This window comes from Dermacentor andersoni, chromosome 1 (assembly GCF_023375885.2).
Source record: "Dermacentor andersoni chromosome 1, qqDerAnde1_hic_scaffold, whole genome shotgun sequence".
NCBI lineage: Eukaryota > Metazoa > Arthropoda > Arachnida > Ixodida > Ixodidae > Dermacentor > Dermacentor andersoni.
In genome coordinates this window covers 141,595,408-141,848,133 of record NC_092814.1, presented here as the reverse complement: position 1 = coordinate 141,848,133, position 252,726 = coordinate 141,595,408, and the positions used below count along the sequence as shown (strand labels likewise).

The 252,726-nt window shown below is 46.1% G+C and overlaps 2 protein-coding genes and 1 long non-coding RNA gene across 3 annotated transcripts; 2 read left to right on the top strand and 1 right to left on the bottom strand.

Moving 5' to 3' along the window:
• Nucleotides 1-14,611: 14,611 nt before the first annotated feature.
• Nucleotides 14,612-203,461, bottom strand: LOC140217366 (uncharacterized). Its single transcript, XM_072287913.1, has 6 exons — nt 203,318-203,461; nt 203,089-203,147; nt 47,735-47,820; nt 30,516-30,612; nt 17,149-17,229; nt 14,612-14,619 (listed from the first exon to the last, which is right to left on the bottom strand). The coding sequence occupies exons 1-6, from the start codon at nt 203,392-203,394 to the stop codon at nt 14,612-14,614; spliced, it is 408 nt and encodes a 135-aa protein (XP_072144014.1). The 5' UTR covers nt 203,395-203,461.
• LOC140215258 (uncharacterized) lies at nt 21,271-26,089 on the top strand. The gene is made up of 2 exons (XR_011892207.1): nt 21,271-21,527; nt 23,285-26,089. It is a non-coding gene; the product is annotated as an uncharacterized lncRNA (long non-coding RNA).
• On the top strand, nt 112,673-117,317 carry LOC129380601 (uncharacterized). The gene is made up of 4 exons (XM_055062101.2): nt 112,673-112,970; nt 114,360-114,449; nt 114,584-114,727; nt 116,646-117,317. The coding sequence occupies exons 1-4, from the start codon at nt 112,935-112,937 to the stop codon at nt 116,691-116,693; spliced, it is 318 nt and encodes a 105-aa protein (XP_054918076.2). The 5' UTR covers nt 112,673-112,934; the 3' UTR covers nt 116,694-117,317.
• Nucleotides 203,462-252,726: the final 49,265 nt, after the last annotated feature.

Below are 252,726 nucleotides of genomic sequence, written 5' to 3'. Positions count from 1 at the left end.
GTCTGGCGTTGAAACTTTGCGGTTTTAGGATTTGTTTGGCGGATTTGTGGACCCTCCCTTTTGCAAAGTTTCGAACGGCTGTCTTCGAGTCGCTAAAAATTGTGTTGGCTTTAGTGCTTATAATGGCTAGGGCGATGGCCGCTTCCTCCGCCTCGTGTGCCTTTTTGCTCCGCACAGAGGCGGCTGAGATTGGTTTTAGGTCCATGCCCACGACACCTATCGAAAAGGCATCGTGATCACAGAGCTCTGCAACGTCCGTACAGACTGCCTCCTTATGGTTTGAATATTGCCTGTGGAGGGCTTTTGCTCTCGCCTTCCTCCTTTCTTCGTGGTGTTCGAGATGCATGTTTTTCGGGATTGGATCTATTCCAAGGTCCTTAGAATGTGTCTTCCCGTGGGTGTTTTTGTTAGCCTGTCATACTGTGCGATTCTGTGCGCCTCGACTAGCTCGGGAAGCGTGTTGTCTATGCCTAACATTAGCAGCCTTTCTGCTGATGTATACTTAGGGAGATGAAGGGCTGCCTTTTACGATTGTCTTATGAGGCATTCAACCTTGTTCTTTTCCGCTGCCTGAGGTTTGAGATAGGGGAGGGAATATACTATGCGGCTGAGAACGAAAGCCTACACTAGCCTCCTCAAATCTGTTTCTTTCATTCCCTGGTGTTTGTTAGCTATTCGTCTTATGAGCCTGTTGGTTTGTCCAACGCATGCGACTAGTTTGTTTAGTGTAGTCGTGTTTTTCCCGTTGCTTTGAATGTACATTCCCAGGATTCTCAAGGTTTGTACGTCTGGAACTTTTGTACCATCAACTCTAACATCCAATATTGCCGGGGGATCGTTTTTCTTAGGTCTGTGTCTGATAACTAGGAGTTCGGATTTTTGTGGCGAGCACGTTAGCCCGACTCTCCTGGCGCATCCGGTCACTGTATTCGCTCCCGTCTGTAGCGTGCTCTCAATATCACCTTCGCTTCCCCTGACAGTCCAGAGGGTGATGTCGTCTGCGTATAGTGCCGACGATAAGTTTGGTATGGCAGCAAGAAGCTTGGCCATGGGTATGAGGGTTATGTTGAAGAGAAAGGGTGACAGCACTCACCCCTGCGGTGTGCCTTTGCTTCCTAATTGTAGTGTATTCGACTTGATGCTTCCGAATGTTATTTGAGCCGTTCTGTCGGTTAGAAAAGCCTTGATGTATGAGTATATTCTCTCCCCCACGTTTAAGTCGGAGAGCGTATTCATGATGGCATTGTGGGTGACATTATCGAAGGCTTTGGTGAGGTCCAGTGCCATTATTGCTTTAGTGTTGGTGTTATTCGGTGTGTTTATTACCTCTTCCGAAAGCCTGAGCATTATATCTTGCGTAGACAGGTTGGGCCGGAAGCCTATCATCGTGTGCGGAAAGAGATTGTGCTTGTCCATGTGGTCTTGTAATCTAGATAGCGCCACGTGCTCCAATAGCTTCCCTAAGCATGATGTTAGGGATATGGGTCTGAGGTTGCTTAGTTCGAGTTTCTTGCCTGGCTTGAGTATGAGAGTTACCTTGGCATGTTTCCACGTCTCTGGCAGCCACCCATACTTCCAGCACTTGTTAAAGTACTCCGTGATCCCTTGAATAGAGTCCTCGTCTAGATTTCTTAGTATTTTGTTCGTCACCCCATCCGCTCCTGGGGCGGAGGATGCTCTAAGTTTCTGCATGGCCGCCTTTACCTCTGCTACCGTTATGTTTCATCAAGTTCAGGGTTGGGGTTGCCGCTGTAGTTGGGAAGCGTCAGGTTTTTCGTTGTGCATAGGTATCGGTTTTGTAATTCCTTTATCATTTCTTCGTCATTAAGTGGGCTTGCATGAATTATGCGTGCTACATCCCTCTGGGGAGCGGCTCTGCTGTTTTCTGGGTCTAAAAGATGTCTCAGAAGATGCCATGTGTCTTTGAGCCCCAATTTTCCGCTCATTTGATCACATGTTTGTCCCCATTGTTGTTGAACTAAGTTGTGACAATGACTTTCGATTTCTCGTTCTAGTTTGGCTATTCTAACTCTAAGTTTTCTGTTGTGTTGTTGTTTCATCCATCTTTTTTGTAAGGTATTATGTGCCTGCCACATGTGTAATAATCTGCTATCAGCGGCTTTGTTTTCGGCTGCTATCTTTATCGTCTTGGTGGTGTGCTCTGCGTCTTTCAATAGTTTGTGAATCCATTCATTTAGGTTTTTAATCTTCTTGCCATCTGCGTTACCCTGTCTCCTTTCTCTGAATTTATCCCAGTCTACCACTCGTGTCACCCTTCTTCTTTCCTTCTTGAGCGTACTGCTGGGTATAGTGGTCTCTATAATGTAATGGTCGCTCCCTAGGTTTTCGTTCGTGTTGTGCCATTGTGCGTCTACAATGTTTTTGCATAGGGTCAGGTCAGGGCATGTGTTAGCTTGCACACTGTTCCCTATCCCAGTTGGCACCAGCGGATCTGCCAGGAGCGTGTATCCTTCGTCCTGAACATGTTGCCAGAGGCTAGTACCCTTCTTTAAATTTGTTCTGTAACCCCATGCCATGTGCTGTGCGTTCATATCTCCGACTACTATTAGGGGATTCGTTTTACTGATTTTTCTGGCTTCGTTCATGGCTTTTATTATGGGGGAGGATTCCGCCTTGGGAGTGCTATATATGTTTAGAATGAAGAGCGGGGCCTCGCTTCTTTTTAGCGGTACGACCTCTATCAGGAGGCAGTCTGCACCGTTCGATTGAATTTCGTGCTCTATTGCAGTTAGATTTCTATGGACCAAGAAGACCGTGAGTGGTTTTTCTTCCTTGCCGTTTTCATATGTTTTATAATCCCGAACCTTTACTTTTTTCTTGGTTTCTTGTAGGGCTATAACATCGGGAATTTTTTCTTTTTCAAGGTTTTGAATGTGGAGCTCTAGGTTCTCTCGCTTTCCGCGGAAGCTCCTACAGTTTCATTGCCATATTCTTATCTCCGTCTGGCCCTTCCCCATGATTGGCTTTAGGGAGGGAGATGGATTGCGCTGTGGTGGAGGCCATGGGTCCTGGGGCCGGAAAGAGTTTGCCCATCACCTTAACCAGTTGATTGTCATGTTTCTGTACTAGCTCGTTTGTAGCCTTTGCTGCGTTTGTAAGGACTCTTACTTGTTCTGCTAAGGTGTTATATTGTTCCCTGGTCTCGTTTCTGATAGCTGTGAAGCGCATGTGCTTCTATGTTTGCTTCAATATTCTTTTGCCTTTCCTCAATTTTATCTAATCTCGTTGCCACTGTTCTTAATAGGCTTATTACTTCCTCGAGATTCCGTTTTTCGTGATTCTCCGAGTCTTCCATCAGCCTCTTTTTTGCCGGAGGCCCTCTTGCAGGTGAGGGTGCCCTAGAGGATGCGTTTGACGGGGGGAGGGATGCCCTCCGCGGTTCCTGTGTTAAGATCGCGGGTTGTTGAGCAATATGTGTTTTACTTTCTTGCTGCTGTTGCGTTATTGCCTTCATTAGTTCCTGAATTATTCTTTCCTGTTTTTGTATTATTGCCTTAAGTTCCTTAATTTCATTACTCTCGTGGGAGGATTGCGGTGTACCGCTCACCTGATGTGGTGCTCCTTCCCGCCAGGCGTTTGATAGCGCCGGGTAGGACTCTGAGCGGTCTCGTTTTCCTCGGTCGTTACCCCGGGCTCGGTTTCTCGATGTGCTTCTGCCTCGCTGTTGCTGCTGCTGTCTCGGGTGCGCAGGTTGCGCTCCTTGTCCCCCCGGTCGCTGAAATTCCACTTGAGGCTTGCCACTTCGTTTCTTGCTTCCCTTGGCGGGCGGTCTCTCATATCTGATCTTGCATTGGTTGGACCCCGTGAAGTGTTCTCCCTTGCACAGGATGCACCTCGGCGTGCACGTGGGCTCGTCTTGGACCGGATGCTCATCGCCGCACCTGTAGCAGAGATTTCTTCGTTCTTCCGGACACACGTCCGAGCGATGTCCCGGTCTTCTGCAGTTGTAGCATGCTTCCACTTTGGGTCTGAAGAGGTAGCAGTTGTGAATTCCTCCGCCGAATCGAATTGAGTCCGGGACTCTCTTGGTGTTTGCGAAAGTGATGAGCAGGGCTTTTGATGATTTTCCCATCCTTCTTGCATCCACAATCTCTAGCTGTGGGTTGACTTTAACGATGTCATCCATGATCTCGGCGTGGCTTTGGTCTCTAGTACGTGATACGCAATCTCCTTGATGCTGTTGTCCGGTGCCGCTACGTAGGCACACGTCGAATAGACTTGGTCTAGGATTTTCATATGCTGTACTTCCGCATATTTCCCTGCGCGTTCTATAGAAGGGGTGCTCACAGTAAATGAGTTGTTAAAAGGATTGATCCCTACTTGGTCGTGTTGCTTGATTTCCCCAAAGTTCACTCCGATGTCCAGGCACAGGGCGTACAGTAGTGTAGTGGCCGTGTGGTCACGGAGCCGAAGTCCGCCTCTCGGCCGGTGTACGATCTTGTGGTCGCTCTCTGGCAGACGCGGGAGGGGCTTCTTTTTATATGGGCGGCGTCTTATCGATGCGTTCACCCCACTGGTCTGGGCGGCCTTGCCGGTGGCGTCCGTCGGTGTCATAGCTGCATACTGTTGGGCATTGGCGTCCCCATGCTTCGGGCGAGCTCGATCATGGGCTTTGATGGCAGTCTGTATCCATAGGCTTCGGTCTTCATATTCCTCCGGGGAGATTTCTTCTCCGTCTACGGCGTACTCCATCGCGACAGCGTCGGTGACGGCTCGAGGGGCCGGCGGCGACGCCGATAGCACCCCTAATCGCGCTAGGCCTGAAGTAGGCCCAGCTCGACTAGTTGCGGCCGGTGAACGAAAGTGCCCCTAAAGGGGTAAAAAGGGGTCTTGCGCCTCGAAAAACAGCGGCAGGGTTCCAGGCACTCTCTGTGGCCTTGTGGGAGCAGGTCCGGCTCTGCTGGTTCAGATAGTCGCTCGGAAAAGACCAAGACCTCGGGAGCCCATACGGAGCACATCCGCACGACTCAACGCGCCAAGAGAAAGGATCACGCAAGTTATGTATGCACGTTTGTTAACATGGAACCGAAAGAGAGAGATTGCAAGAGAAGCCTTTCTAGTTTATTCGTACTTGTTCATGTTGCAGTCGTTGCTGTACATTACGCTCTTTTGGCATGGGTAGCGGTGGAACGAATGCCTTCAAAAACTGAAATATTGGCCTCCGGACGTCAGTTGGCCTTCGTCTCCTGCACTAGGGAATTTAGGCCAAGGTCTAAGATATAAGCGAGCGAATTAAAATGTAAACACTAAGCACGCGACTGAAGGGCATTTGTGTCAGTGGGAGAGATGAGTCCTCGTGGAGAAAGGATTGTTCAGATTTCGTTTATGACAGTGCATGTTTAAGCAGGCGCGTCGCGTCCGCTGTCTGCTGTGTACGCTTGAAATCAGAGCATGAAGGCTGATATTCGAAGCTCATTCCACTACCTTGGAACGAATATGTCATTTATGACAACTTAACGGGTTTTTGTTTTTGACTGTGATATTGTCACGTGGTGGTGACGTTGAAGAACACAGTAGCAATGCTGTGAACGACAAAACTAACTTTTATTGGGTGAACCTGTGCCCACAAAACAGGCTACACTTATAGCACAACGATAGCGGCGAATACGGTCGGCGATCGTCGATAATCTGATCAGCGGGTCAAGCGCGTCGGCTTTTATAGATCAGTCGTCGAATGTTCCAGAGTAATCGCTGGGACCCGCGTGCCTTCCACAAAGTTCTACATTATTCGCGTCGCGCACACATGCGATTAGATTACACAAGGTTCGGTCACAGACAGCGGATGGAAGCATCGATAACATTCCAGAAACTTCCGATACATGCAGGCGCGTCCTGCGCTGTGCGATAACATTTGTTAGACGGTGAAACATGTCGCCCGATAAAGACAAACAAGCACACGTGTCAATACCCCCACTTAAAAGGCATCGACACGATGCTGCAAACGAAAGTAATAAATGAAAACACCCGCAGCAAAGAAAACAAAATAAGGAAGTTCGTCAGCGTCCGTAAAATGGTTTAAGACGCACCACGTGGACCATTTCAGATCGTGCGCGGCGCCGCTGTGAATGCGAAATGCCGTCTGGCACGACCTCATAGCCTAGTGCGCCAATACGTCGAATGACTTTGGAGGGTCCGAAATAGCGTCGCAATAGTTTCTCGCTCAGTCCTCGTCGGCGTATCGGAGTCCAAACCCAAACACGGTCGCCGGGCTGGTATTCGACGAAGCGTCGTAGGAGGTTGTAGTGTCGGCTGTCGGTAGGCTGCTGGTTCTTGATCCGTAGGCGAGTGAGCTGTCGGGCTTCTTCGGCGCGCTGGAGATAGGTAGCGACGTCAAGATTCTCTTCGTCAGTGACGTGCGGCAGCATGACGTCCAGCGTCGTCTTCGGGTTCCTGCCGTAAACCAGCTTGAACGGCGTGATCTGTGTTGTTTCTTGCACCGCCGTGTTGTAAGCGAAGGTTACGCACGGCAGGACGGCATCCCAGGTCTTGTGTTCGACGTCGACGTACATAGCTAGCATGTCGGCGAGGGTCTTGTTCAGGCGCTCCGTGAGACCATTCGTCTGCGGGTGGTAGGCAGTGTAGGAATCGTACCGCTGGCACGAGTTGATGGGGTCTCGGTGCTGACGCCCGTTATTGCCAATGGGTCGCAAGCCCCAAGGGTAGCGTTGGCCTGGCGGCCTGGGGCACTGGAAGCATCTGAAGGTCCCGGCAAAGCATGAGAAGACTGGTAACAGAACAACTTGTTTATTCTAACATAGCAAAAGAGCGGCCGGTCCGGTCGACCGAAGTGGAGAGACGGGAGAGCACGTAACTCAACAGTACAAATCGGAGCCTCTCTCCTGGCGTCCGGGGGCAGCTGCTCTTATACCCTCGGCGTCGCGGTCCAAAAGAGAAGGTCACGGGATGAAGGTCACGGGATGAAGGTCACGGGACGGCGGAGCATGACCCCACGACGGCGCGAACTGTCGGGCCGAGAGACCTGCTGAACCGAGTGCAGTGACGCATCGCCAACCGCCCACACGACGGCGCGAACGGTTGAGCCGAGAGACCTCCAGGCTCCTCATTCGGGGAACTCCGCTCCCCGGCTGCCGCGCTTTGACAAGCGAGGGCACACACACACGCACACACGAAGACACGTGGCACTGAAACACGCCTGGACACGCTTGGCGGGTAGGCGTTTCGGCGGCGTCGAACGGGCCAAAATGTCCGCCGCTTTGAACAAAGCCCCGGCGTCCGTTGCATCCGCGCCGGCATTACCGCGCGTTGTAGGCGAAACGTAACAGACCGCCCCGCCGGGGGAAGGAGATCCCGATGGTCAGGGGACTGCATCCGCTGTCCGGAGGGATGTCGCTCGATGATGCTCATAACCGAAGTCGGGCGTCCTTTGGCGTTTCTTGAGCACAGCGCACAGAGAAGCCCTCGTTCTCACGTTCAGGTGCACACAGGACACTGCAAAGTGACTTCGGGAGAGTTGACATTTTTGTTCTCGTTTCCGGCAAGCGTTAGAACCACGCCTGAAAGTCAACCGCTCAGTCAGCAAGCACGGCACAACCCTCACTAAGCCCTGCCAGGCTCTTTCCCCTTTTATACTGCTGCCTAGTTCCTTACAGTAGTTTAGCAGCACTCAGAACGCGTCCACAAATCGGAAAAATTGCACTAAAAAGCACATCATCACTTTGAAACACTACACAAAAGCAATAGGTTAAAAAAATCCTGCCTCAGGAAGAAAAACATCAGTAACAAGCAATTTTGAGGCTGATTCCCACGTTAGGGGCTTCGACTTAAGCCATCGGCGTTACCGTTGAGACTCCCCTTTTTGTAACGCACCTCAAAGGAATATTGTTGCAAAGCGAGGCTCCAGCGCAGGAGGCGGCCATTTTTGGGAGAGATGGTCTGCAGCCATTGGAGAGGGCAGTGATCCGTTTCAATGATAAACCTCGAGCCAGCTAGGTAACATGACAATTTCTGAACGGCCCACACGATACACGCACACTCTTTCTCGGTGGCGCTATACGCCTGCTCACGACTCGTCAGCTTACGACTAGCATACAGGACGGGGTGTTCTACTTCTCCATTTTCCCGTTGGCACAGTACAACGCCCATGCCTCGCTCACTAGCATCACACTGAACAACGAACCCTTTTGTGTAGTCGGGCGATCGTAGCACAGGCTGGCTTGTTAGGGCGCTCTTTAGGGCGCTAAAAGCTCTTTCCTTTGTCTCATCCCAGACGACTGTTTGAGGCTCTGTCTTTCTTAGAGCATCCGTCAAGGGAGCCGCGATATCAGAGTACCTGGGGATGTACCTCTGATAGTAGCCGGCGACACCTAAGAACGACCGAATATCGGTCTTCGTGCGCGGTTGCGGGAAGTCTCGCACAGCGGCCACCTTTATTTCAGAGGGGCGGCGACGACCCCGACCAATCACGTGTCCGAGGTAGACAACCTCGGCCTGTGCTAACTGGCACTTGGGAGCCTTGACTGTCAAGCCCGCATCGCGCAGGCGGGTTAGCACTGCCCGCAAGTGCGCCATATGTTCCGGCCAGGATGCGGAGAATACCGCTACGTCGTCTAGATACGGTAAAGCGAATTCTTGCTGTCCCCGCAACACTTTATCCATGAGGCTTGAAAAGCAGTATGGCGCGTTCTTCAAACCAAAACTCAAAACTTTAGGACGGAATGTCCCCATTGGTGAAATGAACGCCGCATACCTACTAGCCTCTTCTGTAAGTGGAACCTGCCAATAACCCCTGACAAGATCTAGGGTGGAAATAAACTGAGCGCTACTCACTCTCTCAAGGCGCTCCTCGATGTTAGGGATCGGATAAATTTGATCCTTAGTGATGGAATTAAGCCTGCGGTAGTCGACGCAAGGACGAGGTTCCTTGCCCGGTACCTCAACTAAAATCAAAGGGGAGGTATAATCACTCTCACCCGCTTCAATAACACCGAGCTGTAGCATTTTCTTTACCTCAGCCTCCATAATATCGCTCTGGCGGGGTGACACCCGGTACGCCTTGGATCGTACTGGCTCTGGGGAGGTAAGTTCTATGTCATGAGTAAGGACAGAAGTCCTACCAGGCCTCTCAGAGAACAGACCTTGAAACTCTTGTAAGAGCTGGTGTAGTTCGGTTTTCTGCTCAGGCGACAGCGATGCTTTACTTATTAAGTCACTAATGACTTGATCGGTGTCTTTCCTGTTCGTCACTGAGCCTAGTCCCGGAAGCTCGACCGGAAGCTCTTCTAACTTTCCCGCATCGGGAATTTCCTCTCCAGTATCTGGTGCTTTTAACGCTACAGGCTCAATTTTATCCCGTTCGGGCGTGCTCTGAATACCAGCTTGCTGCGCCTCTGACCCTTTTTCATCGTTCAACAACGTCGGCCCCGCAACTACCGCCTTTGCAGCGAGCTCCCGAACCTTCGATCTGGTTAAGGCCTGAACGCTAGCCTCACCAAACAAAAGCCCCTTCTCGCGCAGGAGGTGATCGGACCTGTTCGAAAATAGGTACGGGTACTGGGGGGGCAGCATAGATGACACTGCGGCCTCCGTCTCAAGTGCTCCGAAAGGTCCTTCAATAAGCACTTTTGCTACCGGCAGACACACGCTATGAGCTTCCACTGCTTGCTTGATCCATGCGCACTCGCCCGTGAACATATCGGGTTCTACGTAAGAGGGGTGAACTACATCCATTGTAGCTGCGGAATCGCGAAGCACTCGGCACTCTTTCCCGTTCACGAGGAGGTCTCGCATGTAAGGCTCGAGAAGCTTCATGTTCTCGTCAGTGCTGCATATAGACAAAAACACGACTTGTGTTTTTGTTTCTGGACACTGCGCCGAAAAGTGACCCGGCTTCTGGCACGTATAACAAACGCGCGCTTGCCTCGTCTCGAACCGCTTTCTGCGTTCGGCTTCGGTTGCCGCCGTCTCCGTACGTTCGGTCGGACTGCTTTCACTCGCATCCGCACTACGTGTATCCCCCTTTGCTCTCATGGGTGTGAACTTCGGCCTCTCAAACTTGGAGCCAAATTCACCCTTTTGACCGTCCTTAGCTCCGCGAGCCCGACGCGTCACAAACTCCTCGGCTAACTCAGCGGCTCTAGCCACCGTACTAACGTCTGGCCTATCCAAGACCCAGTACCGCACGTTCTCAGGTAACCGACTATAAAACTGTTCTAGCCCGAAACACTGCAGAACTTTCTCGTGGTCACCAAACGCTTTCTCTTCTTTGAGCCACTCCTGCATGTTTGACATAAGCCTGTACGCAAACTCTGTATATGACTCACTTCTGCCTTTCTCATTTTCCCGAAACTTCCGACGGAACGCCTCCGCTGACAGCCGGTACTTTTTTAGCAGACTCGATTTCACTTTGTCCAAATCCTCTGCCTCCTCTCTCTCCAAGCGAGCGACTACGTCGGCCGCCTCGCCGGGTAGCAAAGTGAGCAAGCGCTGTGGCCACGTTTCCCGAGAGAACCCCTGCTTCTCGCACGTTCGCTCAAAGTTAACCAGGAACAAACCAATGTCCTCTCCAAGCTTAAACGGCCGCATCAGGTCAGTCATTTTGAACAATACTCGTTCTCCTGCACCGTGTGCCTGACTTCCATTACGAGCGCGTTCCATCTCTAACTCGAGACGCTTCATTTCCAAAGCGTGTTGACGGTCGCGCTCTTCTTTTTCTTTCTCTTTTTGTTCTTTAAGTTCGCGCTCATCTTTCTCTTTCTGTTCTTTACGTTCGCGCTCATCTTTCTCTTTCTGTTCTTTAAGTTCCCGCTCCTGTCTTTTTGCCGTCTCCCTCTCCTCAATGGTCTCAAGGCATTCCGACAGCTCGTCATCCTCAGCTTCTAACTCAAGAATAGCCCTTAGCAGTTCTGGTTTTCTGAGTTTGTCTGAGACATCCAGACCCAACTCTCTCGCAAGCTCCAGCAATTTCGGTTTGCGCAACGACTTCAAATCCATGGCTGCTCTGAATGCTGCTTTCTCTACTGCCTACTATTGTCTTGCCGCAAACTAACCCGGTAGCAACGACAACCACAATTACCAGCTCTGTTTCTAACACTAACAAAAGCCTGGCAAAACTCAGAAGAAGAAAGTCCCGCACTCACCAAACCTCGCAGCCAAGACTTCAGCGCAGTCGTTCCGCTGCAGGCAACCAGTCATCACACAGGGCTCGTTGCGCTGCTCCCGGATGGTCGTTGTGCTGCTCAGCATACAGTCAACCGCATCTCTTCGCTGCTGGCCTCCGTTGTCGCGATCCCACCGCTGGCAACCAGATGTTGGAATCGTACCGCTGGCACGAGTTGATGGGGTCTCGGTGCTGACGCCCGTTATTGCCAATGGGTCGCAAGCCCCAAGGGTAGCGTTGGCCTGGCGGCCTGGGGCACTGGAAGCATCTGAAGGTCCCGGCAAAGCATGAGAAGACTGGTAACAGAACAACTTGTTTATTCTAACATAGCAAAAGAGCGGCCGGTCCGGTCGACCGAAGTGGAGAGACGGGAGAGCACGTAACTCAACAGTACAAATCGGAGCCTCTCTCCTGGCGTCCGGGGGCAGCTGCTCTTATACCCTCGGCGTCGCGGTCCAAAAGAGAAGGTCACGGGATGAAGGTCACGGGATGAAGGTCACGGGACGGCGGAGCATGACCCCACGACGGCGCGAACTGTCGGGCCGAGAGACCTGCTGAACCGAGTGCAGTGACGCATCGCCAACCGCCCACACGACGGCGCGAACGGTTGAGCCGAGAGACCTCCAGGCTCCTCATTCGGGGAACTCCGCTCCCCGGCTGCCGCGCTTTGACAAGCGAGGGCACACACACACACACGCACACACGAAGACACGTGGCACTGAAACACGCCTGGACACGCTTGGCGGGTAGGCGTTTCGGCGGCGTCGAACGGGCCAAAATGTCCGCCGCTTTGAACAAAGCCCCGGCGTCCGTTGCATCCGCGCCGGCATTACCGCGCGTTGTAGGCGAAACGTAACAGCAGTTGTCCTCCTCTTGCTTGTCTGGCTGTATTGCAGAATGGCTTGGCTCAGCTTTGCTGTAAAAGCCGTTTCTCTGTCGGTGATGAGGACTTCTGGAGCACCCTGCCGCAGCAGGATGTTCTCGACGAAAAATTTCGCCACTTCAGCTGCGCTGCCTTTCGGTAGAGCTTTAGTTTCAGCGAAGCGGGTGAGATAGTCCGTCGCCACGACGATCCACTTATTTCCGGAAGTTGATGTCGGAAACGGTCCCAACAAGTGCATCCCGATCTGCTGAAAAGGTCGGTAAGGAGGCTTGATTGGCTGTAGTAATCCCGCTGGTCTTGTCGGTGGTGTCTTGCGTCGCTGACAGTCTCGGCATGTCTTGACGTAACGGGTGACATCGGTGGTTAGGTGCCGCCAGTAATACCTTTCTTTTATCTTCGATAGCGTCCGGGAGAAACCGAGGTCCCCAGCGTTCGGATCGCAATGTAGGGCGTGCAGTAGTTCTGGACGCAGGGCCGACGGAACAACAAGAAGGTAGTTGGCGCGGACTGGTGAGAAGTTCTTCTTCACGAGTAGGTTGTTTTGAATCGTGAACGAAGACAATCCACGCTTAAATGCCCTAGGGACAACGTCGGTGTGCGCTTTGCTGTTCGGCGAAGTCTTCCGCGCTTATTATTCCAAGAAAGGCGTCGTCATTCTCGTCATCTTGCGGCGGCGGGTCAATGGGGGCGCGTGATAGGCAATCGGCACCTGAGTGTTTTCATCCGGACTTGTAGGTTACAGTGATGTCGTGTTCTTGTAGTCTCAGGCTCCGCCGTGCCAGCCGTCCTGAAGGGTCCTTTAAGTTAGCTAGCCAACACAACGCGTGATGGTCGCTGATCACTTTGAATGGCCTCCCATATAGGTAAGGGCGGAATTTTGCTGTAGCCCAAGTGATGGCGAGGCATTCCTTTTCAGTCGTAGAATAATTGCCTTCCGCTTTTGACAGCGACCGGCTAGCATAAGATATCACCCTTTCAAGTCCATCTTTCCTCTGGACTAGGACGGCACCGAGGCCTAGGCTACTGGCGTCAATGTGGATTTCGGTATCGGCGTCCTCGTCGAAGTGTGCAAGTACGGACGGCGACTGCATGCGTCGTTTCAGTTATTGAAATGCATCGGCCTGCGGTGTTTCCCACTTGAACTCGACATCGCACTTAGTTAGATGTGGTAGTGGCTCCGCGATGCGTGAAAGGTCCTTGACAAAGCGCCTATAGTAGGCACACATGCCAAGGAATCTACGCACTGCCTTCTTGTCGATGGTCTGCGGGAACTTTGCGATGGCAGCTGTCTTCTGCGGGTCGGGGCGGACTCCAGATTTTCTGATGACGTGGCCTAGAAACAGAAGCACGCCGTAAGCGAAGCGGCACTTTTCCGGCTTCACAGTAAACCCTCATGACCTGATGGCCTCTAGTACTGTTGCGAGCCGCCTAAGGTGACCATCGAAATTTCCGGCGAAGACAACGACGTCATCCAAGTAAACCAGACAGGTCTGCCACTTCAATCCTGTTAAAACCGTGTCCATCACGCGCTGGAACGTTGCAGGCGCCGAGCACAGTCCAAATGGCATAACCTTGAACTCGTAGAGGCCGTCTGGGGTGATGAATGTGGTCTTTTTGCGATCTCTTTCATCGACTTCTATTTGCCAATAGCCATACTTGAGGTCCATCGACGAGAAGTATTTCGCGTTGCAGAGCCGATCTAATGCGTCGTCTATCCATGGGAGGGGGTATACGTCCTTCTTCGTGATCTTGTTCAGACGACGATTATCGACGAAGAAACGTAGGGTTCCGTCCTTTTTCTTCACCAAGACTACAGGAGATGCCCACGGGCGTTTTGACGGCTGGATGATGTCGTCGCGCAGCATTTCGACTTGGTGCATTATAGCTTCACGTTCTCGCGTAGAAACGTTCACGCGTCAAGCGCGTCGGCTTTTACAGATCAGTCGTCGAATGTTCCAGAGTAATCGCTGGGACCCGCGTGCCTTCCACAAAGTTCTACATTATTCGCGTCGCGCACACATGCGATTAGATTACACAAGGTTCGGTCACAGACAGCGGATGGAAGCATCGATAACATTCCAGAAACTTCCGATACATGCAGGCGCGTCCTGCGCTGTGCGATAACATTTGTTAGGCGGTGAAACATGTCGCCCGATAAAGACAAACAAGCACACTTGTCAATATAATTCATGGGGCGAGTTTCACAGCAGTTCAGGTTTCTGTACGTAAGCCTCGCTGGACAACAGTAACGTTGACGTAAAAACTCGGCTGGAATCACATTGGGAATTTCCTGAGGCTGAACCTGGCAATGAACACATTGAGCTGTTATTGTGCGCAGCCGCCGGGGCCTCTATGCGCCAAAATGAACTACTGCACTTGGTTCTAGTGGTCACATGTGGATTCCAATTGCTGCGAACGAAAGTACTTGAAAAGTGCATGATTTTCTTGAAATACTACATTGTTGAACGTTCTCCTTTTTCCGACGTTAGAAAAAATGCGTTGCGAGCACTGTGCAGAACAGTGCACTTCTGTACACCTAAATTAAAAAAAAAAATTATAGTGTTTCTGCTGTTGAGCACGATATAGCGGGTTTAGTTTCCTGCAATGACGGACGTGTTCCGATGTAGGCAGTACACAGAAAGCTGGTGCGCGTGGATGTATATGCACTCGAAAGAATATCACATGGTTAAAAATAATTAAAATGTCTGGCACAGCAGCATCCCTCGTCTTGTGTTCCGTTTGGAAGTTGACTTTAAATAAATAAATAAATAAATAAATAAATAAATAAATAAATAAATAAATAAATAAATAAAGCTGACAGTGTAGCTGTAGGTGGGTACAACTTGTGGAATTCGGTACGTTATTTAAGGTCTTTCTCTTCATTTAAGCTCGCATTCAAGCTTGACTTGGCAACTGCGTCATGTTTATTTCTTGTCACTTCTGTAGGTTTAATATATAATTTTTAATCATTTTTAATGATTCCTATAGCCTCATTACTCATGCGAGAGAGAAAGTAGCCGACGTTATGAATCCGTCTTCTATTTCTGTAGGTGCCGAGGGTTTTTTTCAATCGTTTTTTATTCGTTTGTGTTACTTTTTGTTTCTTTCCACAGCTTCGAGGAGTTAAGGGCACAGGAAGGTTGTTATAGTTACGGAATTCCGTGCTGCCCTCAGTAGACTATAGAAAAGTGACGCTGATCGCCCAGTTATGCGTAACAGTCTGCCAGCAGAATTACATCTCGTGGAGTATCCTTCGCTGACCTTCGCACATAGGTATCACTGAAATGAAGAGGCCGATCGACTCATTTCTTCGTGTGCTAAGAACGACTATGACTGTCCGGAAATTTTGTGTAGTTTTCCCGTTGCACGTCTGTAGATTTGAAGATACCTCCTCAAGCAGCACCCAGACCAGCGTGTTACTAAAGGATCCTTTCCTACCCGCTTTGGGGTCGCAGCTTGCTTCGTTGGGCTGGAGTAGACATAGTAGATCACGGTCAAGTGCGCGCAAACAAGGACAGAGTGAGGCGCAGACCACACAAGCGCTTACTTCAGCTGATCCCTTATTCTCAAAATTTCATCATATAAACACTTTTATTCATTACGTCACAAGTCCGAAATGCCGACATCAGGTGGCCATGCTCAAAAACCGTGTTTCTTTAGATGACATACAAACAGAAGGTGAGCTGACACAGGACACATCCACCTTTCTAATGCAATCTGCTTCAATTATGTCCCTAATATCCCGGTTCTTATTTTTGGCTACTATCCTACACATGTTGCACAGGGGTTTACATGGTTTCTTGTTATTTATTCCACACTCATGAAAATGCACAGAAAGATTCCCATCGCGGTAATTCCCCACTTTCCTCCTGTGTTCTAGAAGTCTTTCATTCAGACACCTTACAGTCTGACCGATATAATTGGAACAACACGATAAGGGAACTTCATATACCACGCCAGAAACACATGTTACAAAAGGATCACGATGCTTGATTGTGCAAGGCTCTTCCTTTTTCTGGAAAGGATTGGTCATTTGGCAAAGTTTCCCTAGCTTCTCAGGGGCGGAAAGCACCACCTTGACATGGCTACATGTAGATAGTCCATCGTGTGCTTCTTGCGGTTGCTGCGAGACACTCAAACATTTTATATTAGAGCACCCTGCTTTTCTTTCGCAGCGCGCGTCGCTATACTAAGGAACTATAGCCTACTTGGCCTGCTGTGTACGACCCTTGATCGTTACCTATATTCGAGTGGCTGTGCTTCTCGGCGTGATCAGGCTCATCGCACCCTGCTCACTTATATAGAAGAAACTGGCTTGACTTCTAGTTTGGGAGAGACTTTGGAAGGAACGAACAGTTTTTTGCTAACTTTGTCGTATTTTTACATCCTCCTGTAGTTAGTGCGACCTGTTTGCTTTTTTTTCTATTCCTGCGTGTATGCTTCTCTTCCTACTTGCTCACTGTACGCCTTGCTTTACTGTCGTCTTTGTGGCCTGTCATCTTGCTGTTTCTTTCTTGTGTACTTCCTTTCTCCTTGTCCAACTTCATTTTCTATCCCCTCCTTCCTAAAGAGTAGGCAAGCTTTGTGCTCCTCTCGGTGGCAGTTGCCAGCCTGCTCCCCCCCTATTTCCCTTTGTGTGCGTGTTTTCATATCTACTACTACTACTACTACTACTACTACTAGTACTACTCCTAATAATATTAATGATAATCACAATTCCGATGGTGTGCTGGTATAAGTTTCGGTCGGGCCGAATCAGGCACTGCTGCGTTTGCTTAGCAAATTTTATTATAGCAACATTAGGGGCTGACTTCTCAAAACTTTTTGTTTGTAAATGCTCTTAGTGATTAGCCGTCTGCCTCAGCTAACAATATGTCTAACACCCCGATTGGCTGGAAGATGTTTTTAAGATTAATTCTAATGTGATAACTTTTTATGCATACGGGCTCACTACCTTACCGGAAATTAGCTTGACGCGTTGGAAACGTCTTGCAGCTAAAATTGCAGTCACGTATGGTTTCCTGTATAAGATACGCTACCACACGGCGACACGGCCTAGTATAGAAGGTGAATGAAGTCAGTGAGCAACGCACTCTACGAAAAGGCAGTTTGTGTAGAACTGCAGTACTTGCCTTGTTGGAACAGTCGAAGTTAACTCCTAGAGAGTTGAGCGTCCGCAGCACTACCAGGTCTGTGCAGCACTTGACGGCTGAAAGTGACCAACAGTGCATGGCATTGTGCCTTTACACGGTAAGCAATTGTCGCTCGCTCTATTTTTTCTGTGTTGTTCATAAAATTCTCGCTAGTTTTGTTTTTGTATTCTTTTGCTTCGAAAGTTGACGGCAATTGAAGGGAGAATTTTCTTTCTACGATACGAACTGAGGGGAAGATACAGCATTGCAAGGTTAACAGCACTCTGCAGAGTTAGTTGTCGACTTAGTTCAACTTTAACCTTGCCCATTGTGCAACGTTTATTTCACATACACTCATTTTATTAGAGTTTGCCTAAAGCCCGTTGCGCAGTAATGACTATTGCAAGCAGTATGACAAACGAAACCACAATAGGAGGCATTTTTGATCCATCACTTCACCGCTGTACCTCTCGTTCCCGTATTATTTCTTTGTTGTCTAAAAATAGATTAACTCAGGTTTGTAAATAGGAATAGCGCCAACACGTATTTTTGTGAAACCGCGAGCACTCCGAACCTGTCTGCACAAAGCAGTTCATGCAACGTGGTCTGCCATAAACGCCAGAAAAGCATAGGGCATTGGCGATTGCGCAGATGTGCCTCAGTTTCTCCATACGAATATCGAATGCGATGTGCTTGTGCAGCTGGGCACTCACCATGTATGCACTGCTGTTCCTGTTCTATTGTTTCGAACTTTTCATAAGTACATGGTTAGCAGCAGCAGCCGAAAGAGATTGAGAGAGGTCATAAGGCAAAAGCAGGGCGTTCAACAAGGCTAAGCCCGGTTGGCCACCCTGCACTGGGAAAAGAAGAATGCTACTGAAAGATGAGAAGGAGGAGAGAAGTTGTCATTTAGCACGGGCACACACGCAATGAAGTGTTCATCGTTCAATTTATCACACGCGGTCATAAAGGCAGCTGCATCTCAAGAAGCTCAGCAGCACTTTTATGGTTTTGCGCATCACAAACGCCGCGATACCACGCTCCCAACATCTTCTGTAATGGGCCTGTCGTCTAAGTGCCCTAAAGCTATCCGAAGGGCAAGTCTCTCATCTTGGTATGCTGGGCAGTCACATAGGAGATGTTCCATGGTTTCTTTTACGCCACAGGTGTTGCAATTGGCACTGTCCACCATTCCTATTTGGAATGTGTAAGTATTTGTAAAATAAACTAGTAGTCGCAGGCGGCTTAGTCATGTTTCTTCGCGCCGAGTAAAACCGGGTAAAATTTGTAATTCTATATATATGTCCATGAAATACATGCGCCACTCTGCGAATTCCTGTGTATTTATTTTTGTTAGTTTTAGTGCCAATGACGTTGCAGTGCCTCGATAGCCAATAAATACTATGTCATGGCCGCTGTCAACCGCCTGATGGCAGTGTAATCGTATCTCTGGCCCCAATGGTTCATGTTGGCTGTGATGCAGAGCTGTCAGGATAGATTGCAGAGCTGCGTTTCAATGACAGAATTTAGCGTACACATACTTGGGATTCTAGAACAGCGCAACAAGACGAGACGCCAGACGAAGAAAGACAGAGACGAAAAAACAGTAGCATGAAATAAACAAGGACCAGACGAGTTCAGCATACAGGACTGGTGCTTCCCTGTGTAATCGTCTCGTCTTTGTTTCTTTCGCGCTACTGTTTTTCCTTCTTAGTTATGAACCAACTCTCCCAAGAAAACGTTTTAGGAAGAAAGACACAGACGCAGCACTGCGCCTCATCCGGTGTCCTGTCTTGTTGCACTGTTTTATAATCCCAACTACGTTATAGAAACTCGCCCAAGCTTCCACTTTAGGCCAGAAATTCGGGGACTGTTGATTCAGATAAATAACTGCGTTACAGAGGGCGACAGGTTCGCACCATGCCGATGTTGTGACTTGAGCTACCTTAAACTTCTTGCAACTTGACGTCGGCGGTGGTCGACGTAACCGCCGCACCGGTGGAGCTGGTTAGAGTCGAAAAGCCGTCTGTATAAATATGAGCTTGATCGAAGCACTGGCAAACGTCGGCAAGTTGGACTTCTTTCCAAATCCTGGAATGGAGTGGAGCACTTGTGGGTGCCGGAGACACCACAAAGGACACATTGATCTTGTTGCAGGCGGGAAACCGGACGGAAGAGAGAAGGCTAGAATGCTAAGAAATGTCGCCTTGGATCTACTTTCCGAAAGAGAAGCAAGGCGTTGAGAACGGAGCCGGGAAAGATGCCAAATATTATTTCTAAGCGTGTTAGTGGCGATATACGGACTGATGGGATGATCCCTGGTGATCCCAATTGTTATAGCTGTTAAGGCGCATCGTAGAAGACCAGGACAGGTTCCGAGCACGCGGGCTTACATGCTCTCAAGCACTCTGAGATTTGACTTCTGCGTGCTTGATAGTACTGGTGAGCTGTCCCGTACAAAAATGAGTGTTGATTAACCATTGATATATTGTTGGGGAATTGTTGAAACAACGGACTTCAACAAATTTTCAAGAGCAATTGAGTTCACTCAATTCTTGCACAACAATATTACCGTTGAGTGTTCTCAATAAACAATTTATTGGGTAATTTGTGTTGATTTTTCTAGTTGTTCTTTTGTTGTGTAGCAGTTGAGTCCAGTATACAATAATTAGAAATCGCATATGAAGACATTCCAAACATGTTTTGCGATGCGTTCCAACCTAATTCCTGTAACTTTGCGGCAGGTAGGTTCTTCTTTCGCCTCGCTTTCATTAATAGAAAATTATGTGTGACCGATGGGGTGGAATCGAACGTCGGCCGTCGAGCCCGGTACTCTAACCAATAAGCCACGAGCGCGCGCATAATCCTCTCATTCGAAAGCTAGTAAGCTCTGAAATGCTTGGCGTGTGCGCCGCGTGCCACTTCCTGGTGCTGTCGCTACAGCTGGCGCTTTGAAGCGCCTATCTCCGGGACCGCCCCACTTTCGTAGCCATTTTCGCTACATAAAAACTGCAACGTTAGACTAGATTCATGACCGCCCAAGTTCATAACGATTTATTTCTTCGCCGGTGTACAAATGCCATCGTCGTTTTAACATACACTAGATGACATAACCATTGGTACGATCCGAAATGAGCACGTTTCGGGGAGCAGAAGAATGCGAAATTCACTTGCAAACACGGTGACTACGTGCATGTGGAGTTCCCCAAAAGTAGACACGGCGGCAGCGCGGCCGGCGATAAGACAGGTGCCGACAGGCGACGACGCTACCTTCGAGCATCGGACGCACTGTGGGAACCGTAGGATGCAAGCGCGCACACGCTACAAACATACACGGTGAGGTCTTCGAATTTCCTGCGACGTACGTACCCTCTGTCCGTAAAGCAAATATAGTTTTTTGTCCAATGTCCGTGGTACAAGAGATCAAAGAATGAACGCGCTTTGAGATCGCAGCGCGCAGCCGCTATAACCATTGACTTCAAAGAGCTTCAGATTCAGCAACAGCCGCAACAGTATCACAGCTAATCGCTGTATCTGCGGCTGCTCCCGTTACTCGCCTTGCAAGATGCACGCGATTTATTTGAGCCTCGCCGAACTGTCGTCTTCTCATGTTCCAAGACTGCAGGTCTCGTATGTTCAGTTAAGAACACCACAGGGAAATGAAAGTAATACAGGTAACGGACTCTTATTGTACCTTACTTGTCACCTCGTCATCTGCAAAGATGCTGCAAACTATTTTAGAAGCTTTATTTTTGTACAAATAGCAAAACTAGTAGTAATGTTTATTTCTAGGTGGCGCGACAAATGTTAAGGTAGGTTCGGGTGTGTACGTGTGCGCGCAAACGGGCACAACCGAGCTTCGTTCTGCGCACACTTTTGCAACAGTACACATGGTTACCGCTAGTTTCGTAGTCGCATTTTTTGGTCGTAGTATTTATTGTTTACGCTATAAATTAGGTAGTTCTTAAAAATTTATGAAGGTTAGTTGATGAAAAATTATTGATAATCAATTAGTGGTTCTTAAGTGCCGTTATTTTGTGTTTGAAAGGTTTTTATAACTGAATACGATAGTGAAGCCATGTGAAGCTGTGAACGGCTCTCGGACTCAGTTATTCGGTTGCAGTTGTGCGGTGGTTGACGCCTCGTGCTTCTTGATGAAAGTATTTTCTTTTCGGACATCATGACGCACATTTTAGTGAAATGCTTTAACGACGATAACTGGGACGTTTATCCGGTGAAGTGGTTGGCTCACCCAACAACTAGTCTTCCACTGATGTGCGAGCCTGACGGTTTTGATGAGTTGCGCGGCAGAGGCCATGATGCCTGTTGGAGAGAAGGCACCCCGAAACAGTCGCAGCCGCACTTCTGAAGATAGGTAAGTAATCTCGTTTTCTTGGGCACGTAGCCTTTTTTTCTATTTTGACATTGACGAGCGTGACATGTTAAGCACACCGTTCACTTTCTTGAAGCAAACCGCATGCCCCGGAGCAAATGCGCGCGATACTAACTCTCGCTGCCGCCGTCACTTCGTTTGAAACAATGGTAGGCGAAGAGGCAGCGGCGCCCCATGTGCGTAAAATTGCATTGCTTCATTTGTTCCTGTCTAATAACGTTTCCTTCATTTGTATGAGAGAACACAATTGGAACATAAGGATCGGCTTCTCTGCGCAGTGATAATTTTCTGCAGTGGCCACGTCATCTTTCATGGGTGCTCACGTATGCCGTCTAAGCGCTTGTTATCGCGTTCCGTTACGTGAGAGGCGCGCTGCCTTTCAAGGTATTTAGGCAGGCACTACGAGTTTAGGAGAACCGCGACAAATAATCGTGGAGCAGGTGTGCAGCTGTGCTACGCTTGTACCACACTCGTACCGGAAGGCAGTGTTGCACTTCACGCTTACGCATTTCGTAACTATGGCGGCCTCCGTGGCAATTTGGGGCTCGAGGTTGTGGATACGATCCCTGCAGCGGCCGCATTCCAAAGGAGCGGAATGCAAAAACGCTCGTGCATTGTGCATTGTATGCACGTAAAAATTTCCAGGAAGTCAAAATTAATACGGAGTCCCCAACTAAGACGTGCCTCATAATCAGATCGTTGGTTTGGCACGTGGAACATCAGAATTATTTTTTTTTTCCGTAGTGGCTCATCGTATACCATACGGTTAGTGTGATCACCTTTTGTGCCGTAGCGGTTAGCGCGCCTCGATTTAGGTAGCGGCTAATGATGCGGCGCACCGCGAAATATATTTCGCCTCTCTGGGATTTGCGGAAAACGGCCAACCGATTAGTCACAGCTTCCGCGCGGTGAATGTACACGGATACCCAGCGCAAATGAACGGAGGTGTGGTGACGTGGTCAAAGAACACATCCGCCGACGGGCTCACCTTATCGTCTATCACCGCCAAAACTACCGCAGTAAGCATCTTTATCTAGCGCGGCGGGTTGCCGTTGAAGGCGTACTGTACAATTTTAATAAGCGATAACCGAAACATGCCACCGTTCTCTGCTGCCTCTTTGAGTTGGACCGATCCGAATGTGCGTTGTTTCCAGAAGCGAAAGGAGCGCCAATCGGCGCGTTGTCGCCTCGAGCTAAGCGTCGCACTCGAGCACCGTTTGCGCGGTGAAGAATGACGCGTGCATGAAGCTAGCTCACTGCGCGGACGCTACCGCGCAAAACGCGCAAGGGCGTGTACGCGACGTTCTGCACACAAATCGCGCGGGATGATCGGAGCCACGCCGGAGCGGCTAGCTTCAAAGAAGCGGTACATGTTCTCACTCGTACAAGCACGCTCACGCTCGCATCGCTCTCGGCGTATGTTTAGGTCATTCCTTCTACTGGACTTCTGCCCAAAGATTCGATATCTGTTTGGTATGGGCTATGCACTGTCGCGTGGTCTTTGGTTCTGCGAGAGAGCCGGGAATATTTTCCCCACTGTGAAACATCGCTGTGCGTGTTTTAGCTAACATTTACCGTAGCAACCCATTCCTTCCTTTTCTTGACTGCACTCGTAAAGAGTCGCAAATTTTTACTTGCCAGTATAGTGTGTAGTTCTATTTCGTGCGTAGTTATGTGCAGTGTGTGGCAGATTCTTAATCCGCGCAATATCATTTTCTCTCCACATTCCCTTCTCACAGGTTACGTATGCAGTAAATTCCCAGATGCTGAAGTGTTCTACGCCAAAAGCACCTTGGCGTCGTGCAAGAGACACCCGTTGATATGTGGCTGATTCACTAGCAAGCTCGCATCTCTGTTGCCAATCTCCATCAAGTGGGATTTTCAACTATCTTTTGTGTTGCTCTGTGGTGTACTAGCTGCCGCATGGACGCTGTGAAGGCTTACTTTCGATTTGCTCTGGCGTTTAGTAGTAAAGGATGGGCTACCTTTTGAGGGGAGGCATTTACTTTTGTTTGTGAGAATGTTTACCAGCCTAACCAAGTGATACGTGGGTACTGTTAACAGCAGCACGAACAGAGGCGGACGACGAAATAGGTAGGAGCACACACGAGCGCAAGCGCTACTAAAAGTTTGCTTTTGATGACAAAGGTATTAAACACACTGGTCAACTTGGCAAAGGTAAAAATCCGTGTATGCGTGGCAGAAACAGCCACGTGCGACAAGAAAAAAATATGAAGCCATGTCATGTAGAATAAACGTGCGTGAAAAACGAGAACTATCGGTCAAATCTATTGAAAAAGCGAGAGATTTGTCCGATAAGTGATACTACCCAACGGGAAATACTCTTTTGAGAACAACTTTTTCCCACTAAGGGCAACAGATAACTTGGTTATGCAATTGTTTCGTTTGTGATCAATAAATATTCCTTCTGGAACTCCTCTGGTGTTGCGGTATAGACCAGAAAGAACGATTGTTTCATCACAAAGACCAGAACACAAGAGGACTTATGGAAGCATTATTTATTGATCACGAAGAAATATTCATAAGCAAGATTTCTGTGACCATTAGTGGGAAAGAGTTCCAGTACTTCTCGTTAATATCACTTACAGGAGAAACCTTTCAGTTTTCATGTTTTTGTTAGTTTTTGACGCACATGTTTATTCTACAGGACGTATTTAGGTCCTTTTTTGTTGTGCCGGGCTGTGTATGCTGCGCATCCATGGCTTTTTCTTTGTGAAGTTGGCCAGTGTGTTTAAAATCTTCGTCTTCACGAATAAACTTCTACTTGAGTCAGCGTTCATGTGTGTTCCTACCTTAATTCATCCTTCTCGTCTCTGTTTGGGTGGTTGTGAAATATAAATGTACACCGAATTGGCGAAGTGTCCATAGAATTGATACGTGAAGTTATTTGCGCTGTTTATTTCAGGAAGAACGCTATAGGGTCTTATCTTCTCAATGTTTTTGACACTGAGTACATTTTTCTAGTTCAATTTCAAGGAGTCCCCTGAGGAAGCCAATAAGAGTGATGGTAACTTCCTTTGTGTGTAAGATTTATGAATTTCATCCATTCAAAGCATGACATGGCACATGCCTGATTGTAGGTTGCAAGCATTCGTAGTAAGATCTACTTTTCGGTTCTCATGACGCTTCTTTGTACTGCGCTGCATTCTCCAGGCACATGAACCTTTTTATGCTCTAAGTGCATGCGTTCTTTTTCTATATGTTGGAGCGAAAATTGTAAACTTAAATATGCATATATATCATTTTCCTTGTAATCTTTTTCAACATGGGTGCTGTAGCTCCCTCTGTCTTTCAGTTACTGCTTTGTCCCAATTTTTATGCAACCTTTATGTATCTTATGCAGCAAAATTCTGGTGCTATTTTAATAACATTTTATCTGCAAAATTGAGGTAATTGGTGTTTCGTATATGCATTTATTGGCGTTTTTCACTGTCTCAGCAATCTGGCTGTCGAGTCATTGGAACCTTTTCTCATACTTTATGACTATTTCTGGGGTGCTTGATACTGAAAGTGCAGGTGACCATTTATTTGGCTGTTTGGAATTGTGTTAGCCATGTGTTACTACCAATTTTCTGTGCTAAATAATTATTTTTTCTCTTATCGTTCAAGGTATTAGCCTTTCCTTATCTCTTTATTGACTGAGGTAGCACTTAGTTGCTGGGTATAGGAAAAAAGGCCCCAAAAAGTGCTTTAATTAGCTTTGTGCAGGTCCAGAAAGTTTACTTGAAAATGAGCTCACTAAATTGAGGAAATGCCACTAAGGAACTCTTCTGTACCCCACATTAACATAATCAAATGGTGTACGGTTTGTTATTGACTTGTGCCAGGGAGATAAGCTGCTTTCATTACACAAAAGCTTTACAAGTTTATTTCTGAAGAAAGCAATCCTGGCTTGTCAGAAACACGATTCAGGTGTTCATCATGCCCGACAACTTTCTAAATTATGTCTCGTCAAATAATAGCTAAGTTGAGTGATGTTATTTTATAAAATAATTGGGCAACATGAAAATATATATATCTCGAAGACAAAGCTCAGGCAAGTCTACTTTGGTACTTCATTAAATTTTAATCGTGGTGAAAGACGTGTGCTAAAGGTTGTATATATTTACGTGAAGTCATTTGTTTCAAGTTGGTTATTTTGCCTTCTCACAGTCAGCCGTAGCTCTTCCTGTGATGTCTTAGTGTGCGCAACATTTTAATGTAACATATTCAGATGTCTTTTGTGTATTCACATGCAAGCAGCTCCAAGTGTTCATGTGTTCAAAGTTGGTTGTTACAAGGGTATGCTTAAGGCCTGGCTTTTGAGTCTCTTTGCCTTCTAGTCATAAACTTAAGTCGAAAGTGAAGAGCTCAATGATCGTTTTGATTGGATTCATATGTATAGGTTGTTTCAGATGTATATTCTGCTAGAGTGCTGTAGGTACTAGCCTATGTCTCCAGGTTCGATGTAGTGGTGCCTTATGTACTGTAATAATGTTTCACGTGCACGCATCTTTAGTGTAAATAAAGGTACTTCAAGTTGATCAGTCTCTCCTTTGATTTTGTTTGTGTTTGGGAAAGTTACGACCAGGCACCGGGGCATGCAAGTGTGAACAGCGAAGCAATTTCAATATATGAATAAAAATACACTAGCCCAACGAAACGTCAATCATATTTCAATGGCGACTTCTGAAATCTCAATGGCATCTCAAGTGTGCAACAATATGCTTTTCAATGCTGTGGCAATAGTAACTCAACAGGTCAACAGAACTACCACAACTTTAGTTCAACGCAGAATCAATGGTAACTCAACAACCATTCAACAAAACGAACACAACGGGCCGTCTAAGCACAATGGACTTTCAATGGTAACTTAACAATTATTCAACATTGAGGTACCCAATGGTGTTTCAATTCGATTTCAGTGGCCAATATTCAAGAGTGCTCAACACTCAACCCAACAATTCTCCAACATACTCTCAATAATTCCTCAATAAAAAACTCAACATTGACCAACAATATTTCAATGCCTTCTCAATAATTTTTTTTGTACGGGGTAACGCGAAAAGACCTTGAAGAACGCTTTGTACAGGTGGAGCTTAGAACACACCGACCGTCCTCGTCTTCTTTCAGCGATGACTTTGAAAAAGGTGACCGATCGAGATGAGTCTCTTCCTTAGGTAAGCCACACATGGGCTCCAGGAGATGTCATGGTCGACAGTGACCCTCTTAACATTGAAGGGTTGTATTGTAGAAAATAGGCTGGCCATTTTTCTGCTGAGACCTCAAGGCTTTGTTTCTGAAGATAGGCAGACGTCAGTGTTACCGCCTTTTGTTATCTTGTGCGTACCTGCGGACGAGTTACTCTCGAAGCCCAAATGCTAATGCCATCTGCGTAAATTGACAGGCTGATCTGCTGTGGCAGTGATTCCGCTAGCCCAAGCAAAACCAGGTTGAACAAAACGGGGCTCAAAACGCCACCTTGTGGGACGCTGTGGATCGTGTAGTGGTCAGTAATTTGGCCATCTTCGGCGAATTCTAAAGAAGCTTCTTCGGGTCACATTCATGAAAAAGTGATGTCCCCTATGAAAGCAGGCACGAGGGCGTCTAGAATGGCTTCATGAGAAACATTATCATAAGCGTCGTCCACGTCTAAAACTAACTCTACACACTGATATTTGACTGATTTCTGTCGCTGAATCGAAGACACAATATCGACGACGTTGTCGACCGACGAACGACCGACCACGTCGAAAGGCTATCATCACGTTTGAATAAACACAAGAAATCACTTAACGCGCGTGAGGATCATTCTTTTCTTTAACTTGCCAACACAGCTGGCGATAGCAATAGGCCGATATATGATGTTAGTCCAAGCGGTGACTTTATTTCTTTGGGATTGGGACAAGACGGGCACGCTTCCATTCAGAGGGAACAAAATCGTCGCACCACGAGGCGTTGAGATGGTGTAGCAGGATCTCCCGTGCTTCGTGGTCAAGTTAGCATAAGGTGGCGTACCTGCCATCGTCGGGCCCTGGTGATGAACGCCGGCAACTTGCCAGAGCACCCTCCACTTACTTCATAAAGAGGGGTTCGTTGATTGCAGAACATTGCATGAAGGGGACTTCGTACAATTCCAGATCATTTAGTAACACTATGTCACCTGCGATGATCTCACAAAAATCTTCTCCAACATCCACTTCTCGACGGCTTTGGTGCAGAGCCAGCGCCTTAAAAGGATTGCATTGGTGGGGAGAAGAGCGAAGGTCCTGGAGAGTCTGCATATGAGAGAGCGGTTTGCGGGGGCCTAGTGAGTTACCGATTTCCATCGTTCATTTTCTCATTTGTGCATGCGATGATGTATTTTCTTCTACGTGCACCCCTGCTTCTCCAAGGCTGATAAGTTATTTTACGTGTCTGTATCTCTTCTCGGCGCGCCGACGTACTAGAACGGAACCTTTATAGTTCAATGTCCTTGCAATTACCTAACAACGAGTTCGGCTTCCATAGAGGTTTGAAATGCTGACAATTCAATTCGTAGAGAGACCGTGGGTGATGACTTACTGCCTGGAGCGTTGATAGCAACGCTCCAGGAAATATCGTTAAGTCAGTAAATCAGTGAACGCTTCAAGTAAGGCTTTGTGACACCAAATAAAGATCTAGGCAGCTGCTGTTCGACGTTCCTCTCAATTTTGTCGGGCTGCCATCGTTCAATAGGCAGAGGCTTAAATTGGTTTTTATACTTCCCAAAGTAGGTGATGAGCATTGAAATGAGAGGATTTGAGAGCATTGTGAGAGGATTTGAAAACATTTCACAGTCTAAACGACTTGATGGGGAAATGTAGCTGGTGACGAGTGCGAAGGATAGGCTATCTTTGTCTATGCTAAGGCCCACATACTGGTTGTCATCATGGGGAGGCAAGGCCTGGGTTACGTAGGTGAGCTCCCTTGTAACATAAACCGGGACCTTGCTACTTTTGTCACACGTGGCGGAAACAAAACCTTCGTTTCCTGATAACCTGACGATATTTGACAGGTTTGGCTCACATATGACCAGAACCGGAAAGCGATGAACGTAAACAAATTGACAAACAGCGGAAATGAGTTACTTGCGGCCTCACGCATCCCACTGAATAATTGAGATATTCTTGACTTCAACATGAAAGGGTCGATTCCACAGAAGTAGGCGAGCCATGTTTCTAATGCTTTCAATCACAGGAGCGAGAGCATCCAGCACTTGCAAAGCGCACCGTGCAGTCGAAGTCTCCATGTTACCCAGAAGTGTGCTAATCGCAGCCATCATTGTCTTTAGAATAAGAACCACTCGCAAATCTGTTCAGGCAACTTCTAATCAGTAGGATGTAGGGTTGATGATGGCGATGTATGCTTCTCATACTCAGCCAGGGGGGCTTGCATTCGGCATTGTAGGTGAGGCAACAACAAAAACACTTTTATGGGCTTTTTTTGCCATGCAAAATATTGCATCTGGTCTCGCTCGGAAACTGCTGTTTCAGAATACGAGGTGGTGACGCCGCTGGGCTAGGTTGGCGCTGTGAGGAGCCTTTGGAGATCATGGAGCATCGCCAGCAGTGTGATCGTCATTTTTTCACGGAATCAGTGGCTTCCCGGTGTGTGGAGCCTTCCCTTAACGTATGCTTGATGATACTCCACTGCTGCTTGATTCAGGGGAAATTTGCGGAGGTGGCTTCATGCCATCCTTTACAGTTTCTGCACTAAAATACAGTTGCTTGGCAGAATTGCGCGGTGTGGGACTGAGCGCAGCATGCACACTTCCGGGTTATTGCAAACACACCTGGCGTGACCCAACAGAAAACACTTGTGAAATTGCAGAGGTTTCCGAATGAATGGTTTTGCGGGGTGACGAAAGTGGTGGCCAACCTTGACATTAGATGGTATGTTGTCGCACTTAAAGACAATCTTCACGCCCCGTGTAGTGCCAAGGAGAGTATCCTTTATTAGGGTAGCATTATGAGTGGCTTTTCTGACTAGGCAGATAAGTCTTCATTCGGTAGTCAACAAACATTGACACCAAGGACAACATAGGGGAAATTACCTGTACTTAGCTAAATGAATTAAAGAAACGATAAAATAATGGAAATGAAAGTGGATGAAAAAACTTGCGGCAGGTGGTGAACGATCCCACGTCTTCGCATTACGCGTGCGATGCTCTATGAGTGACATGCTTAATAAAAATCGGGCCCCTCGGTTAAGCCCCTTTCTTCTCGTTCATTCGGTAGTACAACGTCTACGTTATAGATGACGCCATATGCTGTATTCTTGCCGACTGGAATGTGGGCACTTTTATCCCGTTGAAATCAGTCACTGTATGCAAGGTGTCAAATGCAGTTGAATGGATGACATTCAGGACGAAAATGTTCTTGCGAGTATTAATTCTTATATCGGTTATTTCATTTATTTGGAACTAATTTTTGATGGAAGGCGTAGATAGCTTGCCTATTCAGGTGCCGCAGATTGTCCGAGGGAATCACGGGCATGAAGACTATGGCTGATACTCGGGAACAATTCGCGTTCTGCACTGTAGATGTACTAGTAGGCGAAGACCTCCTGAGGCTCCTCCGCTTCGCCTTGTGGCTTAGCACGGATTCGAAGCTTTCCTCAGAGTATTCCCTACTGTCCGAATAGAGTTCCGCGCTGTCACTGGTGGTATCACTCAGTCTACCGTTTTGCTTCCACAATGGTACAACCTAACGCGAAGCTAAGTGTGTAGAAAGTCAATGTCTAAGCTTCCACCACTGCCGGCGACGGACCGATGTCTCCCAGTTAGACACAGAAAGAAACAGAAGACCTGCAGCAAGCTCTGATAATGTGAGAGCCTTTACTGTGCTGGAAAGCCTAGTTTGCTGGCACGTTTGTTTTAGTGCAGAATATTAGTAAGTAAGGCTCGCACGCTTGAGTTGTGTACAAATGAAGGCTTCGTTAAACACTCACCAAAGAAAGGCGTCACATTCGGCATTTCGCGTCTCCATAAGCGCACTTTGTACTCCAGGTCCCTCACGTCGCAGATGAAGAAGGCTTCGCAGGTCGCCTGAATCAGCCAGGAGATGGTGTGAGCGGTAAAAGATGAACACTCGCAAACACTAATGTTTAACGCTTGATTGTCGCATGCTCTGGACGCGACGTATATATCACGTTTGCGCGTAAGCTAATCAGGAGGAGGAAGGAAGGAGGAAGAAACGGAAAGACAGGGAGGTTAGCGAGTTAATCAGTTTGCCTGTTTGCTCCATAAGGTCTTTCTCATATTTTCACGAGCGAATTTAGCTTAAGGTCAAATTGGAACTGATTGGGATGGTTCAGCAAAGTTTTACTTAGCATGTAGATAATGGAAAGGACGATTCTTTCCCTTTTGGAGTTGTATCTAGAACACCACTATGTTATCCAAACTTCATAGCTGGTTTTCGACGAGACCATTCATCAAGTGACAGTGGTGTTGATATGACTATGTATGTCAAGCATAAAAAAAAAACGTAAACGATTATCTACCTCTTTGTTTCTAGATGTCAAGGGGGCAACGATAGCCTATCTCCTGAGGCTATTCTCGATGCTTTTGATATGGTTGACCTTCAGGGTTGAGTTTTTCAATGAATTTCTGACTACGTGCTTATGAGATCGTTCCTTGTATGTACCGAAGATGACTCAACCACACGACACTACAACAATCGTGACGTTCTTGAAGGCGGAGTACTAAGCCCCAATCTATTCAACCTCACACTCATTGGCCTCGTTTAGCATCTGCCAACTGCGATGAAGGTATCAATGTATTCAGACGACATATCTGTCTGGACTTTGGGTCTGAAACGTTCTCAAATGCGCGCAAAACTTCAAAGGGAGGCGACTTTGACAATGGTGAACCACCGCAACCTTGGTCTCAAAATCTCAGACAAATTTTCAATGGTGGCATTCATTCGCAAAGCAATGATACCTTACACTGAACGGTTAGATCATTTCTATATGACAAGGTTCACAGATTTCTTAACGTAATCATTGGTAGAGAGCTTTCATGAAGCCCGAAGGGACCTACTTTAAACATCGCCTGACAGCTTTTTTCCAGCCGTTCAAGCTTCTGGACGGAAAAACTTGGGAGATATCAGTACATGAAAAGTTGAAATTACATGTACTGACGCAATGTAAATATTACACTCTGTCTTTCTTGACCTTTTGAGATACAGCTTACCTGTACTAACCAACACTTACTTGCAGAGGTTCTACAGACTAAAGTTCGTGCTGTTTGGTTTATCAAAATGCGCATCTGCAGCGGCAACTATTGCAATCGCCCGGGACCAACCATTGCAAAGGCACATTGTTGTGGAAATGCTGATAGCGCACATGAGGCACTTCGCCGAGCCTGTTCCAGCTTTCCTGCAACAACATCTTCAGAAAGGCCGCTGTCGTCATTTTGCGCTACGACCTCTAATTAAGTTACACCAGCCTTTATTAGGCTTCACTCTCGCTGCGAAGCCATCGGTACCTCCTTGGTGTGCAATTTGCAGTGTACCTTACACTCTTAAAAAAAGGGAGCTGCTTTCCTCCTTCAGGCCGGTGAGTTCCTCCTTCACACGCACTTCACATGTTGCGCCCTCTCGCAGCAATCAAAAGGGGAGGAACGTTTCGACCTTGCGTGCGTATATTGCGTCGCCGCCGCCGGTGACCCGAAGATCGACTACAATAACTTCTTTTCGACGGAAAGCAATGCTAAGTGGGATAACCTGAGGTCTAAACCTTTCATGACAAGCGACCATCAGTGTCAAACCTCTAGCTCGAAGTGTAGCTGCGATACGAGAATAATTCAACTCGAAAGCAGCGTCCGGCTGCTGACGAACAGCGAGACGAGCCCGTACTCAGGCACGTCGGCTTAGACGCCACAAATATCAGCCAGCCTTTCTTCTTTTGATGCTTGAAATTAGGATGAGGAGAAGGTTAAACCATGTCAAATGTATGCATTTGTGGTCGTTTTGAAGCGCCATCCTCGACGGCTTCGAAGCGAAAGCAAAATACGTTTGCTGGCGCCGTCGCCACGTAGCCGAGCGGTGTGAGCCAATCACGGCCGCAAGCTAAGCCTCCAAATCCACAGATGGTACACAAACCCGGCCGCCAGAGCAAGGAGGCGCGTGAGCGTACCATGCAACCATATATACAGCTGTATATCCAGCGTCACTGGCGTGCCGATTCGTCTGCGTCTCCGCCTGCATGCCAGCGGCGGCTTCTCCGTGATGCATCGCGCAGCGCGCACGACACTACAGAGACGGGAAGTGCCGACCAACAATAGAATATGTATTTCCTAAAAAGCCCGGTAAAAGCAAACGTACAAACAAAAAGTATCCAGAAAATAAATTAGAAAAAAAAGCTTTTACTGACTTCCCCTTGGCAACTTGGCACATACAGCTGTCGGCGTCTTCGAAGAAAAGGAGACGCTCTCGGAGATCACATGTAGACTGACAATTGAAACTACAAAGTATGAAAAGCCTAATGAAAAGAACAACGGGACAGGACAAACGCATATGCCCTGACGTGAACGGGAGACCAGGCTAAATGGGACACACATGGTGACGGCACCACTGTGCACTGTTTCGCGTGCCGGGTTTCTAGAAAACTGCGGAGCACTGTCGAACTCGAACGTCGGTATGGTGCGAAACCATCCTTTGTCTAGCAGAAAGCACGGCTAGCATGGCCCAGACGCGGCTTTGTAGTAGAGGCGCTCGGAGAGAGACGGTATACTCCAAAGTCGGAGCTATCCTTCCCGGTCACTGGTCGCGACGGTTACGCTTCCGCCACTGTATTTATGCTATGTTTATAGTAGTTGTAGCCTAGTAGACTGTATCGCAACAACCTTTGTTACTACGACTCTCCTGTAGATGGATACAACACAACAGACACCAGCAGTTATCCTTCTGATATCGTCAGTGGTGAGCGGGGCCAGTCACGCCAATCGCGGTGAGTAATATTTAGTTATCGTATGAAGTAGCACCCTGGCAATGCGGCGAGTAACTTGTATCATGGCCTCCTTTGATGTTATGCCAGTATTTACATTCCGCTCTCATCCAACCGCTATATTCTTACAAATCACACGCAGCTGCGCAGCGTGTAGCAGCGAACGACGTCCTCGACGTAGCCGGATACTTTTGGTCGGTGGACAGGAAGGCAAAACATGATATCGAAGGCTTGCTCTAAAGCGGTGGCTTCAGCGCCCGGTCAGATTCATCCCTAAGCTATACGCCCGGCCTCAAGTCCGGCCGCCGGCACACAGCGCGCCGGCTCGCATGTACCCGCTTTGCAGTGGCGCGCGGACGCCGAGAATAGCAGATTGCTTGCCATTTCTGTATGAAATTTGGCGAGAAAACGTTGAAGCGATCTCAACAGAATGCATTTTGTAAACGTCAGCGGTTCTTGAAGCGCCATCCGCTACGGCTTCGAAGTGAAAGGCTTAGATCGCCGTCGCCACCGTGTTCATAGTTCAAAGTCGCTAGTCAAAAGCAGTCAATATAACGCGGTTTTATATTAACAGATCTGTGTGGATTTGGCCTGCCTACCAGGTGATTATACCCAAACAAGTATTCTGTCCAAATTTATTGCTGAATTACGTATAACTGAGAGTCACTCACTGGCCGTACAATGCAGGTCGACACATCATGGCTATATAAGAAGGTTCCAAGGCATATGGATGTAAGCAGTCGTAGCTGTGTTTTTGTATGTGCTGTGCGGTTTTGTGTTGTGGTTGCTCTGTTGTGTATAGTATGTGGGGAAGTGCGGCTGTGTTGTGCAAATACATTGCGGATATAATTGCACCTGTCCTTGTTCACATCATAAACAGAATGTTTGAAAGCGGTATATTTCCTGATTGTCTAAAAATAGCACGTGTATGCCCTATTTACAAAGGAGGTGATAAACATTTAATGACAAATTTCCGGCCGATATCTGTCTTACCTGTTCTGTCAAAGGTGTTCGAGAGTGCCCTGAATGTTAGACTACAAACATTTTTCAGTAAATATAGTGTAATTAGTGACATGCAGTATGGATTCCAAAAAAAATAAATCTTGTGAAGCAGCTCTTCTTAATATCAAACATAAAATAATAACAAATATTGAAAATAGAATGTACACATTAGGTTTATTTGTAGACTTCAGGAAAGCCTTTGATTCAGTATGCCACAGTTTATTAATTAACAAATTGGAACAGTGCGGTGAACGAGGTATCGTTTTGGAACTTCTACGACATTATTTAACCAATCGCTATCAATATGTCAGTATAAATAATGATGTTTCATCGTACGCGGAAATCGTAACGGGTGTTCCACAAGGATCAATACTTGGACCTCTTCTATTTATAATATATATTAATGATCTGTGTGACATCCCCGACTCTCCCGAATTAGTTATGTATGCAGATGACACTAACATATTCTTTAAAGCTGCTACTATAGTAGAGCTCGAATCAAAAGTTAACAATTACCTGAAGCAACTCTCTTGCTGGTTACAACATAATAAGCAACAAATGAATTCCTCCAAAACAAAATATATGATATTTGCTCCTACTAATAAACCACGTAACTGCAACGTGGCTATTCTTTTTGAAGATGGGCTGATAGAACAGATAAAATGTCAAAAATTTCTAGGAGTGTGGTTCCAAGAGGATTTGGCCTGGAACATGCACATCGACAAACTCGCTATCGAACTAAGCAGAACCGTTGGTTGCTTATACAAACTGAGTACTCTGGTTCCTCCATGGTTGAAAAGTTCTTTATACTACGCACTCTTTTATTCTAGATTTACCTACTGTACTTTAGTTTGGGGCACTACTTCGCAAAAAAATTATAATAAATTGATAGTGCTACAAAAAAGAGTCCTACGCGCATTCGAGGGATACTATGGCCCTGTACAAAACTTTAGAACCACACCACATTTTACGAAACATTCTATGTTAAAGGCAAACCAGGTGTATTATTACAGGTTGCTGCAATATATTAAACGAAACAAATCGCAGTACATCTTGAATGTACCCACCAATCCGCATTACAGCCTTCGACAACATAACATCAGAACACCAAAAATAAGAACCAATTACGGAAAACAACTAGTCAGTTACCAGACACCATCACTACTACATCGCCTACGTGATTTTGAAGATGCAATTATAGAATATTCGAATAAATCATTCAAAAATTTTCTCATCCTGAACAATATTGAGTTCGTCTGAGTAGAACCCCAATATAAATTGTCAGTCTTGTTTTTTTGTTCTCTGCTTGTGGTTGGTCTCAAACAAAATGCATCGTACTTTGATTATCATGTTGGTTTCTCATATTTCTTGTATACATGTTTTGTTTCACGAAAACACTATTGTCTCGCGACTATCCAGTTGATTTCAGTATGTATGTATGATACATGTTGCTGCGTACGGCCTGCGTACCGAATTGCTGTGGGAGCAGAAGCCTTCGTCAGGCCACATGGCCTTTAGCTTCTGCTTCCTTTCTGTTGTAAACAGGAGAAATAAATTCAAATTCAAATTCAAATATTTATGTGCGTGAGGTGTGTGTTGCTCTCTGGTGACCAGGTCGTGACCTTGCTTTGTTAAAAAATAAAACCTCCAGTTCTTTTTTTTTTTCGTCAGCTTTTAGCGCCATTTATCGGGCCGCGCAGTAACTACGCTGCTTAGCAATTTGAAGCCTCTCCAGGTGGCGCTAAGCGCGTTGTTTACAAAGTGTAAAGAAAGTTTACAACCCACCGCCCCGTTCCGAAGGGGACGCTCATAACATCCATCCATCCATCCACAAAAAAAAAAAATATGGAGACGTACAAAAGCAAAGTTCGCAATAGGGGATCAGAAAATTTGGTTGTGGGAGTTCATAGATTTTTTCTTTTTTTTGAACGTAGGTATAGGACATTAGGCAGTATAATAGCAAGAGCTTGGTGTTGCAACCCACCGCCCCGTTCCAAAGGGGACGCTCATAACATCCATCCATCCATCCATCCATCCATCCATCCATCCATCCATCCATCCATCCATCCACATAAGCGTGCGCGCGCGCACGTGTGTGTGTGTGTGTGTGTGCGTGTGTGTGTGTGTGTGTGCGTGCGTGCGTGCGTGAGTGCGTGCGTGCGTGCGTGCGTGCGTGCGTGCGTGAGTGCGTGAGTGCGTGCGTGAGTGCGTGCGTGCGTGAGTGCGTGCGTGAGTGCGTGCGTGCGTGAGTGCGTGCGTGAGTGCGTGCGTGCGTGAGTGCGTGCGTGAGTGCGTGTGTGCGTGCGTGAGTGCGTGCGTGCGTGAGTGCGTGCGTGCGTGAGTGCCTGCGTGCGTGCGACCGATTGATGTATGGATATCCCTATGCTTACCTAAATTCAACGCCGCGATGTTCTAGCGATGCCATACCTTTTCGCGCTTCTTCAGTGGTTAGAGCGATGCTCCGCCCGTGTTATTAACATGATCAGCCGGTTGTGAACGACGGGGATCAGTGGCAGACGAGCGAAGGCATCGCTACAATATCGTGTCGTACTTGCACCTGATTCGTTGTATGTGCCAAAGAAAGCTTAGCGAGATTTTTTTTTCAAATATCAGCAACGTACACTATACTTATGACGCGTACGTTCTTTTTCCGCTGCGAACTAGCACAGTTGGTCGGCCTAGTCGCCTCCATCGCTTCGTTTCCCTTGCCCGGAGTCGGCCATGTTGGTTTTGGAAGGGAGAAGCCGTTCCTCCTATGAATGAAGGAGGAAAGTTGCTCCATTTCAAGACGAACATAGAGGACATCGCCGTTTCTTCCTTAATAGAGCAAGGGTCACACATTTTTTTCTTAGAGTGTACCGCACCACTAATAAGAAAAGTAAACCTGAGCTGTCATCTCCTCTTCTTAAACAACCGCTCTGCTTATTTTGCAAGAGTGGCGCGCCAACCAGTCAGTCAGTCAACAAACTTTATTAAGGTCCTAAGGAACTACTAAGTCGTAGTTGCGGGCCGCTAACACGTTCGGGCCGGAAGACCATGGTCCTCCGCCCGTTCGCGGGCGCTTTGGACAGCCCTTAGTTGGTCCTGGGAATCGCCGCTTTTCAGGGCCTCTTCCCTGTCCTCTTGTTTATTAAAAGATGCGTTTTGTAACGCAGAGCATTGCCAGAGCATGTGTGCTAACGAGCAATACTCTTCATTGCACTCGGGGCAGTGTGGGTCGATGTCCGGAGCAAAGCGGCTAAACTTTCCTCTCGAAGTGAAAGATCCCGTTTGTAACATCCTCAATGTGGAAGATTGAGGTCTAGTTAGCTGTGGGTGTGGCAGCGGGAATTGCCTGCGCCCAAGCTGATAGTGTTTAACTATTTCATTAAAAGAGAGTAGAGGATCAGAGTTATGCTTACAATCCCGACTGCTTAGCGTATCAGGACCATTGCGGAATGTTAGACCTCGCGCCTGGTCATGAACTAGCTCATTCGGGTTGGGTTTGCTGGAATGTACATTGGATCCCATGTGCGCCGGGAACCATGCGATAGTGTGAACAGCATCAGGCGGTCTTTGCTTGATTATAGCCGCCGCCTCTTTCGAGATTAGGCCAGATAGAAAGGCTCGTATGGCTGATCTCGAGTCAGTGTAGATGTAAGGCCACGAGGGGTCATTCATAGCTAGCGCGATGGCAGCCTGTTCAGCCGCCGCTACCGTGGTGTGTCTTACCGAAGCTGCATTAAGAATTTCCCCATGAGGATCAGCTACAACAGCTACAAATGAATCTGTGCGCCCATACTGGGCAGCATCTACATAGGTGGTTAATTGCAGGTTTTTGTGTGTAAAGTCAATGAGAGAGCGGGCTCGCGCCTTGCGTCTAGCTGCATTATATTGGGGGTGTACATTCCAAGGGAAAGGGCTAACTTGAAAGGTTGCCCTAACGGTGTGAGAAAGCATGATGGCATTCTCGTCGACTGCCAAGGGGGCTAGACCTGCGGACATTAATATGCTTCTGCCTGCCTTCGAAGACGAGAGGCGGACAGTTTGTGCCGTTCTTTGTGCTTCGATTACCTCCGTCAGGGTATTGTGAACCCCTAATTGTAGGAGCTTCTCCGTGCTGGTGCTAGTGGGAATTCCCAGTATGTGTTTAATGCTTTTTCTCATCAGCGCATCAATTTTGGCCTCCTCCGAGCGGGACCAGTTGAGCGCCGATGCTATGTAGTTTATGTGACTCATCAGGAACGCATGATACAGCCTAAGAAGATTGCTCTCACTGAGGCCGCCTCTGCGGTTCGAGACTCTTGTGATTAATCGGAGCATGTTTTCTGTGTTTGCCTTGACGCGGGCAACAGTTTGATTGTTGCTTCCCTTTGCATTTAGGATCAGACCTAGAATCCTGACCGATTCGACTCTAGGGATCATCTGACCAGATTCTGCGTATAGGTTAATAGGAATCTGTTCGAGAGGGGTAGAGTGCCTCTTGCCCCTGCGATCCGATCTATAAAGCAGTAGTTCTGACTCTGAGGGGGATAGACAGAGTCCCGTCCCTTTTAAGTACTCTTCCGTAATATCCAAGGCCTCCTCACGGGCACGCTGCACGGCCCTCTCGGACCCCCCACCGCTCCAAACGGTGATGTCGTCCGCATAGAGCGCATGATTCGCGCCCTCAACCCTAGCCAGTCTTTCCGAGAGGCCTTTCATCGCTATATTGAAAAGGAGGGGTGTATTACTGCATTCTGCAGAGTGCCCTTAGCCCCTAACTTGAACTCGTCGGATCTTAGTTGAACGATTTTAGTAGTGGCTTTACGGTCCCTTAAGAAAGAGCTGACGTAAGCGTGAAAGCGTTTCCCTAAGTTTAGGTGCGAGATGGATTCCAGAATGAATCTGTGTGTGATGGTGTCAAAGGCTTTGGCGAGATCTAACGCTAAAATGCCTCTAACATCCCTGGTGTTCACGTCGATTATCTGCCTTTTGATGAGAAGCATGATGTCTTGCGCGGATAGAGAGGGCCTGAAGCCTACCATGTTATACGGGAACAGTTCTCGTTCCTCGATGTATCTCGTTACTCTCTCATGGAAGACGTGCTCAGCCACCTTGCCCACGCAGGACGTGAGCGAGATTGGTCTAAGGTTCTCGGGTGTGAGTGTTTTACCTGCTTTCGGGATAAGGACAACACAGGCCGTTTTCCAGTCCTGTGGGACCCAGCCAGTTTCCCACGTGCGGTTGATCTATTCCGTAAGCTTCTCAATTGATTTCTCATGGAGGTTACGCAGGAGTCTGTTGGAGATACCATCCGGCCCGGGCGCCGAGCGGCCATTTAGCTCGTGTAGCACCTTTCTGACTTCCGCTTTAGTCACCGGGGCATCAAGCTCCTCCATGGGTTTGCCTGTATACTCTGGGTAGTCCTCGTTCCCCGTAGGGCCTACCGGGAGATACCTGTCCTTTAGGCTCTGAAGTATGTCTACATCTGTTAGCCCCTTTCCTTTAAGATGATGAATTATTCTATCAACAGCTAGGGCCTGATTGCTTTTGGATTCGGAGTCATCTAACAGTTGCTTCAGGAGGTTCCATTTGCCTCCCGTACGCATCTCTCCGTCAACTGTCGAGCAAACCTCGTTCCATTGCTGCTTGCTCAACTCTTGGCAATACACTTCGATTTCACTATTTAACATCGCTACTTTCTTACGCAGCCTCCGATTGAGCCTCTGCGTTTGCCATCTGGCGAGTAAGGAGTTTTTGGCCTCTACCAGGTGCACCAAGTGCGCATCCATCCTGTTTATTTTTAAATCAGTTTCAACTGTTTTAGTAACAGCCTTGACGTCCTCTTTGATTCTCCTTAAGAGGTCTTCGAAGGACTCGTACTCCTCCAAGTCCTCTCCCCGGCGTTGCGCCAACCACGTACTTATTTATACTAATGGCTCGGCAACTCTCCAGTGTTCGTCCGGAGCCCAAAGAGAGCCACCACCGCCATTTTTAAGACATTCCACACAACGACATCGACGGCTGCGGAACTTGCAGCGTTTCGTCTCGTCAACCATGAACAACTGTTGGAGGTGGTAGATATTCAGTGACTCGACGGCAGCGTTGCAATCTTTGCTACGAGCCGTGCGACGCGGAGCACATGAAGGACCGTTGTTATAAGTTAGAGAACTTATCCATGCCTTGGCCGAGAAAGGGATCCACGACGCATTTCGGAGGTTTCCAAGTCACAATGAGGTCAGACGTAACGAGCACGCCGATAACGTCGCTTGCTCAGCCTTTCAAGACAGCAAAAATGAATATATAACGTTATCAAGGTCAGATGCAGCTAGAAAACTTCGAATGCTTGCACGAAGCATCGCGTTCTCAATGTGAGCATCCTAATTTTTCAGGACAACCTGCCCCACCACCTGGAATCTTCGCTCCGCTTTCTCTTGTCAAGTGCACTCTGCCGACGCGAGGCCACCCTGCTTTGTCAGTTATGCCTAGGAGTGGCTTTTACGAAGCCTTTTGCTTTCTGCTTTGTGATAGCCGACAACGCTACATGTGACGACTGTGGTCGCGAGGAGATCCCTTAACACGTTTTATGGGACTGTCCTCGCTAAAATGTACAGAGAAGATTGTTCACAACTGCGTTAGCTCGCTTCAGTGACAGACCTTTATCAGAGCAAACCCCGCTGGAATGCCGACCTCGTAAGCCGTCATAGCTGAGAGAGACGAAGGCTCCGCTGCAGTTTTCAACAACAGACCTGCACAAGCGGCTGTAGCCTGACTTGGTTTTCGTTGTGCTGCACGTGGTTCTGTGCTGTGATAGTGTGCGAAGATCGTGACTGGCTGTGATCGTGTGTCTGCGCTCCCTGTCTCTTCATGTTTCGCCGATATATTGTCCGTAAAGCACTAGGCGTCGAGCTGACTACTTCCACATTTATCGCTGGATGGATACTGTAACATTCTAAGAGAATGCTCACTGCCTTCTGCACCATTTCCACACGCTATGCACCGAGTCCTCTTCACCTAAAAACCTTCTCCTACATCTTCGCGTTATCAGGGACATCGACAGTCAACGTGTCCAGCGGCCGCGAGTTGGAAACAGGCGTGGTTTCAATGAGAAAGCGTCATTTGTTGAGAATAACTAATCGCGAAGGCCTTCACTTAAAACGATACGTGCGATATCTATTATATACGGGTAGTCCTACATTCCACGTGAGTGGAATTGTCTATTTTCGCGGCAAAATAGCAGTTCCAGATTGAGTGTTGAACTTTAAAATACGAGAGCCTATGACTGAGGGTCCAAATTTAGAGGCATTTTCGCACACAGAAAACAAGAACAACATTTGAGCAGAAACTGCGGTGTCGATTACAATATTACAGGTAGTCTTGTGCGAATATGAATTTTTTCGTTCGAAGGAAAGTCGAAGCGAATAGTAGTTAATGTAGAATAATTTCGAAGTGAATAGTTCGAATAGTTGTGGGATTTGCATACAGCCTTTCGAAACGGGGGAGGGGGGTTGTTTCATATAGAAAGCCAGATAAGTTTTTTGTGATGTTTACAGTGGAACCACTGGTCACACTGCTGTGTTTTCGTTAACGGTGCCTTTTGTTGTAGGTTGCTCATGGTGGCTGAAACGGCGCTGTCTATGCCAGTCAAAAACATCTGCTCGGTGTTTATAGTCACTGACCCCACATCTGCAGAGACCATACAGCAGCGTTGTTTTAACGCTGGCGTTCACGCGCATATGTGCTCTTATATTACCAGTCGTATAGTACTTACGCAGCACTGCAGCTGCTCCTGTCCCAAACCCACTAGGGCAACCAATTTGAAGTATAGACGAAACCTGGACATGTATTTGACGTCAGCACTTCGTCATTGTCACATGTCACTTACGTACAAAGGACGAAGCAAGCAGAGAAACATCCTGTCCGTTGTCCTCCGAGCTCTTCGCTGATTACGCGTACCTCCTAATCTTCGTACGTGTGCTTAGGGGTCGTAAAGGAATGGACAGAATTTTCCGCTTCCCTTGCGCTATACGTATGGAAATTATCCCCAGACCACCAGCTCATCAACAGTCGTAAAACCACGAAACGTTACAAACTAGCATTAAGGAAAACTCGCGCTCATGTGGTCGCATTGATCAAGAATCTGTACTTTCATAAAGGCAGCTTCACATCAGGCACATTTCTTTCATCATTGTGGTTCTTACTGACATGCCTGTATGAAAAAATTCGGCGGCGACCACTGAAGAAGTGCAGCTTGCGCGGTGAGCACAACAAGGCGGTTTCGGCCTTTTACAACTGTTATAGGAAATTTCCTGCAGCATTTCCAGCGTCACCATAGCACGCTGTATAATATGTCGTTGCCGGAGGCCGTGGTAGTTCTTTAAAACTGAATCATCATCATGCCGTGCTGACAATAAAATATTTGTAAAAGATAGAATCGCAGGAAGCACCGCAATAGGTTTAGAACTTAAGAATTTTCTCTCCCATAAAATAACTCTAGAACCTAACACTCGACAAGCACATGCATCTTTATTTCCGTAATATTTATTACAGTAAACAAGTTCCATTACTAGAAGAGCATGGAGATAATGAATGAGAAGTTAATGAAATAACTTCAAAGGCCGCAATTCAAGATAAGACGCTAGCACAGAAAATAGGCAAGGGATTCCAATGTATACAAACAACCCAATGAAGAAACGAGACGACATTTTAGTCTCAGTTCTCAAGGATTATGTAGAACTGGCAGGACTCTTGACATTGAGTCATGAACGAACACTTAACCTTATATTCGAAAACTATATACAGCCCGTGTTGCATCTAATGAAGTTATGACTGAGGAGCGACCATTGCTAGTACGACGGCCCCTCGATGACAAATACTATCAGGGAATACTGTTGGACATACCTATGGGGCTATAACATGGCTGATAATGAAGAAACTCAAGCAGAAGCTTAGGACCACACAGCAAGCGATGGAACGAAAAATGATAGGCGTGTCGTTAGGAGACAGTGAGCCGGCGGTATGGATTATAGAGAGCGAACGGATGAAGCTGGTATTGCACACACACACACACACACACACACACACACACACACACACACACACACACGCACACGCACACGCGCACACGCACACACGCACACGCACGCACGCACACGCACGCACACGCACACACGCACACGCACACGCACACACGCACACGCACACGCACACACACACACAGCTTTGGCGACTGTTTTCATGTGATTTACACATGGCCGTTCACACCGGAATACCGGTTGTAAACTGGGGAGCATCAATCCTGGAATGAATCACAGCAGTAATTTTGCGTCCGGTGTCGTACTGACGAATGACTTTCAGGCATCGGAAGCGGCTGGTTGAGCTGCAGAATGTTACGGTGAGGTCGTATCATAAAGAACGATGCCAGGCGAATAGATACGCAGTAACTGCTGTAACAAGATTTTGTGTAAAAGAGAAAGATTTATATTTTAGTACTGACGCACCACTCGTCAGCGCTGCCAACTAAAAACGAGAGAGCCCGCAAGTTGAACCTTTAGAAACCGATGAAAGATGCAATACAATGTTATCAAAGCCGTTAAAAAGAATTGGAAATTCAACTCGCGGTCTGAAATATAGTCGGCAAGACACAACGCCTGTCTTGCGTCCCAGCATATAAATTTCATTGCGCAAGCATGACATACAATGGAAAAAATGGCACTGTAAAGAAATATAACGTTTTATTTATACTGAAAGCAATAAAAGAAAGACAGGATAGCTGTTAATTACCGTTAATGATGTTCTTTGATTCATTCGTCTTGTGCCACATGGAGCGACCGGAAACAAGTCGTTGTTTGGGTGTGGCTGCAGCCATACTTTCCTGAATTTAATCGGTGCCAGGCCTGGGACATTCCTGAAGCTAAATCACCGTAGAGTGCGCCCTTTAAAACAGTGGCGACGGAAAGTGCTTCTAATCCGAGCTCTCACTGAGCTCTTGCCGAGTTTAAGTGAAATTTCGATGTGTGGAACTCCTGAGTGTGTTATCGTCCCGTTTTGTTCTTCTGCTTTCTGGAACTGTGGAAACCAATCCAGGTCCAACTACAGAAGAACTACTTCATCTCATTCTAGAATACAAACCCAGTTAGAAGCTAGATTTACTGACATGGAAGAGAAACTTGAAACGTTTACCGAACACTGCAAGAACATTATCAAGCCTTGAAAGTACTGTCTATGACCTGCAGCGCACAGTGCAATATCAACAACAAAAAATAAAAACATAGAAGATTGAAACAGACGAAACAATATTATCGTGTTTGGTGTTAAGGAGGGCCTTAATGAAGCCAGGAAGGATTTGGAAGACAAGGTTCTAAAACAAATCTATTCAGATGTGCTTCGCGTTACCGTTACGTCGCTAGAACGAATTCACAGATTGGGCCAAAAAGAGTGTGATCGAGTGAGGCCAGTTATCATGCGGCTGTACGAGTTTCACACACACACAAAAAATAGCCATACTTAAGAACTGCAAGAAGTTCAAGAGCAAAGACGTAAGCATATCAGACGATCAGACGACTTCTCACATGATACGTTGCAGAAAAGTAAACAGTTGTGGCGTTCGGCAAAAACTGATAAGCCAGAAGGGGCCAAAGTTAAACTTGTTCATGATAAACTGATAATCAATGACGAAGTGTATATTTGGGACCTGCACACAAACGCTCGCGTAAAGCTCTCCAACAGTGAGCAGCAGATTCCCCGAGAGACTGAGTGACGTAAGCAATCAGAAGAACTAAGGCTAATAAATGGGAATGCTCGGAGCATTATTATTAAAACAGAAGAACTTGAATATTTATCAATTATTCATGACCCTCATATCATCGGTATAACAGAAACTCGGTTACATTCCGAGATTCAAAACAGTGACATTTTTCCCATTGCACATGACGTTCTTCGGAGAGACCGGATGGCGAGAGGTGGTGGCGTAGTATTACTCATAAAGAAATCTCTGAAATATGAATAACCACCTCTGATTGATGATCATGAAAGTATATGGTACAAGCTACCACTTGATGAGACAACACTAACGGTTGGCGTACTGCACAGGCCGCCATCAAGTCCGATCGAGTTTATGCCAAAAATTGGCGAATATCTTATGACCGTCGTGAATACCAGAAACCGAGTAGTCATTTAGGGCGATTTTAATCTGCCAGGCGTAGACTGGGAGGCCAGAATCCCAGGGCCGTTAGATAGGCGTCATGCTGATAGTATGTTAGAAACGATGGCTACACATGTCCTTATTCAGATTGTTCGGGAGCCAACGAGAATAGAAGAAAACTGCTCAGCAGTTCTGGATTTGTTACTTATATGCGATGACACGTTTGAGTATGAAGTCGCAATAGAAGAAGGAATTTCAGATCACAAGGCCGTCGTTGCCACTCTTAAATCGAGCAAGAAATATTTAACTAAAAACAAAACCGTTAAAGTTTATGACTTTAACCACGCTGGTGACACGTCTATTCTAGACTACTTGGAACTCTCTCTTGATAAAATGCCTTTAGATAGAGGCACAAATAAAATGTGGAATTACTTTACAGTCATCATGAAAGAATGTTTGTCCCGATTTGTTCCACAGAAAGAAAAGAGATTAGGGAAACGTAATCCTTGGGTCAACCGAAATATCCATCTAAAATGACACCTACGATACGCACGGCAAAGGTTCCCTAGGAATACAACACTGCTAGCCACTCTTAGTACTCAAGTCCTAAAAGAGATTTTTTGTCCACAGCAGTGACTGAATACTTACAGAATTCTCCAGAAAAAATTTGGAGGTATTTGGTTATAATTCTGCTGTAAGCAGTATCTCAGTAAATGGAAATATCTGTAACAAGCCACTAGTGATAGCCCGAGAATTCAATCGTTTCTTTGCCTCTGTATTTACACCGAGACCTGATAGAGCATCGGTAGAAACGCCATGTCAGATGCACTGTGATAGCAATGTATTTGTATCAAAAGAAGGCGTTATCTCCCTGTTCTTAAACTTAGACAGCAAGAAGTCCGCAGGACCAGACAGGATTCCAAACGAATTTTTAAAGAGATACTGCGAATGAATTTAATTATTTTTGGTTAAAATCTTTTCGCTTTCGTTGGATGAATGTGCTGTGCCGAGTGAATTTCAGTTGGCAAGAGTTGTACCCATACATAAATCTGGAGACAGATCAAGTGCTGAAAATTATCGTCCTATATCGATCACATCCTGTGTATGCAAAATGCTATAGCATATTATCTGTAAATACCTGGTGCAGTTGTACGGCAGTTTTTCATGTCGTTCTACAATTTTCTCATTGACACTTTTAATCGAATTATAATATTTTAGAAGTTGATTAATTAAGCAAGGCTAATTATCTAATTAGGCGGAATGAAAAATATAATTTGAGTATCTCCAAGCGATGCCAAGCAACATTATCTTGGTTTTGTCCAGCTACGTGGCATTCGCATATCTTAAGACTGGCTAAAGTTAGCTGGGACACCATTAATATAGGTATTATTATTATTATTATTATTATTGAAGGACAAGGACAACCAATACATCTTTTGACTGTGGAGCGATTTATTATTATTCTCTTATGAAGTAGCGACATGTGCAAGTACCACCGCATGGCAGACGGGAATTCCACAATATTTACAACTTCACTGTGAACTACATAATTGTGAAAAGTAGATGAAACTCGGCGTAATGTCGCAGTCGTCTTAGCGGCTAATTGTCGTATAATTTGTTTCAGGATACTTTTCATAAAACAAGGGTTACAGCCGTTTTTTGTAACCATACTCCCTCTTTAGACGGCCATGTCTTGACAGAAGACGGGAATTCTGTAACGTTTACAAATTCACTGTCAACAAACTAATTAAGATAAGTAAAAGAAACTTGGCATAATGATAGAGTCGTCTTAGCGGCCAATTTCAGTAGAATTTTTTCCAATACACCTACATTAGATTGAGAGCTACAGAGCATTCGCGAGAAACTGGAGACGAAAATGTTTTTCGTCTCGACGCGACGCGAAGGCTATATACAGCTTCGCTGTAAAAAGTGTAATCTAATTGCTTAAAACACCGGGCTGTTGTGCTAGGGGGCAGAGTTTCGATCCCACAATTGGACACGCTCATTTATTTTTTATTGAAGAGGTCAGAAACGATGCCACAAACTACCTGGAATGAACCATAAGATACTTAGCAATAATACTCCGAAGAATGATGACACATTTGTTTGCTTTTACCTGTTGTTGGATGACGTTCCTAGCCACGTTGATGACACTGTTGTCAACGCAGATGTTGGTGTATGACGTGTTAGACATCTCTTGCCCTGTATAGAGTATAGACCATCACTCATATGAGCAGCGTTATGCACAAAACACACAACGCTTAGCACCATCGCTTAAGAAAGTATAGGATAAAATACACGAATTTTTAGTACAGCTCAACAGCCTTAACATGTACGCTAGCCTGTACACTTACTGATGCATGGCCACTGCTGGCAACTATCGAATCCACTGAGTTAAGCTTATTGCTATCACGACTATCTTAATGAATAATAATTCGAGCGGATGGCTTGGTAGGCAATCAATGACTCCTTCTATAGAGTCATCCCTCCACTATAGACCATCTCAAACAATGTTGTCGGGTGTTCTCGTTTGGGGGTTTAATCAAGCGGGACATAGCTTTCTGTATAATTTGTGTCTCCGCGCATTTCAACGGAGCCAGCGAGTTTTTAAGCAGTTCGGGTCGTTTTCTATGTGTCAAAATGAATCGAACATCGATCCTCGCCGCATGAATTGGTGCAAAGCACCTTAGGTGCCTGTGTATAAAATGCTCAGTGGAAATCCGGAATCCCAAGCACCGTTTCTTTTGACACAGTGCTCTTTTGTTAGAGGCATGGGTTCAAGATGTGCTATTGCAGAATAAGAAAGATCAGTGGGGCCACGGTTATGGAGGAGACTGCGTTAATGATACGACTGCGATTGATCTACACATCAGGGGCGTAGCCAGGGGGGGGGGGGGGGACTTATGGGGCTGCAGCCCTCCCCCCCCCCCCGAAATTTTTTCGCGCTCTCCATGCACTGCCAACCAAATCAAGCGCGGGCGCCGGAAGTCCTTCCGAATTTTTTCTAGAATGTCTTTTCCACGCTCGAAAACACATTTCAGCGCACACATTGCCAACTCGGGCTCGATTGCGCGGCAACGCCCGTGCACCGGGAGTCACATAACACAAGGAGCCCCATTCGAGCACAAAGTTTCAAGCGCGTTTTGATGGCGAGCGGGCTCGTCGTGGCATCTCGCGGAATCTACGGAATGCATGGATTTCAATTCCGAAACTTTATGGGTATAAATTCTCCAACTTTTGATGAGAAAGGCGAATTGACATTTCCAAAGTCGTGCATTACATTTTCAATTCCGCAACTTGTTGTTGTAAACATGGGCCGTATAACGTAAAACTATTCCAATATGTTTTTATTCCAATCTCCTGACGTCAAATTTGCGTAACCGCCGACGCAAGCATCGGGCGGTCACCCGCAGAGTTGCCTGAGCAAACCAATCAAACGCTCCCCTTGTTCATAGGAGATCACTTTTGTTTGCTTGAAAAACGAATAACATTGCCTGCACTGAGCGGCTTGTCTTATATAATTGGCTCCCAAGAGGCGAGGAGCATGCTCAAATGGAGAGGGATTCGATGGGGCCGAGCCACTGCAGTGAATATAGATAACCGGATGAAGAGGGTGGTGCCGGCGTCTGCGATTGGTTCACTTTCTCTTACTTAGCTTGCGGTGGCTCGTCGACAATCGCGGCGGCATGCAACGGAAGCTTAAGAATAACGCTAAAACGGATCCTCAGCGAAGAAGAGTTGGCAGAACGAGGTCGTAAACGTGCCGAAAGTGCTCGAAAATGTTACACGGCCACCCAAGAAGTTTTATTATACGCACATAAACCCATGCTCTCCGGCAGGTGCGAGTAGCCAGCGCCTGAGCGATCGGCGGCAGTCATATTTTATTCCTTTCGGAACGGGGCAGCCTGCGGCTATTCAGAAGAAAATTCAATTTTGTTCGGCATATTAATGCATCTTTAACGCGTACACGTCACTTTGACGCGGTAAGTTTTTGCGGTTTTGTGATGTCGCGTGAGAGGCAGGTGAAGTGGGTGTAGCACGAAAACTTTTTACCAATAGCCGATGGCTAATGGCGAAAAGGCGTCGAATCAGAAATAAGTATTTTTGTTTTGTTCGGTCAAATTATGCATCATCAGTGTGCACATGTCATATCAGATGGGGAGCTATCGCGGTTTTTGTGACGTCGCGTGACAGACAGGTGAAGTGGGGGTGGTGGAAAAAGTTTTTGACCAATTGCGGTGGGCTGATTGCAGAATTGGAATAGAAAAGTTTGGAATAGTTTTACGTTATAGCCTCCCATGTCACACCAAAGGCGCATTGACTTTTCAAAAGTCGTACATCGGACAGTACAACTAGACAAGCCAAATCAACACACTATCAGACAAGTTGACAAAGCACGCAGCGAGGACCGATGAGACGAAGTGTTGTGGTGGTTCTTTAGTGCCTTCATGTCACAGAAAAGAATATCAAATTTTTCTTTCATTTGTGCCAGAACGTCCATGTCAAGACACTAAAGCCAGAAAAGGTAACTACGTTCTTATTTATTTTTCTGCTTTGACTTTTATTCGCGAGGACACATTGAGCCTCATCAATTTTTCTGTTCTCGCTACCCTCGAGCTGCAAGAGCCAGCCACAACGCATGCGTTTTTCCCGTGTTGCCCCGACCACCGCGCGGTGCACTTCGGTGCACGTTCGTTTTTCTCTGGCCGAGTGGATTTTCACCTGGCAGAGTTTTGAACGCCTTCTGGCTAGCATACAAAAAAAGAAACAGTGGTCGCTCGCCGCCATCACTGTGGGGACTTGACAGATAGCAACGGGTTAGTTTGAGCGCGACCTCTCCGGAAAGTCTTGTCTCGCCGGTGTAGGACACTGAGCAGCATGCGTATGCTTTTCTGGAGACCAAGCGTCTCACGTTTTCTTCAATATTCCTTCAGTAGCCATAGTCGGTGCCCAATGTAGGCATTAGATTGTGGCCAACATGCTTTCCTTTGCGTTTTCTCATATCGATGCCCCCCCCCCAAAAAGATATTGTTACGGTGCAGCGAATTGTCGCATGGTGAAAATTCGATTTTGTTACTTCTTTTGCGGAAAGTAATGGGCCACGGGAGGTTCCAGTTGCCGGATACTCTTACATTATTGCGATGGTAACTGTATGGACACTGCTGGCGCATTCCTGCCGTCGCCGTCATGTTCCGTATGAAGTCCAAGGGCGATAACATCGTCACCGCGCGCTGCATGCTCTATGTGCGAGTGAAAGCGTAAGGGTGGGGGCCATGGGTGAGCCGACGATAGTGGCTCAGTCTTGTGTGCGCAACGGAGAAAAGCGGGGAGGAAGCGCGCCGCCTTGCATCGCGCGCGATACATCGGGGGGAGCGAGGGGAGGAGCAGGCCTTATAGGATTCTGTAATTTGTGATTCTGTGATTGCGCAACATGTTTACCTGCCTTGTTTGATGCGTTATACATATTGACTTTTTCTTAGATACGTAGATTTATTGGAGACTTTTAAAAATCTTATTGCGAAGTTTTGTGTATACGTGCAGTGAACTTTGTTTCCAATTACAGTTTTTTTGCCCTTTATCAAGCTGTATCTTCCCATTTGTATAATCCATTGCTTCTTCACATTTATTATGCACGAGGGCGAGTCAAATGAAAGTGAGCCAACCCACACCGCGCAATAATGGTTCTGTTCATTATCTGCGAGGCATGCGCGAATCACACAGGCACCTCTCATTTACAAAAGTGACACGCAGGTGTGAGGATAAATGTTCATTAATGCTCTCATACACTGGATTGAACATGGCTGCGTGACATAATGGATGCTCCAAAAGTTTAACAGCGTGGTGTCGTGAGGTTTTTGGCAGCTCATGTTTCCCAAGAAGAAAGTAGTTGCCGTATGGCTGCCGTGTACGTTGAACATTGCATTTCATTGGCCACTGTGAAGCGTTGGTAGAAACAGTTCAAAGAAGGACGTGAAAGTTGCAAAGGCCATCTAAGACCGGGCCAAAGCTACCGTGCACTCATCCCCAACGCGACTGCAAACGTTGATGAGCTGATTAGACAAGAACGGAGCATAAGCATCGATGAACTGGCAGAGCCTGTGAACATCAGTCACGGTTCGGTTCACGGCATAATTCATGAACATATTGGTTATCGGCTCTTGTGTGCGCAATGGATGCCCAAGATTTTGAACCACCGCCAGAAGACGGAGAAGTTCGGCGCTGCCTTAACTTATCTGATCCGGTATCACAATGAGGGTGACGACTTCTTGCCTGCAATTGTGACCGAGGACGAATCATGGTGCCACTACTACTAGCCTGAAACACTGCGGCAAAGCTCACAGTGTAAACATTCGAATTCATCGCCGCAAAAGAAAGCTAAGGCCGTCATTTCCACTGGAAAGGTGTTATTGACTTTTTTTCGATCGTCAGGGGCCATTACTGATCGAATTTACTAAACCTGGAGAGACTAGCAATCGTTTCCGATATTGTGAAACGCTGGATCGGCTGCGTGTCGCACTCAAGAACAAACGACGTGCAAAATTGACGAATGGGGTCATGTTGCTCCACGACAGTGTCCGTGCCCATGTCGCTGATGTGGTTAACACAAAACTGTCAAAGTTCAAGTGGGAAACGCTGCAACATCCGCCATACAGCCCAGACCTGTCGCCTTGCGACTTCCTCATTTTGGGGCAATTGAAAAGCAGCTCAAGGGAACCACATTCATGTCGGACGATGACGTGAAAGAGTCAGTCATTTTTTTGTATGGCAGCGCAATATGTCATGTAGCTGCTGGATTATATAGTGCTATTTTTCGCTGCTTTATGAAGTCAAAAAGTTGTTTCTGTCTCCCGCGTTCCAGTTGAACAGCTTGATTCGCAAGGTCAAGCCGCATATGTCTTATTATGCTGTTGACTTTTTGGATAATTTTATGAGTGACTCGTATGGCTTCGTTGATAAAATTTTTGGATTTACCTGCATAAATTTTGACTTACTTCTCTTACATTTGCGGCGGTAACTAGTGGTAAGTAATAAGAAAAATGTGTCATGGTTTTTCCTTTGCATTCCGGTTGTTGTCTTCCAACCGTTATAGTTAGGTGAGATACAAATTACGCAGTCTGTTTTTTTGCCTGAGACTATGTCTGTTCAAAAGTTGTGCTTCGGTAGCATATTTACGGGCAGTACTAGTTGCCATGTTCTATAGTTCTTGTCGTGTTCGTTACACTCTTGAGTTCACATGTACTAAAATTTCGTTCAATACGGGCCAAATTCTGAACCCTTCCTTTCGTTGGGCCACTTTCTAGCCTTATGTGAGCAGGCCTTGATGTCTCGTTATCGCGAACAATAGATGGAGGAAGCAAGTGCATTCTGGGAGCGTCTTTCCCCAGTACTCACGAAAGAAATACTTTCATTAGGTAAGGAACGAAGTCCACGCGTCTTCGTTCGAGAGCACCCGTCGTCTGGCACAACCACCTCTATTCAGCAAAATAAAGGAAGTTGGTCAAATATGTTGTGCCTTAAAATAATTAAAACAAAGAACCGCACGCATTTCCCCATTCAGCGCTCAACGCTACCACACGTAGGGCACCTTGCGCAGGGTGTCAGGATTGGGGGCTCAATCCCATCGCTCGTAACCCGTTGTCAAGATTGGAGTCCGGCATGAATTGGAAGGTAGCTGGCCCATGCCGTCGTCCAACTTATCCACGCTGAGAACGTTGATGAAGGGAAGGACTGCTTCTGATGGAGAACGAGGAATATGGGTTTATTTACAGTATCTACATCAATCTAGCATGACTGTTTGAGAAAGAGTGTCCTGAGCAGCCGCACAACAGCAGTTTTTAAACACTTCGTGTTCCCTAGATCCCTAGGTGAGGCAAAACGTTCGACTACATCGTAAACAAGCCGCCTCTCATAATCCCCATCTAAAGGTCGGACCCACCTCCCCTCTTTTTGAAAACAAAAATCTGGATCCACGCCTGGATATAACATTGAATTTATGTTGCCATTTAGTGTGCACGTAGTTGTACTTTGTTGGTGAACCTCTTTGTCTATAGGTGGCGCATCAACCAATGTGTTTGCCCTTATCCTTCTGCTCGGTTCCGCCATTATGCGGCGAACCATACCGCTACAGGTGTGTCGCATACTACCGAAAACATTATGCACTTTAATAAACCTCCTTAGTTTTGTGAAACGAATTTCCTTCGCGTTGGGTTCGTGTCTCGCCGCTTACTAGCAACAAGAAACCGCGCGCACTTGAAGACGAGCATCACGTGGGTAAACAGTTAAATGAAAAGATCATGCAGGGCTCTTAAGTGGGATGACGCTCTTACCCAGGGCTAGAGGAACGGGCGAGGAAGCTTAATGGTAGCTTCTGTCTTAAGGACTGTCTGAATGAAGGCATCAAGGAATCTTTCACTAAGGGCGCCTCAGTAAGGAAGCTTTCAAAACTGGTATAAGAAGGCCTAATCGCAATGAAGGCTGCCTGACTTAAGTGAGGAAAGCTTCAGAACTTGGGTCTAGGTCTTCGAGTTGCCAGCGATTGCTCCGCTAGAATGCAACTTTTGGAATGCGTGAAACGCCATGCGCTTGGTGAATAGAAAAGCTGGGCGGACATACGGACCTTACCAACAGAGTAGGCGGAGTTGAACACTGCGAAAAAGTGAATCCCACGCCCTTTCCAGTCCACTTCGCGCCGCGAGCTCACACTGTTAGGATGGGCCTGCTGGGGCACTGCTCTCAAAGCTATTTCAGCCCGCTGCAGGTGCGTCGATCGATCCGGGGTGGTGGCGCCCTTCAGAGAACCAGCGAGGACAGCGCTAACCAACCGTGAACTTCCTTTGGAGAACTGCGGACTACGGCAGCTCTGGAATTTTGAGGCGCCGGCTGGGTTCGGGTGTGACCACCTGGCTGCGGGGACGCAGGACAATGGACACCACGACGACTGCGCTGCAAAGGTCGTCTGCCCGCGGAGGGGGCACTGAAACCTGTGTGTGCGTGTGTGTGTTTTTAAAACGTCCCGCAGAGAGTTAAAACATCCCGCAGAGAAGTAAAACGTCCCGCAGAGAGGCGGCTTGTTTACGTTGACTTCGAACGTTTTGCCTCACCTAGGGATCTAGGGAACACGAAGTGGATAAAACCAGCTGTTGTCGGCGGCTAGAGGGTGCTCGTCGTCGTGCTCTGTGCTCGTCAATGTACTTGAGCTGTGTGCTCGTTTGCTGTTTGCTTCGTCTTGCGGGCGCCATTTGGGAGTCACGCTAGACTGTGTAAATGTATCCCATGTTCAAATGTAAATACGGAAAATAAACCCTGCTCGCCTAGTCCTGTCGCCCCTAGTTCCTCCCGAGTTCCTCTCTACGACCTTCAAATCTTACAGCACAAATGGCTTGCAATTAGCTCGTTGATCAACGAACTGGACAGAATTCGAGGAGGAGCCGAAATGCTTCCTTCCCAAATACAGTGTCTTTTCTGGAACACAGATATCACTTGCGCTATAAACTGCGAAGCCACTCCATGCCTTAGCCTCCCTAGAGATTTATTTAAGCTTTTTAGCAATTTCATGGCACGCTGCACGCAACGTAAAACTATTCCAAACTTTTCTATTGCAATTCTGCAATCAGCCCTCCGCTATTGGTCAAAAACTTTTTTCGACCACCCCCACTTCACCTATCTGTCACGCGACGTCACCATAACCGCGATAGCTCCCTATTTGATATGACGTGTTCACACTGATTATGCATGATTTGACCGAACAAAAGAAAAATTGTTATTTCTCATTCGACATCTTTTCGCCATTAGCCCTCGGCTATTGGCCAAAAGTTTTCGGGCTGCACCCACTTCAGCTGATTGTCACGCGACGTCACACAACCGCAGAAACTCACCGCGTCAAAGTGATGTGTAGGCGTTATATATGCATTAATATGCCGAGCAAAACTGAATTTTCTTCTGAATAGCCGCAGCCTGCCCTGTTTTGAAAGGAATACAAGATGGTTGCCGCCGATCGCTCAGCCACTGGCTACTTGCACATGCCGAAGAGCATGGCTTTATTTGCGTATAAAAAAAAATTGCGTGGCAGTGTAACGTTTTCGAACACTTTCCACACGTTTACGACCTCGTTCTGCCAACTCTTCTTTGTTGAGGATCCGTTTTAGCGTCATTCTTAAGCTTCCTTTGCATGCCGCCGCGATTTTCGACCAGCCACCGCAAGCTAAGTAAGGGAAAACGGACCAATTGCAAACGTCGGCACCACCCTCTTCATCCGGTTATCGATTTTCAGTGCAGTGGCTCGGCCCCACCGAATCCCTCTCCACTTATTTATTTATTTATTCGTTTATTTATGATACCCTCAGGGTCACAGACATTACAGAGGGTAGTGGTATAGAATACAAAAAAACAACAAAAATTTAACTGCAAGAAGCAGCACAACATTTCTAATTATGCGATAGTAGTTATGGAGAGTCAAAATACATGTTAGAAAAAATACTACATAATCAATAAAGCAGTCCAGTTTCTCTAATTATACAATAATAGCTATAAAGAGGCAGCATACAACAAGATGTTACAGAACATTGGTTAATGAAGTCACAAATTTTTCATGATCTGAAATTGTTACTACCAATTTGGGAAGGCAATTCCAATCATTTGATGTGCGTGGTATCTAGGGCTGTAGGAATGATTCTGTTTTACACAACGAAATGCCAACTTTATGAGCATGATCCAGACGGTGCGAAACGTAATGGGGAGGAAGTATTAGTAAATCGCGCAGGTAGATATGATGACACAGTTTGTGAAAAAGGCTTAAGCGAAGCATCGCACGACGAGAAGCAAGAATAGGTGGTTTAATGTTAGCTTTCATTACCGTGATGCTCGCGATTCGATTGTGATTAGAGAGCACAAAACGGACCGAATTATTTTGCACCATTTCAAGCGAATGTACTTAATTATATAATGCGGATCCCAAACCGAAGCGGCATATACTACCTTAGGGCGAATGAATGTTTTACGCAGAATTAATTTGAGAGACGAAGGCGATTTTGCAAAGTTACGACGAAGATATCCGAGCATGCGATTAGCGTTGCAGACAACATGAGAGATGTGAGTATCCCATGTTAGATCGCTACTGATGTGAACTCCGAGGTACTTATATAAAGATACGCTGTCGAGTAGTGCATTATTTTAGTGATAAATGGGTAAACTAGTAATCTTTCTAGACACTCCCATGAATTTTCATTTTTTAATGTTCAGTTCCATAAGCCATGTATTACACCACTCAAAGACTGCGCTAATGCCAGCTTGAAGAAGAGCGGCGTCGTTTGGACCGGATATTTCTCGGAAAATTACGCAATCATTGGCAAACAAGTGAACGCATGAGGAAACGCAAGACGGTGAATCGTTAATATAAATGAGGAAAAGAAGAGGACCGAGGACTGAGCCCTGCGGTACACCAGAATGGACTGTGAATTCTTCAGAATTCGCGCCGTTAGCTGAAACAAACCGAGAACGGTTAGCAAGAAAACTTTGAATCCCGATTAAAATGCAGGGATCGAGCTTAAGTAGTCGTAATTTATAAATGAGCAGTTTGTGACACACTTCGTCAGAGGCTTTAGAAAAGCCAAGAAAAATGCAGTCAGCCAAGGACATATTGTCAAGAATGGTGTTTAGTTTGTGTACAAAAAGTGTTAGTTGAGTTTCACACGAGTATGATTAGCGAAATCCATGCTGTGATGGTGCGAAAGATGAATGCGACTCCAAAAAAGTAGCTAGGTGAAAAGCCAAGATATGCTCTATAGTATCTTACAAGGTATACTTGTGAGCGAAATTGGTCTGTGATTTAGAGGGGAATGCTTATTGCCTGATTTGTGGATTGGAATTACCTTCCCGACTTTACACTCGGATGGAAGAAAGCCATTGTGCAATGATTTCTGGAAAATTTTAGTTAAGATGATTGATGTGTATCAAACTCTACTTTGAAGGAATTTCACATTAATCTGATCACTAGCCGGCACAGAGGATGGTTTTAGGGACCTAATGATGCTTGCGACACCATCATAGCTAATAATAAGCGGGAACATTACATCATAGTCATATGGTCGTAGGGGTGGTGGACTGGAATTGCTGGGTAACGAAAAATGTTTTGCTAAAACTTCATTTAGTACTCCGGGATACTGGTTGGCCGGTATAGAGTCATCATTAAGGTCACTGAGCGCTATTATGTTATTGTCTTTAAAATTAACCATGCGCCAAAATTGTTTAGGGTTAGCTTTAAGCATAGAAGGTAATGTGCTGCTTAGGAAGTTATCTTTGGCGTCTTTTAGGGCCTGCGGGTGCTCATCGGCACTCTGTTTGTAGGCTGAACAACGAGCATTGGTACGGCTTAGCTTAGCTGATATTAACAGGCGCTTTTTTTTTATTAGACAAGCGTTTTAACTGACGATTATACCATGTTTCTTTTAGATTAGAGGTGATCGTGTAAACAGGGATGTGCCTATCTGTTGATTCAGTCACTTTATTAACAAAGACACTCCAGTTTGACTGAACATTAGGGCATTCAAATTCACGCAAGTATTCATCAAGGAACACTGCGAGTTCATTATTAATTGAAAGAAAGTGAGCCTTGTTATAATTTCTTAATGCCTTGATATCGGTTTAGGTCGCTCGAGGCAAACTTTAAATGAAAGTAGGCAATGATCACTGATACCTGGCAAGCATGTTATGTCGGAAATAAGATCGGGTCGGGTAGTAAAAACAAGGTCAAGTGTATTGGAAACAGACATGGTTATTCTTGATGGTTCCTTAACGATTTGGGTCAGCGACAAGGTATTGCACAATTCTATGAAATCTTGCGCCATAGAGGAGTTAGGACACACGGTGGGGGGATCAGTGTTCCACATAATATTTGGCATATTAAAATCACCAAGCAAGAAAATTGGCACTGTGGTGTGACAAGAGCAAACACTATGAATGGCATCGTGCAAATCGCTCACAAATGTAGAAGTGAAATTCGTGAGGCGATAGAAGACACACGAAATTATTTTTTGATATGCTAGTTTTACGACTGCCCATATAATCTCCAAGCTGGATGTAATTTTAATGCAATCTGAAGGCAGCCTTTTATTTATCGCCAGCAGTAGACCACCACCTTGGCGTGCATCGCGGTCACAGCTGTAAACAGAAAAATCGCACGAGTTCATGAATAATTCATGGTCCCCGATTTCTGGATGAAGCCATGTTTCGGTTAACGCGATAATGTCCGGTCCTCATGAGTCGATGGCCGATTCCAGTGTATCCCTTTCTGTATCCCTTTAAGGTCAACAGAGCAACAACGGAATGTGTCAACACAGTTATAGTTTGGAGCTGCTTCATTTACTTAAAGTAGTGAATGCTGTAGGTGGGGTTCTGCGCAAAAATGAGGAAGAATCTACGTGAAGTAGCTCACTTCGATGGCAAACAATGTCAGCGCAGCAGAGGGCTCGCTTTTCTAAAGAAACGGACGTTTATAAATGGCCTTAGGCGTTCATTACGTTTGCATAAAAAGTTAGAGTAGATATGCGCGTAAAGTGTAGGAAAATTCGCATTCAGGGAGAGAGAGAAAGCAAGGACAGGAAAGGCAGGGAGGTCAACCAGAAGAGTATCCGGTTTGCTACCCTACACTGGGGGTGGGGGAAATGGGAATAGAAAAAGGAGAAAGGGAGAGAGTGAGCACTGAGTACGTGTGGGCGGGACACTATGCACAGGGACACTATAAACGGTCTCTTAAACCGGTGTACCTCAAGTATTGCAGTAATGCACGATTCGCTTTTCGTGCCAGTGACGGGTGGGGCCACGGTCCGAGTATCTTTGACTCGGTGAAAGGTCGTAAGTCTAGTCAGTGCAAAGTTTCCCGCAGAGGGAGGCGTTGTACATCGTAGCGGGGGCAGGTACACAATAGGTGCTCGATGGTCTCCTCGCACCCACAGGAATCGCACATCGGGCTCTCGGCCATTCCCAAACGAAAGGAATATGAATTATGAGGTGCATATCACAATAGCTTGCAGTCAGTGGTTAATATTACGAGAAAAGAAGTAATTGGACGTTGCCCGTTCTTAGCGTTGCGATAGGATCTCCGACTGCTACATAGGATACTCGGTTTCAACGCCAGCAAAATACATGTCTCTATTATTTTATGCTTTCATGACGTGGTGAAAATCATTCTGGCCACATACATCTTACATGGGCAAGATGAGGGCAAGCAGTGCGTCCTCACTAGTGCCGGGCCGCTGCATCCATCGGAACACCTACTCATGCGTTTATTGTGCTTAGAGAACAGATGTAAATACAGCGCAATAAACGTACTTAAACGCATGACCTGGTGGTTCAATAGACGTGGCTGTCGAGTTGATGAGTAGGACACGGTGCTTGTGTGATCTTGCCAATACCAGATGTGTGGTCTTTAGCAAGGTCAGACAAACAGCTCCAGTGAAAAAAAGAAAGGGGGGAGAGCGAGAGACAAAGAGAGATAACGCGATATCGAACTCGAGTATAGCGTAGCAACCGGAGATTGCACAGCAATGTGAACAATGGGCTAGGCGCAAGCACTTCCGTACTAGCAATATCTACTACTGACTGTAAACTCTAGAAATTACTGCCGCACGATTGTTTGTTGATTTTGGCGTTTCCGAAGGCAATTTTCTGCGCACTTTACGTACATTCTACTCTCAGCTTTTATCTCTAACGTATTCAACGCCTACAGGCACTTTGTAGACGCCTCTCTCGTTAAAAGAGCGAGCCCTCAGTAGCGCTGGCACTGACTGCAGCTACCGAAGTCCGCTACTGCACGTAGATTGTCCCTCATGTTTGCGCAGGACCTCACCTAGTGTACGTGAATGTATGCGTGCACGATGCACAGTTCTGTACGCATTCTAACTACTCTGAAGGCAGTGTGAAGCTTCGTGGGATGCCGGCTTTGCGGAAGAGCTTTGCGGAAGAGCTTTCTGCTTATGGATTAGCCGTATCCTTTACAAAGATTCAGTAAATTCGTCAGATGTATCCGGAAAGAAATATCAAAACATCCGTTGGACGTATGTTTAAGTAATTTGTGTGCGTGCTGCCGACGTATCCTTAGGCACTGTGTAATTTACATGGCAGATTTTTTTAGAAACGGCAAGGATTTGTATGGTAACACCATTCTTCTTATTTCATCAATTGCGGAGTTTAACGTCCCGAAACTGCTCCAAATTATTCTGGAGTCCTCCCCTACGGCGTGCCTCATAACCAGATCGTGGTTTTGGCACGTAAAACCACATAAGTAATGTGACAGGAAAAGCAATGCTTTCGTGATAATTTGAGTGTGGCTATACTTTTCTGTGTTATATTTTGAAACTCATTTTTGTCATCTGTAGGTAAGTACTACAGTAATTTTGGCGAGTCGGTTTTTGTTTATGATAAATGTATGTAGTGCGAAAGAGGAAAAAAACAAAATAGACGACCGGACAAGCTTCCGTTCGGCCTTCTATCTTGTCGTTGTCCTTATTCGGCGCTGTGTTCATCATTTGCACTGAGTGTTCTTGCATGACTCAGAAGCGGTTGCTTGTCATGTGCTGACTTAAGTTGCGCGCTTTTTTGAGGTCTTAACTAGCCTTCAAATGGAATGTGGTGTTAGCTTACAGTATTTTAACGAGTGTTCGTTCTTTCCAAGCCTGATTTTGGGTTCGTTGTTATTTCTTTGTCCTGTCTTGTGGCTGCCTTGCTCATGCAATTTGAATAATTTTTGCTTGCATCGTATTATTCACTGGAACAAGGTTCCCATTAGTTATGAGGCAACTAGAGCTTCTCGAATCCCTTTATTTGTTTGTTTTCTGGTCATACGTACGGCCGCCTGTTAAATTTCATCGAGTACAGGCTATATGCCATTCATATATTCTCGCGAGCTTGTGCATGGGTGAACAAGTCACAAGTTCGACATTACTCGTGACAGCGTCTTCTCCAGCCTTCTCCTAATAGAACTGTGTCCGACTGGCAGTCCTTTTCAATTTGTATATATTCTTTGCAACCAACGTGGGCACGTAAGTTAAAGGCCGCCCCAACACGATCACAACTTTCTGATAACATATTTGCAGCGGCGTAAGCAACCATTTTGCTCTGCTGAGCTCCAAGTCACGGGCTTGAACCCGACCGCAGTGGCCGCATTTTGATCGAGAAAAAATGCAGAACCGCTCGAGTAACATAGATTTGGGCGCACATTAAAGGATTTAGAAAGGCTTAAAGGATGTCAACATTAGTGAAAATTAATCCGGAGTCCTCCACTAAGGCGTGCCCATAATTATATCGTGGTTTTTGCACGTAAAACTACAGAATTTAATTTTAGGTTAAGAAAGCCTTGCTTTCTGTACGTTGACAGTGTTCATGAGGTCGATGTACACCATTTCCACAAGAATTATACATAAAGGAGCCGAAGTGCCCCGTGCCCTCACATTGTCTCCCTGATACGTACAACAGTGAAGCCTAATAAAGAAAAACGAAAATGCAAGCAGCGGACGCATGTTTGCGAGGTAAACACAGCGTTGTTTAACGACAGAACACGCATTCAAAGTGTACACAATCGCATAATTGCGGTCGTGACTCGTTCTGTACGCGGCGACAAAATGTAAGATACAAATGACACACTCACGTTCCCTGGACGTCGTCGTGCCCTTATGTGCGTGACAAACTTGCGTCCGGGAACTTATAGGACCGTGTGCTTCGCAAATAAAGTGCTTCGCAAAGTGAAAATTCAGCGCTCGTCATTTCGAAGCTCGCAAAAAAAAAAAGAAAAACAAGACACACAGGTGCACGCACGCCTGCCAGCTGACGTCTGTTCGCTGATCCTGTCACGTGACTTGCAATGTTTCACATGCGCTAACGCCGCTAAAGCGGCAACGAACTTGGAAGTGACTGTCTTTATTAAAGAAAAAAATTAATTATGGGGTTTTACGTGCCAAAGCCACTTTCTGATTATGAGGCACGCCGTAGTGGAAGACTCTGGAAATTTCGACCATCAGGGGATCTTTAACGTGCACCTAAATCTAAGTACACGGGTGTTTTCGCATTTCGCCTCCATCGAAATGCGGCCGCCTTGGCCGGACCTCGTGCTCAGCAGCCTCACACCATAGCCGCTGAGCAACCACGGCGGGTACCTTATTAACCCTTCGAGGGTCGATTTTTTTTATTGCAGATTCCAATTCTTCTTAGGGACTTATTTAAAAAAAACTTACCGCAATTTTTCTAGGGTGACCGTAAAGCCAGAAAAAATATTTTGCGTTGGTATATATGCACTCTTTATTCATGAATAACAACAATAAAAAAGGAACTGAACTTTGAACAATAAAAAATTTGATGCATGGTTGTACACATAGTTCAAGGCTTTGAATATGCGCACACAAGAATATTGCCACGTAGTAGTGACGTACAAATAACACAGTAGCAATACTGTGGAAGACGAAACTAACTTTTATGGGGCGAACCTGTGCCCACAAAAACAGGTTACACTTAAAGAACGGCGACAGCGGCGAACACAGTCGGCGATCGTCGAAACTTGATCAGCGGGTCAAGCGCGTCGGCTTTTATATATCTGTCGTCGAATGTTCCAGAGTAATCGCTGGGATCCGGGTCTCTTCCATAAAGTTCTACGCTATTCGCGTCGCGCATACATGCAATCAGATTACACAAGGTTCGGTGACCAGACAGCGGATGGAACCGTCGATAACATTCCAGAAACTTTTGATACACGCAGGCGCGTCCTGCGCTGTGCGATAACGTTTATTAGGCGGGCTGGTACGGGACCGGATAACGGTCGCCGGGCTGGTACTGGACGTAGCGTCGTCGGAGGTTGTAGTGTAGGCTGTCGGTACGCTGCTGGTTCTTGATCCGTAGGCGGGCGAGCTGTCGCGCTTCTTCGGCGCGCTGGAGATAGGTGGCGGCGTCAAGATTCTCTTCGTCGGTGACGCGCGGCAGCATGGCGTCGAGAGTCGTCGTCGGGTTCCTGCCGTAAACCAGCTTGAACGGCGTGATCTGTGTTGTTTCTTGCACCTCCATGTTGTAAGTGAAGGTTGAGTACCGCGGGACGGCATCCCAGGTCTTGTGTTCGACGTCGACGTACATTGCTAGCATGTCGGCGAGGGTCTTATTCAGGCGCTCCGTCAGACCATTCGTCTGTGGGTGGTAGGTTGTTGTCCTCCTGTGCCTTGTCTGGCTGTACTGCAGAATGGCTTGGGGGAGCTGCGCTGCAAAGGCCGTTGCTCTGTCGGTGATGAGGATTTCTGGGGCACCATGTCGCAGCAGGATGTTCTGGACGAAGAATTTCGCCACTTCGGCTGCGCTACCTTTCGGCAGAGCTTTCGTTTCAGCGAAGCGGGTGAGGTAATCCGTCGCCACGACGATCCACTTATTTCCGGTTGTTGACGTCGGAAAGGGTCGCAACAAATCCATCCCGATCTGCTGAAATGGTCGGCAAGGAGGCTCGATCGGCTGTAGCAATCCCGCAGGCCTTGTCGGTGGTGTCTTGCGTCACTGGCAGTTTTGGCATGTCTTGACGAATCGTCGCTTCCCGTGCCGGAAGTGATGACCTATGCCACTGTCGTCCGTCGTTAAGGTCCCCCTCCGCTACCGAGCCACGGCCCTTTAACGCCGCCGCCGCCAGCACGCCAACCCGTCGCTCAGCGCAGCTACGCGAGGAAGACGGACATTTGGCGCGTCCCCGACCACAGCCCGCTCTGCTATCACTGCGTGGACGCCGGACATATCTCCTGCCGATGCCTTTACCGTGCAACGGAACTACGAGGGTTCGCCGTCAACGCTTCGCGCCCGCAGCAAGGTGAACGCCCTCGCGATATCGCCGACTACCTCGCCGCTACTCAGTGGAGCTCTCGACGACCGTCCCGTTCGCCATCACCAGGCCGCTACCTCTCGCCGCAGCGCCGTTCATACACTGGCCCAGCCCGGGGCCGCTCTGCGAGCCCATATCCGGAAAACAAAAAGCAGCAACCGATGGAGGTGCGGTTGCTGTTCGTCGCACTGACGAAGATCGCCCGCCGCCGACGAAGACGCAGGAGAGACTATCTCGACGACATAACAACGACAAGCCGCCGTCCCGATCACGACCACTCAGCCACTGGCTACTCGCACCTGCCGAAGAGCATGGGTTTATTTGCGTATAAAAAAATTTGCCTGGCAGTGTAACGTTTTCGAACACTTTCCACACGTTTACGACCTCGTTCTGCCATCTCTTCTTTGTTGAGGATCCGTTTTAGCGTCATTCTTCAGCTTCCTTTGCATGCCGCCGCGATTTTCGACCAGCCACCGCAAGCTAAGTAAGGGAAAACGGACCAATTGCAAACGCCGGCACCACCCTCTTCATCCGGTTATCGATCTTCAGTGCAGTGGCTCGGCCCCACCGAATCCCTCTCCACTTATTTATTTATTTATTTATTTATTTATGATACCCTTAGGGTCACAGACATTACAGAGGGGAGTGTTATAACATACAGAAAAAGAACAAAATTTTAACTACAAGAAGCAGCACAATATTTCTGATTATGCGATAGTAGTTATGAAGAGTCAAAATACATGTTATAAAAATACTATATAATCAATAAAGCAGTCCAGTTTCTTTAATTATACAATAATAGCTATAAAGAGGCAGCATACAAAACGATGTTACAGAATATTGGTTAATGAAGTCACAAATTTTTCATGACCTGAAATTGTTACTACCAATTTGGGAAGGCAATTCCAATCATTTGATGTGCGTGGTATCTAGGGCTGTAGGAATGATACTGTTTTACACAACGGTATGCCAACTTTATGAGCATGATCCAGACGGTGCGAAACGTAATGGGGAGGAAGTATTAGTAAATCGCGCAGGTAGGGATGATGATACAGTTTGTGAAAAAGGCTTAAGCGAAGCATCGCACGACGAAAAGCAAGCATAGGTGTTTTAATGTTAGCTTTCATTACCCTGATGCTCGCGATTCGATTGTACTTAGAGAGTATAAAACGGACCGAATTATTTTGCACCATTTCAAGCGAATGTACCTAATTATTATAATGCGGATCCCAAACCGAAGCGGCATATTCTAACTTAGGGCGAATGAGTGTTTTACATAGGATTAGTTTGAGAGACAAAGGCAATTTTGCAAAGTTACGACGAAGATATCCGAGCATGCTATTAGCTTTGCAGACAACATGAGAGATGTGAGTATCCCATGTTAGATCGCTACTGATGTGAACTCCGAGGTACTTATATAAAGATACGCTGTCGAGTAGTGCATTATTTTAGTGATAAATGGGTAAACTAGTAATCTTTCTAGACACTCCCATGAATTTTCATTTTTTAATGTTCAGTTCCATAAGCCATGTATTACACCACTCAAAGACTGCGCTAATGCCAGCTTGAAGAAGAGCGGCGTCGTTTGGACCGGATATTTCTCGGAAAATTACGCAATCATTGGCAAACAAGTGAACGCATGAGGAAACGCAAGACGGTGAATCGTTAATATAAATGAGGAAAAGAAGAGGACCGAGGACTGAGCCCTGCGGTACACCAGAATGGACTGTGAATTCTTCAGAATTCGCGCCGTTAGCTGAAACAAACCGAGAACGGTTAGCAAGAAAACTTTGAATCCCGATTAAAATGCAGGGATCGAGCTTAAGTAGTCGTAATTTATAAATGAGCAGTTTGTGACACACTTCGTCAGAGGCTTTAGAAAAGCCAAGAAAAATGCAGTCAGCCAAGGACATATTGTCAAGAATGGTGTTTAGTTTGTGTACAAAAAGTGTTAGTTGAGTTTCACACGAGTATGATTAGCGAAATCCATGCTGTGATGGTGCGAAAGATGAATGCGACTCCAAAAAAGTAGCTAGGTGAGAAGCCAAGATATGCTCTATAGTATCTTACAAGGCATAAATGTGAGCGAAATTGGTCTGTAATTTAGAGGGGAATGCTTATTGCCTGATTTGTGGATTGGAATTACCTTCCCGACTTTCCACTCGGATGGAAGAAAGCCATTGTGCAATGATTTCTGGAAAATTTTAGTTAAGATGATTGATGTGTATCAAACTCTACTTTGAAGGAATTTCACATTAATCTGATCACTAGCCGGCACAGAGGATGGTTTTAGGGACCTAATGATGCTTGCGATACCATCATAGCTGATAATGAGCGGGAACATTACATCATGGTCATATGGTCGTAGGGGTGGTGGAGTGGAATTGCTGGTTAACGAAAAATGTTTTGCGAAAACTTCATTTAGTACTCCGCGATACTGGTCGGCCGGTATCGCGTCACCATTAAGGTCACTGAGCGCTATTATATTATTATCTTTAAAATTAACCATGCGCCAAAATTGTTTAGGGTTAGCTTTAAACGTAGAAGGTAATGTGCTGCTTAGGAAGTTATCTTTGGCGTCTTTTAGGGCCAGCGCGTACTCATGGGCACTCTGTTTGTAGGCTGAACAACGAGCACTGGTACGGATTAGTTTAGCTGATTTAAACAGGCGTTTTTTTTTTATTAGACAAGCGTTTTAACTGACGATTATACCATGTTTCTTTTAGATTGAAGGTGATCTTGTAAACAGGGATGTGCCTATCTGTTAATTCAGTCACTTTATTAACAAAGATACTACAGTTTGACTGAACATTACGGCATTCAAATTCACGCAAGTATTCATGAAGGAACACTGTGAATTGATTATTAATTGAAAGAAAATCAGCCTTGTTATAATTTCTTAATGTATTGATCTTTTTAATCGGTCTAGGTCGCTCGAGGCAAACTTTGAATGAAAGTAGGCAATGATCACTGATACCTGGCAAGCATGTTATGTCAGAAATGAGATCGGGTTGGGTAGTAAAAACAAGGTCAAGTGTATTGGAAACAGACATGGTTAGTCTTGGTGGTTCCTTAACGATTTGGGTCAGCGAAAAGGTATTGCACAATTCTATGAAATCTTGCGCCATAGAGGAGTTAGGACACACGGTGGGGGGATCAGTGTTCCACATAATATTTGGCATAATAAAATCACCAAGCAAGAAAATTGGCACTGTGGTGTGAGAAGAGCAAACACAATGAATGGCATCGTGCAAATCGCTCGCAATGTTGCAGTGAAATTCGGGGAGCGATAGAAGACACACAAAATTATTTTTTGATATGCTAGTTTTACGACTGCCCATATAATCTCCAAACTGCATGTAATTTTAATGCAATCTGAAGGCAGCCTTTTATTTATCGCCAGCAGTAGACCACCACCTTGGCGTGCATCGCGGTCACAGCTGTAAACAGAAAAATCGCACGAGTTCATGAATAATTCATGGTCCCCGATTTGTGGATGAAGCCATGTTTCCGTTAACGCGATAATGTCCGGTCCTCATGAGTCGATGGCCGATTCCAGTGCAACGCCTTTGTTAAAAATGCTTCGGATGTTAGTAAAAAGAAATGAGGTATTAGGTTGCGTTTGTCGACCCTGTCGCGTTCCTATCTCACAGAGCGAGCAGTGGACGTCGACTGCAGGTTAACAGCTGCGCGCCCAGGCGCATGCTATGTATTGTCTGCAACTGTGCGTGTTCGTGAAGACTCGTTTTCTTTGACAAATTGACTTATCGGGACGTAGACGTATAGTTTCTCATTTATGATTAACTTTTTGTAACGCACTTGGTAGGCGGGTGCGCCTGGTTGATCTTTAGCAAACTGGAATAGTTTTCGCCTCACTTTACGTGTGGCTGCACAAAAGTCTTCGCTAACGCTTATATTTTTCTCTTTCAGTATTGCTTTTGCTGAAAGAACTTCTTTTGATTTGAGATCAGGAAATTTGAGGATCATAGGGCAGCATTTGTTTTGCGAATATGATCCTAAGCGATGTGCGCGCTCGATCGCGTTGTCTGACATGGCGTCAAGCGCACCTGCTAAGATGGACCTTATCTTGGACTCGGATTGCTCCCACGATTCTTGAGAATCTGGAATGCCTCGAAGAATTATGTTGTTGCGCCGGCAACGGTCCTCTTGCTCGTTCAGACGGTATTCTAAATGGCCAAGATAGGTGTTAACCGACTTGACTGAGTCATCTACGTGATCAACAGCGCGCTCTAAGAGCTCAATCGATTTAGTTTTTGTTTCAAGCTCATCAAGCCTCTTCTGGATTGATGTAACTTCAGCTTCGATTTTCTTTTCGCTCCTCCTTGTATCTTTAACATCAGTTGCCAACTCGTTCGGGACTTTAACGGAATTAGTTGAGCGCGTATGAAGGTCTTTAATTAGGGTAAATATGACTCATTATGCAAAAAAAGAGGTGAGGCGTGCAGACAGGGCACAAGAGTGAAGAAGTGGACAACACGAACGCCGACTATCAACTGAAGGGAGGACTGAAGCGAAAAAAGAAAGAAGACACAAAACTCATCTGCGCAAGCTCAGGAATGGTATCACCAGGCGTCACTCGGGTACATGTGCCGGTCTACGTGATAACGGTCTCGTTCTTTTTTCCTGCTTTTCCCATGCTCGTGTGTATATCTTAGAATCCACTTCCTGTTTGGGCCTGTGCAAAGGCCTACAGTATTGTTAAAATATTAAAATAAATAATAACTGTTAAGGCAGTGGGGGGAAACTCCCCGGTGTCAGTGGCAGAGGTAATTGGCGCCATTTTTGTATTGGGCGAACCCGAAAATCCGTTTTCCTTGCATGGCCTCATAGATCGCCGCGCGCACGCGCGCCGATCCATGTGGCCGAGCCCTTGCCCTCAACTCCTCTCCAATCGCCCTCCCTCGTTACTTCTTCGCAACTCCCTCACCTTCTACTGTCTCCGCACGTACGCCGTACAGCCCCGCCGGCCCGGCGCCAGCTCAGCCCACTGCATGACGTTAACATGTTTCGTTATCTGCTCTTATCGCGAAGCGTGCGCTGCTGTGCGTTGACCGGCGTGGGTAGTTTCGTCAGTTTCGTGGTAATCGGTAGCTGTGTGCTTGTGCTCCACGATGTTTCACCCGTTTCACGACTCGTACAGCTCGTGCATCGTGCAGTGGTACACAAATACCTCAAAAACAAGCCCTGCAAGGTTGTTCCGCGTGCCTAAAGACAACAGGTGAGCGCTCAGACCCAAGGACATCAGAAGGCGCATGTAGACGAACACAGTCCATGTGAGTGCTCCATGAGGCTCCGGAGGCCATTGCGCCTTGAATGTGCTACACTTGCCTCTTCCCGGTAGAGAAAGCTGACAAATAGATGTTCCTCCTCATTGCCACCTCGTCTATGACTTGTGTTTTTCTGTGCCATGTCTCATTCTGGAACTTTAGTAACTTGCCCAGCTTTCCATAGCGCCCTCAGTGCTTTTTCTGTGTGTCACGTTCTACAAACGTACTAACAGCTGAAAAATTACTGTTCGTTTTTGTGTGGTATCTCAGTAACCGCCGATGGGAAAACCGCGCGAACAACCTTCATGTGTAGGCATGATACGCTTTTTTTTTTCTTCTGGAAAGCATGAGCATTGCAAGTGTCTTACATGCAGATTTTTGCAATTCGTGTTTATTATACAAATGAGTGCCCAGTAGGCACGACTTAGTGCCTTAAGTGACGTAATTTTATTGCTAAGCATTGCATTCGGGTCGAAAGAAATGTCGTGTTGTTGGCTTATTTTACCTGGTCTTCGATTGAGGAATAAGCCTTTCTGCGAATGTTTTCTATGTGCTGCTGCAAAAGCCGACTACATTCTGTTCCCCTTGCCACCGTTACTCAAGTTGTGGCCGAGTGGAACATAATGTGATAATGTGTATTTCAGTTTTTAGCACAATGTTATTTTTGTTCTGCCATGTCTCTTTCAATTTGTTCAGCAGTAATGAACATGTCACCCATTTCATATACTTTCGTGCAGATTTATAAGTAAGCTCTTTTTTTTGGTATGGCTCTCAATCAATGTTTAGCATTTTATTCTATTTTTTAGGTATTTTGCGTGTCACTGTTTTTGTCATTACCAGTGAGTTTTCCCTTTTTATAGTTGGCATGACTATGTCATACATGTCCAATTTAGTGCATCTTAGTGCATATATGCGCTTGCGCTTTCTTTAGTGCATCTTGCGCTTTCTTTCGTTATTTCACCGTCTGTGAACATTTGTGTTTAGTACTCTTGCATATGTCATGCACCTTTCACTTTTGCTCATTTTTTGAGCGTGTATCACACCACGTTATAAGAAAAATCTGTTTTCGGAAACGATAAATCGAGACTAAACATCTATTGTGTTGGAAGTGGAATTTTTTTTTTATGTCCCGGCACATGCTGGTATAAGTATGGGCAAGACTGCGTGTGTGCCAACGCGTAGCCCACGGCGCACCACGCGCCAGCTCGCAAGCAATGTCAATGCGTTGCGTAGCGCGCGCATTGCTTGCGAGCTGGCGCGTGGTGCGCCGCAGCACGCGCGCGATAACAAAAAAAAAAAAAAAAAAAAAAAACCCCGCCGCTTACGGGTAAAAACAAAAAAAAAAAGTAAGCGGCGCGCGCGGCATGGGGGAAAGGGTGAAAGTGAGCGGAGCAGGTCGGCATAATAAAAAAAAAAAGAAAAGAAAAACGTTTGGGAGAGGAGGCGCCGCGCGGCTGCTATTCCTGTTGCCATGACAGCATAAATAATTGTGTGTGCCGCCATTTTGCTTCTGCGTCGCCCATTGGTTAGGGCCGTAACTTGGCGCTAGCGTCGAAAGAGCGTCTGCTCGAAAACAGCCAATGGCAGCCATGCGGAGATTCACCCCCCCCTGGTTAAGGCACTTAATCTCTTCCTTATGTAATGTAATCGAAGGCTGACTCACGCACGCACCTCCACCATTATAGATATGCCATGCTTCTACCATAGGATGCGTATCTTCATTCTTATGCCTGTACAATATCGCGCATTCATCTAACTCTGGCGTGCAGTTATAATCTTGGATATGTAGGGAAAGTTTGGAAGGCGATCCACCGGTTAACGACCTTTTATGCTTCATTAGCCTCTGATTGATACACCGTCCCGTTTGCCCTACGTAGAGCTGGCCACAGCAGAGGGGAATTTTATAAACCACACCCATACGACAGCCAGTAAACCTGTTGTTCTTATTGTGCTTCACTGGACAAATATCTGTTCTTTTTTTGCCTTTTACCTGCTCCTTTTTCCTGTGTACGGCAGCGCATATCCTACCTAGCTTATTGGGAGCAGTGAAAGCAACATTAACATCATATCAACTTGCAACTTTTTTGAGCCTGTGCGACACTGAATCAATGTACGGAATAGCCACTACTCTTTTTTTTTTTGCTATTACTGCTTTCTGTAATCACGTCCGTCCCCCTCGAAACCGACTTCTTTAGGCGCTCAGCCACAGTGGCCACTGCTCGCTAGGATAACCTGCTTCTAATAGGCGCCGGACCTGTGCATTAAAGCTGGCGCTCATTTTGTGCATGCAGGATCTGGTGAGAGAAGACTTAAGGCACGACATGGCAATTCCGTTTTTTACTACTTTGGAATGCTTGGATAACTAACTTTGAATGCTAGGACAACCTGCTTCCCTTCGCATTCCTTCAACTTTTTTTACATATGCGTTAGACGGATCCAGCAGTTTTTTTTATCTACGCGCACTCGCCGTATCTCATTGGTTTCGGCATGCTTCACGTTAAGATACGGCGGGTGCGCGGATGCGGAACAGCTAAATGCGCGCTTTCCTCGAGTCAACGTACCTGCCGTGTGTGTTGCGGTGGAGTGGGTCTAAGTGAGCGCAGTCGCCGCAGGTCGGTGTGATCATCATTGCTGCGATAACTGCCTCATCTGATTCTAGAGCACTAATGCGCACTTTGACAGAAAAAAAGAAAACGTATTCAATTTGATGCCTCTCGACGCGACACTATGACAACGTGTGCTTCTCGCAAATGGGCCAATGATGCAGTTACGCTCAGCTTCCGATCAGCTTGAATGATTGGTGGAAATGCGTCTGTGTTGCAGCCGTTATTCATATATTTAGCAATTACCAGAATGTCAAAGTCGAAACTGCGATGCGCAAAGTAACAGCCATGGTAACCCGAACCAGCGAAGCGCAACTCTTCCCCGAACAGTTAAGGCCAGACAATTAAATCTTCCTTACCTCAGTAAGGAAGCCCTCATTGTGGTGAGGCCGTTTTATGTCATTCTGAAAGCTTCCTTACTGAAGGGCCCTCGGTGAAGGCTTTCTTGGCGCTTCCTCAGCGTAAGGTAGCTCCGAAGCTACATGCGTATACGCCGCTCCTGGCCCTGAACGTGCACTTAACCTCACTGCTTAGCCACGTGACGTTTGCTTGCGCATGCGAGCTGTCGCCCACCTGTGGAGAAGCGCGAGCATGGTGCGGTTTGCCAGGCATGTTCGTCTCAGTCATGCGTGCAGCATGAAAGCGTTGCTAGGCGTTGCACGACGCCGGCGTACAAGCGTTGCTGGAGCACATCAAATTTTGCGCTGTAATGTGGTACTTTTTCACGTTTAGTAAACAAAACTAGAAGGAAGCGTCCATGTATCTCTATATTAACTCTTCATTTTAAAGATTGGGCGACGATACAACATTTTTTTAATTCAATAATGGTGTTCGCGTAAAGGTTTTAAGAGATCATCTCGAACCCAGGCATGTGGCAACCGCTCCTTACGTGAGGACGGGCGAAGGGAGCTTTCAAAGTACGCTTGCTTTCTCCATCGGTCCTTTGCTGTAAGGAGGCCTCACGTAAGGTTAGGGAGCGCTCGAAGGAAATTAACCTTTCAATGTTTGCACCGTAGCCTCGCCGAGCACTGTTGAAGTCACCTGCACTTCTTGTTCGCGAACAGGCACGGGCAACCCTTGTCGTACCTATTTCTTTGTAGCTCACAAGCAGTTCATTTTTGATGCTTCTACGAAAGAGTGCCCTTTAATCATACTGTAGTATCCAAGTATATTCAGGCTTCCATGTTCAGCTGACAATTGTGAGAATGGAAAACATGGCTTCCTAACAAGCAAGCCGCATCATGTCTGACTATCAATATCTAAGCCATTCGGCGCCATGCCAACGTTACATTGGTGTCAGAAGTGGTGATTCGTGCGAACGAGAAGACCGAAGACAACAATCAAAAGGAATCTGTAGCGTCACAAGCAACGCCAGCAGCAAACTCACAGGCAAGCGCAACATGGCCATGCGCTCCCGCCATTTCCAAATTTTGATTTTTGAGCTACCGTCGCCTACAACATCGGACTTGAATGGACAAAATGGGTAGAGCGGCTTCAGAACATTCTCGTCGCGTGCAACATTACGTCGGACATTCGCAACAAAGCTGTTTTGCTTCACTACGTCGGTGAAAAGGTGTATGCATTCCTATTTCCGACCGCGAGCATGTTAGAAACGAAATCTGAGTGCGAAGTGGCCAAAGCGAAGCTCGACGCTCACTTCACGCCAAGAGTCAACCCAACTTTGGAGTCTGTCGTTTCAGACAAGAGAAGCAAAATACCGGTCAAAGTTTGGGCGAATTTTACACCCGACTCCGGCAGATGTCCCGGCACTGCGGCTTCGCGAACACCGATCTCGAAATCAAGAGCCAGATCATCCTCGCTACAACGTCGATCGTTCCGGGAAAATATGCCATGTTGCATTCCCTGGTGTTGCCCGAAACCCTCAAACAAGGACGGCTGATCGAGCACGTTGAACACGACGTATCCGAGATTGAGAAAAGCGCCGACAGTAGTCAGGCCGCATTTTTGCTGCAACATCGCTATGCGATAAATCGTCTCGAAACGTCGGGGCAACATCGCATCTACAAGGGGCGTCGAAACGTGAAGCCACCTTTTCGGCAAACTCATGACACAGAACGACGCGACACACCAAACCTTTGTCACAATTGTGGAGGTCAAAGGCCACATGTTGGTGGTAAGTCCTGCTGTCCAGCATGGAAAAGCACTTGTAAATCTTGCTACAAAATCGGTCATTTTGCCAAGCTTTGTCGTTCGACTCCGAAGACTGTTCAAGCGGTGGGTCATGCCACCAGTTCAAGCAGTGATGAGTATGTTTTTATAGCTTCGACATCTCGAATAAACTGATCTCCCAAAGCAACTGTACAAGTTGACAACAACCCCATCGTATTTCTAATTGACACAGGCGCATCGCTGTCAGTCATTGGTAAAATGGACCTCCGAAAGTGCAACCTGAACAAGCACCTTGAAGAAACTTTAGTGAAAGTTTTTCTAACAGAACAATGTCTTCTCTACAACTGTTTCGAAAAATATCGTTTCGCTTGACATACAAAGACAAGTGCAGCCATGAAGATGTCGTTGTTGTCCCAGGAGACTGTGAGCCACTCCGAAGTTTTGGGGCAGCAAGTACTCTTGACCTTATACGTGTCACATATCAAGTTGCAGGGCTTCCTGAGGAACTGGCAATCATACAAATGTTCCCAGACCTTTTTCAAGGAGTCAGCAAGCTGAAGGATCGTCAAATCCGTCTCTTTATAGATGGCACAGTCCCTCCAGTGGCCCAACCTCACAGGCGCATACCCTTTGCATTGTGTGCACTTGTGGAGGCATAACTCTCTCGGCTTCGTTTCGAGAACATCATTGAGCCAGCAGTTGGTCACACATCATGGGTGTCCAGTATAGTTATTGTTCCCAAACCTAATTGTCCTGGTGAGATTAGAATGTGCATCGACATGCGCTTTGTGAACCCAGCCATTCAACGAGAAATGCACCTGTGTCCAACCCTAGACATCACAGTGGCTTGGAATGGAGCAACAGTTTTCTTGAGCCTTGATATAAAAGATGGCTACCAATAACTGCATCTTGGTGAGGCCTACAGAAAGCTGACCGCATTTTCAACAGATATCGGCTTGTTCCGCTACAAGCGTCTCAACTTCGGCGTCTGCAGTGCAGCGGAAATCTTTCCGGACACCATCCGCCAAGTGCTCAATAATATCCCAGATGTGTCGAACGTTAGTGACAATATTTTGGTCTTTGTTGCAACTGAAGAAGAGTACAACATTGCATTGGACGCCGTTGTTCAGGGACTTTGAGAGGCAAGGCTAATGCTAAATGAAAAAAAAAAACTTCCGCTTGCACCAGAGGAAGATAACGTTCCTTGGGCTTGTGTTTTCAAATGAAGGTGTACGCTCAGACCCGCGGAAAATGAAAGCATTTTTGCTAGTCAAAACACCATAGTCACCACAAGAATATAAGTCTCTCCTCGGCATGGTGAATTACTCAGGTCATTTTCTGCGAAACCTCGCTGATGTCACGCAACTTCCACGTGAACTGACTCTCAATATTTAAACTTGGGAATGAACCGCTCGCCACCAGAGGGCTTTTGACAGGTTGAAATAGGCCATGCCTGATGATTCTACACTGGCCTAATTCGACCCGTCCAGACCTACCGAACTTGTCGCCGATGCCAGCCCACATAGCTTTGGTGCAATTCTGACACAAAGGGAAGGCACAAAAATTGTGGTGATACCATAGGCAAGCAGAGCGCTGACGCCAGTTCAAAGCAGCTACTTTCAAATCGAACGGGAGATGTTAGCAGCAGTGTAAGGCACGAACTACTTCCGGCTTTACCCGTGCAAAGTCTGCTTTCTTCTACTCTATAGTGTTACGACTTTGCACCGGTGCCACCACTATTCCGACTTTGAGGTGGTCCCGTAACGCTCGTCACCCGTTTCGTGACAGAGCGTTGGTAGCGAAGACTCCGAGTCAGGCGTCGGTGAGAATAACAAAAGGGACTTTATACACTATATACAGGTCATTATACAGGACATGAAGGGATCGGCACTGGGGCCGAGAGCTCACAGCAAACGCGACTGTTCCCGCACGGCGACGTCCGGCGAAAACGCGTGACACATCTCACTCCAGTCGAGAGCGGCACTGGCTCCCGGTGGGTCGGCGGATCCGGTTTTTTTCAGGCGGCCGCGTCGCGGCTTTATAATCCCCGAGCACCATTGTCACTCAAACGGCCCAATACAAAGCCAGCACTCGACGGTCGTCCGAGAGGTCCAACCAGCGACCGCGCTGGCCACCCGGTTCAAAGTTGGCGGGCGCGGTGACCTCCAGGCAAGGGGAGGTACGGCGCCGGGCTGTCTGGCACTTGGCGACACGTTTGAACACGTTGCCCGCCGGTGCTTCTCCGGAGGACACCACTGCCTGACGGCTCAGCATCTTGACTTGTCAAGGGAGAATTAGGGCGCTGTGCCTTTCGGCGCAGCCCCGGGTTTGTCCAAAGGGCGCTCGCAGGATAAATTCTGCATCTTGCAGATTCGGAATTCGGGCTTGTGGTAATGGCACAACAATATACATCTTGCTGTCCGCATACAGTAATATGTATATGGCGCGCTGCGCACTGCTGGTAGCAGCAACACATCGGACTACCTATCAAGACACCCAGTGCCCCTCGAGAAGCCAGAAAGTCGAATTGACAAAGTTCCAAATGAGTACGGGCACTTTGTCCAGCATCAATCTATTCCAAAAGCCTTCTCAGTCAAAGAGGTAGCCGAACAAGAATGGATCCACAACTGCAGCTGCTCACAGAAGCCATACAGCATCCTCGGCAGGATAATTGGTTAACATCAGAACCGAGGTCATTTGCTGCAATAAGAGTGGAGGTGACAACAACATCTGATGGCCGAATTCTCAGAGGAACACGCCTGGTCCTCCCCACGAACCTTTGGGAACATGCGATACAACTCGCACACAGCGGCCATCAAAGCATCGCAAAACCAAACAACTGCAAGAGAAAGACGTTTCCGGGCATATACAACCAAGTACACACTCCCATCAAGGTTGCCGGCCATGCCAGCATCGATGCCCCATTCAAGTCACGAACGACTTGCTCTCGCTTAACTGCCAAACAGCGCGTGGGAAGCAGCGTCAGTTGACTTTTGTGGCCAATTTCCTGGTGGAAATTACACCATGGCAGTAATCAATAACTTTTCACACCACCCAGTGGTGCACATCATAAGCTCTCTCACTGCTTCGAGTAGCTTTTTCTCAGTTTGGTATTCCCGAGGAAGTAAGGACGGACAATGGACTCCTGTTACAAGGCTCAGAGTTTGATAATTTTGCTCAAGAACATGGTTTTTCAGCTTCACAAAGTTACACCCTTATGACATTAAAAAAAACAAGTCCATATATCAGCCAGCTTGAGAACAATGATTGGAAGGCCGAGTTGGATACGTTCTTGATGTCGTAACATCAACACAGCAGGGAACAACTGAAAGAACTCCATAGGAAGTATTGTTTGGAAGGCCAATGCCAAATGTCCTTCCCCAATACGTTCCATCTCTAGAAGTAGCGAACAAGCACAAGTATTGCTTAAAGGAGTACAGAATAAAAGTACAAGAATATTGAGAAAGCACCACAATTGCATTCGTAAGACACGATTGCTTTCTTATATAGTCATTATTCTGGTTATTTTTGAGTGGATGGCTTTATTTTTGACGCTCTGTGTGCGGCCACCGGGTTAGATGCACGCGCTTTCGACAACAAGCCGGCGGATCTGACGTCACATCTACCTTCCACAGGGACGGGGCGAACTGACCGGCTGCGCGCTCATTTGTTTTCCTAGCGTTGCGCCGTGCACAATGCTAAGTTCAGCTGGGTGTACATAATCTTATACTCAAGATCGATACTATGAAAAGTACTGGGCCAGACAATATACCAGATGTGTTTTTACGGCGATATTCTGAATGGAGCTCTCGCTATTTATCCCTCATTTTTTTCAAAGTCTGTAGAATCATCTACTGTTCGAATACTCTGTAAATGTGCTAAGGTTGTTCCCATTCACAAAGACGGTAATAAGCAGGCAATGTCTAATTACAGGCCTATTTCTTTAATATCAACATCTTGCAAACTATTGGAACACATTATTCATAAACATATAATTGAGTACTTATCTGAACATAATGTTCTTTCGCATGCTCAACGTGGCTTCTTCCGTTCTGACTTCTCGACGGTAACAGAACTTCTAGAATTCTCCTATGATATTGCATCCACGCTTAACCTTAGAAGACAAGCTTGACGCCATTTTCATTCATTACAGTAAAGCTTTCGACGCAGTGTGTCATAAAAATCTTCTCATTAAACTCAAGGCTATAACTCATGATTAAAAACTACTAGGTTGGATACAGGACTTCCTAAGTACAGGAACCCAGTTTATTGCATTTAACCATGTTCACTCATCTCGCGTCAATGTAACATCCGGTGTAGCACAGGGGTCTGTCTTGGGTCCTTTGCTGTTTGTTGTCTATGTAAATGATGTCGTTGAAGTAATTACGGGCACTTCTTTCAAAAGAAGACTATATGCTGATGACTGCGTCCTTTATTCTACTATAACTAGTAATCATGATCAGTTGGAGCTGAATGAAGTCTTCGCCAGTTTTTGCGAATGGAGCAGAACATAGCAAATGTCACCTAATTTTAAGAAAACCGTATCAATCACTTTTTCGAATAAAAAACAACCATTACGATTTACATATTTTAGTGAAGCGCAAAAGCTTGGAAGCGTCCACACGTTCAAATACCTTGGTGTTACGTTCTCCCCTGATCTGAAATAGCATGCTCACATTGAATGTGTAACTAACAAGGCATCGAGAAAATTGAATTTTCTTAAAAGAAACTTACAAGATACAACTAAAAAACGTAAATTAACGGCGTACAGATCACTAATAAGGCATCTACTTGAATTCGCGTCGGTAGTGTGTTCGCCACATCATTCCAAAGACATAGACACGCTTGAGTCTATTCAGAAAAAAGGCATAAGGTTTATATATAATCGTTATGACCGCCATTTCTCACCGACATCACATGCAAGTTTGCTGCTACTAAATCCTCTGGCCCATAGACGTACTTGTGACCGTATTGTTCTGCTACATAAAATTGCTCATGGGAAAACTTATGTCAATGCACCTGTTATTTCCTCTAACCTTTCTTCTCGACCCACCAGCAGAAGTCATCTTCTTAACATTGTTCCTTTGAATGCATCGATTGATTGTTTTAGGTTTTCCTTTTTTCCACACACAATTGCGATTTTGAATGGCCTTGAGGGGTCCTTGCGCGAGTTATCGAGTGATAAATTTGTCGACCTATTGCCTAATTATGTTCATTAATCAACTAGCTCTTCCTGATATTGTTATATATATTGTTTGTTTTCTTTTTCTGCCACTAAAATGTATTTTTCAATTGATTGACATATATATGCACTTATTCCTACAATATCTTGCTATGTATAATATATCTTACCCTATTGCAAAACCCAGTGCCATATGGCAGTATATGTAAATAAATAAAATAAAAGCTTGCACCTGTCATGAATGAGAAAGCGAGAGAGGAGGCGTACGCCTCACTGACAGTGTTGCATCCGTGGCCGTGAGCCCAGCGTGGTCCAGTCACGCAAACGCTTTTCTTCTGTTTTCTTTCTGTGCGATATCGCCTGCTCCGGCGTTTGCATTGCTGCATTCCGGAGACACTCTATCAGAGGTAGCAACTGGTACTGGAGGCGCGTGTTCTGGTTCCTCCGTATACTTTCACCAAGAAGTTCACCAATAATCTAAACACAGAGGAACAAAGTTTCTACGCACAGCCTGCAGAACTGGCAGCTACAAAGAACACAAGTGGCGAGCAGGTAACATACACCCCAGCTCGGAACATTCCTTCTGCGCCAGCTAACACGCCCGCTCCCCCGTCGTTACATCGCAGCAGGGCGCATTTACCCTTGGCGGAAGCTAGATGACACCACTAGTTTCATGTAGGCGATATCATTTTTTTGTTTTGTTCGTCGTCGCTGCAGACGATGCGAATTTCAATTTATTCGGGCGGAATTGGCCAAATATCTGGCTCAGAACGTCGTATAAACAACAAATTATAAAGCCAAACGGCACCTCTGCACAAAACTTCAGCGTGAAGAAGCCTGTGGTTTACGGGAGAAGCATTGAGGAAAGGCACGTGAGAAAATAACGCTACATGCCGTTTTCATCATGCGCATGCAAAAAGGCAAACACAACCACAGACCTTTTTTCACCTTCTGTTTTCAAACGTCCCTCTGACGCCTTAATGCTTGCGCTTCCTCGACAAAACAGACGGAACAGCGTCAGGCTTGAGGTGGTGCTTTTTCAATGACACCCCGAGGCTCCGCAGCAACGCCGGGCTGGCCTTGTAACCGCTCTCCTCGGAGTGGTCGCAGTAAACAAAGGAGGAGCTTGACGGCATCCACATAGGGCGCGATGGTTGCGCTGCTCGAGTGCATATTCTGCGCAGCTTTTCATCTTTCCGAAAAGAGCGGCGCGGCGAGACTCGCCGGACGATACTATTCGGCACCGGCCCTTGCGAGCAGCAGACCCTCGCATTCGGCGGCGTTGACACGGCTGCTCCTCACATCAAGCCACAAATCCACGAGATTAAAGACGATGTTTTTGAACAGTTCAAACGAGGAAGCGGTACGAATCGGACGGTCGAACAAGAAAACAAACGCGCCGCAGCAAACGCAAACTCGCCCTCTCGCGCGCTCAGTGCGGGCGATCGCTAGCTGTGGGCGGGAAGCAGTGAGGCAGGTAAGTGTGAGCGATGTCTGGTTTTGCAGGAGCCTTCAGAGGAGGCCGCTAGGTGCGGAGATTTGAGAAATATTCATTAAAATAATTACTTTCGCTCATTTCTCCTTAGAAAGAGTGTTGTTTTCGTCACTCTCGTTGCGATAGCTATCATTGGAGCCAGAAATTTTGGCGACATATTTTTTATTCTGTATCCCTTTAAGGCCAACAGAGCAACAACTGAATGTGCGTAACAATCTTCATGCTGATGCTTAAAGGCATGTCAAACCACATCGTTTCTTTTTTGGTCAACAAGTGCTATGTGAGCAGCCACAAAACAACGAATTCACATCATACTATAATCCCATGCCATAGGTGATTCCCAACATTTTTTGATCGCAAATTATGGCCTCACAAGGCGACCGAATTATAGTCCGAAAATTCCAGCTTGTTCAAAAATGTCTCAGGCATCTCAACACCAACCCACAGTGCAGGACCAGAGTGTGATGACCTGTTGCCGACGCCAGACCTGGAAGCTAGCGCACCGGAGCCTCTGCAGCAGCCTCCTTGTCGACGATGTCCTGCCCGTGATAAGAGACGTCCCGGCCACTTTGATGATCATCAGCGATATTTAGTGACTGTAAAATAGACCTCATGTATGCTTTTATTTTTAATAATTTACTCAGTCAACCTTGTTCCTAGCCATAACTCCATGTTTAATTTTTCCACAAGGGGGATAATGTAGCAGCCAAGCTTATCCAAGCTTACATGTTGAGTTGGCAATTATGACAATGAAAAACATGGCTTCCTAACGAGCAATCCGCATCACGTCTGACTCTATCAAAATTCGAGCCATCCGGCAGCATGCGAACATTACAGATACCATTAAATAGGACCATTAGAACCTTTGAAATAGCACGTGGGTATGGCGTCGTATGAAACGTTGTTCTGCATACATACGTTTAAAAGCATACTCGGCCGTGCCCACACACAGCTATAGTTTGGTGCTGCTTCGTTTACTTAAAGTAGTGAATGCTGTAGTTGGGGTTCTGCGCAAAAATGAGGAAGAATCTACGTGAAGTAGCTCACTTCGATGGCAAACAGTGTCAGCGCAGCCGAGGGCTCACTTATTTGAAGAAACGGACGTTTATAAATGGCCTTAGGCGTTCATTACGTTTACATAAAAAGTTAGAGTAGCTATGCGCGTAAAGTGTAGGCAAATTCGCATTCAGAAGTGCCGAAAAAAATTACGAGGTACATATCACAATAGCTTGCAGTCAGTGGTTAATATTATGAGAACAGAAATGATTGGACGTTGCCCGTTCTTAACGTTGCGATAAAATCTCCGACTGCTACTTAGGATACTCGGTTTCAACGCCAGCAAAATACATGTCTCTATTATTTTATGCTTTCATGACGTGATGAAAATCATTCTGGCCACATACATCTTACATGGGCAAGATGAGGGCAAGCAGTGCGTCCTCACTAGTGCCGTGCCGCTGCATCCATCGGAACACCTACTGATGCGTTTATTGTGCTTAGAGAACACATGTAAATACAGCGCAATAAACGTACTTAAACGCGTGACCTTGTGGTTCAATAGATGTGGCTGTGGAGTTGATGAGTAGGACACACTGCTTGTGTCATCTTGCCATCACCTGATGTAAGTGGTCTTTAGCAAGGTCAGAAAACAGCCCCAGCGGAAAAAAAGAAGGGGCGAGCGAGAGAGAGAGTGAGATAGATAGATAGAGAGAGAGAGAGAACGCGATATAGAACTCGAGTATAGCGTAGCAACCGGAGATTGTACAGCAATGTGAACAATGGGCTCGGCGCAAGCACTTCCGTACTAGCAATATCTACTACTGACTGTAAACTCTAGAAATTACTGCCGCACGATTGTTTGTTGATTTTGGCGTTTCCGAAGGCAATTTTCTGCGCACTTTACGTACATTCTACTCTCAGCTTTTATCTCTAACGTATTCAACGCCTACAGGCACTTTGTAGACGCCTCTCTCGTTAAAAGAGCGAGCCCTCAGTAGCGCTGGCACTGACTGCAGCTACCGAAGTCCGCTACTGCACGTAGATTGTCCCTCATGTTTGCGCAGGACCTCACCTAGTGTACGTGAATGTATGCGTGCACGATGCACAGTTCTGTACGCATTCTAACTACTCTGAAGGCAGTGTGAAGCTTCGTGGGATGCCGGCTTTGCGGAAGATATTTGCGGAAGAGCTTTCTGCTTATGGATTAGCCGTATCCTTTACAAAGATTCACCGAGTTCGTCGGATGTATTCGGAAAGAAATATCAAAAGATCCGTTGGACGTATTTTTAAGAAATGTGTGCGCGTGCGGCCGACGTATCCTTAGAGACTGCGTAATTTATATGGCACATTCTCTTAGAAACGCCAAGGATTTGTCTGGTAACATCATTCTTCTTATTTCATTAATTGCGGAGTTTAACGTCCCGAAACTGGTCTGTGGCTTGTGTGTCACGCTGTATTCAGTGGAGGGATCCGAATTAAGGTCGTCCACCTTGGGTTATTTTTAGGCACACATAAATATTAGTGCGAGAACATTTGTGCCATTATCCCCAATCGAAAGCGGCCGCCATGGCCGGGAATGTAACCCGGGAATTTGCGCTCAGCAGCACACCATAGCCACTGATTCACTACGGTGGCTCATACTTAAGCCCAACTGTAACGAACTTTTGCACCGCATAAAAAAGTCTAGTTTAAGGTAGTGTGGGTGTAGAAGAGCCTCAACACGAAATTTGGCGCCTAATGTACGAGCGGAAGTGATACGAAGAGGTCGCAAAAACAGCCGGCCGTTTTTGATGCCGAAATTGAAAGAAAACGCTGCAGTTACCGCTCGCCGGAAGTTACGCGTGACGTAGAATGCGTGCCTCCTCGGCGTGACATTAGAGACAAGGTGGGGCCCGCGGCTTGCCCGCGTTGCGCTAAAAAATTTCGGAGGCAGCGTGATGGGAGTTACGTCATAGCAACAACCACTAGGTGCACGCGTCGTGTGCTTAGGCGTTGTTCAAAGGCTGCTAACAAGACAACTATGCAATTACCAACCCTGCGGCATTGCCGAGATTGCTTTAGTGGTATATACTATTCACTTATAACAAATTTAACCAAGGTGAAATTTCGTTGCAGTTGACCTTTCGGAAGTGATAGAGCCGTTTGTCGCGAATTTATTTGTATTGCGATAGCAATTATGTGGATACTGCAGGCGCATTCTTGCCGTCGACGTTGCCGTGATGTTCCGTATGAAATACAAGAGCGATAACACCGTCACCGCGCGTCGTATATTGTATGTGCGAATGAAAGCACGCGAGGGAAGCCGACGATTGCGACTCAATTTGGCTCGCGCGAAGGAAGAAAGCTGAGAGTAAACGCGCCGTCTTCCGTCTCGCGAAAGGCCGTAGGGCGGATAAGAGGGAAGGAGGCAGGGGGGCGGCGGCGTTATGCTCCGGCAACAACTGCTGACAGGCAGTTCTTTGTCTCTGTTTTTTGTCATCCGCACTGTATATGCCAAATATGGCGAGGCTTCCCCGTGCTGGATGGCTCTAACCGCATGCTTTATTCTCATTATTATGTGCTTCCTGTATACCCTCTGTTGTCCGTTTACCTGTTCTGCCACCCATCACTGCATTAAGAATTTATGCAGCATACCACTCAGACGAGCATTCCCGGTCGACTACTACCATGTGATGCTTCCAGCATTCTAGACCTATGGCATCGCACCGGGGTGGCGAGAGTCCGGATGAGATGGATGGACGCACCGGCGCTTCTGAACCAATGCAATAAAACACGAGACATCGCTGCGGGTCCCTGCGGGGGCGTCGGCGGGTGGCCCTGGGGAGCGGTTGGGGGTGGGACTTGGGAAGTTATTGCAGACGGTAGCTAGTTTGCTGGAGGTAGTCTCTAGAGTGCATTCTGCCTTTTCCGCCCATTTTCAACTATGTACGACTATTTATTTATAGAATTCACCACGCTTAGCTCCGCATTAATTCTTTTTCAAATATTGTTTTTTTTTCTCTAAATGCAATTTGGGTTGCCTCGTCAACCCCTTCTCATTAATTTTTTATTGGCTTTATGCCTGCTATATACCTTAAAGATGGGGCAGGCTTCCCCCATTTTTAATTTTCCTCCCTTTTTCACACCGGGGGACATAACAAGCAACAACTGCGCGAACTGACGATTCCGGCTCAATCTCGCGCGCCAAATATAGAGGAAAGCGGGGAGGCAGCGCGAGAAGGAGGGTAGCAGCTTCGATTCCGCCAACAAGTGCGTACTTTGAATGGCCGCGCGTGGTCGCGCGCGCCGTATCTCGAGAGGTATATGCAGACGGCTCATACCCTTGCGCGCGCTGTGTTCTCGCCGCTCTTGCATAGAAGCGATAGACCGCACGCAGGTGACTTCGCTCGCTGCTGCTGCCGCGCTTGCTCACACTAACGCTTTGACAACGAGTGTCCGCGCTCATCGAGTGTGATTTGTTCATTTATGGTGCGGCGCGTTGGTACCATACTTGTCAATTCAGTTAGTAAGCGCATGTTTCCAAGTCTATACGGCCGATAAAACTACTATCCTTACTTCGTATAGCTGTCTAATAATTTGCTATTGCAATGAACGCTTCGCCTTTCGGGCGCAACTGCAGATTTTTAATTCCGTTTTCGAAAATTGCTAGCTTTCCCTACATTATTTCCAGATTGCTTGTGCTAATATGTTGTTATGCCTCCGATTATAGTCGTAAAATACTTACTATATTAAAGGACAAGGATGTTTTGGCATTTTCTATATGTCCTTCTACATTTGAACATTGGGCGCCATGGGGTGCGATCGGAGATATTTTGTTCGATACGCGTTCTGTTCAGTTGCTACAACGTCACAAAGTTGCAGTATGCAAAATTTGTGACAGCGGGGCGGAGAGAGCAGCCAATCAGGAAGCGGTGATCTCCCCGGAAGTTTACTTCCATCGTTTGTCGTCTGCTTGCAGACACTATACTACGAAACGAAATGTTTCTCGTCTACCATATGAATGAAATCTTTATCTAAAAAAATCTATTTTTTCTTCTCAAGCCCAAACACGTTTTTCAAATAGTAGTACGTGTGACTACTGCAAGTTATAACTATTACTTTCTTTGCGTCGTCCTTAGGCGGTGTCGCGCACAGCGAGAAGAAAAAAAAAATGACGGGAAGAGTGGCGCACTTTTCAAGAGGCAGCGACAACATTCCAGTGGCTCGCTGGCACCGATGATGGGGTCGATTTCTCTGTACAACCAACGAATTATTTGTTTCGAGAAACAAAAACGACGCCGAAATTCACTTTCTTCCATTTCTTCAAACGCGTTTCGCACCGCCACCCGCTCTCCTCCGTCCTCCTGAAACGCCAGCGCAACAACCTAAGTTCCCAACGGAAGCGCCATTGCCGTAGCCGCCTGGATCCAATTCAATCCACCAGACGCCTTCGCATGATCGCTCCAAACTTCCCAGCTCCCGTCGGGTTCAGCACCTAGCAGACGAAATGCTCGGTGGGAGGATGATTGACAGGAGCGTGTCGTCATTTCGACGTCACCAAAAACGTGCTGCGCCCCGCGGCTGGCGACGTCGACGCGGAGTAGGCCAATCGCGCGCGCCGGTAACCGAACGAACGCGCCGAACAACCATCTCCGATCGCACCCATGGTCACCACTGGAAGCGCCGGCGCAGCTATCGGTTTTGCGTCGAAAGTGGGATCACCGGGCGTCGCTATGCTGCAGAAAGAGCGCGCGCGGCGATTTTATCCCGTGATTGAAGAATTCTATTTTATTTTGATTGTGCATAAACATTTCCTCTCGTCGCTCAATGGTACTGACTGCCGTATAAACTCAGCAAGAAAGTTGCTCGGGACCTTATAGGCGTGTTTTAATTCCGCTCTTTGCTGAATATAAACAGATAAGGTCGACATTTGTTCTTGTTTCTGTCGGATTTCTCACTTAGAAAGCAACAACAAGACCAGCAAAATATGAAAAATTTGTATTCAAAATTTTTTAATGCAAAGTTTATGCAAAATAAACTGCTCAGAGAATATTCGACGCTCTGAATGTGTTAAAGATGCTTCGTCGGGATTATCTTTTCCAGCAAGTTGTCAAAGGTCGCCAGTATTCAAGACGCGGCCGGGTTAAAGTTAATGATGGTGTTCCTAATAAAAAAAAGGGGGGAAAGAAACATTATTTATTCGTTATAAAGACTAGAGTACCCGACTTCGATACCGCATTACCTCTCTTTCTCTTTACACACTCTTGATGAGGGCCCTCCCGAAACGCCGAGTAAAGAAACTTTTGAATGAACCATGTTGTCTTTATATATATATATATATATATATATATATATATATATATATATATCTATTTATTTGTTGCTTGCTTTTTTATCAGAAGCGTAAATAAAGACGGCAATGATACAAAAAGCAGATAAAATTACGTAGATCTCACAGTAAAAACAAAAATACGGTCACTCCCAATCTTCGTCGTTTAGTGCTTTTTTTTTCTTTTGTTATTTTTGTGCGTCTCCTACCTTAAGAAAATTTACAGCAAGCTTCATCGTCTGTCTTATTCTGCACTGGGGCGGCATCCGAGCGCCACCCAACTACGTCACACGATACGCTGCTTATGCAGAAAATTATTAAAGGCAAGCGCTGATCCCGAAGGTTTCGCATTCTTAGCAGCAATAAAACTTTGTTAATGTTATGCTAAGGGTGTGCCATACAATTTCAGCCACCTAAATTTCATCTCTTGCTATGATAGGAAACGCTGGTGTTGGGCTGCTGAGCACGAGGTGTCGGGATGGAATCCCGGCAACGGCTGCCGCATTTCGATGGGGACGAAATGCGAAAACACCCCTGTACTTAGATCGAGGTAGACGCTAAAGAACCCCAGGTGGTCCAAACTATTCTGGAGTCCAAACTATTCTACGGCCTGTCTCATAATCAGATCGTGGTTTTGGCACGCGAAACCACATAAGCAAAGTGGCAGGAAAAGCAATGGTTTCCAGATAATTTGAGTGTGGCTATACTTTTCTGTGTTATATTTTGCAACTCATTTTTGTCATTTGTAGGTAAGTACTACAGTAATTTTGGCGAGTCGGTTTTTGTTTATGATACATGTATGTAGTGCGAAAGAGGACAAAGACAATGTAGAAGACCGGATAAGCTTCCGTTCGGCTTTCTATCTTGTCGTTGTCCTTATTCGGCGCTGTGTTCATCATTTGCACTGAGTGTTCTTGCATGACTCAGAAGCGGTTGCTTCTCACGTGATGACGTAAGTTGCGCGCTTTTTTGAGGTCTTAACTAGCCTTCAAATGGAATGTGGTGTTAGCTTACAGTATTTTAATTAGTGTTCGTTCTTTGAAAGCCTGATTCTGGCTCGTTGTTATTTCTTTTTCCTGTCTTGTTGTTGCCTGGCTCATGCATTTGAGTAAATTTTGGTTGCGTCGTATTATTCACTGGAACAAGGTTCGCATTACTTATATGAGCCAACTAGAGCTACTCGAATCGCATTATTTGTTTGTTTTCTGGTCATGCGGCCGCCTGTTAAATTTCATCGAGTACAGGCTATATGCCATTCATATATTCTCGCGAGCTTGTGCATGGGTGATCAAGTCACAAGTTCGACAATACTCGTGACAGCCTCTTCTCCAGCCTTCTCCTAATAGAATTGTGTCCGACTGGCACTCCTTTTCAATGTGTATATATTCTGTGCAACCAACGTGGGCACGTAAGTGAAGGGCCGCCGCAACACGATCACAACTTTCTGATAACTTATTTGCAGGGACGTAAGCAAAGATTTTGCCCTGCTGAGCTCGAACGGTCTCGGGCTCGACCCCGACCGCAGTGGCAGCATTTTGATCGAGGAAAAATGCAGAAACGCTCGAGTAACATAGATTTGGGCGCACAATAAAGGTTTTAGAAATGCTTGAAGTATGTCAACATTAGTCAAAATTAATCCGGAGTCCTCCATTAAAGCGTGCCTATAGTGATATTGTGGTTCGCGTACGGAAAACCACAGAATTTAATTTGAAATTAAGAAAGCCTTGCTTTCTGTATGTTGGCCGTGCCCATCGTATCCAGCTTTTCTGGACATGAGGGTTTAGTTCGCGTGAGTGCCACCACGTGGCGTACTAACCTTAAACTTTTCAAACTTCCCGCGGTGACGCGTGATGACGTCAACCAAACAAAATAAAAAAAAATAAAAGCTATCCCTGCGCATTGAACTTCGCCACAATGCTTGTCCCGCCGGTGTTATCAGTGGTCTTGATCAAGCGTATTCGCTCGTCGCCTAGAAATTACTCGTCATCCTAAGAGCGTTTAGTTGCGACGAGCAATGGTTGATTCTGGGCTTTTGATACGGTTCTTTTTTTTTTCTTATTTTCTTTTCCTTTTCTTTTTCTTTTTTTTTCATTCTACGGAGTAAAGAAGCTAGCCTAATCGTCAGAAGTACTTCGGGGCAGCCTTTCTTCAGTCGGCACACATTGTTAACGTCCGAACATCGCACAGCGTCTACTAGAGACGCCGTCGTGGACGGATTTAGATTTTCCACTATCGAATTCGTTAAGATGCACACAATTATTTCACTAGCGACATTGCAATGCGCACTCATGGGCTACCGCCGCAGCTGCAAATCTAGATGTGCTTAAGCATTAAGACATATACATGGATAAGTTGGTTTTTCACCTTAACACAAAAGTCACGATACAAGAGTTGAGCAAACTGTTCCTGTGTCGTCGCAGGGTGTGAGACCGGGCTAGTTGGTATTGCATGCTAAAGTGACTAGCGCAAGAGTGGACACGGGACACTAGAGGCGACAAGGATAAGCGCAAACATCCAACTGGGCGCTTGTCCTTGTAGCGTCTTTAGTGTTCCCTGTCCACTCTTGCACTAGTCACTTCAGTTTGTGTCGTCGTCCGTTAGCATGCTATAGCCGAAGCTGTTCGCAATATTACGTCTCCATTTACTAGCCACCAGGCCAGGTACACCATTGGGTACGACATATACAGTACTTGCAGTTAGTTTCCAAAGTAGTCTCCTATGGCGGTTGTCCACGTGCGTGAAGCAAGAACGATATTTAAAATTATTGTGCAGTAATATATGCAGGATTTGTGTGTTCTCCACATTCTCTACCATGTTGCCGTTCCACCTTTATTATATAGCCGCAATGTAGACTAGCAGCTATCGAACGCCATAAAGGCTATCCACATACTCAAAGACCTCGCGCACAACTCCTGTCACTTAATTGTATTATAGAGTTGTGCGACTGCCCAGGATATCCTTAACGAATGTTACATAACACATTATGAGGTTTTACTTGCCAAAACCACGATTTCATTATGAGGCACGCCGTAGTGGAGGATTCGAGAATAATTTAGACCACTTGGGATTTTTTAACGTGTGCCTAACCCTAAGTACGCGGGTTTTCGCATTTCACACCCATTGAAATACCGCTGCCATGGTTGGGATTCGACTCGAGACCTCGTGATTAGCAGCCGAACCCAATAAAAGCTAAGCAACTATGGAGGGGAAGGAATGTTCGCAGTAGGAGGAAGGTGACAGCCGGCACGTGAGACAATTTGTTCCCATCCTCATTGAGCGAGAATCGGTACCATCTGTCGAAGAATGACACCGTAGAATGCACTGTATTCAATGAGTGAAAAAATTATGCGAATCCAATGTATGTGCGAATCGATGTAAGCAAAGCTTTCTGCGTTTGTTGTCATTGTCATGCGTAATCTCCACAGAGTAGACAGGCACTCTCTAATGAAATGCTGTCAATGGTTGCCTGATTACGCCTGCCATTGTGATGCAAATAAACGGGCGCCTTCAACTCTTTTTCTCAGAAATAAACGCTGAATGAAATGCTGACGTGATCCTAAACAAGATCAACAAGCGCCGTAGTGCTCGATCTTACGACGGCCATATTCGTAAGCTTATATTCGTGATTTTTTTTTTTTGGGGGGGGGGGGGGGGTTATGCTCTTGTACCCTAGAAATGTCCCTCGGACGTCTCTGATGTGCTCGTTTTTATCCTCAAGTACGCAATGAAAACTCTCATCGCTGCAAGTTCATGATGTATTGGTGGCAGGCCACCATGGCGTGTCGCGCAAGTATAACCACGCTGATTCGTTTGGGTTGACATATACTATTTTGTGCGTCATACTTCGCCACATTCATTTTTCAAACTATGCCAGAGCTCGAAAAGGGCGGCCAAATCACTACGTCCCTTACCTCTGTTTACTTCCGCAAAATGTGTGTTTATCGCTGTGGTTACCAAATACGCCCAGCGGTATGCTACGACACAAGCCTTTCTGGCCGCTGAGCAATTGAAGTCGCAGGCTTTATTCAACATGGCGTCGACGTTCAATATGGCTATTCTCAATTACTTTTCGCAGTCTTCGCTCACCGCCTTCTCTCCAGTGTCATCTCTCACGCTACTCGCTCCTGCTAGACACAACACAAACACGCAACGACCTTAATGAAGTATCAATTACACGCTAGTTGACACACTGTCGACGTATATTTCCGCTGAGCACCGGGATTGGAGCGTTGTCCTGTCTATGGTGACATTATCCGTCTACAGCCTCTCTCAACAACACCGCTCGTTACTCATCACGTTTTTTTTTTTTGTCGGCAAGAGTATAGTGTATTTCCTCTGAATGTGCTTTCAGCTTTAGGCGTGACCTTGCACGCCCGCTTATTCTGTGACGTTGACGGCGACCGTTGTCGTCAGGATGCCCCCTCATTCTGAGCTTCGCAGTCACCAGAGAGCACAGAAAGCTGTCTTCACAAACAAACCACCGAGATTCGAGCCCATCTCCCAAATGCTCCATCTTGCATTTGGGAAACGGGCACGCTAACCATTACGCTACCACCTGCCTCAACCAATTTATGTTTATTTATCTGCCTGGAGCAATTGCCGGACATGTTCGCCAGGCTAAACCCGCCTGCTGCTACAATTCACCACCACCACCACCATCCCACTTCACGTTTTTGCCGCAGACACAGGCAGAATGGATGCAGAAACGAAAAAAAAAGCAAAGATTGCTTGAGCGGCCAGCTGACACATGACCTTAACTTTGGCAGGTTATTCTCATTGGAGCGAATGTAGGCTTGCGGCTGTGTGCAGATTGTGGGTCGCCTTAGCTTTATTGTAAATTTGCTTTCACCGACTCTTTTCAGCTAGAACTCAAATGCCGGAAAAAATGATACCTACCGTTGAATATTTTTTTCTTGTTTTCTTGGTTTCAACCAAAAACGCTGATTTACACAAATAGTGATCTTTTTAAGAAGTGGCATAAGGATACTATATTTCGAGGTCATGTCATTGTGTCAATACGGGCCGGCACCACGTATCGACGAAAGGGCTTCACAGTGCCGATGCACGCGGCAGGTTACTCAATGAAGAAAACAGGAAGCGACTGTTTTTCAGTTCTCGCAACATATTGTAACAGATACGAAAGGCACGGACAAGAAGAGAAGAAAGAGAGGACGAAGAAAACGAGGAGTTAGAGAGGCCGGGCTTCGCTACGATCACGCTACCATCATTGTCCAATTCTCCTGTAAATAGAACCATTTCTTCGCAACTCCTCGTAACAATATTGTACACAGAACACAAGGCATCCACCACTATGACGTTTTATTTTTGACAACTGCGACACAAAATGGCGGACTGATATACTTCCTAAAGGGGTTTAATTTTATTTTTTCATCGCAGAACTGCAAGCACAGGTTGCGTCACGCGTCTACCGCAGCCACGTACTGTGGCCGCACTCCTTTTCCTCTAACAATGTGGCCCTCGGCGGCTTCACGCGCTCCCGTAGGTGGCGGATTGGACTGTCACTCCAGAAGTTTAAATACACAACCTCTTTGCATAGAAACGACGGCATGATTGTTATCATATTGTTGGCTTGGATATGTTTGGCACGAGGCCCAAGACCCTGTCTTCTAACACGTTCTTATGTTTGCGTTCGCGTCTCTGTCTTGAAGGGACTCACACCGTGACATGCTACAATGGTGCTTGCGTTGGGCGTGTTGGGGTCTCGGTGCTGGCGCCCGTTATTGCGAATGGGTCGCAAGCCCCAAGGGTAGCGTTGGCCTGGCGGCCTGGGGCACTGGAAGCATCCGAAGGTCCCGGCAAAGCAAGAGTAGACTGGTAACAGAACAACTGGTTTATTCTAACATAGCAAAAGAGCGGCCGGTCAGGTCGACCGAAGTGAAGAGACGGGAGAGCACGTAACTCAACAGTACAAATCGGAGCCTCTCCCCTGGCGTCCGGGGGCAGCTGCTCTTATACTCTCGGCGTCGCGGGCCAGACGGAAGGTCACGGGATGAGCCCACGCGACGGCGGAGCATGAGCCCACGCGACGGCGCGCACGGTCGAGCCGAGAGACATGGTGAGCCGAGTGTAGTGACGCATCGCCAACCCGCCGACGGACAGACCTCCTGGCACCTCACTTGGGGAGCTCCGCTCCCCGGCTGCCGCGCTTTGACAAGCGTGGGCACACACACACACACGCACACCCGAAGACACGTGGCACTGAAACACGCCTGGACACGCTAGGCGGGGAGGCGTTGCGGCGGCGTCGAACGGGCCAAAATGTCCGCCGCTTTGAACGAAGCCCCGGCGTCCGTTGCATCCGCGCCGGCATTACCGCGCGTTGTAGGCGAAACGTAACAGGCGTATGTAAGGCGAAAAACGCGGTTCTAAAATGTCTGTTCACTAACTTGTGCAGTAAACCCATGTTTATAGTATTCGCGCAGTATAGTAGTAGTACAGTAAGAGTCACGAGTATGGCATCCGTAACCGCAAGCGCCCCGTTATGGTCGTAACTTGTCGGGACAGCGTAGTTGTAATCCACAGACTGCCACCAAGGAATACGTGGCTAGGCATGGCTGATGAATAAGTAATTGCGAAGATTGGTTTTCAGTAAAGGTTTGTTACCAAGAACGGTGGGAGCCTAGACTGCCGCAAAGGACGGATGCTGGGCGGTGACTCCAATCATTTACTCGGCACATCACACATCACACTGGAATTCAACCGGTTTCGCCAACTCTTGCTTATATTCTCTCGCCTCTAAGCTGCGACTTCGCCTGCCACCCAGGCCCCAGCTTTTCCTCTTTGTCCCCCGCTTCTTTCCCAGTCTGCTGAGACGTGCTTCCACTGATGCTTGCTCCTCCTTTTTCTCAATAAATAAAGGCATTCTTCCATGCATGCCTAAGTTACTGCAGAAAATAGCGTGTCTTTATCTCCATAACCACACTTTCTCTCACCTGGACTCTCCCATCGCAAAACAAAGTTGCCGTGTTCCAAATGGCTGGGCGTCACATATACAATTTTCTAGGAATGGCCAGTAGCACGGCGGGCAATTCTCGGTGGGTGATGAGACATTATATAGAACACCTTCTCTGCCATATCCACACTCAGTGCTCTGCTTCGTGAGCTACTATTACCCGCTACGACGATGTACGAAATGAAAGAAACCTAGCTGGGCTGGTCGCGCGCAGCTCTTTTTGGATTCGTGATGCGTCAGTTTAAAATAATAATATTTCTTATCTAAGCCTAAATGACAGCGATATAGGCGAGGTGAGTTACGGTAGCTAGTTGGCTTGGACTAACGACGCTCTTCACGCAGCACTTTCGTCTTATGCGTGTTTGCGAACGGGAATGAAAGACAGGAGGGTAACACGCCTTCCTGAAATGAAACATTCGGAATAACCCTTTGTTTGGCGGTTGGACATATGTCGAGGGTGCCCAATACGAACAATCTGCAAGTCTGTATCACCTTGCAAAGGGGAACTCAGATGAAACGTTGTCAAACGGATAGGCTTTTAATTATCGTAAGTAGATCTTTATTGAAATTCCTTACCATGAAGTGAAAGCCGACTAATAAGCATTTAAATTTTCTGTGTTATTAAAACATCCTGTTAGTAAAAGGTTGCTGTGCTTTACAGCCCCCTAAATTAAAACGTAAGTTATGGAAAATAAATTGGTGCGGTAAATGTGTAAACGCAGACGCAAGAAAAGGCCTAGTTCATTTCCCAGTATTCTCTCAATAAAGATGGAGCACCTCTATACTCTCACGTTGTAGAAATGTTAAGAACAAAACACTTCCAAAAGAGTCAGTCACGAATGTTACTCATAATAAGATGAGCTTGCGCTGGAAAAGAAAATAACACTCAAAGATACCGATGGCTGCGCGCAAAGTGCTTCCTCTGATTCCGATCTACGGATCAAGGCGTCGGTTCGTCAGATTGGAATGCTCGTACATCGCAGCGCAATCTCGGGTCGGCAAATGTGATGGAGAATGTACGCCAGTATTCGCTTCACGCGCGCAATCTGATAAGATAGCGCTCTTTCGCTATTCAATTCGTGCCAACATACTGGATATTAGAAACACATGCAGGCGCATCTTGAGCTAACTGATAACTTTGGAACTGTGGTTAGACGCTAAAAAAAGCCCCCCCCCCCCCCTTAGAAGAAAGAATAGAGGTGCTTTCAATATTAGCTGAAACATAGTGCTGGTGGTATAAAAAGGGCCCCCAACACTGCACAGCGGCGCCGATTGACATACAGGAAATTCAAGAGTGAACCACTTTACAATTACTGGTATTTATCAAACCAGCATATCGTGGTTTAATGTAGCCCTGTATTCCAGGGGCCAGTTCCACCACGGGTACTGTGTCGGAGCTCATATTTCATGTCAGCATTAATTGTCACAAAATCAAAGCATTTTTTTCTTTAGATCTTAACATTAGACAGCCAAAATACATGCAGCGAAACCCTCACCTTAATATTTCAGTACTTGTCGTTCTAACGTACATATCCGTGCTGATCCATATGTTACAAAGTGCTGAAAATGTACCCAATGCTTTCCTCCAGGAAGCTGTTTTTATTCCTTATGATGCCAGGAAACCGAGTCTGATGCCACCAACGCTCAGAAACCTAATCGGGAGCGCGCACAGTGTTCTCGCACACCTTGTGGGATGTACCGTAGCGCTGAGGTGCTTCTTGTATAATGTATGAGAATCGGTTGTAAAGACAGACGTGCAAGGTTGGGTCATGTGCTTAAGCTTATGAAGTTGATTTGTGCCAAGATAAGCTGTCCAAACTTTCACACTTACTCTATAAGAAGCCTATATACAGCACCATCAATATGCCGGCTGCTTTTAACTGCACGAAACAAAACTATTCGAACGATGCAAACAATGTTAACATCATTTTATCATTCAAGTGTTCAGATTGGTAACCTCTAGATGCGGAGTAAGTTGAGAAGTTGTTTGCGTAATTAACAAAGCTACGTTAATTAAATTTTCAGGAATGGTTTTTACGTGGTTAAAGAAAATGAGCAGTTTGGAGCCCGTCCTCGAGATTAAGCAGCCAAGCGAACAAATTTCGACTAAATATGCTTCTGTAAGAGCAATGCGAACAAAAATTTTCCAAGTAAACACTCTTGGAAGACGTAACTGATGCAGAAAAACAACATCTGTAAAGTGAAAGAAAAAACAGCACTTCACGACGGGACACAAAGGAGGAACCACACACAAACTGCGCTAACATTAGGCGCTGTTGTTTATGTGATAATGAAGCGACTAGCCCGTCAGTCATTCCTTCCAAACCTGTAAAGTCAACTTGACCACATCTAGCCTTTTGTGATGCTGTCATCAATAGTATGGCCCCGTGAACATGTTCCCCATGGTCACATAGTCGCGTTCCATTTTTATTCACGCTGCTTTCTCGAAGGCAAGCATTTTAAAGTTTTAATGTCAATACGGCAGTGAACGTGTGTCGCTGAAAGCTTGCTTGTTCGCAGAAGGGATGCATGACGGAATGATGGTGCAGATTTAGCGTGTCGTCGGCATCAAGACAGTGCACCGCCGCCGAGGGAAGGAAGATAACGAAAGTGAACAGCTTGGTAGCTGCTCACGGAGCCGGGCCGATGGTGGCGGTGCCATCATGACAAAATCTGAGGCGGCGATATTGACGGCTTTTTTTTTTACAACGAAGTCGTTAAGAGTATGCTTTAACTCGGGCCCAACTCCGACGTGGCCTATTCACATAAATGTAAAACGCCGAAACAATTTTCTGAGTTAACCCCTGGGCCGATTTTAATAAATTTTGCTGGATTCGGGAGAGAAAGGTAAATTCTATTGACTATTGGAAGCGGAATTTCTATTTAGGGCTTGAATTCTGGTAAAAGATTTTCAAAAATTCGAAAGTGCGAAAAATACAGAAGCACGAAGTTTAGAAATTAATAACTCCGCATCAAGCACTGATATCGCGGTTATGTAAACAGAATCCTTTAGACAATTCAAAGCGGACAAATCCAATATGCCGATTTATATCTTACGTGAAGTCGTTACGTTGTGAACAAGGGTTGTGGAAAAGCTGTATTTCCACATTACTAATTTTTTTTAGATTCATGCGTAATATATCAATTTTGTCCGCTTTAGATGTGCTGTTAGATGCAATGTACAGAATTGTGATATCAGTTTTGATTGCCGAAAGACAGAGTTGTAAAGTTGGTTTAGTTTTCTGAAAATTTGTGATTTTTGCCAATATTGAATAAACGAATGATGACCTAAATAAAACATTCTAGACCAACAGTCACTAGATTTTAAGTATTTCTTCTAAGTGCAACAAACCTTGTAAAATTTGATGCAGTGGTTGTGGAGAAAAACGAATTCTCCTTTTTCATGTATTTATATAGGACCACCAGAGCTAAAGGTTCCTCTTAAGGGCTACTTTCCCCACTATCGCGTCCGCGTATAGAGCAAAATCCCGAAGATAGCGTAATACCGGCCTCACCCGCAGCAGAGGTGCAGCAAGCGTTCAGCTCTCCCCATACGTGGGCTGATCCCGAATGTAACGCCATGCCAGGCCGACCAGCGGCGGAGGTGAAGCAGGCATTAAGCACTCCCCATACGTGGGCCGATCCCGAAGACAGTGCAACGTGGTGCCGACATACGGCGGAGGTGCAGTTCGCCATTAAGGGGCCCACATACACAGCTTTGCTGGTCATCTTTCTTCACAGAGTGGGAGGGCACTGAGATTTTTTACTTAACAAACATCAGGTCATCGACGGCGAAACCAGGGACACCAAAGCCGTCCTCGGGCTCCACCTAGAAAGCGCCTTCGACAAGGTTACGCACTCTGCCATCCTCGCACAGGTATCGCATCTAAACCTAGGCGAGAGGTCGTACGAATATTTCAAAGGCTTCTTCACCGGCAGTTGGCGGAGCTCAGACCCGGCGACCTGAAGACGGACGAGAAGACATTAGGGAGCCAGGGCACTTCCTCAGGCTCCGTCATCTCACCCATGCTATTTAATCTTGTTATGATTCAAGTTGCCAAAAGACTATGCCAGCTTGAAGGACTGAAGCACACGATATACGCGGACGACATTACGCTGTGGGTGGACGGGGGCAGTGATGCCCGCACAAAATCCACGCCACAGACGGCAGTCGACACGGTCGAAGAAAGCTTGGAAGGTACGGGACTGCGTTGCTCCCCAAGTAAGTTGGAGCTCCTGCTTTACCAACCGATCAAAACGCACAGAATCAAGAAGCAAAGGAAACACGAAAATATCAAGATCCGCACCAGGGATGGTAACACAATAGCGACGGTCAGCAAGATCCGAGTCCTGGGCATGACGATCGAAGCGCTCAGCAGGAACGGAGACACCGTCACCCGCATCATGGGTGCCTAAGGCGTCCAATGCCAGCAGACTGCTCAAGCGCGTTTCCACCAAGAAGGGAGTCATGAAGGAGGAAAACTTCATCAGGCTTATACACTCCTTCGTAGTCTGCCAGTGTACGTAGCAGCCTTCCACAAGTGGGTGAAAAGCGAAAAGAACAAGCTAGACATCCTAATCCGGAGGGCTTACAAGACACCCTTCGGTCTACCTGAAACTACCAACACGAAACGTCTCCTCCAGCTGGGCATACACAACACGTTCGACGAGATCGTCGAAGCGCAAAGAGCCGCTCAGTTTCAAAGATTGTCATCAACAAAGGCCGGCAGAAACATCCTGTGCAGTCTAGGCATCGGTTATCACGAACAGCAGGGACCAAAATGCCCCGTCCCCGACCACGTACGATGAAACGTGCGGGTTGACCCCTTGCCGAAGAACATGCACCCGGAATTCAACGAAGGCAGAAGACGCGCTATAGCCAAGGCACTGACGGACCTGAACGCGGAAGACACCGGTGCCAGATACGTGGATGCAGCCGAATATGCCGGCCGCAACTGCTTCGCGATCGCGGTGGTCGACTCCGTGCGGGCGACTGCCAGCACATCGAGCAAGCAAGTGGAGGAAGCAGAAGAAATAGCCATCGCCCTGGCCATCGTAGCCCGAGAATGCCACATGATCCTCAGCGACTTCAGACAGGCGGTGAAGAACTACGCCAAAGGAAGAATTGCCCCACTGTCGGCACGCGTCCTGCGCCGACAGGCATACCGCGACAAGAGTACTCGAATCAAGTGGTTCTCAGAGCACGCAGGACAAGCGTCGGAGAAGCATGCCAATCGCAACGAAACGACACACGCCCGAGCGCGAGGATTAACCGACCGCATCCAAGGCAATGGCTGCCCGCTGTGTTTCAGCGCCAAAGACCGGATGACCACCTATAACGAACTGACCAAGGCTTTCGGCTGGCCCGTAGACTTCTCCCGCCGCCTTGCAAAGGGCTGAACAGGTCGCAGGCCGTGCTGTTCAGGTAACTACAAACGAGAACACTTCCAAGCCCGGCGCTATTGCATAGGATGTACCCAGAATCGCACCCCCATGACAAGTGCAGAGCGTGCTGCAGGGAGAAGGCCACATTCGAGCGCATGCTATGGGATTGCTCCAAACATCCAAGCCAAGCTAACTCAGGACATATACCGCCGCAGCTTGAGGAAGCAACGTGGAGCGAAGACCAAGAAAAACAACTACAGGCCGTCCTGCAGGTCATCGAGGCGATGGCTAGGCAGGAGCCTGGCGAGCCGGCAACTGCGAGCGGGGATCCTCGCAGAGCACCCGCTGTAAGAGTTGGCAGTCGTAGCTGTAGGGAGGACCTTGTGGCGACAGGACTAGGCGAGCAGGATTTATTTACCATTTTAAGCAAGATACATTGGCAGTTTAGCGCGACTCCCATATGGAGCCCGCAAGACTATCATACAGCAAACAGCTTACGAGCACACAGCTCACTAGTACATTTCTAGCATGACAACGAGCACTCACCTCCCGACGACGAGCACGCTCTAGCAGCCGGTAAACGCTGCTTATAAGCTCTCCGCTCGACGTCATAGTTCGACGTCATCGTTCGACGTCACCGTTCGATGTCCCCGTGGACCAGCCCTTCTGGCGGAGGGCTCACAAACACGTGCCGCACACACGCACAGGGGAAAAGGGTCCGGAGCCGACGTCAGAGGGCTTCGTAGAACTCTGCTTTGTCTCGGGTGGCGCAGCCGAGTACCACATTCCTTAGTTAACCGCGCGCCACGTGGCTGCCGGTCATCCGCAGTTCTCTGAAGTGCGCCCCGTCTGGTGGGATTGGAACACGTGCTGCGGGCTGAAAGCTGGCACGTTGCCACCCCGTACGGCCATTCCGAACACCGCCACGATGACGACGTAGGCCACGTCCGAAAGGCGCCTTCGCGCTTTACTGCAGGCTCAATAAACGTTTTGCCAATCTAATCCAATTACTTATCCGCGTTTGTCCTGCATGCGTGTGCGATAGAAACCAGAAGCAGGTATGCATAGAAAATCTGAGGTGGCGGCGGCAGGTCGTAGCGCAGAAGTTAGCATGCCCAGCCCCTCCACGTACTTACATCTGCATTGACATGGGTTCGTGGTAGTGATAGCGACCACAGCTCTACTTTTTCTGCGCGCGCTAGCCATTGTGAAACTAAGGATGTAGTTAGCATGCCCAGCTACTTAATGCAAATTGCAGCAGTTACGAGTGGTGGAACCCCGCTGGGGCTCATTTTGAAGAAAGCTTCCTTTCTCTGTGCACTCTCGCGATGGCGAAAGTAAAATGAGGAGGAGGCCTGACGGACACATTGATGGCCACCATAACAGAATGGATGGACGACCTGCGGAAAGGACGAAGCACACCAAGTTTTTAGCACTTGGCCTAGAGTAAAGCGCTACAATGGCTAGTATGGCCTCACGGAGATGATAGACCGAACTGCTTCTCACTGCTAACACTGGACTGATACTAAGAAAATACTCCGTTCGCAGACACCACGCTACACTGAAATTAGCAAAACAATATCAGTTTATGAACTGATAGTGTCATTTATCTGGTGTCCTTATTGTGCGTGTGAATGGCATAAAGGTCCTAGCAATGAAATGGTAGTATCTTTGTTTTTGCTGATGTTGCACACAAACAAAATTTGTTGAAGTGATCGGACAGCGATCTACCAGCAGAGAAGACCAACCCGCAAATTAAAAATAATTGCTGGTTTCAGATCTTCCGATGTACTTTGCGCTCAGCTACTATCTGTAACATTTTTTTTTCTTTTTGTGCTCTTATGAAGAGGAAAACTGCACATTACTACTCTAACAACAGCAGTACACAAAATAGACCGGCTTTGAAGCTGTGACCACGCACCGCACTTTTGTACATTCAGCACATGTAGTATTGGGGCAACGCGTTTGAGCAAAATGATTAGGTCTTCGGTGAAAGCGCTGTGACAGGCGGGAAGAAATCGTTGTCATGCCCGGTCGAAATAATACTATCTGAAATCTTATTTACCTAACATATTTTTTGAGAAATCACTATAACTCTTTATACGTTTGCTTCGTATGAGTTATGTACTAGCTTGCCTCGTCAATCTCAAAAATGTATTGTCTCTGTGGGAGAAGGCTTTCGAAAAAACGGCCCAACATAACAGTAAAACATCCAGAATGGTTTCTATTCAGATGATTGACGAAATTCTGCACTGAGAACGTGTCGACTATGTGTGATTGAAAGTTGAATTATGATCGTTGTAAGCTTGTGTTGCGTCTAGCACGAGCGAGTAGTGTTAGCGGTGTCATTGGTGTGAAAATGGTTAGCTCGGTCTGCGATTTGTTTTTGTGGATCTCCACATTGAACGTCGCAGTCGTTACGATGAGAGCACTCCCGTGACATCATTAGCTCAGTGGGCTGGGAAGGCTCGATCGAGTGGTAGCTCCCCTTGAGGGATATAGGTAACAATTATTGATATATGTACTTTGCGATGATGAAAAATATGCAGAAACACCACTAGTGTTATCTAACTATTCGTAAACAGGCCCCCAACTTTCAATTGGCCCATACCAAACATTAAGTAGGCCCATCCCCAAATTTCAAGTTGGCACACCCTCAAATTTATATTGGCCCACCCTCAAGTTTAAAGTCGGCCACGCCCGATTTTCTTTTTGCCCAGCCTTAAACTTCAAGTTGGCTCAACCCCGAATTTCAATTCGGCCACCCCTAATTTTCAAGTTGGTCCACAGACGAATTTCCATAAATCGTCCTCCAAGTTTCGAGCCGACGCACCCCAAAATTTAGGTTGGCCCACCCCCATATCGCCCCCAAATTCAGATTGGCCGACCCCGAGATTGCTCCCACATTTAGGTAGGACCAATCCCATATCACCCCCAAATACAGATTGGCCCGCCTCCACAACACCACCAAATTTAGGTTGGCCCACTCCAATACCATCTGCTACTCGAGGTGGGCCCACCCCCATATCCGCCCCAAACTAACGCTGGCCCACCCCTCGATCACCTCAAATTTAGGATGGCCCACCGCAAATCGCCCACCAACTAATGTTAGTCCACCCATATATCACCCTCCAATTCAGCTTGGCCCAGCCGCGCATCACCCCCATGGTTAGGTTAGCCTGTCCCCATGTCAGCCCCAAATTTAGGTTGGCCCACCCCCATATCATCCCCAAATCCAGGTTCGCCCACCCCCATATCAGCCCCAAACTTAGCCTAGCCCACCCCTCTATCACCTCAAATTTAGGATGGCCCACCGCAAATCACTCCCACATTTAGGTTAGCCCACCCCCGTATCACCCCCGATTCAGCTTCGCCCAGCCCCACATCAGCCCCATGGTTAGGGTGGCCCACCCCCCATATCCCTCCCAAATTTAGGTTCTCCCACCCCCGTACCCTCCCCAAATCCAGGATGGCCCACCCCCCATATTCCCCCAAACTTAGGCTTACCCACCCCTATATCACCTCAAATTTAGGTTGAGCCACCCCCATATCAGCCTCAAATTCAGCTTGGCTCACTCCCATTTCACCCCAAATTTATGTTGGGCCAATCCCATATCACTACCACATTCAACTTGACCAATCCCTGCATCACGGCCAAATTTATGCTGACGCCACTTCCAATTTCAAGTTGGCCACCCCACCCCTTTTTATAAAGACCTATGTATTCATATGAGAAATGCGTCAAGTTTTTTGGCGTTACAGACACGATTTCGCACGATTTTGCTACCAGATCACTGGGGCACTCACCAAAGAATGCTTCGCATTGAAAGCAACTGCACCGAACGAGCGACGCCATATGTTGATCCTAAATACTGACGGCTAGCCAAGCTAGCTTCTCTGTAGAGCGACCGGGGCAGACACAGCACGGGACATTTATTCAAATTATTTTTTTACGGCCACACCTACGGATTCATACCACTTGGCTGTAGGGAACACATTACCAGTAGCTATTAATCCACACGCTGCACATCTTCTCCTATTTGGTGCATTTCTTAATGGGATGAATCTTTAGAAATAATTAACGTTCGGGCAGCGACTCAGCTTAGCAGACACTTTGTTCCGCACGAATGTTGCATAGGAATGGCACTGGCCACCGGGTGGCATTGTGGCCCAGGTGGACCTCATTCGCTCGGAGTATGTGCCATTAAGGACATGGGAAAGCCGAAGAAAACGCACCTTCCAGAAGGACGCAATAAGAATGGCCATTTTGTTCTCCCAGGTTCCACGCTACAAAGCACGAATTTTTTTTTTTTTTTTGCATAGCACAAAGCTTTGCGCAAGCTTCTAGTTATGATGTGCAATGAATAAAACCTTCATAAATGCGATGACTTAACAAATGAACACGGCATTGCTGTGTTTTAGGAAGGAAAAATAGAAAACATAATATTTCAAGAGAACGACTGGAAAACCAGAACCGAAAGCAAATCATGAGTTTTGTGTTTTTTCCATCTGGAGGGAGACTATAAAACTAAGTCCTATGCGGCTATAAAAAAAAACTGCGCCGCTGAAAAACCAGAACCGAAAGCAAATGCTGGGTTTTGTGTTTCTGCCATCTAGTGAGAGAGTACAAAACTAGGTCCTATGCGGCTAAAAAAAAAAGTCCGAAGCGAGAATCGAACCGCGGCCACCGCGAAGCGTGACTAAAGGTGCGCGCAATTCTACGGCTCGGCCACGGCTTCCGGGGCTTCGCGCAGTGGTACGAACATCTTTTTATAGATACCACATGAATTTTCACGACAGTGTTACAAAAAGAAGCTTTTGGGAATAGTGTTACGCCATGTGTGGAGAGTCGAGCTAGGCATCAATCGAAAGCTGAGTCTCCGGACTACATACGCTGCACTGCATATTACGATAGAAGCCGTAGTGTAATCACAGCCACGGTTTTTGCCTCGAAAATGGAGTACAAATTTTCGTCGTTTCCATAGGCTTCCATTGCTAAATCTTTAACCGCTGTGGGAACAAAATTCTTACGTGCCATACAGTGATCACTGCATTTGGCTCGTGTGGATTGTCTTCCAGAACACGTCTGTCACCTGCGTTTTTTGATAATCGACCTGCAGCTTTTGTTATTCGCGGAAAACCCGCTCGTTCCATTGAAAACGCGCTAGCTTCGTGCCGGGGCCGCTTGGGGCGCTAGTTGGTACGTGTCCAGGAAAGCTGGATATGCGGAGGTCGATGTATACACCACTTCCACGAGGATGCTATATATAAAGGAGCCGAAATGCGGGCCCTCACATTGTCTCCCTGAAACGCATGTTTGTGAGTTAAACACAGCGTTGTTTAACGACAGAACATGCATTCAAAGTGTATAAAATTACGTAATTGCGCTCGGGACTTATTCTGCATGCTGCGACAAAGTGTAAGAAACAGATAACACACTCACGCGCGCAAGACGTTGTCGTGCCTTTATGTGCGTGCAAACTTGCGTCCGGGAATTCATAGGACTGCGGGCGAGATAAAATTATTCGCAAAGTGAAAATTCAGCGCTCATTATTCCGAAGCTCGCACACACAATAAAAGAGGTGCACGCACACTTGACAGCTGAAATCTGCGCGCTGATCCGGTCTCGTGGCTTGCAACGTTTCCCAGCTGCTAAAGCCGCTCGGCGGCGAACTTGGCATAGACTGTCTCGTGGAGGGAGCTTTCCTGACGAACATTCACCGGGAAAAGCGGACGCGCTGACACGGCGGCGTGCCTTCGTCGTGCTGCATGCACACATGTAAAGGAAAACGTGCGGCCGCCGCGCCATGCCGCCGCCATGATTTCAGTGTTACCAGAAGCGCCGTGATTTACTACACACTAAAATGAAAAACAAGAGCAGTTTTGTTTTTACAGGCAAGCCATTTATTATTTAGTGGCGACCTAGAGAACGACTCATTATTTAGGTTTATGCTGAATCGTATTGCCACATGTCACATCCAATCATAAGCACTACTTAAGCGGTCTGATCGGAAACAGTAGCGCGCGAGGCAGTACGAACGACCCCGCCGAGCAGAGTCGCCAGCAGATTCCAACGACGTGACCTTGAGGCGGCCCAATCCAGTTCGATCGCAGCGCCGCCACAGTATTTTTCGTCGTCGTGCGTCTCACTGCCATAGAGCCCGTAGAGTTAATACAACCAACGCTAGAGGAAAAGCTGGCCCGAAAAATTGGGAACCGCTAGGGCGCCGCCCTGTTGCTACTGGTCTATGTGGCCAGCGCAGTTACTACTGAAAGAGCTTAAAACAAGTACTGGTCACCTTATGCTTTGTCATTTAGAAACGCATATCTGATGGCTTTATGAAGGTGATGCGTTTATATAAAGTTTACAGAAAGCGCTTGCTAAGTGCGTGACTTATGTAAATCACGATGTACGCATTCATGCAATAAGGGATGACGCGAATTTCGGTTTCGAATCCGTTTTTTGGATGCGTAGTAGTTTCGTACAGATTAGATTTGACATGCGATCGCGCGACAACATCGGACGCTACGGCACCTTAGTGCCTTTTGCGCCACCCAAATAGCCCATAAGTGCTCTGGCATATACATTTACATGTAAGTAAACGAATGTATCTTCTTGTTCAGAACATCACTCGAGTAGACAGCTCTTGTGATGCATCACAGTCGTTTGAGAAGCTTCCCAGTAGAGCATTTCTTTTACATGCGGAGTGGTGTTTTTATTTGCAGGTTTCCCTTCAGTAGGAAATTGCTGGACAGGCGCACCAGCGCACCGGAATTGTACTGGCGAATGCACAAGCAAGTCATAGAATGTGTTTAATTGTTGCACTTTCAACAATCATGCTTCCACAAAGGCCACAGCAGGAAACAGCCTGCTGCCCAGTATTTCTGTGCCACGAAGCAATCAAGAGGCGAGTGCCTAATATGGACGACCTCGAGTGCATGAACCTACATATTAATAGCGTAGGCGTTTTATTAACTGTGCAATATTTTCAACACTTCCTTGCATGCCATTTCATGTGGCATATCTTTTCTGGTCACAAATGTTGCAGCGAATCTATTTGCATGATCGACTCCGGGCCTGTGGGACCGTTCAATTGCACTAGATTCCGAGTCTTTTACATCTATCTATAAACTGCGGATATGCACATCAGATCCCTACGAGCATTTTCAAAATTCAATTATTTTAGACAACACACACATATGCAATACTGACATAATCTGAAATACCACTAGGCAGCTGGGACACATTTTTGTTGAGAATACTCGCAGGTAAAATAAGTACAGGACAACATTCATTTGGGCTAGATGGTGCATACTAAAAAGAAGGAGGTGCGCACCTTTCGCAACATTGTGCAACTTGCACTGCGTGTGACCGAGCGGCGGAACATTCGCCACGAAAACAATGCCAGTACTGCAAGAAGTGTGAACCACGGTTCGGAGAGATAAAGATTCTTGGCAGAAGCAGGAAAACAAAGGCACGTGAGGTTTTGGAAGCATTCCATATAAAGAAAAGAGGAAAAAACTGTGTTAGCGATACTTCCGTGACCCTCTTCAAAAGCGAAATGTCCTATATAGAACGGTTTGGCAGATGATGCATTATGGTCATTGTGCGCATGTCTGTGATTTTCCTTATATTTGCAGATTTTTCGGTGAATAAAGATAGATGAAGTTGGCGTTTGTCCTGCGTCGTTCTCCCTCTTGTGATCGTCTTAGTTGGCGCTGTTCCTTCCTAATACAAGTAAAATAAGTAGATCATGTGGACAGCTCCAGTTCATTTTCCTCAAATCAATGTGTACAAGGGGTATGCAAAAATAATTTTTTTTCTCGGGCACCGATTATTTTGCTGTATAAGCAAGAGAACCCACCACGTTAGTGTAACATATGTTGTACATCACACTAATATGTACTTTAATTTACCAAGTGAGATGAGTTACTTTTATGGCTCATTCAGTTAAATCACACTGCAAGCAGCATTCATGAATCTTCTATCGGATTTTGCAAATGTTTAATGAAGCATGTTTCCCTGTTATGCAGATATGCAATGGCAAGCCCTTCGGTGTGTTCCAAAGGTAAAATTTAAGCTCTAAATTAATGAAGACATTTCTAGTCAGAAACAACAACCAAAATGGTGAATGCATAGTATCAGAAGCTCAAGGTACAGAAATTATGAGAAGTGTCGAATGATTTTAAGGAAAGAATGGTATTTAAAAATGCACGACTCTTTAGTGGAGGTCAAGCAAGTCAATATAGGTAGAATACTCTGCAAAATTATGAGAGTGATGGGATAGCAAACAATGGCTCAGGAAATGCGTTGTTTTTCTGCAAAACAAAAACAGATGATTGCCATTACATGAGTCACTTTAGCATCATGAGACTGCTGCTTGATAAATTCAGAAACAAACCAAAAAACAAGCCACGCAAAAATAAAAACAATTTAATGATGCTCTCTCCATACTGGGATAAATAAAAAGAAATGGATCAAATCTTGTGAGGACATATCAGACACCTTGTGAAACACTAAAGGAAAAATTCAGTTTCGAGCTATTGCACTTGCCGCATAAATGTGGGGGGCCTTGCACCAATAGTGATAGTTACCACTGCATTTAGAAATTAAAAGCATTCATGCAGACAAGGATGATTCTTTATATTTTTGGCTACCACTTCAAATGCCTCCACCAAGTGTTACATTGCTGCACGCAGCCATACTAAGGATCTCACAGCAACACCTGCAGGTAAAAAGCAAAAGTAGTCAAAGTGCTGGTGCCCCCCCCCCCCCCCCCCCCCATTCTGAACACTATCTTTGAAAACTTTTAGGCAAGAACAGTGCGAGAAGCAAACATAATAACTGCATTTATTTCCATAATTCCCCATTTGAATGGCCTTTTCTTTTTGCTTAGACAATGCCTACGCCTAGCCACAGCAGCTCCCTCATGCAGACTCCGCAAGCCAAGAGGCCATGGAGGCAAATGCAGGTAAGAGGCAAGAAGCAATAGCACCAGTATTGACATTCATCTAATTTCTTTCTTTTTCGTAGGTTTAGGCAGCACACTTGGAACAGCCACCTTGACTGCAGGTGTGTCACCCTAGTTGCCAAAGAAGCATTTGAGGGAAAGCAACAGGCAATGTGAACAGCCACTTCTCCATGTAAACGATACTCTTTCTCTCGGATGACGCCTACGCCTCGCCACTCCAGCTAGCCTGTGCAGACTCCACCAACAAAGATGCCGCGGGGGCACATGCAGGTCAGAGGCAAGAAGGAATGGCACTGGTGTTGACATTCACTCAATTTTCTTTTTCTTACGCTGAGGCAGCCAGCACACCTCGAACAGTCACCTTGACTGCGGGTTGTCATGGTTGGGGTCTGGCATGAAATAGATGGTAGCTGGCCCATGCCGTCGTCCAACTTATCCACGCTGAGGACTTTGTTGAAAGGAGGGACTTGTTTTCATCGAGAACAAGGAATATGGGATTTATTTACAGTATGTACATGAGAACGTTGCAGTTCATCAGTCTAACATGACTGAAAGAGGAATGCACACTGAGGAGCCGCCAACGGCTCCTTAAATACACTATGTCATCTCTAGATCCCTAGGTGAGGGAAAAACGGCCGTTCGACCTAACGGAGTTTCTAAAGGCATCGTAGCCGATCTGGTCAAGGAGATGTTGAGCCGATCCGCCTTTGAGGGGGAGGGTTTACGCACTCACTCCTGCACAGGTTGCACTGACCACACCAAGGTGAGAGGGTTCTCGCAGACACGGTACTTGACCCGAGCAGGCGCCTCTTCATCCCAGTGTTGACTCCGCAGACAATGGCCGCCGCGTCTGTCCATGACATCTAAGCCCCGTGAGACGGCCGCAAGACATCTTCTCCTAAGGTTTCCACCGCTTCAAACAAGCCGTGACGGCGACGCCGAATCCACTAACAATACTTGGTCCGCCGACCTCGTTTAGTCATAGCGGCGCCGAGGTAGTGTTGATGCGGCACATCGTTGCCCCTACAAAGCGAGTCGCCCCAGCAGGTGGGGAAGGGTTCCATGGTCGCTTCTGGTAAAACGCGACCCCCGCAGCAGCAGCTCGCTGGGAAGATTTTGTAGATCGGTACCCTTGCAGGCCGTTCGTAACAGGGTGTGTCAGCCGATTCCTGTTGTGCATATTCTCATAATAAACTTAAGTAAACTTGAACTTGACAAAAACTTGAAGGCGAATGGGACATTGATGCATTCCTTTTTTGAACATTTAGTGTACACATACATGTTATATTTGCAGTGCTACAGAGCGTACCTTGAAGCTTTCATCTATATTTTTCACCTTTAATTACGTATGTGCTGTGTGGCCCTCATTGCAGTTCATGTTGTAGCAGCTGCTTTGTCTGTGTATTGCACACTGGATTAAGGTTGTGATATCCACATCTGCAAAAGGCCTATACTTCTCTCACATATACAAAATAAGGTTCTATGTAGTTTTCAGTGTTACAATAAAAAATAAAAGTAAACAATCCCATCGTGGAATTGTGTTTATTAGAGTAATTCCTATGACAGTTAATGACAAGTTGACAACTTGAACTGGTCAGTCCGTCATGGGAAGGAATTGTATGTATACATATAAAATAAAAAGGAGTATGTGTGTGTGTGTTTGTAGGGGGGGGGGTATAGGATTAGGGCGGTACGAAGAAACGTTCCAACACCGTCCTCTAGACCCATTCCTTTAAGGTACCGTAACAAAGCGTATTATGCATAAGGTTCATACAACTAACTCTGATAATACTATATACGCCCGGCGACGCGAGCTACATATGCCACGACTCACATTTCGACTGCACTGGATGCCCTCCATATTATTCTGGTTATTCGTGCTCACTGCACCGAGGCAAAAGAAAGATCATGGGCGCAGGTGCCTTTAAAGTATCTGCACCTTGCGAGGCACCGCTGCGCATGCCAGGGGAGCTGTCCGTGTGAACACTCCCTGGCATACACCTGCTTCGGCGGCCCCAACCTACGTACCGTTCTGCTTCGAGCTTTGATGCCCCACTGTCCCTTGGATGCCCAGGAGTTCCTGCGCCGCCTAAATTATTAGAATCTCAGGTGCTCTCCTGAGACTTCCGTTTGTCGGTTACATGCGCCCTACAGCTGGAACAGTACTTGTAAAAAAACCCCGATCTATCGTCGCGACGAGAAAAGCACCCCGCAACGAAAAAACCGCCCAGCGGCTTCTACAGCGCCCGTGCGAAGAGAATTACGGAATGCCAAGGAGGAATCTGACCACAGCTTCGGGCTCCTAACTCGTAACCTCGTCGAGTGACACTCCTGCAACAGGCGTGACCGCTGAAAACCGCATACCGCCGGAATCATCAACAGGATCATCCTTCGGTTGCATAACTGCCACCTGCACGGCCAAAATTGACCACACCCACACCATCCCGCAACATAGAATAAAGAACCAGCTTATCAAGCCCTAACACACGGCTGCACGCACACCACCATATTAATTTCTGTAGGAAATTCGATGCACACCACATCACCAAACTACAAGGGAGACGCCATGCTGCTATGCTGCTACTGTTGCCAGATTAAAACTGACTACTGCCACCAAGTCTAGCAAGCGTCTCAGGAGCTGGCAACCACAGCGCGTAGCAAAATGGCGGCGCTCTTGCGGTTCCCGATTTCAATGCATGGGCCCTATGAGTAGGTTGTCCTCTAGAATCAGTATAGTAACTTTATGATAGAGCCAGTATAGTAACTCTATGCTCACTGGCAAAGCATGCGCCACCCCAGCCGCTCGTCCCACTCAACCATATTTTAGTGCACTCTACTAGGCGCATCAAATTTTGGCGACCGGAAGTCGGATGCAGTTGAGCACTGATTGGTCCTCGCTTCCCGCCTGCGTTCCACGAGGAGGTAGCGTCACGTGACAATCTTGAAGCCTAGTCATAAAAAATTTCGAGGAATGTGATGATGGGAAATATGCTTTTACGGGATAGGCAAGCAGTAGATTTACTGGGCTCGCTTCGGTTGCGTCTGCTGCGAGGATTTCGCAATGCGGGCACATAGTAGGCGTGGCAAACGCACGCCGAGATTAGTGAATTCAAGTGTGTGATGCAGCTGAGTCTGTGTTATGTCAGTCAGGCAACGCACCGAGCCACCACGCGGCTCGCCGCAGCAGACAGACGCCAAGGCTGTAGCGAACGAAGGCATCGGCTAACCGGCATCGCGCCCAACAACCCGGAAGGACCACCTCAAGAACGACTGGTTGCGTTACTCAGGGAAACGAGGAAAGCTTTCGCCCTGCAAACGTCTGAAGGCAATCAAGCCGCCCTTCCGACGGTGATTCGTCACGTTTGGAGACGCGTTCTGGGAAACAATGACACCTTTCGCCCCCACAAAAATGTGCAGGAGATTAAGCGAGCGTACAGGGCCCGAAGCAACTGCTTTCTCACGGGAAAAAAATCGTCTCGCATCCTTCCTAAGAATGGACTGGCGAGCCGGGGACTCCGAACATATTAGAGCCGTTCCAGCTCATAGTTAAGGTAGGCGGTACCAGTCAACGCTGTCGTTCTGCTCAAAGTCATCGGCCTCTCAGCAGACGGTCGAGAATTCCCGTAAGCAGTAGGTACACCTGCGTGATGAAGTGTTGTGTGCCAGGATGCCCTAATCGAACAGAAAATCGGCGTGATGTTTTGTCCTTCCACAGGTAAGCACAATGAACGTTTTTTATGTATGAAAATGGAACTGCAATATTCGCTAGTGACTAAGTGCTCGCGTGAATTAACTGACGAAATAGTGTGATGTTGTGCTAAAAAGAAGTGCATTGTGGTGTAAGACCTACGAAACTATAAATTTGCCCTCGATAGATGATATCTCCAGAAAGAGAAATAGAAGTGTTGGTTCTGCACTATATATATATTAGTGCCAACAATTGAGTCGCACTTAAGTGGAAATGTTGGCGCAGAGTAATTCCCATTGACACTGAAATTGTGCACTAGGTTTTCAAGGCAACGTGACCTAAGAGAAGAGTGGGTCCTAGCAGTGCGCCGCTTATCTGCGGGGGCACCATCACAATGGAGCAGTGTTTGCTCGGAGCACTTCAGCGACGGTGATATTGCGACCAGAGGCCAAGGTCACTTGATGGCGAATGCAGTACCATCGCTCGCGGGCACCAAGGTTTGTGTCGACACTACATGTCTGCTCGCAGTACTAATTTTCTGTTTTTCCGTTCGGTTCGGTAGAAGTTTATTCATCGAATTTTCAGAGGTTCAAAAGCCCGTAGACCCCGGCGATCTGCTCAGCCTACTGGATGGGTTTCATTGTACAAGTTTATTTGCACATTTATTTCATTTGTAACATTGTTGCAAATAAAATAAATTCGAATTGAAACTCCTTTAGATGATGAAGGGATTCAAGTCATACACTTACACTAAATTTTCTGGCTCTTTCTGTTGCAAAGTTTGTTAGTCGAATTTTCATATTTACTTATTTTATTACTGTGGTAGAGCCATCTCAAAATATATGCCTCAATAGTAAAATGTACCAGCTATATCACTGATTGATCGCATCTTCATATTTAAGGAACTGCGCAAACTTTTTCCAAAATTTTCATTGTATTGCAAACTGCATGTCAGGCCATTTAAAACTCTCAGTTAAAGAAAGTACTGCTTTAAAGTTTTCTAGATATGTTGAAACAAAACATGCTATAAGATGCTCTATATCCCGTGATTTTACTTGGACCTTAACAATGCGTAATCAATGGTGCAATACAAATCAGTCATTTTTTTTCCAACTTTCTCACAATTCCCATTAAGTGTTAAATATTTATTTCTCCTCAAAGTACTTTTATCAGCTAGTATACACTCCTACAGAGCCCACGATGAGAAACTATTTATTGTCGAACAATTAGATGTCTTGCTGTAAACATTATTGAGTGAATATTGTATGCCATTCTTGTGCCTGAAAACAATTAAAATTGCAATAAAACTAATTAACTGAAGAACCATGAAAGACTAGGCTTCACATAGCATATTAAGTTTTGCAATAGTCAGTAAGAACAATAATATTGTAGGGAATGTACTGCGTGTAGTAGCTGTGCTTGTGTGTGCAAAGTTCAGTCATATCATGAATTTGTTTTGCATAAAGAAATCTTTCAAGGTTGTACTTGGGTGAAATACCACTTTTTTTTGGAAGATATGGTGTTGGTCGACAAATTTTAAACAGGTAACTGACAGTTGAGATGAAATTACTCAGTTGTAATTTAAGTTACGCGAGTGAGCATTATGTATGTGTCACAGCTATGTCTCTCATGTATTTGTGCAAAACATGCACTGCGAAGTTAGTACAGCTCAATTTTCCCTGAGATTCAATTTGTTGTTTGTGTATTTTACAACCACACTTAGATAGAACATAATTTTCTGCACAAGTGAATGTGGTGTGTACGGGCATCATGCACAGATCATGCGGGGCCTTTTGCATGACTCTGCAAAGGATGTGTAAATTCATTCCACAGGAAACGTTATCATTGGATCTTAAAAGATGTGGTAGTCTATTCTTTAACTGCAGACGCTTACAAAGGATGGTGCCACATCGATGAGTGAACATTCAAGTGAAGCAGCTTCATCCATTGGAGCATCGCAGCATCAAGATGAGCCAGTAAGTTGATGCACAGCTGTATGCAGCCATAGCTGTATGCAGCCAGCTGTATACAGTTTGATCATGCCTTTTTCATGACTGAGGTAGACATCCTCCAGTATTCCTGAAGTGAAGTACGTTTTTCTTGTATTCAGGCAGGTCTCTTTCAAGCCACAATGGATATCGACATCTCTGAGGGCTTGTCTGATGGGCTAGCAGAGGGTGTTGCTACATCTGCTAGCCCGTCCTTCACTGATCCAGACATCGCTGATGAGCCTTCCGAAGTCCAACATGTCCCGGTATGTTGGATTGTGGTAATGATCGCAGTGCTTGCTTAACAAACGTTTTCTTATGTGTGTGTCTTTGTGCATTCATGTTCAGCTCTGCTTTGCAAAAATCTAGGGTTTCTCTGTAATACATATTTTGGATTTCACTTTCAAAGTAATTATTGCCGTTTCAAAAATGCATATGAGACTTTGTTATACAGTTTTTGTAAGATGTCTTCGACAAATTTAGAAAATCTAATAGTTATGCTAATAATTCAGAGAAATAATTGTTCAAGCTATCATGAGCTGCATTACAGCCCTTTTGTGACGCAAGTGAAAAGCATACTCCGCGAGTTGTGTGTTCAGATTTCATTGTAAACACTGGGAAAATCAAGTGCTAATTAATGAAAGCCATATATGCTTCATCATAACTTCACTTTAGTGAATCTAGGATAAGTACAAGATAATAAAATAAAAAAAAATGTGCAGCAAAGCAGTGTGATGCAAGATGAAAAGCTACTTGTCTTTTTTTTTTGGTAAAGCTGGCACTCCTTGCACTCCTTCAGCCATGTCCTCTCATTACACGCGTAAATAGCAGCCTTGCTAGGCTCCAACATTTACTACAGGAATAAAATTTATAACATGCCAACTGTGCTGATAGGCTTGATCAACATCATTTTTGGACAGCTAGATAAAAAATACAGTACATTACCACGGCCACTGATCCCCCTAACAGTGTACTGCTTGCTGGTATTTATTCCGCTTAAATTTTAAATCAAGCCGATGGTCTCGCTATTAGTCCTGGGTTTTAGCTTGAACTGTGCATCTGGTATTTTGTTAACACGGTCAGCAATATCAACCGCTGTTGCAATAAAGAGTCACTCATCCTTGCGCTTGATGTATTTTGTCCAGTCTTCCAGTCGAAGGCCTACCATTTATTCGTTCGATCGATTAAGATGAGCCATTATAGAGGCAGACAAAAGTGGTCTTTTGTGTAGGGCTATGAGCCCAGCATATTTTGCCCACTCAAACTAAAAGGCTGCTGTGAAGCATCCCGCGTTAAACTATGTTGCATTGGCCTTTTATGGCTTAGTTGTTTTGTACTTTTACCTTTACTGCCTGGGCCCAAATGGGCCTGCAGCATTTTGCAAATAAATAAATAAAAAATAAATAAATACATAATGAATAAGTGACACTAGCAAGCTCGTGCGTATGAGAGTTTTATGCCTTCACAATCTAAGTTCACAAAAGTGCAAACGGAAACCGTTATGAGCAAGGTAATGACCTAAAAGTTAGCAATATATTCTTCATAGCTTCCATAAAAATGCATGCCACGACAATTCAGTACAATATAAACCGCTGTCGCAATAAACAGTCACTCATCCTTGCGCTTGATGTATTTTGTCCAGTCATCCAGTCGAAGGCCTACCATTTATTTGTTCGATCGAATATGATGAGCCGGTATAGAGGCATACAGAAGTGGTCTTTTGTGTAGGGCTATGAGCCCAGCATATTTTGCCCACTCAAACTAAAAGGCTGCTGTGAAGCATCCCGCGTTGAACTATGTTGCATTGGCCTTTTATGGCTTAGTTTTGTACTTTTACCTTTCCTGCCTGGGCCCAGATGGGCCTGCAGCATTTTGCAAATAAATAAATAAATAAATAAATAAATAAATAAATAAATAAATAAATAAATAAATAAATAAATAAGAAGTAAGTGACACTAGCAAGCTCGTGCGTATGAGAGTTTTATGCCTTCACAATCTTTAAGTTCCCAAAAGTGCAAACGGAAACCGTTATGAGCAAGGTAATGACCTAAAATTTAGCAATATATTCTTCATAGCTTGCATAAAAATGCATGCCATGACAATTCAGTACTTTGTTCTGAGTACGTGATTTGTGTCATGTTGGTTGCTCATGCACCTGTTTTTTGTGCATGTGATATTTTGCAGCCACAGCCAGCGGAAGACACGCCTGAAAAGGCCTTTCTGAGGCACTAAGTAATTCGTTACTCTCAAATGCAAACTGTGACCAAGAAGATCAAGACTCTGCAGCAATCCTTTCGCCGGCTTTCGCATCAGGTTTCTCATCTCCAAGATGTCATAAAAACTTATCTGACAATCGTATTCTAGCAAATGAGGATGTTGCCGCGCTGCAGATTGGGCAAAAAACGACTTGCTCATGCATCAACTGACACGTAAGTCGGGTGCAGCAGCATCACCTGTTTACTTACCAGAGCTCAGTGAATTCGCACTGAATTTGCATTTTAATTCCCCTCGAGCATACCGATATGTACGAGCTGTTTTGGACACATGCCTCCCGTATCCAAAGACACTGTGTAAATGGCATCAATCCATTGATGGGGCTGCTGGCTTTTCGAAACAGGCACTGACTGCATTGGCTATGAAGGTAAACTAAAGTTTGTAAAACAGGCACTCCCCATTATGCAATGTGGTTGTGAAAAAGATGGCCATACGGAGACATGTGGAGTGGGATGGAAAAAGGTTCCATGGATATGTTGACATGGGCATTGATGTCAATGATGACAGCTTTCCAGTTGCCAAAGGAGCATTTCTTTTAATGATTGTTGCAATAAATGGCAGATGGAAGCTGCCAATTGGCTACTTTCTAGTGGATTGCCTTGGTGGTGAGCAGAGGTGCAGTTTGGTGCTGCAAGCTCCTAGCTTTGCTCACGAAAAAGGTGCACACATTGTGAGTTGGACCTGCGATGGCGCTGCAGCGAAATTGTAGATGCTGCACAGCCTTGGCTGCAAGATGAGCCTGGTTGAGCTGGATGCTTCCTTTCCTTATCCAGTGACAAAAAAAAGCCTGTCTTTGTTATGTTGGATCCCTGTAACAAGTTGAAGGTGCTGTGGAACACCCTGTGTGATAAAAAAGTTATTGTCAATGTAAACAAACAGTTCATATTTTGGAAACATATTGCTGAGCTCCATGAAATCCAGTACACAGAAGGCCTACATTTGGCAAACAGACTTAGACACGCACATATCAATTGGAGAAACTAGCCCATGAAGCTCTCATTGGCGGCTTAAACGTTTAGTCAATTGGTAGCAGATGCTCTTAGTGAATGCAGAGCAGGAAAAATTCCAAAATTTTCAAATTTTCAAAGAAGAGTTCATCAGACACGTCAACAATGAAGTTGAGATTTTAAATTCGAGACATCCGAGGCAAGAAGGATGGAAAAGGCCGCTGTGTCCTGAAAATATGGCTCGAGTCACTGGGTATGTCGAAGAACTGAAGGCGTACTGTTGCTCACTCAGGGAGTCTGCAACTGGTAAACTAATGACAGAGACCAACCGAAAGACAGGCTTCATTGGCTTTGTGGTGTGCTTAACAATGCCGTCCGTCTATACAACCACTTGGTTAGAGAAAATGGCCTATTGACATGTCTTCCTACTCCCTAGCTCAGTCAGGACCACCTTGAGCTACTTTTTGCTGCAATAAGGTCATTTGGCAGGTGCAATGACAACCCAACAGCAAAGGAGTTTGCAGCAGCATACAAGTGTCTGATCGTTCACAATGAGGTCAAGGACATTGATGGCGGATATTGCTTGCTATTGGAACGCATCGAAATTCTCTTTGTAAGCTCCTCTGAAAAACCATCCTCGATTGACGTAATTAACTTCCCTGTCCCTCAGAGAAGCCCTGGAGCCAGTGAACCACTCACGCAAGCAATTTTACAAGATCATGGTTACTCTGGTGACCCAGGCAGGGTGTCTGAGCTTTGAGATGCAATTGTTGCGCGCATAGCCGGCTTTGTAGTTCGCAGCTTACTGCATCACCTCCAGTGCGATGAGTGTGCTTCTGCACTAAAGGTGTCAACTCCGCCATCCATGCCTGCATATTCTCTGATTCGGCGAAAAACGTGAGGCAGACTGATCTACGCTTCAAATGATGTTCCGAACATCCGCAGACAATGTGAGAAAGAGATGCGTAGGGCTCTGGTGGGCTCGCTACTGCCGTCCGAAAGGCTTGCAGCTAAAGTTGCAGTGGCCACTATGACAACCTTTGTCGGCAAGAGCTTTTTTAATGTGTTAGATCGGCATATGCTAGAAAATCATTCACTTGAATGCCCCTCATCTCATCTTGTGAGGGCAATCAAAGACAAGTACTTAGATGTGAGACTGCGCTATGTTGCCAAGATGACAACGGAACGTCTCCATCAGGAAATAATTAGGCAAAAGCACACAAAGCTGGCACAGTTCAAGGGCCAATAAATCTAGAAAATGTTACAAAATTTGTACTTTCATTGGCATATGATTCACAACTACAATTTCCATATGTTTAAGAGCATGACATACATGTAGGTTTAAAGGCAACTAATGTTTGATTAGAGAAGAGCTGAATCATAAAAGGTTATGTTTCACAGGCAAACACCATGCAGCGGGTTATCAACCATGTTGTATTACAAGGCTCGGGGTTAAATTAGACCGCCTGAGCTCCTTCAATTGGCAGCCAAACAGTAGAATGTCCTTTTTTGAATGTTGCCACAACAATGTGTGGCCACTAAAGTGAGCATAGTGCCTGCAACATCATGCAGAGGAGCAGGATCCCTTTTGCTGACTTATATTTCTTTTTTTATCATCTACTGTTTAGGACCGACTGCTCTTGGCAATAACATAGACAGGGCAGTGCTTCGATCACTGAGAGTGCAAAAAGAAATACCATTAAATTAGAACCGTTACATTATTGCGAACATGACAGCACAGTTCCACAAGCACTGTGGCACCATGGCAGTCAGTAAACCTAGCTTCTGCATGGTGAACCAAGCTGGTGCCTCTTGTAGAGAAATATAAACCTCGCATTCACGTTGGTGATTTGCCGTGGCTGCACACAAAGCATGGTTAGGGTGCATGAAGCTTCCCAACCTATCATTGGCAAGTAGCATTGTGGGTAGAATACAACTGACTCAACATGCAAAGAGTCAAAATTCCAAAGCAACACATGGGCTCTAAGAGATGCCACAGTGGTGGGCTGTGGATTAACTTTTACTGCCTGGAGGTTCCTCAATATCTAAACTCAAGTACACAGCCGCTTATCCATTCTGCCCTCGCAGGAATGCAACTACACCTGAAATCAGGCCCGGGACTTTGCACTCGCAAAGCATTACTGCCACTGAGCCACCATGGCTTGTCATCTTATTTAGCTGCTGCGACTCGCAGCGCAGGAAAAACAGCGACACAAGTTTCCTCGCGGTAAATCACGTTCGTGATCGCTCACACAATTAGTCTCGTTATCTATCAACTTCAGCTTTCTCACAAGATTCTATGTGAAAGCGGTTGTTTTTTTGAATGACTTAGTAAAGCGCATATATTATTCAAGAGCCTTGTATGCAGACATCAAACTTTTATTGTGCTTCACTGGACAAACATCTGTTCTTTTTTTGCGTTTTACCTGCTCCTTTTTCCTCTGCACGACAGCGCATATGTTACCTAGCTTATTGGGAGCAGTGAAAGCAACGTTAACATCATATCTACTTGCCACTTTTTAAGCCTGTGCGATACTGAATTACTGTACGGAATAGCCACTACTCTTTTTTTGCTATTACTGTTTTCTGTAATCACGTCCGTCACCCTCGAAACCGACTTCTTTAGGCGTTCAGCCACAGTGGTCACTGCTACGCTAGGATAACTTGCTTCTAATAGGCGCCGGACCTGTGCATTAAAACTAGCGCTCATTTTGTGCATGCAGGACCTGGGGAGAGAAGACTTAAGGCACGACATGGCCATTCCGTTTTTTTATTACTTCGGAATGCTTGGATTGAAAGTTTAACAACGGCTTCGTTAGTTAATTACCTTGTGGAGCATAAACTTAAACCAGTAATATCTGACAAGGAAGGTTGTTTCGTAATTATGCCAGATGATATGTTTTCAGAAAAAGCGATTTCAGCACTGCCGCGCCCGCTACTTCTGCCGGCAGGCCTAGGGGCAAACGCCTACAAAACGGGCTAAAATATCTCCTCCATAGTGCCTAGGCAGAGTCACATATTCAAGGAGCAAAAGTCCCCACATTTCCTCTCTTGCACCCGCTCTTACTCGCGCATGCGTACAAACGTCCGGCGTCTCCTCAAGTGCCACGCCCCACTGTACCTACTAGCAATAGTAAGTACGCCGCCGCTCGAAAGGAAAGCCTCGCAGTTGAGGAAAAATTCGTCCCAGTCCGGCACTCAAACCCGGGACCACCGGCTTTCTGGGGCAGCCGCTCTACCAACTAAGCTAACCAGGCGGCTAGCAGATGGCAGGGCGAAGTCTAACTTATCAACAACTAGAACCAATTGCAAGAGTTTGACGTAATAGTTCTGCGGAAACCCGCAAGGTGGCGAGAAGTAAGAAAGGCTGCCCCGGAAAAGTGGTGGTCCCGAGTTCGAGTTTCGGACCAGCACGAATTTTTCTTCAACGGTGAGGCTTTCCTTTCGTGGAACCCGTATGAATTTCCTTTATAGCAACTGCTACGATTGGGTGGATGTCCCATTTTCTCTTTAATAATTACTTTCATCCTATACAGCGTGAAATCTCATACAATGTTTATTGACAACAAAGGTTCCAACCATAATTTCATATAACGCTTATGTTTATTCACTACACAGCTCACAAACAATACTGAAATGTAAATACCACCTAAATTCCTATTGGCTGCGATTCTACGTCACGTGCGCGCCTCGACGGAGCAGAACAGGTGCAATGGAACACCTAAAGCCACCGCGCTGGCGCGCCAGGTGTTGCCGGGATGGGAGAGGGCATCGCCACGACGCCACGTCACCCTCGATCTCGGAAGCCTGTGTTATCCGCGCGCGTTCATAGTCCGCGCAAGCTCTTGCCGGTGCTCTAACTTCGCCTCGGTAATCGCTATAAAGAAATTATTGTATATAAAGAAACAATATTCGAAGCGATAAACGTTGGCGCTAGCGAGTTTCGAACCTACACCCACACGCTCAGAATACGAGTGTGTTTCCCACTGGACTAAATCAGCGCCTCCTAGACAGCAAGCCTGTGCACTCTGGTTTATGACATCATGCTATTTGGACCGAAATTTCCGTTGCCATGCTCGGCGTGACGAAAGCGAGGATGTCAAAATTACCGCTGCTTACTCGGGATCATCTCCATCTCCATCTATGGCAGTCGGGCAAAGTGCATGACGTCAGGGATCGAAGTGCACCGGCCTTTTGCTATCTAGGAGGCGTTAGCCAAGCGTCTCAAGGCGCCCATTGCCCGCCTGGAATTCATCTGTCTAAGGACTGCTCAGCGGCGTTCAATTGGACATTAATGCTTTCGCATTCACAACCCATAAGAAGTGCTTAGTTGTCCTCGGTTTTTCTTGTTACGTAGAGGAAGAAGTGAGCTTACTGGAACTGTTTTGTCGGTTAGCATGGAACGGTTACATAAATTCATTCACTGCTGTTTGCACTGGGCACACATATAGCATTCGTATGCGTCCCCAAACATATGCGCCGAGATACTGACCCACCGAGCAACAGCCAGCAGCTACGCCAAACAAGGGAAAGAGGAAAATAAAGCTTCGTTTTAAAAGTGGGCGAAGCTTCTTCAGTAAACAAGGCGAGAAGCAAGGAGCAGCGCATTGGTTCCTTGTCGAAGCTGTGCAATTTAGAATTCCACATGTGGTAGTCGGCCTCTACTACGTAGAGCCTCTCCAGTGACAGAAAAAAAAATATTTTTCTGTTCACATGGATCAGTTTCACACGTTTGTCACAAAAATTTTTGAGCAATAAATCATTCCTTACTTCCGTAGACCTAGCAAGACTTCAGGGATCCATCGTTTTATTTGCATTCCACAGTGCATGATGTTTAAATCGACGTGCGCTTGGTTGAGTGCCTTTGCTATACTCTACACCGGCAGAATCTTATTACGTTATGTTAATGCTGAACTCCACATGACAACATAGTTTTTTGTTTGATGTCAAATGACCCCATCAGCGGCCTTGGCGCCGCTAAAGTCGGTCGGTCGGTCAACGGGCTGGTCGGGTCGGGTTGAGTCAGTGTTTACAGCTTTATTGCGAAGGATAGTTTTGCATTCAGAAGGCACGCAAACGAAAATCCCCGAAACTCATGAAAATGTGATGTAAAGGAGCCCCTTATCGCACGTCAGTAATACATGCGTAACAAATCAAGCATTAATACACGAGGTGATAAGAAAAGGTAATACACATGGTGATAAGAAAAGTCAACGACGGGGAACTACGGTTAAGATAAATAAAAAAAATTAAATTCTGGGGTTTTACAGGCCAGAATCAGGATATGATTATGAGGCACGCCGTAGTGGGGTTCTACGGAAATTTCGACCACCTAACGTTCCCTAGTGGCAGGAACACGGATGTTCTTTCGCAATTGGTCCCCATCGAAATGCGGCCGCTGCGGCCAGGATTTGAGCCCACGACGTCGTGCTCAGCAGCGCGACACCATAGCCGCTAAGCCACTACGGCGGGCGGATAACGTGAATATATTTTGTTCAATAGTTTGCAGATCCTGGTTACGATGATGAGGACGAAAAGTGAAAACAACTTAAACGTCTGTAGTAAATAAACAAAACATTATTTTCGTTGCGACATGTGCTCAAATACTTGCTGACATAAGCTTGTTTTCCTTTAATTGATGGAGCTCGGTGTGTTACGCTCACTGAAGCATCATCATCATCATCATCATCATCATCATCATTTGTTTTGAAAACACATATGCACTCGATAGGAAAGGGAAACCGAGGAGCAGGCATGCAACTGCCATCGGAAGGGGCACAACGCGTCCCTACTCTTCAGAGAGGAGGAGACAGATACGTAGAAATGGAAGACATGAAGGAGGGGAGGAAAGAGGAAAAAGAACGAGATGACAAATGTCAAAGAATAAAGCAGAACACACACAGTACGGGTCACGCACAGTAGGCCGTGCTACTATGGAATGTTAAAATAGAAGAAATAGTGTCTGAGGTCTTGTCATTTGAAAACACAAATAAGCTACAAACGTGAACCTAAGTTTGTTCTAGAAAAGTGAGGAGAGCGCGATGAGCCTGATCGCATCGAGACGAAGAACTACTGCACAATGAACGCGGGACACTGCAATATTAGGTGCTCAAGTCCACACACACACACGCACGATGTCGCATTTTGCACACACCGAGCTGTCGCTCGTCGCTGTAGCTTGCAGGCGAAATGCGCTCGCTTGCGAACGCCCGTGGCTCAAATGAGGAATATTGAAGACTGGTTTTAACCTCGCCTTAAATGCAGGAAATAACAGTGAACCAGTTAAGACCTTAAAGGGAACACTTCGCGCGTCACCAATTCCACGCCTTGAGCAAAACAAGAACAAGGTAAGAGCGGGAGCCAATGTTTCGACAACGGGACTTGTCTTTTTCAAGGCGACATATGTTTTCGGCACGTTACAGCTCAGAGAGCGCGCTGTCACGTGGTATTTTTTAAACTCCGCGGGCTTTCGTTTTTCCTGAATAAAAACGGCCATGCTAAGTCTATCTCGTTTGAAGTGCCTGGATTGGGCAATATTTGTGGAGCTCCACAACTTTCCTATTGATGCCTGAACGTTTCAAGCTATATTTAAAAAGTTAATTATTTTATCTCGGCTAATTAATAAAGAAAGATGAGCAAGAAATGGTAACAACAACCACGCGACTTCTGAAGAACGCATAGGTTTTTTCAAAATGTTGGTCCAAGTTAGCTGGGACACCCTGTATATGTGCGATGCTTTTACGCTGATTACACATTTAAAGTAAGCGCCCGCGTTGTCTCCTTTCTTGCGTGTGTGGTTTTGGCGCAAAACTCGTTGATTACACACACACACACACACACACACACACACACACACACACACACACACACACACACGCACGCACACACGCACACACACACGCACACACACACGCGCACACACACACACACACACACGCGCACACACACACACACACACACACACACACATACACACACACACACACACACACACACACGCACACACACGCACACACACACACGCACACACGCACACGCGCACACACACACACACACACAACACACACACAACACACACACAACACACACACACATACACACACACACACACACACACGCACGCACGCACGCACGCACACGCGCGCGTACACACGCGCACACGCGCGCACACACACGCGCACGCGCACGCGCACGCACATTGTTACGCGCAAAGGAGACCGTTTATAACCCTTACGAATGAAGGGGACCGTTTACTTTAGGTCGCGAAGGCGAGCGCAAGAGCGGCCAGCTGGTTAATCAACTGAGCGTCGTCCTCTTCCTTCCTCCACTTCGTTTTCTTCATGCGTAACATTCCTCTCGTCGCAGACGAAGCCCGCCGGGCGAGTCAATCCATGTGTCTTGACGTGAACAATTTCAAGCGGGCGACATGGACCACTTGTGTCTTGGCAGCTCTTCTACCACTCGCCGTGAGGCGAGCTATGTTATACGTGACTTCCGTGAGTCTGTTAATAACAACAAACGGTGCATCGTAGGTGGCCAAAAGCTTTTGGCATAACCCGCGTTTCCGTACATGGAGTCCACAGCCAGACTAAATCACCAGGGCGATAGGTTACCGGACGGTGGCGAATGTCGTAGCGTGCTTTTGATCTGTCCTGCGATGCCAAAGTGCGAAAACGAGCAATACGACGAGCTTCTTCGGCGAGGCAGAGAGCCTCGGCGACAGTGGGATTTTCGTGACTGCAGAAGGGAAAAATAGTGTCGATTGTGTACCGGGGTGGCCGTGCGTACAGCAGGAAGAAAGGGCTATAGCCGGTGGTCTCGTGCTTGGCGGTGTTGAACGCGTACGTGATAAAAGGCAGTACGTCATCCCAGTTCTTGTGGTCGGATGAAACATACATAGATAGCATGTTTACAATTCTTCGGTTGGTGCGCTCCGTAAGCCCATTAGTTTGTGGATGGTATGGTGTCGAGTGACGGAAGTTGGATTCACACAAACGAAGCAGCTCCTCTACAACGTCCGCTGTGAATTGTCGCCCACGGTCGCTGGGGATCACGCGAGGCGGACCATGTCGCAAGATCACATATTGCAGCAGGGATGTTGCAACGTCAGTGGCAGTTGCGGAGGGCACGGCCGCCGTCTCACAGTAGCGTGTGAGGTAGTCGGCGCAAACAACTGTCCAACGGTTTCCCTTGGCTGATTTTGGAAATGGGCTTACAAAGTCAATGCCCACTTGTTGGAAAGGCGTGCTTGGAGGCGGGATCGGCTGCAGGAGACCAGCTGGAGCAGTAGATGGCCGTTTGTGGCGCTGACATTGCATGCAGCTGGCCACATACGTCTCAACAGAGTGTCGCATTCCAGGCCAATAAAAGCGTTCCTGAATCCGGTAGAGCGTCCTCGCCGAACCTAAATGGCCAGACGTAGGGTCGTCGTGCATAGCACTCAGAATCGCTGTGCGGAGGTTCTCCGGTACCACTAGGAGAAAACGTGCGCGAGTGCCGGAAAAGTTCTTCATATACAGGAGTCCATCACGTACACAGAAATGGTTTGCTGTCGTCGAAGCGAAGAGCGGTGTTAATTTATCGTCTTTTCGCTGCTCGGCTTTGAAGCAGTCGAAGTCTGGAAAACGCGGCGACACAGAAGCCACGAGGTGATCGAAGCCGTCGGCGTCACAGTCCGTAGTGCTAAGTGGCATGCGGGAGAGGCAGTCCGCATCAGCGTGTCGTCGACTGCTCTTATAAGAGACGGTGAAGCTGTATTCTTGCAGTCGGAGCGCCCAGCGCGCAAGGCGGCCACAAGGGTCACGATGATTCACAAGCCAACACAATGAGTGGTGGTCGGTGACCACTGTAAAGGGGCGTCCATACAGGTAAGAACGAAACCGCTGAACCGCAAATATTACCGCGAGGCATTCTTGTTCCGTGACAGTGTAATTCTGCTCGGGCCTACTTAATGAGCGGCTTGCATATGCGAACACGTGTTCGCGGAGACCGTAGCGTTGAACTAAGACGGCACCAATACCTATGCCACTGGCATCCGTATGGAGTTCCGTCGGAGCTGAAGGAATGAAGTGTTGAAGAACCGGTCGTGACGTCAGCAGGAACTTCAGCTGACGAAAAGAAGAGTCGCACTCCGGAGTCCACTCAAAGGGGGCGTCCTTTCGTAGCAGGCATGTCAGCGGATACGCGACGTCGGCGAATTTAGGAATAAATCGGCGGAAATAGGAATAAAGCCCCAGAAAACTGCGGAGCTCCTTGACAGAGCGCGGTGCACTGAACGCTTCAACGGGGATCAGGGCGGGTGCCTGGGGATCAGGGCGGATGCCATCCTTGTCGACGAGGTGCCCAAGCACAAGGGTTTGGCGTTCACCGAAGTGGCATTTCTTGGAGTTTAAAACTAGACCAGCGTTTCTGATGCAGTTCAGGACAATATCCAGACGCGAGTTGTGTTCGCTGAAGGTGCGGCCAAAGATGACGACGTCGTCGAGGTAGCACATGCAGATGTTCCACTTCAAGCCGCGCAGAACAGTGTCCATAAATCTCTCGAAAGTTGCCGGAGCGCCGCACAATCCAAATGGCATCACATTAAATTCGAAGAGCCCGTCAGGGGTTACACAGGCAGTCTTCTCCTTGCCGTCAGGATGCATCGGAATTTGCCAATAGCCGGATCGTAAATCTACTGAGGAAAAGTAAGAGGCGGAATGAAGGCAGTCTATTGCGTCATCAATACGTGGGAGTGGGTACACGTCCTTTTTTGTTACAGCATTCAAACGGCGACAGTCGACGCAAAATCTCCAAGATCCATCTTTTCTTTTTGACAAGAATCACTGGAGCTGCCCACGGACTCGCTGACTCTTGTACGACTCCCTTTTTCATCATTTCGTGCACGATATGGCTTTTGTCTAATCGGATTTGCCGAACCCGTGTCGATGGTATGGCGCGTTCGAGACGCAGGCATTGCAGGTATTTTGTCCTTCTGCGCAAAGTCGAAAACCGAAATGTGCTTCGAAAGCACACCCACTAACGTTCGGCGTTCACTCGTGCTGAGCGATTTGTTTACCATCGACAAAAGGGCCGTTTCCGAACTGTGGCCATCAGGTTCTTCCGGCACATCTGTAAGTTCAGCCACTGATAAGGATGAGTGTTCCCTGGCGAAGGCTAATTTCATGCCGTCTGGTAATATAACAGGCTCCTTAGAACAGTTTACGGTCCATAAGCCAGTGCGTCCGCCTTTTATCGACACCACACAATGTGGCACCAACGCATTCTTCTTCACACAGTTAAAGTGTATCGGTTCTACGGCAGCTTCGAAGCTGTCGGAATCGGCGCCGCAACAGACAACGGGAACGCAAACGGTAGATGATGCAGGCATGACCGTATCGCCACAAACACACAGTGTAGCTTCGCGATCTACAGGATTCTCCAGGAGTCCTGATGGAATCCTACCACTTATAAATACCTTCCCTGTGCGGCAGTCGACAGTAGCACCACACTCCCGCAAGAAGTCCATGCCAAGAATAACATCATGGGTCGACCGAGGAATAATTACAAACTCTGTCGTAATAACATGGCCTCCCAAAAACACGTCAGCACTACACACACCAATAGGTCGCAATGGCTCGCCACTCACTCCACAGAACTTTGAATCTTCATCCCATTTAAACAAAACCTTTCGCCCTAACACGTGTTTAAAAGAGACACTCATGACCGAAATTGTTGCGCCTGTGTCCACCAGAGCCATCACAGGGACATTATCTACAAGAACGCGCACTTTGTTTTTCAGCATCAACACAGGAGGTATTTTTGTCAGTAGCACGTCTCCAGCGACCTCACCTCCATCGGACGCGCTAGCTAGTTTTCCGGTGACGAAGGGGACGTGGTGCGACGCAGCGGTGAGGGAGAACGGGGAGCACGACATTGCGGTGGGGATGTCAAACTCCTGTCAGATGCCGGGGAGCGATTCCGGGAGCTTCTCGGCCAATACTCGTCGCCAGACGATACGTGTGCTGGCCACGGGGCACCGTGTGGCCGTTCGCAGGGCGGAGAAAACTCTGAGGGCTGGCCATACCACGTTGTCATACGCTGGTTACAAAACCGCGATATATGACCCGGGACACCGCAGGAATAACACACCGGGAGAGGTTGAAACCTTGGCTGTTCGTCGATGAAGCGGATATTATCATTTTCCCACGTGTAGTGGGTTGGTTCGTGGCGTGTGTCACGACGATACATCGGGCGTCGAGAAGGCGTGCGCTGAGCGCGTTGGTCATAGCGCGGAGTTGGAGGGCGTGTTGTCATCCTCGACTGTGGGGCTGCGCTGTACACTACGGCCGCTGCGGTAACCATCGGTTGCCAAGGGGCCGAATGTGGCGCCGTCATAGCCTCACGTGACGTGTACACACCATGGTGGTCAGCAGTTGAATGCAACAACTCTTCGCGGCGGGAAAGTTCCTCGCAGACAATCTGTCGGATCGTCGAAGGAAGGTCGAGGCAAGGACGCGTGTCCACACGGCAACCGTCGTAACGTTTGCCAACCGACCAAACTTTGGTGCAATCCGACGCATCTTGAGCGTTTCAAAAGTTCTGCAGTGCCGATTGACGTCGGACACAGAACTGAGGCTCTCCTTTCCAATTAGAAAATTGTACACATCCTCAGCCACTCCTTTCAGCAAATGTCCAACTTTATCTTCTTCCGACATGCAAGCACTGACCACCTTGCACAGCTTTAACACTTCTTCGGTGTATGTTGCGCATGTCTCACCTGGTAGCTGCGCCCGTTGCGACAGTGTCTGCTCCGCACGCTTCTTTTTGGTGACTGAGTCCCTAAACATGCCGTTAACTCGTCAACAAAATGTTCCCACGTCGTAAGCACGTCCTCGTGGTTCCCGTACCACACGAGGGCGGTATCGGTCAGGGAGAATACCACATTCGTGAGCTGAGCGGTTGCATCCCACCCGTTGGACTTGCTCACTCGTTTGTAGTGGACGAGCCACTCGTCGGCATATTCCCCCGCTTTGCCTCCGAAGGTGGGTGGAACTCGGCAGTATGGCAGTGGACTGCTAGGCGCTGCCCTCGGAGCGGCTACTTCTTCTGGCATCTCGAAGATGGTCACAGCTGACGGTGGGAGGCCGGCAAGTGGACGGCTTCGACGAAGCTGCGGCAGTGATGGTTCCGTTGTTGTGAGCGCTACCCTGCACCTCCACCACTTTGTTACGCGCGAAGGAGACCGTTTATAACCCTTACGGATGAAGGGGACCGTTTACTTTAGGTCGCGAAGGCGAGCGCAAGAGCGGCCAGCTGGTTAATCAACTGAGCGTCGTCCTCTTCTTCCTTCCTCCACTCGGGACCGCAAGCACGTTCACTGGTCTTCGTTTTCTTCATGCGTAACCATATATATATATATATATATATATATATATATTTAAGGAGGGTTCTTCTAAAGGGGAGTCGGGGTAAGGCGGCTGGGCGAGGCAACGACCGAGGTTGTATTAGCGGCGAGTATCTAGAATTGAAAAGGTGTGCTGTTCAACATCGGTGGAGGAAATGGGAGGTAGCGCCGTGTGTCAGCCGGTTAAGGTGTCGCTGCCGGTTCCATTTTTTCGTGGGGAGGGCCTGGACGAGGAGGGGGGGGGATTATCTGCTCCCCTGGAGGCCAGTGAACTATCGTCTCTCTGCAAGAGAGAATAAAAGAAGCGGCAGATAAGGGTGCTCGTGGAAAAAATTATTAAGATGGAATAAATATATAAATAGAAGAATAAAAGAAAGGGAGGCAAGAAAAGAAAAACAACAACAATACACTAAGCAACACAATGAAAAATAACTACGTGCTGAGGCCTATAGCTTGAAATATAGCATAGCGAATAGATTCTAAAGGTCCCTTTGAAATGCTTATGCCTATTTGTTACAATGTCTTGCACTTATGGATGACGTGTAATTCTGTGTAGTTTCTGTTTCGCACAGAAGGGAAATTGGGCTGCAGGATGTAAAGTTTAAGTTCATCAACGTTATGACCTGATTGGTTGACATGCTCGGCGGCGGCTTTAGGAAGCTCTTTAACTGTGTCCGCGCTATGTCCGTTTAACCTGACGTTCATTGATTGTCCCGTTTTACCGATATATTGTTTCTTACAGAAGGGACATTCAACCATATAAATTACATCGGAACTAGTGGAAGTAAAGCTAGTTTTCACTTCGTGTGTATAGCTATTTGCGGTGCTTTTGATTTTAATGTCACTTTGAAGGTGCATGCAACTATTGCACCTGGGGCGACAATATGATTTTATTCCGGGGGAATGATGTTGGCTGACTTTTGCGTGCACTAACATGTCTTTAAAATTCCTGTTGCGGGGCGATAGATCACCCTTGGTACCTTTGGTAACGCTTTTCTCAGACGCACTTGATAAAATTGGGGGGTATTTTCATAGAATGTTGGTTATGTTTGGGAGGGCATTAGAATATTTTGTTATAAAAGCTGGTAGTCTTTCAGATTCTGGTGCAGCATGTTTCTTAGCTAATTTCGGCTGCCTCTCCAATCTTGACCCGACGTCACAAGCTCTGTAGACAGAAACTTGTGGATAGTTTCTTTCTGCTGGCGTTTCTTTAAGCTCATTTAGGTGGTAGATATAATCGTTGTCATCGCTGCAGATTCTTCTTATTCATTCTGTCATCGTTGCAGATTCTTCGACAAAAATTCCTCGCTTGCACTGTCGCGGGTGATGACTGTTGTAGTCTAAATATTGCTGGCTATCCGTAGGTGTCCGGTAAAGTGTCGTTCTCAGTTTTCCATTTTCTATGTAGACCGTCGTGTCGAGGAAGCAGATTTGATTGGAAGAATGGTGAGCAGTAAATTTTCTGCGCGATACAGAAAATACAGAGAATCATACCTCGTCCATAAGTTCAATATATTGCAACCAATAGGCATAAACGTTTCAAAGGGAGCTTTAGAATCTATCAGCTATGCTAAATTTCAAGCTATAGGCATCAGCATTTATTTTTTTTATTGGGTTGCTTACTGTCTTGTTTTTTTCCTTTCTTAATTTCCTCTCTTTACCCGCCGTGGTTGCTCAGTGGCTATGGTGTTGGGCTGCTGAGCACGAGGTCGCGGGATCGAATCCCGGCCACGGCGGCCGCATTTCGATGAGGGCGAAATGCGAAAACGCCCGTGTGCTTAGATTTAGGTGCACGTTTAAAGAACCCCAGGTGGTCAAAATTTCTGGAGTCCTTTACTACGGCGTGCCTCATAATCAGAAAATGGTTTTGGCACGTAAAACCCCATAATTCTTAATTTCCTCTCTTTATTTTGTTCTTTTGTTTATATATTTATATGATTTCATTATTTTTTTCCACAAGCACCATTTTATGCCGCTTTTTTATGCCTTGCAGATTGCAGAGAGGCAGTAGTTCACTCCACTGACCCCCCTTCCCCCCCTTGTTGTCCAAGCTCTTTCCATGAAAAAAAAGGAACCTACACTGACACGTCAAGCGGCTGAAACCCCACGGCGCTACCTCACATTACTCTACCAACGTTGAATAGCACAACTTTCTTTTCACTCCTACACCTTCGCCACTAACACACCCTCGATCGTTGCCTTGCCCAACCGCCTTACCCACTCTCACCTTTAGAAGAACCCTACCTATATATTATGTGCCGTGGAAAGCATATGTTGTCTTAAAAAAGACAAGTACAGTTGTCGAAACGTTGGCTCCCGCTTTTACTTCGTTCTCCTTTTGCTCATGGTCTTGAATTTCCATCTCCTACCTTCTCTATGTTTTCCCTGCAGTTCCACAATTTGTGCGTGTCTACTTTGTGTGCGTGTAAAGGCTACATAAACACATGTCACAAGAATGACCTATAAGACAAATAGTTAATTAATGATGGGGTAGGTCGCGGGATCGAATCCCGGCCACGGCTGCCGCATTTCGATGGGGATGAAATGCGAAAACACTCGTGTACTTAGATTTAGCTTCACGTTAAAGAACCCCAGGTGGTCAAAATTTCCGGAGTCCTCCCCAATGGCGTGCCTCATAATCAGAAAGTAGTTTTGGCACGTAAAACCCCATAATTTAATTTTTAATTTTTTAAAACCGCATAAGTTTTTTGATGATGGGGTAGAGGAAAGAACTCGATAATACAGATTAATCGAAAATTGCACGCAACGTGTTTTCGATGTGCTCCTGAGGCGGTGTCGCCTGTCGTTGGTGATTGTATGTGATGCCATGCGACAAACACCGTTAGGGTGCTTGAAATACGTACACCGGTGTGCTCACTTTATTTCCGTAAGCGTTTGCAACGTAATTCTACTGCACTATAAAAACAGTTGCACCCTTCGGGGTGTGCGTATATTTGCGATAGAACAATAATAGTCATCTGTCTTGCTTGCGTTTCCTTTGTTGAAAACGCTGCGCACGTTACTTTCTTGTCGAGAATGCTCTGTCATGCTGATAACGTGCATGCAGTTCGTGACTTGAAAGTACCGGGCTTGCAGTGTTAAAGAAAAGAAATGCGGGCAGGACAGATGACGATTATCGTTGTGTGGCAAAGATACACCCCAAAGGGTGCAACTGTTTTTACACTCCTAAGCAATATTACACCATTTTGCCACACAACGATATTCGTCATCTTTCTTGTCCGCATTTCCTTTCTTTAACGCGGCGAGCCCGGTACTTTCCAGTAACGAGCGACATGCGCGTTATCAGCATGACATTGCATTCCCGACAGGAAAGTAGCGGGCGCGGCGTTTTCAAGAAAGGAAACGCAAGTAAGGCAGATGACGATTATCGTTGTGTGGCAGAGATACACCCCAAAGGGTGTAACTTTGCCTAAGAGTGTAGAGTGTGGGATAAGATAAAGGTTACATCTTTCAGACGGGATTATTGCATGGTCGTTGCGCACAGCAAGATGTGCCGTTTCCCCGCGACGCGACGCCTGAAATACGTCGGCAACGCGCGCCATGTGGCTACAGCCGCATGTTGCGCGCCACTCTATTCTTTCTATTTACTCCACACACTAAACACCTTACACCCTTACGGGTGTCAGAAAGAGTGTTTTATGTATTTACACTATCGTCACACCCGCTTAGCACCCATTTCACTCAAAACACCCTATATTAAGGGTGTATACCACAAATAAGGTGCGAATTTGGTCGAAGAAGGGTGTTATCTCGACGACTGAAGGGTGTTGAATACATTGATGCATAAATCTGAGTACACGAACGCGTATATGCCCGCGCATTGAATGTGTCTATGTATTGCATTTTTAATGTGAAAGCATCATATGTGCCATGAGGCAGGAAAGCTGGAGTTGTCTGCAACGAGTGGTACCAAAAATTAATGTGACCCAAGTGATCCAGAGCTTTACTAAGGTGCTGACGTGCTTTCTAAGCACATCCTCAGACACATTTGGTCAATGTAAGATTATAAGAAGAGGCTGCGCCGTCGAAGCAGTAATTGCTGATCCACAGCATACGCTCCACAGCATACGCTCTTACAAACGCAGCCTTCAGTCTCCTAATTTATTTCCACAAAACGTACACTGTATTTCAGTGAACTAAGTGGCGTGCTGAAATGAGGAAATTTTCACGCAAGAGATGGTGTCAGCCAGAATAGGTACGAATAATTGGAGATTGGTGGGCCAGGCCGTCGTCCTGTAGTAAACCACAATACTAGCTGACTCGGAGAATGCGTTCGAAAATCCTTAAATTTGGGAAAGATACTATAATTAAGCCACTTCCTCGACATTGTGTAGCCACCGTGGGATATCCTTTTAAACGATTCGAGTTAGTAATCAGACACACAAGAGCATAAAATTTAGGCTAATTTGCTTTTAAACCGACGAAGTCGGACGACTGACCCTAATCACTTACTTGAAGTCCGTCATCGAAACAGTTCATAAATTGTTCTATGAATGCAAAGAACTGATGCTGCTTATCTATTCAGCACAGTGAATTCCGGAGAATATCAATATGGAAACCGAAACGTACTGCGGAAGAGCACAACTGTCACTCCTTTGACGCGCATGAATGACGTGAATGCTTCGGCCTAGCCGTCGCACGAATAAGATGTGAGCGTCCTTGTCGAGCCACGATCTCGCTGAAACTTTACGCTGTGACCTCGGATGATTGCCTCGTTCGGACGCCGCGGGTGATCTGGTCGCACCTGGAGAAGAGCGCCGATCGTCTCGCCCACGGTCGTAATTTGTTCGCCGTACCCACAGTGATGCGGCACAGACAGCCTCCCCAAAAGTAATGCTCAACACGAAACGTAGTGGCTACTACCAGCTCACCGCTCTAGCTAGGGACCCCAACAAAGTGGCAGCTAGCAGGCGGCCACGCGAGCAAGCAAGCCTGTGAGAATAAACGGGTAGCAAGAGATAATTTTTTATAGTTCGACTGAGTTCGGCGCAGCGCGATGTACAGTGCTCAACGATTGAAACGCGATCCTCGGACAACATGGTGGCCAGTACTTTACTGCGCCACCGGTGGGCGCTGGTGACACTGAGACGGCGCATTTTTATGCCACATGAAATGGATGGATGGATGCAAAACTTTAATGAAGGTCCTGAGGTACGCGACTCGGCGCGCTGCGGGCCGCTTCCACGTTGGGACAGTCAGGCCATGCCCGACCGCCGCATCGTGGGCCTTCTGGGCAGCCCATAGTTGCGCCCCGGCATCGGTGCTCTTGATAGCGGAGAGCCACTTGTCCTCATTGATTTGGTCCGTGCCTCGTAATGAGAGGCAACGCCAGAGCATATGGTCTGGGCTAGCGAAGTCATTGCAGTGCCTGCAAGAACTAGTGGCATAGGTGTCGGTATATTGTGGAATAAAGCCGGGCTGGGATACGAGCATGTTTGCAATAATGTGAGGGTCAATGCCTTCGCTCTATTTAACTTCTTGTTTGGAAGGGGAAAGTCTCTCCTGCCGAGATAAAAGTGCTGCGTAATTTCATTGTATGTGGTCGGTTGATCTCTGCTCTCCACCACTGCGGGCCGGCGTTGGACTTCTGCATGGTCGCGGAAAGTGATACCTTGCGCCTTGGAGTGGGCCAGCTCGTTGAGGTTTGTGGGGTCTCCCATGATGGATCCCATGTTCGCGGGGAACCACGTGACAGTGTGGGTGGCGATGCTTTTGCCCTCGAGGATGCCACAGGCTTCCTTACACACGGCGCCAACGCTGAAGGCGCGGATAGCTGCCCTGGAGTCGCTGAAGATATTGACATGTTTGACGTCCAGGAGGGCCAAGGCAATGGCCACTTGCTCGGCCGCACGCGATGACGTGCTTCGTACCGAAGCGGCGTTAACGGTCGAACTCCTGTGGTTGATCGACACTACCGTGAAATTGTTGCTGCTGCCATACTGGGCCGCGACAACGAAGCAGCTGCCGCCAGGGAGTTCTGTCGCGCGGCGTAGGAGCGCCACGGCCCTGGTCTTTCTCCTTTCTACGTTGTGCTGGGGATGCATATTGCGCGGGGCGGGTGATATGATGATGTTATCTTTCTGCTCTTTCGGAAGGCCCTGGTAGGCGTCTTCGACAGCGGCCGGGGGGGTGCCCATCTCTGTTAGGAGTCGTCTGCCCGCCCTGGTGCCGGAGAGCCTGAGAATCTGTCGCTTTTCTTGTGCTTCTGCAATTTCTTCCAGGGTATTATGAATACCCAACTGCAGGAGTCGGTCGGTGCGTGTGTAGTTTGGTTGTCCGAGCGCGCTCTTGATCCCCCTCCTTATCTTGGCATTTAGCTTGTCTCGTTCAGCCCTCTTCCAGACGTGCATGGCCGCTACGTACGTGAAATGGCATAACAAAAAAGCGTAGACCAGCCTTATCAGATTCTCTTCGCTCAGGCCTCTCCTTCTGTTAGCTACCCGCTTGATTAGACCGATGACACTATCCGTCTTCTTTGCTAGTTTGTGAACGGTGATGATATTTGTGCCCGCCCCTCGAGTGTCATTCCCTAGATTCGAATGGACGCGACTTTGGGAATCGGATCTCCGCACTTGGTGTAGAGATTAATCACGATTGTAGTGGGGGGTTTCCAGTTCTGTGGTTTTCCGGCCTTTCTAGCTGGGCTGTAGAGAAGGAGCTCCGATTTTTTGGGGGAGCACCGGCGTCCTGTGTCTGTTAGAAATCGCTCTGTAGTGTAGCGCTTCCTGGACAGCGGCTTCGACTTGTCCGTCGAGAGAAAGGGAGGGAGGGGCTGCAGTTCCCCCGAAACGGCAAAGCAGTATTAATGATAGCCAAGTATGCCACAATTACACGAAGGAAGATTACACCATCGAGAGGACCCAGGGTGTGAAAGTAAACTGTCTCCTATTATGAGGTCTTGTATGAACTCATACATGTAAAACACCGTCACTTCAGCGCTCAATTCTTCGAGGTCACACGAAGTTACTTCAAGTGCAAGATATATATATATATATATATATATATATATATATATATATATATATATAAATGGGGTTCGGAAAGCTCGTCAGATCCCGCCCCCCCTCCCGGAAAAATGAAGAGTGGGTCTGCGGTTGCTACCTTTTTGTCGGTTTTTTACTCTGAAACCGACGACGATGCAAGCCAGCCCGGGACATCGATGGCCGCAGCCTGGCACGCCAAGCTGTAGTGCTAGCACTTAAATTTTTGTAGTGGAATACCTGTTCAATGAAAAATTTCGATTTTTTCGGAGCTAGTGCCAATTAGACGGCAGTACATTTTGTATATCTCATAGTTTAAAATTTTTTCTTAGTAGGTACAAGCGTGCCTTTACAAACGTTGTTCAATTTTATCCCACAATCTTGATTTTGGCAATTTATATCTTTTTTATGATAGATCTCGTTAATAAAAATTTTATGCGCGAAAAGTGCATTCATTGTGCCATTTTTTTAAGTGTTACATAAAATATTGAGTGCAGCAGTTCCTTCAGAAAAGAAATCCGGCGTAACCTACAACAAACACATATTTTCCCCCATGGTAGGGAAAGAGTTAAGTGAACTGTGGTCAACCACTTTTGCGTCACCTAGAAAAAGAAGTGACGACGGCCTTCGCTACCTTTTGAAAGCACCGACGCGATCGTGTGCTGCTGTTGCTGCTTGGCGGACGCCTTTCTTTAGCATGATTTCGGCTAGCTTTGCGTGTGTGTGCGCGCGTGCGCATGTGTGTGTGTTTGCCGGTTTGTATGTCCGGGCGTGTTTGCACGTGTGTCTAGTGAGTATGTGTATTGTGATTGCGTTTGTGTGTGGTTTCGCGCGTGTGCGCGTGTTTGTGTGTGGGTATCCGTGTGTGCGTGCACGTGTTAGCGTATGTGCGTGCTTGTGTGCGTGCTTGTTTGTGTTTATCAGTGCGGGTATACGCGCTTGTATGACTGCGTGTTTGTGACTGCATGTATGCGTGTGTGCGTGCGAGTGATATTTGGGTGCGTGCCTATGTATTACATACGGTCGGCAGAGCTTTCGTTGTAAGGCTGTTCAAAATTAGTACAGTGGGTGTACCCGCCCTGAAATACGAGTTTGGTTTCGAGCCACCCTGGAACATTGCAATATGACGCGCCGTTTCTCGGGAGAACCAGTGGGAAGGCGTCAGGTGTAAGCTTCCTCCTTTTACCCTCCTCTGCCCTGATGGATCCACATCCTTTATCGTTATTGTGAAATAAACGTTTCATCAACAGCATAAATAAATTAATAAGAAATCTGGTAGTGTGCTTCACGATTACTCTAATTTCCATCTTTGCGACTTGGGTTTCCCACTAGCCCACATTTCCGTTTAAGTAGACAACTGCTTAAATTGTTAATGGCTCATTATATATATATATATATATATATATATATATATATATATATATATATATATATATATAAACGAGATGAAAGGGGGTTAACCGAGGGGCCCGACTTTTATTAGTCACATCATGAAAAGCCAACAAACACTGACACCAAGGACAACATAGGGGAAATTACTTGTGCTTAATAAATGAAATGATGAAACGATAAATGACTGGAAATTTATGTGGATGAAAAAAACGACTTGCCGCAGGTGGGAACCGAACCCACAACCTTCGCATTTCGCGTGCGATGCTCTACCAATTCAGCTACCGTGGCGCCGTTTCCCCATCCACTTTCTTGGGTATTTTATGTGTACTAGTAGAACCCTGGGAGTGCTAGCCAGCGCCACCACTCACAGACCTTGGTGGCGGACGTGGAACGTCCTTTTTGCCGCAGGCGTCACGAGAACATGATCTTTTTTGGGTGAGGGCAACTGGTCAATAAACCCACATATGCTACTTGAAAGCATCAATGTTGCCGGGTTTGAGACCCTCGTTATGTAATGAACGAGAAGAAAGGGGTTAACCGAGGGGCCCGATTTTTATCAGTCGCATCATGAGAAGCCAACAAACACTGACACCAAGGACAACATAGAGGAAATTACTTGTGCTTAAGAAATGAAATGAAGAAACGATAAATTAACGGAAATTTAAGTGGATGAAAAAACAACTTGCCGCAGGTGGGAACCGAACCCACGAACCTATATATGTATATATATATATATGTATATATATATATATATATATATATATATATATATATATATATATATATATATATATATATATGTTTGGTCAATATTTAATCAAAAACTGACAAAGACCTCCTTAAGGCTATGTAAATTTGTTAGTACAAAAAAGAAAAATGCAAAAAAAATTAAGAAGTGCAGTAAGAATATGTCGATAGCCAGACTGCATTGCAGGAACTGCTCCCACTGTGTCTATTATGAGCCTGTGAAATGGCCCCGTGATAATGGGAACAAGTCTCATCGGCGCTTTAGCCTTATCTCCGGGCTTGCCTATGCGTTGAAATGTGTAGCAGATTCTTACAAATGTTTCTACTTCTCGAAAGCAGTCGGGCCAGTAAAATTCCTGCGGTAAGCGGTCCTTTATTTTACGAATGCCCAGATACCCTGTCCAAAAGCCCCCGTGAACCAGGTGCAGGAGCTGCTCACGATAGGGATGCGGCACCACGAGTTGGTTGAATTGCACTCCCTTTCGACTGGTGTACTTCCTATAGAGAACGCCTGTCCTCTTGAGGAACTTTACGTTCTCTTTGACCACACCTTCTTTAGCGTCTGGCCTTAGGTTTCGCAGGGTGGAATCTTTTTCCTGCTCAGCAATCAATGTGGCAGGGCTTACATTCAAAAACTTTTGTCTGAATTCTGCCTCGCGAGACATTTCAGCTGCTTTCCTGACCTCTTCATTAGCTGGTGTACTTTCCGCATTATCCCCCATAAGGCTGTTCTGTTTGGTGCTGGTTGAAGAATCCTCCGTCAAACCTGTTTCCTCCACCACTGGACACTCGTACACTGCCTTGGCCGCGAGCTCCCTTGCCTTGCAACGAGTTAGGGCTTGCACTGTTCCCTCACTAAACCCGATTCCCCTGCGTCTTAGCAAATCCTCTGATTTGTTAGAAAACAAATACGGATATTGCGGCGGGAGATGTGCCGAAACGGCGGCTTCAGTGTCCAGTACTCCAAAAGGGTCTTCAATGCGAATCTTTGTCACAGGGAGACAAACACTGGAGGCCTCTACGGCTTGCCTTATTGATGCACATTCTCCCGTGAACTGGCATTCCTCCGCGTACGATGGGTGCACCACGTCCATTGTGGCTGCCGAGTCACGAAGCACCCTACTGGTTTGCCGTTTAGCATAAGGTCTCGAATGTATGGTTTTAGAAAGTTCAGATTTTCCTCCTTCCTGCTTAGTGACATCAACACTAGTTTGAGATTTCTGCATCCCACGGAGATATGCCCCGTTTGCTGGCAGTTGTAGCAAACTACTGGTATCTTTCCCTCGAAAACATTTTTCTGTTGCCATTCTGCCCTCCGTTCGGGAGACTGCTCCTTTCCCTCGCTGTCCTCGTCACTATCTTTCACCGAATCTGACCTTTCCTTTGATTCATACCGACTCGACTTTGACCATCGCTTTGGCTTGTCGGGTCTGTGTTTATTGATCTCCTTCTTAGGAGCTTAGTTACCTTCGTCCGCACGGCGAGTTACGTACTCAGCGAGATCGGCCGCTCTCGTGATAGTGTCTACGCCTGGCCTATCCTGAACCCAATACCTGATGTTTACTGGCAGCCGGTGGTAGAACTGTTCTAAAGCAACGCACTGCATTGTCTTTACGGCGTCGCCGAGTGCACCTTCTTCTCTGAGCCATTCTTTCAGGTTTACCTCCAAGGTGTAAGAAAAATCTGAGTATGACTCACTTTTGGTCTTCTCGACTTCCCTGAATTTTCGCCTGAATGCTTCTGCGGTTAATCTATACTTTTTAAGCAGAATTGCTTTGAGCTCATCGAAGTCCTCTGCTTCTTCTTCCCCATGCGGGCAATGATAGCAGCTACCTCACGTGGCAGTAACGTAAGCAAGCGTTGCGGCCACGTGTTTCTGGCGAATTTTGCCTTTTCACACGTGCGCTCAAATTGCACCAGAAAAAGACCTATGTCCCCTCCTACTGCGTAGGGTGCCTTCAAGTCTGTCATTCTGCGCTCGCTTTCACGTGCCTCTATGCTAGGTCTTTCAGTGTTTTGAGCTTTCAGAAGTTCAATCTCTAGGCGCTTCATTTCGAGGTCGCGCTCTTCTTTGGCCTCACGTGCTGCTCGCCATTTTTTGGCCTCACGTGCTGCGCGATCGCGCTCCTCTTTTTCTTCTAGGCGCTTACGTTCTTCCCCGTTCTCCGCAATGCTCTCTAGGCATTCCTTCAGTTCATCGTCGTCTGCCCCGGTCGCTTCGATCGCCTCAATGATCTCCGGCTTTCTCTTTGATTCGACAATTTGGAGGCCGAAGTCCCTGGCCAAAGCTCAACAATTCCGGCTTCTTTAGTGCCTTCAAGTTCATGGCTGCCCCTAGTGCTGCTAACTCTTCGCTCTATAACAACCTCGACGTACTGAAACCTTCCTTCAACAGTTAAAGAAAAATCACTGCACTGTACTTTCCAAAAAAATACGTAAAGCCAAGTGATATCTTAGTGAAGAAAAGCCGCGCACTCACCATATGCAGTCAGGAGTCCAGACACCTTCCTTCCGAACGTTGTCACCAGGACGAGGAGGCTACGATCTCGTAGATGTTGTCCAAGTTGGGGTCTCCAGGGTTGCGTATCCCAATCGCTGCCAGCCAGTTTGTTGCGTACTCCAGGGTAGCCTATCGTACTGCTGCCGAGTTGTAGCGACGCCTATTTATCGAAGCTCAACCGACTTTACTATTGGGTAGCGTGGCGTTGTAGGCGGGCTGCAGGCATCCGGTAGACCATGGCGACCAGGCAAGTACAAGACGATTTCTAGTGCGAGACTTACGCGGTTTATTCAAAGGTTGGCGAAAGATGATAAGAGAATGAAGTGATTTAAAAGTACATTTCGGAGTTCCTTAAATATGCTCTTAAAATCGTGGGAGGGATCTTGCTCCCGTCGACGTCACGTGACAGGCACACAGTCTGGTTTGTAGATGGGCGTCCCACCTCCGTAGATACCAACCCTGCAGCAAGGAAAGAGCGTCCCGCCTTCGTATATACCAAGCCTCAGGTGCGGGAGTGTAGACATTTTTCTATTCTTCTAGACGACGTTGGTTCGCGGAAAGGGCGTCTAGTTGCGGAAGGGCGACTGATCCATTCTCCCAGTTGACGTATTCACGAGCGCGCGCCTGCAGGCGGCAGTCCGCGCTTCTGGGAATAGTAGACAGCTGATCCCGTCTCTTTCGCACGTTGCTGGTTCACGGAAGTTCTCCTGTAGAGCTTGACAGTTCGAAGAAGGGGTCCCTCTAAAGTCTCACACACATAAAAGGGGCCTGTAAACACTGCGGGGCGTCCGCCAGACCGGCATCTACTCGAGACAACCATGGCGAATTAGGAATTCATACTTTGTTTCGACGAGGCATGGCGGGCGAGCATTTATTTTGCACGGGTTGCTAGACACCAACCGTAACAGCGACTTGACGTGCCATGTGAGCGTGATCGATGACTTCACGAGCGTACTCAGTTGCAACACGCGGCACAGAAGGGAGGATGGTGTCAAACGGCAATGTGGGGTCGCGACCATACAAGAGATAAAAGGGCGAATATCCTGCGGTGTCATGTCGGGACGAGTTATACGCGAACGTCACATAAGCTAGCGTGGCGTCCCAGTAGCGGTGATCGTTGGAGACGTATATCGACAGATATCTGTGATTGTTCGGTTGAGACGTTCGTTTGTGGGTGACCGTTCGTTTGTGGGTGGTAGGCGTTGGACAGCTTGTGCTCAGTAGCACAAGAGCGGAGGAGCTCGTCGACAACTCGAGATAAGAACGAGCGGCCGCAGTCTGTAAGTAACTGTCGACGTGCACCGTGGTGTAGAAGGATGTCGTGGAGGAGAAAATTGGCGACCTCTGTTGCGACACCAGTCGGCAACGCCTTGGTTATCGCGTAGCGTGTCGCATAATCAGTGGCGAAGGCGATCTACTTATTCCGTCTTGTCGTCGTCGCAAAGGGCCAAGCAGGTCAAGGCCTACGCGAAAGAACGGTTGAGAGGGAACTTCAATTGGATGGAGTCATCCGACAGGTGCCAGGGGAGGTTTCTTCCGGCGCTGACACAATTCGCAAGTTGCGACATAACGACGCACAGAGCGGTAGATACCCGGCCAGAAGAACCGGCGTCGTACGCGGTCGTATGTACGCAAAACTCCAAGGTGTCCAGCCGTCGGTGCATTGTGAAGTTGTTCGAGAACGACGGATCGCAGATGACAAGGAAGGACAAGGACCAACTCAGGGCCGTCAGGGTGGATATTGCGGCTGTCGAGGAAGCCGTCATGCAGCACGAACACACGGCACGTGCCGTCGGTGTGGCCAGATTGCAATCCGGCGATTATGGACTGTAAGCATGCGTCGCGTTGTTGTTCAGCGCACATGTCGGTCAACGTCAGTCAAAGCCATCAAGCAGGTCACCGGATCATGCACAATAGGATCGGGAGGATCCACGGGGTGACGCGAGAGGCAGTCAGCATCCTTGTGGAGGCGTGAAGTCTTGTAATGGACACTAAATGAAAATTCCTGGAGCCGCAAAGCCCAGCGACCAAGCCGTTCAATCGGGTCCCGAAGGGAAGACAGCCAGCAGAGTGTGTGATGGTCTGTGCCGACCCAAACGTGCGGCCGTACAAATATGACAGCCCAAACTAAAGCCAAGCACTCGCGCTCGGTGATGGAGTAATTTCTCTCGGCAGGTGACAGCAGGCGGCTGGCGTACACTCTTAAAATTTTCACACCTTTATGGGTGTAATACGGGTGTACTTATCTGTTCGCCCTTGTAAACACCCTTCAAACACCCTTTTTAACGGAAAAGGGTGTTCAAGAAGAAAACACCCTTGGAACACCCCAGTCTTTCTAATTTACACCCTAATTATAAGGGAGTAAGTGAACAAGCTTACAGTATATGATAAATGAACATTGGCAGTTAACGCGTTGATATTGGATACATGAAACGCGCGCTACCTGCGCTTGAATCAGGTAGCTGGAATGATTAGATCGGGGCATCTAGGCAGCAGCGCACTGACTCCAAACAGCGGTCAAAAATGAAGTTTCCCACGAATGTTGATATCGAACGGATGACACTAACGCGCCGACTTTTCATAGCCAGATATCTGCAAAAGGCTTCGCATGATCAATGGCAAAATATTTACAATGCTATCACTGAATACTTCAAGGTGTGCAACCAGTTAGACTGGAAATGGTTAGGAGTGAGGGCTAACGGTAAATAGCTCACCAACTTACGGTTTGTAGATGACATTGGCATACTCAGCAACGCTGCAGACTATTTGCAGCAAACGTTTGAGGACCTTAGCGCAGAAAGTGATTGAAAGTTAGTATGCACAAGAGAAAAGTAATGTTCCGCAGCCTGGTGAGAGAACGAAATGTCATGGTCGGCAGTCAGCCTCTAGAACCTGCGCAGAAATACGTTTATTGAGGTTAATTACTCGCAGGGGCCTCTGATCAAGCAAATTAACAAAAATAAAAAATTAGTTGGAGAGCTTACGGCAGGCATTACTAAATCATTACCATGGAGCTTACTGCTAATCACTGCTTTCTACCGTTACTAACGTGTGGGGCCAAAACTTGGAAGTTACCAAAGAAGCTTGGGAAGACGTTGAGGACCGCGCAACGAGCGATGATATGAAAAATATTAGGCATGACGATAATAGACTCTAAGACAGCGATGTGGATTAGAGAGCGAACGGGGATAGCTGATATTCTGGTTGACATCAAGAGGAAGAAGTCGTGCTGGGCAGACATTGAAATGCGTAAGGGAGATAACTGCTGGTCTGTTGGAGTTGCAGAATGGGTGCTAAGGGAAGGGAAGCACAGTCGAGGACGGCAGAGAATAAGGTGGACGTGATGGAATTAGGAAACTTGAAGACACGTGGAACCAGTTAGCACAAGACGGAGGTATTGGAGATCGCTGGAGAAGCTTTCGTCCTGCGATGGACATCAAAATAGGCTGATGATGATGATGATGTTACGACATCCATGCCAGCTTCGCAGCATGTCATTCATGTTATGTCATGCATGCGCGTCATGCACGTTCTGATAGCTCGATTGCGGGGGGGGGGGGGGCGAGTAGCGGCGTAGCCAAGGGGGCCATGCAGGGTACTTGCAACGCTCACTAACAGTAAATTTTTTGCTACTATGGCAAAGGCCCCGCTCCTTCCCCCTCCACGGTCAATTGGGACCCCTCCTCCCCCCCCCCCCCTTCACACGAGAAATTTTCTGACTACGCCACTGTGGGGAGGGGGGTGTCAGATTGCTCTAGACCCCTCCCCCTAACTTGTCAACGGAAACGGCGGAGGGGAGGGGAGCTGCCGCCAGGACGCAAACTTTAGGCAGCCCAATTACCGGCTGCATTTCCTTTTGGACGTGAATACTGCTTTAATGTCATTACACAGTAGGATTCATGGCGGTCCGAGGGCATGCGACAATAAAAAAAACACATACAGCCATCAACAAGTCTTAACTTGAGCAGATCTTTGGGAGCTGGGCAAGACTCTCATAAAAAGAAAAGCTTCGCACCCCTCTACATGCATTGTCAACTCTGGGTCACCGCCGACTGTACATTTCCGGTAAAAAAAAATCACACAGGAACTTTTCTGGGATTTATCTGAGTATGCGTAAGCATTGTGACTCTTCCTCATCTACACGCAGTCCATGTCGTTATCAATGTTATGAGACTTGATCCGACGTGTATAAGCGACAGCGCTGCGGCGACACGAGCTGCTGTGGTCGACGGCGCCAAGTGAATGGCGCAAACAAAGTACTGCAAGTGGCGGGGCCAGCAGGTGCACTGGTGACGTTCCGTTCATTTTGAGCCGTTATCGCTCTTTAGCCCTTCTCATACGCGTCGAACCATTATCAACCGTTCTCCGACGGCGGCTGCTTGTGGCACGGCTGCGCGAACCGTATCTTTAAAGCGAACTGCAATGCGGACAGAGTGTGCCCACTGCTGAAAACTTCACGCGATGTGATCTCACCGTTTACTTCGCTTTGAAAACAGACGCGCGTACACCTATCTTGAAAGTGATCTGCGAAAAAGGCATAGTGCGGCATGAGCTGAGAGCTTCGTGGGCGCTATGTTCTCGCCGCTTCGGTCGCGTTAAAGCGAGAGCTAGCACGAAGGTGAATTCACTCGCTGCTGCGGGTTCTATTTTGAAAGATATCGTGTGGCACGGACTGACGGACGGATGGCTTTTTTTTTGTTGGGTGTGATTAGAAATGCTTAAGTTATAAGAAAATCGCAGCGTTCGCGAATTTCGCGATAACAGCCAACACCAACCTACTCCCCCGCCCCCCGTTGAGCGATGCCGTCTTGGTCGCCCCTTCCCCACCCCCGGGAAAAGGGACACTACGCCTCTATCTAAGTTGAAGTAATGATGATGAAACGTTAATAACGACAAGAACGCCTTATCCTTACGCGTTGTCCCATGGCCTCAGAGATTTGCATGCGAAGCTGGCGCACGCGAATCTCAGAGGCCATAATTGACCGCTTAATCGCATTAAAAGACAAAAAATAATGCCAAGTGACACAGTAAAAAATGTAAACAAAGAAATGATTTTAACCATAGTGTTTGGGGAAAAGAAATAAAAAATTCGACAGCCGCAACACACGCCACTAAAGCCACCACCGCCGGCATAACGTCGGCACCAACAGTTGGCAACGTTGGTTCACCGCTACACCACCGCTTCGTCTCCGCAACAAGAGCCGACATCTTCTCGCGCTTACGTTTTGTAGGGTTTTGTTATCTGCAAGTCCGCGCACGCAACTCATCGGTGGATGCACGATTGCACGGCGTCGCAGTGCAGCCAGCGTCATTTTCTCGTGTTCGCATAATCGGTGTGAGACATGTCGCATGTGAAATGTTTGATAGAAATGCCTCCCATCCAAGTGAAGCGGCCGTACGGGGTTCGGAAGCGTCGACGGGTTTCCGGCATGCGGATTTCAGGTACGTGCAAATGCGTTTCGCCCTCCTATTGAGCTCCGGAGCAAAGCGTGCAATATTTGGTGTGAAAGATGCAGTGTCCGTCATCATGATGTGAATTTCGAGCGGCAAACGGGAACTGCGGCACTTAGCGCACACCGCGGCTGCTAAGTCAGTGTGGAAATTGTTTTTCGTTACCGTAATATGTTGTTGTCAGTCTAACCTGCGGAACGTTGGCGCTATACGTGTTTGTTTTCTGTGCCGCGAGTACCACTTTCATGCTTTTGTTGCATGAGAGTGGTAGCTGCTACATGCCGCCTGGGCAGAATACAATAAAAGCAATTTTCTCACTTTCATACGTATGCAATGTGACGTAAAAAATTTCCAGCGTTTTATTCGGAGCGTAAATATCCAGTATAGTTAAGTAGGAAACTCAAATTCTATCTTAGCTTAGTAGGTGTGAAACAAGTGAAACTCTGATTCCTTTTTGAATTGTTCGCCCAAACCGCACCGCCCGCAGATGCGTCATAGGGTATTTGACAGTAGCTTCGCTACGTGAGTTGTATTATGCGCAAATATTGCCCGGTTAAGTATCCTGTTAATTTATGCCGACGCTCGTTCATCTTAATTTTAAGCGATTACTATCCCCGAGTACCGGACGATGCCAAACTTGTGAGGTGTAGCAAACGCGGGAAATTCAAGGTGGCGTGGCTGCAAGTTCCTGTTTTTACGTTTCTTGCATTCAAAGCCAGCAGACACAGTATCACTGATTTATTTCCATTTCTGCTGTACTTGATCAATCTGATGTGACAACTGTATTTGCTCTTTAATGTAATGTATTTGCTCTTCTGGCAGCTTGGCTGCCAGAAAATGCTTGAATTTTTTTTAGTACCCAAATGACGGAATATATTACTGACGGCCGTGTGTGAAAAACACAAGATGACACAACTGATAGCAAAATGATGAGATGTTTCTTTTATAGAGTTCGGACTCGACTTTTGGTGAGGATGTCAATCGACCTTGGGCCTGGTGACAGCACACCGGACATGGCCAAAGTGCAGCCTGTCAGTTGAGTGCCCCCGAATGGACCATCAACATCGGAAAATGAAGCAGAACAAGGTAGGGGCAGTTTTCACTTTGGAACAGAATACTTACAGCTGTCTTTTTTTAAAGAACTAAATAACATATTTACAAAGCAATCCTTTCTCTTTGTGCAGCCTACATAGTATTGTTTTTGCTTGTTATACAGATCTTCAGAAAGCAGTTCATCTGAACCCTTTTTACATGCACAAATAAATAAAGAGTGCACTTCCTGAAGAAATTGATGCACTGAAATGTGCATTTGGCACCCACAGAGATGCAAAATAACCAACAACTTTAAAGCGGTAAAAAAAAAAAACAGGTTTGAAAGTTGTTCTAACATCCTAATCCACCTTGGCATACGGAACTAAATATAACAGCAGCAGAGGTGCATGCAGGGAAGTGCTTGTAAATGCTTGCAAGAGATGGAAATTGTCTAAGAAATTGTTCTTATTTACTCGTACCTTCTTGGTACCATGGCAGTGCAGCAAAAGCTCAAGACGATGTCCTGCTCCTAATAAAGCACCTTTAGATTTTAAAATTAAATTAAGGGCTTTTACATTCCAAAGTCACAACCTAAATTTTGGGAACCTGGCCTTCTTTAATGTACACCTGAATCTAAGTGCATAAGCGATATTGCATTTTACCCCCATTGGAGGGTAGCTGCCATGGCCTAGATTGAAGCTGCGACCAACATGACTGAGCAGCATGGCATCATACTAACTGGGCTATAACGCCAGGTCAGAATGAGAAATACTGCTTAGAACTACCAACTTCTTGGCTCACAAGCTCTTTGCACTAAGTTAAAGGAGTATGGAGTACTGACAGCGACCGTTTATGTGCCAATTTCTTTTTAGGCTGTAGACTTCATTATTAATGTGCGAAGCTTCAATTAATCAAAACCGCCTAAATTACAAAACCAGCTCAAAACACGCACCATGTATAGCTGGATTTGGACATGAAGAGGGTCAATTCATGTCGCCGAAAATGGAGGTGGCAGTCACACTATTTCATGCATTTTCCCTAAACATAGTCAATAATAATTAATCAATTTCTAAAATATTCTTCTCCAAAAGTGTTTTTTTTTCTAGCATGAAAGAAGGAGCCAAATGGTGTTGAGGTGCACGAGTGGTTAGTTGCACAGCACTTCTTGCATGTATTCACCGGCTTCTTTCAAGCTTGAAAAAAAAATTTGTATTGCACCTATTGAGCAGTAGAAAGCTGGATTGGGAATTTTTCAGGATGCTCTACAATTTTCGCACTGACACTTTTACTTTGAATATAATATTTGATCAGTTAAACAATCGTTAATAACTAATTACCTGATTAGGAAAAATGCAAAAATTGGTTTCACTTGCTCAAAACGATGGCAAATGACATTACCTTGGTTCTGTCCAGCTACGTGGCAGTTGTACATATTTAAAGCTTGCACAAGTCACACAGACCACCTGGTACTTGCAAGGCATATATAGAAGCGGCTAAGTTGTATGAGCCAGCCATGTGTAGCGAATCATGAGAAAGCCATGTTTCTTTGACTTAAGGGCACGATGAGATTTACATGCTCGACACCTTGTATCAGTGTGTTCTAGGCCTGTTCGTAGTTTAGCTGCTACATAAACAATATTTCTCCACATGTAAGCTCATATGCATGTTTCAAGTATATTGCCTCGTGTTTCCAAAATGAACCATCCTCGCTCTTCCTTCATTATGTCTTCATCTGTTGCTGTGCTAAATTTTTAACATGCAACTGCACAAATTTTCATCTAGTTTTCATATTTCCTCGTTGTTTGGTGGCTTTATTTCTGAACAAGTTTTCTTTAAACCCTGTTACACACAGTAGTACACAGCATTGCTGTCTAGAGTGGGAACTGTTTCTTTTTCATATTTACAATAATACACCTTGCCTGGGCAATGGAAGGCTTTCTACGTAACACGGCCCTGCAATAATGTTTTATATTGCATTCCAGCATCGTGCAAAAGCAGTTTATTTACCAGATGAGAATATGTATGAGTGTTGGAAGTAACAGAACTGGAAGAAGCCAGCAGATAATGAGGCCAAGGAAAGCATACAGGAACATGTTCCAAGTTTTTTATATCAAGTATAGAAATGATAAATTCAAAGGAAATGAAAGTGGATGAAACGACATCTACCTGTGGGTGGGGAGCGGACCCATAACGTTCACACTACGCATGTGATATACTAACCACTGTGGTACTACGGCCGCGTTCGAGCGTCGACAATCTGAGGGGCCATTGTGGACGGTTGAATGCTGCCTTGGTAGCACAGTGGTTAGTGCATCGCGTGCCTAATGCAAAGGTTGTAGGTTCTTTCTCCACCCATGGCTAGTCGTTTTTTTTACCATTTTCATTTGCCTTTATCATTTTTACATTTAAATAGAAAATTACAAATAGGTTTCCACGTGCCTCCCCTGGCATCTCCCAGCTGTGATTAAGAAAAATGTTGACCCTCAGTTCCCCTTCTTCTCGTTTAGAACAGGAGCTTCATTTTAAAAATAATGAATTCACCTTGTACAGCATCTCAATGTGGTCTCAAAGAAATCTTATCACAGCATGTGTATTACTAAGTGAAGTTTTTGTTAAGATGATGATATAGCATGGGACCTAATTAGTAGCCTTTGTGTACAGAGATATGACTAGTCTAATGAATAGGAGGATATTAAGAAGCACTTCTAACATGGTCTGATCATGTGTTTTATAAAAACTGTAATCTAACATGATTTCAGGCAGAACTGTTGCCACTGAAAAATATTTGGATCATCTGCATTGGCATTGTTTTTAGAGAGCACCAATACTGTGTTGATTGAAGTAGCCCCGTGGAACATGAAGCATCGCTTCTTGCTGAGTCAAGGAAATATCTGCATATCTGAGGTGCATGTGTCATATGTTCGAATGCTGTTTTAGGGCTGCTAGTAAGAAAACTACTTCACTTGCCTTCCAGAGATTGCTTCAGTAGTCTATGCTACTCGATTATAACCAATTTACCAGAGTGAACTTTCATCACAGTTGGCTTTGCAATGTTTATGCAAAATACCACAATTGCCTACTAGACATGTGACTGCACTAAAACTTGGAATTAATGACCAGTAAGATTTATGGGACAGCAAAAGTTAGTTTATTACTACAGAACAAAATGCCAGGCACTTCGGTTATTTCTGCCATAGAGTTCCTTACAGTAATTACTAGAGGGAACTCTGGCGCTGCAGTCGTACCACCATGAGAATAATGGGAAGCACATGGATTTGTTTGATCTTCGTGCTTGTGAACTGAGACGTTCTTGTGGCTTTGTATAATATACGCTTTATAAATCTTATTGTCGTAAATTTCAGCACAGTCTATACTCTTCGAAGTGCAGAAGACGCCGCCAACATGCATAATTGCTATTAATTGCAATGATTGAGCGTGTCCAGGTGACCAAATCGAAATGCGCCAAGCGTCTCAAGGCACTGGTATGCCCGCGATAAATTCATCAGGGTGTTGCACTCGCTTGTCGTTACATGCCTCTGTGGCTTAATGGTTTGAACATCAGACTTCTGTGCTAGAGTTCCTGTGTTCGAATCCTGTCGTCGGACGATTTTAATGAGGTTTATTTATTTATTACACAGTATATTGTTGCAAATGGCTACTTTACAAAGTCACAAAGCCGCTTTAAGCCAAACAGACGAAGTTTGGGCAAATCCATGTACTTCCCATAATTCCCATGCTGGTACAACCGGTCTTGTTTCATCTCCTGTAGACACTAGCGTCAGAGTTCCCTCTAGTAATTATTGTATGAAACTCTATGATTTCTGCACCTCGCTCGTGCAGAAGCGGCACCACACCTGCTGCGTAAACATGCACTACCTTTCGGACAAGTGCAGGGAATGCTGTGAACTCGCCCTGTACAAAAGCTTGCACTAAGTAAAACAAATCACAACGTGCAGTTGCTGCCATGTTGAACTGGTGGAACGAGTAGTGAAATGCAGCACCTCCTGAACTAGTTCGGAAAGTGCAGGTTAATCGAGTGGAGAATATATAGTAACACAAGTTGAGTGATTCTGCATTACATTCACGAAATATACTTTATGATACCTTTCCATTCATTTCTTTAGTTATTAGGAATCCCTTTTGCATTGTTGGACAAAACTACAGAATGCCAACATAATTTCTAGCATTCACTGGTAGCAAACATGTCAAAACTTGTTCTACTTTCTCGATTGCCGCTTTACCCGTTAACCCCCAAGTTCATTCCGGAAAAATGTACCAAATTTTCCAAACTTTTTTATGTACTCATTTTTTCGGTGTCATTCTCATTCTAAAAATATATTCATTGGTCCCTGGTTAGAAATAACACAAAAATAAAAGCTGCTCCTTGTGCTATTAAAACCTATCAATTAATCAGCTTTTTGCAGTAGCAGGTGCTTATTCTTTTTTCAGGATTGGTGTGCCAGTTTTAATTTGTTTTTCTTGAACTGTGCAATTCTTACTCACAGGAATGCATGTCATCTGAGGTGTTCCCTTTTCAATCAAGAATGTTGAGGTTGTCTTTGTGAAACTCGATTTCTTGCCTCAAACGAGCTTGTACAAACTGACCAAACTGATAATTCTACCTGCTTATATATGAAATATGTTGCGGATATGAACCCTCATAATGAATGACACATAGTACAAAAATTTTATGTATTAAAACAATTTCATGAAATTTTTTGCGTTCGTGTTATCCACTTCTCTACTCTTGTGTCCTGTCTGCACGCCTCACCTCTTTTTATGCACATTAAATGTCGTCTAAATTTAACCATGCTTTCTTTACCATAACGCAGGGAGAAAAAGTTCCAGTAACGCCATGCATTCAGTATGGCGGCTCAGACGTGTATGCAAGCAACCTCCTTCATGTGGACCAAGAACTACTCTTCAGTGTCTCGCAGACTTCCATGCGAAGCCCTCAACATTCTCGTCTCAGTGGAATGGCTGCTCATCTATCAGCGTGTCCATCACCAAGACTGCCAGTTGTAAAGCTTCTGAACCCCTTTAAGAAAGCTTATTGATGTCTTTATTTAATTTTTACAGTTGGCCGTAGAATCTGAACATTTTTGATGCTTCTAACATTTTTACCTGGCACAAAGCGGTGCAGTTACTTTAAACCATTGTAATGTATTTAAGTGATGCTCACTGTAATGCCTACCTGGTTTTGTTAGCGTTTAAAAATTTGAATGTCTGATGAGGTAACTGCATTCCAATTTGTCATCGTGGCTGGTTTCAATGAGCTGCTTGGAAATAAGACGCAAAACTTACCACACGCCAGTTGTAGCATTTTTGTTTTCATCACTACAGTATACACGTTTCAAAAGATGAAAAGTGGGGAAAAAGCCTAAGTAACATAATCATCCTAGGATTGTCATGTCCTTACAGCTCTTCAATGACTAATGCCTCATACATCTTGGGAGCACATTGGTTGCAATGCCTATAGGTATGTTTGATAAGAGAATAGCTTGCACCCAGATTTGCCACACAGTTGATGGCCGATGGCTTTCTTTTGTCTTCATGTTATTACTATGTATTTAATATTCATTTAGATGTAAAGGACACTCCAGGCACTGAAGTGTCCTTTACATCTAAATGTAAATCCAGGCACTGAATGGCACTTGCATTTCAGGTGACAAAGTGTCCAGCATGCCTGTCACAAAACGTGTTCTAGGGGCTACCTTGCCTCTTGGGTAAATGGACACCAGATGCTCTGTGTACAATGTAATCGGTGTACTTGCCTGGAGTGCTTGAAAGATGTGCTACGGGCTGTAATGGCACTGTCTGAAGATAATGCATGGTTCGAGAAAGCCTGCAGCTGAGCATCGGCCACCGTACTGAAGGAAGTGCCCTAATTTATTTTGTTGGTGTGGTTGAAATTTAAGAGCTGCAATGAGTAGTTGTGACTGTGGTAATGCTGCCGAACTAAAGCACAAATTACACACCTCGACTCACACAATGTACTCTGAAAGTTTTGCTAGGTGGTATCTGTTTGCTGCCTGACCTTATGGCATCTTTACAAGTAGTCGCAGGGGATTGCAGCTGCTGAGGCTTTATCAACTGGCAAGGTGAAAAAAGAATGCTGTGCCACCAGTGTAGCTGCACACTCCGAGATGCAAGCTATATTGAACCAGGTGTTCGGTAGACGGTACTTGTGCAGCCAAAACATTGTTTGAGCCCTATAGGCAACTGCGTTCACAACTGCACACAAGTGTGCTGTCATAGCAGAAAGTTGAGAACAAGCAGCATTCTTACCGGTGTTTCTTCGAAACATTAGTGCAAGTCATTCTTTCACCAAGGCTGGTAATCGTGCATAGGTAATGAGAACAGGGCATTTGTGACACACAAGGGGTCATGTGTCTAAAGTTTAATTAGATCAGTAATTTATGAGATGGAATTACCTCAGTGGTCTCTTGGAGAGACATGACCATTTCCGGCAGTTTAGTTTTGACTTCTTATGTCTAGATTTGGTGTGCATATTGCAGCTATAACTAACAGTCAGTGCTCTGTCCTGCCCAATTTTTATGCTGCCTTTGTGATATTTGCAATATTTTGCAATTCAGCTGAGCAAAGTATGTCTTTACTATTACTAGTTTTCATGTCCAACTTTTGTGCAGTGCTCGCTAGTTATTACTAGCCATGTTTTGTTCACATATGCTCTTGGATTGTAGCGCGAAGTGACACGGACACAAATTAGAAGCAGACAGGGCGCGTGCCAACTCCCAACTAAATTTTTATTGCAACGAAGAGCATATGTATATATATATATAGGTGATTGCAAAAAACCACAGCATAAGAACATGACAAGGTATGAAGACATCAGTTAAACATATCAGGAAGTAGGGAAGTCAAGAAATTAAACAACAAAAAGACTACTTCAGATTAACACACGTCTTGTGAAGATACTGAAGTTCGCATTCTAACAGTGACAAAGATGCATGGCTAACGCGAGTCTCCTAATCTTTTAATGTGGAATGCTTCATTATTTCCCGTGTGGTTTGGCATTTGTGTCTTGAAAGAATTTTTGTGTCTTCAAACAGGTTTGCAACCGCAATTGAAACAATGTGACACTAGATATGAAGCATTAGGGTTGTTAAGTGAATGTTTGTGTTCTTTTAGTCTAATATTAATGCACTTGCCGCTCTGTCCAATATAGGTCTTCCCGCACTTGAGAGGAATCTGATAAACTATACCAGTGTTACAAGGCACAAAGGGGGACACATGTCTAACGCTGCAATCATCTTTTCTTTTTTTGCGACCCTGTTCACGTTTCCTATTTATCATAGGGCACATGACAGACAACTTGCGGGGTGCCAAGAAAACTTTATCGACGTCATATCTATTCGCCACGCTCCCTAAACCATGGAATAATCTATGTACAGAGGGCACCACAGCAAACCTTTTTTTTCGGTTTTTCTTGTTTCTAGCGGGGCTCTTTACCCATTTCAAAAGCTTTTCGCAGGTTAGTGATAATGATATAAAATGCACAGGATAACTAGCTTTCTCGAGCCTATGTATTTGTTGTGAAAAACTTTGTTTCATATTGTGTGCACCTGGCTTAGTAATGGCAGACTTAAGAGCTGAGTAAGCTAGTCATGTCTACACAATATGAAACAAAGTTTTTCACAACAAATAGATAGGCTCGAGAAGGCTAGTTATCCTGTGCATTATCACTAACCTGCGAAAAGCTTTTAAAATGGGTAAAAAGCCCCGCTAAGAAACAAGAACAAAAAAGAAAGGCTGGCTGTGGTGCCCTATGTACATCGATTATCCCGTGGTTTACGGAACTTAGCCAATAGATATTACGTCCATACAGTTTTCTCGGCCCCCCACAAGTTGTCTATCGTGCCCTATGATAAATAGGAAACCTGAGCAGGGTGGCAAAAAGGAAAAGATGATTGCGGCGTTAGACACGTGTCCCCTTTTGTGCCTTGAAACTCTGGTATAGCCTATCAGATTACTCTCAAGTGCGGGTAGATTTACATTGGACAGAGTGGCAGGTGTATTAATATAAGACTAAATTAACACAAACATTCACTTAACAACCCGAATGCTTCACATCTAGCGTCACATATTTTCAATTGCGGTTGTAAACCTCTGTTTGAAGACACAAAAATTCTTTCAAGACAGAAATGCCAAACCACACAGGAAATAATCGAGTCATTCCACATTAAAGATTAGGAGAGACTTGCGTTAGCCATGCACCTTTGTCTCTGTTAAAATGCGAATTTCAGTATCATCACAACACGTGTGTTAATCCGAAGTAGTCTTTTCGTTGCTTCCTTTTTTGACTTTCCTTCTTCCTGATATGTTTAACTGATGTCTTCATACCTTGTCATGTTCTTATGCTGCGGTCTTTTGCAATCACCCATATATATATATATATATGTATATATGTACTTCGTTTCAATAAAAATTTAGTTGAGAGTTAGCGCTCGTCCTGTCTGCTTCTAGTCTGTGTCCGTGTCACTTTGCGCTACAATCCAAGACCATGTTACCGTACCAACTCGCCCAACTTTCTATCCTTTTGTTAACATAGACACACTCAGACTTGTTCTTTCTTATGTGGCCGGTTATTTTCGTACTTTATGATCAGATGCAGTGCTTTTCAAATGAAAACATGTGATAGTTCATAGTGAGGTTATTTAAAAAGAACTTTTCTGCTTAAAATTTGATTGAACAAGCCTGTGCTATTATTCAGTGCTTATGTCTTTGTATTGGTATGGTTTTACTCCTTATCTTCCTTTTTACTTTTAAAATGTGCAAATATTATTATGTAACCATTTCTCTTTAATGAAATAATAAATACTTCTGACATTTCGTCACAAATTTTACGATGATTTTGTTCAATTAGGTAACCTTAGACTAGGTGATTGTTATTCTGGTAGCTTAACTTACAATGCCTGTGGGATATTCAGTGCAAGCGTATGGTGAAAAATAAACTAAATTATTGGGTATAAGCAGGTCACTGGAGCATGCATAAATTTCAGGAAATAGTGCATGCTTATATATTAAACAGCACGCACAGCTACCTATACAGTTTTGTTTGCAAATGATGAAACATTATTCTAAGTGGAAGCGCTTTGTTGCACTTTGTTCTTTGGCTTTCAGTGCTACTTTTAGGTCATTATATATGTGAAGGTACTAGTAGATGCATCCTGTGGAGATAAATGACAACTTTGCTGAATAGAGGTATCAAATATGTGCTTAAAACGGCAAAAAATGCTTGACAGGCAAACGTATGCTTCTGTAGTACTGCTCTGGTTACCGTCGCCAATCCATGCATTGCTTGCGCTCTATTGCATTCAATATGAGCTTCAACAACGAGCTGTGGTGGCTTTCCCTCCTGGCCAAGCTGGTGTTGCTGCGAAAATTTTTGACCAAGAAAAGTGGAGGTTTTTAATTATTTCAGAAATGCATGTAACATCATGCTTTTGGTTGTGTGCTGTTTCCATGGAGTGATAAGTACTGGTGCACCAAGGTGCGGGAGATCCTGTGTCCTTAGTGCAGCGTGCGTTATTGCGCTCTGCATCCTGCCGGCAGCGTGCTGTCACTGCAGAGGAAGATGACGAAAAGCATAGGGTGTGTGCGTTGCTGCGATCGTGAAACGTAAATTTTTTTTCTTAAAGGGTGGCACGTTATATATGCTACCACATGACAGACCAGAAGCGCGATATGACGACGCCTCACACATTCTGGCTCATACTGAACAAGGTAGTATCATAGCTAAGGCTAGGCAGCATTCACAACAGCCAGTCTGACCATTAACTACATGGCTGTAGTGAACGCTAAAATGCAGGGATAACACCCTTTTGGAACGGTGTTGTCCATGCTACACCCATATTGAAAGGGTGCTGTCTGTGTTACACCCATATAGGAAGGGTGTTTGTTTTACACCCATAGGCAAGGTGACGTCATATTAACACCTTTTCCTTTGTGGGGTGTTAATTTACACACCTCTGCTTGGGGTGTAGCAATACACCCAAAAGGGTGTCACCCATGGGACAACTCATTTACACCCTTAAGGGTGTTAAATTTTTTAGAGTGTAAGCTATCACGCACTCGGTACCATTCTGTTGGGCGAGAACAGCGTCGATGCCATGGCCGCTTGCGTCAATGCGGACTTCGGTGGGTGCAGATGGATCAAAGTGGGCAAGTATAGGAGGGGTGGTAAGAAACCCGATGACAGCGGTGAACGCGAGAGCCTGCTCCGGGCCCCATGAGAATGGCGTGTTCTTCTTTAGAAGATGTGTCAAAGGCCGAGCAACGTCGGTGAAGTTTCTGCCGAAACGGCGACAGTAAGAACACAGGCCGACGAAGCAGCGCACGTCAGAAGGAGATCGTGGCGCAGGGAAACTGCGTACGGCGCGAACTTTTTCCGGATCTGGTTGGAGACTGGATGCGTCGACGAGGTGTCCCAACACGGTAATCTGACGGCGCCCGTATTCACACTTCGTGGAGTTCAGTTGAAGGCCGGCTTTTCGGAAGACCGCAAGAATTGCAGCGAGTCGGGTAAGGTGGCTGCCGAACGTGGGAGAAAAAACAATAACGTCGTTAAGGTAACAAAGACAGGTGGTCCATTTGTAGCCTCGCAGAAGACAGTCCATCATCCGTTCAAATGTCGCAGGAACATTGCATAGACCAAAGAGCATGACTTTGAACTGATATAAGCCATCCGGCGTGATGAAGGCCGTCTTCTCGCGGTCCATTTCATCAACTGAAATTTGACAGTAGCCGGATTGAAGATCGATGGACGAGAAATATTTAGCTCCGTGCAAGCAGTCCAAGGCGCCATCGATGCGTGGTAGTGGGTAGACGTCCTTTCGCGTGATCTTGTTTAAGTGGCGATAATCGATGCAAAAACGCCAGGTACCATCTTTCTTTTCCACAAGGACGACAGGCATTTAAGTGGATGAAAAAACTTGCCGCAGGTGGGAACCGAACCCACAACCTTCGCATTTCGCGTGCGATGCTCTACCAATTCAGCTACCGTGGCGCCGTTTCCCCATCCACTTTCTTGGGTATTTTATGTGTACTAGTAGAACCCTGGGAGTGCTAGCCAGCGCCACCACTCACAGACCTTGGTGGCGGACGTGGAACGTCCTTTTTGACGCAGGCGTCACGAGAACATGATCTTTTTTGGGTGAGGGCAACTGGTCAATAAACCCACATATGCTACTTGAAGGCGTCAATGTTGCCGGGTTTGAGACCCTCGTTATGTAATGAACGAGAAGAAAGGGGTTAACCGAGGGGCCCGATTTTTATTAGTCGCATCATGAGAAGCCAACAAACACTGACACCAAGGACAACATAGAGGAAATAACTTGTGCTTAAGAAATGAAATGAAGAAACGATAAATTAATGGAAGTTTAAGTGGATGAAAAAACAACTTGCCGCAGGTGGGAACCGAACCCACGAACATTTATATATATATATATATATATATATATATATATATATATATATATATATATATATATATATATATATGTTTGATCAATATTTAATTAAAAACTGACAAAGACCACCTTAAGGCTATGTAAATGTATTAGTACAAGAAAGAAAAATGTAAAAAAATTAAGAAACCACCTGGGATTTGAACTCGCGACCTGACGATTCCGAGCCCAGCATCTTACCACTCCGAACATGTCTTTCAGAGTACGTTTTGGCCATGTCAATAGTACGAATCTCTGTCCGGCTTAGTGCAGTAAGAATATGTCGATAGCCAGACTGCATTGCAGGAATTGGTCCCACTGTGTCTATTATGAGCCTGTGAAATGCCCCCGTGATAATGGGAACAAGTCTCATTGGCCCTTTAGCCTTATCTCCGGGCTTGCCTATGCGTTGACATGTGTAGCAGCTTCTTACAAATGCTTCTACTTCTCGAAAGCAGCCGGGCCAGTAAAATTCCTGCAGTAAGCGGTCCTTTATTTTACGAATGCCCAGATACCCTGTCCAAAAGCCCCCGTGAACCAGGTGCAGGAGCTGCTCACGATAGGGATGCGGCACCACGAGTTGGTTGAATTGCACTCCCTTTCGACTGGTGTACTTCCTATAGAGAACGCCTGTCGTCTTGAGGAACTTTACGCTCTCTTTGACCACACCTTCTTTAGCGTCTGGCCTTAGGTTACGCAGGGTGGAATCTTTTTCGTGCTCAGCAATCAATGTGGCAGGGCTTACATTCAAAAACTTTTGTCTGCATTCTGCCTCGCGAGACATTTCAGCTGCTTTCCTGACCTCTTCATTAGCTGGTGTACTTTCCACATTATCCCCCATAGGGCTGTTCTGTTTGGTGCTGGTTGAAGAATCCTCCGTCAAACCTGTTTCCTCCACCACTGGACACTCGTACACTGCCTTGGCCGCGAGCTCCCTTGCCTTGGAGGGAAGGACAGGGAAGGGAGCTTCCCGCCTCCTGAAGCCCAAGGGCTAGCTGATGGTTCAATGACCCCTTTGCGGAGCATTTTGTGCGCTTCTGATTGGATGATGCGACGTTCAGCATGCGATACCCGATAGGGACGCCGACGAATAGGATTCGTGTCTCCAGTGTTTATACGGTCGTGAACAACAGATGTTTGGCCTAAAGGCCTGTCGCCGAAATCAAAGATGTCACTGTACGATTCAAGCAGGTGACGAAGGTACGTGGGCTGTGCAGAGGTGAGGTCAGGTGCAATAATTTCCCTGAAGTCATCCGTTACGGAACCAGAGCTGTGAGCTACAATTGGCGCTAATAAGCCACTGTCGGCATTCAGTGTCTCAATGTCAAATTCGGAACCACTATAAACCCTGGCCGAGAACATGTAGGCCGGAATAACTTGAGGGCACAGGCTGAAATTCAGAAGCGGTAGAACAACGTCGTTATTAGTAACCGTGACCAACGTATGCGGAACAGCAACGTTCCGGTTCAAAAGCACGTCGATGATGGGGCGAAGCACATATTCACCTTCAGGAACCTGTGGTTGGGCGGTCAAAGTGACGTAAGTAACTGTCTCGGGTGACAGAGGCACATCGTGAAGCGAGCACAAGTGTGGTGGGGCGGTGCTCGGAGCATCGGCGGGTTGAGGCTGTTCCAACTGAAGAACGCCGGTCGCGTAGTTAATGAGAGCAGAATGAGTGGATAAAAAGTCGAATCAAAGGATAACGTCGTGAGGGCAGTTGTCGATCATAGCAAAGAGAGCAGAAGTGGGGCGGGCGGCTTTAATTGAACGCGCGTACACATTCCAAGAACTAGCATTCATCACAGATACGTGGGCTCCAGTGTCGACGAGTGCTTGGACAGGTACGCCGTCTATTTTAACGTCAATTATACTTCTCCTTGTGGGCACAGACAGATGATTTGCTGCAGTAGTCGGCAATGCAGCACCACCTCCGAGGGCTGCATTTCCTAGTTTTCCGAAAGGGTGCGGCCAAAAGCCATAGGGGACGAAACGCGACGTGGCTGCGGTGAACGGGCAGATGGGCGACGTATTTGCGGTGAACGAGACTGGTGTCCGCGCGTCGATGGTGAGCGACTGTACGATGTGTCCCAAGCAGAGTTGTCAGCTCTGTTAGACTCGGCGGTTCGCGAAACATTGCGGGTATTTGCATCAAAACGGCTCAGGTTGGTCGGCGTGCGAGGTGTTGAGGGTCACGAGTTGCGACAGTATCGGGCGACATAACCAATACGGCGACAGATGAAACAAATCGGCTGGTCGTCCGCAGTTCTCCACTCAGTCGGGTTGCGATAACGCGGAGAGAAGAGTCGGGGCGGAGCCAAAATAGTAGAAGGGCGTTCGTCAGTTCTGGGATTGGCTACAGCACACACAGAATGTAAACCAATGTTTTCATGTTCTTGACGAACGATGTCTTGTACGAGAGGAACGGAAAAAGTGGTAGCTTCAGGCCTACGCGAACAGCAAGCTGCGGGCGCCATCGCATCCAGTTCACGCCGAACGATTCGCACTACGTCTTCTGATGGCTATGCATGCTGCTGTGCGGGTTGATCTGCACAGGTCGACGTTGCGGCAGTATTGGGAAGTCTGGCGAATGGGTGCAAGACGCGTCGGATTTTGGCCTGCTCGAATTATCGGCCCTCTTTCATGATAGCATCAACTGTTGAGCAGCTTTTGCACATGAGCAGATTAAAGGCGTGCTCAGCAATGCCCTTAAGCGCGTGCCCGACCTTCTCAGCTTCTGTCATGTCGTGATAGGCTTTACGACAAAGTGCCAGCTCGTCCTGGATGTACGAGACCTAGGACTCCGTGGGGGATTGGGCACGGGAGGCCAGTTACTGCATTGCGGCAATTTTACGGCCGGCTGGTTTGCCAAACAACCCTGTCAACTTCTGTTTGCCTTGGTCCCAGCTGTTAGCTCCACTTCGTGGTTTTCGTACCACACCTTTGCCGCGCCTCTTAGGTAGAACAGGTTCGCTAGTATTAGCGTTGGGTCCCATCTGTTGATTCCACTCACGCGTTCGTACATAGCCACCCACTCTTCCACGTTGGCGCCATCGGTCCCGCAGAAAGTTCCAGGATCCTTAGGTTGCACAACCACAAGAGAAGGTGACAGCGATGTAGCTGGCTACGGTGATGTTGGAGGCGGCAACGACGTTGATACCGCGTGCTCACCGTAATTCATGGTGCGGACGTTGATGCGAATTCCACTGCGGTGCTCAGTTTCCAGCCGTGATACCCAGTACCTCCCACCAATATGTTACGGGGATGTTGCGAATATAGAAAGACTACATTTAGAATATATATACAGGCTGAGTATGAGTAGTTAAGATGGCTGACCACCAACAACACGCAGCAGCCAGCGTCTCCTATCCTCCCCCCTTCTTCGTCCTACCTTTTCTTTGATCCTTCCTTAACAAAATGATTAATGAAAACGGGCCCCTCGACTAACCCCCTTTGTTCTAGTTCATTATCATCCTGTGAGAGTCGCGATGAGCGACGATTGATTCTGGGTGTTTGATCCGGTTCTTTTTTTTTCTTTTCTTTTTTTTAATGCTACAGAGCAAGCAAGCTAGGGTAGTCGTCAGAAGCACTCCGTGGCAGCCTTTCTTCAGTCAGCACACATTCTTAACGTCCGAACGTAGCACAGCGTCTACGAGAGACGCCGTCGTGGATGGCTTTTAATTTTGACTTACCGATTTCGTTAAGGTGCCCTCAATTATTTCCCTAGCGGCTTTGCTATCCGCACTCATGGGCTACCGAAGCAGCTGCAAATCGAGATGTTTATTTATTTATTTATTTATATATTTATTTATTTATTTACAAAGACCTTACAGGCCCCGGTAGGAGCGTGATGTAAGGGAGGGGGGTATAAACAGAAACAGTACTATAAGAGGTAGCAAACATATTATGTAGCAAGTGGGACTTATACATTTATAATACAAAGCATTCGAACACAAGATATACAGCATACTTTCAAAATGTAACTGATGCGCAGTACAAACCAGGATGCAACTGAGAAATAACAATGAAAAGCAATAAGTCGGTGAACAGATTAAAAGGGTCTTATTGAAAGATGACTGCTGACTTGGTTGCGGAAGGAATCATGGTTTGTTAAGGAAGCGATAGTATCGGGCAAATCGTTCCACAGAGAAGTGGCACGTGGAAACGCAGAGCTGTTGAAGGTTAATGTGCGACCGAAGATGCGCGAGTAACTGAAATTGTTATGGAGGCGTTTTCACATGCGCAAAGGCCTTTCGAGAGGTAGCGGAGATAGCCTATTACCATGAACGTACTTGTGGAACAAACAGAGAAGTGCGATGCAACGGCGAGTTTCAAGTGAAATGATGTCATAATTCTGTTTAATCTCAGTTACGCTATGAGAATAGTTATAATCGCAAGAAATAAAGCGTACTGCTCTGTTCTGTACGGCTTCTAGCATATTGATTAGATATTTTTGATGAGGCGACCACACAGGGCTTGCAAGTTCTAGTTGAGGCCGGACAAATGTTGGATATGGAAGCTTCCGGACGATGGTTGGGGCGTTTTTTAAATTTCTTTGTAAATACCCCAAAGTTCGTGAGGCTTTGGCGCAAATGGAGGTGACGTGGGATGCCCAGGACAGGTTAGGAGCGAGGTGAACTCCGATATATATATATATATATGCTCAAGTATTAGGATCCATACATGGATATGTTGGTTTTGCACCTTGAGGCACAAGGCACGACACAAGAATTATGCAAACTGTCTTTGTGTCGTCGTCCGTTAATAGGCTCTAGCCGAAGCTGCTCGCAATATTACGTCACATTTACTGGCCACCGGGCCAAGTACACATTTGGGCATGACATATATAGTACTTGCAGTTGGCTCGCAAAGTAATCTGTCACGGTTATCCACGTGCCTGAAGGAAGGCCGCTATTTAAAATTATTGTGCAGTAACATATGCTGGATTCGTCTGTTCTCCATATTGTCTACCATGCTGCCGTTCCGCCTTTATAATATAGCCGCAATGTAGACTAGAAGATATCGAACGCCATAATGGCTACCCATATACTCAAAGACCTCACGCACAACTCCTGGCACTTATTTCTACTCAACAGTGGTGCGACTGCCAAGGACATCCATCATCATCATCATCATCATCATCATCATCATCATCATCATCATCATCATCATCATCATCATCATCATCATCAGCCTAGTTACGCATACTGCAGGGCAAAGGCCTCTCCCATACTTCTCCAACTACCCCGGTCATGTACTAATTGTGGCCATGTTGTCCCTGCAAACGTCTTAATGTCATCCGCCCACCTAACTTTCTGCCGCCCCCTACTACGCTTCCCTTCCCTTGGAATCCAGTCCGTAACCCTTAATGACCATCGGTTATCTTCCCTCCTCATTACATGTCTGGCCCATGCCCATTTCTTTTTCTTGATTTCAACTAAGATGTCATTTACCCGCGTTTGTTCCCTCACCCAATCTGCTCTTTTCTTATCCCTTAACGTTGCACCTATCATTCTTCTTTCCATGGCTCGTTGCGTCGTCCTCAATTTCAGCAGAACCCTTTTCGTAAGCCTCCAGGTTTCTGCCCCGTAGGTGAGTACTGGTAAGACACAGCTGTTATACACTTTCCTCTTGAGGGATAGTGGCAACCTGCTGTTCATGATTTGAGAATGCCTGCCAAACGCACCCCAGCCCATTCTTATTCTTCTGGTTATTTCAGTCTCATGATCCGGATCCGTGGTCACTACCTGCCCTAAGTAGATGTATTCCCTTACCACTTCCAGTGCCTCGCTGCCTATCGTAAACTGCTGCTCTCTTCCGAGACTGTTAAACATTACTTTAGTTTCCTGTAGATTAATTTTCAGACCCACCCTTCTGCTTTGCCTCTCCAGGTCAGTGAGCATGCATTGCGATTGGTCTCCTGAGTCACTAAGCAAGGCAATATCATCAGCGAATCGCAAGCTGCTAAGGTATTCTCCATCAACTTTTATCCCCAATTCTCCCCACTCCAGGTCTCTGAATACCTCCTGTAAACATGCTGTGAATAGCATTGGAGATATCGTATCTCCCTGTCTGACGCCTTTCTTTATTGGGATTTTGTTGCTTTCTTTGTGGAGGATTACGGTGGCTGTGGAACCGCTATAGATAGCTTCCAGTATCTTTACATATGGCTCATCTACACCCTGATCCCGTAGCGCCTTCATGACTCCTGAGGTTTCGACTGAATCAAATGCTTTTTCGTAATCAATGAAGGCTATATATAAGGGTTGGTTATATTCCGCACATTTCTCTATCACCTGATTGATAGTGTGAATATGGTCTATTGTTGAGTAGCCTTTACGGAATCCTGCCTGGTCCTTTGGTTGACAGAAGTCTAAGGTATTCCTGATTCTATTTGCGATTACCTTAGTAAATACTTTGTAGGCAACGGACAGTAAGCTGATCGGTCTATAATTTTTCAAGTCTTTGGCGTCCCCTTTCTTATGGATTAGGATTATGTTAGCGTTCTTCCAAGATTCCGGTACGTTCGAGGTCATGAGGCATTGTGTATATAGGGCGGCCAACCTTTCTAGGACAGTGTTCCCACCATCCTTCAACAAATCTGCTGTTACCTGATCCTCCCCAGCTGCCTTCCCCCTTTGCATAGCTCCCAAGGCGTTCTTTACCTCTTCCGGTGTTACTTGTGGGATTTCAAGTTCCTCTAGACTATTCTCTCTCACCTTATCGTCGTGGGTGTTACTGGTACTGTATAAATCTCTATAAAACTATTCAGCCACTTGAACTATCTCATCCATATTAGTAACGATATTGCCGGCTTTGTCTCTTAACGCACACATCTGATTCTTGCCTATTCCTAGTTTCTTCTTTACTGCTTTTAGGCTTCCTCCGTTCCTGAGAGCCTGTTCAATTCTATCCATATTATAGTTCCTTATGTCCACTGTCTTACGCTTGTTGATTAACTTAGAAAGTTCTGCCAGTTCTATTGTAGCTGTAGGGTTGGAGGCTTTCATACATTGGCGTTTCTTGATCAGATCTTTCGTCTCCTGCGATAGCTTACTGGTTTCCTGTTTAACGGCGTTACCACCGACTTCTATTGCGCACTCCTTAATGATGCCCATAAGATTGTCGTTCATTGCTTCAACACTATGGTGCTCTTCCTGGGTTAAAGCCGAATACCTGTTCTGTAGCTTGATCCGGAATTCCTCTAGTTTCCCTCTTACCGCTAACTCATTGATTGGTTTCTTATGTACCAGTTTCTTCCGTTCCCTCCTCAAGTCAAGGCTAATTCGAGTTCTTACCATCCTATGGTCACTGCAGCGCACCTTGCCGAGCACGTCTACATCTTGTATGATGCCAGGGTTCGCGCAGAGTATAAAGTCGATTTCATTTCTAGTCTCACCATTCAGGCTCCTCCACGTCCACTTTCGGCTAACCCGCTTGCGGAAAAAGGTATTCATTATCCGCATATTATTCTGTTCTGCAAACTCTACTAATAACTCTCCTCTGCTATTCCTAGAGCCATGCCATATTCCCCCACTGACTTGTCTCCGGCCTGCTTCTTGCCTACCCTGGCATTGAAATCGCCCATCAGTATACTGTATTTTGTTTTGACTTTACCCATCGCCGATTCCACGTCTTCATAGAAGCTTTCGACTTCCTGGTCATCATGACTAGATGTAGGGGTGTAGACCTGTACAACCTTCATTTTGTACCTCTTATTAAGTTTCACAACAAGACAAGCCACCCTCTCGTTAATGCTATAGAATTACTGTATGTTACCAGCTATGTTCTTATTAATCAGGAATCCGACTCCTAGTTCTCGTCTCTCTGCTAAGCCCCGGTAGCACAGGATGTGCCCGCTTTTTAGCACTGTATATTCTTCTTTTGGCCTCCTAACTTCACTGAGCCCTATTATATCCCATTTACTGCCCTCTAATTCCTCCAATAGCACTGCTAGACTCGCCTCACTAGATAACGTTCTAGCGTTAAACGTTGCCAGGTTCATATTCCAATGGCGGCCTGTCCGGGTGGCCTGTCCGGTAAGCAAGGTTAAATAATAAATTATGCGGTTTTACGTGCCAAAACCACAATCTGATTATGAGGCACGCCGTAGTGGGGAATGCCGGAATAATTAGGACCACCTGGAGTTCTTTAACGTGCCCCTAAACCTAAGAACACGGGCGTTTTCGCATTTCACACCCATCGAAATACAGCTGCCGTGGCGGGGATTCGATCACGTGACCTCGTTCTTGAGCTTGAGCTTGAGAACAAGTTAAGGACCGCGCAAAGAGCGACAGAACGAAGAATGCTAGGCATAACTTTAAGAGACAGAAAGAGAGCGGTTTGGATCAGAGAGCAAACGGGTATAGACGTTATTTTAATAGACATTAAGAGAAAAAAATGGCGCTGGGGAGGTGATGTAATGCGCAGACTAGATAACCTTTCGACCATTAGGGTGGCAGAATGGGTATCAGGAGAAGGGAAGTGCAGTAGAGGACGGCAGAAGACTAGTCTGTGCGACGAAATTAAGAAATTTGCGGCTGCTAGTTGGAATCGATTCGCATTGGACAGGGGTAATTGGAGATCGCAGGGAGAGGCCTTAGTCCTGCAGTGTACATGAATAGGCTGATGATGATGATGATGATGATGATGATGTACTTCGTGATTAATGGCCTCAAGGCGAGCCCATTCTGCATTCGTGAGATGATAAACCTGGGCTCTGTAGACGAGTCGTGGTTGCAGTACAGAACGGACAAGAAGGCGAGCAATGTCGGTGCTTGCTCCGCTAAATTTCTTCGCAATCCGACGTATAAACTGTATCGTTTCTGCAGCCTGTTGCTTTGCATTCTTGACCCAGGGTCCCGCAGATCTGAATGAATCGATTTCAAGGCTGAGGACACGGAGAGTTGAAGCCTCGTGTAGTGGCTGCTGATCCAGAATTAACTGAAGAGGCCGGAGTGCCAGTAGACGGCACCCATACAAGTTCGCTACTGACATCTACATCATCTTGTCCGTGGAAATTTCAAGCTATATCTGGGCATACCAGTTGTAAGTCACATTTAGGGCCTCTTGGAGGGCTTGTTCTTGATGGCAGATTTTAGGATGAACTGACCAAACAGTCATGTCATCTGCATACATTATGCAGTGTGCGTTATGTATCATTGCTAGCTTCCAAGCTAGTGGAAGGAGGGTAATGTTAAAAAGGACTGGTGTGAGCCCAGATGCTTGTGGGACACCCCGATGTGCGATGAACTGACTTGCTGCATGGCCAGCCAGGCGAATGGAGAAGGTGCGAGCGCGCAGGAAGCCTTCGACGAATGTGCAGACACAGATAGGGAAATGAAGCCAATGCAGAATTCCAACAATTGCATCGTGACTTACATGGTCATATGCTCTACGAATGTTCATTGCCAGAATGGTGCGAATTCTTTAGGAGCGGCCTCCGATGAGAACCATGGAAGAAAGGTACGCAAGGCCATCCTCTGCGCCTAAATGAGAACGGAACCCAATTTAGCCAGGATGATACCAGGAGTATCGCTTGAGCCACCATGTAATACGTGTCGCGAGCATACGCTCCATCAGCTTGCCTAACGTTGAGATTAGCACTATTGGGTGCATATGAACGATATTGTCTTGGGGCTTTCCGGGTTGCGGAATAGGGACCATTTCTGCATGCCACCAAAAATCAGGCATGACTCCTGTAGCCCAAGATTCGTTTATGGCCCCCAACAGCACATCGAGAACCTTCCCTTATGTGTTTTTATAAAGTTCATATGGCATGCCATCCGGTCCTGGTGCCTTGCATGGCTTCGACAGGTCTATTGACCCTGAAAATTCCGCCATAGTGGAGACAGCTTGTATGAAGTGGACGACTTAACAGCTGCGCTAAATGTAGGAGTGACAGCATCACTTGTCGCTTTACTTGCTATTGTCACCTGGCTAGCGTCCTCTTCTAGCGATGCCAGAACGGCGTAACGGTTGCACACAGGGACTTCTTTCATTGATGAATCTCGAGAGGTCCTTGCTGGCTGTCGAGAACGGTTTTGTCGAGCTTTCTTATTGGCCTTCAACTTCGTAGGGCACGTCGTAGAAGTGATATCATGATCGTGTGTTTGGCATAGGCCGCATCTAAACAATGCCGATGGTTCAGGCATCGGTAACTTTCCGCTCCCTCGACGCAGCGGACAGCAGCTTGGATGCTTCGTGCAGACGTGACGAGTGCCGCGGGGCCACTCGTGCTCGCGAAGCCGCAGAAGCACTCGGGCTGGACGATGCAGCAGGAGGGGGTAGATGCCAACGGATTTTGTAAATAGGCACCAGTAGTGATTATGAACCGCCAAAGTGGTCCATAAGCAACAAGGTTCCACTAGCGGAGAAAAACCAGCAAAATGGGGCGAAAATCTGGAGTTACGGAAAAACACGTCCAAGCAGAACGAGCGCTGGAAACCCCCCACGCCAGCATTCGCTTCACGCGTGCAATCTGATTAGATAACGCTGTTTCGCTATTGAATCCGTGGCAACATTATGGATATTTGAAATACATGCAGGCGCGTCTTGAGCCAAGCGATGACCTTGGAACAGTGCTTCGACGCTAAAGAACGCTCACGGAAAAAGAAAATAAATAGTGTGCGGTTGCTTCGAATATCAGATGAAACATAGTGCTCGTGGTAAAAAAGGCCCCAAAGACTGCACAGCGGCGCCGACATGCCAAAAATTCAAGAGCTAAAAACTTTCCGCTTACTGGTATTGTCACGTAGTAGAGACAGTGAATAATACAGCGGCAAAACTATGATTGTCGAAACTAACTTTTTATTGGCCGAACTTGTGCCCACAAAAGTAAGTTACACTCAAAGCACAGCGATAGCAGCGAACACGGTCGGCTATCGTCGAAATCTGCTCAGCGGGTCAAGCGCGTCGGCTTTTATACATCAGTCAACGGAGGTTCCCGAGTAATCGCTGGTGCCCGCGTGTCTTCCAGAAAGTTCTACGCCACTCGCGCCGCGCATACATCAAATCAGATTACACAAGGTTCGGTAACAACAGACAGCGGATAGAACCATCACTAACATTTGAGAAACTAGAGAAACGAGGCGCGTCCTGCAATGTGCGATACCATTTGTTAGGCGGTGAAAGCGGTCACCCCAAAAAGATGAAGTACACGTGTCAATCCCCCCCCCCTTCTCAAAAAGCATCGTCCTGATGCTACAAATATAACAGGAGAACGAAAAACAAAAAGGACACTTATTAAACAAAAGTAACAAAACAACAATGAAGCTAAGTCCAAAGTAACACAATAAAAAAAAACTCAGTGCCTTTCTACTCTGTCAAGAAGTATGACCAGCGAAGCTGTGTATGTGGGCCGCTTAATGCCGAACTGCACCTTCGCCGTGGGTCGGGACGGCATTGCACTATCTTCGGGATCGGTTCCCGTATGGAGAGTGCTTAACGCCTGCTTCACTTCCGCCGCGGGTCGCGCCGGTATTGTGCTATCTTCGGTATCGGCCCACGTATGGGGAGTGCTAAACGCCTGCTTCACCTACACTCCCTGCACCATACGCTCCCCCACACAATGCTCTCAATAAACTCCAGGCTAGGGACTGGCGCCGCCTGCAAACAAACACATACCCACACATGTCCCGCCTACACGTCATCTCCCCAGACAGATATACTTCCTGGACATGTCCCTGGTGTAGGAAGCACACAGCGACACTCGCGCACGTAACACACGAAATGCACCGACCATCCGGGCGACGCAATTTCACCACGAGTTACTTTTATTTTATTTATTTTATTTACTTTATTACCCACAACGCCTTAACATGTATTACAGTGGGGGAGGATATACACAAAAAGATAAAGAAATACATACAGTGTCAGGCACACAACTAGTAAAAATAACCACTAATCACAATCAGTCACAAAATACACGTCATTGGCACAAACTTAAACGCGGTTATGCTAAAATAGAAAAGAAAACATCATTAGACATAACAGAGGCAATGTTTGACGGCAATTGGTTCCATTCGCGGAATGTTCTAGGAAAGAAAGACAATCGAAATAAATCAGTCTTGCATGCGATTTCCCGTACCTTGAGCATGTGATCAACTCTGTCTGAGACATAGTGAGGTGCAAGCAAATATTTTGTATATTGAATCCCGACACCGACCATGGCAAACAGCACGAAAGAATTTCAATCGGAACCTATATCGACGATTATCTAAATGCTCCCAATTCAGTGTTTCTTTTATACTTTCCGCTCCAATAGTCCTGCGGTAATTGCCTGACACAAACCGGGCAGCCAAATTTTGAATCTTTTCCAATTTATCTTTGTCTTGCTCTGCTGGAGGGTCCCAGCCTGTGCAGGCATACTCAAGAAGGGTCTAACATTGGTTTTGTACAATTATTATTTAGTAGCTACGGGAAAAGTTCTGGCATTCCGACGCAAAAAGCCCAACACTTTCCCAGCTTTGGCTGCAACGTAATCAACGTGTCTCTGCCACCTTAGCGAAGACGTAAAATAAACACCTAGGTATTTGTAATCTGATACTTGTTTTAAAGGTATGCTGTTCAGTTTATAACTGCTCATGTGTGGATACTTTCTTCTGGTAAATGTCATGTACACAGTTTTTTTCATTTAACTTCATATGCCACCTTACACACCACTCGTTGATTTTGTCTAGATCTTGTTGGAGAACAGCCACATCATCAACGCATTTTACTTCCCTGTATAGCACACAATCATCGGCGAATAAACGCATCTGAGACTGGATACCATCGGTTATATCATTTATGTAGAATAAACATAGCAGTTGACCCAAGACAGATCCTTGAGGTACACCGGACGTGACACTCGCGATCTGAGATTGAGCCCCGTTAACAACGACAAACTGCTTTCGTGATGCGACATACGATCTTATCCAAGAAATAACCTGCGGATGTATATTATAAGCTCCAAGTTTTGCAATTAAGGAAGCATGGGGTACAGTGTCAAATGCCTTCTGGAAGTCCAAGAAAGCACAGTCATATGAGAGTTGATGATCGAGGGATTCTGCTATGTCGTGTGTAAATTCTGTTAATTGTGTAACGCAGGAAAGGCCTTTTCGAAACCCGTGCTGAGCTGGAATGTATAGACAATGTTCATTAATATGCGCTACAATTGTAGTATACAAAATATGCTCTAAAAGCTTGCAAGAAACACATGTCAAGGACACTGGCCGGTAATTCGCTACTTCACTGCGTGCGCCCGACTTATAGATCGGCAGAACACTCCCAACTTTCCACTCGTCCGGAAGACAGGACTGTTCTAGAGATTTGTCATAAATTATCTTTAAATATGGCGCGGCTGATGTTGCACAGAGTTGGAGAAGTCTGTATGGCAGGCCGTCAGGGCCACAGGCCTTGGACGCATTTAATCCCAGCAACAACACCTCAATGCCACGTGCGGAAAAGTTAATGTTATCCATCTCACCTATTTCGCTTCGAGGGTCCTGTGTCTTCCCATCAGTTATGACCACTGGGGTGAAGACAGAGCTGAAGTATTGATTAAAATTTTCGGCCTTGGCAATGTCGTTATGTACCGTGTTACCGCCAACGACCAACGACGGAACAGCTACCTTGTCCTTACCATTTCTTTTAACATACTTCCAAAATTCTTTGGGATTTAGTTTTATTCTAAAGTGCATAGAGCCGGAATAACAATCCTTTGCATTTACGAGTAGCAACTTTTATTTCACAAGTTATATCCTGCAATTTTCTTTTATTCTCTTCTGTAGGTACGTCTCGAAAATTGCGATAGCATCTCTGCCTTTTCTGTGTTAGTCTTTACACCAGTTTTGTAAACCAGGGTTTACTTTTAGCGCGCCTTGGGGTTAACACCCAGAAAGGAGCAAATTGATGCTTTAGTTCTAGCATTTTTTGTTTAAATAGTGTCCACAGATGAGCTACATTTTCACTTTCAGCTTGTGTTTCAAAAACGGTTAGATAGGAATCTAAGGCCCCGTTAATCTCAGTTACATTAGCCTTCACAAAGTTGAAAACCCGCCGATTAGGACCATTTGCTATTTTTACATAAATAATATGCATCTCGCACACCACAGCGCTATGATCGCTTATACCAGGTACGACAACACTGGAGAAAACTAGTTCAGGTTGATTTGTCAGAATTAAATCTAAAATATTTTCTCCACGTGTTGGTTACAACACCACTTGGTGAAGCGCAAAAAGGTCGATTAAGTTTTTCATTTCTTGACTATAGCTATCCGCTGTGGTGACCATATTAGGCTGTTGGTGCCAATCGAGGGAAGGCAAGGTAAAGTCACCACCGATTACTAACGTGGCTGTCTGCAGTGTTTCAAGTCCTTTCGCAAGCTGTAACAGTGCGCTCACGGGGGAGCCCGGTGGCCGGTAAAAACTGCCCACAAGCGACACTTTGCTATTAGGTAGTATCAGTCTGCAGAACACCGCCTCGCAAGCGCCTACGTGAACGTTGACCGTGCTTGACAAAAGACTGCTATCTACTAAAATGAACACGCCTCCACCATGATAATTTCTGTCCTTTCTATAGGCGGTGAAACCGTGAGGAAATACTCCATTGTCAGCAATGTCATCATCTAACCACGACTCAGTCCCGAAGATAACAGTTGGCTTGACTGTTTCAATCAAAGAATTCAAATCATCAACCTTATTTTTAATACTTCTGCAGTTGACCGGAAGAAAGCAAAGTCCTGCGTCGTTTTCTTGGGATGGTCAAGTCGGCGCTACTACTTGTTTCACGCCATCGTGAAAGTACACACACTCACTACGTGGTCTTGGGAGGCAAGACTGCCCGAACTGGACTTGGGAGCCTAAGTGGGAGCTGGGAGCTCTTGACCAGGCCCGGCAAGCCGCGATCGCCAGTGGAGCCATGTCTGAGGGAATCAGCCAGGAATAAACCGTGCAAAGATTCACCACCATCACCATCACCTTTGCCGTGGGGTCGGGCCGGTATTGCACCATCTTCGAGATTGGCCCACGTATAGGGAGGGCTTCAGGCCTGCTTTACCTCCACCGCGGTTCGGCCTGGCATTGAACTACATCCAGGATCGGCCCACGTATGGGGAGTTTTTTGCTTACCACGCCAAGGACACGAAAATTTCCTTGGACGGTAGAGGTATACAGCTTCGCTGTAAAAAAAGTACGAAGTTCAGCTATGCAAAGTCCCAAAGTTCGTTAGCGCTGGTAGAACGGCTTAAGCCGCACAACATGGACCATTTCAGGTCATGAGCGACGCCGCTGTGATAGCGAAATGCCGCCAATGCACGGGATGATCTTGTAGGGTCCGAAATAGCAGCGTAATAGTTTGTCGCTGAGTCCTAGTCGGCGAGTCGGGGTCCGAACCCAAACACGGTTGCCGGGCTGGTATTCCACGTAGCGTCGTAGAACATTGTAGTGTCGGCTGTCCGTGCTCTGTTGGTTCTTGATGCGCAGGCAGGCGAGCTGTCGGGCTTCTTCGGCGCGCTGGAGATAGGTGGCCAAGTCGACATTTTCTTCTGCATGGCGTCGAGATTCATCGTCTGGTTGCTTCCGTAAACCAGCTTGAATGGCGTGATCTGTGTTCTTTATTGCACTGAGGTATTGTAAGCAAATGTTACGTGCGGCAGGACGGCATCCCACGTCTTGTGTTCGACGTCAACGTACATTGCTAGCATGTCGGCAGGGGAGCTATTCCGGCGCTTCGCAAGACCATTCATCTGCGGGTGGTAGGCAGTTGATGTCGCCGTCGCCCGCCGTCGAGATCCCCTTCCGCGACCGCGCCAGCGCCCCATAACGCCGCAATTCCTTCGCCCACCACCGCCGCCGCCCACACACTCGCCCGTGGCCCGGCGCAGCTACTACAGGAAGAGGGACATTTGGCGCGCCCTTGACCAGCGCCCACTCTGCTATGAATACGGGGAAGTCGGACATATCTACCGCCGATGCCCATACCGCGACTTGGGACTGCGAGTGTTGGCCGTCAATGCATCGGGCCTGCAGCAAGGTGAACGGCCACATGATATCGCTGACTGCCTCACCGCCATTCAGTGGAGCCCTCGATGACCATACATTGTCCCAGCCCGGAGCCGGTCAGTCAGCCCATATCCAGAAAACTAAAAGCAGCAACCGATGGAGGTGCGGTTGCTGTTAGTCGAACTGGCGATCCTCTGCTGCCGAAGAAGACGCCGAAAAGACTATCTTAACAACGTATCAAGGAGCATTTATCAAACCAGCATTTCGTGGTTCAATGTAGCCTTGTAGTAAAGGGGCCAGTTCCACCACCGGTACTGCGTTGGAGCTCATATTTCACGTGGTTGTACGTATTCCAGTATTAATTGTCACAAAATCACAGTATTTTCTTCTTTAAATCTTAACATTAGACAGCCGAAATATATGCAGGAAAACCCTTATCTTAATGCTTCAGTACTTTTCTTTCTAACGTAGATGTCCACGCTGATTCATATGTTACAAAGACTGAAAATGTATCCAATGCGTTCCCCCAGGCAGCTGTTTTTATTAATGATTTTGCCAGGAAACCGAGCCTGATGCCACCAACGTTCAGAAATCTAATCGGGAGCGCGTACAATGTTCTCGCACACCTTGTGTGATGTACCGTAGCGCTGAGGTGCTTCTTGTATAATGTAGGAGAATCGGCTGCATAGGCAGAAGTACGCGGTTAGACGCATGAGTTTAAGCTCAAGAACTTGATTTGCGTCAAGTTAACCTGTCCAAGCTTTCATACTTACTTTATAAGGAGCCTACTGCACCATCAACTTTCCGACTGATTTTAACTGCAACAAACAAAACTTAAACCAATACAAATATTAGTGACATCATTTTATCATTCGAGTGTTCGGATTAGTAACCTCTACATGCAGAGTAAGTTTAGAAGTTGTGTGTGCAATTAACGAAGCTACGTTACTTAAATTGACAATAATTGATCTTAGGTGGCTAAACAAAATGAGTAGTTTGGAGCTCATCCTCGAGATTATCTAGCCGAGCGAAGAAATTTGATTAAACATGCTTCTGTAAGAGCTATGCGAACAAAAGGTTTCCAATTAAACGCCTTTGGAAAGCGTAACTGACGCAAGAAAGAACATTTGTAATGTCACAGAAGGAACAGCGCTTCAAGATGGGACACAAAGGAGAAACCACACACACACTGCGCTGACTAAACTTGAAGCGCTGTTCTTTCTATGATAATGAACCAACTGGTCCGTCACTCAATCCTTGCAAACCTGTAAAGTCAACATGACCGCATCTAGACTTTTGTGATGTCATCATTAGTATTGCCCCGTGAGCATGTTCCTTGTCGTCAGTCCGCTTTCGATTTTTATTCACGCCGTTTTTTCGAAAGCAAGCAGTCATAAGTTTTAGTGTCAATATAGCAGCGAACGTGTGCCGCCGAAAGCTTGCTTGGTCGCAGAAGCGATGCATGGCGCAATGATGGTGCAGATTTAGCGCTTCACTGGCATCAAGACAATACACTGCGCCGAGGGAAGGAAGATAACGAAAGTGAACAGCTTGGTAGCTGCTCACGGATCCGTGCCAATGGTGACTGTGCTTCGTGACGAAATCTGGGGCGGCGATATTGACGGCCGAAGCGGCTTTTTTCTCTTTTTTTCGCAGCCAAGCTGTTAATGGCTACTTTCCCCACTATCGTGTCCATGTGTAGAACAAAATGCCGTGGTTAGTGCAATGCCGGGCCGACCACGGCAGAGGTGACGCAGGCGTTTACGTGGACCGATCCCGAAGATAGTGCAATACCAGGCCGACCCGCAGAGGAGGTGAAGCAGGCGTTAAGCACTCCAATACGTTGGCCGATCCCGAAGATAGTGCAATGCCGGACCGACCCGCGGTGGACGTGCAGTTCGCCGCGGGGTCCACATAGGGGGTCCACAAGGGGTCCACATACACGGGGTCCGCATACACAGCTTCTCTGGGGTCGTACTTCTTCTAGAGTGGAAGGGAACTAAGTTTGGTTTTTTTCGTTGATTTCACTTTCAGAAAGAGATAATGCTATAAATACAAGGTCATTCGTTCTTGTCTTGTTGATGTAAATCTGGGTTTCAATAAACTCTATATCCCATTCATCCCCGAGAGTAGGTGTAAGCGGGGAAATGCTCGTTAGCTCGCACGCTCTCTCTCTCACACACACACACACACACACACACACACACACACACACACACACACACACACACACACACACACACACACACACACACACACACACACGCGCGCGCGCGTACACGCACGTTCGCACACACTCACACAAACGCACATTGATAGGATCGGCCTGCAGCTATTTCAGCCCGCTGCAAGTGCGTCGATCGATCTGGGGTGGTGGCGCCCTTCAGAGAACCAGCGAGGACAGCGCTAACCAACCATGAACTTACTTCAGAGAACTGCGGAGAACCGCAGGCACGCGGCAAGGGTAAGCTCAGGGGAGTTCTCGAGGGGAGGTAATTGGCGGAACCTCCCCATGCGCTTTTCAAGACACCAGACAATGGACCACGGCGGAGGCCACTGTGCGAGGTCCGCTCTGGAATTTAGAGGCGCCGGCTGGGGTCGGGCGTGACCACCTGGCTACGGGGACGCAGGACAATGGGCACCACGACGACTGCGCTGCAAAGGTTGTCTGCCCGCGGAGGGGGCACTGAAACCTGTGTGTGCGTGTGTGTATTTGTAAAACGTCCCGCAGAGAGGCGGCTTGTTTACGCTGGCGTCGAACGTTTTGCCTCACCTAGGGATCTAGGGAACACGAAGTGAATATAACCAGCTGTTGTCGGCGGCTAGTGTGTGCTCGTCGTCGTGCCCTGTGCTTGTCAATGTACTCCTGAGCTGTGAGCTCGTTTGCTGTATGCTCCGTCTTGCGGGCTCCATTTGGGAGTCATGCTAGACTGTGTAAATGTATCTCTTGTTTAAAGTGTAAATAATGTAAATACATCCTGCTCGCCTAGTCCTGTCGCCCCAAGTTCCTCCGATTGTCCTACAAGCCCGACTCCAAATCTAATAACATACACAGAGATACGACACATGTTCGCCCGCACTCACATTTACACACGCCCACGTATGCACACACGCAAAAAAACGTAAGCATGCACGCACACAGAACTGCGCGCATACAGAAACACGCGTTTGCTCGCACACGCCTACACGCAGTCTTGCGCACGCATATTCAAATACTGAGACACAAACAGGCACGCACACGCAAATGCAAGTACTCACGCACGCACTCTCAACGCGTGCACAACCTCATACACTCCCTCTCCTTCCCTGTTGCCTCACAAAAAGATGCGCGTGCAAACAGACTGAATGGCACTCGCTCTGCAATTACAGTTCAAGCTCCATGCTGTGATAAATCGTTTACGGTTTGAATTTGGTGCTTCTTCAAGTCAATATGCCCTCTGATGAGAGGGTTCAAAACCATTTGCTCCTGTCGTGTGACATAACCACCCATCTCCGACCAAAACACTGCTTTAACGCACCACCAATGTTCCGACGAAGTGGCATAAATGCATATGTTGTTACATGGGACTACGCTCTTGGCGTAGACAGATGAAACTGGTTGATACTCGGCTATTATATAGAAATAAAATTGTTAAAAAAATTGCCCATTCAGGTACACATGTGCATTGCCGGGAAGTTCCTCAGAATGGTTAAGTTGGAATATCCAGAATTCCTGAGTTTGTCCATGCTACGAGGCACAATAGAACAGACTGCTGGGCTAGTTGGTACTGCATAACGCTGTGTCTTCGTTTCCTTCTATTGTCCTCGTGTTTTTTTAGCGTTGGCGCAAGCTAAGGCACAATAGCTTTTTTTGACGTAACACAAAGACATGCGCATGCTTGTTTTTATGTTGTCCAAGAAATGAAATCTGATAATAAAAGCGATGAGTTCACAAATAAGCAACCCATCGCTATGTTTTGGAGTATATATATATATATATTCAAGAGAACTCCTGAAAAACTCAAAACTGAAACCAGATCTTGAGGTTTCTGCTTCGGCTATCTGGTGGGAGACTGTTGAAGTCAGTCTGACGTGGCGCTAAAAAAGTATCAAGCAGCACGGTATCCAGCCGCTGCTAGCATGACGCGGAATGATAGGTGCCAGCGATTAAACGACTAGGCCACGGCTTCTTTTCTTTTTTTCTTTTTTTTCAATTTAATGGGGGTTTTCGACATAACACCGAACATACAAATTTTACATACATGGCACAAATGCAAGCCTGCGGGAAAAAAGAAATAAAAAAGGCACAAAAAAAAGCACTACAAATCCGCCCGCTAATATAGGACCGGCGTTGCCAAATTAATGTCCTGCATGGCTGTTAGAGGTTGGAGCCTTGACAGCCAATCCGGTACACACTCTTGCATTTTCTGTAGTTCAATAAATAGTGACACGCATTCTCTGAAATATATACGCTCGTGCCGGGCATCGGGGTCACAATGGCACCCTTCCATACGAGCCCGTCATAAACAGTGGAGAGCACTGAACATAATAAAATCATTTGGAACCCCTTCTTCATCCTTAATTTGCAGATACCTGATCCCATGGGGATCCACCGGTAACTATTTCTTCAGGGTTCGCTTTAAGACGTCCCAGAAGAAAACCGCCACCCAGCAGTGCAGGAAAACGTAATCTATGGTTTAGGGCTTCTTGCAGATCAAGCAGTGCGATCCCCACGGTATGAAACAGCCTCCTTCTGCCATAAACGTCTTCACGGAGAGCGTTTTGGTGTGGAGCTTAAAAAAAGGATTTTACTCCTGGTGGCACTTGCATCAATTTCACCCGTTTAAGAACGTCCTGTCCTGGCCCTCCACTGTATATGGCTCTGTATAACGGCACTGGGAAGACTACGTCGCACACACCTTTATAGAGCGTTTTCCTTTTCACCTCACAAAGGTAATCAGTTGAAAAACGAACAGAAGGGAAACGCACACTGTCGACCACTTCCTTAAAACAGCCCCGAATCGTTCCGGTCATGCTTGTCGTGACAGCAACATGTGCCCGCAATGTATTGCTCAACCTGAGCTGACACATGGTGCGCAGAAAGGGACCACGCACATCGCGGAAAAACAAAAACCGGTTTGCCAGTTGTCGAACAAAAAGTTGCGCCAAGCCAAAACCCTCGTCCTTCACACTTCCGGACAAATTTGTTCGGCTGCACCTTTCCCATATTGAACCCCAGATGGAAACCACAGACACTTTGTGCAGTCTTTACACATTTGCTCTGGTACAGTACAATACTTGCAAGACGTAATATAACTTAGTCATAAAAAACATTACAAACGGTCGCTTTTGCAAAAATAAACAGCTTAGTATCTTTCCACCTGTCTCCTTTTTCTTTCATTTCATTGGTTTGACTCCTCCAATATTCATCGCTACTTTTGTAGCTGTCGAGGGGGGCACCTAGATACCTCGTCGGAGTTTTGACCCAGTTGACGTTCGCGAAGTTATCCGGTGCAAAAGACCACTCCCCGTGTCACAGCCCGAGGGAGTTACCCCAATGGACTCTACTACCCGTGACATCACAGAAATGTTTGGCTAACGATATTTCTTCCGTTACACTTGGTTTGTCTGGGCAACAGACTACAATGTTCTCTGCATGTGCCAGCAGGTTCACTTCTGTCGCTGCCAATCTAGAGCCCCGCATTCTGTCATTTGCTGTAATTTTCACACACATTGCTTCTATAAAGATATCAAATAACAGGGGAATGAGGGGGCAGCCTTGGCGCACTGAACACATGGTGTTAATGGGGGCTCTCAAAGACTTATTAACAAGTAACCTTATTGTGCAATTCTAGTACGCCAAGGCGACGCCCTCAGTGATGATGTAAGCGACATTAACATGATGCAAGATGGCAAACAAAATAACGTGAGTGGCACAATCGAATGCTTTCTCGAGATCAAGCTGCAAAACTGCAACACCGCCCAAGGTGACGTCACAGCACTTGAGAACACACAGCATCTTATGAATGTTCGAATAAAGAGATCGTCTTTTGATTCCATAAGTTTAGGGGTCTGCCACTATTTGTCCGATGAGCCCTTAAGTCTAGTCGCTAAAATCTTTATAGATATTAATAATGAATGTTTGTTAGTGATATTAGCCTATAGGATGATATGAATCTCATTTCATCTGTTTGATCACTCTTAGGTATTAGAATGGTGTGCGCTTTACCAAAGGAAGATGGCAATGATTCCTGAACGTGGTCGTCGTCGTCGTCGTCGTCGTCATCATCATCATCATCATCATCATCATCATCATCATCATCATCATCATCATCATCATCATCATCATCATCATCATCATTCTGGCTGCGCCCACTGCAGTGCAAAGGCCTCTCCCATATTTCTCCAAGTAACCTGGTCATGTGCTAATTGTAGCCATGTTGTCCCTGCAAACTTCTTAATCTCATCCGTCCACCTAACATTCTGCCGCCCCCTGCTACGCTTCCCTTCTCTTGGAATCCAGTCCGTAACTCTTAATGACCATCGGCTATCTTCCCTCCTCATTACATGCCCTGCCCATGCCCATTTCTTTTTCTTGATTTCAACTAAGATGTCATTAACTCGCATTTGTTCCCTCACCCAATCTGCTCTTTTCTTATCCCTTAACGTTACACCCATCACTCTTCTTTCCATAGCTCGTTGCGTCGTCCTCAATTTAAGTAGAACCCTTTTCGTAAGCCTCCAGGTTTCTGCCCCGTAGGTGAGTACTGGTAAGACACAGCTGTTATACACTTTTCTCTTGAGGGATAATGGCAACCTGCTGTTCATGATCTGAAATTGCCTCCCAAATGCACCTCAGCCCATTCTTATTGTTCTGATTATTTCAGTCTCATGATCCGGATTAGCGGTCACTACCTGACCTAAGTAGATGTATTCCCTTACCACTTCAGGTGCCTCGCTACCTATCGTAAACTGCTGTTCTCTTCCGAGGCGGTTAAACATGACTTTAGTTTTCTGCAGATTAATTTTTAGACCAACCCTTCTGCTTTGCCTCTCCAGGTCAGTGAGCATGCACTGCAATCGGTCCCCTGAGTTACTAAGCAAGGCAATATCATCAGCGAATCGCAAGTTTTTAAAGAACAATCTGCCCCCCACCCTTCAACAAACCTGCTGTTACCTGATCCTCCCCAGCTGCTTTCCCCGTTTGCATAGATCCCAAGGCTTTCTTTACTTCTTTCCGTGTTACTTGTGGAATGTCAAATTCTTCTAGACTATTCCTTCTTCCATTATCGTCGTGGGTGCCTCTGGTACTGTATAAATCTCCATAAAACTCCTCAGCCACTTCAACTATCTTATCCATATTAGTAACGATATTGCCGGCTTTGTCTCTTAACGCATACATCTGATTCTTGCCTGCTCCTAGTTTCTTCTTCACTGCTGGTACGTTTCCTCTGTTCCTGAGAGCATGCTCAATTCTATCCATATTATACTTTCTTACGTCAGCTATCTTACGCTTGTTGATTAACTTCGAAAGTTCTGCCACTTCTAGCTGTAGGGTTAGAGGTTTCCATACATTGGCGTTCTTTAATCAGATCTTTCGCCTCCTGCGATAGCTTACCGGTATCCTGTCTAACGAAGTTACCACCGACTTCTATTGCACACTCCTTAATGATGCCCATAAGATTGTCGTTCATTGCTTCAACACTAAGGTCCTCTTCCTGAGTTGAAGCCTAATACCTGTTCTGTAGCTTGATCCGGAATTCCTCTATTTTCCCTCTTAATGCTAACTCATTCATCGGCTTCTTATGTACCAGTTTATTCCGTTCCCTACCCAAGACTAGGCTAATTCGAGATCTTACCATCCTATGGTGACTGCAGCGCACAAGGCGCGCCCTATGCTATCGGTGTCGTCAACAAGCGTGCCGTTCAATAGAATCTTATCCACATGGTTTCGTCTTCCGTGCGCCATATCTAGTCCAAAAGCCCTTTTAGTGGGCGTCTCTCCTGCCGCTAATGCATCTGCTCGGGCTCGCACGAGGGGACTTTGATAACGCTCCTTGTCGAACTGTTCAAGCTTTCCTTGGATGTTTCGCACCATCTTTGTACGCACCAGGGGTGCTATAACGTAAAACTATTCCAAAGTTTTCTATTCCAATTCTGAAACCAGCCCTCCGAGATTGGTCAAAATTTTCGGGCTACAGTCACTTCACCTGCCTGTCACGCTACGTCACAAAACCGCGAAAACTCACCACGTCAAAGCGCACGCGTTAAAGATGCATTAATATGCCGAACAAAACTGAATTTTCTTCTGAACAGCCACAGGCTGCCCCGTTCCGAAAGAAATAAAAGATGGCTGCCGCCCATCGCTCAGGCACTGGCTACTCGCACTTGCCGGAGAGCATGGGTTTATTTGCGTATAATAAAGCTTGTAGCGTGGACCCCAACTCGTCTACTTAGTATACATCTAACTTTTCTGACACAGTGCCCTAGATATACCCAACATCTATTGTAAATTTTGCTGCGCTAGTTTTTAGGCTTTTTCAATAAATTGCCGTGGCAATTCGCGAAGTGAATATTTGGAAGGCGAGTTCATAATCTGATGTTGTCGCAAAAACAGGTTACCTGTAAAATCGCTAAACTGCGAAAAACCATTCGCACATTTGCAGAGAACTGAAAGATGCCTTTGTTTAAAGGGCATCTAATAAAACCTAAAGCAACAGTACACCTGCATTACTGGGCACCAATGAATTCGTGCGTCGACAGCCATTGCTCGTCCCCTGCAGTGCGGGACTTATACAGACCCTTTTCCCGAAGATCTCGCGGGCCCCGCTTATTTGATCACGTGGTGACGCGTTCATTGCTTGCCTCAGCTGCCTCTGTTGCCACTGTGTTTACAATGGATGTGCATGACGCCACGGCGCGGCTTAGCAAATCTCTGCTTCGGCGGATATCATAGACTATAACTGGGTGACACAAACCTTTCGCAAGAGCTTCAGAGGACATGTAGGCGCTTTTGGAGCTCATTACGCCCCGTCCACACGATGCGAACATCGTATACGGCAACAAGGCTAGAAATGTATTTCAAGCTGCCTAAACTTCCCGCTTGTCAATTAAATCAGGATCAGTGTCTTTTTATCTTCGTTCATTATTTGCCCATCACATTGAAGCAGCGGCTTGTCACGTTTCTGCCTCAGTAACGTACTTCGGTGCGGTCAATATCTGATTGTTTTCTGCCTAATCGTTCGCGGGTGTGCTCAGTTGCAGTAGATTTGTTCGTGCCGCGCACAAGGCTTGGAACGTCGACGTACGTACTTTGAAATAGCTTTCAGCAAAGAGGTATTATCGCTAGTCACTCCCTTACTCGGTAGAACGTCACGAAACGTTCAGTTTCGAACATTCCTGTGCTGCCGCTGTTGTGCGTCCCCCATATGCTTCGGCGCATTGAAGAGTGCGCACATTCACTGATTTTTGAAAAGTTAGTGATAGAGTTGCCGTACGTTTAGTATGAGTTGGGGCAGATGTGCGTAGATAGCAACGTGCAAGAAACTTACTATGCCTGGAAGTGGTGCTGCGCCATTTGTCACTGTGTAGCGAGCGATACTCACTGTTCCCGACATTTTGAGGTTGAAGTTATTTATTTTGGCGTTAGCGACCGAACGCTAGTGCATGACTGAAAGTTTTACCCCTCAAGGAAAGCCGTGCATTGCGAAGAGCCTGCGACACAGGCAGTCCTTGAGTAGCAGCGGCCCGTGAACTTGGCCACACAGATTCATTCCATGCCTTAATATGCCAGTCACTATTCTTGCAACCAACTACTATACACGTATTCCCTGTGCTGTTCCACATTTTGCAGAATGAACAGAGCACAGTGTGTTTTTTTAGCAATCGCCCAGTTGCATTTTCGACAGCTAATCGCATAGTAGCAGGGTAGAAGCGTTAATGGTTCCGAAGTCGTGAGCTTTCTACTTGAGGCAATGTGCGGGTGCGCCAAAGAAAGCGCATTATTGTTCCTGTAGAGCCAACTACTCCGCGAGAAGTGTCTAAGTTTTCCCGAGAGTAAACTAGCCTAGCGATATTTCGTAGCTCACTTAGGTGCTTTATTGAAACACCGCATGTACAAAAATCTATCAAGGGGCGTGCCTCAAGTGCTAGGCTCCTGTCGCCACGTGTCAGTATTTCAGGAAAGGCTGTAATAAAAATGTTCCTGAAAACTACAACGATTCGGTGACAGACCATAAGGTTGCGGATATTTAGCTGCTGTTCCGAAACAATGCAGTTTATTTATTTATTTATTTACAGTACCCTCAGGGCCCAGAAGGGCGTTACAGAGGGAGTGGGTACAATAATAGAAAACAATACAACACGTTCCAACAATTATTAGTATTTAGGTGATAAACTCAAATCATAATCAGTTATTGCAATCTTGAACGGTGATGCCTCCTCGATGCAGGCGACGGAGGGGGGAAGGCGGTTCCACTCGGCACTGGTTTTTGGCAGAAATGAATCAGAGAACACATTTGTGCGACAGAAAGGAATGAACACTTTAAACCGATGATCAAGACGCGACGACATGTACGAAGGCTCTGAAATGAAGTCTTGTTTAAGCGAGTTATTTTGGTAAAAGATTATTTTGAAAAAGCAAAGACGGGAAATTTTACTTCGAATCTGCAAATTAATAAGGCCAAGGTTTGACTTCATTAAAGAAACGCTAGCTGTGCGGGAATAATTTGAAAGGATGAAACTTGCTGACCTGTTCTGAACTGACTCAATGGTATCTGCTAATGTTTTTTCACCAGGGTCGCAGACAGAGGACGCATACTCTAGCTTCGGTCTAATTAGCGTTTTGTAGAGCAGTAACTTCAACTGGGGTGGTGCTTTAGAAAAATTCCAGCGAATGTAGCCAAGAGATTTGTTTGCATTGTTCGTGATATGTTCGATATGCGCATGCCACGAAAGGCTACTGTTTAGCTGGATTCCAAGATATTTATAGGAAGTCACGTGCTCAAGGTTGATTTCATTGATAATATAGCCGAAAGGAGTTGGTGAGTTCGAGCGACGCGAGACAGACATAATTTTGCATCTAGTCGGATTTAAGAACATTAGCCATTGTGAGCACCACCTTGAAATGTTATCTAGATCTTTCTGAAGCATAAAGTTATCATGCTGATTAGTTATTTCATGGTATAGAAAGCAATCGTCGGCAAAAAGTTTAATAGAACTATTAACTACGGCAGGTAAGTCATTTCTATAAGTTAGAAATAATAACGGTCCCAAGACGGAGCTTTGCGGAACACCTGACTTCACGGCGCAGTGCGGGGATGCAGGATTGTTAGCTGTTAGAAACTGGGTACGGTTGTTTAAAAAACATTCTATCCATTTCAGAATATTAGGGTCAATATTAAGAGTACTAAGTTTAAGAAGCAGTAAGTGATGAGATACCTTGTCAAACGCTTTCGCAAAATCTATAAAGATACAGTCAATGACTTGGCCTTTGTCTAAAGAGGAAGAAATGTTATGTATAAACGATATTAGTTGTGTTTCGCACGAGTAGTTTTGGCCAAATCCATGCTGAGATGAAGAGAAGAAAGAGTTGGATTCAAGAAATGAGACAAGATTGGAAAATATACGTGTTCAAGGATTTTGCAAGGCACGCTGGTAAGTGAAATGGGTCTGTAATTGAGAGGAGAATGTGGGTTACCTGATTTCAACAGAGGGACCACCTTCCCCACCTTCCAGTCTGCGGACAAAGTTGAGCACTCAATAGATTGGGTGAAAAGGTACATAAAAATATAGAGGGATACACAGCAGTATTCCTCAAAAATTTCCTAAAAAAAGTTATACGCGTCTATATAATATTCCTTAGTGCCACACATGTCCCGCGGAACGCCACCACGATTCACTACATTCACTAGACTCTGAATTAAATACCCAGGTACCATTAGGACTGCCCCAAAAAGACGCGACCCTCTTATGCAGACTATGGTTGGGTTCTCCAATATCCACGCCTTCAGCATGGAAATAAACGACACCGCAGCCTGTGAACACTGCGTTTAAAACAAAACCATCAGCCATATTCTGTGCCCGTGTCCGAAGTAGCATGCACAGACACCCTCACTTAATATTGTGCTACGCCAGTTCGACGGCCGACTGCTGTCAGAAGCGACAATCTTCCAGTGTAGACATCTAATGAGAAGACTCTTAAATTATTGTTATGCTTTTTCCGATCTACAGGACTCAGTGAACGCCTTTAGTACTTTTTATATCTTTTTCTGTCTCCTCCTCCCCTCCTCTCTTCTTTCAAGCTTCCCTTTTTCCCAACCAACATGCAGGGTAGCAAACCGTAGATTTGCTTCTGGTTAATCTCCCTGCCTTTCCTCTCTCATTTTCTTCTTCTTCCCGAAAATAAAAACACGAATAAAATAAAACCTAAGTGAATCCCACTTCGGCTGTGTAAGAGAATAAAAAAATCACCGCCCGAGCATTCCGTACAGATGGTTAACGAGCAAAGCTGAAACGTGCGGCCCCGATGTTTATCACTGGGTAATTCGGGACGGTTCAATTAATGACAGCTTGGGAAGCTGCCGGATCCTCGGTACGCAGTTGCTGCTTGCGCTCGGTAGCACGGGCCTGTTCTTGTAACCAGGCTGCAGCATCGGCACGGCGTAGACGAGCTCGATCCCGGTTCCACCCGCGGCACTGCTGATCGAAAGCTGCCTGCTCTTCAGGAGTACGTATGACGCCTAACCTACCCATTTCGGAGCCGGAGAGCAACGCCATCATTACTGGCGCAGCCAATCGCGCGCCTCTCTTTCTCTGTTTTTGCGCATGCGCATGGGGTTGCGCCTGAGAAATTTTCGGCGTACAGAAAACAGACGGACGGACGAATCGACCAGCCATACACGGCTCCGCTGTAATATTGTCGAACCCCGGTTTCGGACTAGGCATGCCCATATGAAAGCCGAAGACGGCAATGCTTTTTAAAAACGAGAGGGCGTAGGCCGACGACCGTAGCACTCATTGTCTGGTGCTGGCTACTACTGCACGCATTTCCGTGAGCGAACGAAGCACGCCGTACTCCCCAACGACGTCCAGTCTACTGCATATGACATCTAAACCAAGCGCAGAGCAACGCGACCGTTATAGCTTTCTACGAGTGTGCGTCGATAATAGGGGACCCTGGCAAACTAACACTAACGAATGAACTGTAGACAGTGCTGAACTGTGCCGTTCGTTTCATTTCATCGAATCAACAACGCACTGTGAGTGTTACAGAATTAAAATGTGATTTTATCTTCCCCTAAGTCGTACTCATCGTGAAATAGCTCCCATTGGCCCGTTCCACAAAATATATTATCATAATAACCACCTTCGTCAGCATTTAATCCGCCCACCACGATTTATTTCGCGTAGGATTGACCACAGACTAAAGGCTGATGTACCTCTCTCGAAATGCTGTAACATAATCACGTGCTTTCTACCCGTAAACCGTATAGTGTCGCTTCGCATAGTCAGCCACTTTTAGCGTTGGTACATCCATATCCAGAAGACGCAATGTGCCGATGCGTGTCGCGTCGGCTCCGCAGATTTTGAATGATTCTCGGCGTGCATTCGAAGAATTCACCGACGCCTTATTATCGAGAAGGAAGTGGAAGTCCCACGGACCACTCTGATATCATTATCAAGTAGGTGGATCGTTTATTTGCGGCACATCGACCACTTTTATATAACGCCACGCCGACACGGCCGCTAAGCCTGATCCAACGAAGCCGGTGACTTCAGCCCCGCGAGGTCGCCCCTTTTCGGATTAGAGCTGCAAGATGACAGCGGTGAGCGTGGAAGGAGAGGATATAACGAGAGAAGAGTATGAGGACGAAGCAGGTTGGCGTGTTGTGAAGAGAGGAGGATGTGCCAATGAGCAGACAAAATCTCACGGAACCAGAGATCAGGCAGCGCGCTTCTCAAGCGAGAACGCATTCAACAATAGGTAGAGCAAGGGACAGAAAGCAAGACAAATCATGGCGGCAAGCAGGATGCCCAGTTTGCCGAAGGCAGAGTACAAGATAATAGTGTGCCCACGTGACGGCTTAAAGGTCACCGCCTATGGGATCAATCGCCTAGAATGCTGCGTCGCCAACGCCGCGGGAATCCCCAGGAACGAATCGGAAGATGACACGGTGTGTGCCAACTACAAACAGAACATTCTAGTGATCAGCACGCCATCGGAGGAGCACGCCGAAAAATACAGGACCATCACTCGGCTGAGGATAGGAGACAAGGATTTCGGAGCCAACGCGTACGAGTCGGCTCCTGAGGATACATCTAAGGGAGTGATAAGAGGAGTAACGCATGAGGTATCTCCTACAGAAATAGTGGAGATGCTAGTAACACCAAGGAATCCGACGGTCCTCATGGCCAAAAGGATGGGAAACACCATGAACGTCATCATCCTTTTCGACGGGCATCACGTCCCAAACTACGTGAGATACGGAAGGGCACTTGTCAAGGGCTCACTATACCGGAAGCAAATAGACGTGTGCTGCCAGTGCAGACGCCTCGGTCACAGAGCCGATGTCTGCCCGAACCCGAACAGCAGGATATGCAGAGGCTGCGGGATGGAGAACCCGCCGCAGGACAACGAATGCGAAGCGAAGTGCCAGCTCTGCGGCAAAGACCACCCTACGGCGGATCGCAGATGCAATGCCAGATACACGTTACCGTACTTGGTAATGAGGCGCCGCTGGGAGCGAGCCAGACGAGAGGAAGAAGCGATGTACTACGAAAGGGAAGCTGAAAGACTGTACAGGCCAGGACGGGAAGACTGGAGACAACGGTCGGAACATCGAACGAGGGACGGATCCGGACTGGAAGACTTCCCCAAGCTCCAGACAAGGGAAAGGGGCCGCTCGACGTCCAACAAGAGAACCAGATCGAGATCGCGGTCTAGATCGAGATCCAGACCCAAGACCAGCAATACCGGATCTCCCAGATCACAGGGCGGAGGAGGATCCCAAAGCCCAAAAGGAAAGAGCAACGTCATCGGCACCGCGGGACCTTTACAGGTGAGCTGGGCGGACGCGGCTTCCGGGGCGTGTGCGGAGGCAGAGGCTGCTTTTCAAAGTAGAGTTAAGACGCTAGAGAAAGAATTGGCACAAATCAGGCAGAGCAATGTTGCGTTTATGGATGAAATTAGAAAACTCAGGGAAGAGAACGACCGTTTGAGGAGCGGTAAAGTGCCACGCAACGAGGAAACCTCGCGAGTTATAAGGGAGCAAAGAGACACAGCAATGGAAGAAGACGTAGCACTCACCCACATTAAACGTAAAACCGAGAACGCTCCGATTGAAACTGGAGTAAGGAAACCCAAGCCAACCACGACGCTCCAAGAAAGACAGGAGGAATTTGAACAGAAAATCGAAGCCAGCATCAAACAGATTCAAAATAAATTTGTAACTAAACTAGAACAACTGGAAGTGAGGCTTGAGGCAAAGATAGAGGCGCTAGGAAAGGCGATACTACAGCAAGTGCAACAAATGATGGCTGACTTCGAAGCGAAACTAGCAATATGGGGACCGCAAACAAGTAGAGGAGGACCGGTTAAGACGGCCATCAAGCCGTACACTAGGCCCCCGGTACCCTCCGAGGGATTGGAAAACCTGCAACGCCGCCATGGACAGACGAAATAGATACACGATTTGGCAATGGAATTGTAGAGGATATGATCGAAAACGATACATTCTACAACAACACTTTAAAGACAAAGAAAATCCGGATATTATAATGATGCAAGAAACGCACGGGCTGGCAAAATTGTCGGGATACAAGTCCTTTGGTACTGCCAAAGGGGAGACGAAGGCGCTAACGACGTTGGTAAAGCGAAATCCCTCGGTCGTGCAACACGATACGGAGGTTAGTCAATCGATCACATTCTTCTCGAACTTATACCCATGCGGAAAACGAAGGACAGTTTCTTTGTATTAAATATTTATAGCAGTCCAAAATGCAGACACCATAAATTTCGAACACTTAAAAAAAAAAAAAAAACCTAGCCATAGCGGACAACCGAGCGGTAGTGATTGGAAGCGATTTTAACGCCCAACACGCGGCATGGGGATACAAAATCGAAACTCAAGAAGGCAGGAATATCTGGCTAGACGCGCAACAGGAAGGCCTGACCCTGGTGACCGACCAATCGGTTCCCACGAGAATAGGTACCAGCGTTTGCGCGGATACTACGCCAGATCTAACGTTCACCAAGAACATACGGGACACGCAGTGGACAAATACGCAACACGTCTTTAGTAGCGATCACAATATACTAGAAATAATAGTAAGGGCAGGGCCGCGCAAGACAAAGGGTAGACAACTTAAGATTGTCGACTGGGACAAATTCAGGAAAGTAAGGGAGGAGGCCGACGACACGACACAAGGTATAGAGGAATGGACCGAAAAACTAAACGGAGATGTGGCGGCAGCTACGAAAACGGTCCCAGCGGAGGCGCATTTTGATAACGTAGACAATAAGCTTCTACACATGTGGGAAGCTAAGGCAGGGTTGCAACGGAGATGGAAAAAACAAAAACACAACCGGACGCTTCGTAGAAAGATAGCCAAATTGAACAGGGACATCGAACAGTACGCCCAGCAGCTATGCAGACAATAGTGGGAAGAAAAATGTAACGACATGGACAGTCAGATAGGAATGGCAAAAACGTGGAACATCCTTCGATATTTGTTAGACCCGGACGGGACCAAGTCGGCACATAGGCAAAATATAAATCAGCTAATACAAGCGTACCCAGGGACAGAGCAGGACTTCCTCAAGGAAATTGAGAAAAGATACATCTCGCAAGCGATGCCCGTCATACACCCTGACTACACAGGGCAGGCAAATGACGAATTAGACAGCAAAATCGGCGAGTCAGAAGTCAGCGCAGCCCTACAGAAACTCAATACCAAGTCGGCACCCGGACTAGACGGGGTAACGAATAAAACGCTATGGAACTTGGACGATGAGTCTATAACTAAGTTAACAGAATATATTAACGAATGCTGGGAGGCCGGGCAGATTCCGCAGCAATGGAAGACGGCACAAATCCTGTTCATACCTAAACCGGGCAAGCGACTACAGATAGAGAATTTGAGACCCATATCTCTCACTTCTTGCGTGGGGAAACTCATGGAGCACGTGGTCCTAGCGAGGATAACCGCCTACCTCGAGGACTGGGACGCGCTCCCACCCATGATGATAGGATTCAGGAGAAATCTCTCAGCCCAAGACGCTCTGTTACAACTAAAACATCAGATCATAGAAGATTCGGGAAGAGCGACAAAGGCAATTCTCCGATTGGACCTAAAAAAGGCCTTCGATAACGTAACACATGCAACAATACTAGATAGAGTAGGTGAACTAGGACTGGGAAAACGGACGTACGAGTATGTACGCAATTTCCTAACGGGTAGAAAGGCAAAGTTCACGATAGCGGATCTAGTTTTGGAGGAGATCGAGATAGGCAGCGCAGGTACGCCACAGGGCTCGGTCTTATCACCGATGCTATTCAATCTGGCGCTAATCGGGCTGCCAGTCAAGCTACAAGAAATCGAGGGACTCAACCATACCTTATACGCTGACGATATCACCTTATGGGTGAGAAACGGAAGTGACGGCCAAATAGAACAAACCCTTCAAGCAGCGGTCGAAACAATCGAACGATATCTAGAGGGGACAGGGATAACCTGTTCGGCAGAGAAATCGGAGCTGTTACTGTACAGACCGACTCGCAGAGGTCGCAAACCAGGCAGCTACACGGGAGATCTCACCCATAGAGACGAGATACAGTTAAAGACGGCCGATGGGAAACCCATACCCAAGGTCGACAGGATCAGGGTATTGGGGCTCCTCATCGAAGCGAAGGGCAGCAACGGAGAAACCCTCAGAAGACTGGAAGAAACTGTAGCGCAAATCATGAGGCTAAGCGGGAGGATAGCAAACAAACAAAGCGGGATGAGAGAGGAAAACACTATCAGGTTAATCTGTACAGGCCTTCGTAGTAAGTAGAATAGTATACGTAGCGCCGTACTTGAAATGGCAGGTCGCGGAAAAGATCAAACTAGAATGCCTCATTCGGAAAATATACAAACTAGCCATAGGGCTACCGATCAGTACCAATACGGACAAGTTGCTACAATTAGGCCTCCACAACACGATAGACGAGCTCATTGAAGTGCAATGTACGGCACAATATGAACGCCTCTCTAAGACTAGAGCAGGCAGACACATCCTAGAGAGACTAGACATAGGTTACCACACACAGCATGGTGTCAAGGTGTACATCCAGAGAGAGACAAAGGAAACAATGGTAATACCCCCAATACCAAAGAACATGTACCCAGAACACAATAAGGACAGACGAGAGAACAGAGCGAAGCAGATACAAAAGAAATTCGGCAGCGACAAGGACGCAGTCTTCGTAGACGCGGCTCAATAAAGTCGCAGTAGAGGGTTTACGGCAGCCGTAATCGATAGCGAGAAATAGCGTAAGACGTGCGCGACGATACGCACCACAAGTAACGAGACAGCGGAAGAAGTAGCCAGCGTATGACATTACGAAACACTATAGGTTACAGAGGGGCACCTTCCCACGACCTCACCGAAAATTGACAAAAAAGCAGTCTGTCGCGTGGCGGCAGTTACAAACTAGGACGTATCCGAATCCTGCGCTCTTGCACATCATATATCCGGATATATATCAAACGGACAAATGCAACACATGCGAATCCAGAGCCACTCTGGAGCATATATTATGGGAATGCCGAGGAATACATAAAAATAACGAGAACGCGACCTCTAGTAACAGCCTTCGCACACGCTGGGAAGCCGCGCTGCTCAGCCCCGCCCTCGAGAATTAACTATGGGCCGTCCAGCGGGCCGAGGATGCCGCCAGGACCCACGAACTCCTGGCCGTCACCTAGGCGGGGCCTGTGGCCCTCCACACCAACTCGCAGGACACGCAATAAAGCTATTTCCTCCTCCTCCTTAATTGGTATGACAGTGCTTGACTGCTTTGTGCATTTTGTTTACGTAATATCACAAAGATCCTTATTAAGTTTATGCTGTGGTATATAGCGCATATTGCATATATTTTCCATTTCTTCATTAGTTATTTGCCTCTACCACCTGCAAATTTCGAACCCTGTAGGAATAAATAAATAAATAAATAAATAAATAAATAAACCCACGGTGATAGTCTACAAAGCCGATGGCGGCCAAAGCAGCGCACCTGGTCCATCGTGAATATGCTTTAGCAGGCCAGCAGGCATATACAGGTCGGAAGCATGTGAAATATATGGAAGAATGAAGAGTTTAAATTAGATTTAATTATTTGTGACAGGGGCATTTTAACGGATGTTCCTCTTTTCTTTTTTTTTGTTTGCGTGCACTTTCTTCGTATATCTTGAGGGCCATTGCATTTGTTTGCGTTCGTTAAATAGGATAGAGAATGATAACTGAAATACATTTACAGTACTCAACAAACACTGCGATGTCACGAAAATTCTGTTGGTCCTTTTTATTGCTTGACCTTGCTCTCTTTCACACTACAAATAATCTATGTATTGTTCGGGGATTTCACTGTCAACACTATACTGTGTGCGCTTACCGCTTATCTATAGGCTAGGTAGTGTCGTGTAATGCCACTTTCTTTCTGCCTTCGCGGCCGGCGACTATATTACGGATAATACACTTTTGCACTTCCCAGCACGTGTACAGCTTATCGATAACGACAGGATTCCTCATTGCGCCATGGCACGGTCCATAATGCCTACAGAGGCGATGTTCTCATCGGTCTAATCATCCTCATCATCAGCCTGGTTACGCCCACTGCAGGGCAAAGGACTCTCCCATACTTCTCCAACTACCCCGGTCATGTACTAATTGTGGCCATGTTGTCCCTCCAAACTTCCTAATCTCATCCGCCCAGCTAACTTTCTGCCGCCCCCTGCTGCGCTTCCCTTCCCTTGGAATCCAGTCCGTAACCCTTAATGACGATCGGTTATCTTCCCTCCTCATTACATGTGCTGCCCATGCCGATTTCTTTCTTGATTTCAACTAAGATGTCATTAACTCGCGCTTGTTCCCTCACCCAATCTGCTCTTTTCTTATCCCTCAACGTTACACCCATCATTCTTCTTTCCGTAGCTCGTTGCGTCGTCCTCAATTTAAGTACAACCCTTTTCGTAAGCCTCCAGGTTTCTGCCACGTACGTGAGTACTCGTAAGACACAGCTGTTATACACTTTTCTCTTGAGGGATAATGGCAACCTGCTGTTCCTGATCTGAGAATGCCTGCCAAACGCACCTCAGCCCTTTCTTATTCTTCTGATTATTTCAGTCTAATTATCCAGATCCGCGGTCACTACCTGCCTTAAGTAGATGTATTCCCTTACCACTTCCAGTGCCTTGCGACCTATCGTAAACTGCTGTTCTCTTCCAATACTGTTAAACATTACTTTAGTTTTCTGCAGATTAATTTTAGACCCACCCTTCTGCATTGCCTCTCCCTGTCAGTGAGCATGCATTGCAGTTGGTCCCCTGAGTTACTAAGCAAGGCAATATCATCAGCGAATCGCAAGTTACTGAGGTATTCTCCATTAACTCTTATGCCCAATTGTTCCCAATCCAGGTCTCTGAATACCTGCTGTAAACACGCTGTGAATAGCATCGGATAGATCGTATCTCCCTGCCTGACGCCTTTCTTCATTGGGATTTTGTTGCTTTCTTTATGGAGGACTATGGTGGCTGTGGAGCCGCTGTAGATATCTTTCAGTATTTTTACATACGGATCGTCTACACCCTGATTCCGTAATGCCTCCATGACTGCTGAGGTTTCGACTGAATCAAATACTTTCTCATAATCAATGAAAGCTATATATAAGGGTTGGTTATATTCTGCATATTTCTCTATCAATTGATTGATAGTGTGAATATGGTCTATTGCTGAGTAGCCTTTACGGAATCCTGACTGGTCCTTGGGTTGACATAAGTCTACGGTGTTCCTGATTCTATTTGCGATTACCTGCATCGTTCTGCATTCTAGTTATTGAGATATTTGACTGGAAAAGCAGGTGCCGGTACCGATTCGTCTACGCATATGGCAGTGGAAACTCCCAAAAAGATCCTTCAAGCCTTTTTCTTTTGTCACGCAAAGGTAAATATTTTAGCCCATTGAGAAGTCAGGACATACAATTATATGAACTTTGACAGAAATTGGATATACCAACTGCGACATCAAAATGCCTGTCGAACTCACTGTCAAACTTACAATAGACAGTGAAGGTTCTTTTATGTAAAATCGTGTGCAAAACTCAATTACTTTTTTTTGATGCCGAATTATTAATTTTCATTCGCCGCCACTGCTCTGTTTAAAGGGGTTGCTGGGGGAACATTCTGAATATGGCAACAACGCGGTGCTTGAACGGAACTGCTGGAGTCGTATGCTGTTGTTTCAAGAGGCACCGTAATTTGCCTGCAATTATTTTGCTTTTGATAATATATACTGGAAGGGCCACCATCACTTGAAAGAGCGGACATGCTTGTTCTTTACTTCGCTATTAATTCCTCGATGTGTGCCTAGTAGATTTGCGTGAATGAGTAATAGTACGAAGAACCCTAATCATTTTGTCTTGTGAAAGACCCATATACCTATTCCTATGAGTTAAAGAGAAAGAAAAGGAAACAGTCTGAAGGTCAATGAGTTAAAGCAGTTATTTGTTGCAACGAAGACCTTGCTGCAATTCTGGGCTTCGGAAAGGCTTCTTTCGACCGCATCAGTGGCATTATGCACCTTAAAATCAGCAGACAGAAGAAAAAGAAGTTAAAGAACCTCGCGTTCTTTCATTTTACTGGAACTCTCGCAGCTGCTATGGTATAGCTGAATTAAACCTGATAATACTCCAAACAAGACATATTTTAAGCTTGACTTCTCAGAACCGGTACGACTCTTTCTTCGTGGTTGAAATGGATGAAGGTTCACTAAAGTATTGCTCCTACAAAACCATGTTCTATTTCTAGTATTACCTTGACTTTTCTGTACGGTAATGCGTGCTGGAAGTAATGTCCTATAGGACATTTTCCTCGAAGCATTGTAAAATCCTTAAAAAATATACTAGCCATGTCTTGCTTGAAGTCTACCGCCACTGAGTCATGTGTGCACAAGGTAAGCATAATCTTCAGTATGCAGGTTACGCGTTTATTAGTAGCCGGTTTTCTTCGTGTTGCCGTAGCGATTGTTTCGGAACGCTTGAAAAAGTAGATCTTTTCTTCGAGTTCGCACATAGTTGCAGAAAACATTGCGAGTATAAGAAGGTCGTAGGTATTCCTTATATTCGCTCTCTGCCACATAAACTTAAGAAAGCAGGGAGTCAATAGAAGGTCAACGTTGCGTTTACGGCTGGCGATAAAGTAAGAAAGATATGCGTCACCGCGCAATGAAAACAAAAAGAAAAGAAAAAAAAAACTCTAATTCAACTGCGAGAAAAGACCTGATCGGTGTTGTGTAAACTATACCAAGAAGTTCGCAGTATGCTGAATGGGTGTACTTTACGAAGTTGCTTTTAGCTAAGGTCGCTTTTATCCGGGGCACACAGGACGTTACATCAATCAGAGATCACCTGAGCGCAAATGTTCATTGATCGGTGGAACACCATCTATCCTTTCGTTACACTGTCGTGATTGAAAGTGTACTTTTCAGACAGTATAGTTCTTTTCAGGCAAAAGAACGAGGAAATTTGAATTATGACTTAATCTTCACATATTCAGAGAGGAAGGACGTGCGTAAGTCTACCCTCGATTATCTTGCACAAAAAGCAACTGTCCTGCCTAAACATTTGTATTTCGTGAGTGGCCACACGGGTTCATAATTGTCGGGTTGGCGCTGCCTTTCCTTGAGCATGCCCAGATCAGTTTTATACCCTCTTTTCCGTCATTGCATCACCTTTCAGTAAATAGCCGGCGTCTGTCTTGTCCTTTTCGTTCCTTCCTGTGTCCGTGTTTGCACGCCTGCTTTTCGGCAACACTGGATAGTTTTGTGCTTGCTCAGACCTTGAAATTAAGTGTTTGGAAAAATTCCTGAAGAACACTTGATGAATTGCGCCGTTTTTTGAATGCACCACGGCTTCAAAAGGAGCCGCCTCTGGTAATGCTTTTCCTTCTTCAAGAGGATGGCACCAGCGGGGTAAAACTGAAGGAAACCGTTACCAGAGGCGGCCCCTTTCGAAGTTGTGGCACATTCGAAAAACGACTCGAAACATATGAAAGTAATTTTATATGAAACCATCGTGAGTTTCGCAAAGTCAAAGGCGCTGTGTACAGTAGAGTGGTTTAAGATGCCCATAGAAACGCCAACTTCTCTTACGCAAACAGAACAGTCGGTGTATAGGCATAACCTTGGCGCAACGGCATAGCGCGATGGAAACGACATTAGCGAAAATGTGCTTGTATGCGGTCGACAAGTGCAAGAGTTAATATGTTTGAGCTTCAGAAACTTGTTTATTTATTTTGAACAGAAGGAACGTAGAGACTGGCATTCAAAGTTTATTGCGAAGTTCTTTTTTTCAGCGACCAGTTCCCCCCACACCGGTCCTACTATAATAAGAGTTTATTGTTGTCGGCTTTGTTGGCAAGGAAGCCGACTAAACTGCTACTATTAGTGCTGGTACGTCGCGCCGACATTGTTTCCGGTGTAGTCGGCTGTATACCGACGACTCGACCGTTCGCTATCGTCACCGCTGCATCGGTATTAATGTTGTGCTCACTGGTTGGTCACTGGACTCGGCACGACATAGACTGTGACGCGCAAACAAAGGAGTTAACTTCGAGGCGGCAACAACTGCCGCCCTTCGCGGTAATTACCGCGAAGACCCCTCTACCTGAACCTGACTCTTACAAGTTGAAATAAATGATGAAGGGGGCCAACAATGAAGTCTACCATGAGAACAGCGTCGATCTCGGTTTCCCAGATTACCACGGAGTTGGAACATATGCGGGGGTAATGGTTCAACATAGAAGGGGGAGGCGCTGGCATGGTGCGACGTCATGGGGGGGGGGGGGATTTTGGACCGTTTCGACGATTGTGATTGGCCGAGATAGTCATCAGATTTCCTAGTCTAGTCTCCTAGGGAAGATGATGGTTTTAAAAGGGTAGACCTTTTGTGCAATGATGTAGGTGGTTGACGTGTCCACACGTACGCATGTACACACGCACACGTACACACACACACGCGCGTACATGCGCATGCGCGCACGCAGCCAAGTTGAAGTGGAGAAAAAAAGTTTTATAAGCAACGCAATCTTGAGCCTTCAGCTGCAGTTGGGGCAACTTTGTACCAAGAAAAATAAAACAGGACCAAAAAACAGGCAGTTAGCTCCCACTTTCGGCAATGTTTCGGATCACCTTGAAGGCGAGAAAAACTAACGCACGCATAAATCAATCTTAACATTTTGGTCGTGTTTTAGGGGATCTTGCGGCCGAGAAAGTAAAATAGAACAAAAACAACAGGCTGATATTGTCAAGTTGTAGTGACTGTGATGAATTGAACTGCCAGAAGCGCCAGTTAAAGATTGATCCGTTTATTGGCTTTGTGTCCAGCAAAACAATTAACACTCAAAGTACAACGATAGCGGCTAGCACAGTCGTCGGTCATCGAAATCTGAACTACAGGTCTATCCGTGTAAGGATGTATTTGTGTTTCTTCGCGACTCTGTGCAGGCGACGATAATTGACGCAGAAACGCAGATTTCCCTTCTTGTTTTTCACTGAGGTTGCATGGGACAGCTCTCAAGTCCGGACAGCTGGACGTCACCTAATAAGGCCGACTAGAATCTGCACGGAAAGGCATACAGTTCATGACCGGACGTACCCTGCGATCTTCGTTATCTGAAGGGGCGTAATCCTCCTGATGGACTTCCTGAGCCAACAAGGCGCTGTCAACGACCTAAAGACCAAGTAGAAAACGTCGTCGCAGGTGGTGTTCAAGCACGTTCAAGCACGGAGGAAAAACTCGCAGGCCATGGCGGCGAACGTCAGCAAGGAATATGGACACCACCAATATGGCGAGTAGGATTGCTAACAACTTTTGAACCTCCTTCCAGACTATTCGAGCAGGTCGGGATAGACTTTCCAACATCGCTATCCAGGATTAAGTGGATCCCTGTGGCTACCGACTACCTTACCCGCTTCGCCCAAACCCCTACCCATAGATAGTACAGCCGAAGTGGCTCAGTTCTTGATTGAAAATATCCTGCTACGACATGTCACCGAAGAACTCCTCATCACTACAGTTGGGATAGCCGGGACATGGCCCGATTTCGACAAATGTGCTGATTTTAGTGTAAGCTACGTGCATGCATGTACCAAACTTATTGAACATGGTTTTCAGCAACCTGGTTATCGCAACATGTCCCGAATTTACCTTGGGTATCCCGGAAATCTACGGATGGTCCCGGTTGTCCACATTTCCTATATTGTTTTCAGTAATTTAATACACGTGCTTGAACATATCTTAACACGAGAGCGTTAAGGGCCCCGTGTCGCAGAAAATCCGACGTCGGCGGCCAAGAAAATCACGCGCTACTGAACTAATTTAATTTCTCAAAGTAAAATGCGTGAGAAAATTCGTTAAGTACGATTTACACACAATCTACAGACATGATAGCGTCGAATTGTATTTTTCAATATAGGAGAAAACATAATTTAGTTACGCAGAAACTCAAACACAAACCCCTTTTCCAGTTGCTCTTTGAGGTCTCTCTTAGTAGGAGCGGCGCGGCCTGAGAAAGGAACCACAAAGCTCGCCCTTGTGCATAGCGTTCGTCGCCAGCGTTTCCAGGAAAACACTATGGTGAGACAAGCTTCAGTTGGATGAGTTGGACCGGCTCTGTAATGTCAATTATTTCTGATCGACGGTTCTCAAGACTGGCTGCTGGCAAATTGAAGTCGACGAAATGGATAGAGAGAAGACCGCCTTTATCATGTTGGACAGCCTCTTCAAGTTCAAGGTCATGTCGTTCGGACTTCTTCCGTCACCTCCACCAGATGTCACGTTGTAGTGACGGTGAGGAATAGAACGAGTAAAAGTGCTAGTTAAATATTATTAGGCGAATTTAATTGTGCCCACAAAAAAGTTCACCGATGATTACGATACTCCCTAATGCGAAATCTGAGCGCAGCTCGATGCGTGTTTTTATTTCGCGATATATTGGCTTGCGCGGACAATGTTTCGTGCGGCATGTTGCGAACGGAGCGAAGTGTGGGGCGACTGCCTCGCTAATCGGGAGATCGCGAGAGGCAGTGCGTGGGAGACGCGTGGGTGCAATTCACAGCAGCAGCCTCAGACAGATCTCCGCTCATGCAGCGCTTTATTTCCACTAGCTCGCCGCATGCCTTATCGATGGCGTCATCAGTGAACAGACGACGCGCGCTACTCTGGCGCCATCTGGTAGCGATCGTCGCCGCAGAACACGTATTGCGCGACACTATGGTTTTCTTCTCACTCTTTCGCCACACCTTCCACCTCTGCTTTCCGCCTCATGGTCCCGCTGCACCCTCCTCTAAAGCTTTCCTCCTTGCGCTCTCTTCGTTATCGCTGCATCTCATCCCCCGCTGCGTTCGCTCTTTCATCCTTCGCTTTGCTCGTTCGCTGGGTTGCGCCGAGGGATTCCGAGGTACGCGAAAGACGCCGACGCTCAACGCAGGAACGGGCGCCTAAGAGCTGCGCTCTAAAAGAAGCAAGACTCAAAGCACAACGATAGCGGAGAGATTCGTCGGTCGTCGTAATCTCATCTACGGGTCAAATGCATCGGCTGTTGATACAGGACTCATGGTAAATTCCAGTGTAATGGCTGGTGCTCGCGTACGTTCTAGAATGCACACCACTATTCGCGTCGCGCACGCAATCTCATTAGTCAAGGTTATTTCACTATAGAATCGGTGATGAGATTCGAGAAAGTTCCGATGCATGAAAGTGCATCTCGGACCAACGATAACATTAAAATCGTTGTTAGCCGTTGAAAAGTCGTCACTGGAAAACGAAGATCAACGTACAGATGTCAATATTATGGTTACAAGAGGAAAAGTGGAGCTGTGCAGGTCAAGTAATGCGCAGAACAGATAACCAGCGGTCTGTCAAAATAAAGAAATAGGTGTCAGGAGAGAGAAATGCAGTTTAGTTGAAGACGTGAAAGATTGAGGTCGAGGTTTAAGAGGGAAGTTTACAGGTGTAGAATTGAGTAGGGCATATGCGAAGAAAGGGCTAATTGCTGGAAAGTGCTTTCGTTCAGCGGCGGACTCAGATTGGCTGACGAAAACATTGGCAACGACAACAACGCTAGTCATTTTAGTACACACGCGGTTTTATCATCACGAGTGTAATAAAACGACCATGACGTACACTGCGATGTAGAATAAAAGGGCCACACACCTTGTCGCTTGTAGTGATGCTTGTTTGTTGATGCCGATATCTGAAGTGTTCCAAACTTCCTGAAGTAGCGGAAAAAAGGAATTGTTGCCGGGGAGCACGAACAAATTCTTAAGTCCCATACGAAAGTAATCGAATAGCCGAATTTTGACTGCGTCTGTAACAGTGGTCTAGCGCACTCTAATACAGCGTGCAAGTCGATTCCATAGCCTTAAGATAGAGGAATACTCACCAGTCTTGATGTGCCGGTGTTATATAGCAGGTGATATACATATAGTGATATGCCGTTGATAGACAGCGACCGATCATGTAGCTAGTAGATATCTCGAGATAAGTGCTGCTTGGAAAACTGGCACAGTCGATACGCTGTATCGGAATAGCGCGCGGACATTTTTAATGCTTAGCTTTGTGTCTTTTACTGATACAGTTGCCCTACATACAACCTCTTTTTGTACTTGTTATTTTCGTGAGAGTTTCTTTTTGTTCTATTTTTGCATGTGTGGAAAGAAAAAGCGTACAGAAACGATATTGGTCACAGCTGCTTCTTTTGTGTGCTCCGCCTTCTTTTCGCCGTTAACTTTACGTTACCATGGCAACACTTCTGAGTGTTATTGTTGCTTCCCCCCGATTGCCTATCTTCTTTTCACCACGCGTGACATCTTTTTTAATCCAGTCGGTTGTGCCAGCGTTGAGTACGTTTGAGGTTCTTCGTAAAAGTACCCGCCAATTCAATGCCTTTGTTGGAGCGAGGATTCATAGCTTACGAGTTCACTGAATGAGGGGCCTGCTGTTGTAGTACATAAATTAGAGCTATAGAAGAATGCTGCCAGGGCTTAAAACGATTGGACAAAATAGGGAGTGGTACGGAACAACTGCGGGATAACTATAGTGCGTACTAAAATATACACGCTTCTTGTTCTGCAGAGGCACGAGAAATAATTCATTTAATTCGAAGCAGCTGCTTTCCTGGCCCCTCCCCTCACCCACAGACACAACAAGTTAATGAAGCTAGGTGATGGCTAATGGCTAGAACAGCAATAGTTTGGGCAATAAATAGTATTTATTGGGTGGTGCTTCTACTTATCAATATATTCAAAAATAAAGGCGGCGTTAAGTGCTATCATGCTGCAATTTAATGTGAGGTGAGGCCGTGCACACAAACGCTAGCGCCAGTAATTACTTTTCTCTAAGTGCTTCATTCAGTTCCTCGGTTCCTGCGACTCACGAGCCAGCGTGAAAGCATCTGCGCTACCAACTCGTTCAATCGGAGCATGCACACTGCTATGTGGCCAGCGGTTTAGCAACTTCAACGGACAAGCGCCGAAAGTAGGGCTCTCATTAGGGCAACAACTCAGTGCTATAGTTACGTCTGGGCCCCGGGCACCCAGCAAGCAAGCTTGAGAACTTTTTTTTACAGAATGCAATTCGGAGTTGGGAATGCTCTGCGGTTTGTGCATTAAACCTGCTAGGTGAGCTCACCGATGTGTTCGGTGAACTGCATACGTGAGGGCATCTAACATGTGCTATGCTATTGCCCACGCGGTGACACCGAGTCGTCACAAGCAAACCAAGGTAACGGTGGGCTGTAAACATTCTGGTTGGCTTTGGATTACTGATGGTTCTTTTTGAACTTGGGTGGGGGGGGGGGGGCGGCGCCGGTGCAGGAATAGTGTGACTCCTGAAGCCCATAGTGCCATCTGCACACCCTCGCATCTTTGTATGTGTGTGTGTTCCAAGGAGGGAATGCTGGCGCGCGTGTCAGTTTACACTAACAGACGACCTTTGAGCTCTACCGACGTGTGGGTGGTTTCTTCTGGTCTCGCACTAAATTGAGTGAGAATAATAGGCCTTACAAACAACTTGCATGCACAAAGAGAATCGAACAAATTTCGCATCTTACAGCCGTGGATGGTGAAGACTAGCAGAACATCTGACGACCTTGTGATAACGTTTACTAGTCCGCAGTGACGCCTTAACTTTTAAGATTACCTGCAATTTAAGTTTTAACTTGCTTTTTCTTATATAGCGAAGAACTGTTCATAAACAGCCTTGCGAAAGTTTCCATCCCTGTCCTGTTTATGAGAAAACAAACGTCATCACGATGATTAAATGAAAGTGCGAATGTTGAAGAAGACAAGACAACGCTGTGCGACGCTCTAGCTGGTTGCACCCCATTACAAAATTATATAAACTCCTTACAGGGGAATAGGAGCAAAACATTTACAGCGGCACAAAAAGAAAAAAAAGAGAAAGAGCTAAAGTCAAATATTCGAGAAATTTAAGCACAAATAAACAAGTGTCGCTATAGAACGTATATTCCGCATACGTGCGTTCTTCGCATCTGGATGTTCGTAGAGGGCTGGATTCCTATAAAAAAATTCTTACTCTCCAGAGACTATATATTTACTTATTTATTAGAACATACTGCTAGCCTTACATTTGAGGCTCTTGTTCATATCTATGTATGATATATCTAAGGCAGTAACAAAAACAGGTCGTATGGCAAATTATTTTCACTCGCTATATAAGGAAATCTACTATTTACTGGATTAATATCGACGTTTTTTTTCAATCTTCGCTGTAGAACATAATATTACTGTTCTGCCCGCAATGTGAAGCAGTGACGCGGTAGCTACCGCAATAATATTATGCGCATTCAGTCTCGCACTGTTTTGCTCGGTATCGATTGGAGAAATATTCGCTGATGTGCGGGAGTGGTATCCTTTTGAGTAAAAGAAGTGCGAGTGATATTCGTTTGTGAAAGTGGTGCTCCTAAAAGTAGTGCAGAAATGGAGATACTATATGGCTTTCTATTCCTCCTCTTTCCTACCTGCCGTTCCCCCCCCCCCCCCCTCCTACCTCTGACTTCGTTTAATTTCTTCCACCTCAGCGCTGGTTTGTGACGAATGGACGTCCCAGCACCATAAAGTTCTGGGTTCTTCGAACGCTCCTGGAAAGAAGACTTCAGAGTATTGGTGCAACACAGTGTTTACAACGTTGCAGCCCAGCTGCTGGTGGCAGGCAACTTTAGTGCGGACGGAATTGGCGACGTCAAGACGTTGGTCAGAGATCTTGAAGCAAAGCTTTCTTTGCCTCTTCTGACTTTCCGCGCGCTGCTGCTGCGTTGTGGTCCAGCTCGCGCGTGCCGCTGGGATGCTTGCAACACCCCCAGACGGCGCTCGCCTCCGCGCATCCTTCCATCCATCTATCCCGGCCGGCGCCACCGCGGCAGCGTTCCACAGTTTGAGCGTATGACACGCCCTGTGCTTGCTTTTCTATGCGACAAAAGTGGAGGTGCTGGGCTGTTAAAGCGTAAACATTACAATCACCTATAGCCTGAAGAGAGTGCTTGGAGCTGACATCTCTGCCGGTTGCCGTGGTGGTGAAGGAGGCTGCGCTGTCGCGTCCGTGTGTGAAACGTATGACGCTCCTTTCCAGCAGCCAAACGCGTAAGAGCAGCCTCCTTGCTGACTAGCCGTTGTTGAGGAAATGATCCTCCGCACACTTCTGCCACGATGCGATCTGCCATGTGAGGCAATGATAATGTTCAACCGACTCAGAGATTATGAACAATGACGGACAACAACACGTCAAGCAAACACGTCTCTCTGCATCTTCTGTGGACTACGCATACAAACAGCAGTGGTGCACGCAAGGTAACGTTTAACATCAACTCACTACTCGCGTATTGGACAAAACACTGAAAAAATTTCCCATTCGCCGCCAACAACACCGCTAATTATTATCACACACACACACACACACACACACACACACACACACACACACACACACACACACACACACACACACACACACACACACACACACACACACACACACACACACACACACACACACACACACACACGCGCACACACGCACGCACGCATACACACACACACACACACACACACACACACACACACACACACACACACACACACACACACACACACACACACACACACACAGGAAATAGGACTCTCATCATACCGCGCTCTGCCCTTTACAGAGCGCCATCCAGATATTCAATTTCCTTTTTTTTTTGAGCGCGCCGCTGGAGGCGTAGTTACGCAATGATGTTTTTCATGATAGATTTCATATGCTTCGGTCACTTCGCGTGTCAGCTTGTCCTTCTTTGAATCACTGTAGACTCCCCACAGACCGCTTTACAAGTACAACTTCTACATCGTAATGACAGGTGGCCCGATACGACACTCTTTGAACGGATCCCAAGATATATGGATGCATTTTGCGTTGGATTCGTATATATTTTATTGATGTATGTTTTCCCACACCATTATACTGCATTACGTTCCGAAATGATCACTTGTACTTTGTTCTTAATCATTTTAAGAGAATGTGTTTGCCTCCTGCAGTGATTTACTGGTTTGCGCCACAGCGCACAAGACCAGCAACGAGATGGTCAGACCAGCAACGAGCAACCAGGAAGAAAAGGCAAGGAGGCCAATGACAAGGAGGTCAATGAGAAAGGCTCCACCTAAATGAAGAGCATGTATTGCGCGAACAGTACAAAAAGCAGTTTCCTTGCCGTGTCCACTGAGTGCTTCGAAATTTAATATCACTTAATTACAGTTTCATAGATGCTCATCGAATAAGTCAACACTTCATAGCAATAAGTAAATCACTGCGCATGAGAAAATTTGAATTGGGAAAACTGCTCGTCGCATGCTGCCGGCAGCATTACATCCGCTTGTTATCTGTGATCTGTTGCTACTGAAAGTTGCACAGATCGTCCCGAATTTTCATTTTGCAAGTCGCGCATTTAGCGTGACACCAGTGTGCACAAAACTCATACAACATACTTGACCGCAGGTGGGCCCGTGGGCCATTGTCGGCCGCACACGGGGCCCGCGTTGACTCCACTTTCTGTGCGGCGCAATATCTAGAACAGGTTTGCTCATGTAGGCGTGGATCACTCGTAAAATAATTTGTTGCAGTAACCGATAAGCCTAGATTACGTTAGAAAATTTCTCGCGTTACTTTTAACGCCCCCCCCCCCCCCCACCCCTACACGCACACACACTAGCCTGCGCGTACAGACACGTACACATAGACCCCACCCCCGCCAACACCATCTAAACCAGCCGGACAACAAAAGAAAACTTTGTTCGGCTTGTTTAGATGGTGTTGTCGCGGGTGCAAATATGCAAGTTGCTTGCGTATTTGTACTGTGTACTGGTGTGGGAGCAGGATTGGGATGCTGCTTGTTATAGCCTCTTTCGATCAGGACGCTGTAATGTTTTGTTATGTTGCTGTATTACATGTTTTGCCCGTTTCTTTATTTTCGTACGCATACATATGAAATGCACTGACGTAGCACATTGTAAGAAGGAAGCCGGTGTTTGTTTTAGTCAATGTATGCAGCGAAAGTTGGAAGAACGGCCCCTGCACTCCGGCCTTGGAAATTGGAAACACACACACGTGATTCCTTTTCAAATCACAAAAGTGTAATGAAATGTCGGACAAAATGAAGTTTAGGCTTTCTATATTTGTATCAATACCAGAAGACAAATTAAACTCGGATGTCGGTGAAACGCATCATCAGAAACGCAATAACGCATAGCGTTCTCGCTGCGCAGCTGTGTGCAAGTTCTTAGGATACGCTAATATGGACGGAGAGTAACCGTCAGGAATCACGAAGAATCATGTAGAATCAAGAAGCAGAATCATGTACATCATGCTGCCCCGTCTAAACCGGATCTTGACGAAGCCATTGAATGTCGAAGCTTCCAGGGGCTGATATGATGCGATGGTGGAGACCATATATTGTGGCAAGGGCAATTGTTCACTGCCAGGCTAACTATAAAATAGATTCAGCGAGCACTATATTAAGGCACAATACTGTCGTGACAAGTTTTGCATTGCTAAAGAGCTGCGCACGAGGTAGCCAGTGCAGGTTCATGAAGGAGTTCGGATATCTCATTTTGCCGCAACGAATCACTACCAGAAAGAAGACCGGTAATACCTTGTCGTGTGTCGCCCCTCGTGAATCCCTTTCTAGTAAATGTTCCCTAGCCCAACGGCCTATAAAGTGAGCATGTACCAAAGGTATTAATGGGTCTTGAAGAACGTAGTAAGAAAGCGGCCCGCGACCCCTGCCGACCCCTAAACCAAGAGTGGGTGGGAAGGGGTTCCTCAGGACCCAATAAAGTTCTTTCCTCCTCCTTGAGAAATGAATAGAAGAATGTTTCCTAAAAAACAGCAGCACAGCTTAATAAACACCCTGAAGTTAGCGAAAATATAGAGATCCTTTTCACAACTCTAGTCACTGTTCGTTAATTAGGGTTTAATGGCGCAAAAGCGACTAAGGCCATGCTGCGCCAGCGACACGATATTAGGAAATCAAATGTTAAGGCAACGAAAGCTGCGTTACCTTATAGCTTGTGCAATAAACCGGTTTCATCTAAAAAGTTAAAGTCAGTGAAAGGCACTAGCCGATCATCTCACAATATGAGGCGGGGTGTAAAGGCATGTGTAAGTTATACAGATTCTGGAAAAGCTTCCGTCTCTGTGTTTCAATATGCGGACATGTCATAATAATGTGCATTACTGTAAGCGGTTCAGGGCACTTCTAACAAGTTGGCGGGTTTTCTTTTAGAAGTAAAAAAATTGTGTGTCAGGTGTGTATGCTCAATTCGAAGTCGACATAAGATCACCTCATAGAAGCGTTGCTGGTGACCGCACGACTTCCACTCGACAAGCAGGGGTTTCGTTGCGTTAACTTATTTGTGCCAGAATCCCATTCTAGTTGCCACTTTGATGCCAGAGCCTTGCGAATCGCTAGGATACTGTCTTTGTATGGAAGCGTTGTGGCGTTATGACTTTGTGCTCTGTCATGGACGCGCATATATCTGCTGCTTCATTCATTGGTATCCCAACATGGCTTGGGACCCAACAGAATCGTATGGTTCTTGCGTATTTATTATAGACCACCATGTTTAGGATATCGCCAAGCAGAGATTTCTTCTTCTTCTTTCTTTATTAGAACATAAAACGTACAGTGAAATATTTTCTTTAAAAGCGGAGTTTATGTTTAGATTTCTGAGTGCACTTTAGCGAGTCAGTATAAATGAGAGCATTCTTCTGCCTTTGGAAGGTATTCTTTTACTGTCGTCCATATCGCATAAACTTTGGCGGTAAAGACTGAAGCAAAATGATTTATCCGAATGCTATTTTCCCAATTTTTCGTTACGGTTCCGACACCCACGTATTCTTCTGTTTTAGAACCATCTGTGTAAAATTCTGCCTGATTGTTATATTTGTCTTGAATTGCGCGGAACTCTTGCATGATGTATTCTTGTGGGGTGTCTTCTTTATTTAGATGTGTTAGTGCCCAGTCACATAGCTATGCAAAATTGCACCATAGGGCTAGTCTATCAGCAACCTGCAGGGCCTCATGAGGAATGTCTTAAGTCTGACAGTATTCCTAGTGTTGTAAGATAAGTGGCCGAATCAAGTTCGGTTTGTTTGTGTAGTGTACCCGTGATTTTTATTTTGTTAGGATGTTGTAGAGCATATGTTGTGGTAATGAGCGAATTCTCAGTACATAGGAAAGTGTAAGTAGTGCTCTGTGGTGCTGTAAGGAAGGCTCATTGCAGTCAACGTGTAAACTTTGGACAGGCGGTATTCTGTAGGCACTGCTCGCCAGTCGTAGGCCGAAATTATGAATTCGATCAAGTCGTTTAACGTAGGATTGTCTAGGTTGACCATAAACTATACTATCGTAGTTCAGAATGATACGCACAAGCGACCGGTATATACGTAGTAGGCATGTTTGGTCAGATCCCCAGTGCTTGCGCGATCATACTTTGAGAATATTTAGTGCTTTATTTGCCCTAATTTTTGTTGTGGTATTGTGGGTCAGGAATTTCATGTTTTGTGTCAAAAGTTGCGCCTAAAAATTAGTAGTCTTCTTTGACTGGCAGCGTTGTACTATCCAACGTCATAACTAGACTGCAGTGTATGTTTATTTATTTAGTACCCACAGCGCCTATGCAGGCATTGCAGTGGGGGGCTACCGAAGAAAAACAAGCATACAAATTGCAGGTTTCAATCAATTCGTGTAAGTGAAAAACAGATTATTATACGCCGACACAAAAGCAGACAGCCACGTTGCACGCAGCTGTGTCGGACGCGCAGGCACGTTGCAGATGTCACATGTGAAAAAATAAGTACATCAAGCACAATGATTACAAAAATTCATAATGAAAAGGCAAAGAGCAAAGCGAACAATAAATTGAAAAAGAAAACGCGGTTATGAAGATAGAGTACAACAAGGTCATAAAAGAGGCACTAAAAGAAAAGAATGTAATCTGCAACTGGGATTCTTTATAGGTCATGGTGATTGTTAGACGTACACGCGATATTTATCAAGCCTTAGTGATCAAACGATTCTATCTTTTTTGATGCAGAAAAGAACAACTGAGGAAGAAAGTCGGTTCCATTGACTTATGGTTCTTGGGAAAAAAAGAGCTTCTAAAGCCTGATGTATTAAATTTGTATTTTCTTATCTTCTGTTCATAATATTTGCGTGCTGATGTGTAGTGATGATGGTTTATGTACACGTCACAGAGAATTCGAGCATTAGAATGATATATGCTGTCTAAATGTTTCAGCCGAAACGACGCTCTTCGGTGCTGCAGAGATTGCCATTTGAGCATTGCCTTAGATTTAGTTGCCCTAAACTGCCTGTCATACATTGGTATATCAAGTGCTACCTTGCCGCTATGGATTGAAAATTTTCTAGTCTTTCTTTGTTAGTTACCGATGAAGGGTCCCACACAGAGCATGCGTATTCCAGCGCAGATTTTACATATGATTTATATAGTAACTCCCGGGTTTGTTGTGGAAACACACGTGCATTTCGTCGTCGTAAAAATACCAAGTTCTGACAAGCTTTGCCTGCGGTATAATCCACACGCCGATTCCATGATAGAGAGGGGCAAAAATAAACGCCTACGTATGTATATTCAGGAAAACCACGGGGAATGCTGGAGATGGAAATTCAAGACGATGAGCAAAACGTGAACAAGGTGAAAGCAGGAGCCAACGTTTCGACAAGTGGAATTGCCTTCTTCAAGGCGACGTATGCTTTCCTCGCCACAGTATATATAGGTGGGGTTCTTCTAAAGGGGAGAGGGTGTAAGACGGGAGGGTGCGGCAACGAGGGATGGTGTGTTAGCGTGTCGAATTTTTTTTCAATCAATCAATCAATATTTATTTTTGACAAAACAAATACAAGATGGGTATAAGTACACATTCGGAGGTCCCGAAGTAACAACTGTCGGGGGGACCTCCTAACAAAACATGAAAAGGGGATAGTAAGATCGTGGCAAACAGTGAGTCAATGTCATATATTATACAGTTTCTACATCGGAAATAAACGATAAGATAGGAAAAAAATCTGTTAGCAATATCACAGGTATATTCACATAGTTAAAAAGAAGAAAAATAATTGAATAAATCTTAAAAATAACATGCAACAATTCAAACGAGGATAAATGGCACGTAAAGCTAACAACGAGGAGAAGTATCAATTAAGGCAAAATTTAGTAACACGGTAATTGAAAAGTACATTGCGTAATGTTAGAGTGAACAACATACTAATTAATTCAAGGTTTGTTAAGTTATGCTACGCGTCAGTTAAAGTGTTCATGAAATGCTCCTTCGTTCTACGCTTGAATGATAATAATGTAGATGTCTTCATGTCAGATGGTATAGAATTCCAAACAGAAATGCCTGAAAACGCGACGGTAAATTTCCCATAGTTAGTTCTTGCTTTTGGAAGAAGAAGATTGAGTTGAGCTGAAAATCTTGTGTTGTTATAATTGATAAGGCTAGAGCGATTAAAACCTGGAATATTAAACTCGGTATTTATAAGACGAAACATAAGTAGCGACAGCTTATGATTGAATAACATGCGTAAAGGTAAAACATTTAGGGAACGGAATATTGGAGCAGAGGGATATGTATGCGATTGGAATGCAATTAATCGTAATGCCTGCTTTTGCAAAACTTCTAACTGATGAAGATGTGTGGTATATGTATTACCCCAAGATGACAGGCAGTATGAGAGATGACTGTGTATATACGCGTAATATAAAGACATGAGAATGGTTTGCTGGAAAAAAGCGCGAGTTTTTATTATGATGTGAATACCAAATGAGATTTTTTGAATAAGTGATTGAATATGGCACTGGAACTTTAGGTTTTCATCTAGTACTACACCAAGAAATTTAGTAGACGTGGATCTTGCAAATACATTATTATTTAGAGACACTACAATAGAGTCAATGTGCAAAGATTTAGAAGAATGGAATACCATAAATGTTGTCTTAGATGGGTTGATGGTTAGCTTGTTTTTTACACACCATGAATGAACATTCGTTAGGTCGGCGTTAAGTTTATCCTGCAATGCAAATAAATTTTTATCAGATGCGAAAATGGTGGTGTCATCAGCGTAAAGAGGGCAGTGCGCATGTGTTAATATTTCTGGCAAGTCATTAATGAATATGAGAAATAAAAGTGGCCCAAGTATTGATCCCTGAGGGACACCTGTATTTACAGTTTTTGATGAGGATAAGACACCATTAAGTTCGACTATATATTGTCGGTCAATTAGGTAGTTGCGAATTATTTGTAAAGGCGGTCCAGAAATGCCATATGATTCAAGTTTACTTAAAAGAATACGATGGTTAATTGTATCAAACGCCTTGGTGAAATCAATAAAGAGAGCACCAACTAAGAGGCCTTGATCGATGGCTAATTTGACCCTCTCAGTAAATGTAATAAGCGCTAATTCAGTTGAAAAATTGTCACGAAAACCAAATTGATCAGGAGTTAAAAGATTAAATTTGGATAAGTATTTAGTTAAGCGATTATGTATAAGTTTTTCAATGACCTTACTAAAGAAAGACAAAATGCAGATAGGACGATAATTGCTCGTGCACTTATGGTCACCTTTTTTAAATACTGGGATTATTTTACCTGTCTTGAGGCGATTAGGAAAGTTGCCATCTATAAATAGTCTATTTACTATATGTGCTAACGCAAGTGAGATTTCGTTAGACACAAGCTTAATACTAGAGGGGCGTATCAAGTCGAGGCCCGGACCGGTTGTTTTAAGAGAATTGATAATGTTACATACTTCCAGCGGTGTTGTGGGGAACAGGTAAAATGAATGGGAACAGCGCGGAAAACTAAGCAACGTTGAATCAGGCTGACTACCGTCTGCAATACTAAAACGGTCACTGAAAACATTAGCTATGTCTTGAGGGTCAGTAATATTAGCAGAATTGTGGTTCATACACGATATGCGATTTTTAGTTGTACTGATGTTTAAGAATTCTTTAATAACCTGCCAGTTTCGTCTGGTATCACTTCCATTTTTTCTAATTTTATTTTCGTCGTAATTACGCTTGACATTTTTTAAAGTGGCTGTTAGAACATTTGAATATGTGTGGAAGCGCAATCGCAACGCATTATTGAATGGCTGGACTTTAAGTTTCTTACGAAGATTATCTCTTTTTTTAATGGACCGCAATAAAGAATCACTAATCCAAGGCTTTCTTGGCGAGCTAAACCACCGCGTCACCGTAGTGTTACTTGTACATAAGCTAGAGCATTCAGATATTTTTGCAAAAATACATTCAAAAGCCCTTTCACCACATTGCTCTTCAAGCACGTCAGCCCAGTCAATTGCACGAATCATACCAGTGAATTTATTAGAATCAAAGAAAGTCCTGACATATTTTGCTGGTTGAGAAGGCGTTACGGAACCTATGCAAAAAAATATAGGGTAATGGTCTGTTACGGCATATTCCACTATTCCAGCTGTGCTAAGATCAGTAGGTATGCTAGACAGTACATGGTCAATTAAAGTATTAGGTCCGCCTATTTCACACCTCGTTGGAGCTGTAATTTGTGAGGAGAGACCGCAGCTAAGATAAGTACGTAAGTACTCAGAGCAACATTGACTGTCAGGGCTGATAATGTTGATGTTAATGTCGCCACATATCACAATATCCTTGTTTTCATCAGGGATTGTGTTTAGTAACTGCTCAAATTCTTTACAAAATTCGATGTAAGAGGAAGAAGGTGAGCGATAAATGCATGCAATTATGATGTTACGTTTGGTAGGCAGCTGCAGGTTATTACTCTCTACTTCTAGCCATACTGATTCACAGAGGCAATGACGAAAAAAAAGATCATGGCGACGTTTATATGACAATGAAGATTTTACTAAAATGGCCGAACCGCCACTACGATAACCTTCACGATGACAATATTCAGGAGTGTAACCTGAAAGACCGTATAGATTCCCGTCATGAGATGATAACCACGTTTCAGATAAGCATACGAAAGAGAACGCATGATCAAGACTGCAAAGAAGAGCGATGAGATCATCGTGATGCCTACGAATACTGCGGATGTTCCAATGTATTAAGGATAAAGTGGGTTGTTTTTCCTCAATGAGAGCTTTCGCTTCGTCAAGAGTAAAAACTGAGTCAGCCATGATGAATTAGACGTTAGTGCAAGCAAGGAAGAACTTATTTGAAGATTGACAGATCATTTACACTACATATGCGATGAACACGGCTGTTTTCCGACTTTCTTGCCTTAATGGCACAGTTATCGGTCCATAGAAATTTCCATCCTTTAGACTTCTTGAGCTCTAGCGCCTGCGCAAAAAGCCGCTTATTATCGGGTGTGAGGTGATCATTAACAAAAATGGAAGTGGGTGGTTTATGTGATAGCCCTACTGTAGTTGTTGTGAGTCTTGCTTTACGCGCTTTGGAAGCAAAGTCAGCCTTCTTTGTTCGTGAGCAGAACCGCGCGATAATGTTGGTTCCTTGTTTGGCAGGCACGCGGTGAACAATGTCAATGTCACCAGCAGCGACAGGGCACCCAATCTTGTTACCCAAAGCCTGGATAATTGTTAGGCAGCTTTCTCCTTCAGTCTTTGGAATACCTTTAATTTCTACGTTATTTTGCCTGGAATACTGCTCAAGGTCAGCTACTCGTTGTGAAAGGCTTTTGTTACTATCAATCAAAGACTTGTTATCGTCTCTCAAGGATTTGTTTTCTTGGAGAAGGTTGTCATTTCTTGCCTTCACAGATTCGTACAATTCATTAAACACACTGAGACTTTGACGCATTTCTGCGACTTCAGAACGGAGAATCTCAAGTTCTTTCGCTAACTCGGAATTAGTGGGCATCTTGTAGAATTACGCAGATAAACGCAAAAAGCAAAGAGCAGCAATTCAGAGTAAAGGTATGCTGTGCACAAGGCCAAGGCACCCCCCCCCCCCCCGGACTGTCGACGTACGCGTGTTAGCCGGCGTGTCAAGGCCGTCTGACACGCCGGCTGAAAAAAAAAGAGGAAAGGAAATTGAAAAAAAAAGGCGGGGGCTACGCCAAGAAATCAAACTAAGCGTTGTCGCCTATAGCTTGCAATTTAGCATAGCGAATAGATTCTAAAGCTCCCTTTGAAACGTTTATGCCTATTGGTTGCAATGTATTGAAGTTATGGATAAGGTATGATTCTCTGTATTGTCTTTCTCGTTCAGAACGGAAATTAGACTGTAAGATGTAGAGTTTAAGTTCATTTAAATTCACTTAAGTTTAAGTTAACTTTAAGCTGTAGCAGTGAAATGACACAATTCTCTAGCTGTACCAATTGGTGGCCAGTAAAATGAGCAGACTGATAGCAATTTGCCGTTCGAGAGTTTCAGCTGACACCAAAGAGCTTCGCTCGTATCCTCTATAAGAATTACGCGTGTAGAAGGAATGCGCTGGTCCATACCAAGATAAATACACCACCTCAGTGACAATTCCTATCCTTTCTATAACATGTTATCAGGAAATATTTCAGAGCTCGCTACGTCTTCATCGAGCCATGATTCGGTGCCAATAACTACACTTGGTTTGACCATGCGCCCTAATTTATTGAAAACAAACTGTTTTTTATGCTCCTACAGTTCACTTCCGGAAAAGAAAGTGAAGTCGATAAGGACTTATTGGGTCATTTACACCTCACAACCTTGTCTGAAATATCATCGTAGGTGTACTTGATGCTTCTATGTAAAGGATGTCATGCTTTAATTGCACATGTGCGTCCTTGCTTTTATGTTGCTGCGCAAACCGCCGCAGATTTCGCCTTCGCTTGCGCACTGGCTTGGAAAAGTCTGCGAACATACTGATACCTGTATCTTTCAAATTCTTGGCCTTTACTAAAATCAAGTGTTTTTCTTTTAGAGACTCAAATGCTGCGATCAAGGGTCGCGTTCTTCCTTTTCGAAATTTTCCAAGTAGGTGGGATTTTTCGATCAATTTGGGGTTAACTTGTAATTTTCTTTAGCATACTTCCTTCAAAAGCAATTCAGATGATGACCAAGATTCGCGAACATTTGTATCAGGTATGCCGTAGAACACGAGCTTGTGCGGCCTACTACAATTTTCAAGATCATTAATCTTATTTTGGAGCAGCTGTATCACGCCGTGCTGTGCATCATAGTGTGCGGTACACTCCGTAAGGGCGGATTGTAAGTTTGCCAATACTGACATTTTTCCTTCAATTGACGACACCCGTGAAGTCAAATAATTTATAGCTGCCTTCTGTTGCTCTTGATTTGCCTCAATAGTATGAAGCTTTCGAATAATCACGTTTTGCCCATGCAAAATGTTCTGTAGCGTCGCATTAGTGCCAGGCGGGCCGGGATTCATTTCAATATCACCGCAGAGTTTTAACAATAAGAAATAAAAGGCATAACGACGCAACAACAAAATGCGACGCCGTGAGCGGTTTCTGGCGTCGGAGAGCATACGTACACAGTTATACAGGATACGGGGTGGAACCGGCAGGATAAGAACGGCAAATGTTTTACAAGGTGTACATTCACTAACCTGCACGAGAAGCAGAACGTTCATGAGCGGAACTGCCATAGCACTGCTGGTTCCACGCCTCAGCGAGACACTGCAGTCTGCCGCTTTTTGTAGGCTGGTGATAGTGGCTATGAACCATGGTTCGTTGACTGTTGCTGGAAATATGCCGGCTTCCACTGCAGTGAACATCGCCAGTCCACGATGGAGTGCTTTGAAGATTTCTTCACTGTTGCATGCGAATACTTCGGCGATGTTGGCCATAATCCTGTGGCTGTCGTCGCATTCGTGGCCTCTTGAAAGCGCTTTGGAGCTGCATGCGACCTGCACGAGAAGCCGAACGCGCGTGACCGGCACTGCCATAGCAGTGCCGGTTCCACGCCCCAACCCTCACTTCTAGGAAAACAGAACTGTAATGGTTTTGTGTGTTGAAAAATGGAAACCGTTTTTGCCAGCCCATTGTGTGAGACCATTTATCGTTATTTGCAGTTGTCTTTTGCAGGTGGATAGATTTGAGGTGCGGCAAGCCACTTGCACATCGTTGACATATATTGAGTGCATAACAGAGGAGGGGATGATTTCATTAACAGAGTTCATTTTGGCTATGAAGAGTGTCGTGCTGAGAATGCAACCTTGCGGGACGCCATTTTCTTGTGTAAATGTACGTGAAAGTATTGTTCCGAGACGTACCTGAAATGTTCTATTTGACATGAAGTCAGATAGGCAGCCTAGCATTCTGCCACGAATTCCAAAGTCAGCCAGGTCTCTGAAAATTCCATATCGCCACATGGTATCACAGGCTTTTTCTAAATCGAAGAAAACGGCGAGACAGTGTTTGTTTAGGAACGCGTCACGTATTTCATGTTCTAGTCCTATGAGATGGTCATTGGTGGAGCAACTCTTTTTGTTTCATGATTCTTGATTCAAGGCTTCTTGATTCAAGGATGAATGTGAGTCTTATCCTGATAGTGCTCTCATATGATTTGGCTAGACAACTTGTTAGTGCTTTGGGTCTGTAGCAGCCTGGGAACGTTGCGGGTTTATCAGATTTTAGAAAAGGCACTACTACTGCATTTTACATTCTGTAGGCATCGCCACAGACTCCCACATCTTGTTGAAAAATTGAAGAACTGCCTCTAGCGATGCTTGAGATAGGTGTACCAGCATTGTGTAATAGACATGGTCAAGACTTGTTGCCGTTTTTTTTCATCTGTTCAGTTACTGTATTGTGAAGTGGTTATTATATACTCATTTGATGCAACGGCGGTGGGCAGTCTCTGTTTCTCCGCCGGCTCTTTGTATTTTAACAATGTATTTGAGTAGTTCGCTGAGCTTGAGATGCTGTAAATGTGTTCGCCTAATTAGTTGGCCTGGTCTCGTGTGTTGTTTTTGTACCTCGACATGTAAGTAGTGGTATTGTGTATATGTACTCTCCTTCAAATTTCCTCACCTGGTCTCACATTCGTTTTGATGTGACTGTACTATTAACTGAAGATGTGTAGTTTTGATATGATGATTTCTCCGCCCGTCTTAGAATACATCATGCTTTGGCTTTGGCCTGTTTGAGGTTTAAAAGGTTGCTATAGGTATGGTACCTCCGTAGGATTCCCCAGGCCTTATTTTATTCTTTTTTAGCTGCAGTACACCCGTTTGTCCAACAGGGATGTAGCTTTCTGCGCACAATACCGGATGATTGGGGTATTGCCTTTTCTTCCACTGAGATTATGACTTCAGTGAATTTTTTGTTAAGTTTGTGAACGCTTAGTTCTGACGAAAAGACAATTTCTAGTTTTGCATTCTTCATAAAAACTGGCCAGTCGGCGAGCTGTAATTTCTACCGGCGTGGCTTAATGCCTGAAGTTGGTGGTGATGGTAAGAGTTTGATGATTGCGGATAAGTGAACACTACCATTGGACGGGTGGAGGGCTCTTCCCATTTAAGATAATTAAAAAGAGATGATATGCAAAAAACTAAATCTAAAGAGCAAGAAGTGCGAGAAGTTAGTGAAAAGTTTATTTATTTAAGTTGGTCGGTGCACCTGAGTTTAAAAGGTAGAGATCATAGTAAAATCTTCAACAAGCTGCCCTCTTTGGCCAGTTTTGACACTACCCCAATGAGTACAATTAGATTAACATCTCCAACTAAAACAAATGGCTCCGGTAATTCTTCTGTTAAATTTTCTAACTGTTTAGTAGTAAAATGGGTATGGGGTGGAATATACAGTGAAAAATGGTGGCGGTTTTGTGAGACGTAATGGCGACGGCTACAGCCTCGAAAGATGTATTCAATTGGACATTTCCGGCAGAAGTGCCACCCTGCACAACTATAGCGAATCCTCCTGACGAACGGCTGGAATATTCGCGGTCCCTTCGGACAACGGTGAAACCTTGGATAATTTGACTGTTTCTTGGACCGAAATTCGTTTCCCGAAGACACCCAGCAACTGGAGAACAGATGATGATGATATCTTTGATGTCACCTATAATTTGTATCAGACCTCTACTACTCCCGCGTGCAATGAAAGCCTTGGTTATAAAATGCAAAATGTACTGATGTGTGTGAACTTAAAATTTAAAGGTGACACGCATTAGGGAACCATATTCGTTTGATGGGTGGTAACCATTCAAGTTACCTGTCCTTTTTTCTGCGCAGTGACAAGGAGCTTGTCCTCCTTAGAGAGCTCGAAAGAACGCTGCTCCTTTGGCTTCGATGACGCCAGGGTTATCGGGTCGACCTGCACCGCCTTCTCTGAGGCGCTGGATGATCGAGAGCCAGGCGCCGATACACGTGTCTGGTGCCTTGGCGTTCGGTTTAGTCTTGTGGTCTGCGTAACAGATGTCTGCAGGGCTGTCTTGTATGATAGTGGAGTAGCACTGGCTGCTGCCACCAAGGGGGCGGATTGAGTTGCTACGGGACCACTGACTGTGACCCCTGTAGACTTCTGAGACCTATATGGTTCGGCCCCCTGCCGCGCCACATTGGCATAGCTTATTTGAGGTAAGAGTGGAGGCCTGTTCCTCGCTTCCAAAAATGAAATCTTTTCTTTTACTGTGAGGGCAATCACCTCCTTCTTCTTCTTCCTACAGGGAAATTATCGTGAATAGGCTGGATGATCCCCTTTGCAGTTTATACAGCATGGGGGAGCGCTACAGTTTAGAGGTGGATGATCGTTGGCACTGCATTTCGTGGATGTTTCTTTGCCTGTACATGATTGTGATGCATGGCCGAACCTCTGGCACTTGAAACACCGCCTTGGGTTCGGTATGTATGGTCTGGCACTCATCTTTAGACATCCTGTGTCGAGAGAGGTGGGGAGAAGGCTAGTACCAAAAGTACGCATCACACGTTTGGTGGGGAGTTGTCCTTCGTTTCGTCGGATTGTAATTCTTCGAATTTTGATAACATTTTGTTCTCGGAAGCCCTCGAGGAGGTCCTCGTCACTCAAGCTGAGAAATTCTTCCTCCGAGATAACGCCCCTACAGGTGTTTAGAGAGCGATGGGGGGAAATCGTAACTTTGATTTCACCAATACTGGCGAGATCGGACAGCTTTCGCACTTGTTCTTTGTTCCTCAGTTCTATTTACAGGTCTCCACTTGTCATTTTCATGGCTTTGTATTCGTTACCAATTTTTTCTACGAAGCATTTCGCCCCTAAGAAAGGGGATAGCTTACGTGTGGTATCGCGGGAAGTTGTCTAAATCATTTCGGAGGGTAAATTGAAAAAGGTGCATCGGGGTGGCCTCTTTTCGGAAGCCGATCTGGAGGCCGGGGGAACGGAATTCAGCTGCGGTGGTAGCCACCCATCACCGTGCCCAACAAGGGGACGCTACAGATTCCAATAAACCTGCAGACGCCAGCTATGCACCGCCACTATAACCTAATGTATACAGGGTGTTTCAGCTAACTGTAGTCAGAGTTTTAAAATATGCCGATGCACTCTAAGATCATGATCTAAGACCAGTTCTCGCTGCACCATGGCTGGCCGGCCTAAATAAACTGTGGCTACGGCGGCTGCCTTTTCGTGCCGCCTCCCACAGACTGGTGACTCGGACGACCGAGCCCAGCCTTCCCACAAAGTCTCTAGAAAACTCCGCGTCCGTCGCCGTAAGACAGGGAACAGAGCCACCAGGAATTTATGAAGATTTAGCCAAGAAACAGAGAAAACAGAGAGAAGCGTTCTACCCAGAAGACACTTCGTCGTCTTTCCATCGGCAAGGGTACATATCTTAATGCATGACAGTCAGCCTCTTGATGGTGTGCGAGGGCACATTCATCTATGCCAACTAGTCAGATAGGTAACAGAATGGATAATAGGGCTAGTTGGTGTACTTGCATCGTGAAATTGTAAAAGCGCAAAAAGACGAGAACGAAGACAGTGGACAGGATGAGGCGCTTACCCACAACTGAAAAATTTTATTGAAAGGAAACAAATATGTACACGCTTACGGTTTACGTAGGCCAGTCTGGGCGTTGCGTCAACGTGTGGCCAAGAGAGCACCTGGCGGCATAGAATTCATCAGGAACGACACATCTAGCCGCCCACTGTATGGATTGCGGCTGTTATCTTGTTTTGGAAGACACTCAGATTATCTACAGAAGCACTAACCAGCTAACCCGTGAAAAGGCAGAGGCCTTCCACACAAAGAAAAGAGGAGATAACTGCGTCAGCCACCCCTCGGTCTTGCTCCATGATAAGGAATTCAAGTGTCTTGGTAGTTAGACTTTCTTTAACTTTTAGCGTTGCCTTTGAAATGATTTGACCCGTGGTCCTTGACACGCATGCGCAGTCGTCCTAATCCGTTTTTGTGTACATATTTGTTTCCTTTCAATAAAATTTTTCTGTTGTGAGTAAGCACCTCGTCCTGTCCACTCTCTTCGTTCTCATCTTTTTGCGATTCTACAATTTCAAGGTGCAAAAGAAGTCAGGTAGGACGCGGATCATGAGAAGTTGATATCCTTGCGAGTAAAAAAAATTGCTTGAAGAGCGTTTGGTAGGCATTCTAAAATCATGAACAGCAGCTTAGCGATATCAAGGTAATCATGCATTGAGTAGATACTACCCGGAATAACCTGAGGCACTAACAGAGGATGGAAGTTGAAGGATAGTAAAGTAAGCTGAGAATGTGCAACGAGCGACCGAACGGAATTGTTGGTGAACGCTGACAGACAGGCAGGTTAGGGAGGAACAAGTGTCGGTGATATTGTGTTTGGCAGGTCATGCAATGCGTAAAGCGGATAAGCGGTGGTGCATTGCAGTGGCCGTATAGGTACCAAGGGAAGGAAAGCGCCATCAAGAGTGGCACAGATTTAGGTGGAGGGATGAGATGACGAAATTTGCACGTGCACGATGGAGTCAGCTCGCGCAAGACATGCGGGTATGTAAAATCAGTAAGATGGGCCTTGGTGGTGCACTGAAAATAAAATAAGCCACTGCTTCTGATGAAATCAATTTCTTGATTGCGTGTGTGTGCGTGAGGGAGAAACTAAAGTGTAAATATTTGCGGTGGCGTCTCTCTTGAAGAAAAGCGTCACCACCACTGCAGGTTCCTGTCAAGCATGATAACTTGAACATTTAGGAGGTCAAAGTCGCGTATCTGTGCATAAGGAGTGGGCAACGTATTTGAGCGAACGACGTCAATGGTTGATATAGAAAAGCTCAAGAGCTGCGCCGTATCTTATCGAGCCTGTCGAACACGTACCGGCTGGCAGCGACACAATAGCCAAGATATTGCAAAACATTTGCTGTATCAGACGCCAAGAATATCTATTGTACTCTGCAGCACAAACTTTGCAAAGAGATCTGATTCGACAATATGCAAAGTATTCACTCGCATACGCCGTTCACTCATTCCTGCGGTTTTCACCAAACGGAAAGATTGACCTCAACTTCGAGAACCTCCCCCATCGTTTACGCTTAGATTTAGCCTACACGCCCTCACTTGCGTCGCATTCAAAGTCGGTTGCGTCGCACTCACATTATATTCACTGTGATAACTCCAACGCTTTATCATCGAATGCACTCAATATGACCAACAGCGGGTTTGCTGCGTAACTGCTTGAACATCCTTGACAGACGTCCTCTCCCAGTGACGAAAGTTTTTGGAGCGTGATCATGCCCTGATAAGCAGAGGCCTGCTGTAAGTGCCCTTTGCAACTTCTTTAGTGAAGACTAACCTTACAAACTGCCCATAAGGTGAAATTACATTTTTGTCTTCTACATTGTGCTTCTTTTTTAACCAGTTGATCTCGTGGTGGTGTTATCCTTATGTAGAAGAGACTTGTGTGGACTTCTTCACTCCTGTGTAATGATTGGCCATTCAATAGCTGCTCAACCGTGCTTGTGATGCTGGTGCCAGTAGATGAGACAATCTTTGTGCGCTAGTCTTCGAGTATGTATCGCGATATTTGATATTTTCTTCTTTTTTCTCCTTTTTTACTTTCGCTCGAGTAACTAATTTCAGATTTCGGTGTAGCCGGCCGTGACGTAACCTACATTACCTCCCCCCCCCCAAATTAAAGACGCGGTACTCCCGATAGATACAATAGTCCAGAAAAAGAACGTAGGCTAAAAGAAACGAATTTGTGACAGTCACTACCCCCGCAAGGGCGTCTACGTAAGTAGGCGTTTGGTGTGTTGCGGCACCACGCACCTGAGCACACGAGAGTTGGATCATCCCGCGTCTAACCGTGTGCGGCTCAGCCACGTCCGGGGAAAAGGGGATCCTGGAGGTTGAGCTGATGCTGAGTGTCTGCACCTTTAAGGCCGCTCGGCAGAGGCAACGCACCCCTTTGGCTTCGGCTTGACGTAGACGGCACCTTCGAATTGGCCCATCCGGGGAAAATCGGTAGTTGCCTTTTCATATCCTCCTCTCCAATATTCGTCTTTCTCTCTAGCCTTTTCAACCCCTTTCCTGCCTCCTTTTAACTTCCTACTTCCGAATTTCCTGGTGACAAAGGTTAACCGTGTGTAATGTATCCGATCTGGGGTATACAGCGTGTTTCAGCTAACTGCAGCCAGAGTTTTAAAATATGCCTATGCACTCTAAGACGACGCGACCAAATGCATGTTGCTCACTTTTGTATGTAAGTGTCACGCTATACTTGGTATTTTGCTTAATTAGATAATTAGTCGTTTAATTAACCAACTTCTGAAGCAGCGAAGCTAGGAAAAAAATTTCAATCAGAAAGTTGTAGAGCGATTACCAAAACTTCTGAATAAACAGTTTTTGTCTTTCTATCTATTAGGTATTCGTGTTTTTCAGCTTACTGCGGATGCCCGCGAAATAAAAAAAAAAAAACACCACGTGACATGCCCGCTTGCGCGTTGGGATCGCACTGCTCCCAAGCGTTCCGTGCACAAACGAACATAGTATTTAGCCGGGTGTGCTGCCTCAAAGGTGCGATAACTCCCTGTACCTCCCTTGGGACTCTCGGTCCCATGCCGATACGCGGCGGCAACGCCGATTCCACCACTGGCGGTTGCCGGATATCTAACTCGAAATAGCATGACGTCACTGATTAGGTCATAAGGTAGGGGGAGAGGGCGCGACAACACGACAATGCGTAGTCGGCATAAAAATACTTCGAAGAACCGTTCCTAATGATAACATGTCTTCCACTCACCAACTATGGGTTTCGTGAGATGTAGCTTGTTGTCGGCACAACGGTCTCATTCGTGTTGCCATTTTAACGTTAAGCTTTTCTAATCGCACGGATGCTATCTTTATATGGAAGTAGTGTGTTTGTTGTGTCTTTGTACGCTGTCATCGATGTACATCTATCAGCTGCTTCGTTACCCGGTATCCCAACATGGCTTGGAACCCAGACGAAACGAATTGACCTCCCGTATTTGTTAAGCGCCACCATGTTTAAAATATCTCCTATCAGGGGTTCCCACTCAGACTTCAGACTTAGAGCCTTCAGTGAGCTTAAAGAATCCGTTAATATGACTGCATTTTTGTGTTCATCAGTGAGAATCTTTTTAACAACAACCCATATAGCGTAAACTTCCGCCGTGAAAACAGAAGTGTGCTGTGGCAATCGAATACTTGTTTCCCAATTTTTCGTTACGGCGCCCACACACACGTGTTCTTTTGTTTTAGAGCCATTAGTGTAATATTTCATGTTATTTTGATATTCGTCCTGAAGAGCACGGAATTCTTGTATAATGTGTTCATGTGGGGCGTCTTTTCTTTAGATGTGTTAACCCTTTACTGCACCTTGTTGCATTTACGCAACATTCCGATGATCGGCGTTAAACACAGAAGCAAAGTCCGTTTCAAGCTGCCTGTACACGTTGTTGCATTTCCACAACATTCGTCTGAAGAATGCGCCCATTTGTGCTGCCATCTCTGCTCGTCTTTCGCATCTTCTACCAAAACAAACGTGGAGGAGGCTGTGCGCGCCCGCGAGCAGTGATACGGATAACTTTTTCCACTTGTAAATGTATTTCTCCATAAGACAAAGCCCGAAAAATATTCCTACGCTCAGTTCCACATCGCCCTGACTCTGTAGATTAAAAAAAAAACATTGTTATCTCGAAATACTTTGTTCTTGGCGAGGGAACGTTGTTATGTTGCGTAAATGCAACAATGTGTGCATGGTTTATTTTCTTCGGAAAAGTGAAATGGCTCCCAAACGCTTTTATGGCCGAGCAATTCCTCCTGACGCGATTCCTCTAAACCTAACGCAGCGACCTTTCCAGGAGTGACAACAACCACGAGTGTAAATCAGTTTCGATTCAATATATGTGCAAAATGCTTTCTGGTCGATTTTTTTTTCAAAAGGATGCGGTGCATCCGCACGCTGCCGTGTCGCGTCGTCACGGGCACAGCCCTACGTCTGTGCTTCTATGTTCTAAATTTTGACAATAACGCGAAAACACTATATTGCTTCCTGGCTGCACGGGAATCTGACCCACGTACTGCACGAAGTGTTGGAACCACCTGTGGTGCACAAGCAAGTACAATTGCTTCTTTTTGTGCCACACTAAATCATAGATGCACCGATGATTGTCACGAGCAAATAAACATCCGAGTATGAATCGCACTAAGTATATCTTTCACCTTCAACTTCTTCTTCATTTGCACCTTGTTGCAAATACGCCACATACCGTTTTTCGGCAAATTCAAACCACAGAAATTCGCTAAAGTTAGTTTTTATGGCAGTACAGCTACTGTTATCCTTCCCTACAACTGCATGAAAAATATTCTGAGGAAACAACAAATTGTGCAGTAAAGGGTTAACGTCCAGTCACATAACTGTGTGAAATCGTACCACGGGGGCAACCGTTGTGGTTTTTTGGCAATCTGGAGGACTTCATGAGGAATGTCATAATCCCGACAATATTGCTCATACCGCAGGAAAAGTGGCTTAATCATGTTCGGTTTATTTGTATAGTGTAAGCGTGAGTTGCATTGTGCGAGGATGTTGTAGCATATGTGTTGCGGTGATGACTGAATTCTGAGTACGTAGGAGAAAGTGAGTAATGCTCTGCGCTGCTGTAATGAGGGTTCATTGCACTCAACGTATAAACTTTGAATAGGTTACGTTCTGTAGTCACCACTTGCCAGTCGCAGTCCAAAGTTATGTACTGGATCAAGTCGTTGGATGTAGGACCGTCTGGCTGAGCCGTAAACCACGGAGCCGTAGTCTAAAAGGCTACGCACAAGAGACCGGTAAGTACGTAAAATACACGTTCGGTCGGAACCCCAGTGCTTATGAGATAAAACTTTGAGGATATTCAATGCTTTATTTGCCTTAATCTTTAGTGTTTTAATGTGGGCTAGGAAGTTTAGTTTTATTGTCAAAGATTACTCCCAAGAATTTATATTCTAGTTTTACCGGCAGTGCGCCATCTTTCACTTTTAAAACCGGGTCTAAGCACAATCGTTATTTTTGCGAGAATAGCACTGTAACAGTTTTTTGAGTAGAGAAGCGGAAGCCATTTTTCTCAGCCCACTCCATTAGTTTATTTATTGTTATCTGGAGCTGCCTTTCATATGTTGGTAAGTTTGAGGCGCGGCACGCTATTTGCAGATCATCGACGTATATGGAGTGCATAATAGAGGGGGAGGATGACTTTGTTAACAGAGTTCATTTTTACTCTAAAGAGTGTTGTGCTAAGTACGCAACCTTTTGGCACGCCGTTTTCCTCGATAAATGTGCGCGAGAGCACAGTGCCTAGACGGATTTGGAATGTTCTGCTGGACATAAAATCAGCGAGACAGTTTAGAATATTGCCACGGATTCCTAACGCGGCGAGAACACATAAGATTCCAAATCTCCACGTGGTGTCATACGCTTTTGCTAGATCGAAGAACACTGCCAGGCAGTGCAGTTTGTGTAAGAAAGCTTCACGTATATCGTGTTCAAGTCGGATGAGGTGGTCCGTTGTTGAACACCCTTTTTTATACCCGCACTGATGAAAATCAATGATGTTCCGTATATCAAGCGTGAATGTTAATCTCGTATTTACGACACTTTCGTACGATTTTGCCAAACAGCTTGTTAGGGCAAGGGTCGAAAGCTGCTTGGGGATGTGGGGGATTTACCTGTTTTTAAAAAAGGCACAACTACTGCGTTTTCCCAACCTTTTGGCATGATTCCTGATTCAAATACATTGTTGAAAAATTTAAGGAGAGCATCTACGGATGCTTGGAACAGGTGTGCAAGCATGGAATAATGGATCCGGTCAGGACCTACTGCAGTTTTTTGCCAGCACAGAGAACCCTGTTAAGTTCTTGTAACGTGAATGGAGCGTTTTATTCGTCCCTTGTCATACAGGCAGTTGGTAGTTTCTCCTTTTCTGCCAACAGTTTGTATTTTAAACACCTGTTTGAATAATTAGCCGAGCTAGAGACGATATAGAAATGCTCCTCAAGTGTATTCGCTTGTTTTTGTAGTGTTGTCTGAGTGCCTGAAGGTGTAAGTAAGGGTATCATGTATGATGAGTAGTCCCCCTTAATCTTCCTTACCTGTTCGACATCCTTTTGGATGTGACTGTGCTATTAATTGTAGGCATATATTTCTGCCAAGACAATTTTTCCGCCTGTCTCCGAATATATCGAGCTTTCGCTTTGACTTGTTTGAAATTCAGAAAGTTGTTATGTGCTGGGTATCTACGTAAGATTCCTCCGGCCTTATTTTGCTGCTTTTTTGCTTCGGTGCATTCATGTGTCCAACAAAGGTTCAGCTTTTTCCAAACAACGCCAGAAGATTGTGGAATGGCCTTTTCAGCCGCGGAAATAATACAGTTAGTAATTTTTTCATTAATTTCGTCAATGCTCAGATCTGTTAAAATAAGCTCCTCCAGTGTGGCACTTTCTGCGAGAACAGACCTGTCTGCCACCTGTAATTTCCAATGGCGTGGTTTGTGGGATATAATATGTAGCGTTAATGTGAGGTTGATTATAGCAAGTAGATGATCACTGCCATATGAAGTCTCCGATACATCCCACTTACAATCGGTAAGAATGTCCCGAGAGCAAAATGCCAAATCAAGGCAGCTTTTTAAGATTACGCGAACTCGGTGAAAAATGAGCTGGCGCACCTGAATTCAAAAGACAGATGTTTGTCAAAATAAAATCTTCGATAAGTTGTCCTCTTTGGTCATTCTTATCGCTGCCCCAAAGAGTGCAATGAGCATTAAAATCTCCAAATAAAACAAAAGGCCTCCGCCAGCTGGTCAATTAAATCCTCCAGATCTCGAGTTGTGAAATGGCTACGGGGAGGAATGTACAATGAATAGATGGTGACAGTCTTACATGACAAAATGGTGACAGCTGCTGCCTCGTACGGAGTATTTAATGAAACGTTCCGTGTGGGGATGCCGCCTTGAACGACAATAGCGAAACCTCCTGATAGACGACTGGAGTGCTCGCGGTGCTTTCTTACGACAGTAAAACTTTAAAGAAAACGTGTATGTTTGGGTGCTAGGTTCGTTTCTTGAAGGCAGAATGCTACTGGTGATCACTTATTTATAATGCCTTTGATTTCACCTAGATTGTGAATTAGGCCTCTGCAATTCCAATGAATGATGAAAGCCATTTTATTCGAATTGAAAAAAACAAACGTGTGTGAGCTTACAAGTTGTAGGTGACGTGTATTAAAAAGCTGATTATTCTTATGAGGGGCAGTAACCGTTCAGGTTACCTGTCCCCTTTTCAGTGGAGTTACAGGAAGTTTCTCCTTCTTAAAGCGCTCCAAGGAGCGCGGAACTTTTTGCGTCAACGACGCAGGGGTTTTCTGATCGACCTCCATTGCCTTTTCCGAGGCGCTGGATGATCGAGAGCCAGGCACCGTGATGGGCGTCTCGCACCGTGGAGTTCGGTTCAAATTTGGGCCCTGCGCCACTGCGGTCTGCCGGCACGTCTTCGATGAAAGGTTGAGTACAATACATGTATTTCATCGATAGCAAGAGAAGTAAGGACCCACAAAATTTTAAACTGACTACATGCGTCTGCATAAACAGGAAGTAGCCTAAAATTGCACTAATTGTTTGAACTACATGCCGCATGAGGGAGCATATTTCTATAGCGCGTACAAGCGCATACAATCTGCCTGTCATCATACTTTGCGTCATATGCATATATATAGGAAAGCACGGCGAGTATTAGGACGCTATTTTGACACAACAGCAACGCAAGGAACCAATCATTCATAAAAGAAAGAACCTAATAGCACTCTTCTTCGCAAGGGGTCTACCAGATTGTACTTAATTAGCATTTAATATATATACTTGTATTATCGATATCATTAAATACATTTTGCCGGCGAAACAAATAACATTCTTCCTCGTCTATAATACAGATGCTCAAAATCTTGCAGATACCAAAGCTGAGCCTAAAGGAAGGTAACTGAGCGTACGGTACCATCTACGCTCCGAAATTCAGATAAAATAGAGAGCTTGAACCTTCTTCAGTATGATATCTTAGTAGTGACGCATCAAAACGCAACAAGAAATTACATGCGTGCATCCTTTTGCCGTCATCGCTCTTGAAAGCCTTGGCTGTATGTGTCGACAAAGAGTGCTGAAAATGTATAGCACAACAAACACGCACTCAAGCCCTCCAGTACAAGTATTTCACCGACAGCAGATGACCTGCCGTCATGACGAATGGGTCGAGCGACGCTGCTTCTACGTCACTCCACTGAGGCTTGCACAGAACTGGTTTAGTCATGCAAAATGAATACCTGCAATGAATTGTGCTTATCTGCTGTCATTAGGAAACGTGAAAAACATCGCAGAACTGGAATTCCCGGTGTTAGAACACCACAGAGCCACAGAACACATGTGATGCCCCGATTTAGCCATCTTCGTTTAACGCTTTTTCTGGGTTCCTCCGTCTTCCGTTCGTTGCACGCGTGCTCAAGCTTCTCTGTCTTATCTTTCCCATCTTCATACTTGGGACGACAACCGAAGCAGATGATCAAGCGCGATCCGACTTGCTATATCGCTGAACGAGTGGCAAGTGGCAAGAGTGGCTTCGCCCGATTTAAAAATCACAAAAAGACAAATAAGAAAAAGACAAGTTAGGACGCCAGGCAACCGCTTGGAGAGCGCATGTTCTTTGAAACCGAAACTAGCACTCTTCTTCCGGGGGTTGTTGCCGCTGCGTCTGCTTATCGCTATCATGATCCGCCGCGAGGGAAGCACATCGCTGGCGTAGATCGCACAGCCAACGCCTTCGTCACTGTCCTGTCACCTTTTAAGCGAGCGCTGCAATCACTGCGCGCAAGTGGGTATGTCACATGGTATGTTTTTTTTTGTATTTCGCGGCCATCCGCAGTAAACTGAAAAACAATAGTACCTAATAGATAGAAAGACAGAGACTGTTTATTCGAAAGTTTTGGAAATCGCTCTGCAACTTTCTCATTGGATTTTTTTTCCTAGCTTCGCTGCTTCATAAGTTGGTTAATTAAACGACTAATTATCTAATTAAGTAAAATACCAAAGATAGCGTGACACATACCTACAAAAGTGAGCAACATGCATTTGGTCGCGTCGTCTTAGAGTGCATAAGCATATTTTTAACCTCTGGCTGAAGTTAGCTGGAACACGCTGTATACCGAAGATCAGATACATTACACACGGTTAACCTCTGTCACCAGGAAATTCGGAAGTAAGAAGAAGTTAAAAGGAGACAGGAAAGTTGAAAAGGCTAGAGAGAAAGAGGAAAATTGGATTGGATATAGATTGGATTGGAAGATGCTGTGATTATATGTATGGTTTTACGTCTCCTGTTGCGGTTTTCGAGCGCGGTGCGAATAAGAAAGGGTGCTTATGTCTACGAACTCGACGAATTGTCAAGCAGCATTGGCATCGAATATAACGGCTGCTGTCTGGAATTACAATTGCAAGGGCGCTTTGCATACGCTTATTGTTTTGGACATGCCTGTGCATTTGCTAATATGAGTTGGCGTTTCAGAGTTACGTCATATGAACAGCTAAATCACCGTTCCTCGGGGGGTTACAAGCGTAATGTGTGCATCTTGCGTCTGCATGGCAGATAAGAATGTGTTTATCGCTTCAATATCTTTAGTGGAGAAATAAAGTATAAAAATAAAACGTTGCTTTAATTCCATGTTGACAGTCGTCTATCGTACACAAAACAAAGTGTTGGTTTAATGAACTAATAACTGCGGTCTAACTGCAACTTTTACATGCTATCCAGAATGTAAAATGCTATATTTCAAACAGCAGCAGTAGTCGAGTCTGTCGAAAATTAACTCCATTGCGCACCTCATAAATTAAAATAAGTTCATGCCTTTTAGTAAGCTTAGATGGAGGCCGCAGTGAACTTTCTTGTTTGTGTTGAAATTTTCATTTTCATTCCATTTCATTTATTGATACTGTGAATCCCATCAGGGATTGTAACAGGAAGAGCTGTATGTGATACATAGGAACATGGTATAAGGTGTTAGATTCTAAATCTTGTAAAATAAAGAATTTGGGCAAATAACAATTTGATTACGTGATTATACAAGAGAATAACTAGAACGAATAGGATATGACAACAATAATTACAGTTGCAGAAACCAGTTACAGGGTCAGTATTGAGGTAATAGCAGTCACTCAACAATCAAGGTTACAATAATGCCAACAAGAAAAGAAATATATTGCATCATTGCCGTAATTATATTCAAGCACAAACACCATTAAATTAACAAGGCAACAAGGAACTACGTAAATAATGGGAAGAATTATTGCTGCAATACGTATAGTTGATCCGCAATCAGGGTACCAAACGTATCTAAGGATGAGCTGTCAGTAATACCTGTGTTAAGATTATTCCATTTGCGTGTCGCCCTTGGAAAAAATGAGTATTTGAACATATCAGTGCGGAATGGAAATTCACTTAATGTGTGTGTGAGTTTATGATGAGTTAATATATTCGAGGACATTGATATGTATTTCTTAATAGGCAGTTTAAGTTGATTGTGTATTAATTGATACTTGATTTTTAGTCTAGCAATCTTGGCTCTGTTATCCATGGTTGGAAGTTCTGCCCGTTTCAGCAATGCTGTTGGTGAGTCTGTGATGGAATGTTTATTATATATGTATCTCAGCGCTTTTCGCTGTACACCTTCAAGTTTTTTAATCAGCTTGTTAGTAAACGGGAACCAAACGGTGTTGGCGTACTCTAGAACCGGTTTTATAAGTGTTTTATGTGCGAGTAACTTTGTTTCAGATGGTGCTAGTTTAAGGCGTCTGTTACTGAAGAATAGCTGTCTCATTGCGGTTGATGTGATATTGTTAACGTGAGAATCCCATCTGAAGTCAGATGTTAGTGTCACACCAAGGTACTTATGCTCATGAACAGATGCAAGAGGAATGTTGTTAAGGGTGTACTGGAAAGCTGATGTATGTTTTTTTCTGGTTATAGATAATAGAACGGACTTTTTTAGATTGATATCCATCTGCCAGTCCTTGCACCACTGGGAAACTGCTGCTATGGCGTTATTTAAAGTTCTGTTGTCATCAAGGCAGGTAATTTCCTGGAAAAGAACGCAGTTATCTGCAAAAAGTTTGATATTCTCTGAAACATATGCTGGTAAGTCATTAATAAAGATTAAGAATAACACTGGGGCTAAGACACTTCCTTGGGGTACTCCTGATGTAACATTAGTTGTCGTGGACCTCTCGTTGTTATTTTCCACAAATTGTGTGCGATTACAAAGATAGGGCCGCTTCCCAGGATAGGGCCGCCCTATCAAGGATAGGGCCGCTACCCAAAGTTAATTCTAGTTTTGCAAGAAGTTTAGTGTGTGACACGCGGTAAAATGCCTTCGAAAAGTCTAAAAATATGAGGTCTATTTGTTTCTGGTTATCGATGCTCTTGAATATGTCATATCTTAATTCTATTAATTGCGTAATAGTAGAAAGGCCTTTACGAAAACCGTGCTGACAAAGGGTTAAGATATAATTTACTTCTAGATAAGCATTTAGGTGTTTTAAAATATGTTCTAATAACTTGCATACTGGGCTGGTTAATGATATGGGTCTGTAGTTTGAAGGATCAGATTTATTTCCTGATTTGTGTATTGGTGTTATTTTGGCAGTTTTCCATTCCGTAGGAAGGGTGCAGGTGGATAATGATTTGTTAAAAAGGAGGATTAGGAATTTTGCCATCCACTCGGCATATCGACGAAGAAATATGTTGGGGATGTTATCTGGCTCTGGTCCTTTTTTGTGTCGAGATTTAGTAAAAGATTTAATACTCTTGTTTCTGTTATAATTAATGGTTCCATCTTTACACCAGTGCCGGAGGTTATTCCTGGTAGTTCTCCGTTATGTAAAAATAGTGCAGAAATAATTATTCAAAGAAGTCGCAGCGTTTTTGTTATCCGCAGGAGATGTCGGTCTTTCATCTCGTTTTTTAGGGTTTAAATAACGCCAGAATTTTTCGGGAGCATCCTTTATAAAGTTAGGAAGTGTTTTTGTAAAATGGTGTGATTTAGCCCTTTTAATTTTTGTTTTCAAATCGTCCACGGCGTAAGTTAATTGTTCAGCAGTTCGTTGTGAGGGATGGGATTTTTGTTTCTTCTGATTCGGCGAACTTTCCTTTTTGCATGAATAACGGTCCGAGTTATCTAGGGGTTATGTTTATGAGTTTTCTTAGTTTTCAAGGGGACGTAGTTACTGATGCAACATGACACAACGGACTTAAATTTGTGCCATAAAATTTGTATGTCTGTGTTTCCATCATGTGTGAATTGCTTGAATGACGATAGTTCAAATGATAGTGTATCGATGATCTTGTATCATCAGTTCTGCTGTAGTCTTCATGCGTTTTTGTTGGTTGCGAAGAGGATAGCAAATCTTGATACGGCACCTCACACAATACTAGTTTGTGATCTGACAAGCCGCTTGACACTTCGAATTTAGCGTTATAGGTGGGGAAATGATTGCTTAAAAATAGTGGTTCTAAAATGTTAGAACTGGATTCTTGTACACGGGTGGGTTCAGTTCAGAAATGTGGGTAAGCTTGCCATAACAAGCCTTGTTGCCTTTTCTTATAGGCACCTCCAGTCCCATCCATTGAACTGGAGGACCATATTTTCATTCCTACTGAGCATCATGTTTGCAGATATGATCCTCCAATTATGGCGTGAGCGGTGGCACAACCAGAGATGGTGCGGGGCGCACACTGGGCAGGTGCTTAGGATGTGTCACAAGTGGTGTTTGCGACACACCAGACTAATGACAGACTTATGACATCCGACAATTACCAATATTCTATTTATTAGTAGGAGTATTTTAACATTGGTGCTGAACTAGGATGAACTGACGGTTATTTCCTTTTTGTTTAAATCTAAAAATTGAAGTTAGTTTAGCAGTTGACTGTGCAGTCATTTAGATGTTTCGCGTGCATTTCAGTAGCAAGACTAAGAGCTAAGACTTTCTTCCAGTGCCATGACCTTACTTCTTCACTTCTTGATGTTGTACATCATGTCATCGTGTTGACTTTTGCACGCGATATTTTTCAGGCACCCGCTTTATATAACGCAAGAAGGCAGCTGCAAGGACACAAGGATGTCAAAGAGCCGGCCCAGTGCTACTCCAAGTAGTGCAAAGGAACGCACGCCAAAGAATCAAAGTACATTGCCATGCAATTTGGACGAGAAAACTAGAATGTGGGTATACTGGGTGTACCATTTGACTAAATGTCAACAAAACTTTCAAAATACAGTATGTCACACCAAGTTGAAAATTCTCACGTGCTCTAGGCAGTCATCTCAACATGGTATATTTATGTAATGTCTCTGATGGAAAAGTCAAAATCAAGTATGCTCTCTGGAGACAAACACGTAGGAGCAAGTGTCAGTGAAAAGATAGAAATGTGTTTAAAAAATAAGCTGATTAGTTTTGTGAGAAGTGACTGCTTTTTGTCTTGCCTCTCAGAAGATATATCCACGTGATAAAATAAAGTGGTACAATGAAATTGCACATTTCCTTAGTGACATGATACATACTTGCAATGAGCATGGTGCTTATGTTCAATGTAAAAAGCAACAGCTCATACTTTGTTAGGTGCTTACATACATGTAATATTTAACAGCTTTAATAGCTTACATTTAAGAGCACATGAATGCCAGGGCTGCAGATACAAACTACTGTTATTCTGTATTTTAAATGCTGGCATGAAGTAGGCAGATTTTCATGTCTTCCTTTCTATTTATTTTTTACACCTAATTTTAGAATTATGGCTCCCTTTTAGGTTCCAGAGAGGGGAAGCATTGGGGGAAGAGAATCCCATGTTTAAGAAGTCATTATCGTTTACGTGCATGCTCACGAAACAAGTTCATTAGAACCGCTTGTGCCTCCCGAAGCGAAAGCAATAGCAATTAAGGCCTTTAACTGTGTACACCGTGGTGCACACCTTACGTCTTAGAAGGCAGAGAGTCACTTGGAATTGAAAATTATTTAAAAAATTAAAATTGTGGTTTCTGCATTCTACTTGCCAACCAAGTATGCTAGTGGAGGTAGAGATGCGTTCAACGCAAAGAACTGAGAGCATCTGAGTAGAACGCTTGTTCATCAATTGGCGGATGTGAACGCATAGTGTTAAGCAAAAGTGCCTTAGTTTCATGGCTTCTGTAGACATAATTCTTCTGGACTTCTATAAGATAGAGTGCACAGTGAGGCGATGTATTAATCTTCCTAGGCACATATGTACTTGTTTTGAGACGAAGATTCTGTGAAGTGCGATAATTTTTCTGACTTTAGCGCATCTTAACCACTTCAGTAGGAAAAAAGCTTTGGTTTCAGGTAGTTGGTTCATTGTGCAAGTAAATGCATAGTCGCATGCAGAATGCACGTGCATGGAAGGTATATGTGAAACAGAATGGTGCCATTCTCATTCTTTGTTTTGCTTATTTGTTTGTCTTTTTCGTGCACTTCTCTGCCTGTACTTATGCTTATGTCGCCTTTGATGCATCATATTCATCACATCTGATTTTTGGTTCACATCTGAAGCCATGCTATACTTTAGTTAGATTGCATATTCAACGAGTCACAATAATTGATCATGTAATTATGCAAGCTGCTCCTCAGAAGTATTGCATTCTTACCGTAATAGGAATGAAAAGCTACCATATATGACAAGAACTTTGATGCGCAAGATTTTAATGTCAATGCTCCTTGCAGTTTTATACTCATTACACACTAGATAATATTGTAAATTTAATTTTAGTTATTTGTGAGAAAGTGTAACGGATGAATCCCAACAGCACCAGGAAACTACTTTCATAAGGAGGCCAATCGAATAGGAAATATAATACGCATCTGCACTGTTGTGACTTCGGGGTGGAGGACGAACGAAGTAGAAACGAAAAACTTTATACAATATTTACAGATAGTGGATGATAGTGTACAGGTAGCAGTAGGAGCACATCAGACCGACTGGGAGGCTGTAAGCGACTATCTCTTCTCACAATGGCCAGTTCTCCCTTAAATTCCTTTGGTGATGCCTCGTCGGCAGGAACTGGTTTGGGCGAGTTCTCGTCGACAGGAACCAGGCGGGGCAGGGTGATGACCTGGCCCGCGTCGAATCCTTGATTCGTCGCGGAGATGACAGGTTGCCGCGGAGATGGCTGGGCATTCCTTGAAGTCGCCTCCCGTGTCGAATTCTTGATTCGTCGCGAAGTGCGAGCTCTCGTGGGCTTGTGGTAGGCACGTGGTGCATGTAGTATGGCAGCTCCCGTCGCCTCGTGGTCGCCACGTGGCGCTCGTTGTATGGTACAACAGTACCTGTTCGAGACCGGGAACGATATTGCTGCAGAACCATTACAAGACACTTAGAAACAATGGGGTGCAGCCGATACATGAATAACTTTATGTGAAATATAAGCAACGCTAGCTAGACCTGTGGCCTCACATGAGAATATACAACACATTTCTAAATGCACTGTACTCTCAGTCAGGAACACCGTACACTGTACAGGACGTTATCAAATGAGCTGCTATCTTACAATATGGCACGCACAAAAAAGCTCCTTGCTCAATTTATCTACATTACCAACCCCACGCTTAGCAGCTCGTTTGGTAACGTGCACGCGGTTTGTGCCAGAAATGCGTTTGCTGGCCAGTAATGTGGCGCATAGTTCTCTTCGATCATAGTGTCAATACTTTGTGAGTTTGCACACGTTTGTTCTGTGTTGAAGTTTCCATTGTATACTTTATTTGTGAAAAGAAGGCACCAATTGAAATTAAAAGATATTTCTACACTGTAATAGTGATGAAACTTTAGAGAATATACTTATGTTTTATTACAAGATGTGTTCTAAAGTTCATGCGTATCATTCTAATCTCATTTTTTGTGTTTGTCAGTATGTTTCTCAAATTATTATACCGTTTGTTTTGTGACTGATCAATAAAGATTTTGACTGTTTAAGAGAAAATGTTTCATTTCAATAACTCGGCGACTACGCAATACATCCCATTCACCAAGCATATGTGCAAGAGTTGCTTTTGAAGGAATCAAATATTCCCCACATGTAAGTATTGCGAATCCCTTCAAACGTGACCATGGATCTACATCGTGCTTTCACACTATTGAGACGCGTACTAGCACTCTGTTCTGAAGGAGTACAAGCACTCTGTTTGGGGGAGTATAAACACTCGGCTTGGAGGAGTACAAGTACTCGGTTTGGAGGAGTAGAAGCACTCTGTCTGGGGCAGTACTATTACCCCTGTGGGGAGAGTATTAGCACTCTGCGGAAGGGTACTATCCCGCCCTGTGGAGAGAGTATTAGCACTCTGCGGAAGAATAATAGCACTGCCTTGCGGTGGAGTAACAAAACTCTGTCAGAAGGAGTTGAGCTACTTTCTCTCAAAGAGAGTCGATCTACTCTCGAAAAGAGTGAAATATGGGACAAGCAGATAGTCTCTCAAAGAGAATGCCCGCAACTCTTTGTTTTTAGAGTGCGCCAACGCCTTGTCTATGGCGACGTACGAAATCCAATCTCTCACCCTCGACTTTGGCATTCGCAGCACATTTCGGTAGGTCTTCGTCATCGCAGACGTGGTTCACCCTATCATCGGCTTTGACTTCCTCTCATACTTTGACTTGCACGCCAGCGTGCCGCATCGTCGCCTCACAGATAATCTGATTCGTCTCTCCTTCTCTGGAGTCCTGTCCGGCCTTGCTCCCATGGGCATCCGCATGCTGATACCTTCCACTCCATTCGAAAAAATCTTGGAGGATTTTCCAGAGTGAACAAAGGCAACCACCCTCACTCAGCCGCCTAAACATGAAGTGGCACACTACATCGTCACCCGTGTTCCACCAGCAGCCGCTAGACCACGCTGCTTGTTTGGGAACCGTCTACTAGAGCTGTAGACAAACGGGTGTTTAACCACATGCTGCAGCTCAGCATTACACGCCCGTCGTCCAGTGCGTGGGCTTCTCCGCTGCATTTAGTGCCCAAGCGTGATCGCGGTAACTGGCATCCTTGTGGAGACTATAGAGCATTGACAAGCAAGATTATCCATGACAGCTATCCGCTCCCTCGCATCCAAGACTTTACATCCCGCCTCGACGGCTGCGCCATTTTTAACAAAGTGGAACTGGTTAAGGCGTACCACCGAATTCCCATCGAACCCGCTGACATACTGAAGGCCGCCATCATGATGCCCTTTGATTTGTTTGAGTACGTGCGGATGCTGTTTGGACTCCGCAATACGGCTCAAACCTCCAGCAGTTCATCGCAGAGGTCACGCGGGGCCTTCCTACTCTGTTGGCGTACCTTGATTATGTCATCATCGCCAGCGCTACGCCTGAAGATCATGAGCACCATGTATCTGATTTGTTCCAACGTCTACAGCAGTACGGCCTGGTTGGGAACGCCTCCAAGTGTGTTTTCGGCGCATCTGAGCTCGAGTTTTTGGGCCATCACATGTCATCCGAGGGTATACACCCACTCCCGTCCCAAGTCAAGACCATTCAGGATTCCCCTTAGCCTACAACACTGCGCCAGTTACGCCAATTCGCGGGGCTTGTGAATTTTAACAGCGGAGCTGTTTAAGCTTTCGTTCTGCCGTGGAGTGTTACCAGAAAACTCAGTCCACGTGTGTGGCGCTTCGCGTTGCCTAGCAACCACCCGCGAGAACACCGAGCCACGTAATCTCCTCGCACCCTACGCGCGTAGGGCGGAGTCATGACGTCACAGGCTTGGGGCGGCGCGGCGGCACCCCTCTCAACTTCCAGCGTCCATCGCGCCGAGACACGGGGGGTGCGAACAGCCGATTCCAGCGCGAATTCCTGTACATAGAGTTTGGGCACAGCTGTCGTGTCTGTGACCTACAAGGAAGCTCGGCGCGCGGCTCAGCGGGACTGCGATCGACAAAGGAGAGCCGATCCTGCCCATAGCGCCGATGCCGCCGCCGACAAAGGCCGTCGCCGAGCCGAGGATTCCGAGTTTCGGGCCAGAGACAACGAATGCTGGCGACTGAATGTTCGGTGCCGCCGGGAATGGGTTCCGGGACTGCGCGTCACCGAGAGCTGCTAACGCCAAGCTGCCAACTGCATGGGAGGTGCGAACGGCCGCTTCCAGTGCAAATTCCTCGGCATAGAGTTTCGACATAACTGCCACGTCTGTGACCGTCTCTGGTTCGACGTGAATCTCTCTACGGTGAGCTTGTGCGGAGCTTTGAACCAAAGAACTATGCCTTGCAAGTGCTTCGCGAAGCCTGCCCCGACGCCACCGACCATGACGACGACCACGACGACGGTCCGACGACGAGGAAGAGGACAGGATCGACGAGGATGATGACTGGTACTGAAGAACTGTACATAATAAAGTGTGATGCACGTGCTGTGGCTTGTAGGCGTGTAACTTGCTCGGGCTTGTGTGGCTTACCCGCCTGGTCGTGCATGACCTCGCAAAAACTTGGCGCAACTTAGGAAATTTTGGCGACACTTGGTATGAGCATAGTTAAGCGATGTATAACCTCGTAAGACTTAGTAAAACCTATCAACCATTGGTATCAGCCTAGCCAAGCTATGCATAACATCACAAAACTTAGCAAAACCAAGCAATAATTAGCAAAAGCCGGCACTAGCTCCGCTGTGACCCAGCCTTGCACCACTAGTGCAAACTGCCCACATTTTTTTCCAAGCGCTTTATACCGCACTATGCAGAGCTGCTTCGCCGGCTCACCGACCTCCTTCGGTTAACAGCCGGCCGTTCTGTGCCATTTCTTGGTCATCAGAAGCCCAGGCCGCCTTTTCTGCTGCCAAGCAAACAGTGGCGAACGCCGCGCTTCTTATTCATCCGCGCAGCAACGCCCCTACTCGGTTGATTGTGGATGCCTCCAGCGTGGTCGTCGGTGCCGTCTTACAGCAGTGCATTAGCTCCGAGTGGAGACCCTTGTGCTTTTACTCTCCCAAGCTACTTCCTGCTGATACCCGCTGCAGCGTCTTCGGCTGAGAGCTACTAGCCATCTACGCTACGATACAGCACTTTCGGAATAATGTGGAAGGATGCCAGTTTTACGTGCTGACAGATCATAAACTACTGGCGTATGTTTTGCGCACCAATTCATTGAAATACGTGTCCCGCGAACTGCGCCATCTCGCTTACATTTCGGAATTTACAACCGACATCCGTCACGTAAAAGGTGCCGACAACACCGCTGCTCATGCCCTTTCTCGTATAGCTGGGGTTGACTCTCCATCTCCAATCATCGACTGGACCGCATTCTTTTCCGCACAGCAGAATGACAGAGAGCTCGCCGCTTTTCGGGAGAACGCCCGTTCTCTCTGACTACGGCTTGTGCCCCATCCATGCTCACCTGAGTCCTTGTGGTGCGATGTCTCAGCAGACCTTCCGCTCCCTTTTTTTCGGGCTTCACTATGTCACACTGTTTTCTACTCTCTACACGACATATGTCATCCAGGTATTCGGGCTACTCAGAGCCTTCTCACCCAGCACAATGTATCGCCAGAAATTAACGGTGACGTGCGCGCTTGGACGCGCACGTGTCTGCACGGCCAGATGGCGAAGGTATACCGTCATACCAAGTTGCCTCCCCAAGCCTTCCTTCCACCCGGCCTTCATTTCGACCATGTTCATTTAGACATCGTGGGCCTTCTAGCCGTGTCTCAATGTTATCGTTATATAATACTCACCATGGTCGACCGTTTCACAGGATGGCCGGAGGCTGTTCCCATTCATGACATCATCGCTGAGACTGTTTCCCACGCTTTCATTTCTGCGTGGGCATCTCGCTTTGGGTGTCCTGGCACCGTGACCACAGACCATGGACGCCAATTTGAGCCCTCCATGTTTGCTTGCCTTAATCGCATTCTCGGCGCCAGACACTGTCGTACCACTGCGTATCACCCTTGTGCCAACGGCACGTTGTAACATCTTCACCCACAACTGAAGGCCGCCCTGGCTACCCGCATCAGTTGCGCCCCTTGGGTTGACGCCTTGCCCCTTGTGCTCCTGGGTTTACGGGCCGTCCTACTGTGCTCAGCAGCATAGCTGATGTATGGTAGTTCTCTGTGTCTCCCCGGAGACTTCTTCATATCAACGCAGCTCCCAGCCCAGACACAAGAATTCCTACAGCGCTTCCTGGACTGTGTTAAAGACCTCCGGCACACTGCACCCCATCCTTCCCTCTACAATACAATCTTCGTTCACCCAGACCTGGCCGCTTCAACACACGTTTTAGTGCGCCGCGACGCTGTCCGCCCACCGCTAACCCCGGTCTTCGAAGGACCATTCCGCGTCCTCCACCGCACCTTGAAAACCGCCACCCTACTACAAAACGGCCGTAAAGAGGCAGTCAGCTTAGGCCGCCTTAAGGCAGCTTACGTGGAGACCGTGATGAAAAGCCTCGCGTCGCCGCATGACCTAGAGTGTCATAGCCGGCCCTCAGTCCGGTTTCGACTTCCAGTATAGGCGGGGTGGCCCTGTAGCGCCCTCCCTTGGGCGTCGCCTGGAACTCGAATAGCGCACGCCCGCCTGGTCGTGGCACGTGAAGCCACGGCTCGCAGTCCTATTCCGGCATCGATTCGGGTCAGCTGCCCTTCTCCTTCGCTCCAGAAGCATAAGCCTACACGTTTACCAAATGTAGAACATGTGCTATAGAAATAGTACAGCTTGGAGGGTCAATGTTGTCGTTCTATTACCTGAGAGCCTCTGGCAAAATATTGCGGCACATATGTTCCTGCTGAATCGAAAAAAAAAAAAAAACTAAACCACGCTATACTCCTGGACTACTTCTCCAGATTCCTTGAAGTCGCTCCACTCTCGTTATCAATATCTTTGAAAGCCCTCATCAATAGAATAAAAAAAATTGGAGGACGCTTAAGCTTCGCCTTTAAGAGTGGAACGTGACAGCATTCAAACATATCTGACTGTGCTCACGCTTCCCGGCAAATGGAGCGCATGTAACCGTAATGTTTACCGGGAAATGTTGGCCCCGAACGCCATGCACGAAGGCAGGCTTTGTGATCAAACGCGGCCTCTTGCGCGGGCCGCGATGCGACGGAGGCGAGCGTAAGCTGGAGGTATTGCAAGGAATTGGGCGCGCCGCTCCTTACCGCTGCGGTGGGAAAAGCTCTGCCCCCATTATATAGACCAAATGACTTGGACGGTCGAAGACGGCCGCAACTGCACAAGGCTGGCAATCAGCACTTTGAGCCGGATCGCTGTCACCCCTGTCACAAGATGTCTAGCTGCACCGGGGAGGTGTAACCGACACGTCAATATCCTTTACAGCTAATAAATACGGAGCACATACAACTATAGCGGAACCGTGGACCTGTCATCCACTTGTAAGGTTCACAAGCGATGCGGCCGACAGAGCTTCCCCCGACGAAATAAGGAGACCATAAAGTGCTATGTGGCAAAATTGTTAAAGGCCCAGAAATGTATAGATGTGCTCCAAACGGATGCACGCAGAGGGTCCCTGTCCCCTACTGTAAAAAAAAAGGGAGATGAGTTAGTGACGCACATGGCGGCCAGTACGATATTCTGCAAGCGAACACGCCTGGGGTGCACGCGAGCCGCAGCATCATGGGCATACGAAACGTTACCTTTGTGCACTCGTCACCGACGTGTACAGTACGTTCCTTCGACGCTTCCGGCATACTACAACCTTCACCTGCGACTACAATTTTTGCTCTTGAATGACGGCAGCCCACCATTCCTACGTGTCGGGACACATGACACCTTTTCTGACCTATCATTCGGCTCCAACTCCTGTCCCGGGATGTAGTAAATAGTTTTCCGATTTCGACACTCACGGAAGTGATCACATTGCAATATAACTTAGCATCAAAAAGATGTCCAGATCTTATTCACGGAACATGGTTCAAATTATTGACTGGGCAAATTTAAATCTGCCTTGGAAGATACTTGATGAGAGGGCTTATGGTTAAATTAATATCAGTTTTCACAGAACGCTGACGGCAAGAATGTGAATAAACTACTTTCATGAGATCCACATGCACATTACTTTACACTCACGATGAATATTTTCCGTAATTTCTTCAATAATTTTGAAAATGATTAAAGAGAATGGGCAGTATAATATACGAGGGATTTCACAAGTATATGAATTTTACCTCATTAACGAAAGGGTAGGAATTATTGTAAAAAAAGACAAACAACAAGGTAGAAATTTCATCACCTCACCTAATTTTCTGCCGTCCTCGACTGCGTGTTCCTTCCCTTGGCACCGATTCGGTAACTGTAATGGTCCACCGAATATGTGCCTGACGCATTACATGACCTGCCTAGCTCCATTTTTTCTCCTAACGTCAACAAGAATACTGGCTACTCCCGTTTGCTCTCTGATCCACGCGTTCTCCTGGCGCCAAACGCTGCAAGTATCATCATCATCATCATCATCATCATCATCATCATCATCATCCTCATCAGCCTGTATTATGTCCACTGCAGGACGAAGCCTCTCCCGCCGATTTCCAATTATCCCTGTCCTGCGCCAACCGATTCCAACTAGCGCCCGCGAATTTCCTAATTTCATCGCTCCGCCTTGTCTTCTGCCGTCCTCGACTGCGTTTCCCTTCTCTTCGTACCCATTCTGTAACCCTAATTGTCCAACGGTTATCTAACCGACGCATTACATGACCTGCCAAGCTCCATTTTTTTTCTCTTAATGTCAATTAGAATATCGGCTATGCCCGTTTGCTCTCTGATCCAAACCGCTCTCTTTCGGTCTCTTAACGTTATGCCTAGCAATCTTCGTTCCATCGCTCTTTGCGCGGTCCTTAACTTGTTCTCAAGCTTCTATGTCAGTCTACAAGTCTCTGCTCTATATGTCAGCACTGGTAAAATGCACCTATTGTACACCTTCCTTTTCAATGATAATGGTAAGCTTCCAGTCAGGAGCTGACAATGTCTGCCGTATGCCACCCAACCTATTTTTATTATTTTATGAATTTCCTTTTCATGATAAGGGTTCCCTGTGATTAACTGACCTAGGTAAGCGTACTCTTTCGCAGACTGTAGAGGCTAACTGGCGATCTTGAACTCTTGTTCCCTTGCCCGGCCATTTATCATTATCTTTGTCATCCGCATATTAATCTTCAACCCCACTCTCACACCCTCTCTGTTAAGTTCCTCAATCATTTGTTGTAATTCGTCTGCATTGTTGTTGAATAGAAGAATGTCATCGGCAAACCGAAGGTTGCTGAGATATTCTCCGTCGATCCATACTCTAAGCCTTCCCAGTTTAATAGCTTGAATACTTCTTCCAAGCACGCAGTAAACAGCATTGGAGAGATTGTGTCTTCCTGTCTGACCCCTTTCTTCATAGGTATCTTCCTTCTTTTCTTGTGTAGAATTAATGTAGCTGTAGAACCTCTGTAGATATTTTCCAGGGTATTTACGCAAGAGTTCTGTACTGCTTGATTACATATGCCTCTAGGACTGCTAGTATCTCTGCTGAATCAAATGCCTTTTCGTAATCTATGAAAGCCATATAGAGAGGCTTATTGTACTTTGCGGATTTCTCGATAACCTGAATAATGACATAGATGTGAGCCATTGTAAAGTATCCCCTCCTGAAGCCAGCCTGTTGCCTTGGTTGACTAAAGTCCAGTGTTGCCGTTATTCTATCGGCGACTATTGTGGTTAATATTTTATGTAATACTGAGAGTAAGCTAATGGGCCTATAATTTTTCAATTCTTTAACGTGTCCCTTTTTGTGGATTAGTATAATGTTTGCGTTCTTCAAGTTTTCTGGGACCCTTGCAGTCGATAGACACTTCGTATAAAGTGCGGCCAGTTTTCCAAGCATTCCGTTTCCTCCATCTTTGATTAAATCAACTGTTATTCTATCGTCTCCTGCCGCTCTTCTTCATTTCATGTCCTGCAAGGCCCTACTGACGTTATCGCTAGGTATAGGAGGAGTTTCTGTATCCTGTTCGTTACTGTTTCTAATTGAGGTATCCTGACTCCTCTGGGTACTGTACAGGTCAGTATAGAATTCTAGAATTATATAATCATAAAATTATAGAAGATGATATTGCGACAACAATTATATGGACACCCCAGGCGAATTTCTGCCATCGTAGACGGCGTCGCCGAGAAGCTCCATATAAAGTCCAAGTGGGATAAGATCGCGGCCGCGCGCCCTATGCTGCAGATGCGAGGTTCAGCCGAGAAGGACGGTGGCTTGTTGCGGTGACCACTTCTCGCGCGCGCAAGGGATGAAGGCGGGACGGTCCTCGCCGACTTCTCGCGCGCGCTAGAACTGAGGAGCGGGGGCAGGGTCACACACAATTGAACTTCTATTCCGGCTGCGCCTGCGCCTAAGTCGACTGAGCGCGGCCGCGCGCCTCCTATATGTTGGAGGTAATTTGCGGGTTCGAAGAGTAGCCTACCTGAGAGAGATGATGGCTTCTTCTGCGCTGTTTGCTCGCGCGCCTAGTTCGCGTGGAAGAGCGAGAGAACTTGACTGGAAAACTTTATTCTGGTTGTGTAGGACGCGCTCAGCGCGTAGCGGGTGTCTCCCACATAGGGACCACCAGGGAGTTCCTGGCGACCGCTTCGCGGGCCTGCTGGACAGAAAATACTAAGGGGAATTCGCTCGCCGCTGCTGCCGCTCTTCGTAACGCCAGCTTTCGTATAGCGAGTGTCCGCGGTCGTCGCGTGAGATGTGCTCGTGTTTGCCTCTGCGCGCGTGACACACGTACTTCTTAATTTAGTTAGTCAGCGAATATTTACAGCAGTGTATACAGCTGATAAAACTACGAACGTCACTGCATATAGCTGTCTAATAATATGGCATCGCAATCAATGCTCCGCCTTTCAGGCGAAACAGCGACTTTTTTCGTTCCGTCGCTCTTGGCGCAGTTTTTATCTTCTTTTCAAGCTTCTTTGTAAACCTCCAATTTTATGTCCCATATGTTAGTATCGGTAGAATCCAATGTTTGTGCTATTTTCTTTTCAAGGGTAGCGGTAAACTGCCTGTCATGATTTGATAATCCTCGCCGTATGCGCTCCGACCCATCTTTACTCTTCAGTAAATTTCGTTCTCATGGTCAAGGTCCCGTGTGAGTAGGTGGTTTAGATAAACGTACTATTGCACATTTTCTGCGGGCTGACTGCCGATCACAAATTCTCGCTCTCTTGCCAGGCTATAGAACATTACCTTTAGTTTCTGAAAACTCCTCTGTACCACGCTTGACAAGAATGTCAACCGTACTCTTTCGGAAGCCAGAATTCTTCGACCCTGATCCCAATCGACGTCGGCCCGAACTGCTTTGAAAGCGCTAGCGTGCTTTTATTGCGCTAGCAATTATATGGACACTCCAGGCGCGTTTCTACCGTCGGCGTCGCCGTGAGGTTCCGCATAAGGTCTAAGGGCGATAACACCGTTACCGCGGGCCGTATGCTGTATGTGCGAGTGAAAGCACTCGAGGGGAACTGACGATCACGGCTCAATCTGACGCGTTCCAAGGAGGAAGGCGGAGAGCAAACGTGACGTCTCCCGTCGCGCGAAAGGCCATGCGGGGATGGAAGGGAGGGAGAGGGGGGGGGGCGGCTGCGTTGGGTTTCGGCAGCAACTCCAGATTTCGCGGCCGGGCGCCAGGGCAACTGACAATCGCCGCCTCATTTCGCGCGCGGAAGGGACGAAAGCGGGGAGGCAGCGCAGGAGGTAGGGGGAGGGGGGCTTCGATTCCGCCAACAAGTGTGCACTTGTGCTGCCGCCGTCAGTGATCTCGCCTTACAACCCGACCGCCTTTTCATGGTCATGGATCGCATTTCCGGCCTGTGCTTCCTTGTAGACACTGGTGCCGAGGCCAGCTTATACTGCCGTCCTCCAAGCGTGACTGCGCTTCTAAGTCACCTGGCCCTACGTTCCGCGCGGCAAACTATACCTCCATCGCAACGTATGGTCTACGGTCCCTCACTCTCGACTTTGGCCTGCGGCGCACGTTCCAGTGGCTCTTCAGCCTTGCCGACGTCCATGAGCTTGTCTGGCTTATCCTAGGCTCTGACTTCCTGACCCGTTTCGACCTCGACGTCAGCATGCGCCGCCGTCTACTGACTGACATCAATATGCTAATCTCCATACCTGGAGTTCTGTAAGCTTTCGCTCCCAATGTCACTCTCACGGGCGTAGCGGCGTCGGTGGGCGCTACGGGGTCCCCCGCCCAGACAGAACGGGGAAATATACTCGTCGACGAAGTGGAAACGGTGCTGTCTTGGATGCAGATCGGCGGATACGCCGGCGTCATCCGCGCGTAGCGGCTTCGGTGGACGCTACTATCTGTTACAACCGCTTCGCAGCATTCGAGTTTTTCGTATACCCTCAAAGCTGCAGGCATGCGGGGAGCAAAATGTACTTCCATAATGGAGTGAATTGGCTAACAAATTTTTTCTGTAAGATTGCGAAGAGAGCCAACAAATTATATTGTGAAACCGCAGCAAAAATAAAAAGGGAGACATAAAATCGTAGACAATATATATATATATATATATGCATGCGTGTATGTGTGTGTGTGTGTGAGAGAGAGAGAACGAGAGGAGAAGCGCAACCGAGGAGCTCACTTTTTTTAACTCATGACCATATGAAGGCAACCGACAATGAAGCCTATATATATATATATATATATATATATATATATATATATATATATATATATATATATATATATATATAAAACGGATATGATTTGCTTTACGGATATGCAAGGGAAGAATTACCATATAAAGTAGGTCGCACTCCGCCTCAATGGGTTGCGGTTTCTTGCGTTGACGACGTCGGTGTGATTAGAGAAACGGTGGCAACCACTCTTTCCTGTGAGATGCGATGTAGAACTCCGTTTTATTCAGTTGAAGTTTACAGTGAAGCACGTTGAAAGTATAGGATCTAATGCGGGCCCGCAAGCATAGGATTCATGGGCTCTGACACAAGACGTTTCTACGTTTTATCAGACGTAAAATGCCGTAACATGGTCCTGAAACATTGAGCGCATTTATACAACTATTTTCACGCTTGCGAATGACTGTATAGTAACGCACACTTCGTCGTTAAAGACAGAAAACAGCAGCGTTAACAGCCCAAGATGACGGCACCTAAATGCTTCCGTAATATAGTCTTATACAGGTGAAGCAAAATTCATATTCAGCTTTTCTGGACACGTACCAACTAGCGCCCCAAGCGGGCCCGGACGAAGCTAGCGCGTTTTCAATGGAACGAGCGGGTTTTTCGCGAATAACAAAAGCTGCAGGTCGATTATCGAAGAAGGCAGGTGACAGACGTGTTCTGGAAGACAATCCACACGAGCCAAATGCAGTGATGACGCTATGGCACGTAAGAATTTTGTTCCCACAGTGGTTAAAGATTTAGCAATGGAAGCCTATGGAAACGAAGAAAATTTGTAATCAATTTTCGAGGCAAGAACGATGCCTGTGATAAACCTACGGCGTCTATCGTAATACCCAGTGCAGCGTATGTAGTCCGGAGACTCCGCTTTCGATTGATGCCTATCTCGACTCTCCACGCATGGCGTAACACTGTTCCCAAAATCAATTTTCGTAACTGTCGTGAAAATTCATGTGGTATCTATAAAAACATAAGCGTACCGCTTGGCGAAGCCTCGGAAGCCGTGGCCGGGTGGTAGAATCGCGTGCACCTGCAGTCACGCGTCACGGTGGCCGGCGTTCGATTCCCGCTTCGAACCTTTTTTAAGCCGCATGGGACCTAGTTTTGTAGTCTCTCACTAGATGACAGAAACACAAAACCTAAGATTTGCTTTCGGTTCTGGTTTTTCAGCAGCGCAGTTTTTTTTTTAAAGCCGCAAAGGACTTAGTTTTATAGTCTCCTACCAGATGGCAGAAACACAAAACTCAAGATTTGCTTTCGGTTCTGGTTTTCCAGTGGTGCTCTTGAAATATTATGTTTTCTATTTTACCTTCCTAAAACGTAGCAGTGTCGTGTTCATTTGTTAAGTCATCGCTTTTATGAAGATTTTATTCATTGGACATCATAACTAGACGCTTGTGCATAGCTTTGTGCTATGCAAAAAAAAAAAAAACTTTCATGCTTTGTAGCGTGGAATCTGGAAGAACAAAATGGCTATTCTTATTGCGTTCTTCTGGAAGGTCCGTTTTCTTCGGCTTTCGGCTGTCCTTAATGGCACACACTCCGAGCGAATCAGGTCCACCTGGGCCACAATGCCACCCGGTGGCCAGTGCCATTCCTATGCAACATTCGTGTGGAACAAAGGGTCTGTTAGGCTGAGTCGCTGGCCGAACGTTATTTCTAAAGATTAATCCAAATAAGAAATACACCAACTAGGAGAAGATGTGCAGCGTCTGGATTAATAGCTACTGTTAATGTGTTCCCTACAGCCAAGCGGTATGAATCCGTAGGTGTGGCCGCAAAAAAAACCATTTGAATAAATGTCCCGTGCTGTGTCTGCCCTGGTCGCTCCACAGAGCAGCTAACTTGGCTAGCCGTCAGCACTTAGGATCAACATATGGCGTCCCTCGTTCGGTGCATTTGCTTTTATTGCGCAGCATTCTTTGGCGAGTACCCCAGCAATTTGGTAGCAAAATCGTGCAAAATCGTGTCTGTAACACCAAAAAACTTGATGCATTTCCCATATAAATACATAGGTCTTCGTAAAAAGGGTTGGGGTGGCCAACTTGAAATTGGAAGTGGCATCAGCATAAATTTGGGCGTGATACAGGGATGAGCCAAGCTGAATTTCAGGCTGATATGGGGGTGGCTCCGCCTAAATTTGAGGTGATATAGGGGTGCATCAGCCTAAGTTTGGGGGAATATGGGGGTGGACCAGCCTGGATTTGGGGATGATATGGGGGTGGGAGAACCTAAATTTGGGGGTGATAAGGGGAGTGGGCCACCCTAACCATGGCGGTGATATGGGGCTGGGCCAAGCTGAATCGGGGGTGATATGGGGGTGGGCTAACCTAAATTTGGGAGTGATTTGCGGTGGGCCATCCTAACTTTGAGGTGTTCGAGGGGTGGGCCAGCGTTAGTTTGGGGCATATATGGGGATGCGCCAACCTAGATTTGCAGGTAGTATCGGAGTGGGCCAATCTAAGTTTGGTGGTTTGTGGAGGGAGGCTAATTTGTATTTGGGGGTGATATGGGGTTGGTCCTACCTAAATGGGGGGGCAATCTCGGGGTCGGCCAATCTGAATTTGGGGGCGATATGGGGGTGGGCCAACCTAAATTGTGGGTTGCGTCGACTCCAAAATTGGGGGCGATTTATTGAAATTCGTGGGTGGTCCAACTCTAAAATTAGGAGTGGCCCAATTGAAATTTGGGATTGGGCCAACTTGAAGTTTAAGGTTGGGAGAAATGAAAATCGGGCGTGGCCGACGTTAAAGTTGGGGGTGGGCTAATTTAAATTTGAGGGTGTGCCAACTTGAAATTTGGGGGTGGGCCTAATTAATGTTTGGGGGGGCTAATTAAAATTTAGAGGCCTGCTTACGAATAGTTAGACAACACCAGCGGTGTTTCTGCATCTTGTTCATCATCGCAAAGTACGTATATTAATAATTGTTAGCGAATACCCCTCAAGGTGAGCTATCACTCGAGCCTTCCCAGCCTACTGGGCCAATAATGTCACAGGAGTGCTCTCATCGTGACGACTGCGACGTTCAATGTGGAGATCCACGAAAACATATCGCAGACCAAGCGGACCATTTTCACACCAATGTCATCGCTAACACTACTCGCTCGTGCTAGGCGCAGCACAAGCTTACAACGAT

What these genes read in the sequence shown, in the direction of transcription:
- LOC129380601 (XM_055062101.2), top strand. Translation starts at nt 112,935, where the DNA reads ATGGCGAATGCAGTACCATCGCTCGCGGGCACCAAG. An exon ending in CGCAGCATCAAGATGAGCCA is followed by an intron (nt 114,450 to 114,583) that starts GTAAGTTGATGC and finishes TCTTGTATTCAG; the next exon opens with GCAGGTCTCTTTCAAGCCAC. An exon ending in CCGAAGTCCAACATGTCCCG is followed by an intron (nt 114,728 to 116,645) that starts GTATGTTGGATT and finishes GATATTTTGCAG; the next exon opens with CCACAGCCAGCGGAAGACAC.
- LOC140217366 (XM_072287913.1), bottom strand. Translation starts at nt 203,394, where the DNA reads ATGATCGGTCGCTGTCTATCAACGGCATATCACTATATGTATATCACC. An exon ending in GCATCACTACAAGCGACAAG is followed by an intron (nt 47,821 to 203,088) that starts GTGTGTGGCCCT and finishes TACTCTATACAG; the next exon opens with GGCAAGAGATGTCTAACACG. An exon ending in GGAACGTCATCCAACAACAG is followed by an intron (nt 30,613 to 47,734) that starts GTAAAAGCAAAC and finishes TGGCTGATTCAG; the next exon opens with GCGACCTGCGAAGCCTTCTT.